The sequence below is a fragment of the Centruroides vittatus genome, unplaced genomic scaffold (genome assembly GCF_030686945.1).
Source record: "Centruroides vittatus isolate TY-2023 unplaced genomic scaffold, ASM3068694v2 contig_630, whole genome shotgun sequence".
In the NCBI taxonomy this organism is placed as follows: domain Eukaryota; kingdom Metazoa; phylum Arthropoda; class Arachnida; order Scorpiones; family Buthidae; genus Centruroides; species Centruroides vittatus.
In genome coordinates this window covers 464,648-695,550 of record NW_027122387.1, presented here as the reverse complement: position 1 = coordinate 695,550, position 230,903 = coordinate 464,648, and the positions used below count along the sequence as shown (strand labels likewise).

Below are 230,903 nucleotides of genomic sequence, written 5' to 3'. Positions count from 1 at the left end.
TCACTACTTCCTCGACAGATGGAGCCACATACCAAAAATTTACTCAGAAATTTTTCTATTATTAAAAATGTTTTAAAAGTATTTTTATTTATTTATTTACTTATTATTATCTTTTTAAATACGGAAATTTTACGTGATTAATTTATTATATAAGTAATAATTAATATTATATTATAATTAAAATAATTTAATTATCACTCGACAGATGGCACTACGTGTTAATTTTTTCCAGTACAGTTGAGTGAACATTAGTCGATGGATTTAAGAAAATTTTAATTTTGTTGATTGCAAACGAATGAATGAAATGTTTTGTGAGATTTTAGAAACATTTTGACCAGGTGAGAAAAAATAAAAATGAGTTTAGTGATAATTCAACTGTAAGAAATTAAATTTTTAGTAATTATATATACACACATGCATCTCTTAATTGCTTGTTTTAATTGCTGAAATTAAATTAATTAAAAGTTTCTACAAATCTATCTGTTATTTTTTATTATTATTATATTATTTTTCTCAATAAAGTTATAATTTTATTCTTTAAAAAATTCCCCACTTTGACTTTTCATCCCTCTCCTTCTCTTCTTTGATTTTCCTGTAAATAAATAAATAATAATAATTATTATTATTTATTTATTTAAGTGTTATATAGAAGTTTACAACTCATTTACATACTTTAAATCACTTATTTTTATTGAATTTTTACAGTTTTAAGTGGGGAAAACTTAAAGGAAAGTTAATTAAGAACTATTTTTAAATATTGTAAAGTTTTGTTTAATTAATTAAAAATTTAAAAATTCTTTATTTTAATAAATATTATATATGTTAACGTGTTAAATTTATCAATAAATAAGTAAAATTCTTTTTAAACATCTTCATTAACATGATTTTTTTTTTAAATCATAGTTTCTATGTAACTTGATGTAAATCTTACAATTTTTAAGGCAAATTATATGAATATTCAATTAAATATGATTATTTAATGAAGAATATGATTTTTATATGATATTTTAGATGTAATTAATGAAAATCTTGCAATTATTTCTAAATTTTTAATGTAAAATATACAAATATTCAATGTAGAATATTCTTTATAAAATGTGAATATTTTACAGTTATTTCCAAATTATTTAATGAATATTTGATAGAAAATATTCTAAATTATCCATTTTTCTAGATACTGTTTAAATCTATTGGTCTCTTATCATTTTTTTTTTTCTTAGGGAGAACAGAGCCATTAATGTTGGGGAAAACACAGATAAACGTTATTTTCTTTTTTTTATTATAAATTTTAAAATATTCCTTGGTGGGGGATAAATAGGGGAGACGAATTACCATCTGCTTGCACGTGCGTGAATGTAATCTGCTCGACTTTCATCACGTGTAAACTCGAACAACGAGTGCAGGTGGCTTGTGTCTTCTATTGTTGACAGAGCTCTTGACACTGGTCTGGGAATAGGTGAGATAATAGTTGAAGATCCAAACAGATTAATCTTAACGTCTGACTGAATTTTTGGGTGAAATCGGGTGAGATAATTAAAGGTATTTAGTATTCAATTTTGGGTCTTACTCGGCCTGTTTATACATTCCTCTTATTACAAGTGGAATTAGTTGACTCCTTCACATGTATAAATTAATACTTTTGATAGTAAAATGTTCAATTAAGAAAGTTACTAACATAGTTTTACTTAGTTTTAGTTAAATATACGCTCGAATTTATTTTTTTTTCGGTTTTAAAGTAACTGGAAAGGTTACTTCACCGCAATACTCGGAACTCTAGCAGTGAAGCATACCCTGATTTTTGTAGGATGATAGTGTAAATATTTATCACTTATACGCTTTTACGAATAAAAAAAAAGTGTATAAATTTGTAATTTAAGTAATAAAATTCTTAAAATTTACATAAATTAATCAAAAAATCCGCTAAAATTTCCGATTATTTTCGTACGCACTTTCTAAAATTACTGGAAAGGTTGCTTCACCGCAATACTCCAACGTCTAGCAGTGAAGTTCGATTCCGTCAATATTTGTCACTTAAATACACTTTTTTACGAATAATTTAAGTAATATTTACATAAATTAAACTAAAACCTGCAAAAATTCTTCATTATTTCCTTACTCCTCCTATGTTTAACCCGAAAGTATTTGTTCCTAGAATCGTTCTTCACTGATTTTATATATATATATATATATATATATATTGTCGGTCATTTATCTCTCCGGGGCAACGTACGACACTTTTGTGACGTGAACAAAACAGGTGGGAAATGAGAAACTAAAATATCACCCAGGTAACAAAAATCATAAAAACACAGTAGAAAAAGTTTCAAAAAGTGCATCCAGGAGACCTCAAGTGCACCGTAAAAACAAGCCACTTTGAGCAACTAGTTCGGTTAAGAGAAAGGTGTAATAGCACTTAAGAGAGGCAAGCTACTACCAGAGTAAAAAAGAAAAAAAAAGGAAAAAAAAAGGCAGTTCTAGGAAGGAAAAAGGAAGAAAAAAGTTTTTCCCATCTTGCCTTACTGACAGTCTGAACGAACAGTAAGCAATAAGATCCCAACCTTTAATATCTCCGGGTACCCTGGAGGTTTTCACGAGCGACAGAGCAATATCCATTGAAGCGATATGGCTTATTGCAGTGCACATGTTGCCTAGCCGGTTTCTGTCAGCTTGAAGCTGTGTGATTGGCTAGTTTGTGTACGTGGAAATGGCAACAGCTTTCAGTTTGGTAGAATAGATGAAGTGACACAAGGGTGGTGTTGGATCAGACATGCACTGCCAATAATACGTGGAATAGATACAGAAGTGGACTTGGCTGTTTTGGGTGTAACAAGTGTGGCAACACTTTCACCCGAGAATTTTACAAATGTTTCATTTGTACCCCCCCTTCTTTAAAAAAACTTTTTATATTTAAAAATTTTATAATTTCCACCGGGAGGAAATTAATCCCGGGATCGAACGTGTGTGGGGGGAGAGGAGAAATGCGATATTTATATATGGAATTTTTGAACGTAAAGTTTGACCCGTCCACGCTTTATTAACTACGACGTCGCTTCTACCAGTTCCGGTCATTCCAGCCTGGAATAGAAGGCACTGTCGTTCCGAGTTAAATAATGCTACCAATATCCGGGTCAAGACCCCGAGGTTAATCCTCACCAGGACCCCATAGAGTGAATAGTATTGTCTCTCCTGGACGTTGTAATCGAAGAAAGGAGAGTAGTTATCTTCATTAATCCCGCATCCGTATACCACGTTGGTAGGCAATATAATTAAAGTTTTAATCGTTTTAAACCTTTTTTATAATCCGTAAATAAGAGTTTAACTCACTAGAAAACACGTAAGTGTATCTAGCAGTATAATAAAGTAAGTGAATCTATACAGGACCAATCAGATTTCCATCAGCACCACCTGTCGTGGTGCAATTGTATAGATATAGACAGTTAACGCTTCTGTTGTCCCTATAATATTTCCATTGAGCATTTGACTTATTTTACACACAGAAAAACGGTGCGAAGTTTATATATTTTGATTACAAACGGGTCAAATGTCTATAAAATCGTCACTTCTTACCGAAAATCGAAAGGTATCCATCGGCGTGGCTTTATTTTTCGTCTATGAATCATCTACCATTGACACCAACACAAAAGGCTAGGGTAAGTGAATAATTTATTCAACTCCCACACAAAAATAAAATAAAATGAACGAAACCGAAGGGTGAGGCATCCGTTAACACCTCAGAGAAAAATTAACAGACAAAAAATGAGAAATGATAAGTGCTTCAAACCAAACGAATGTGCGTCATCGGTCCTGTATCAATCTATGTAACACCGCTAGCAGACGGTTCCATAGAACTCTATTAGGCTCCTACACGGGGTATTGTCTTTCTTTCGTGGAGTATCGGTGGACTTTTTAAACAGGTGTGTCTTCCTGTTGTCTCACACTTCTCCATATCGGTTAAACGTCGATCGGGTTTAAATCTTCTTTCGATTTAATTAGTAGCACCAAGGCACTCACACTCGTTAGAGCTAAAATAGGACGTTTGCATGGAGTAAAGTTTGTCTATTGGATTCATAGATGCGTTAAATATGTGTCCGGAGTCGTTCAGTTGAGGTGTTTGTCCTTGGTCTATCAATACATCTTCTAAACCACCCAGACTACTCTCGCTGTCCATACTTAGTTCTGTTTTCATGTATGCTGCTGTTTCCGTATGACTCGCCGAATAGAACTGACCTACAGGAAGGAAATTATCCACTGTTAGAAATGTTATAACAAAGAATTTTCTATTAAAATATTAAATTTATTCATTTTTTTTAAATTTCTCCGGCTGTTATATATATACAAGTATGGCGAATGATCAAAAGATGACCCCCTACATTTTTGGACTCAAGGACCTTGAAACGTCGAGAAATGCAAAGCTCGAAGGTAATGTAGTGTGCGTAGGGAGCACGATTTTGAAGTTTAATAACTCCTGTGCCTTTTGTCGAAAACTGCTGAAATTTTGCAGGGAGGTTCGTGTACTAAGGACAAATGTTTACAGAAATTTTCAAGAAAATCAGGCTATTGGTTCGGGAGATATTGAGGACGTTGTGCCACATCTCAGAAAGTTTCCGAGTTTTACTCGTAAAAATTTTCTTTAAAAAAAATAATAATAATAATAACAACAATACCGGAAAAGTCCAGCTTTTTATCACTTTATTTACATTCTGGCGCATCGATATGTTTAATTTTTAACAATTTTTTCGCTCATCTTTTGATTAAAAATCCAGTTTTATAACTATAAACATGGCATTTGCATCAATTAGATAAGTTTTAAATTGGAATTTTCGCCTGGCGATTCGATATTATATTGGAAGATATAGATTCAATCTATTCAAAATCTGAACAATTCGAGACGAAAGATTGTCTATATTGGACAATCTTCCAAAATACGAAATTCAATTGCAGCTTGGAAGCTTTGATTCCGTAAGATGCGATCCGATTTTAATGAAACTTCGATACTACGTTATTATAAAATTATTTATAACTCCATAAAAGGATAAAATTAAGAATTAGTAAAAGGTATTTAATTAATTTTAAAAGAATTACCTATTATATTTTTTAATCTATATTTCATTATTTTTGTATTCAGTGTTACATTAATCCCGGTTTAAATAAAGCTTTATATTGTATAACTATGCATAGATTAGTTTATATACAGTAATAATGTACAGGCCTATAATATAGTAAGGCCTTAATATATTCCTAATATAAATTAAGTGTATCATAGGCCATACTTAAATCGAATATCATTGGGTTAGATGCTTAATTTAGCTCATTTTGTGTTTAATTATGTACATAACAAGGCCTAGTTTTGTTATATTTTAATTATCTATAAATTACTTTTGTTAAGTTTCAGTTTTGTAAGCATCTTATCCTAGGCCTATAATGGTTTCTATATATTTTGGTAATGTACTTTTCTGTATACCCATTAACCGTTTAATTATTCTTCTGTATAATGTTATAAATGAATAAAAGAAGGAAACTTACTGTCTGGTCCATGTCCAGGATAGGGCACTGGTGCTAAAGGAAACTGTGAGGAATCGGGCGAAGGATCTGTTCCTGCAGCCAACCTCGAGTAAGGAGGAGCTGTAAAGAGAATAATTCTTGTTTTTTTAAATTGTCTGCAGTGTTATTGTCTTATATATTTATATATATATACATAATTAAATATATACTTACTGTAGTCGGCAGCATCGCTGTGATTTAGATCTTCACTCTTTTTTGAATCTTTACCGTTATTTGTTATCTCGTTTCCTCCTCCGTTAGTCTGATTGCTGTCTGCTTGTTTTTGATTTTGTTGTTGTAACTGCTGCTGTTTCCTCTGAAGCTTTTTTAGCTGCAAAGTTCACTTTTATTGAACTTAAACTAGAAATCGTGCTAACCGTTACCACCAAATTTGAAATCGTAATTTACCTTTGCCCGTTGATTTTGGAACCAAACTTGAACGATTCGAACACTAAGGCCTGTCTCTTTCGCCAGAGATTCTCTTACCTAGTTTAAAACACCACACACACATCTCTGATCAATATATTTATAAAAAAAATAATTAATTCAATTTAATAAAATTAGTTTAAATAAGAAAAATGGCGTTATAAAAGAAAGCTTCGTGGAATTAAATCAATAGTTTTCTTTTTTCCCCCCTCCCTCCTCCTCCTCTTCCTCCTCCAATAACAAAAGTGCAATTGGGAAAAAGACGTAAAAAAATGTATAAAAATAAACTTTATAAACGGGATTTTAAATGGAAAGATAATATTTACCTTCCGACAAGGTTTTTGACTAATTTCAAAGGATGCTTTAAATGCCCTCCTCTGAGCCGTGGTTAGTATGGTGCGTGGCCTTTTTGGACCTCGTCGGCCATCTTGTCTTTGCTGTCCGTTGTGCTGTTGTTGTGGTCCAGTCAATTGTCCATTATCACCTGCAAGTCAGCGTAATAGTTACCATAAATGATTAATAATCAGCCTCCACGTGCTTAATAGTAAACTATATACAATTAACATCTCGTTTCGTCTAATAGTAAATGGTTTACAGTTATAACATTCATGAATTTATTTACCGGTAATATCACCATTAAAATAATCGCTACCTCTTGTGACAATTTGCATAACGGCCATTTCTTTCTCGAAATCTGGTCTACAGTAAAGTCTTCCGTTCCTTATAACAAATTGATCTCCTTTTTGTAATTGCCTACTGCATCCAACGCAAACAAAACACGCTAAATGATAAACGTGGTCCAGAGCCCTCATTACTAATTCACTGGCCGCTATCGGTTGAATACATCCAGTACATTTCACTGCGTATAACCTGCGTACAGGAAAAAATAAATAAAATCTAGTTAAATGGTGTACAGTACGTGGTACAGGCCTGGTAACTTAATACTAAAATGGCTTAAGTTTTAAGCTTATTAACGCTTTACTATAATGTTTTAAGCTGCGTTAAATAATAAAATTAACTCTAGAGATGAGTAATGTTATAAAATTACAGATAAAGATTGTCATAAAGTGGAAAGAAGCTTAAAACTAGGCTAATATCACTAGATCGGTGGAAATTTAGCATAGAAAAACAACAATTTCTGATGTTACTGTAATTGTAAATAAGTTATGAAGGATCCTACACGTTTTAGGTTTAATTTTAGGCTATTAATTGTATTATTTTCTAGGTTACGAGTCGATATTATAGCTGCAAACAATAGGCCACGTCTACTTCATCTTAAGGCGATTATGCCGTTGTAGAACTTATTTTAATATATTCAATTTTGATGGTTGTCGAATTAAGCATTTGAAATGTTCAACTGGCTTACTTTACGCCTAATTTCAATTTTGTTATGGGAAATATTACCCGATACCGCACTCATTAAAATAGCCGATGGTGAGTCAGTTGCATGCTCGTTCGACTATACAGTTTTTACTTTCTCCACTTAGATAAATGTGTTTGGTAAGAGTTATAGACTTATTCAGAGTGAATTTAGTGTGTGGCGATAGAACTGGAAGTAATGGATATTGGTTGAGGTTGATGGAAGTGAATTTCTGTAATATTTTGATCGGTAGTCGAGATTTTCTCCTGTCTTATTAATATCCGATAATGTTTCTATTTGCGGCGATTATAAATATCATTTTTGATTGTTTACGATAGTTTCTGTCTGCATTTTTACTCGTCTACGCCGTCGAAATGCATTAATATCGTTAATCCCCAGATTGGCGGCTTGGCTGCAGCACGCGGACTTTTGCAAGCAAGACACATTTACAGGGGACGGTGCGCTTTCCTCCTCTATTTATTTATGGAAAAAAGAAAAGATTATAAGAAAATTAGGAAAAAAATTGTTTTAAAATAACAGGAGAATGAAAAATAGTGGAGAAAGAAACATTAGTAGAAAGTTTTAAAAGAAAATACAGAAGAAAACGACAATTAAAACTTGAAAACTTCAATTTTTTTCATTGCCGCCAATCATACTCGGCGTAACAAAACATGCGATGGGAGAACAAACAACTGCAATACAAAGTTAAAAGTTTTAATTCCCTCAATTCAAGACAATTTATCAGACAAGTCCACCAAAAAACTAATACCCGGCCAGTATCCAATACAATACACTCATTCATTCAGAAGTCGCTACAGAAGTAAAAAAAAGAATAAAATAAAAAAAATAATAAAAAAGAAAACTAAAAATCTTTCAGTAACTCATGTTTTTTGGATGACGTTCTCTATTGTCACGACGGTAGGCAGTTGACAATGATTGAATACTTAGCGTTCACAGTGCAGAATAATTCCAATAACTGTTGTGCAAAATAATGAAGCTAGCAGGAAACGATGGCGCAGACAAACAGGGAGAAGATGCAAGAGAGGGAGGAAAAAACCGAATCTGTAGTAGGACCACACGATCGCCTATCGACAAGAGCGTGTGGCCTTTTCTACTCTCCCCGCCGAGACAAGAGGGTTTGCAGCACGTGTCGCGCAAGAGCTAGTGCACACATACAGAGAAGAGAAAGAGGAGGGGGAGGTTCTACCTCCTCCATAAATCCCCGGGTCCGGAAAATAGTTCAGATTCCAGGAACACTTTCTCCTTTTCCAACCCAGTCTGCAGAGTCTTGTGCGCTGGGAAATCCAATAACGACAGCTAAAGTGTGCAGCTATATTGCATCCCTACAGTTCAGGGCTAACTGGAGCTTGGCATTTATCCCTATTCAAGCTGTCACTCTGTACGACGGGGTGGCCATCAATTTCAATTAACGAGAACGCGGCCGAAAGCCGACCTATGTTCCTACCGAAGCTAGATGCTTCAAGGACGGACTGGTGTGTTGTGAAACTTTTATTAAAATCACCATTACTCAGTTGTGTCGGATTTGAATGAATTTGCATGGTACCCGGATGTGGCCCTTTGTAGATGCGGGATTACAGTTTAATCTTATGAGAAGGGAAGAGATGTCGCCACTTCCCCATCGTACTATACAACTTACGTCACTTCCTCTTGTTTTAGCCGACTTTTAATTGATAATACGTTTCAAATTTGTCTTTATTAACTCCGAATCTATACAGATTTCTACACTTTTCGTTTTAATTAAAACCTTCCATTTTAAATATATATAAATATTCAGCCGGATGATAGTAAATCATCATCATCATCGCCACCATTTTCAATAATATCGGTAGCCGAATTATTAATAACTGCACAGAGTAAACACGGCCTTATCTGTTGATAACACGAAGATAAACAGGAGATTAGCGTGGGAATTAGATAATATATATAAGGCCTCAAACTTTTTAAAACGGCTTAAATGATGTTAAATTTGACATATATTCTTTTCATTTATAAATATATTATTTTCTTTATCGAGTTTAAAAATAGAGCAGTAGAAAAATGCACTCGGCCAAAATTAACCACATTAATTTACTTTTAATTATGTGGCAACACTGAAACAACAGATCGAACGATTGAAAAAATACAATTTTCCTACAAAGTCACCGGTTTTTTTTTTAATATAAAACGGGAATCAAACTGCGAAAACGTAAATGGACGAACACTACTAAATCATATACGAAACAATAGAAGCCTCCTATCGACTAGTACGATATTTAAAGGGGGCAAGTTCTATGTTATTTCAATGAGTCGAATATTTTGCTGCGGGGTCCACTCTCTTTAGAATTTAAACGCTTTAAAAAAACACCGTAAATTGCCATTTTAATTAATTAATATTTCGAATGTTTTTCTTGGTTAATTTTTCGGTATTTATAATGAAGTAGAAGAGCATTAAAAACGGTAGAGAAGGATTTTTATCGCGTAATGTAATCTTCACTCGGTGGGATAAAATGCGGAATATTGGACGGGGTAGAGAAAGGGAGGGTTTATAAATCCATTGGTCGATTCTCTGCCGACCAACGAACGAGCGACTCACATGTAAATACAGCCTAAGTTTGGAAGGAAAAGCTTCTATAGGTCCTGACAAAATTGATTGTAACTGCTGGCTGTTTCCAACCAACCCTCTGGTATAGGTGCAGACTGCTCATCTTCTGCAAACAATTTCCAGGCGCTGAGCATGCGCTCCGTAGTAAATCCAGCTACTGAAAGCTTACTTCAGATTTTTCTAATATCCTGTCTTTCTACTGTTGCTTACCAGACGTTTTTAACTAAACGCTGCGAGTTTGTACTTGGACATTTTCAACCTGGTACTCGATTCAATCGTTTTTTTAATATCCTGTAAGGAGTTTTGTTGACTGCATTCTTTTTTTCCCGACTTTTCCTACAAAAGAAACTTCACTTCTTTTGTAGAAGAATATAATACCCCCCTCTTTCTTTCTTATTTTTAACTTGGTATACTTTTTACTTTTTTAAATTTTATTCTTTAAAATGGAAGAAGGAGTTAATACATGTAATTTTACCGAAGTTTTACTTATTTATATACGTAAATATCCAAGTAAATTCCCTCCTAATATTGAGTATTTAATATAAAAACAGGTTAATTAAGCAGAAATTCTAAACCCGTTCTACAGTTTCTAAACGTTTTAATATAGAAAAATCTTGTTAAATTGTCCTCCTAAGAGAGGTTAGAATCTTAAAAGAGAGTAATAAATTTAGTTTGACTTGATAGTTTTTAATTATTCACTTCACAACTTCATTTTTAAATCACGCGACTAGAGCTGTTTAATATTTAAAGGATAAATATGAATGCAGGCGAGAGAAGGAAGAAGAAGAAGAAGGAGGAGGAGGAGGAGGAAGAGGAGGGGGGAAAGAATCGATTTTTATAAAATTTCATTCGATTTTGTAGCAAAAATGAAAATTTGAATAGCTATAGTCGATCGCATTTTAAAAGCATAGAGTGAGGAACGACATCCTCTTCACGTTCAGTTGTGGAGCGATAAGTAAAATCAGTAAGTAGACAAAAAACAACTATTAAATTGAAATTAGCCTACCTTAGGCAAGTGGGTGCAGTTATAGAAATCTATAAAGTTGGAACAGTCTAGTAAGAGAGGGCTGATGTTTACAGAGAGCCGCTGGCAACTGACGATGTCGTAGGACTGAGTGTTGACTCAAGGTACAATGTCAACACTGGAAATGTGCACTTTGCCAGTTGACGCTCTGAACAATAAACTGTGAATCACCCTGCGACTGGTTCGAACTATTCCAAATTTTCGAGTATTATTGAGTCTAGACCTCGGGCTATTCGAACTGTACGCTTATTCTCTACGGCACAAGAAATGAAAGAGAGAAATTGTTTCCGATTATTCCATTGCTAAAAATCTGACTTATATCTTAAATTTATAAAGAAATGTATAAACTCTTCGACTATAAACGTAGTTTTTAATATGTTTTAACTTAAATACTATAAGAAATTTCTATTATTTCGCATCAGAAACTATCACTCGTGCATCTTTCCTTTAATCCTTTAAGTGAAAATATCTTATTTAACTTATATTTTACATCGAATATTTAATTTTAAGATGTTAAAAAATCCGTAAAATCGTTAATTTTATCAGCCACGACTACGTTCTGTACATAAACGGTCTTTAAAATTCTCATCTCGGTAGCATCCCCGATGCCCGAGCTCAATGGAAATTAGTGTTTCGATGCGTAAAATTAGAGCAAAATTTATAAATAATATACAAAAATTGGCTATTTTTACGTACAGGAAAGGCTAAAAGTTAATTTAAAACGTTAAGGGGGACGTATTAGGGATAATTGAATTCTCGGGGATTATCAGAGGATAGTGTTTATGTTAGTGGAACAAGTAGACTACACGAGGGGATAACGAACGAAAGCGGCGTGTTGTTATATAATTCGACAACGGAGAGAGGAATTAGTAAGAAAAGAAAAACACAAATTACGTAATAAAGCAGAATTAGGCATTTAAATAGATACAATTTGTAACGGAGCAAACAAGATTGGGTTTAAAGGTTATATTTATTTAAACAAGATACAAGACGAGGGATGAAAAGAATTGAATGGATGCGTGGATAAGGGACAACGCACTTATTTCAATGGGGAGACAAATCTTAAGCGAAAAGAGAAAGAACGAGGGGGAAAAAAAGAAGAAAATAAAAACTTATTTGCAGATCAGTAAGTCTAACAAAAGACTACAACACCCTTGTCGATATCTCAGTCAGTCGTCACCAATTCAACTACCTGACAATAGAGACTCTATCGGGACAAGTCTACGTCTTCGTATCCTACCATTGAAGCCGGTCTGTCGTACACACAAAAGGCTTAGGCAAAGCCCGTTGAGTCACTTCACACCAAGCCACATTGAACTAAACAAACAACCCACCGAGGCACTTCTTTCCCAACTCACCACTCTTGCACACACACGCACACAGCTTATAGGTACTCTTGACCACTCCAAAGGCATATTTAATCCTTGGTGCAAAGCCTTCATGTCAAATATCAAGCCGTCTAGAAATTACTTATAATCCTCTCGTTTGACAAAACCGAATGAAACTGGAAAAGTAAAGCGAGTTTTTCCAAACGTCCTTCTCTTTCAAAATCTCTTTTACTTGGCATGTTGCGAGCATTTTCTATTTAAGAAAAGAAACAATGGAAAAGCAAAATAGGTGGGATGAAGAGAAAAACCGCTTCTTTTCCATTACTCTTTTCAAGCTGCTCTTAACTCTTCTGTTTTAAATAACGATGTCATTAGGTAGTCCATTAAGTCACTCTTTTTTTTTATTTTTCTTCTTCTTCTTCTTCTTCTTCTTCTTCCTCCTCCTCTGCTTCTCGATTTTTCTGAAATGCTTCTAGTTATCTGCCAGCTGTGGGTGTGTGTGTGTGTGCTTCGTATTTGTCATTGTTGCGTCAGCTGTTATTGGGACTGCGAAATTAACAGTTTAGGATTTTCTTTACTTATAAAATTCGACTAAAATAAAGTAAATTATTAATTTATTCATATCGTGCTAAATCTCCTTAACGTAATGAGTAGCTCTGTCGTCGACATTACTAAAAGATAACCGGGATAACTTTCTCGCTAATAAGAAAAGAAAAAATTCGTTTCTCCTATTAAATTCGCCAATAAATTTATTAATTTAAGCAGGGTTGCATCGAATATAGAGATATTATATCTCCGTCCCTTACATAAGTTGGTTTTTTGACCACTTTTCTCGATTAAACGGCCACTTAATGTATTAAAATCGTACGTTTTAACCGGGAAAACAACACTAAAGAGGCTAACGTTCTGGCATTCCAACGCTGAAAAAAATGGAACATTAAGTAAGGCAAATTCATTATAGCAATTACTTTCTTCTTCTTCTTTTTATACTTTAAAAAAAACCCCGTCCAAAAAGTGTGGAGCCCTTTATCTTTTTATCTTTTCCTTTACCAAAGTACACCCAATAAGAAACGTCGATGCAAAGAAAAACAGGCCGAACTTACATGAAAAATGAGAAGCCAAAGAGAAAGAGTGTGTGTGAGAGAGAGTATACAATTATCGAGAAAAAGCGTGGAATTTTCTTCCACTTTTTCCTATGCACCATTTGCCGACACCTGCAGCTGGGTCCAATACAGTCCTGTGTTAAGTTTTGACGAAGAAACGCCTTTAGAGGTGATTTACACATCCATTTTGACACCATCTGGACGAAGACATTTGTTTTGGAGTTAAATAGTCACGTAGTTTGCCATACTGCTTTCCTCTCTCTCTCTCTCTCTCTTAAAGACCGTGCAGATGCTTTTATATTAAGGAGAAAAATATTCTTTATTTTTAGAATTGTAACGATCTTCTTTGCTTAACGGGGGTTTACGTGGAGTTTCTTCTGTCTTCTGATTTTATATATGCACGAATTCTGGATTCGAATTACTTCCTCTTTTATTCTGAAATGATAATGAAGTATCAAGAGCGGCTGTGAAGTCTCTCGCATGCGTAGGTCTTAGGTAAGTGGAATAATGCATACGTCCATTTATCACATCGTACCAGTTAAATAAACGTGATAAATCACAATGGATTCCGCCTAAAACTAATGGTTTTAATTATTTTAACACGTGTTTAACCAATTTTTTGTGGCGCCGGAAGTGTAGTTGCTCCTTTTTTCTCCATTTCCAGGCGGTAAAAAGGGGTGTAAATCCGCGAACAAAGGGGGAAAAGTTTGCTTCGTCCCGTAGGAAATTTGGCTCTTCCACGTTTATAAGGCATAGGGAGAATCAATTTGATATAGAGAAAGTCGCTTGGCCCACGTCAGCTGTGGCTAGGGGTGACGGCTGGACAACTAGCGGGGCGAAAAATTGTAGTCAATGAGGCGAACCAATCCCCCTGCGATCACCTGCTACGGGGAACCAACTTAATCCCGACTCATGCACAGGTGCACTTATTTGAATTGAGTGCGTACATAAAGGAAAAAGTTTTCTAGGCTGCCTGCACTCGCTTGATTTATTGTTTGACAAACACCAACGGAGGGGGGTGAGAGACGAAATCTACAAAGTTTTCGACTGTACAAAACAACTATTTTAAGTCGGAAAATTTCGTGTTTTTTCTGTCGAAATTGTTTAGCGGGATGCGAAATGTATTCTGAATATCGTTCGAAACAACAACCGCATTGTTTTTTTGAAAATTCCGCGAGTTATGCACGCTCGGTTGAAAGTTTGGAAAATACTTTTCCTCTTACGGTGGCCTAAAGATCTGCAGTCGATCCGTAAGGAAAGGTTCATTTTTCTTTCGGATTTAAAGTGGAGTGGAATTGGCCCTCCCCTTTACATCTTGGATTTCGAGGATTGGAGCCATATTTATAACGTTTAAGCGGGCTAAAACCGCATTGCAAACCGCGATATTCATAGGATAGAAGAAGGAAAAAATGGAGGCAGCATCCGGAAAGAATGAGCGATGTCCACTCCCGCCTTCAACACGCGCTGCCCATAATGCCTTAGAAAGGGAGGCATAGAAGGGAGGTCGACACGTGGACCCCATACAGAAGTTCCCCGTCCGACATACCGGGCGTGACAAACGATTCGCATGCGTATTATAATGATAATAGTCGCACGTGCGACCGGCCCACACCGTATCAAAGATGAGAAATTTTCGATCCGCTCGTTGTAGATGCGGTTAACGATAAGATCTCAAAGTCTTCATTTAAAGCAGGGTGTTGTAAGATTAGAGAGAAAAGTGAAGTTAAATACGGTGTACGTTGTCAGAATCAATTACAGGGTGGGAATATTAATCAGGCTGTCGCCCCATGCCGAAAATAAGATGTCACATCGCCAACATGATTAATGGCCTTATACGTCGCCATCTTGTCTTGTTACTTGTTTAAAGCGGGTCATTTACATATTATTTACCGAAAACTCCGTACGAGAATGGTCATATATTAAATAGATATATTTTCTTACATTACGCTAATATGCAACACGCTGGGATAAACCTGAATGCGATCGTTCAGGCCCAAACAATATTAACATGTGAAAAGGAAGGCAAGTCACCATTCGGTCTCTCCTTTTTGATCGGTTTAGCGAGCGTTAAATGGGCAGTAGGGGAACACAACAATTAGGAATGCTTAGCATACGCTGCCGTGTCATCCGATCCCCCCTTCTCCTGTGTTCTGATGAAACCTCCTACGTGTGTAGCTCCGACGTTTATAAGGCTTCTGTTTTTATTTGTCTCTGTGAATGAGTCTCTCTCTTTTTTCTCTTCTCCCCGTTAACGCTTCTCGAATAATTTAATAAGCGCTCTAAACAAAAAAAACTATCGCGTATGATGCGCAAATTACACGTATTAATTCTATATTTACGGTAACTCGGGTATTAATATAAACGTAAGCCGCGTAAAATGGAAGATTTGAAGTTACTCACTTGTCATAATCAGCTTTACAATACAACTTCCGATCCCTCGAGTAGCAGGTTTGTGATAGATGAACATGGCAGACACTACACTGTAGGCATCCTTCGTGCCAAGAATTGTCCATGACACGCATAATGTAACGGTCAATAATTGGTTGTTGACAACCGGTGCACACTTCTTTCTTTCCTGCCGGTTTCCTCACCGCTCCCGTTCCACCTAAAAATCGGCACACGGCAAGAAAACAAAAAAAAGAAATAGTAATGAGTCTGGTGGAAGGTGGAATTCGTTCCTACCTAACAATGGCATATGATCCAAGTTTATTTAAATGACAAAATGGCGTTTTCAATAGATTTACCATCGAGTTTTATTGGCCAGCGGTGATCACTTTCAAAATTAAATTAAAACATTAACCATTTTATGCACTGCGAGTCAGTCCGTGCATTTACACAATTAGTGTACATTTGAGGAATTTAATGAAGTACAGTATTCATCTATTAGATGTAATCTGCAAATCTTACTAAAGAGCAATTACCGTTTAAAGTCGGGATGTTTCTAAGATCGCACACACACACACACACACACACATCATTTACAAATTATTAATGCCCGTATCTTAAACCCCATTCTCGATTTTCGATGGAAAACGTGACTTAAAACTCGAATAAACCTTAGGAAATTACCATTAAATGCATACATTTACAATTTCCTAGGAATTTTCATAAAATAAAGCTGTTTTAACCTAACAAAAACGTTAATTATTTAATTAAAGTGGGGAGATAATAAAGGGGGAGATGAATGTTTAGACACAGCAACGACTTCTAAACCCCCCCCTTTTCAATGGGAGTTGTGGTGTGAAATGGGGAGGAGAATATTTAATAAAATATATCTCTACCCCTTTGGAGAAAACTTAAAACCATAGAGAAGAGCAACGACACAGACCTCGGTACCATAAGAGTATCGACTTCACGCCATTATTTACCATAGAAAAATGGCACAGACTGTAGAAATATTTTAATATCCGATAGTTTATAAAGTCTGTATCTTAACTGGGATCAACGTATAAGGTCGGAAGGGAAGCCGAGACATTTTATATATCACTAGTAATACAAAACTGTTAAACCCTCGCCTTGTCCGCCGGTCCAGTCGAAGCGGGGAAAAGTGGGCCGGAACACTTTATTTACAGGTCTAGAAGGTTAATGGGACTCGTGGGATATGGGCTACGATGAATGTGGTCGTTGGGTCAAAGGTCATCCAAATAAATAAACGAAAAAATGGTACCTGTGGGAAGCAATTCTTACCTAACGTTAAACATAACTCAATGGCGGAGTAAAGTAAAGGCGGGCATTTGCCAAAAGTGTGAAAAGATCATCTTTCGTAGATTATTCGTCATTTTGTCAACTGCCAGACTTAAAGATTCAAACGATCTTTGCTCCAATATTTTCCACACTTTTACTACTTTTTAAAGAGTTTTTGTATGGATTTTTGCATTAATAATTGCGAATTTTATTTTATTTACTAAACAATAGACACAGGAGAATGGCACGCGCTTTTCTCGTCTCCCCTTCAAGAAAAAAACGGGATTTAGAATTGTAGAATTGATCAGGAACAAGAAAATCGTCTAAAATTAACGAATTTATCTTCAAAATTTCAATGGAAGATTACGATAAGTGGTAGGCCATTGTAGGAGCTCCTGGATCACCTTCCAATAAAGATTGAATCCTTCCCGTCGAATATACTGTCCAATAACCTAGATTAAATTCCACACCGTGTAGGTGAAAATACACCTTTATAAGCCGGAAAGTGTCTCTTATTTCTTTTTTTTATTTTCTATATTTACAATGGTTGCGCCAAGTAACACTTCTCGGTCATCTACGGGGTGCCACGTTGGAGATTTCACACATCAGAACAAAAAAAAAAGAAAAAGAACCACACCGGGGGTGACTTCTGCCGGCGGAGTGGCACTCTGAAAGGAACCACTCGTGATAACCCCAAAGGCATAGTTTCGTAATGTTTGCATGAACAGAAAACATTCATACCGATCATTATTGTTCGTTCAATCGTGGCTTATGAGGACACAATATGGCGCCAACACCTACTCTTTAAAGAGGTGAATTGTGTTGTTGGACGACTGGGAAGATCTTCAACTAACTCATTTCCCACGTTACTCGACGTATGCGTGATAAGTGTTTGGCTGTCGCAATGGGTGAATAGAAAAGCGTTGGACTATACCCAGCCCATCGCCATCTGTCTTACTCCTTCCCCCCCTTTTATTAAGCTTTGGTGTAAATAAGGCTAAATATGCGCGAATTAGGGGGGTGATTTATACGTTTCCACACTAGCTAAACCCTACTTTTAACCGTACAATCGTGTGTTTTGGTTATACGTCTCAGAAAATCGTTAATTAGCCAATGAGTTATGTGACCTTTCTTTATAATTTATACGAATTTAAAGAGGTGAGTAGAACGTGGGGCATCGTTTACTCTACAAGAGCACATTTTTGTGTAAATTTATGATATTGCAAGGGTTCTTGGGCCAAGGTGGCTGTAAAGAAAATCGACGAAGATAAGTTTACGTTATTTAATATTGAAATATTTCCAATTTTCTCTTCAGTCGAAACGAGTTGAAAGACATTAAACAATTTCCTATTGTAGGCCCTATTTAATTATGCATTATACTAAAAACAATAAGTGGTTAGATACTAAATTTTTAGGGCTTTTTTTTAAGTAAGAATTCTGAGTATATTCGAGTCCTCTCCCCTTACATTTCGGCCCTTAATAGGAGGGAAAATGGGACTATATTTGAGTCCTCTCCCCCTACATTTCGGCCCTTAATAGGAGAAAACATGGGACTATATTTCTCACTTATTTTTAAAATTTGAGTCCTAAAATAATTTTTAAAAAATGTCGAAAATTTTCCACTCTATCTTCCTTATCTTCGGCTAATTTTCTCTCCAACCTTCGACATACAAAACTATACTTCAAAACAGCAATAAAATAAGAAAAAAAAAAGAAAGACGATAGGAAAATTCGACCTCCCCTACTTGACCTTACTCTAGCCACCAGTTATCTGACCATCTGTCATACCCTTAAACATTTGTCAAGAGACCATCTTTTCTCTTATATCATGATCGATGTTGTTGTCTATCTCGACAATTTACGTCGTTATAACAACGCTGTCCAGGGTCTTAACAGTGACTGTAACCATGGTAACGATGGAAAACTTCGGAACATCTGGATTCGTGTCTACCGAGTTTCGTCGGTGGTTATTATGAAGAGAACGATCACTTTGATCGACTTATTCCTCATAAGTTCCACTTTTAATGAAAGAGAACACAACAGAACTGGATCATCTTCTTCCTCCATTTTAAAAAATATGCATCCGGATAAAGAAGATGAAGATGCTCCCGATAATAGGCAACTTCTACAGCTTACAAACTTTAGCAGTGGTGGGCCAATACGTGTAAAATATAGTGTTTTTTTTCTCTCCCTTGTTGAAAAATAAATGTATAAATGGGTAATGGTTTTATAAATGTATGATCGATGCTCCTCTCTGTAGAACAGGGAGAGAGAGAGAGAGAGAGAGAGAGAGATATGTTAAAAAATAATAATAATAAAAGAGCAAGAAGGAAAAAAAGGGGGGTTGATCTTGCAGGAATGTAAAGTATCTTCTTGCATTTTTAGTACTCTCTCTTCATCCCAGTCGTGCAGAATATAAAAAGATGAAGATGAAAAGAAAGGTAAAGAAAAGATGGAGAAGCATCTCTTAATCCCTCATCTTATACTTCTATATTATAGAATAACAATTGTAAAAAAATATTTAAATAATAAAAGAAAGAATGTTTTTCGGTACATAAAGAAGTAATTTTTAATAGTAATTTTAAATTTAAAATGATGTAAAAATACACGGATGAAAGGATAAATAATTTTGACACTTTATAAAAGAGGGGAGGGAGGAAAAACAGAAAAAAAAATTATTCAAAAATATAAAAATTTTTCAAGATTTACTAAATATATTAACTTCAGAACATCATTAGACAGAAAGTATAACTTCCTAGTAATAAAATTCGACTCGAAAATTAATGGATCGGAAGGTTATTGCATTTATAAGCAAATTGCAGCCAAGTAAAACACACTCCATAATATATACAGAAAGGGACTGGTTATATACAATTTGAATAAATTGTACACTATACACTCTTGTCTATAGAATTTTTCATTATCAATACAGAAAATTAACATTTATAGCCTTAATTTCGAAGGCCAACCAGCAACATTCCTTAATATTTTTACTATACAGTATTAAGATTAAGCCTTTGAATAATGTAGTTTCGAGTTTTTTATACGAAAAAATTATATTTATTTATAATTTTTATGTATTTAAATAATTAATTATTAATCGTAAACGTTAATTTTGTATGAATATAAATTTATAAAGCGATATTTAAAGCATTAAGTCTGCCTTTTGTTTTTTTGGAGAAAGCAGAAGATGCTGGATGCTTGAGTGTATTTATCGGATGTAATTGGAAAATTCCTAATTAATTTAAACATTGAGTAAATTCTACAACATCTCTCTGGATTTTTCGGGGAAGAAAAGCATATTTTTCCCTAAAATTTTCCCTAAAAATATGCTCAAAAAAAGGTACATTTTCTCTCTCAGAAATCTAGAGATGTTCTTGAAGATGCTCAATTCTTCAATTTTATAATATTAATTTTTAAACAGAAGCTACCTTAAAGCTTCTAAATTTCTATTATTTACCTTCATTTAAAGCTTGTAAATATAATTTACAAGCTTTAAATTGAACCTGACTCCATCTTGAACTTAGATCGACGTCAACCTAACATTATAGAATCCTTCCTTCCCTGTTTCAATTTTGGGAAACTTAATAACAATGACCTATTTATTTACGTGTAACAAAGAACAAACTGCGTTACTGAATATTTAATTTTCTACAACACATCCCCCATTAAACCCCCTTCAGATTCTTACGCAAAAAACACAATAATATAAACCCGCCCAGACTAATATTCAATTCACGAAATTATTCCATAAAAATAAAGAAAAAAAAAAAAAATTGAAAATTTCCAATTAATTTATAAAAGTTTCCTATTCTCTAACATCATTTATATCTATTCTTTTTATTCAATTGAAAGAAAACTGTACAAAGCCTATCCTAAATCGATACTCCTTTATATAATGCGCAACCCAGATGCACGACTGTCAAAGTAAATTGCCAATCTCTTTATATTGATGAAAGTCGTCAAAATATAAAACTCGAGAGTTTTCAGATTACAGACAGACACACGCACGTACTCTCCAGGTTATAAAATTAATATATACAGTCGCTTCACTCTTACCTTTATATAAATTATATTCTCTCTCTCCCCCCTCTCTCTCTCTCTCACCCCCTTTTGACTTTTACTAAAATTTATTTATTATAATTTATAAATATTGTGTATTTGTACTGTATTGTACGCTCTTTTTTCTTATTTTAATCAAAGAAATTTTACTTTCATTGTCTCTTAGTAGTAACCTACAACTGTGAAGTCATCTTTGCTGTGTTTTCAATTTACTTTCGACTATTTCTATTTAAGAATCTCGCATATAATAAACATGAAAAATACTTTATTGTCTGATTGTTTACCTGGATTTCTTTCTTTATATATATATATATATATATGGCGGGATAACGTTAAAAAACTTGATGTTATTTGTTTTTCTAGATTCCATTTTCAATCCTCCAGTTGTCATAGACACTGGATTGCGAGGTTCTTCTTCGGTTTTCATTGTTTGTACAGGGAATTTTTAAATTTTTGAATATTTAAAACGTAAAAAAAAAAACACCTATATCCTCCGCTTTTGTTTTTATCCCCACGCCAATTTAAATGTTTAAATAAAAGATTTTTTTCGTCTTTTACTTACGAAGATCATCTTCGATTTTTAAGGATTTTTCCTTAATTTATTACGATTTTTAATACGTTAAATGGAGTTTTTTCACGTTTTATTACGTTAAGAATCGTCTATTTTTTTATTGTTTCCGAATATTATTGTGTTTTTTTTACATAAAATGCGGTTTTTTAAGCGAAGAAACGAATAAAAAAAACAACGAAAGGTGGGGGATTAATTTCAATTAAGCGAAAACAATCCAATTAAAAGTCACCTTTCGTTGTATTGTGTTTATCTATTTAAAAAAGTGAAACAAAATTAAACTAGTCGATAGATGTATTGTGAGAAACTTCATTTGTTTTTTTTATTTTTTATTTTTTTGCCGGAGTGAAGCGAAATAACGCGTAAAACACGCGTAAATAACAAGGTTAATTAAGATAATTAATGGAAATAATCGAGTCGTAAATGAGATTTAGTTACCTCCGATGATATAGAAAAGCTGATTGGGCGAGATCGGTGCTACTCACTCGATTTGTGGTCCTGATACAGTTTTATTGAACTCGGACCATGGAAACTCGAGCCGCGGTCGCATTAAACAGTTTGCCAGAAAATATAGGTTTCCTATACTTTTATAAATCGATAGTTTTCAGGGGAATATGTGATAGTTTGTGCCTGTCCAATTGAATTTTCTTCCCTTTTTTTCACTTTGATTTTATCTGTTTTTGCGCCAGATAAACACTACCTATTCCAACACGGAATAGGTAGTGTTTATCTGGCGCAAAAGTATGCCTTACTCGCTACCTACATAATATAGCAATGTATAAATTACTGTACACTTTTAAAGCCTACATCGTTATACTGTATTGTATACAGTCTAGACCTACTGTACAAGTTATACATTACGTATACAATGTTTTATATATATATATAAAGTATACGATATAAGACGAGAATGGTTAAACCTCAACGGGGTGCGTATTATACATACAGCACGCTAGAAACCTTTACAATACGCAGTGTAAGTTACTTTATACATTGATTTCTTCTTAAATAAATTCGGCAGTACTTTATACACATAAAATTATATTTAAAAAATGATTTTTTAATGCCATTTTATGTTAAGAATGCTTCGGTTCAATTCGGATAAAATAAAAAGGTAGAGTTTTAAATAACCTTCAGAATTCAACTTTCATTAAGTTCTTAACTTAATCTTTATAGTTGTGTAGTTCTTTACATTAGGTGTATCTTGTTACAAACTCCTCTTTACTACCTGAACAGCAATTCTTGCTCCCATCTTTATTACAATCGTTCTCTGTTTCCACGTTTATAAAATACTTCTATATTAATTTCCAGTATATAAGTATGCTTTTTATACGTTATTTAATGTCGTTCCACTACGTAAGTTTAATTTTTTATTAAATTAATTATATAATTCTTCACACTTTAAATGGTTTATTTCATAAAAACAGCGTGAAAATATTAAGTCTACGAAGAGTTTAAAAGAATTTTGGGGGGTTCTACTTCCGTTTTACTAGAGTTTTAATACGTTTCCTTGTGTTATAAGAGGCCTTTAAGAAAGAATTTACTCATAACTATAGCCCTTTATGAAAGAAGTACCGAGGTTTCCTTACGTAGGCCTTCAGTTCTTAAATAGAATTCACAACTGTAACCTGGCAGCCAGGCCTCCTGGTTACCATTTTTTTACTTATCTATATTAAAAAATAGTTTCTTTATTTAAAAAAAATAGGGAGCTTTCTAAAAATGTAGAATGTTAAGACCTCCAAATCCACAAGAACCCTTGAAATGACGTCAGAAGTAATCATAAAGACACTTAGAAAACATCAAAGGGAGGAAAGGAGAGTTTGAAAAGTCACTCAAAATCTATGAGGATAAAATAAAAAATAAAAAGAAAGTTTGAAAGATATTTTCGGGATGTTCGACGGAGCGCATAGTTTCAAAATATTTGCTAGTGACCCAATAATGTGGTATTTTAATGATGGATGTGCATTGAGAAGTCATAAAAATGCGAATGGGTCTCTTTCTCTCTCTCTCTCTCTCTTTCTCTCTCTCTTCCTCCCCCCAATTCTTGCTGGGTACTCAAAACTCTGCATTGGTATTGTTGAGTTTTAAAAAGTGAGTGGTTATCGCCTAGGGCTGAATATTTCTCTTTATGGAAAGTTTTTCCCATCTTTAGAAATGCAACCAAAGAAACTTATAAAATTCTCACTAAACTAAAACTTAATTGAGTGTAAACCTTTACAAATTCGTTATTCATTCTTTAAAAAACGAAAAATGCCCGCTTCACACGCTGACCATCGGACGGGATAATCGAAAATTATGTACTGTACAGCAAGTAGTTGTTGAGCTTGTCTCTACCCTCCCCCCGTACTTAATTAGCAAGATAGTTACTACACTGATCGATAGAACAACCGTAATTTTCATTAAAAAAATTTAAAATAAAAAATGGTTACATCGTCGTGTCGTATTAAAAACTTTCTTCCCCCTCCTTTAAACTTAACCAACCGACCTATACTATTGTTTTATGCCGGTTATTTTTTCTTTAAAAAAGTCAAAACCCTAGTCTTGTTGACAAAATTTACAACCACTCATAGACAAATTAAACATTGCAGAGAGGATGGAGAAGAAAAAAACGTCGGTAGGTAACTAATTAAATAGCATTATTATACTTCTATTTATAGTCTGTTTCGAGTTAAATATAGGAGTTAAATATAGGAGTTAACAAAATTTGTGGGAGATGTACCCGAAAAAACGATGGAGTTAACAAAATTTGTGGGAGATGTACCCGAAAAAACGATGGAGTTAACAAAATTTGTGGGAGATGTACCCGAAAAAACGATGGAGTTAACAAAATTTGTGGGAGATGTACCCGAAAAAACGATGGAGTTAACAAAATTTGTGGGAGATGTACCCGAAAAAGTGGCGGAAAAAATGATGATTTATAAAGGAATCTGGTAGAGAAAAAACGAGAAAGACACTTAAATTTAAGTTTAAACCCGTAAAATACCTTTTAAATTTCGTTATGAGAGTAAAAAAATGTGTTTTCTGTACGGAAGAATGGTTAGAAAGAGATTTTTTCGTGCCATCTTCGGTTAGAAATGCTCTCCGATCTAACTCTCACCCTCCAAAAAAACACGTGTTAGATCCGTCTCGGATAGAAATCCTTTAAGTATAAGTGAGAAAATCGTTTTTTTATAACCGAAAATATAATATAACATGCGAGGAGAAGAAATTGAGAAGCAAAATTCGGCATCCTCCGTTCGAAATTTCACTTTAAGATCGGTCTTACAAGCGAGTAGAAATCGGTATTATTTGTCTTAAATCCTTTAACAAAGCGCAGGATATCGAGAAAAATCACGTTTTTCGGATGATCGACGTCCATTAACCAATATAAAAATAGAAAAAAAATAAAAAAATACTTAAATCGACACTATTCAAGAGCTTCAAAGGCAGATTTACAACAGGTTCTAGCGAAAGCAGCCAAACGTTAAACGGAAAAAAAGAAGAGAGGAGGAGGAGGAGGAAGAAGAGGAAGAAGAAGAAGAAGAAGAAGAAGAAAAATCTCGAAGTTGCGATGAAAAATTCCAAAAGAGAATTGAATTATAATTTATTTAAACATCAATAAAATTCCCATTCGATTCTTTTTGTGAATCCTTGCATATTGCGTGCCTTTTTAATAAGTCGCCTATTTTAACAAGGCATAGGCGCATTCATTGGAGCGTTATAAATACCGTATCCATTGAATCAGCATCAGTCAATAACATTAATAAGTATGCCTACTTGAATTATACATGAATGGTGATCATTACTTACCATTTGTCGTTGTATGGAAACCGCTATGTTTTTCCGTTACTTCCATTTCTCTGACGATTCGATGCACTTTCAATTTCTCAAAACTGAGCGCCCTGTAAGCAAAATTAACCAAAAAAAAAAAAAAAATTCGGAACTATTTCGTAAATATTTTTCATTTATATTAAAATTAACAAGGATTAGCTTCTATATCACTCGTATATATACCACACTAACCTTTAATTAATTAAATATCAAACCGTTTATAACTAATAGTCCCCCCGTTATGCGTGTCTTTATCCATTTTATCTTACTGTAAGTTAGGCCTTTATATATAGAGAGAAATGATCGCGTGTTTCTTATTTTTTAATTATTCCTCCCTCCGAATTAATTAGTTTAAAAAGATTTTAACTCGCAACTATGTCTCACGACTAAAAATCCCAACGAAATTAGCTATAAACATGCCCCCGTGAGTATAGATTGGATTTGTAGTATAATACTTTACAAACGTGTGAAATTGTTAATTAAAATAATCAGTTTTGACGTAGGCCTAAGGCGAAAAAAAGGATATCTTTATAGAATTTTCCGTGTTTGATCAAACGAGCTACTCCTACAATTTTATTTTTATTATTTCGCATCCTTCGTGACTCTTCCGCATCCTTTTCTTAAGAGAAGGATGCGGAAGGAGCTCATTTTTACATATTTTAATTACAATTTTTTGAATAAATCGTGTATTTTTATATTCTACACTTTAGAAAATATAAAGTTTAAACCCTAATTCGTAGAAATTTTCAATTGTTTCGGTAGTTTAGCGTAAGGTGAGTTCTGGTTTCTATTAAGGAAGGCTGATGTAATAAATGGGCTATTATTGTTACGTCCTATTGATAAAAATCCTACGTGGGCACGGCCAGTTCAGGTCCATGCACTCTATTATGTCAAATGTAACGAGCTGCTGACAGAAGTTGCCAGACAATGATTTCTAGCGGGCGTGCATCTGAAACTCGAACTCTTAAAACCCTTCGAAATTTGCACTTTGCACGGGGAAGGGAGAAGCGTGCTTTTCTTATAATTGCCTACTCGACTCGTTCTTCAGAAATGAGTAGAAAAATTGTATTATTAACCTCTTATTTTTAATATACAAAGGCCAATTCGAACCTTAGGCCTATAGTTTAATACTCGGGCCTGAAAATTCTTATGGCCTACTCGATTACGTTAGGCCTAAAATAAAAGAAAACGTTGGAAAATATCCTTAATAAACCGTGTAATTAATGTATATCTTCTTTTGTATATCCGGGAATAATGAATAGTTATAATATTTAAAGGGACTACGAGAAGCTGTACAGGTTGAGATGCATTGTAGTGTGTTGTTTATGTAAGGATTCCTTTGCAGATATCCACACAATAAGCCAGAGCTGTTTGCTTTGTCTTCGCTTAACAAAATTTTCTAACTTTCTAGAATCTATTTACGCCATTGAAGACCGTCGTCTCGTCTTCATAAAACTCTACAAAATCTAGGGATTCACTGTAATAATCCTCGTGTATTCGGATGCGAATATATTTCCGGGTATCGATAGAAAAACAAGAAAAAAAAGGGGGGAGCTTCGGACGATTTTAGTTTACAAGTGTTTACGTGTTGTAAGTGTTGATTGTGTCGTTTCCTAGACTTAATATTCGAACATCCGATATAATCTATGCTTAGGCGTAAACAACTGGCAAGGCACTCGAGTATAAAAAACGAAAAATGCGTTTTTCTTCTTCGGATTTTCAAAGAACTCTTATTCCTTCCAAGAAGAAGAAGAAGAGTAGGCCATACTTGAAAACGAATACAAAAAGACTCATCTACTTCACTAAAAACTGCAGGGATTTCTCTCTGCAGGAAGTCTACGTAAGAAAAATCGTTTTGGTCTTTTTAAAAATTCGATTAACATTTCTTTTTTTCCTCTCCCCATTCGATAACGCTGTTTAGTTTAGAAAAAAAAAACACACATACACCCCTCTTGGCAAATACTAAACTCCTCCGTATACTTAAGCCATTACTAATAAACCGAATTTTTTTACTCCCATCCCTAAAAAGGCCTAAATATACTAGAAAAAAAAATGGAACCAAACACTAATTCGCAATTTCTGCCGTTATATAATATATATATATAAAACTATTTGTTTGGCCGAATAGTTTAGCGATACGAGGGGATACAAACGTTGCCATTTTTCCTGTGTGTCGCCCACCTCACATGGCAAGATCTATGAGGGTACCGACTTCCCTCCCCAACTTTGCAGTGTCTAACATCTGTTGCCATTCAAAGTGTCATAAATCTAGTATATTGCTAGCTTTGAGGTCCATCGCTAATAAATTCTGATCGCTACCATGGATATCTCCGGAGAGATAGTGGCATTTTAGATATACCTCCGGACAGTCGGTAAAAATTTAAATTTTTCCCCTCCCCCCGCTTAATAAAAGGAAAAAAAAAAATTAGTAATAATTCCGGACATATTTTTGTATTTCCCTCCCCCTCTCTCTCTGTCTTCGAGAAAATGTTATAAAATTTATAAATTATAGTATTAAAATATAATATATTTTTAATATTTACCTACCGTTTGGATATGCAATAACCGGCATTCGTTATGGGATAATGACGATCCAAATTATTCAAATTTTTATGTTTAACAATTAGAAGAAGTAGTTTTGTATATTTAAAAAATGTCTTCCTTTATGTACAATTAATAATAGAAATATTTTCTTCCATTCTTGCCACTGATATTTAAAATAATTTTTAACAATCTTTCCATGAAAACACACCGCTTGACTAGAATCCGTTCGTGAACAGATCTGTGTTAACATCAAACACCCAGTAACTAGTGGGTGGGGTTTTAAGAAGTAGGTGGGATCAATCTCGACCAATACTAACACGAGTTAACTTTATGGGGTGTGGACTTAACCTCGGTGGGTGTGGTTAGCCTCAAGGCTACTTTTAGATGTCGTTTAAGTAGAATTTAAGGTAGAGAGATTTAGAGTTAAGTCGCATGCTTAATAGACATCCGAGTTGAAATGGTATTAAGATGACAATAATGTAAAGATGTAAAGAGATACTTTTCTGTTTATTGATCGCCTTATTTGGTATAGGTTTCACTACATCTTATGGGTATTAAAGATGGTTACTGTTATTATATATTTCAATATTCCAATAAAGAATGCTTATGAAATTTATTTAAGGACATTGGGTATTATGTTACACCTGTTGATAAGATCACATCAGAATCGAAATGCTATAAAAACATGGAGGTGTTTTTTTTCCACCTGTAAGTTTGAATTTTTTAATCGGATAATCCCCTGTTTTTTCTTCTTATTTAACTAGGATTTTAAAGGATTTAATTATTATTATTATTTTTTTTTAAGTGTAAAGAGAGAGAATATTCCTGATTCTCTGGTGGTTTTAAGCTAATTTATTCGCTCTGTCGATTATTAAATCTGGAAATTTTAAGTCTTATTTTATTTGTGGATTGGGGTTTTGTGTTATTTAATTGTTTAATTGTAATTGTAATTAATTAAAGAGGTAAAGGGCGGCGGCAATAGGAAATTATTTATTAAAGAAGAGTTTAGTCAATATAGGAGGATGGAAATGGGTAGAGCGCCTGGATACTTGGTGGATCATTAACTATTAGTTTTGCCTCCCGTGTTTGGGGGAGTATTCAAATGATTCCGCAAACTATAAAGAGGCCACAAAATGACATTAAAGAGTGCATATCCCGGCTTATGTAGTGAGGCTAACAATCGAGCCGGCGGGCATAACACACCGTGGAAATTGTTCGAAGATAATCCCCAGAGATGACTGGAGTTAGTGTAATTGCTTGATTGTAAAGAGTAGAACCGCTTACAGGATTTGCATCGGTAGCGACTAGACCGAGATACAAAAACTGTTTAGCAATTCCACCGTTTTCCTGGTAATTATTTGAGAACTTCCAGGTATAGTTCGGTGGGTAGCACGACCGATACCCCGTGGGGGCGAATAGGCTTGGACCACCCGGGCTATACATTGGCACAGCGACTGGGATTAGCCTGGCACGTGTCAGGCTGTCTCACCTTCAATCTAATGACCGGACAATACACGTGCTGGTTATATCTTGCCCGTCTATACAAAGAAATCGGCCAACAAGTTCGTCCCCTTGTTTACAACTACCCATTCCATCCAATGGTGTTGTTAGCTCGGTTGCTTAATCCCTTTCCGACTGGGAACTGCTTAGATGTGGGAACTTGCCCTTGGCCATGATGGTTAAATATTGGTTTATACGCTAAAATCGTCATCTCAATCAAATCGCCCGACTGAGAGAAATGCCTTTCATTTAAACAAATCGCCATTATCAAATTTTGTCATTTATGGCCAATAAATTGGCTTATGGTCCGGATTAAGCTCGTAAAGTAGATGCTTTTTCGGCCAGCTGCGACGGGGTTAGTTCTTCTTTTCTTTTCTATTTTGGCCCCATCCCTATAGATCCTTTATGCTCATTTTCTCATATCTTCTTTTAAGTAGGTCTGTTTCCACCCGTAATCGTCAATATATAAACTTGACTTGACGTAACCGTAAGTTCGTTTGAATTACGCCAATAGAATTCACCGAAAGAAACAGAAGAGCCATTAAATCCGCGCGTATTATATGACTGAATATGAACCAAACACGCGATTGTAAGTGGCGCTATCTAGCGTCGCGAAATTGAATCACGTCTGTAACCTTAAAAATCAAATAAATTCTTCGTTAATCTATAATTAATAATTAAAATAAAATCGCCATTTTAAATTTTTAATCGTTAGAATCGCCGTAAGAATATTTAAAAGTCGATTTTTATAAATTCATGCTGAACAAATTCTATACATTTATCGTGTTTTGTAAGCGATTACATCGAATATTGTAAAAATATTGGTCGAAATTTTGTTTGCCGAAAGAAAATAAATTAGTGACTCAGCAGCGGATGATCCGGAGACCACGGGGTTACGCTCGTTAACAGTTATTGACCTCACAATAAATGCGTTGCCGATGGTCGATCCTAAACGATGTCTTTCGCAAATGTTTGATCGCAGATACAATCAATCAATTTACGAAATAAATCGAAATATGTATTTAAAAATTAGTTTATGTGTTAAACATACTTCTACTTATTGTCTGGGGGTGGCAATTTCGTGTTTATTGGGAGAATTACGTGATGTAAATATAAGGAATAAAGAAAACAATAATTGTATAGAAGTAAAATAACAACCAACCTATAAACTGCGGCACATAACCTTCGAACGACGGCCATTGCTTATGTTCCTATCAGTGACTGTTGTTCACAGGTTTAAGGAATTAAATATAAAACCTGTAATTTAAACTAAGTCTACAAGGTGTATTAGGTTAATAATAGACTATTAAAGTTTATATAACCTGTACAGTACGCGTATATTAAAGCCTATTATTATACTTAACCTACAGATTAAGTAATAGGCTGTATGATGTAAGTGAAAAACTATTAATAAAATAAATAAATCCTGCCCATTAGTTCTACATAGATCACTGCATCACTTCTGTACAATAATTAGAGAGGTTGCACTGTACAGAGAGGTTAATATATGCATACACAATGTTTAATATTGTGAGAAATGCATTGGATAATTAGCATATATTATGTAAGATTAATACAGAAAATAAGTAATAAACAATAATATATTTTTATTACGAGAAAATAAAGTTTAATTACGTCTAATCCTCTTTTATAATGAAGTTTATTGTAAGGGGTAATATAGTTTATATATATATAAACTATTATGGATATTGGAGAATTTAGTGTATGGATTTACTGCAGAAACCTATTGGTTAAAGCATGGGCTATATATAATCGAGATATTGTTAAATTGTTCGAATTTAACTTTTTTTACTTATTTGTTCATCCTTTAAATTTTAAATAAAACTTTTAAATACATGAAAATAACGTTAAAATATGACTTGTATTAATATATTATCTATGCAAATATCTATAGATAATCATCAGCATCAGTTATGCCTTCGACAACTTCTATGGGTCCTGAGGTAGAGAGGGCCTCTTTTGGCCTCTATTATGGCACCTTAATTTTCTCATGACCCGGCTTCCTCCTCTCCCTTTGGCTAGTGATCACTTGATGTCATACGTGGATCGGCTTGTATATCACGGGCTAACTGGAAGATGACCGTTATTGGAGGTTCGACTGTATTTTTTAAATACAGCTTACAATATTATATAAAACATTTATTATTATTATATATCATAATTTAAAAGCATAGAATAAATATTAGGTATATTTGACATCATCTCTGTGTTCATCAACAAGGTAGTGAGTGCTTCTGTATCTTTGATAAGGAAGAGACGTATGCAACAGACTTCTAAGTCCCTTCAATTTCTGCCCTTAACTCCATTATAATTTCGATGTATTTTACTAAAGCTCTGAATATCTTCATTAATTAATAAAATATTTATTTATATTTAGTTATGTAAATGTGAAAACACACACAAACAATTCAGTACACTAGAATACCTTCTCCTTGTTTACTACAGTAGTTAAAGGTATTGTATCAGACAAAATCAGGTCTTCTCCCCTGTAATTATTTAATTTTTTTTTCATTTATTTGTTTACAAAGGGCCCGGGCCCCAAGTTATACTAATGATCGAAACCGAACTACTTACTCCCTTTTCCTCTTAAAAATGTAGGGCCTTTTTGAAAACAATATAAAAACCAAGTAAATAATATAATAAATATCGTAATGTAGTATGTAAAACTTATATAATACGTATAATATTTCTTTGTTTTTCCTGGATCGTGTGATTCAGAATTGTCGTTGTCATTTAAGACACAAAGTTCACAAAGATAAAACGTCATTACGTGGATTTTTGACTGTTTTTATCGCCGTATAAACACACAAAAAGCAAACAAACGTACTATATTAACTATAATATAATAGACTTGTTAAGACACTACGCAATAACATATAAGAGGCCCCCACGCTTATACAAGATAATAATACAAGTATATGTGTGAGGCCCTAAGATATAGACTCGTAGCTCCGGGCCCTGTATATTATATAAGTATTTAATATATAATTTATGCGGCTTTAATGAATTTAAAGCTCTAAACTTTATCATTATCACCATAGAGAGATGGAATGTCTTTATTATATGGATATTTTATTTAAGCATTTAATAATAAATCTGAAATAAAATTTAATTTTTTCATTTTATTAATACTGTATATTATTTGAGAATAATAAATATATATATATTATATATATATATTTTTTTTCAATCGAATTTTATATAAATTATTAAGTAAATTCCTCACAAAGGAAGGTGGAAAATGTCAACACCGGAGAGGAAAAAATAAAATAAAATAATCGAATAAATTTTATAAAATGCAATAAAAATTTATTTACGAGTTTTGTATTAATATTAAAAATTTGTAGAAGTTTGATCTTATGAAAAAAATCCGGGAGAAGTTATTTAAAATTATAATTTAAACTTCCATTGTTTCTATGACACAACGTGTCTATTGTTACGTCTTAACTCGCGTAATTAATTAACTATTTTCGCCTCGAAAAAATCAATAAATTGAGTTTTTATACCTTTCAAATTTACTTTTAAAAATTATATATATATATATATATAAATATAAAAATAAGTTTATTTATTTGTAAAAGTCTATTCTTTTTTTTAGACAACAGATGGCGACACGTACATTTGGATTGATCTACAGATATCGATTTATTCGAGAGAACACTTTACATAACTCGTAGAGGAATTATTATTATTATTATTAAATTCTTTTTAATGTTTATTATTAATATAAAGTTCCGATATGCCTGGAATTCCCCAGACGTGTCTCATTGTTCGTAGATGACGGGAAAAAATTTCCGTCTGACTCATTGTATAGGAGATAATTTTCAATTAGTATCGCGCAGTTGTTTATTTATTTATTTTTTTTTAATTATTTACACGTTTAACTGTCAATAAATTCTGAAAATGTAGGGCATTTCCCCGATATTTTGAAAAATTTCTCTCGGATATCAGATGTAAAGCCGAAATGTAGGACATGTCCGGGAAAAAGAGGACTTTTTCTCTAGTTATTCAAAAAAACGGGCTTGCCATTCTCCATTTATGTCTTTTAACTAATCTTTTTCCTAATAATAAATTTATTTTAAAGATCATTCGAATTCGTCAAGGACCACTTGACTCGAATATTTTTATTAATAAAGTTTTGATTCACATTATAAAATATTCACGGAAACAGTTTGTTTTTAAAATAAAAACTAATTAGTATCATCAAATTCAATTCCAGAAGGAAGCATTGTTTCCCTTTCCGTAATCGGTAACGCCGCCATCTTGATCCTTTCCACAAACTTATCAGCTTCACTGGCAGCATTGTGTATTTTGCTGTTATAATAAATTGTGGATGAAATATTTGTAGACACTTTCGTATCAATTTGAGGACATTTTCCGAACATTTCCGAAGACAAATTATCCACGACAAATTTTCTTTCACTTGGATAATTTTGAAAATCTGTCCACTTTTCGCTTTCTACTGAAGAATTATTTTTGATTTTAGTCGAGTTGGTTTCGGGCATCGATTCCTTGCATCCGTCATTTTGCTGGTTTGGCTCAATTTCGACTACAACGGGACTACTTTTGATAGGTCGGCCGTACAGTGTTATTTCAATACGATACTTGGAACCGTCATTTAAACGAAAGAGAAATTTAAAAGAACCATCTTCCATGTCCAAAATTTCGGGCAATATCTTTTCACCGTTTCCATTATCTGCCAATCCCGATAACGATCGCAAGGTCATGAAGTACCACGGTTTGCAGCTCTTAACCATGACTTCCAGCTCTGTTCCGTATTTAAATTTAATTTTCTTATTAATTTCCGGGTATAAATCTTCTGGTTTGATTGGAGAACATTTAATATAACCTATAGAATATTTAGCATTGGATATGTCCGGTACGAAAACCAAAAATAGATGAGATAGAATCTGCTCTTCAATGTCTTCAAGTTGAGGAATGTTGTTGATGTGTTCGGATTGTGGAATGTTTCTGAAATTATCCGACAGAAGTGCGTTGGTTTTTTTAATCTTCTTCTCTATCTTTTCTAAACAATTAAATTTTAATTTTACAATTTCCTCTAATTCGTTTAAGATTTCCATTCTGATAACGTTTAAGAGTTCATCTATACGCTTCGTTATAAAATAATATTTTTGTTCCATTAATGCTCTTGCATTTTGGATCTTTCGTAATTTATTAGAAATACTCGTTGAGTACTTCTTCGCAGTATATTTCTCTCGCTTAATTGAAATAGAAGCCATCGAATCGGCACTGAAAATTATTAATTTTAACGTTAAAAAGTTTCATAACAGAATATTAAACATTTAAAAATTTCTTCTACATTGTCACGAATTGCATAAAATAATAAACATACAGAAGATACGTAGAATGAAATATAATCAACTTGAATAAATTTTTCCCACCACTGAGCATTGGTGGTGGGTTCGCTCATAAAAACTCCACGTGCTGAATATCTAAATATGGCCCAGTTTCGCATAGAAAGTCCTCTCCGGAAGCATTCCTCTTGATAGACCGCCCATAAAATTTCTCAAACCAAATTTATCATACACGGTTTCGTAATGGTAATAATCAAATCCATATTTTTAAACAAATATCGAACGATTTGTCATTAACCCTCTGTCATTCTGATCGATGCCATTATAGAGCCAGACAGTCACTAATGGGCATAATTGGTTTGGTTGGATGGAAGGAAAACGACGCAATCTGCTAAGGAGTATGATTTTCTATAAGAAACTGGCTTCTTTATTTGAAGAGAACACGAAAAATTTCGTCAGGTGTGAACCCGCGACCAATGTTAAGTGGTTTTATCCACTATGATCACCAGTGGGAACTGCCGAATAGGTACAATTGGCCGTTAGAATTATGTCTAACCCTTCTAAAAGTGTCTAACGTTTCGATGTCTGATTTTAAAGCGGCCGGATGGCCGAGCGTCAAGGTGGTAGCCGACCGCTCTGGAAGACCCGGAATCGAATAAACCCCAGAAATTTTTCGGGGGTGGTCCGTCCTGATATGTCGGGCCTCGTCCCCCACCACGCGGCGACCCCATTGTGGGCCCGACCGAATCCATAATGGTTCGCAAAAAGCCCTTTTAGTGTCCACAGGGCGGAAAGAGTTCAAAAAATATATTAAAACGTAATATTCACGTATCACGATACTAACCTCATGATTCCACATAAAATCTGAAATATATCAAAGAGTAAAAATCGGAATCGGAGAATCAGTTAATGTAAAAATCGAATTAATAAAAATAGAACAAAAATTTCAAATCAAATTTTCCGTAACAGTTTTTTTCATTTTAATAATTTTAAATTAATATACTGTAGGCTATACGTATAAATTTGTATATATCAGCTGCAATATGTAGCGTAAATGCAATTCGCCTCTAGATGTGACGTCAAAAAACCAAAGACATTCCGAAACCGCTCTATTGTAGAGGGCGTCCAACAGAAAAATACCCGAGGCTGTGAGTAAAACAATTCAGCTGCTAAGATTTTAAATAAATATTATTTACCTTCGTTTTTATTATTAATTAATATTTTTTAAATAAAATGATAGTTTAAATTTAATTTTTTCTTAAATATATTGAAACGGGTGAAAAATGATTTCTGTAGATGTCGCTTTATTGGAAATCTTTGGTTCTTTAGAATTTCAGGTAGATGATAGTCGATTCGGCAAGGATGATTACTGTTTAAGGAAGTGTTATTTTATTATGTAATATGTAAATGTGACATTTCGACAATGCACGAAGCTTACCAAATAGTTAGAATCTTAAAAAATCTTTCTGATCAAATAGAATCTTTGGCAGCTTACGATGATTACTTGTTTCTTGCTACCAGGCAAGGAAACTTACTTATGTATAAAGTGGATCCCGAAAGAGAATTAAAGAAATTGGTTGGTGTGGAGCTTCTACGCTCCAATAAAGGGTTTGCCAAAAGACCGATCACTCAATTGGAAGTCGTACCAGACGTTCAAATATTAATTAGTCTTTCGGATAATGTTGTCGTCGTTCACGATCTGGCTCAAGTGAACTTTCCTGTGCTTACGGTTCTTTCCAGGACGAGGGGAGCCACGTTGTTTACCTTGGATGTTCGAAAACAGAAGACGCTCACCGGCGACGTTCAGTGCACCATTCGTATGTGCGTTGCGGTTAAAAGAAAGTTACAGCTGTATTATTGGAAGAATAAAAACTTTCTAGAGTTAACGGGCGATATAAGCGTGCCCGACGTTCCTAAAGTGGTCGCTTGGTGCAACGAGTCTCTCTTCGTGGGTTTTAAGTCCGAGTACGGTCTTTACGCGCTGAACGGAAAGAGTAAAGATATATTTCCGACGGGTAAAACTCAGGAACCGCTTGTGTTGTGTCTAGAAAATGATCAGTTCGCCCTCGGTAGGGACAAACAGATAATATTCGTTGATTCGGAGGGAAATCCGACTCTGAAATTCGGAATTACTTGGACGGAAATACCGTTGGCTTTGGCAAATGATCCTCCTTACATTCTGGCGATATTATCGAATTCCATCGAAGTGAGAACGAGCGAACGACGGGTGTTGATTCAGACCGTCGATGCCAAAGACCCGAGGCTGATAGTGTCGTGCAGACGAGGTCGTTTATTCGTTGCGTCTTTGAATGACGTGTGGTGCGTATGCGCGGTTCACATACAAAACCAAATCGATCAGTTATTAAAAGAAAAGCAATTTGAAATAGCGATGAAACTTGTAAACATGACGGATGATACAGATGACGAAAAATATCAGCATATTCAGCACATACAAAACCTTTATGCCTTTGATCTATTTTGCAAAGGAGAATTTAAAAAAGCCATGAGTATATTTTTAAACCTTGAGACTGATCCTTCTCATGTAATAGGATTATTTCCTAAACTTCTTCCTGCTGGTTATCGCAACAAATTAGAATATCCGGACAAACTGCCAGAGCTGCAAGACGGAGATTTAAAACAAGGGCTTTTTGCTCTTGTTGAGTATTTATTACAAATCAGACATAAATTAAAAGGTGACTTTGAAGGTAGCATGTCGTCTTTAACAAGCATTAAAGAAGGAAGTAAAACTATTCGTTCTAAGCGTCAACTTTTGCAAATAATTGATACCACACTATTAAAGTGTTATTTGCAAACAAATGATGCTTTGGTTGCTTCTTTGTTAAGAGTAAAAGATAATCATTGTCATGTCGAAGAGTCCGAGAGAGCATTAAAGGAATATCAAAAATATAGTGAATTAATCATTCTTTATCAGCGAAAGGGATTGCACAGAAAAGCATTAGAGTTATTAAAAAAGCAAAGCAAGAAAATTAATTCGCCATTTAAGGGCTTCGAAGAAATAATACGTTATTTACAACATTTAAACGAAGACGATTTGCCGTTAATTTTTGAATTTGCTAACTGGATATTAAAAGAACGTCCGGGAGAAGGATTAAAAATATTTATTGAAGACATACCAGAAGTCGAGAGTCTACCAAGGTTTGAAATTTTTGATTACTTAAATAATAATCATCCACAGCTCACTATTCCTTATCTAGAGCATATTATTCACGTTTGGAAAGACGATAATTCCTATTTTCACGATATATTGATACGTAAATATTGTGATAACATTTGCGATTTAATGCAGAATAGTTTATTACCGGAAGGACAGACCGACGAACAAGACGGTTATAATGTAGAAACGTTAGGAAACATCAGGACTAAATTGACGGAATTTTTGATTAACTCGGAAAATTATACCGTAGAGAATTTTCCCATGCGATTTCTGAGACACAAGTTATACGAGGAAGCGGCTATCGTTACGAGCAAGTTAGGAAAACACGAAGAAGTTTTGATAATTTATACCCATATTTTGCAAATGCCAGAAAAAGCCGAAGAATATTGTTTGCAACATTATAACAAATCAAAACTGGGAGATAAACACGTTTTTTACTATCTTCTTAAAATGTATTTATCCGACAGTGAAAATTTGGATTTGAGGTTTTTATCGTCCGTGCAAATCGAGAAACCGGACGTGAGGTCGGATCACAAGAAAGCTCTCGAACTCTTACAAAAATATCCCGACAAAATGGATCCGCTTAAAACTTTAGCATTACTACCGTCTTCGTTTTCTTTATTCGAAATAAAGGAGTTTCTAAAGCAGGTTCTTCTGAAAATTAAGTCAAAACAACACGGTTTGCAACTCGTTAAAAGTTTGCTATCTGCAGAAAACACTCAAACGAGATCATTTCTAATTCATTATCAATCGTATAAATTAGTCATAACGGAACTGGATGTTTGTAGGGTGTGTCAGAAACGTATAGGTAAAAGTGCTTTTGGACGGTTTCCAAACGGAGTCATAGTTCATTATTCTTGTAAAGACAAATATAATCCCAGTTAAAATATAATGTTTGTTTCCTCAGAAAACTGTGATATTAATTCAGAATTAGTGTGATATTTCAAATTTGAATTTTTAACCAACCAAAGAGAAATGTGGAATTTTCGTTAAATAAACCTATGTAATTACTATATATATATAGCTATATTTATATATATTACAATATATACAATATATGTAAATTTTAAAGAGTGATGTTTATTAAATAATTTCAGAACTTAACATTTATTTTTAAAATTAAACTTTAAAGTAAAAATTTGTCCTTACAACTAGGTAGAAATGTTTTTAATAAATATATCCACTTATTAATATATAAATATAGAAGAGTTTATATATTATGAAGTAGAATAAAAGTGAAGTTTGGAATTTGATATTCGATTTATATCTATTAATTCTAATAAAATAATTTAATTACGAATGTTTTTATATGTCATTTTTACAATTGATTTGGTACAATACATTAAAGTAATCGGAAAGATGGATTAAACTATAAAATATGCAGAAGAGGTTATTCTTACCGATTAATCGTAAACTTTGATATCTTTTCCCAATATTCGGCAGCCGTCGAATACTTTATTTTCCGAAATTTCACTTATTCGTAGATCTGTGACATTATAGAAATACGGACCGTATTATTGTTCTCTTCGTATAAAAGATGACAATTACTATTACAAAGGAGGCATAATGAAAAAATGCCTTAACTATTGTTGAAGACTTGTTTTAGCTTGTAATATATAAAGATCATTGGTTTGCCAATATACTTTTGGCTGTTATTAATTTAACCAACAATATTGACATTCTCTCAGTTTATTTTCACTAAATCTTTGTCTTTTTTTATTTCATTAGAATTAAATTTTTATATTTTATATTTATTTATTTCAATTTGTAACAATTTTATTCACTGAGTGGCAATAGTAAGGATTATAATTGTTGTTTTTTAAAATCTTATTATTACACTAAAATTTTTCTTAATTTGAAAATAAAGCACTTAACAGGAAAATATATACTATAGAAAAATATATAAAATACTAAGACCACATTCAGATTACACTGATGTTTTGTGTTTACGCACATTATTCCGACCGGAAAGGTTCCTCGCAGCTGCTTACGTTTTTTGGACTGGACGGTTCCCAAAACTAGCTTAGTATATCTAAGTAGTTCCAGAATGGAAACAGCATTCATTTGTGTAAAGAAAGAAAATAGCAGAGATGAAACTTGAAATCATACTACTCTCAAGAATGTACTGTAGTAAAAACATAGTTTTTGATTATTTTTGCAATTTATTTGTGTGTCATAATTATACATGGTAAATTTACACACATATATGAATTTGCTAGGTATAATTTATTATACATGTTTGTTTATATATAATAAAATGTTTGTACTGTATCTCTCTGTTCTAATCTTTTTCATCCTTATTCTCTGGGACTCTGAGGAAATTATAGACTAATACAGAAAACCTGGACACCACACTCTTCTCCATTTGATCCTGTCGACATTTTGTGATAAACATAACAATGATAGGCTAAAATAACCAAACCAAACAAAATACGGTTTTGACTTTTGGGCTGCGATTTGAAAAAACTGTATACTTTAAATTCCCACCGTAATCTGTCCATCTGTCTTTCCTCCATCTCGAGAATGGAGTTAGATAGATGGAAACCCAGACCAGGGGTCGTATTCTGGTCACCGTGAATACGGCCCCAGATATGGAAAACTTAAAGGCAGGAGGCCCCAATTATATATGAACTTCCTACACAAACTGGAAGTCACGTTATTTCAATTCAAATTTATTTCTTAACACCCTTAGCACGCGCAGCGTTCTGCTTTATTGGAAATTAAGATGAAAGATTCCACTAAAATCTCTAGTACTTTCAAGATTTTCAGTCCAAAAGTATTAGGGTATTATCATGGCCCATCATCAGAAATACCAAATATACCAGGTTGTGATAGTTATGATGCTCCACAAAAGAGAGGGAGGGATGAGAAATCACTCATTTTTGATACAGTCTCTAGAACTGTGAAATAATGGATTTTATTAAGTTTATTTTTTTAAATATTTAGCAAAATAAACAGAAGTTAGGGTGTGTCTTTTTTATATACTTAGTAGTAGTAAATGATTAAAACAGTTAATAAAAGACAGCATTATAAAAAGTATGTTTGCCATATTAATTTCTCTGACAGAAGAACAATTTTTTCTATTAAATATACTCGAAATAAGTTTTCTGCATGCTTAAAACTTATATCTATGTATCTCGGAAAAGAAGTAAATGTAAGATTTGTTAAATACTTATCCTTGTAGCAATTTCACCAAAACTGCATAAATGGCACTGCTTTCAACCTATCATAATTTCTTAGAGGAAAGTCTTCCCTAAACATTTTGGTATTCGAATCTGTCTGCTTATAAAAGTTAGTTACCTTGTATAAGTCGATAACCCGGTATTCATTTGACCTCATTTTGGAGTATTCTTTGAATACGAAAGTTTCATTTTTACGAAATTAACCACGGCATCCGAAAAAGGTGTGCGGAAGCAGGGAAGCCCGAAGAAAGGTTGTATCGAGGTGAAAAGGTAACTCGGTGCGGAACAGAAAATGTGGTATACGTGTGGTGGATCGGACGGCCACGTTTAACGTGCCAAAGACCAAGGCATTCCTTCTTAAGAATAAAAAAAGCAGTAAAAGAGCCATGGCTATCAGAGGATAAGCTACAGTTTTCCTAATTATATTGTCATACATATGTAATAAAATAAAACAGTAAAATGCAAATTTATTTACTTATTTTACCATTACCTATGTATTGAACAGTATATGTTATACTCAAAACATTATTTACAATGTGTAGCAGATTCTATTTAAAACTTGAAATTAAATTTTTTTTATAAACCAAATATACTTTTTCTTTCTTTATATATGATATAAAATTTAAAAATGTAATTACAAATAAGATTTTTTTGACAGAACAGTAGAAAAAAAGTTACAAAAATGATTGAAAATGGTAAAACTACCCATTAACCAAATATATAAACCAATTTCTCGCCGTAATTACAGTCGGACCGGGCGAAAAGTCCATCTTTCTCCTTTGACGGTCGGGCCAAAAAGGGCCTACATCGACTTTCCCCCAACACACCGGGTGACTTCTATTGTTCTCAGTGGCGTAGCGTGGGTGTCGACCGCCCGGAGCGGAGAAAAATTTCGCAGCCCCCTTATTTAGGTATTTTTACATGATATTATTATTTATTGTAAAATTTTGCTGCCCCCTAAAAGTGCCACCCGGGGCGGGCCGCCCCTGCCGCCCCCACTACGCTACGCCAGTGATTGTTCTAAACGGTTCTCGGAACAGACACCCCGTGTCGACAAGGGAAGATTAAAAACGGACAGAAAGAACAAAGAAAAGACGTTAGACTTAAAATTAGGACAAACATTACGTCGGGCAGCCCCAGTTATCACTTCTATACTGTGAAACACGGGAAGCTTCGTTAAGGACATCGCGCATTATTTAAAAAAAAAGGGATAAAATGTAAATATCTTTCGAGGTTTTTATTACAAAATCAGTTTGTTTCGAGTTAACGTAAGACCAGAAACCGGTCTTGAACTAGTTTCTTACAGCGGAGACAAATAAGTTGTAGGCAGAAGAACCTGTTCTGACACTAGTCTGACGACGCTCGTTTCAGAAGAAGTTTGAACGTTTCCTTCGCAGCTATTCTTCTCTAGCATTAATTGTACGATACTGAACTTTGGTTAGGAATGACAGACGTAAAATTCGTAATTCGCCCAGTTAAGAATTTCACCGAAGAAGAAAAAATCACTTTAGCGCAGTTAATGCTGTCGCATTCTTCCATAGAAGAGAAGAGCAACCATTCTCGTATGTTACACAGAAAAAGAGAAGCGTGGAAGTCTATTCACAAAGAATTCTCTTCGCAGTTTCCCGGCCGTGCGAGAACAATAGAACAATTGAAAGGTAGGTATTAGTAACACAAGTTAATCGTCGTAGTAAGTTAGTCTTTTAGGTTAATATTACCCTAGGTATACAAAATGGCGACTCGTCTCCGATTCCAGCAATCAGAAGGCAGGGAACAGTGGGGGCACACGTTCTAACCTAACCTATTCTAATAATTATGGTAATTTATTAGAATAGGTTAGGTTAGAACGTGCGTCCCCACTGTACCCTGTCTTCTGATTGCTGGAATCGGAGACGAGTCGCCATTTTGTATACCTAGAGTAACATTAACCGTATTGGGTTAACGTTATTTGCTTACATTACAACGTGTCCTCATTTCATGCTTACTTTCAACGTTGCAAGATTCTTTTAACACCAAAAATTACTATCTACCTGTTTATTTCTCACAATTATTTACTTTCAATAGACTTAATATTTAGAATTCATATATAAATTGAATAAATGGCATCAATGTTTATTCTCACTAATTTCTTTTTGTACCTTGCAATGTCTAGGATGCTGGAAAAGAATGAAATTAGAAGCAAAAAAGAATTTAATTAATAATCAACAAATTATTAAATCGGCCGACGATAGCGCATCGTCGGAATTGTCCGACGAACCGAGTAAGAGGGTTCTAGAAATTATACAAGGAAGTATTCAGTCCATACAGTATCCTAATGATCAACCTATGATTTCTATACCCGATTTTGAATTTCAATACAAACAAGCAAATGAAAATTGCCAGCCAAATAATACACTAGTTTATGATGTATCTATACCATCTTGTGAAGAACATTCTATAAAACAGTTTTCTCAAGTTAATGTTGAATCACAATCCCTACCTAACTATTATGCAGAACAAAAAACTACCATACCAAATATAAAGAAACAGGGAAGGTTAGTAATATTTTCAGATTTTTTAATAAAATTTATTCAGAAAATATCTTGAATGTCACATCTGGACGTTCAATTTAATGAACGGTGAATTGGATACGGCAGATTATTAATAAATCTTTGAACTAAAATATTTATTTTCTTCAGGAGAGTTAATATTAAAAGGAAAATGAGAAAAGCCATCTTGGAAGAATTACTTGCTACGGAAAAACTCAAGAGAGAAAACGAAAGGCTGCGAAAATGGATACTTACACAGGAGTGTGAGGAAAAAGGATACGGATTGCCACCACCTGATTTTAATTAAAAATGTAATTGTAATAAAATAGTATAATGAGAAGTAATGTAATTTTTCACATTTATTACAAAGTGATTTGTTAATCTAGAGTTTAATATAAAGATAATTCTCTTATCAAATACAAACAACAATAGTTTTTCAGTTACATATATATAATTTGTAAATATGAACTTTAATACAAGGTTAACATTGGAGTTAGGTTGATCTTTAATTGGCCATTATGTTTTTCTTTTACAAGTAAAGCATACCGCTGAGTAAGATGGAATAAATTCAACTTTTGATGGTGGGTATGTAGTCAATGAGATGGCTCCAAAGAGTTTAACCTGGGCCAGCTGAATAGGTGAGAAAATGAGGCGACTTCCTCAAGTGGCAAAATGAGCAGTCGTGAAGTTTCATAAATATACTTTAAAATGGTTGATAGTTCTAATGCTGGCACTCTTATACATGCTTTCTATTAGCAGCATTCTGGAAAAAGATACGGCAAAAATCAGTTTTACCTACAGACTACTATTATGTTTACACAGAGATTAACTGCAGACCTCTATGTGTAATTGATGAGCAATGTGTAGTTAGTTAATTAGTAATTATTATACTTAAATTTAATTATCATGCATGATGTAATCTTAGAACATCATTCATATCATCTGTTAAACTCTTTGGCAACTTCTTGTCGGCTGCGGGTCCCCGCAATCAAATTAACTCGATTTTATTCCTCCTTACTCTGTGTCATACTTTACCTATGTAAAAAAATTTAACATAACTCCTATGGATCCAGATCCATAAGACACCCTATATATTGATAATAAATTTTACCTTTTAAACATGTAATATGCTAGTAAAAAAATTAAGCTATTAGAAAAGGAATCTTGTGGCGTCACTATAACTTAATTTTGTCGTGCTCGGTTTTCAGTTCTCTGTCTCTTCTTTACAAAAATCCGTGGTCAACTATTAGCTGTATGTAGTCAATAACAGTTCCTTTGTTTTTCAACAAAATTTTGAATGCAGTCTGAAAGGTTTATCCTTTGATTAATGAGTTAAGTCTTCTACCTTATACAGACTTAAGCAAGGTGGCACAAATAATATATGGATTCCTAAAATTCCTTGCATGTATTAATTATTTCAATCAGTTATTATTGATATTTTAATGGATTACTTTCTCCACATAATACTTTTATCCATGGTCCTCCTAGACAAACTCAAAATTTATCTTGTCATTTCCTCATTTTCATCTTTATACAGGATGTCCAACGATTTCCAAGCATTTTCTCCTGACTAACTGAAAACAACTCGCTGCATAAATTAAAAACAGTTCACAATTTATTTGATGTTATCAAATGTTGATTAATCAATACATGAATTGATTAATGTTTGTTTTGTTTTGTGTTATGTGTTTGTGTTTTGTATTAATGTTTAATTAATATTGTTACTTCAAAGTATGCAGAAGATTTTATATCACATACAGGTTCAACGCAACAATTTTACTAAAATATGGAAATTCAAATTCGCACTGTCAACCTTATAATGTAAACCTAATACAGTTTTTCCAAATTACGTAATTTACAACAAGTAAATATTACAAGACAATCATGCTCTTTATTAATTATAGAATAAAATAAATCTTTTCTTTTTTTGCAGTTTTCCAAACGTGCAGTAATGTCCCCAGTTTCATTAGCTTCTGCAAGAATCGTCTTTTTCTTCAGCTCTTTCACCATTTCTGCAGCTATCAACTTCTCACTCCACTCTTTCTCTTGCCTTATTTCTTCCTGTTTACAAGCTCCCATATCTTTCTTGTATCTCTGGGTTGCAATTCAAGTTGTATGAACAAACTATTTTGATATATCCAATTTCCCCAATCCACTAGTTGATACGACTACATCGTGTAATCTCCCGTAAGCTACAAATGTCTCTTCTGTTTGGTTTTCCTTTAAGCATTCTTTGTTGATGGAAAATTCACATTCCGTGTGACCATGGGACATTATTAAAATCGTCTTCACACGTGTTTCAAATTCTTTTACTTCATCACATTGATGTGCAGACTAAAGCAGAAAGAATCAAACCTGTCGTGCATCTGGAGTAGTGTTTAATCACTAAATAAATGATTCTACGGGTGATTAAAAATCACCCGTAGAATCATTTATCTGGCTATTAGCCGTAAGAGTTTCTAATGTAATATCTAACAGTTTTTGTGCTTTCTCTCTATTCCTTGCATAAGCTGGATTTAGGCATGACAGTCCCTTTGTCAATTTGTATTTCTACTACTGTTTTTGTAAAAAAAAAATAATTATTTGTTGTTATGAAATCTAGTATTTCACAAATAATAAAATTTATGTTTATTGTCTTGTAACTGTAAATTAAAATTTATAGCATGCGAAACTTGTTAATTTAAATAGATTTCACTATTAAAATCAGTGAAATTTCAATAGATGGATGATACTCAAATGAAGTAAAATCAACTAACCATGGTTAAGTCTGTTTAAATTACAGTTAACAGGTTTTAACGTGATATAATACTGGAAATGATACTAACATCACTTAACGTGTTTTACGTCCAAGCTCCTTACTTTGAATCTAATGGACACTTCATTTCTCAGCTTCCCAAAAAGTTGAAAAGGGTGCATATTAAAGTAGAATAAATACAGTACAGTAACATCTTCCCAAAGAGACACTTTATTGTTATTTTTGCAAAATGTCATTAAGTAAAATAGTGGCCAGTTTCAAACCCTGCAATCATAAATTGCAAGCATTGCTGAAGTATAGATGGATTCTACGTACCATTTACTCAGTAAGAGCTTTGAAACTGTTGCGATCAGACTTCCTCTGCAACCTCATTTCCTGAGAAAACCGACTGCTAGCTACGGCTGCCAAATGCTTTTCAATGAATCCCACAAGATGACACTTAAAAATAAGCTATTTACAATTGCTATTTACTATAACAATTTAAAGCTACACGATTCAAATTTTGTATTTTCTTAAAACATTGGAGTAAATATTAATAATTATTATACTTTAATTAGCATGCATGATGTAATCTTAGATCATTCATATCATGTGACACAACAATGTGAACAATCAATCATTTCTGTTGTTCTTTTTCCATTATACAATGCATTATATGCTCTGCAATTATAATTTTTTTTCCTTTTCCAGTTTTAATACCAAATTCCCCAAGATTTTCGTAACTTTTCCCTTATCTCATAAATTCCCTGATATTTCCAGGTTTTCGGGTCCATTGAACGACGTAATTAACGAAAGTGTCGTTAATTACGACGTAATTTACGAAACGTCTCGTCGTGATCCGATTTACTTTTACGACAAAATATCAGTGGACTGTTTCGTCTAAAAGGAATATATTCCGGATGTTCCAAATGGCGAACGTTATCTCCGGTGACAAAATGGAAGACAGAAAAAGAAGGCGTAATTTTAGTTCTTTCGAGATACAGGCATTGGTAGATGGAGTAGAAAAAAGAAAAAAAATAATAGAAGGGAGGATAGATCAAACTATTACTTCTCGTGCAAAATATAATTGTTGGAGATTAATTTGCCAAGAAGTGAATAGTGTTAGTGACGTACGTAGAAACGTAGAGGAAATTCGACGTAAATGGAGAGATTACAAGAGCATCTCAAAGAAAAAAGGTTAGTAAAGTTTCTATACAATATGTCTACCGCTCGACGCAACGATAAAGTTTCGATGAACTGTGTAATTCGTCGATTAACAGAGCTAAAAACACTCGTCGGCCATCTTGAATTGACTTACGATAACCCAGTCTATATCGTAATTTACGACATTTCGGTTACGACAAGTTTTGTGCGTACAAAATCTTGTCGTATCGCAATTTACGACGAAAGACGAACATTCGAATTATCGTAAGTCGAGACAATTCAAGATGGCCGACGAGTGTTTTTAGCTCTCTTATAACATCTGTATTAGTTAAACGACGAAACTTGCAGCTGTAAAACTAAAATTCTAGTATACACGAAGGACAAAAGAAATGTATTTAACTACTTTTTTAAAGTAGAAATAAACTTAATATTTAGAAATCGTATATAAATTGAATAAATGGCATCAATATTTATTCTCATTAATTTCTTTTTGTACCTTGCAATGTCTAGGATGCTGGAAAAGAATGAAATTAGAAGCAAAAAAGAATTTAATTAATAATCATCAAATTAGTAAATTGGCCGACGATAGCGCATCGTCGGAATTGTCGAATGAACCGAGTAAGAGGATTATAGAAATTGTAGAAGGAAATATTCAGTCTGTACAGAATCAACCTAAGGTTTCTATACCCGATTTTGAATTTCAATACAAAGAAGCGTATGAAAATTGCCAGCCAATTGATACGCCGGTATCTCTAAAATCTTACGAAGAACCTTGTAAGAAACTGTTTTCTCAAATTAATGTGGAATCTCAATCTCTATGTAAGAATTGCTCGGGACGACAAACTACCGAACGAAATATAAACAAACAGGAAAGGTTAGTAATATTTTCAGATTTTTAATAAGATTTATTTAGAAAATATAGTGCATCCACGACATTCTATGCATGTGCATAAAAATTTGTATTTTTAGTTTTACGGTCATAAAATATCTGGACATTAAATTCAATGGACGACGAATTTAATACGGTGTCGGTCGTTAAAGTCGGGACAACTTATGCGACGGGAACTGTTAAAAGGGACAGCCGGACATGTTTTCCCTATGCCCCTAGAAAACTTAGGGGCTTAATTTATTTTTCACCTCTACAAAAGTATTATTATTATTATTAGTTGCAGAAAAGAAAATCTTTAAGAAACCCTATATGCATTTCATTTGATCCATTCTAGCCCGAACCTTGTAAAAAGCCCCTTATATGACGACATATGCTATTACAGATATTATAACAACTTGCTTGGGGACACTGTGAAAGGGAAAATTTCTCAACTCCTCCTGATAACATTTGAAAACATTACTTTGAACACTGTAATTAATAAATATGAAAGTACAAAATTTTCACTTAGGTATTTTGGTACATAATGTTTATTAAAAAACAAATTTTATATGCAATATAAAACTGAAGGAAACTACTATATTTTCAATTTAAATTTTAATCAAAAAATAACTCCTCGACTTAGCAATTTTGGTTAAATTCTATAAATTAAGTACAGTTGTCTCTTGATAGTCCGACGCACTCCCGTCAAGGTCACCGTAAGTTCCCGTCTTTAAAGTGCGAGTACAGTATGTACATAATTAATCTACCTACATTGTAGCATTTAGTTATAATGTTTATAAATTATTGTACGTACTGTATTATTTATGCCTACACACACTGTATGCACATTTATTGGCTTCCATATTTCTTTTAATAAACATGTTTTAGTTAACCAAAATGGGTGTTTCATTTCCATATTCACCTAGGCAGCATTTTACTCATAACATGTAAGAATACTATACGCTACTACTAGCAAAACAATGCCAAATATGTAATCACTTTCGGTAATCCGGACACCCCTTTGGTCCCATACCTGTCGGATTATTGAGGGACGACTGTATAAAGTTGCTATTTGTATAATAAATAACTATACATTTGCTGTTGTGTAAATTATTAATAAATCCTTGAATTAAAATATTTATTTTCTTCAGGACGGTTAATATTAAAAGGAAAATGAGAAAAGCCATCTTGGAAGAATTACTTACTACGGAAAAACTCAAGAGAGAAAACGAAAGGCTGCGAAAATGGATACTTACAAAGGAGTGTGAAGAAAAAGGATACGGATTACCACCACCCGATTTTAATTAAAGATGAAAACCAAACTTTATTTTTTATTTAACATACACCAAAATTTTTACACTATTATTAAATTAACAACAAAATTTTAATGATGAAATTTTAACTTTTACCGATTAACTAAATTATATTTTGAATTATTTTATTAATTTGATAAGAATTCGAATAATTTTTTTTTCTCTAGAGTTTAATATAAAGATAATTCTCTTATCAAATACAAACAACAATAGTTTTTCAGTTACATATATATAATTTGTAAATATAAACTTTAATACAAGGTAAAAATACGTTGGAGTTAGGTTGACCTTTAATCGGCCATTATTTTTTTTCTTTTAGAAGAAAAGCATGGCACTGGGTAAGATGGAATAAATTCAACTTTTGACGGTGGGTATGCGATTAACAGGCAATCCGGATGCATTCCGTTAAACTCTTCGGCAACTTCTTGCCGACTGTGGATCTGCACCATCAAAATATCTTGAATTTATTCCACCTTAGTTAATGCCATGCATTACCTGGGTAAATAGGTAAATGCTTAACGTTAAAATATGAAGATGCTATATTATAACAAACTATCTCAAAATATTACCAGTCTGATTTTTTCATGTTATAAAAATTAATTTCGAACGTTGCTACAATTCGATTTTGACTTTAAATGGCTTAAATATTTTACGAGACATTTATTTTTTATATACAAGTGAATTTAAAAAGAAAAAACTAGTAATATATGGTGCATATATTTAGCGTAACATCTTCATTTAATGTAAACGAGATCACGGGATGACAGATGCACAAATCTTAGTGTGTCTAGCAATCGCTACAACCGATCATTGTCATTCTGCTGACAAACAGATGCAACACGATATCTTCGGGTGGTTGCCACATTCTTAAGTAGGTTCCTGTAGCATGCACAATAGAAATTGCCTAATAAAATTTCAGATGAAAGCTTGTATTTCACCACCTTCCCCTTTCCGTTCTTAAAAGGAGTAAGAAACATTGCATTTAATGGTTTCCAGATGTGAGAATAATGCACCGTATGGTAAGGACAGTGTGTGTTCCATAGAAGTTTTTCTAAGAATATTTCCAAGCCTTTCTCACACAACAGAAAATGGGTTAGGGAGCATTGGGTATAACTTTATAAAACCAAAAGAGCAGTGGCTTGAAAAAGTTTGGGAATCACTATTACACGATATATAAAATATCAAATATAGTATCATGCTCAAAATTCAAAATTTTGTTGTGATAATTTTAATTTAATGAACATTATCTGGTTTACGAGCCAGCTTTTTTACCATAATTTAGAACCTCGTGACCTTCATTTTATAAACGACCTACTATTTTTTCATTTTAAACAACACATTCTTTTTCCTACCACAAATAATGCTTTTCTACTGTATCAATTGAACTACTGTCTATTTTTTCTCCATGGTGGAGGCAGTAAATTCTCTTATACACAGTATGTATTCCATGATTAATTGGAAATTAGTTTCAATTACTTTCACACAGATTGATAGCTGGGCTTTCGGCCATAACATTGTCAACTTTACAATGTTTTTTTATTACACAGCGTGGAAGCTTTCTACCATATAAAAATGATCAACTGACCTGTTTTGAAGGAGGCATCTATCTATAAATAAACTTGAAACTTTAATGCAGAAGCAATGGAATTCATGGAAATCCACCTACCTATAACCTTGCCATACCTCTTTTGTTGTTGCACTCCCAAAAAAAGGAGCTCTTTATTGTACAGACCCACAACTTTGCAACTATTCTGAAAATTTTTGAATTTGTATTTATGATCAGTTACTGTCCAGTTCCATATAACACTACGGCGGCTAATTTTGATCTACCGTCACAAGTTTGGTGTCTACTGGACACAAAATGGTTAAGAACTTAGATAAGTTTTCACTCTTACGACATCGGTAAGGCATTTCTTATTGTTCGACCTTCCTTTTTAAAAAACCATTTTGATGTTCAACCTACAGTTGAAGTTTGACTAAATAATTATTTTTTACTATGATCCAGCAAAACTAAACTAGGGAACTTTGTTTTGTAATTTCTCTCCATTGTGTGGAATTCCTCGGAGATCCATTTTGAGTTGCGATTTCTTGCATTAAATAAGAAATTATAGCTTATTCAGACAACTTATAAGGTTTCTGGATCAGACAGAATGATTTTTAAGATGTTAGCAACATTTTAGTTAAAACTTGAAGGTGTGTTATATGTATAGATATATTTTAGGTATTTTATATCTACTTAAATATGAATAACTCAAAGCAAAGATTCAACTTAACTGATTTGTTTTAAATACAAAAGAATATTTATTATGCTGTACAATATAATTTGCTTTTACAGTTTAGATTAAACATTTATTTCTTCTTCTCATTTTACTTTTGAAGTTAGTCTTTCTGGAATTTATTTCGTTCACTTTCTTTTTGCTGTATCTGTAAATTAAAATATCAATTAAACACATTTAAATGAATCAATTACAGTTAATAAAAACTTCAGAAACCTTTAAACTACGAATAAATTGGTATATTTTAAACTTTTGTCTAATTCCAATCCAAAAATTGAATAACAATTTTATGAATTTATTTATTTAGTATATAAATTAGAATACAAATAATTTGATATTAACAGAAGACTATTACTATATAAATTTTAATTAACATAGATTCTGAACACAAAAGTGTTTTTTGTGTTCATAATCTGTCATTTCACAGTTATTAACCCAACTGTAGAATATTAATTTTTGTATATCCTATGCCATAATAATTTAAACTATTAAATTTTAAATCTTGCAAGTTTAGGACAGTTGGATGGTCAAGCAGATAAGGGGGCAGTCTACTGCTTGGGGGGCCAAAAATTCAATAATAATCTATTAAATAGTAATAAATAACCATATGAGCCTGCTGGCCTTATTGTTATAATTATCAGACTTATCACACACCTTTAATTAATGCTTAATATCCTAGAATGTATTTAGGCTATGTTAATAGCCCTCTTTGGCTGGGTTACGTATATAAATTTCGACAATACGGTATTATAATTAAAATACATATAACAGAAATTAATACTATAATTTGAATTTCCTATTACATTCAATTTTTGTTTAAAGAGTTTTTCTAAATTGTATAAAATGTAACCATGCATGTCTATTAAAGCATTAAAGAAATCAGAAAGGTATGTGATAAGTCTGATAATTATAACAATAAGCCCAGCAGGCTCGTACGGTTACTTACTGCTATTTAACCCATAAATTTTTCGTGGTGGTCCATCCAGATATGCTGGCTCTGTCCCTCGTCACCCTGCTGCTCCATTATAGGCCTGGCCGAAACCATAATGGACTTGCTAAAAAGAGGCCCTCTTACTACACATAGGATCAAAGAAAGAAAAGCTAAAGATGGTCAGATCTTCAGTGGAGATGTTTCTTGTAATTAATAAAAGTTGTCTTCCTGAAATTAGCAGTCATTTATTAATTTATTTGCAAGCACGAGATCAAATTTCATAAGCTTTCACGATTGTATGATTTTCAATGTTTTAGTGGTTCTTTCAAGATGTTTATAAAGAATTCTATAATAATAAAATTTCAGAATGTTACAATATTTGTATTTTAGATGCTTTTTACTTTTAAACTGATTGAATATTGTCAGCGATGAAATGAAAGTGTGTTTAGGTTTTCTGTTATAGGAGGCAATAGTGTGACATGATGCTATAATACGTGATTTTAATCAATTGTACAGCTGATCCTCGATAATCTGACATGCTCGGTAGTCCGACATACCTCCCGTCGAGGTCACCGTAGTCCACGTCCCATTACGTGTCTGTTTGCACAGAAGGATGTCGCGACACGAATCTCCCCACCCAATTCTTACACGACGACACACATTTCTTGTGTTTTCCGTGAGCAGTTCTGTACGTACTGTATTATTTATGCCTATACATACTGTGTGTACATTTATTGGCTTCCATATTTCTTTTAATAAACATGTTTTAGTTAACCGAAATGGGTGTTTCATTTCCATACTAACCTAGGCAGCATTTTACTCATAAAATGTAGGAATATTGTAGGCTACTGCTAGCAAAACAATGCCAAGTATATAATCACTTTCGGTAATCCGACACCCCTTTGGTCCCATACCTGTCGGATTATCAAGGGTCAGCTGTATTTGCATTGTAACTTGAGATATTCCCTGGATTTTGTTTTGTTAAAAATGTTGTATTAAATTTCTTAGAAGTAAATATAAATTTTCCTCTCAACACTTTTTAACCTATACGTATACATGCTGTGAAGTTCGGAATATTAGAAAAAAAAAATTGTACCGAGAAAACATTAAGCAGAGATTACTTATATAAACACACACATTAATTATCACACTTACTGTCTAAATTCTTCATCTGCAAGCAGCTCTTCAACAATAGTTCTCTTTCTTTGTTTCTTTGGTATACGCGAATGATAATAATCTGCTGACGTCTCTACTATTGTTCCAATCTAAAATGAAATATTATGAAATATACAGTAACTTAATAATACATAAATCAAATAATCGAAAATAGTTATATGAATTTATTGAAATTACCTGGAAGTATTTTGGAAATGTTTTCATATCATTCTTTTTATAAAATGACTTTCTGTCCCATGTACGTCTCATTTGTAATGCAGTCAGATCGTTTTTAATTTCATCTGTCATTTCTGGTGCTGACATGTGATACCACCCGGGTCCGGCAGTTCTTTCCTGCTCTTTCTACAGTAATAAATCAAAAGCACTATGAATTGACTTACTAAAAACATAGATTACTGTATTTTATGGCATAGAAGATGAATCTTTTGTCCAAAAAATTGCCTTGCATCTTATGTGTGAAGTTGCAATCTACCGTAGACAAATAAATTCTCAAACAGCCTTTAGTAGACTACAGTTAACCAGTACCTGGTCCAATGCTTGAATAAAAATATTATTGTGATAGCTAAGTAGCTTTTACATGCATTCATATAGAATATTTTAATTATAAATAGCTTCTTTTAAACTCTTTTCTCCTAAAAAAATGCAATGTAATTTTATTTTTTTAAAACTAGAATACAGTAAAAAAACTTTTGGGGTTGAGTGACAAAGGTGTAGGACTGCCTAAATACAGTAAATACTTTTCCTTTTATTCCATATTAAAATGGGGTAGGTTTTATGTACTGTACCATTGATACAACAGTGCAATGCTCTTATATGCACAGAAATACAGTAAACAAATGCAATAATAGAAGTAACGTATTTCATTTTTTCTTACAGACTGTGTTTCTCTTTTGATTTTTGATAATTGAGGCATAGCTTAAAGTGCTAGGGTTTTCTAAACAAGTTTTTATTCTGAGTAAGACTGCCAACTACAAATGTATAGTTTATGTAAAATGACAATTAATAGCCAAACGGCATCTAGACATTGGCTTGTGGCACCACAGTTTAAAATGCATTGCAAAGATGATAATCGTCCTTTTTATTAACACTGTCCAAACAAACTTCAACAAAATGTTGGCTCTACTTTCTTCACTGCTACTCTCCTCTTTTAGGAGTTATTCAACTGACGAGATTATTCATTTGCAACATCACGAGAAAACTTCGATAAGGTCACCAGTTACCCTCTAAAAGCTTCTGGTAGCATAAAATCATAAGGCCATCAATAACTATTGTTCGTCAAATGAATGATATCCATGATCTGGTTGAATAGATGGTTGCTCTCTCATTGAGGTTAATTGGGTTTAAACAGAGATGGCTGATCTCTCGTTGAAGTGCTGAATCACCCCGAGGAAATGGTGGATCTCTCTGAGGTATGGAATCAACACTTGTGCAAGATGGCCGTGACACACGACAACAACTTCTGCACTGGCGACAAGCTTAGGATTATCAGTGTGGTTGTTGCCAGTGCAGACTTTTATCTGATTCAGACTTGAATCATTGATTTCAATTGGTGACAATCTTCCTTCTTAATGGCTCTTGTTCAGTTGCCATGGGCCGAATTTAGGTCAGAAGGAATGGGCATCTACCTCACTTTCTCCAGTGTTTACTTGCAAACTCCCTGGGATGATAGCCCTTAATTAGGGAAGATGTTTTATTGCTTGAGAGTTGCAACATCCGAACTAATTACTTAACTGACATGCAAAGTGTTTTCCTCATTTTTCTTTTTGTGCATTTACTCGAAATTGTTTGTTTCTCAGACTTCTTCATCAACCACTTTCCTGGCTTAATTTTTCACTGTGACGTCATCTCCCCCACTTCGAGTTTAACACAAATTACCATTTACAAATCTGTTTTTCACAGAGAAAGAGTGCAAAAACACACAAGCAAGTGAGGGAGTTTCGGACCTCACAAGTCCATACATAAATAACAATGTTAACGCTTCAGCAAACACTAATGAAAATAATGGAGTCAAGAAATACTTTACAGTTCAAAAATAGTTTTGATAAAGATAAAACTTCTGAGACCCATCTTCAGATTCACTTGCAAATTCAATGAATAAAGATGCTTGAAAATGAACTATTTTATATAAACTGTACAGAATATATAGCCTTGTTGTCAATTTTCTAATGTTTTATGCCGTGATTGTCATCTGCCTCCTGAAATAGTCATACATTCAAACTGATGCAGCAGATGTTCTACAACAGTTTAAATCAAAAAGTCAATTTTCAAGTATATCTGAAGATGGGACTCGGAAGTTCCAGAAATGTTCATCAACTTTAGGGTAATTCTTGACGTTTTTATTCCATTAGTGTATACTTAAGCCTTAATGCTATTATTTATCTTTTCAGTATAACATTTTGTATTTTGTCTTTAAGTTAAGTTCATAAAAGTAAAATAAATATGATTTTATTTCCTTATTGAAACAAAAGCTTTAATTAATAACATTACCTTGTGTTCACGCTTCAACTTTCGTTTACTTTGATTATATGGGCTTAAGGAACATTCATTATTAAACAATTCTTTGTATAGTTTACAGTGCTTCATAACCTAAAACCAAAATATAATTAATTTTACATATTTGAATAAAAGTAAGTAAAGTCAAACTTCAGTTTACGAACAAAATTTCAAACTCATAACTGCATTGGTTGCCGTACAATAACTCAGTTGCCAAACAAGATACTCAACAAAAGTTGCCCACAAGATTTATTCACACAGCAAGATCGACTCCCTAACTTTTTTAGGAGTTAATAAGTATGAATCAGTAGTTAGTTGAGTTAGTTGACACCGAGATCGCCTTGTGTTATTAGACATTGTGACACAAATCGTCGACGATGTTGCTATTTAAATTAGATTTCAATGCACACGAAGGAAAGTTACTATTTCCATTTTTCGGTACATGCCACAGTTGAATCTAAATCAAATTAATTAATAAAAACCCAAATTAATTGACACTCACATAATATAAATGGCATCCAAGAATTCACATTTAAATATGCTTAAGGTAAATTAAATAAAAAATAATGTACCTCGAACCTGTTACCGGTGTGTATTAAATGTACAATAAAGTCTATCACAAAAGTTCTTCTTCAGGCAATACACAGAATAACTGATAGAACACAGAACAAAAAGAACATGAATATTTAAAATTAGATCAAATCCAGGCCTCGTGAAAATCATTGTGCTGGACATGCGCATTTTGTATGGGTAGACGGTGTTAACAATTAAAGATCAGTGTCCATAAGGGCATTTTTTATGCATGAGTAGTAGGGGACTGATACACTTTGAATTAGGAATTTCTGTGGTGAAATATAATGTATGATACAAGATAAATTACACTTATTTTAAATTACAAATCTGTTTTTCACAGAGAAAGAGTGCAAAAACACATAAGCAAGATGTGTTTTTGCACTCAAATAAAAATGAAGTTGGAAATTTATAATTTTTCCGTATATAATTCCAATTTAATTTATCGGCAGTCATAAATAAATTGCTGGCTTAAATTAGATCTTTGACTTATTATTTCCCAATTACAAATTCTTTAAAATGACAAAAGCTGTCTTCGTCAACTATAGTGACGATCCGAGTGCCCCCATGATACTATTGTTTTTAATTTATATATAATTATAAATTAATTATATATTTTTTTATTATAGAAATTGTATAATAGAAATCTTTATGAAAAAGCAAAATTACCTAAAAAGTGTGGTGCTGGTTATGATTTATTTAGTACAGATAATTGTATTATTAAAAGTAAAAAACAAATATTGATATTCACAGATATGGCTACTCAAATTTTCAAACAATTGTCTGGGAAGAATAGCTACAAAAACATCATTGTTCTTAAATCACAATATATTAATCAATCAAAGTATTATTGATTCTGATTACAGAGACAACGTTGGATATTAATATATAACTTTGGAGATGACGACTTTATAATAAAAGGAGACGAAAACAAAAATATTGAGACTTACAAAATACGCCACCTCCTACCATGCCGATTCATTGGGAAAAATATTCTTCTTTACAAGTAAATGAAAACAGCTTTCGTTATTTTAAAGAATTTGTAACTGGGAAATAATAAGTCAAAGATCTAATTTAAGCCGGCAATTTATTTACGACTGCCGATAAATTAAATTGGGATTATATACGGAAAAATTATAAATTTCCAACTTCATTTATTGAAAGAAATATTAAATATGCAAAATGGGATTTAATTTCTCAGTATCAAACATTGAATGATCAATTTATTAATAAATATAATCATTCTATTGATTGGAAAATACCAAAATCTGTCAAATACGTTCATTTAACATACAAAAATTAGATATTAAAATACTTCTGATACTTTAACTGATTTACAAGATATATTGGATTGGGATTTAGTTTCTCGGTATCAATTACTTTCCGTAGATTTGGTAGAAAAATTCCAAAATCGTCTTTCTTGGTGTTACGTTTTAAAATATCGGCAACTCGACGATTTCTACGTAAGTAACAACACTAATACCCCGTTACTCCGTGTTGTTGCAGATATACGTCACATCTCGGAAAAAATTGCGAAAAAAGAATAACTCTTGTTAAGTGTATCATAAGTCATATTTCGAATAACAACACTAGTAATATATTACTCCACGTTCTTGCAAACGAAAAAATAACTCTTGATTGTAAATCAAAATTATATTGTATTAAAACCTGATCTAGTAATAATTTTAAGTATAACTATAGAATACCAAAAAAAAATAATTGTATCATACATTGCTATAGAAATTTCTAATCCAAAGTGTATCAGTCCCCTACTTCTTGCATGAAATACAGCTAAAAGGCTTTATTTTGGTGGTCAGGAACAGATTAATCCATTTTATATTGTTCCTTGTGGTAAAATTTGTTTCACTTTTAAGAACAACTTTTAGGAGTGAATTATGTTTGAAAACTGAGGTTTGACTGTATTTTTATTTAATAATTTTCTATTAAGTGGTAATTAAATTTTCAAAAACATAAGTAAACTGAAAATCATAACGACAATATAAATATCAATAAAAACTATAACGTAATATCCAAACTGTTTATGATTATAGTTTAAATAAAAAGATCTTTCCAAAGTACAGTACATGTACGGTATAATAATTTTATATATTTATGATGTGCAGATAAAAAGTAATAGTCAAAAATGCAATAGTCTTCACTTTTAACGAACCTGTTTATAATGAATTCTCGGCTATTACAAACCAATTTTAAAACTACGAATGAAACGCCCGTAAGAGCAATATTATTTTTTTGGCTACAACAAACCTGTATACAGTGAACAATATTTGGATTTAAAAAAATGAATGTTATCATTTATAACAGATTATGCATACAAAAAATACTCTAAAGTTATTACTAGGATTTTTAAACCGAGCATTTCGCATTTCTTTTGTAATACTTCGCATAACCTCAAGTTGATCAAATGTCCAAATTTCTCCATGGAACTGGAAAATTTTGGTGACCACTGGACTAGATTGATCATCATTATGAGAGACTTCTCCTATTATCTACACTTTGATAAAATATTTTTCAGTAAACAATAAGAAGAAACTTGCTCTACTCAATTAATCCTGAAATACATCGTAAATTTAGAAAACTAAAAAATGTATTTTTCGAAACCCAATGTGAACGGCTACATTTCTTTTGACCGACAAAGACTAGCAGAGGGAAGTATCATCCAAACAATCCTAATACCACTATTAATGTAAATGCATATTGGGGTTTACCCCTTCTTCAGTACATACTTCATATAACAAAAATAGTAAAATTTTTACAAATAACATGTTTTTGGGATGATTTTTCAATCCTGAAAGGCATTGCTGCTATAACAAATGTTTTGAACAAATTGTTCTTTGTCTCCTGATTAAAACAGATCTACGTAAGACCAAACTTAGGTTATTAATCTTAGTGGAGATAATTCTTTGAGAAATCTCCACATACGTTTAACTTAAGGTATGCCAGTTCATACTTTACTCTAAACCAGCGATTCTCGACCACTGTGCCGCAAGATTTTTTAAGTGTGCCGCCACTGGGAATACCTACACATAAGCGACGTAGTTCAATCGGTAGTCCAGACAAGTAGTTCAATTGGTTCTACCTTCCTAGGGAACATTTGGAAATTGTAACCGGTGTTACCAGTAACTGCCGCTAGTTACCGAGGAGTTTAGAAAATGTGACCTAAATAACGAACGGCATTTAATAAATCGCTGTTACGACGTCGCCGGTTGTCCTGCGGTTCTTACCGAAGTAAACGTGTGTGCTGCCAAATTTTAAAATTATTATAAGTGTACCACGACGAAAAAAAGGTTGAGAATCACTGCTCTAAACTGACAACAGATGCGACATCCAGTATTAAAATATACTGGATGATATTCTTGACTACTTAGTCCTTGTCGGTCAGAAGACATGTGGCTGTTTACGTCGAGTTTTTTGATTGAGAATATACACATAAATGTATAGTTTATTTTCTGCTCCCCTTTCCTTTATTTTGAGTTCATTATAATAAATATAACATAGATATCATGTTTAGATTGAAACTCGTTAAAAAAAGTACTCTCTACGTTCACACTTTACTGAAGTAGTGACTATTTTCTTATTCTAGCTCAACTAAATTCAAAGTTTACAGTTTCCCGTGAAATTCCAACTTTCACAGATTTTACAGTACAATTAAGATGCACATATAAAATAACTATGCAATTCTCAGTTCACAAATTTACACGATAGCTAATATAGATACATATATTTTTTTTTATTATAGCTATCAAATGTATTTTCTTACCTGTGGATCAGATGATGTATCTAAAAGTTCTTTTAATTTTTCATCATTAATACTTATGGATTTTTTAGAATGCTTAAAAGCCGACTTGTTTAAAGTTGATTTTATCCTAAAACATATGAAAAAATATATAATAAATATTAAAAAAATACTAGTTTTCCAGAACATATCTAATTAAATAGCAGTAAATAATTTTAAATAGTAGCGAGGTTGAGGCCGAAGTTTTCGACGCGAAAACGTGTATGTCAAACGTTCGGCGCCGCTTTCCCGTATGCCTAGAAGTTTGGCAACGGCCTTTGGAATGTCGAGCACGATTCCACCGACTTTCCAAACACCGTTGTCAAACTTCTAGGCTTACGGGAATTTGGCGCCAAACGTCCGATTTACACGTTTTTGCGTCGAAAACTTCGGCCTCGACTTCGCTAATTTATTTATAAATCTTCTAACTTACGGTAATAATTAATTTTCTACTGTTATGTCCATATTTACAATCTATGTTTCAGAATCAGATGCAAAAGTTAATTCATAAACTTTCACATTTAAAATTAAATTAACGTTAACTTCAGATTCTGATTCTTGATTGTAAATATGGACATAAAGAGTTTTGATTAAATAACTTGAATGTATATTTCTTGTGACAACTCTAATTTAGTATTATGCGTAAATAGAAAAAATAAACTCCACTCAATGATCTGTAATCTACACTTTGCTTCTATTCTGTTTCTTTAATCTCAGTATATAACTGGTCAAAATATCTTAGTTTTCTAGGAATTATCATTTCCTCAGATGCCTCAGAAGAGAAGCTATTAAATATATTAGCCTTTGCAATATTCATTTTAATTGTAGCATTCTTTTAAGTTATATTGGTAGATGCAATGAATGCTACACTTATTTTTTATTTTTTGTTAAAATAGTTACCAATTTGAATTGCTTTCGAACATTAGTTTATAGGTCTGTAACCTAAGATAACTATAGATAATTATCTATATCTGTAGTGTGTATTAACAAAGCACTGATCACGTGAAATGATGTAATTCGTGCATTGCCGATATTGCCAATTTTCAGTTTATAGAATACGAGAGGAGGTGGAAGTGTTTAAATTGCTGCCAGCAAACATCATTTTAGCGCAATAAAGACCTCAGACAGTTCTTTCACAATCCAATGAATGCTTGCACAGTTCTGCTTTACCCACTTTGACTTGGATAAAACACACTTTACACAGATATAATTGCAGCAATAATTGATTAATCTTCACTTTATCCAATTCATGAGCTTCAGCAAGACATTTAGACATAAATAACCTGATTATTTGATAGATACCAAACAAACTGCTGGAATATCAGGTTAGACAAAATTACTTAGTATTTGATTATTAAGAGTAGCCATATAATCCCTGATATAATCCAGCAGTTTGTTTGGCATATATACTTAGTAAAGTTTTTAAATTTAGTTTATTTAAATAAAAGTTGTCTAGCACTGTATTGTAAACTATTAAAATCAATTTATTAATATATTGTTCTAAACTGATTTTTCAGAAAGAAAAAGAGCTAATTCGATAAGTATTAAATTTATATAAATAACATCGCTAGACCCGATAAACCAATGGTATTCAAACATTTTAACAGTGCAACCCCAAGGTAATTTTCCGCGACCCATAGATTGAATACCACTGCGATAAACTATAAAGCTAAACTCCAACCATCAAATGCCGAATTCTATTGGGCTAGATATGTCATATCTAGCCTGATAGAATTCGGCATTTGGTCGGAGTTTAGCTTTATCTATATATATAATTGAGACGAGTTGATAATAATAATAATAATAATAATAAAAATCAGCACAGGTTAGGAGTTGAAAGTTGAAATTTGGTACACAGTTAGGGTAAATCACAAGAATGCATGCTAAGAAGGGATTTTTCGAAATTCCTCCCCATGGAGGAGAGGGACAGGATTAAGGCTTAACACTTCCATCAACAATGGAAGTGTTACGTAACAATGGAATTGTTAAGAGAAAGCGACGTGCAAGATGCAGATGCAATTTTTTTCATTTTTGCGGGAAATTGAACCTTTTTAGACCCATCTACCCATTCTCTAATTAGTCTGGAAACAGGGGGACCCAATTCTTGCATTCTGTGAAAATGGGTAAGGTTGACTATAATGTAATAATCTTAATCTTCGCTATCGTTACTTTTGCCCGAGCAACGCGGGCCTCCCTGCTAGTTAAATTTATATTTAACATCTGCATTATAACAAATGAATAAATAACTATTTGAACAAAATGTTAACTACTAACCTGGACTCATCTGCATTTATGTCATTTTTTTCAACACCATTTTCTGTTTCATTCTCAATAGACACAGATGAAATTTCTTTTTTTACAGATGTTGAAATATTTGATGGTTTATTATCAATTAAGAAGAAAGAGGAATTCGTGTTATCGGCATCTAATTAAAATAAAATCAATTAAATCAAACAGATATTGAAAGGAAGTTGTTATAAAAAAATCAAAACATTATTATTTCATAAATAACTTTTAATAAAATATTGTTTTAACAAATCTTCATTTCAGAGCTTAATTAATAGAAACATCAAGCTTATAGCCAAATAATTCGGCAGTTCATTTGTCCTTAATAATCAGGTTTATGAAGAAAAACTTTATACTCGCAGACTTCGTACTCGTTTGTATCCTGGCCCTATTTGCACAACCTGACGTTACGCAGTTACTCAAGCTACTGGGCATGGTTAAAAATTAAGACAGCTTAAGCACAATTATTCCAGATATTACAGGTTCTGACAAATAAAGAATTTTCAGAGTCTTGCCACAAATAAGCTACATATTGATTATTGACTATTTGTGACATGCCATAACGAAGAAAAATTTTAAAAAAACTAATAAGTAGGTTTAAAATTAATAAATACAAATGTATTCTGACAGTTTATGAGTTAGTTATACTTTCTATTTGCAAAATTTCCACAACCTTAACACAAAATGAGAAGAAAGTAAAGTTTTAAGAAATTTGTGGGATTTTCCGGGATAAGAAGAATTTCCCGGGTTAAAAAAACAACCGGGATTCCGGGATCCCGTTTGAAAAAAACCCTATTACAGATATTGAAATATACAGCAAACTTGATTATAACAAACATTAGGAGATCAGCAAGATTTCCATGTCATAACTGTTACTCATTATATCCATAAAGAGCAGTGACATAACTAGTTTGACTGTATATTTCAATATCTATAAACAACAAGAACAATTTAAGAATAATCAGATTAACCAAAAACAAAATTTATAAATAAAATCTGATAACACATGGTACTACACATGGTTTAATAAATTGTATGCACCCATTAAAAAGTGACAAAAGCCCTTGCCCCATTATAGCCTTACTGTGTACACTGAAACCTGTTTTTGTGCGATTTTTTATACGTACAATGTGTTTTGTGCAATTATTTTTGTGCAGTATACCAATTTGATTGAAATTCATATTTCGCACACAAAAAATCACATAAATAAAAAATCGCACAAAAATAGACCGCACAAAAACAGGTTTGAGTGTACATAAAATCTTGTAACTCATTTCTCACTCGCAAATTGATGTACATTTTCTCTATACAACATATAGGTCATACTATCTCAATCTTTATTCTTTTTCTTATTCTAACCTTTTTGTTTGCGTACATGGTATATTATGTACGTATATGTACCAAATTTATATACTGTATTTTATGGCACATAAGATGTAACTTTTGTCGAAAAAGCTAAAAAAAATTGCATTACATCTTATATGTGAAGCTGTGATCTCCTATAGACTAATGAAGTTCCTAGATTCTTCTAATTTTTAAACACAAAATTCTCACTTCTATCTTCCTTTTCTTCGGTTCTTGAGAGTTTATGTATATTTGATTCCAATAACCAGTCGCACGTTCAGACTTGTCAAGCTAAAGCACCGACTCTAACACAATAACTTTGGTCCAGGGATTTCAAAGTTCTGACTTCACCAGTCTATTCGGGAAGAGAGAGGACGATGAAAAAGAAGTGACACTAATGTCTCTCTTCTTTTTTGTTGTCCTCTCTCTTCAAGCTCCAGCTCAAAAGTGACCCTTCTTCCCCATGTATGCTCTCAGGTAACCCCGTACATAATGAGTACGAGGTATACCGGTTATTCCGGGAGAATTACCTTCCTTCAAGAAGGAAAAATTAAGGAGATTAGAAAGTTCTAAAGGGAGAAAGAACAAAGAGCAGGGGAAAAAATGTACAGAGAACAAAAAAGACAATATGACAAACCACCACAGCCTACTTCCAGGTTGCATGCAATTGTGAGTCCTGTCGCTTCACTAAGACTATCATGTTTAACTATTTAGCCCATACAACTATGCCAACTTTGAGTAGCCCACTTGACTGTGAAGTACTGTACTTGATGTTATTTAGTTTTAGAGAGATGTGGAGGCTTGCACCAAAGCACACAACTACATGCAGTGTGTCAGCCAAGGTCAGTGATAGTAAGCCTTGACTAATACAGAGCATGGAGAATAGGCAGTACTACTGGTAATACTGGTAACTGTAAAATCGATTATTGGGTCCTTTTAAAATTGTCACAAATATTTACATTGGCGAAATAAAAAAAATATTAAAGTATTATGAACATAGTTTTTGTATAAAGAACTATAAATAATAAATAATACATTATTGTATAATAATAATAATAATAATGTACTGTATTTTAAATCTGTATAATTATGTAATTCATTAATTTGTATTATAAAAATAAATATAATTTAATGTTCGGAGCTGTCCATAAATGACAAGAGAGAGGGAGTTAAGCCAAGTCAGACAAGGAGGAGAGGCGAGGTCAAGCTTTAATGGACGTCCATTTCATTAAATTTTATAGTTTACGAATTTTGTTATATTTATTTCAGAATTTCTTGTATATTTCGTTTCTACCTTGGTATTTATTGTTCATAAAGTGATATAGGTTTTAAGGGGGTTCATTTGTTTGTTTGTTTTTGTTTTGTTAAGTTACGGAAATACAACACTTGGGTGGGGATGTCTTCAAGGAGGTCTTCTTAAGGGTAACTGGCCCCTATTCAGGTGTTAGATGTGGATAAAACCCAGAAAACTCCACATGGCCAGCCAGTCCTGGTGAGTTGAAAACCCACAACTGAACTCCCAGCATTCAGGGAACGAAACTGCTTGGCCATTGGAGGGGGTTTGAGTTTCGTTGGACGTCCGAAGAAGGGGATTACAGAAACTTTGACAAACTGGAACGAGGGGAGAGGGAGAGTAAAAATTTCAAGATTAATTGGTTAATGTTACCTATGGTTCCAAGATGGCAGCTCGTCTCTGATTCCAGCAAATAGAAGAAGGGAAACAGTGGGGACACCTATTCTAATAAATTACCATAATTATTACCAACAAAATTATTAGAATAGGTTAGGTTAGGTTAGAACGTGCGTCCCCACTGTTTTCTTGCTGGAATCAGACGAGCCGCCATCTTGGAACCATAGGTAACATTAACCGATTAATTTATGGACAGTCCCTAGTAGCGAGTTTGACGTCACGTGATTACCTTCCAGTCAGTTCATAAACTACATTACCCGTTTTCTTTATATTTTATCTTATGCTATTACCTTTTTTATACTTGGAAAGGTCAACTTTTACACCCGATGCATATTTAGATCGCGTTTCAACTTTAAAATTTACAACTGGTGTATTTATAAATATGCCCGCTACTTCCATCTTGTATTAATCTCTGCTGTATCTATTCAATAACAAGATTACTAGACAGGATTTATTACATGCGAATTTACACGTGTTTCTCAGAAGCGATACTGCAGAAACTTGTCAAGTGTTGCCAACTCTATCTTAACAATGACAATAAAAAAAATTCTATTGTAAACATACGTACAATTAGACCTCAAAATAATTTTACTACATTATTTTTATTTATTTAAAAAAGTTTAACCCAACATGATTAATATAATGACATTTTTCATAACAAATAAAAAATGATATTATGATATAATCAATGACGCCAACTTGGATTTCCCCCTATATTTAGTAGGAAATACGCAGGATGGGGGTATATATGGGGAAAGAAATAGTTTAATGAAAAATTTAAGGTCTGTCTTTATTGGTTAGTGGAGTTTCAGCGGCGAGATCAGGACCGAATTCAGTAAAGCAGAGCACTAAGTGTTGACGCTTTACGACCTTCGAAAATTTTGACCGGATAGCCGAGCGATCAAGTTGGCAGCTTACCGCTACGTGGGACCCGGGTTCGAATCCAGACGGGTCGATAAATCCCCAGGAATTTTTCGGGGGTGGTCCGTCCGGATATGTCGGTCCCCGTTGCGGGCCCGGCAAAACTCATAATGGGCTTGCTAAAAGAGGCCCTCTTAGTGCCCACAGGTCGAAAAGAATTAAAATAAAACCTTTTCCTGGATAGGCACCGTATCTGTTTCTCGCACAATAATTTTCATCATGATTTCAGAAGAAAATAAATTTATTTTACTTATATTCAGAATAATATATACGATTAAATTTAGTTCAAACATTTCTCAATAAATTTTCATTTTTCTATTCCAACAACACGTAGACAATTTTAAAATATCTTTTGAAGAATTAACCAATCATTGCGCTGTTTTGTTAACACAACGATTTAATCTGGCCAACTTCAAACTTGTCAAACCATAATTATTTCCACAGACGAATCTATAACCTAAATTTAAGATACCGGTATACGTAAATATTTTGAATTATTAAATTATTTTTTATAATTAAAAGTATTCATACCAGGTATATGTCCTGTATAATCTGGCATAACACCCGTATCTAAAAATGGGAGTCCGTGATTAGGAAGATACTTCAATACTGGAGTCCTTCCGGATGGTGGCTCGACTGGTTCGATCCAATCCACTCGAACGGGTCTTTTTAACATGGTTCTACGCTTGGCATTTTCGTGTGTGAATTTGCAAAGGGAACGATTCGTACCAGTAGAATATGCCATACCTCGAGAGTATCTCAATCCCGGGACATATCCAGTATATCCTAAAAGATATTAACTTTAATAACGGCAAAGAATATTAAATACAATGGAAAATATTTTTTTACCAGGAATAAAAAATTTTCTAGGATCGGCATTACTCATAAAATATGGTTTTTCTGTTAGAAAATCTATATTTGGAATAGATTCTGGCCAAATAGGGCCGAGTCTTTCTTCCGATAAGATGCCAGTAGGTTGATAACTTTCGGGCTACAAAATTTTTAATTAGATAAAAATGGACCAATACGTAAAAATTTAATAAATGTAATTAATTATCTTACTTTATCGTGAGGTGTCCATCCAGTTGCAATTCCCGGAACTCTTTGCCCGCGATTATACGATCCGGGAGGTAACGATAATGGATCACTATACGATAATGGAGGATCGAGTGATGTACACTTCAAAGGAAATGGAGAACCACGAAATTCATCACAAGTGGGTTTCGGGTCTGGTGGATGAGATTTCATCTGATTTATTTCAAAATTAGCAATGGCATCGAGACAATGGGCACGATATCGTTTCCCGTAATGTTCATATTTAGTTGGAATGTGACCTTAAAATATATTATTTTATAAACGCAAAAATTATTGTTATTATGTTTTTTTTCTGATGGTAAACTCACCCGTATAACCTGGAACTATATCATCTCTCAATTTAATATCTCCCACGGGTGGGTGTCGATTTTGAACAATATTCAATGAGAATTTTGATTCCGGAAAAGGATGAATAACATCGAGCCTTGGTGCTACTTTACTATAATAAGTAGACAGTAATTCATTTGTGGCTTGATGAGAAGTTTTTCCAAATTGATATTTCTTTTGTGGACAAAATCCTGTATATCTGACATATATAAATAAATAATTAATAATAATAAATTTAATATATAATAATAATATAAAATAATAATAAATATAATATATTATATTATATTTTTTTGTTTTTATTTTGTTACTATCATAGTTGCCAGCATTTTTTATTAATTTAAAAATTTTTTCGCCATGTGGGTACTAAGAAAGCTTTTCCTTCATGCCAATTATGAGTTCGACTGGCCTACAAAGAAAGCCACATGTCCGGGACACAATATCCATGAAATATTCCTGAAATACTTGCCCGGAAGTGAACTGGATCTCCCAGAACAATAGTAGTTATCATATTAAATCGGCTATCAAATTTGCCCATTAAAAATGAATAAATTTACAATAAGTTGTAATTGCAATATGAATAAAAAAAACTTCAATATAACTATTCAAGTATTCTGTTTTTTGTCTCTTCCTGTATTCACTAAGAGAGAATATTCAAGAGATAGAAAGCTGAATTTCCTTCGAGAGTAAATTTCATTTTTATTTTATTTTATTTTTTATTTTTTACTGACGGAAGCGCAAGAAAGATCGGATTCGAACAAGGATTCTTCACGAATTTGAGAAGTCAAAATTGGTGCGATTATCCTACTTAATCGATCAAACATACTCACCCAGAAATAAAGTGCGGTTCCGGAGCTATTTGAGGATGCGGATATGGAAGAGTAGGATCATCAGATGCCATTGTAAATTTTTGAATCAACAATAAATTAATAAACTATTACAAAAAAAATTCAGTTTATTGTTTATTTGCGCAATCTTTTGTTCAATAATTTTTTCATTATTATTAAATAATGAACATATTTAAGATATTTATCTATAAATGCGTTTATGTACTAAATAAATTATAATTAAGACCATCGGCTTATACATATGTATGGCTCTTTCTGACATGCTTTTTTCGGGCCCTTTACGGGTTCGGTCCACAATGGGGCGGCTAGATAGTGAGGGACGATGTCCAAAATATCCGGAACAGACCAATAGGGAGTTGGTCCGTCTTGGATACGTTGGGCCTCGCAGAACCGGAAATGAATTTGGACGGGTTGAAAATTCTCGGGGATTTTCAATCTGTCCAGATTCGTTTCCGGGTCCACCAGAACAGAAGGCCGACACGTTAATTGCCCTGCCATCCGGCCGGCGAATAGTTTATATTTTAAAAATTTTGACAATTAGTAATATATTTAAAATAAAAATGTATCCGGCAACGAGCGACAAAATATTTTAGAATAGATTTGATATTTTACGTTATACAGAAGATAAACTGTGTAAAAAAATTCCGGTCAAAAATCTGACGGCAGATGGCACTATGTGCAGAGTGGTGTATCTAATATGGGATGTAATGATTAGTAGTGTGTTGTTTTTCTTATGTTATTACGTAATTCCTCGAGATATTGATGTTTCGTCATGTTCAGAAATAATCAGTGAGTATTAAGAAGATATTTAGTGATTAACTTTGTGATTGAAGAAAGAAGCAAAATGCACGAAGCATATCAGCCCATCAAAATTTTGAAAAATCTGCCCGTCCAGATCGAATCGCTAGCAGCTTATGAAGATAACCTGTTGGTTGCTACTAAACAAGGCCACCTCCTTGTTTATAAAGTCGATATGAGTGTAAATCCGTCCAAAGATAACTATGCCAGGTTGGTGAGGTCCAGCAAAGGTTTTGCTAAGAAACCCATTACTCAAATAGAAGTAGTGCCAGATGTTCAGATATTGATTAGTCTTTCGGATAATACAATAAGTGTTCACGATTTAATACATCCTAATTTTCAAATTCTGACTAGCATTTCGAGAACTAGGGGCGCCACGTTGTTCGCCTTGGACATACAGAAGCAGAAGACGCTCACCGGGGAGATGCAGTGCACCGTCCGAATGTGCGTGGCCGTCAGACGAAAGCTTCAGTTGTATTATTTGAAGAACAGAGAATTCTTAGAATTGACGAACGATTTGGGCGTGCCGGACGTTCCCAAAGTGATCGCCTGGTGCGGAGAGTCTCTTTTTGTGGGTTTCAAATCTGAATACAGTCTTATTAAGTTGACCGGGGACCACAAGGATCTCTTTCCGATGGGTAAGAGTCCGGAACCGCTCATATTACGCTTGGAAAACGATCAGTTTGCGCTGAGTAGAGACGAACACATGTACATAGTCGATTCGGGAGGTAATCCGACTCTGAAGTTCGGGATCACTTGGGCGGAGATACCGATAGCTCTGGCCGGCGATCCTCCTTACATTTTGGCCATTCTGGCGAATTCCGTGGAGGTGAGAACCAGCGAGAGGCGGATGCTCATTCAGAATATCGAGATGAAAGGACCGAGAATAATAGTTCCTTGCAAGAAAGGTTTTATATTTATTGCGTCTTTAAATACCGTTTGGTGTCTTTGCGCGGTTAAATTACAAAATCAAATACATCAGTTATTAAACGAAAAAGAGTTTGAATTAGCCATGAGACTCGTAAACATGACCGATTATTCTTACGACTTAAAGCAACATTATATTCAACATATTCAAAATCTATATGCATTCGATTTATTTTGCAAAGGGGAATTTAAAGAAGCCATGAGCATATTTCTAAAGTTAGAAACGGATCCTTCGCATATAATAGGATTATTTCCTAATCTGTTACCTAAAAATTATGTTAATAAACTAGAATATCCGGATAAATTAACCGAATTTCACGGCGTCGATCTAGAAAACGGTCTTCTTTCTCTGACGGAATATTTAATACAAGTTCGGCACGAACTTATGGGAAATTCGAAAGAGGATTTGTCGTCTCTGACGAGCATTAAGGAGGGAATTAAAACAATCTCCTCCAAGAAACAACTTTTAGAAATAATTGACACTTCTCTCCTGAAATGCTATCTGCAAACAAACGATGCTCTTGTTTCTTCTTTACTAAGAGTTCAAGATAATCATTGCAACGTGGAAGAATCCGAAGAAGCACTAAAGAAGTTTCATAAATATAGCGAACTGATCATTCTTTATCAGCGGAAGGGATTACACAGGAAAGCGCTAGAATTTCTAGTCGAGGAATCTAAACGAATAGATTCTCCTTTCAGTATGGGTGATGAAATAGTGAGATATCTACAGCACTTAGGTGAAGAACACTTAAAACTAATTTTTGAGTTTTCTGATTGGATATTAGAAAATCATCCTAATAATGGTTTAAAAATATTTATCGAAGACTTGCCCGAAGTAGAAAGCTTACCGAGGATAGAAGTATTAAATTACTTAAGCGAAAAACATCCGAAGCTTACCATACCGTATTTAGAACACATCATTCACGTGTGGAAAGATATGAATTCGCACTTTCACGACAAGCTAATACGCGAATATTGTAATAGCATCCGCGGCGTGATGAAAAAGTACCTCGACTGCCTGCCCGAAGGCCAGCTGCCCGTTCAAGCCGGCACGGAACCGGGCGAATTAGGGAGTCTTAGAAGCCGACTGATCACTTTTCTAGAGGAATCTGAGCATTATTCCTTGGACAAATTCCCGGCATTGCTTTTAAAAGATCGTCTTTACGAGGAAGCCGCCATCGTGAAAGGTAAACTAGGAAAACACGAGGAAGCTTTAATAATATACACACACATATTACAAGCGCCGGAGAAAGCGGAGAGATACTGTATAAAAAATTACAAATCCAGAAACGAAGACGAACAGATATTTTTCTTTCTTATTAAAATGTACTTGTGTGATTATAATAAATTAAATTTGAAGTTCTTATCGGCCGCAGGAATCAATATACCAATCATAAGAACGGACATCAAAAAAAGCTTACAACTCTTAAAAAAATATGCAAGTAATATAGATCCACTAGAGACGTTGTCGATTCTTCCTTCCACCGTATCTCTGAACGAAATAAAAGAATTTCTGACGTACACGCTGAAGAAAACCGAATCGGAAAGACACGCGACGCAACTGGTGAAAAGTTTGTTAGCGGCAGAAAATTTGCAGGTCAACATTCTCAGGATCCGATGCCAGTCTTACAAATTAGTGATCACCGAACTCGACGTGTGTAGGGTGTGTAAGAAACGAATAGGAACGAGCGCTTTCGGACGCTTCCCGAACGGCGTCGTCGTTCATTATTCTTGTAAAGAAAAGTATAATTTTAGATAATTTGAATTAAGTTGTAATTATTTGTAATTCAATGTTGAATGCTTTATCACGTAAAAAAATTTTAAAGAGACTACTAATAATGTAAGTATAAAATACTTCAATAAATACTGTTTGAACTAAGACAGACGAAAATGTGAAAGATTACAATTTATTTATACTATCGGAAATTGTTCTGAAAATAAATCCAACATGACAATAAATTTACAATTTATTTTATTTTTTTTTTTGGCAGTAATTTTATGACATGCAGAAATAAACACACAATTCTACTTATAATTTGCAAACGACAGCTCGTTTCCAACATAAATCCATTATAGTTTGTTCCCAAATTGTCTTTTATAATTATAAAAAAAAAAAAAAAAAAAAAATTGTACATTTAACAAAATAATTTAAAAATGGATTTTTTTAAGTTGCACATCGATAAAATGACAATATATACAATATGGAGTTAAATAACTAAGTCGTTATATCTTCTTTTATTTATAGACATTGTCTTTTCTTTTTAAGATAAATTACATAATTTGAAATGTAGAAGGCACTTTTAGTTTAAATTTGGAAATAAAATACAGAGATAAAGTTCAGATATTTGTTACGAATTTTTTCCCATGACATTGAGGCTTTGCTAACGAAATCTGACAAGCAACGTAATTTTTTTTTGTAGATGTTTGTTTCACACGTAGGAAAAAAAAAACGTTTTGCTGTACATAAAACTGTATTAAAGCAGTTTTTTAATATTTAAAAACAAATAAATATGATTGTAATGGCTGGTCCACAAAATTTCATGATAATTGAGATCCCAATGCATTTTCACACTAGAAGCAATCCTTTTTTTTTATTTACATAATTTTTCATTTTTATAACTTGTTCACTATGTATATATTGTCGTGCGAGGGGTTATTTTTGTCGTAATCCAATTTCCAAGGTAACTGAAATAATTCGGGAGGTAGAGGAGGGCAATGAGTAGAGTCGAAGTCTATCATATGTTTCTGAGCCTAGAAATAATATTTAATTAAATTAAGGAAAAGAAATTAACAGAATTTTTAAATAAAATTGAGACGAAAAACTAACTTACCAAGAATAAAATTAATTGTATTTTAGTTGACAAAGGCATTCCTTCTCCTACAAGGAAAAGAATGTTCATAAATAAGTTTTATATTAAGATTAAATAAACGCCGATTTTTTTTCTTTTTAATACCTATATGCATCGGGAAAAATGGGTAGTTTTCTTCGGCATATGACTTTAAAGTAGCAAGGCACAAATCTTCTTCAACACCTTGTTGATTCCAGAGTTCAGCTATTTCAGGAAAAAAAAAATTGATTAATTATAGGACTTTTCCTTATATTATCTTTTATATCTTAAAAGATAAAAAAAAGAACCAACATACATTTTAAAATGAAAAATTCAATGATACTTATAGATAAGAGTTTTTATCTGCTCAATTATGTAATGTTTTTTAATATTTAATAATATTACTGAAGAAACAACAATTGGTTATTAACTGTTAATAGAATAAGTTCTTAGTTTATATACACATATATATAATATTTTTTTCCCCAAAATATTGCAGACATACTTAATACGAATTCCAAAATATTGCTTAATTTAGTCTGATTTTCTTCAGCAAAAATAATATACAGTAGAGCATCGATTATCCGAATCAATTGGGGACTGGGGTTGTTCGGAAAATCGATTTTTCGGATAACGGATTATGTGCGAAAAAATACATTATTAATATAGTATATCAGTATAACCCATGTCATTAGTATATTAATATATCCCATGTTGAAATTTTTCTCTGTTGAGTGTCACTTCGCATTGAATTTTCGTCGATGTTAAGCCTAACAAAAACTTTTATAATAATAATCGTGGCTATTGTATCATTAAAAATTAGTTCTTTATTTTGTATAAACAAAATAAATATATTTAAAAATATAAAAACAAAAAAAATTATACTTTAGAAGTTAATTTAGTATCAAAAACATTCGATTCGGCACGACACAGTCCAACTGGAACGCTTTCGGTTAACCGACGTCTCGGTTGATCAGTGTTCGGATAATCGATGCTCTACTGTATAACTATTTTTACGCTATTTATTCAGCTTATGCATCTTACTTTGATGTGCAGAATCACCAGCCAACCAGTCTGTTAGGACCCAGGCTGTTTCATCAGTTACTAATTTTGGATACCTAAAAATTATAAAAATATATTACTAAAATGTACAGAAATATATCATGAAGTTTAGATTATAATTTTTTTTCATTTAATTGCAAGATTATTAAAATATATAATCAAAAATATTCTAAAGTTATAATTGTCATCGTACTTTATTCATTTTAATTGTCTTTATAATCAAATCTGATGATCGGATAAATGAACTTTAATCAGAAGTGTTTACATTTCTAAAACAGTTATTGAACTTTTATTCTAGACAAATGTAAATATCAAATATAAAACATTCCTAAAAAATCATGATGTATTTACATTTTATGTTCTTAATATAATTATATTTATCAATTACTACATTCATTAATAAATAGCATTTGGCTTATTTTGAGTAAAATTGTTCAATTTTTAAAAATCAAAATTATTTTTCCTATCATATAAGCAATCAATAAATGTAATAATGGAGAATTTGTGTATTTATTTTTTGATATTTCTGATATACTAAATATTTACGTTCATCTCATGATATCAATTTTGTAAAATAAACAGTTACTTAATTGAATATCTTGTATTTTGACCATAACTCTATTATTATTTTGAAATAACTGTTTTTACAGTTAGATAAAATCTTTTAAAAGTAAGCTGTAAAAGTACATTGTTTTTAATAGTTGATAAGTGAATTATTTGTCTGACTCTGACTAATGAATTTATTTAATTTAAAAGATTTTATGCTGAGTTGCATTTTTAATATAAAGTAATTAAAACAGATTTCAGAGACTAAAAAATAGTTTTAATGGCTACAAAAAGTACAGTTTAATAAAAGAATTTATGAAAGACTCTGAGATAAACAAGATGAAAAACATTATAAAAAGTAAAATTAAAATATTCATTATCTGCATGAAAAATGGAATATTAAGAAATATATATGTTACCGGCAAAACCCGATTTTACGCCAAACTAGTTTTGCCTAAGCCAAACTAGTTTGGCATAAGCGAGTCAGGCCAAACTAGTTTAGAATTATTATTCAAGTATATTGATGGTTAAATATATTAATGGTTAAAATAAAATTAAAAGGCAATCAACTAGACGAACAATATTTATTCGAACATAGTCTACTTAATTATAAAAAATGGGGTTAATGTTACCCTAGGTATCGAAGTTGGCGGCTCGTCTCCGATTCCAGCGATCAAAAAGACAGGGAACAGTGGGGACGCATGTTCTAACCTAACCTAACCTATTCTAATAATTTGGTTGCTAATAATTATGGTATTAGTTAGAATAGGTTAGGTTAGGTTAGAATGTGCGTCCCCACTGTTCCCTGTCTTCTGATCGCTGGAATTGGAGACGAGCCTCCATCTTCGATACCTAGGGTAACATTAACCAAAAACGGTATTGATTAGAAGTGACACGACACTCGTACAAAAGTATAAAATAAAAAATAAGCTAATCAGTACTTATCAGTTTGTATTTTTTAAAATTAAGCCATGCACTTTTAAAGGTAATTAACTTTCAAAAATATTTTCAAAAATTCAAACGAAATAATAAAAATAACTTTTAAAATCAAACTAAAATTTAAAATGAACTTATTTGTGTTTTATGATGAACTTAAATTAACCATTAATATACTTGAATAATAATTCTAAACTAGTTTGGCCTGACACGCTTACGCCAAACTAGTTTGGTGTAAAATCGGGTTTTGCCGGTAACATATATATAATTACAATATAATAATTTCATTATTTTATTTTTGCATTATTTTATTCCTTGTAAGCAACCTTTAATAAAATTTTTTTAAATAATATAAATCAAGCTTACCGACACTGCAACAATTTTATCAACAAATTATTTCCCCTGTTTGTTTGCAAGGGCATTGTGTCCCTGAAATTTATAAAATAAAAAAAAATCAACATAATGCGTAGAATTTAAAATAATTTCAAAATAGTAATGATATATAATTATATATGTTTATAATATAATATACACTCATTCACAAAAACAGTTGTGCACAAAGAAGATATTGGAATCAAATGAAACTTTATTAGTGCAAACTTATTGTAATCACTTTTTATCATTGTCATTATCATAAAGGGACAATTTCCTGTGCAACAACAGTACAATTTAAAACAGTACTTTGCATGTCGTCCTCTTACCCAGATGCATGTAGCAATACAGTCAAGCATGTAAGTATTAAGGTACTGTATAGTATCCTACAATGGATTTGTTCACAGATGTTGCAACTTCCATTCCAGATCTGCCAAACTCAGATGATATCCCATCTGATTCCACAAATGTTCACTGTACAAAAAATCTGAAAACAAAGCCAGACAGGCCAAGAAAGTGTAACATGATGGAGACATACCTGGTAAACCCTATTTGAATACAAGCAGCATTTCCTTACTGAAAAATGGCTGTTTGCAACCCTGGCATGAAAGGCAACATATGAGGCAAAGGATTTTATGAAAATACTGTTGAACTATCAATGCCCCTTGCACTACTATTAAGGGTAACTGATAGTTATAGAAGATGGCTATTCAACCAGTATACTATCTGTGTGACAGTGTGTTGCTCAAGAGGAAATTGAAGTGTTCACCAGTGGTTGTCCATTCCCAAACAGAATCAAAATTTGTTACTAAAACTGATATGCTGCCAATCTGCAGCAGTCCATACGTCTCTGTCTAGCCCACTGTAAATGAAACTGATGATATTGGGATCCTAACAGCAGGATGTTTAGTAGTTGCTATGTATGCAAATTTGTTCTGCTAGTCACCTGCCAATGATACAAGAGAAGACTTGTTTCTGTAGTGAGGCTTTAGCTTGTCTCTGAATAGTACATAAAAATGCTATTGCAGCTGTTTGTGCTTTTCTCACAATCACCTACACTGATAGACTGTCTGGGGTGTCCAGAACCTGCCCACTGTGTATATGTGCTGCTCTCATATATTCATTACTCTCAATACCTCCTCACACTCAAGTCAGGATAATAGTAAATTCAATAAAATGGCCATCTTGCTTTCCAACGATGCAGCCTTCCTCAAATTCCATCAGCTGTGCATAATGTGTTTGACAGTATTGTATAGACATGCCTAACATTCAAAGATCTCCAAACAATTGCCATGAAAATTCTGAATGCAGTAAACATCTGCAATATATATATATATATACACACACATACATACAAACTTAATATTTAATTTAAAACAGTTTTTTGAAATTTAAAAATAAAAGAAACAATAATTTGTTTAAAAGAGATATATTTAAAGTTTGAATTTTCACAATTATTTGAAAACAAATTCTAGTAACTTACTTAGTAGAAATCATTTCATCTTGAGATCTTCTTACTAAGAGAACAGGACCTGGATACCTAAAATAAAAAATATTAAATGTTTTGCTTAATACTTGCACATACACAATATAAAACTTATACATGTATATTAAATGACACCACAGTTTTTCTTACATACTTGCACAACTGTTCTCCATTGTTGAGATTCATGTGATCTCTTATTGTTCTTACAACTAATGGTTCTACAGAATATAAGTTTTATTTTTACATTTAATTTAATTTGTAAAATAATTAATCAATAAATAAATCATTACATTATCTACTAATAGTTTTAGCAAAATTAATGATTTTTATCTTAAAATTTATTTAAATAAAGTTTAATAATAAATTAGGTAATAGGAATTATTTTTGAAATCTTTCAATTAATTTGTATAAGATTATTTTTCTTTAATTTTATATTACATTTTTAATTCCTATATTTATACTAAATTAATTTTCAAATTTAATCACATTTAATATCAATTTAAGAACTTAAAAAAATATATTTGTATTTATCTTACTTAATTTATTACAGCAAAAAACAAATTTTACTTCATGAATATTTTGATTTAACAGAATATTTCTCCTCTATTTTTTTTTAATGAAAAACTATGAATTTTTTTATATGTATTTTAAAAACATTTGAAATTTAAAAGAACTTCATAAAATCAAAAATGCCTTCAAGTATATTATTATTATTAATTATAGGTTTTAATGTATAATTTTATCATTATATTTATAAGATTTGTTTGTGTGTAGAATGATAACATTGTTAATTTGAAAATATTAAAATATATGTGAGAGTTATCACATTAATGAAGGTTTTTATGAGTTTTTATTTTCAAAAATCTGTGAATAAATGAATATTATGACAAATTTTAAATTATGTACTTGATTATAGAGCAAAATTATATATCACTAGGGAGGAGATTAGTGGGAAGATCAGAAAGCATTTCATTTCGGAAATCTGGCAACCCTATTTATAATCAATATATATTATATGTACAGTAGAGCGTTGTTTATCCGAAAGCCGATCGACTGAAATGTCGGTTAACTGAAAGCTTTCCGGTCGGACTGTGTCGTGCTGAATCAAACGTTTTTGATACTAGATTAACTCCTAAAGTATAACTTTTTTGTTTTCATATTTTTCAATATATTTATTTTGTTTGTACAAAATAAAAAATAATTTTTAACGATACAATAGCCACGATTATTATTATAAAAATTTTTGTTAGGCTTAAAATTGACAAAAATTCAACACGAAGCGACACGCGACGGAAAAAAATTTCAACATGGGATATGTTAATACAGTGGAACCTCGGTATACGACCTTAATCAGTTCCTGATGTTTGGACTTATATCGAATTGGACGTATACCAAACCGACCTTTCCCATAAGAAGTAATGTAAAAATGATTAATCAGTTCTCATGTAAAAAAAATCCTGTCTTGTTATGGTATATTAATGGGGTTGTAAAATAATTTAAACACTGTTTGAGCACATTAATAAAAAAATAAATTTTATTATAGATTTTTAAAGTTATTACAGTATATTGTATTATATTATTTAAATCATTAAAGCAAAATCAAATCAAGCTCTCCAAAAAGCAATTTCTCAACACGATCTAATGTCTTCGATCTCTGTTTAGAAATTGATTTAACCCCTTTCGCAATGTTAGCAGATTTAATAATGTATTTATTTTTCACGATTGTCGATATCGTCGAACACGCATGCCACCTTCATATTTCTCAACAATCTCTTTTTTCAGTTCCACTGTGATTCTAGTCATTTTTTTAAAGTTATCTGTTGCTTTTCATTTGCCTTTTTGCAATTCATGATTAATAAAAACAATAAAATTTTACTTACAAATTAAAATCATAGATGGCGCATATAATCAAGTCGTACACCGAACAAAAGTTGTATACCGAGCAAAATTTGTTTCGTCCAAACAGGACGTATTCCAAATTGGACATATTCTAAAGCAGACGTATACCGAGGTACCACTGTATATTTTTTCGTACATAATTGGTTATCCGAAAAATAAGTTGTCCGAACAACCCCAGTCCCCAATTGATTCGAATAAACGACGCTCTACTGTATATGATTTACATATATATATTTGAATATAAAATTTTATTATTTTTTCATCACAAAAACAAATCTGGAACAGTTATATTGAAAAATAATGAGCAACAAACCATTCTTATACTCATCAAAATGGAATGGAAATTTTACTTAAAATGATTTTACAATAAAAATTAAATAATTTGTACTAATTACTCAGTAACACACAATGAAGATAGATCCAGCCATCTAGCCAGCCTGATGTAAAACAAAGAGGACTGATGAGGGACATATTGCCCAAAATGCATATCTTCCAGAATTAAAAAGCCTGTATATCTATCTTCATTGTGTGATTTGTTCTCTCAAACAATCTTATGTTACTCCTAACAATTAAAATGAGAACAAGGGCAGTCAAGTACAAATTAATTTTGTAAACAATGACAGCAATTTTTTAAAGAAAATACATTTCTTCATTGCTTTAGTCAAAAACACTTTAAAATCTTAAAAAAAATATTAAACATTTTAGAATTATAACATTTGGTAAATATTAGAGGGTATTCTGATACATCAATAAATTAGCAATGGGTTTTAAAATAAGTCATAATATTTATTTATTTGAAATTTAACACTGAAAATCTGTTATAAAATATGAAAACAAACAAAACTTAGCATAAATGCAATTAAAAAAAAAAGAATTCTATATTTTTAACTAATTCGTGAGAAACTATAATTTCATACATCACGAATATATAAATTTTTTTTTTTGGTGATTTAAATAAAATTAACGTTTAAATGTCATGGCTCATATAATGCATTATTGAACACTGACAACTTTAATTATAGCAATAAATAATTTGTTCACTTTTACTTACCAGGATTTTAATCAATCTTGTTATAAAAGTAAAAACTCACTTTCAAATATAAACATCTGTAAGCCTGATAGTTATATATAAAAGCCAAACAATTGCCAAATTAGATTGGGATATATTAATGATATTACAGTGAAATGTCAGTATAATGAAATTGAAGAGACATTGAAATATTTTCGTTATATTGAAATACAGTCAAAAATGCAAAAATGTAAAAAAAAAATTTATTAATAATAATAATAATAATAATAATAATGAGGAAATTCCTGAATATAGACACACACACTGATACACTTTTTAATTTTCGTTTTGGATGCTATTCCTTGACTCTGGTCCAGGCCACTGGTACCACATAGTACACAGCCACTGGTGTCAACCGAGTATAACCCAATAATAATAATAAGTTGACAAAACTGCGTCAAACAGCTGGTTAGCTTGGGGATGCCTCTTTGGGGAGATGGAAGGATTCATGATTACCATACAGGATCAGGTCATAAATACTAAAAACTACAGAAAACACATACTCAAAGATACAACACTCACAAATGACACATGCAGAAAATCTCGCGTCATTCCAGAAACTATAGAACATATCACTTCTGGTTGCAAGCTCTTGGCACAGACATAATCAAGTAGCAAATATAATACAGCAAGAGCTTGCAAACAAACACAAATTATTAGACATCCACAAACCATACTACAAATACATTCCACAGACAGTATTGGAAAACAACACACAAAATGTACTATGACAGAGCCATAATCACAGACAAAGCAATTTACCACAACAGACCAAACATCACACTCATTGACAAACAATAATCACATACATTATAGTGAATGTACAAAATGCATTCACCGAAAAAATTAGCAAGTACACAGAACTCGCCCAGGAAATAAGGCATCTGTGGAGGATGGATAGGGTGCTTATTGTACCTGTTGTTCTCTCCTCTACAGGTGTGATACAACACACACTACACAAAAGCCTGGGAACATTACAATTGAATAGAAATACATACATCACACTACAGAAGGCCACTATATTGAATACATGCTATATTGTTAGGAAATTTCTGAATACTGACACTGAATTTTAGTTTTGTTTTGGTTGCTATGCCTTGTCTCTGGTCTGGAATAGTACACAGCCACCTGTGTCAACCAAGCATAACCCACTAAACCCAACATAATAATAATAATAACAACAATTATTATTATCTTCCAACACTACAAATTATTAACATCCTGTGTAAAGTACTATTTTTAGTATCTTAGGAAACCGACACTAATTGCGATCGGTAAAACTTCCGTTAACCTAACGGGTACTTTACGCGGATTCGAGATTAGTTTGCCAGGCCTGGGCTTTTAAGCGTGCACCGAAAAATTAGTAATAATAACGATAAATATCAAGTCAGATCAAAAAGTTCAAATATATTTAATTAGTAACTAGAATGTACTACGTACAAATGTCAATAATCCAAACAAAATTTATTAACGAAAATCAACAAGTCAACCCGACAATAAACTCAGCTACTTAGCTTAACTTAATATTAATTCCCCTTTGAAAATTCGACAAATCAAATACTTAGAAACTATGAACAAAATCTCTTACTAATTAAACGTCTATCCGTCACCTCACTATACGAAGAACCTATTTCCTCAATCCTTTCGATATCGTCAAATCGTCAATCGAACTTCTCTTTAACACCTTGAATTGTCCAATTATCAATCTGGACTTCTATCAGAAAATACTTCGCTTTCGAATTCACCTCGCTCTCAAAGTCACCTCGATTTGGAAATCACCTCTCTCTCCTTCGGTTAACGTACGGGTTTTATACTGTGAGGTGATGTCACACTTGAGCTGAGTTACTCCCCTTATTTACATACTTAGTTGCTAACATTAATTTTCTTTTCTGGCAGCTTTAAGTTTCCGACAAAGCTTATAAACCGTTTACAAAGTATTTATCATAGTTTTCTGGGATGTTAAGACGGTTTATCAAGTATTTCTTTACTAGTGAATGTGGGGACTTCCCCCTCCATTTTTTTTTCTGCGGATCATTTACTTCCGCCGGGCAGCGCAAGTGCGCAAGATTTTCCTACGACGCTTATTTTTTCCGTGAATTCTTTTATCTTCATTTTTCATTACTAACAAGAGAGTGGTGGGGAACCTTCGTCCTAAATAAACATAAACCCCAAACAAAAGATAATAAAACGGAAAAATAATAATAAAATAAAAATAACGCTCGGACTCAGTTCCTTACACCTGTATTGCAAACAAAATATACATGTTGAAGAACACAACATTCTTATGGAACAACAAAAAAGGTTGACTTAGAAATCACAGGATGCAAAGAATAGTTACTCATAGTTTCAGTCATTCTATGGCAAGCAAACAAAAAATACAGAAACATACACAAGGCATATTTAGACTACAGAAAAGCATTCAACAGCATTTCACACAGTTGGCTGCTACATATTCTACATATCTACAGAATACATCCATCGCTCATTGCATTCTTCCAAAACACTATGCAGCACTAGAGAACAACACTACATCTCAGGGTTCATAACACCTCCATACAAACAAATCAAATATTCATTAGGCGAGGAATTTTTCAAGGAGATTCTTTGAGTCCTCTCTGGTTCTGTTTAGCCCTGAACCTATTATCTAACATGTTAAACAACATGCAACATGGTTACAATATCATCAGACATGAAAAAACAACACAGTTTACACTGTCATGTCTCATGTAACGGATGACATAAAACTTTATGCATCCACACAAAAACAACTTCATCGACTCCTACAAATCACACATTCATACTCTAAGAACATACAAATGGAGTTTGGCCTAGACCAGCGTTTCTCAAAGTGGGCGATAACGCTCCTTGTGGGCAGTGAGTAAATCTAGGGGGACGCTGGAGGCAGGGTACTAAACGGTGACCAAAGGCAATAGTTGGGGTTACTGACAGCCGTTCCCTTTCCTCTGTTAAACTGATAAGAGGAAACATTGCGTTTAATGGTTTCCAGATGTTGAGAACAGTGTATGGTAAGGACACAAAGTGTGAGGTTCATAGAAAAGTTTTCCTAAGAATATTTCCAATCCTTTCTCACTCAAGAGAAAATGGATTAGGGGCGTTGGGTATAACTTTATGGAACAACGGGGGCGGTGGATCGAAAAAGTTTGGGAATCACTGGCCTAGACAAATGCATAACATAGAAAAAGGAGTCCTGAAGAAAGGAGATTTTGCACTTGGAAATGGAGATGTTATTGAATCTATGAAAGAGGGTGAGTTCTACAAGTATTTAGGATTTCAACAGGCCAAACTAACAGAACATAAACAAATAAAGCAAAGATTAATTAAAGAATACTGAAGTAGGTTAAATGCTATTCTTAGAACACAGTTAAATGCAAAACACACAGTTAAAGCAATAACACATATGTCATCCCAGTACTCACATATTCTTTTGGAGTTATACACTGGACTCAAACAGATCTTGAGCAACTCCAAAAGAAAACAAGAACACTTACTAAGTATAAACATCATCATCCTAAAGCTGCCATAGAAAGATTAACCCTTCCATGTAAAAATGGTGGATGTAGCCTGATCAACATAGTAAACCTTCACTACAGACAAATACAGATACTGCATGAGTTTTTCTACAAAAGACAAGAAACATCACAGTTACATAAAGCAGTAACTCCAGCAAACTCAAATAACACACCATTAAACTTACACTCACATCGTATGGACATGATACAACATATAAAAAGCATAGACATCATGGGCTCAAAAGTCACTCTGTGGCAGGCATCTCTATGACCTGGCCCAGGATTTTGTTGACAAAACTGCATCAAAAAGCAGGTTAGCATGGGGGTTAGCACGTTGACCTCTTTCAGGAGACAGAAGGATTCATGATTGCAATACAGGATCAGGCATAAATAAGTAAAAACCACAGAAAACACATACTCAAAGATACAACACACAAATGATACATGCATAAAATGTCACATTATGCCAAAACTATGCAACATGTCACTTCTGGTTGCAAACTCTTGGAACAGAGATTATTTACATGGACATAATCAAGTAGCAAATATAATACACCAAGCGCTTACAAAGAAACACAAATTATTAGACATCCACAAACCATCCTACAAATACATCCCACACACAGTATTGGAAAACAACATGTACAAAATGTACTATGACAGAGCCATAATCACAGATAAAACAATTTACAACAGATCAGACATCACACTCATTGACAAACACAATAAAATCACATACATTATAGACATATCCATTCCAAACACTCACAATGTACTGTACAAAAACACATGCACTGAAAAAATCAGCAAGTACACAGAACTCCCCCAGGAAATAAGGCATCTGGATAGGGTGCTTATTGTATCTGTTGTTCTCTCTTCTACAAATGTCATGCCACACACACTACACAAAAGCCTGGGAACATTACAATTGAATAGAAACACATACATCACACTACAGAAGGCCACTATATTGAATACATGTCATATTATTAGGAAATTCCTGAATACACACACACACACACTGACACACTTATTCACATTTTCAGAATGCAAGTTATATTAAATTTGAATAAAAATTAATGTTTAATATAAAATTATCAAAAAAAAATATCACAAGCAAACAGCTAAAATGATGATATAGTGGTACCAATTAGTTGGAATCCTGCCCCTTTGTTATTTCTGCTTGAAGCTGCTATTTTCTGGTAAAAGAAAAATCTAATTTTTGTGTGTTGTTTCTTTAATCAGAGTTTTTCAATAAAATCCACACAGCATTCCAGTAGACTGTCAAGTACACCTTTTTTGTTCAATTCCTTTTTACAAGTTATCTGATATTTATTTTCTTCTTTCAAAGAAAACTGCTTTCGTTTTTTGTTTTTCTCCATTTTTCTCGTAAACTCAAAAAGAAAAACTGTACAGTAATAACATCAAAATGAAACCATAACTAAGGATTAAAATTAATGTTGCCAGACTGCTTGACATAATATTCATCATTTACTAATAATGGATGATTGTAGATTTTCTTATCATGAAACTATTCTTTCATAACAGACAGAATTTTTATTATGTTAAATTGAATTTTTTTTTATAATAGTATGTGTTAAACTGAAGCACTTTTGCATTGATTAGAATAGGAAATTGGTAGGGGATTCAAGATATAATCATTATACCAAAAATTCCATTAATCTGGAGTTCGTTATACATTTCACTGCATTAATAATTAAATGTTAAGTAATTTGGCCTAGGGTAGGCATTAGGCACCATCTCTTGATAAATTTAATAATATAAATTAACTTTTTACTTAATTAACCAAATTACTTAACATTCATTTATTAATTAATAGTAGCATTAATATAGCACAATGTAGTTCAGTAATCATTTGGTTTTAATCAAACAATCCAGTTTTTAGAGGTTTATAATTGTATATTTTTCATCTACATTTCTTTCTTTATGATATATCAAATTAATAATTAAATAAAACTTTTGTGTTATAATTTTTTTAAAAATAACATTTTTATATGCAGTTTAAACAATACTTTTTATAATAGCAAATGCTTGCTAATTACAAACATACTTTACTTTATAATAAAATAAACATTTAAACTTAGATAAATTGATATATTTTCATTAAATATCAGATAAGAATGTGAAAGAATATAAATAACTTTATATTCTTTCAAATTCTTATCTGATAAAAGATAAAAAGTTAAATTATCATCAGTGTGATTAAGTCATAAAAGTACAAATTCAATCTTAATATATCAATAAGTGTAAAGGTGGAAATTATACTTTTTCAAATCTACATCTATTGATATATAAGTTATTATTTTTAATTGATGTGTATTTTAATTTTATTTGATTTATTATTGTATGGCAGTGGCACATTATAAACTATATATATCAACAGTTGATCTTAACTTTGCTTACTAAAGATATAACTAGTACCAATTAAGAATTGGGAATGATTTCATGACCTGTAATAACCATAAAAAACAAATTAGAATTACACTTGAACCTACATTTCTTGTAATAGATTGATATCTTGGTATATATCATAAGGTAAACTAAAATATGTTATTACTGCAATATAATCATTCTATCATAATTGATAAAAAAAAATTAGTAATATGCAAATGCCTTGCCCATTTTGTAACTACTAATAAAATTTTGCCAAAGAGTAAATATTAATATTTTACTGCTAGCCTAAACAAACAATTATAATTGATTACAGACTAGGACTAACACGAATGTCTTAAAGCAAAATAAAAGATATAGAAATGTAACTATAAATGAAAATTTTCTATACTTATATATATATATTATTTTAAATTCTGCAATCAATTATAATTATGTTAAAGGTTTAATAATGATAATTTTTAATCAATTCATTATTTTATGCAATTTGATAATTTAATTTCCTGTGAAATACTATATATATATATGTAAAACATTTTATATTCTGGATTTTTTTAATATTATTTTTTAAGATTTTTTATATTTAGAATTAGTATGAAAAACAATTTTAAACTGATATTTCATTTATAAATGTAATATTGTTATCTTTATCATCATCATTATTTCCGTAAGATAGATCACTTATTAAACAATGAAAACTTTATTGTTAAGACTTTGTTACATTTATTAAAAATACTTGTATTATTTACTTTCTTCCTCATTTAAAGAAGATAAATTTATCATAGAATTTTCAAAAATACATAAATTAAAACATTTTTTTTTTCATTTTTTACTACTTCATAAAAAATAAAACAGGTTACCATTTTTGTTTTCTATTTTAATCAAATTATCAATATTTAGAATGTTAAATAAGATTTATTTATTATGAATCTGAAGATTAAAGTAGAAAATGTTTTATAAAAGCATTTAAAATATTTAATGCTTTTCGTTTTCTTTATTTTTTAACAGTTAATTTAAAAAAAAAAAAAAAATAGAAAGAGTACTATATTAATTTACATCAAACATATGTATAATTATGCCAAATTCATTCATATTTTTTGTTGAAAGTTTTAAAATTAAGAGAGCAACTCCAAAATATATTTCATGAATTTTAAATCTGTAAAAAATATATAATCTATAAACACTTTGTTTGATTTCTATCACGATGTTCAAATACCACAGAATTTACTATTGGTGTCATTCGAAAAGTTAATAATAAATTAAAAAGCCATTCTTAATCAAACTATTAATATTGAATAATATCAAGAAATATTTTATTTATTCTTGTTATTATTTAGTATTTGATTATATTAATTAAATGATTTAACAGATCATCTAATAAGCTTAACAATATATCTTAACAAGTTTATTTACATTGAGGTTAAAATAATTAACTTACTCCAACTAGGAGGCATTCTTGAAATAGCTAGAGGTAATAAATCATCAAAAGTAGCATCCAAAATCTAAAATTAAAATAATTATTGTTATTAGTTACAGTAATTTAAATCTTTCAAAATTTATCTTCTATGAATAAATAATCATTCAAGAAACTCTTATTTTAGTTTTTATCAAAAGCAATTTAAGCTAAAACAGAGCTCCATTATATTTTGGATAAAATTTAATATTACATTTTGTGAAGACCCGAATATAAGAATAACGAGATTCGATTTAAATTTTTTATTTTATTTGCCAACCGAATTTCGAAAGTTAGGGTTAAATCAAACAGAAACAAAAAAACGAAAAAACACCCAACAAATTTTCTTGTAAAAATTTGTCATAAGCTTTCGTTCCCACGGTAATACTTCCTTGTAGAAGATGAGTTAACTGTTGAAAAATAATTATATCATGTAATTCACCATTGGTCAAAAAGGACTTCCACCCTTGACGTATTCACAAAATCTCGAACCCAAGATCCCGAAATAAAAGGAAAACGAACGATGACGCAGAGAGAGAAAAAGTTTCGACAACTGTCAAGTGTGTGTGTGCTGTGGATTATCGTCTCCCGCCGTTGAAGCCGTCCATCCCATCTATCTACAGTCCATTGACTCTTATTTTCAAGCGAACTCTCGTTCCTCGGACTTTGTGCAATCTCAGGATCACTAAGGTATTTATCCTACTCGCGATGTTTTGTAAACTCTCTCTCTCCAATCACTCGAGACGCGGTTTAATAATTCGATTCGAGGATATAAATACTTCCAAATATGTTAATTGATGTAGTCCCTATCAATCTCAAAATAAACGGGTATTTTTGTTTAATATTAGAAGAGTGTGCGTTTCTTCCTCCATTGCCATCATCCGGCATCCCACGATTCGGAAAGTAACGCGTATCTATCCGCGAGAAGTTTGATAGATTGGTGTCAGTTCCTGACGTAAACGAGGATCTTACGATCCCAAATCCGTAACTAATCATTGACCGCTCAAGCCCTAATCATCCTTTCGACAACCGAGGTCGGACCTCAAGGTCTTGTGCCGTTAAGAGGTAGAGAAGATAGGATTCATCTTCCATCTCCTACCCTCGGTTAACCTCACATTTCTATCATCATTATATTTACAGTGTTTTGATTGATATTAATGTTTCAATTAAATAAATATTTTTCACTTATGACATGAGTATATTAAACAATCTAAAGCCCAATAATATATAGATACATAGCCAAACAATTGCCTTAAATACTCAGGCTATAAATCATTATTTTTAATAATTAATACTAAGTAATTTGCTACTAGAGGTAGATGTTGGGTGCCATCTCTTATCTAGATTAATGAAATATCTGGAAGGGAAGGCTTGCTCAAGGTCTAGGTGGCGCAACTGGCAAGCACACCACATGGCAAGCTGAGGTTGCGAGTTCAAGCCCTACCGTGAGCCAGTTCTTTTCTTCCAGATGGTACTAAATTATTTAATAATTATTTAATTATAATCATTAATTTAGATAAAAGAAAGCACTTAATGTCTACCTCTAGTAGCAAATTATTTAGTATTAATTATTAAATATAGCAGATTTATAGCCCAAGAATTTAAGGTAATTCATTCGTCTATGTACTCATGACATGAGTAACAAGGAAATTAATAAATAATTCACTTTAAAATATTTTCTTGTAGAAAACGACCATTTAACTTAAATACTTTAAAACATTTATTTGAAATCAAATTGAAACAAATTTCAATACAAATCTTATATAAATAAAGCTTACAAATTTAAGAATCTTTGTTTTAATTTTAATGCTATGTACTTACTAATCCTCTTATGTCTGGATAATTCATTGCTCCCCAAGTTGCAGCATAACCTCCAATAGACCACGCATATATAACTATATTTTCAGGTTTGAAACCCAATTTATTAATAGAAAATTGCATTACAACATCAATAGCATTGGCTTCATTTTCAGGAAAAGGAACACCCTAAATTAATCACGACGTATTAAAATATAAAATTGTAAATAATGTGTTATGATTTTAAAACATTATAAAATTATCATTCTGTTTAAAAACTTACAGTACTGCCTGCAAATCCAGGATGATTCCATCCTAGGACAGAAAAACCAGCTTCTAATGGTGTACCTGTAATTCCATATTCATAAAATCCAGCATTTCCTTCACAACATATAACCTAATAAATTTATAAAATTCTTAATATAACATATAATAGTCTGCATTATACAAAGTTCATAAAATAAGCTCTCTTTTTCAATTAAAATTCAATAATTTAATATAAATTTGGTATTTTAAAGATGTCAGCTAAGTTAGATACAAAATTTTCTGTATCGTGTATGTATGTAATGGTTTTTCTGATTTAATTTTCAATTCAATAGTTAATGTTTCAATTAAAAATTTTAATACATCTAATTATCATATCTATAAACAGCAAATTCTCAATTAATGTCATTTTCTGTTAAAACATTGAAGTAAGGAACAAGTACATTTATAGTCATTTACAATTGTTGTTGAGTTTTCTTTACACCTATATATATATAAACTGAATTTGTGTGTCTGTTGTCTGTCTAGGTATCATTAGAAAACTGCTAAATACATGTACAAATTTCTACAGGAATTTGTCCATATATTCAGGATAGTTCCGAAAAGTATAATGGCTACCTTTTTTATTTTCAAAGTCATTCCAAAGATTTGGCAGAATTATGAGATTGTTTGCAAGAGTAAATAACTCATATCTGGTTCTTATCATGTCTTTAGCATGAATGGGAAGTTTTGTCCGGAGATTGGCAGGTGAGAAGTGAACCATGAAATTTGAAATGATAGGCTGTTGTCATTAACAGGCAAAAGTGGATGCAAGTGAAAGCTGATCAAATGAAATTTGACTGATCAGCTGTTATTTGAGCAAAATGTACATAGTACTGAATGTTTCCATGTTTACCTGTGTCAAACTGTCCTTAAATTTCTTTTGAGGTAAAATTATTTTTGGTTAGGTTTGTTTAGGTATTTCCAGAATATGAATGAATCTGATATGCTCGATCTTGAATGTGTATTGTTCTCTCATCTTAGCTAATCAATAAAGCTAGAATGAAGGTGAAAAAATAAAATATAATAAATACTTTAAAAATTACAACATTACATCATATGATATGTATTTTTTTTTACAATCTCAAATTTCTTGCAAAATTGTTGGAAATTATTGAAAATGTTGGAAATTTCATACTCAGATTATAACAATTTAAACATAATTTTTCTAATATATGTTCTATACATATGTTTACTTCATAATAAACACAAAACTATTTTCCTTTACATGTGTGGACTAATGAACATGGCTTCATTCTTAATCTGGAAAAGACTACACGGATATATTTAATAACTAACTGAAATTATTTCAGTAAATATTAATTTTTAACTATAATATTATTTGATGTTTTTCATGTATTAGTTGTACAAAAAACCAAATACTTGACATTACTCACCAACATGTCTCCATCAGAATAATCTTTTCCTCTTCTATCAACTACTACTGTATCAATTTCATTTCCATCACGAGCAAGTAATTTATATCTTTCACCACCATACTAAAAGAAAACACATTTTTACTGTTAATGAATGAAAGAAGTTAATGAAAATTTATAACTAAGCTTATTGAAAATATTTATTAAATTAAAATACTATTCTTTATAAATACATATATTAAAATAAAAATTACAAAATATTTAAAACAGAAAGTACATATTTATAACAAATAAAAATTAATAACTTGTAATTTTTTAGTGGAAAAAGTTTAAATTAAAAACGTGATATATTTCCAAAGTTTAATAATGAAAAAGTATAATTTCAATTTTTACAATATTTTAATAGATGCTACATTTCTCAGCAGCTGTTATTTAAACTAAAAAACAACTTCCCATTAAATTAAATTAAAAAACAACAGAGTATTGTAAAAAAAATTTACAAGAACCTTACTTCACTTAAGGACTTGTTACATCAAGGAGTTCCTTCTCCTTAATATAACAATCCTTAAGTGAAGTAAGGTTCTTGCAAATGTTTTTCATAATACGTAAAATAAGGACAAGAAGCATTTGGTCATAAAAACAATTAAAGATTTGAAAACAAACAATTTTTTTACAGTTTCTTAAACAGTACTATTTCATTAATTTTAACAAGAGTATAAAATAAATCCAGCTATTGTAGAGAAATCAATAAATTATTTTGAAAATAGTTTTTACAAATAATTAAAATTTTTGTTTACAATAAAAAGGAACACAAAAGAACAATTTCGCTTTACATTAAGAAAAAAATCACATTAACCAAAAATGAATTATTCAATGTGAAGTTCTTCTCGAAGGAGTTCCATTCAGTTGATGTTCATGAAACCAGAGATTGGCTGAGGAAGGCAGCCATGAACATTTGTTGTTAGTTAATTAAAGAAGTTGATTTGCAGGAGAAATTAAGGGTTTGTGATATTAGTAGTGAAACTCCAGTTGTGTGCTTATTAGCTTCCTATCTTCAGTAAACTATTCTTACAGAATTATGTAAATTTAATTTCCTTACTGTCGTTAATTGTACTTTATTTTAAAAAAATTGTCTACATGGACTTGTAGACAATTTTTAAATTATTCTTACAGAATTTTAACCTAAATATCAATCAGCTTTTTGTAAATCATATAAAAAAAAAACATACTATTTAGTTAAGTTTTCAACAAAATAAAACCTTTTTATTAGACAATTATAATATGATATTTTTATCTCTTAAAAAAATTACAATTAGTATTTTAGATTTTTTATGATGATTAATATTCAATCATCATCATAAATCTAAAATACTGATAAAAGATTCCGTAACAATAATTTCATAAATTTAATATTTTATTACATTATTTATTGATAATCTAATAGTGACAGTGATTTTCAACTGCTGTGAATCCATTCTAAGTGTGGCACAGGACAAATTAAAAACTTAAAATAACAAATTTTAAAGACTTAAGAAAATATGCTTCTATGCATTATCAACTAACTACATTTCAAAAACTTTTATCAGCCAGCTATTGCAGAGAAGATATTAGGAGTTCCCAACAGATTTATGGTAGTCCTGTGATATTTAATTATAGTGTGCTGCAATCTTTGCTGATTGTTCAAGCTTGCCATGAGTACAATAAGGTTGGGAACTATTAATCAAAGAACTACTGCCATTTTAGATTAAAACTACAGGTATTAACTATCTGTTGAAATTAAATGTATTTTAATAATTTTTTTATTAGAATAAATCTCACGTATATTTTTTTATAAAATTATTTTTTGCAATTTGAATGGCATTTTACAAAAGACATCATTCATGCTCTTCTATTGGAATTTTAGGAAACTGAAAATATCCTTTGAAAAGGTGAATGCTTTGTCGTTCCTTATCAAATATTGATACTTTTCACCAAGTGTTAATTAAAAAAAAATTAAAATAAATTTGCAATGAATGTAAAATGATTATTCACAGTTTTCTTAAAACACAAGTTTCAGTTAACTAAAATTTAACCATTATATCTTTAAACAATAAAAAGTTTACCAGTAATACAATAATCATATTACACTTATCTTACTCAGTAATGTATATTATATTATATATTTATATTTTTGAATTTTTATAAAAACATTTAACTTAGTGTTAGCTAGTAAAAACTTATAATAATATAGTATTAATAAAATATTTTACCTTATAAATTAATCAAATTAAAATTTGAATGTAAATTTTACTTTGTACATAAAAGTTTGGAAATGTAAAATTTACCTTTTCAACGAGCTTGGTCCTTCCTTGAATAAGCATATTTTCTAAAAATTAATAAACAAAGACTATATTCATGTTTCTTAAAATATCAGCCAAGACACTAATTTTTATGAAAAGTTTTTGAAATGAAATTTATATAATAAGCAATTATTGGCAAAATTTGTAGCTTCTAAAGATTTTTTAATAAGTGATTTTTGAAACCCTATTTCTTCATAACAAACAATTTTATCTGTAATATATTTTTCATTTATATTTATTAGTGCAAAGAAAACAAAGTATAAACATTTACTCCAATGATAATCATTATAACCATTTTTTTATTGATACAGTAAAACCCCACTTAACGCAGGGGATATGTTCCTAGACAACAAAGCGCTAAATGAAACAGAGTTAAATGAGGCCATTTTAACACAGAGTAAATAGGAAAAGGGGAACACGCGACCAAAAATAAATAGATTTTACTTTAATTTTAAGTTATTTTTATATTAATTTGCATAATAATCTATGTTAAATAACACACAAACATATGCACACAGAAATGTAACGTTCATTTTTTGCTATAAAGGTCATGGCTCTTCTGAAATTCTTGATTTTTTTGCGAAAAAGTCATCTAGTGTTATTTGTTGCTTATTTTCCTTTCGTTAAGCAAATGTCTATCAAAAGATTGCATCCAAAACGCCTTTGCACTCCTTTCGAAATCTGGATCATCTACTATAATTTGATCAATGATTTCAGTTATCGTTACCAAACTTTTACTAAGGAAATCTGTAGAGAAATTCTTTTGGGTTCTTCATTTTCAGAATCACTATTTTCCAGTTCTACATGAATTCCTTGTTCTGCCAATTCTTGAAGGTTGTTAAAGAAACCCGCAGTAACTCCTCAATACCCTGCTCGTCTACATCTCCTAGTCCTGCTGTATCCATTAGTTTGACAATTTGGTCAACCTAACGATACAGCAATAGGTTCTTCTTGTTGAGAATTCTTGGATACCTTTGACCATAACTTCTTCAACACCTCATTCGTGCATTTATCAATTAATTCTTGCTAAGTGAAGTTGATATTGCCTATAGCATCCATTATGTTATATTTTTTCCATAACATAGATTTAAGGAAAGTACAGCACTACGACTAAATGCCATCTTTTGCCGATTGGTTTGTGTTTGGGAATAATCGTATTATATACAAATCAATGAAATGTTGCAATAATTTGATTCAGTGTAAATTTTGAGGTTTTTTTTAAGGCTTCGAGTAGACCATGTTATATCGAGGCAGCGTTAAGTGCGTTAAGTGGGGTCTTGCTGTAATTATAAACTATCTACATAACATATTCATCTTAGAGCTAATAGTGCAAAACTGAAAAAAAAATTTTCTTTAAATTAACATGAATATTCCAAATATGACAAACATTATCAATATATCTGAATGAACTGGATTAAACAAAATTATGGATTTGCATAAATGGTGCAGACTGTTCATTCATTTTGTAAATGCAAATAGTAAATATAAACTTTGAATTTATCAATAAATTTATGAATTTTAATCCAAACGAGCAATTATTTATTGTGACATCATCACAATGCCAAGCTGCAATTTTTAATTTATTTAGTTTAAAATATATGCTATCCACCTCAAATTATTAGTAGTGGCTTGCCCCTGTACATCATACTTTTCCTTTAACAATAGGGTCATGCCGGTCATCTATTAACTGCTTTCAGGGGAAAAGTTTTGAATTGAAATAATGTGACTTCCAGTTTGCATCAAAGTTAGTATATAGGTAATTGGGGCCCTAAAGTTTCCATACCCGATCTTGGATTTCATCTATCTAACTCTGTTCTTGAGATTAAGGAAAGACGGATGGACGAACAACAATGGAAATTTATAGGTCTACAATTTTTTCAAATTGCAGCCCAAAAAATTTGTTCACAATAATTAAATAATGAAGTTAATATAGACGATCCTTAATTACAAAGATAAAGATAGAGAACATACAACAGCAAATACTTAAGCAGTAATAATCAAATAATACGGAAAAATAGCAAATAATAATTCTAAATACATTAACAGAATCTTAATATTACATAACTTTTTAGTTTAACACACAGCTAATTTTTGTGCCAACAATTTATTTTCACATTTAACATAATTTCACAATAATCTTTAACACAATTAATATCTTTAGGCCAAATTCAGATATAGCCTTACCATTTCAATATAAATAAGGTATTTTATCTTAAAGGCTAATATATTGTATTTTTTAGAGTTTAAAACATTTAGATTATGTGATAAAACCGAACAGTAAACTTTAGTCAAAGCACATTTAATTTTCAGCAATGTATTTATTCAAATTTTTATTTCTTCTATTTCTATTCATATATTTTATAATTATAAAAAGATAACATCTCACAGTTTATTTTCATTTATTTTAACTAATTTTCTTCATTTTTAAATTTACCCAGTTGTACAAAAAAACTTCTCTTAATTGGTTTAATTATATACTCGAATAAAATGCTCAGAGTTTTAAAACATTACTACTCAGACACCTTATACCTCTGAGAAATTATTAATTTAATTATGCAAACGTTTTCCACCAGTTCCACAGGTCATCTTCAAGCAATTTCTTACTTCTGGAATGTTATCTCGTGCAGGTTCGAATATATATGCGCACGATATTTCAAAATTTAAAAAAAAACCGTTGGAACATTCCATGTAAAATATAAAATATAAACAATAATAAAAACATTAATAAAATTGATTAAATAAACATATTGATCCGCTAAATAATAATTTAAGGGACGTAAACTAACATAATATATATCTATATTTTTATACGGGATGAGGATATGCTGTATGCTTGATTAAATGGGGTGTTTGTCAATCATGAATTTCCACGCAGTTGGCAAATTCGTTGCGTCTTTATAGTTCAAACATCTACCTGTTGTCCCTGATTTGTATATCCAAACACCCCATTTAATCAAGCATACAGCATATCCTCATCCCGTATAAAAATATAGATATATATTATGTTAGTTTACGTCCCTTAAATTATTATTTAGCGGATCAATATGTTTATTTAATCAATTTTATTAATGTTTTTATTATTGTTTATATTTTATATTTTACATGGAATGTTCTAACGGTTTTTTTTTAAAATTTTGAAATATCGTGCGCATATATATTCGAACCTGCACGAGATAACATTCCAGAAGTAAGAAATTGCTTGAAGATGACCTGTGGAACAGATGGAAAACGTTTGCATAATTAAATTAATAATTTCTCAGAGGTATAAGGTGTCTGAGTAGTAATGGTTTAATTATATTTTATACTTCTAGATATATTATTTTTAATTTATAATGAGTTTTAGTTTACTTTTGATTTCATTATTTTGATAGTATTAAATTAATTAATATTAAATAAATATTTTCAAATGTTTATTGACATTGCCTACATTATTTCTACAAGACATAAGACAATTTTAAAAATATTTTATTCTAGAAAAATGTCTTATATTAAGAAAAAACACAACAGTTTAATTAGAGATCTTGCTACTGAAACAGTGGTGTTACAACTCTGTTGAAGAAGGTTGCACCACATATTGTTTCAATATATTGCACAGCCCACCAACGTGCTTTGACTAGTGACCAGGCAGCTGACCATGTTTTGGAGCTAGTGAAATACTGCAAAATATACATGGCCCCACATTTAAAGAGTTCTTAGACAAAGTTTCTGGAGTGGCATCAAACCACAGGATTAAATTTGAAGGACACATTATAAAGGATAATATGAAAGAGCATCAGACATTGGAGAGAGTATGGCAAACCATTTTGCATTATCTTGTAACAAATTTGCAACAAAGATTTTCTGATTTCGAAAAGCTGCAATTTTTACAGTCTTGATACCTAGAAATATCCCCAGCACGAATTTAGAAAGTTTTTATGATTTTGAAGATAAAGAAATACTACAATTTCATACTTTGTGCAGTCGCAGCTAACTATAGAGAAGACTGAGTTGCTTGTGAAATGGGTCATGTTTAAAAGAATACTTATCAGCAGGTGCAAGGATCTCGATCTCCCAGCTGTCTATCAATTAAGTTAATGGTTACAAATGACTTAGTTTCTGATTTTCCTCATATGATCCTCATTTTAGAATATGTCCTTGCAATTCTGGTACATACTGTTGACTGTGAGTGTGGTTTTAGTAAAATGCATCTCATTAAAACCCCAATATGCAATAGACTAGATGTAATAAATGTTAGCAATTTGATGAATATATCAAATAAGATTCACTTTGAAGAGAATTTGATTTCCAACTTGTCTTTACTGTATAATGCCAGTAATAACAGACTTTCAATTGTGATCTTAGTATGACTATGAGTAAGTTATGGCATTTCTAATTTTGTACTAATTTGTACTAGTTGATATCAAAATAAAATTACAATTTTTGTTATGTTGAGAGCATTTTTTTACATTACTTGTTTTATTATAAAATTTTAAATTTTGTTACACTTCTCAAGACAACATTATCAAAAAAACTAGATTTGAAAAAGCCAGTGAGATCCCTAGTTTAATTCAAAATTTAAAATAATAAAATAAATTTTTAATATATTATGTTAAATTTTAATATATATTATTGTGAATTAAAAATTTGTTAAATTTATATATATAATAAAAATAAAATAGATCCTGAAGCATTGTTATTACTTAATAATGGTCCTGCCACCCCAAAAATCTAAAATTCACTTTGCCTGTATTCTAGTAGAAGTGATTTATTTTACATCGAATATCACTTAATTAGTACAGTCAATGGATCAGGAAATAACATCAAATTGTTCCAAGCATTTTACAGACTTTGAAAATATGGAAAAATTTTTCCATTGTTGTTCCAAAAGTTTTTCCAAAACTCTGGAATTCTACATTTCAAACAACATTGTAAGATTGTTTAATAAAGCTTTTGGTCTGAAGATGTGAGATAACTAGTTGCAACAAATATCAAATTGGTGTTAAAACATGACTACTACTTAATGGTATAGTGTATGGTGAGTGAAATACAAAGTATGGAGTCAAATGAGAGTAAAGACAGTGAGATGTTATTTTTTGTACATAATCTAATAGAAATTTTTTGGTTAAATTTCTGTTATAATGTATGTTTTTAATGGACAATTTGTACATGTGTAATGGAGATAAATTTTAGTTGTCATAATTACAAAACATTCTATTTAATTTCAGGCTACTTTTACCTCATGAATTATTCTAATATTTATCTCCTACTACCAATAATATTGAAAATTATTTTAATAAGACTGTTTCAAAAGCTCAACTAACTTGCAATGCAAAATTCAAATTATGTTTAAATGTTTCAATATAACACAATCGAAATTACTAATTTTAAATAAACTATTTTAAATTTAAAAAAAAATGAATTTAAATTCAAATAAACTAGTTTAAATAGGTAATAAAAATTAAACATTGGAGTTTTCTAATTATTAATTTTGTATACTTTATATAAAATACAGTGGAACCTTGCTTAACGAGCACCTCACACAACGAGTATTTCGCATAATGAGTAACCTGGAGAGGGGAAGTTCCGAATTGTGCGCATGCTTCATCAGTCTGTGTTTCGCACTCGTTCCGCTAGCATCTTAGTGTTGCTTGTGACCACATATTTTTCCAAACTTGTGTTCACACATATTACTTATAAACATCAACAACCATAGCCCGTTATATAATAAACACGCCAAACGATATGCCAAATTCTTGGGTCATTAAATTTAATGACTAATTCCAAATTAAATTTTAGAAATGTCTGAATTAAAAATTAACTATTTATAATTATTAAATTTAATATGAGATGGAAACATAACTGCCTACCTCTAGTCAAATTAATTAATTTCTAATATTTAATTATAGCCTTTACATAACCCAAGAATTTGGCATATCGTTTGGAGTGTTTATCAAACATATTAGCTGTGTTTTTTTTTTTTGTAAATTGAATTCTCTTTCCAGGATGGTTCATTCCATGCTAGAAGAAAAGATGATGATGATTCACGCTCCTTAACAGTGTATATTGTATAATTTTTTTTTTTTTGAATAAACATTATATGTAAAACATTTGAGTATTTTTTGGCATGGAATGCATTATCGTATTTTACATTAATTTCTATGAGAAAAATTGTTTCGCTTAATGGGTATTTCGCATTACGAGTAAGACTCTGGAACGAATTATGCTCGTTAAGCGAGGTTCCACTGTATTTTGAATATTTTGAAATAATAATATTTATGTTAATTGAAATTTTATATAATGATAATACTTTTTGTATAAAAATATCACAAAATCTCTTTAAAAATGTGTAAAGATATTATTATTGAATGAATCACATTAACTTTTTCTTTCATAGACACGTCAGAATCTAGAATTTTAACTGACAACTTAATTACTTTGGTATTTTTTCTACAATCAAAACCAAAACAAGGCAACCTTATACAAAAATAATTAAAGATAAGATACCACAGAAATTCTTCAGATACATCTGTATATTTAGAATGAGATGCAGATGAAAACATAAACCTTTGTTGTGTTATGACCACTTTTGAAATGATAGAGCAACAGCATGCAAATCTTTTCTTTGAAAAGTTCCATCTGCAGATATATTTGTAGGGATATGTAAAGGACAATAAATATACAGAAAAGGTTATTGACATTCCAGAGTTGAAACACCATATAATGGAGACAATAGTTTCAATCTCTCAAGATATGCTACAAAATACTTGGCAAGAAATCAATTACAGATTGGATTATTGTATGTGATACTAAAATCACTGAAATCACAAAAATATTTAGCAAACTTTAATCTGAGTTTGCTAAATTTTTAGATGCCTGTGACTTTGTGATAAAAAAAATTTTTTTAAGTTGCTACATTTTCAGAAAATAGTTTCCCCATATTTGTCATGGTTTATGTTTTATTAGTTATGTTACTCTAGTCAATAAGTTGTTGATATCCTTTATAATCCAAGTAAAATGAATTAAATATATTTCAATTAAGAATTAGAATATAGTTAAATGAGGATTAATTTAATGATTAAATCTTATGTTGAAAGAGCTTATTACAGTATAATTTTTTGATAACAGTAATTGATTTGTTTTAACATTAACATTTTATTTCTTGTATTCAAGATTAAAATTAAATACTAAAACTTTCATATCGTATTGACTGTTGTATATTTTAAAATATTTGCAGTTCAAAAAATTACTGCTTTTTATGTTTAAAATGCTAATTAATTTGCTTTGTTAATAAACCTCATTAACTTTATAAATATCATTAGTATGTATAAATGAAAAATATATTTATAATTATCATCCTGGCTATTTGCTAGTTTTAATAAATTATATAATTTCTACTTAAAATTTTCTTGTAATTTTTTTTAAATATAATTTACATTTATTATTATTCTAACATCTGATAAATTTATTAATTAAAATAATTTTAAATACAAGAACTAATTTAAATTATTTTATAAAATTTAGAGATCTTACCAACTGCAGCTTGTAATAATTTAACAGATCCTGGATATATCATCCTTCTACCAAATGAGTGAATGGCTAAATAACTAAAAGAATCAAATCATTTAATATATTAATGATATGTAAAGTATATAAGTACATGTTAAAATTTTTAAAAGCATTTTTGATATTAAATATAACAGATAATTATTTAATTTTTTAAAAATAAATAAGTAGCTAAAAGATTTCATATCACATAAATTTAAATCTACAATTAATTTATAAGTGAAACTGATTCCCAAATTCTTGTTTATTTTTTTTAACATAGTGTCGATTATAAAAACAAATCTTTCATTCAAAACATAAAATAAAATAAATCTTCTATATAAAACTGAAAAACTGGGCAGCCTCTGTCATGGTATGCCAAAAACAGCCACTAGGGGTGCCCCTAGCTATTATTTAAATTAACAATAAATGTGGTTTTTTGCATTTTTGACTGTGTTTTAGTAGGGTATGCCATGAGAAATTCAGTATATTATTATTTTTATTTGTAATATGAATTTATTATTTATACCACAGAATGACACCGCTGCTGCTAGAACACCCACTAGGGAGCGTCCCGGACTACTAGTAATTTATAAAACTTACAAATAATGAATAAGTTTTATATTATTTGAATTTCATAAATTTTCTTAATGATGTCCTAGAGCAAATTATCAATATATAAGGAATAATCTAAACACTAACTATTTTATAACTATTGTATAAAGTAAAATACCAAATTAATAGTTTTAAGATTAATGTTTTATAAGTTCATGAAATTGTTCATATATACCTCAATACTTGACATGGCAATCCTTTAATATTGTCTAATATACCACTGCGTTTTGAAACCTGCTTTGTAAGGAAAATTCTTGGTTTGCTGTCATCACTATAAAAAATTGAATATTAATTATTAATTAATTATAAATTAAAAATAAATATAAAATTATAGTAAGACTGAAATGAGAAAAACTGAAAATTAATTGGTTTAATTTTAAAATAATTTTCAATTACAATTTGTATAAAAAATAAAATGAAAAATATATACATTTAAAATATAGAATATATTAGTAAGTATAAATTTATGTTTAAAATCATTATTATACTGTGATAAAAAGTAAATAGATTATGAAAATGATTAAAAATTCCACATTTTAAAATTTATTTTTCTTTCAACAAACTACATGAAATATAAACTACATTTAACAATTATTGAATTACTAGCAGGTAGACCCGGGGTTGCTCGGGCAAAAGTAACGATAGCGAAGATTAAAATTATTACGTTATAGTCACAAAAGAAAAAGAGTAATTTCATCAACAAACTAAATATTTCTAAAGAAAGGTCGAATTTGTAAATCGAATGTTTTAATATTGTTCGATTTTCATGACTTGTTCTGATTATATTGTTCGATTTTCATTGAATGTTCTAAAGAAGAAAGGTCGAGAAAAACCAAACTAATCTGTTTAAATTTGAAAATCGAATGTGTTCTAACATATTACTATTTTTCTTTTTTCATTTTTTTCCACAGCCCTAAATCTTGCACGTCGCTTTCTCTTGTTCTCCATTGTTACTTAACATTTCGGTACTTAAATTCCAACTTTCAACTCCTAACCGTTTTAGTGAAAATTAAGATTATTATGTTACAGTCAACCTTACCCGTTTTCACAGAATGCAAGAATTGGGTCCCCCTGTTTCCAGACTAATTACAGAATTTTTAGATGGGTCTAAAAAATATGTTCGATTTTCCTGCAAAAACGAAAAAAACTGCATCTGCGTCTTGCACGTTGCTTTCTCTTAACAATTCCATTGTTGACACTTCCATTGTTACTTAACACTTCCACTGTTGATGGAAGTGTTAAGCCTTAATCCTGTCCCTCTCCCCTCCTGGTGAGGTATTTCGAAAAATCCCTTCTTAGTGTGCGTTTTCATGACGTACCCTAACTGTGTACCAAATTTCAACTTTCAACTTCTAACAGTTTGGCCTCTGCGCTGATTATTATTATTATCATTATCAACTCGTCTCGATTATATATATAGATTATTCAATAACAATTATTGTACTTAATCTTACTTTTACTAATTAGGGCAATTGGTAAAAGTGAGATTAAGAAAGCAGTGAAAGTAAAAAGGAGAACTATTTAAAATATTATACTACCCTCATTAACAATACAAGGGATAAAATTACAACTTTGGGTTTGTTTAGTAAATTAAATGCTTATATTAATTTTTTTAATAAAAAAAAACATTATAATATATTAACTAATTGCATTTCAATGGCTAATGTAGTTTGTTATTGAAATGTAATAATTTCAAAGCTAATTTGTTACTTATTAGCAGCTTTCTGATTTACTTTCCTGTCAATTTATAAAATTTTTAAATAAAGCATATATTTTCTCTAGTATTCAATAAGTAGCAATTTAATAATGATAATTCATTTCTTTTATTACTTTATTAAAAAATTATTTTTTCATGATAACATTCAATATCAATGTTCAACAATACAAAGTTTAGTTCAAATTGCATAGTTCAAATTGCATATTTAAATATGTGATAATTAGATTTACTTATTGGTGACTTGTTTTTTGTTACAAAATTTATTTTTCATACAATAAGATTATATATATATATATATTTATATTACAGTAAAACCTTGCTTAACAAGCATAATTTGTTCCAGAGTTTTACTCCTAATGTGAAACACTCGTTAAGCGAAACAATTTTTCCCATAGAAATTAATGTAAAATATGATAATGCATTCCATGCCAAAAAAATACTCAAATATTTTATGTATAATGTTTATTCAAAGAAAATTACACAATATAGAATGTTAAGAAGCATGAATCATCATCATCTTTTCTTCCAGCGCAGAATGAACCAACCTGGAATGCGAAGTTCGAATTTGCAGAAGAAAGAAAAAAGTCACAGATAATATGTCTGATAAACACGCCAAACGATATTTGAAATTCTTGGGCTATGTAAAAGCTATAATTAAATATTAGAGAAATTAATTAATTTGACTAGTAGGCAGTTATGCTTCCATCTTGTATTTAATGTAATAATTATAAATAATTAATTTTTAATTTAGACATTTCTAAAATTTAATTTGGAATTGGTCATTAAATTTAATATGAGATGGCAACATAACTGCCTACCTCAAGTCAAATTAATTTCTAATATTTAATTATAGCCTTTACAAAGCCCAAGAATTTGCAATATCATTTGGCGTGTTTATTATATAACAGACTATGGTTGTTAATGTTTATAAGTAATATGTGTGAACACAAATTTGGAAAAATGTGTGATCACAAGTAACACTAAGATGCTAGCGGAACAAGTGCTAAACACAGACTGATGGAGCATGTGCACAATCTGGGACTTCCCCTCTCCTGGTCACTCATTATGCAAAACATTGCTCATTAAGCAAGTCATTTTTTAACAATTTGTTTTTGCTCGTTATGCAAAACACTTGTTAAGTGAGGTTCCACTGTATATATATATATATATGTATGTATGTATATGAGGGGAAAGGCAGAATATATTTGCAAATATACCCTTTTAACACTATTACATTTATTTAAAAAAAAATATCAGTTTAAAATTGTTTGTTTCATACTAATTCTAAATATAAAAATCTCAACAAATAATATAAGAAAAAATCCAGAATATAAAATGTTTTACATATATATAGTATTTCACAGGAAATTAAAATATCAAATTGCATAAAATAATGAATTGATTAAAAATTATCATTATTAAACTTTTAACATAAAGTAGATTATAATTTCACCTTTATCATTCTTTATTCCTCTAGCTAGTTTTCCCACTGGTTCTGAGATTCTTTACTAATTGCCAGAACATTTCCCCCCCCCCTCCTCTTTATACTTGCTTTCTATTTCTGTTCCAAAATTTTCCCAGCATCTTTGTTTAGCCAACTTTACACACAGATTAGCTTTATACTCTAATCAGTGGCGTAGCGTAGTGGGGGCGGCAGGGGCGGCCCGCTCCGGGCTGGCACTTTTAGGGGGCGGCAAAATTTCACAATAAATAATAATATCTTGTAAAAATACCTAAATAAGGGGGCGGCGAAATTTTCCTCCGCCCTGGGCGGCTGACACCCATGCTATGCCACTGACTCTAATAGGTTGCTTGTGGTCTTATTTGCCAGATATCTTTTATAAGCTGTCTTCTTCTCTTGTACTGCTTGTCTAACCTCTTTGGTCCACCATGGAGTTCTAACCTTCCTATCTTTGCAAACAAATTTCCCACATACTACTTTTGTCAATTCTATCAACATTTTCTTGAAATTTTGCTATCCCTCCTATAAAGCCATTTCAGTATTAACCACATTTCTGTATTTAATGGAAAATCTGATAATTTTTCTACTTTTATCCATTAAAGCACCTTTTTACATTTCCTATTCCTAATAACGATAACTGTTTTTAATTTGCTCAATACAAGATGATGATCACTATCAACTTCAAAACCACTAAAGAATCTTGTGTTTTCAACTAACTGGATAATATGCTTGTCTACAATAATATAGTTAATTATGCTTTTCAGATTTCTGGATTTCTGATGTGTTCTCTCCATGTGAATTTGCAACTCTCTTTATGTCGGAATATTGTATTAGTAAGCAGTAAACTGTGAGTGACAAGCACAAAACTTGAGCAGTCTTTTGCCATTGTTGTTAGGTTTTTCTTTCTCATGAAACTTACCTAAAATGCTGCCATAGATGTAGTTGTCGTTTTCCACTCTATTATTAAGATCTCCAGCTAGAACTATTTTTTCATTAGTATTTGGCTTTACTGCTGATCCCAGAAGGTCATAAAATTCTTCTACATCTTCCTTCTTTGAGCCTTCTGTAGGTCCATAGGCGTAGATAAATCTCGTTATCCAGTTTCCTATTTTAAATTTTGCCCAGATGACTCTGCTAGAGTGCACTTCCCATTCTATAAGATTATCTTCCATAGCAGATGTAAATGCTATGGCTACACCCTCCTCACATTGAGCATCATTCCCTGAGTAGATCAACTTATATTTATTGTTTAAGCTTGTCTCTCCAACTTTAATTTTCTTAGTTTCAGTGATACCTGCCATTTATACATTATACTTTTCTAGCTCTACTTCCTTTCCATTCAGACTTCTAGACTCTACTTCTAGTTGATAGTATCATCCCTGATTTGTGTTCCAGTAGCATATTTAGCACTGTGTGTCCTGGTTCCCTGACCTTGTTGACTCGGGCAATGTCCCAGTCAGTATGACTTTCTGTTGATTTGATTTACCATGTTTAAAAATTTCAACCAATAAAAGAGAGCCATTATGGTTGGTTAATCCTGTAATCCTATAATGGCAGCCCATCCTCATTCGCTTCAATAACCCAGTTAATTGGCTATCTACTGACAGGTTGTCCCATGGGGGTGAGGAATGGATATTAGGTCAAGTCCCCAGTTGGTTCCTCACATGCCCAACTGTCTAGGGAATGTGAGGGTCTCCTTCTGGTTGAAAGGTTTTCAATCAAAAAAGAAAGAAAATTTTCAATTATATAAAAATATAAGCAATATATACAAGACACTTTAATTAGAAAATATTGCAAGTTTAGCTTTGAATAGACTATATTATAAAATTTATTTTTAAAAGCAAGAAAAAGTCTTTATTGTTGCTGTTAAATGCTGTTTGGTTGAAATGAACAAGTCATAGCTAACTAATATCAACACACTATAATCCATTTATATATTTAATAATTAAATAATGTTTCATTTTAAATTTACTTTTGTGTACTGTTCCAGGCAAATTCCACAGGCCATGCAAAAAAGTCAAAATCAAAACGAGAAAGAGCAACCTGTAAAATTAAGAACCAAAGTATTTAATTACTACAGAAAAATGAAAAAAAATTAATAATAGTCTGTACAATACTGTTAGAAAAATTTAATTTTGTACCTTATTTTCTTTTGTTAGACTTTTCTGACTTCTTTCTAGTACAGAAAGAAAGTTCATATAATTGCAATTTGAACATCTTCCAATGCCTAATGAAAATAAAATTAAAATAGTGTTATTTTGATAACATTTTTTTTATAAAAGTATAAGTTTAAAATTCACTAATTTTTTTTACCTCTTAAACAAAGACTGCTAAGTAGTAACAAACTTAAATATCCAGCAAATCTGCCTAATGTAAAAATTCCATCCACAGAATAGAATCCTATAAAAATATTATAATAAAAATAACTATTTTAAATAATTTCTAAATTTCTAATTTAAAGTTTGCAATTATTTTTACCTCTTTTGTATAATATCGTAATGATAAATGGACATGTATAAATTATCACTGACCAAGCAACGGATATCTGAAATAATAAATATTAAATCAAAAATTTTCTGAAATTTGCTAAAATACTGAAATGCCAAAAATTAATTAAATATGTAAAATTTATTTGAAAGAAATTAATAGTTAATATAGCCTCAACAGAGAAGAAAAATAAAGTTACAACAAAATTTTTCAAGACAGATAACAGATGTAAATAAATAAGAAAATACATTAAAAAATGTTTTAATTTTAAAAAATTTCCAGTTAATTATTAATGGATAGTAAAGAAAAAGTAAAAAAACGAATGTGGTAGAAAGAACTTGTGTTTGTAAAACAGAAAATGTGGGTCATTTATATGGCATCAATTTCTATACATAAAATATAAGAAAAAGGAAATTTTTGAACTATTATATAAATATAAACAAGTAAAATGCCAAAGCCATTTTTGGGACAAGACTATGTCTCAGAGTCTCGGGGCTCAATCGCACACTGTTTTCTAAAGAAAAGAGAAAAATTAGCACTCTCCAATGAGGAAAAGTTGACACTGGTACTCAAGGTCCTGGCATAGATTACAGTATGCTTCGTTGCCACCATGATCACAACGGGTTGTGTTGTCATGGGCCTGTTCTTGGCTATGGTAAGCAGGATCACTTCGACGTTCACAGCAAGTCTTGTTCTCATTCTCAGATCTTCTTTGGTATCACTGGTTTTAAGCACAATCATTCAAACTTTGCCAGCCTCAGCCACGGCGACAACCACGAGGCATTTTCGGTGAAATGAACCTATCCAATGTTGAAATTTCTCTCTGTTGCGTGTTGCCCCAGGTTGAATTTTTGTCAATGCCTAACAAAAATTTCCCATTTTTGAAAAAAATAATCATGGCTATTGTATCATCCAAAATTATTTTTTATTTTACACAAACAAAATAAATATATTATTAAATGTAAAAACTAAAAAAAATTATATTTTGGAAGTTAGTTTTAATATAAAAAAATTATAACGACTAGCACCATCTAGTTTCAAAAATGTTTTAATGCTGAAACAAGATATCTCGGGTCAACTGGTCAAGGTCAGCACGTTGCAACCAGAGATATGTCGGGAATAACACGGGACAGGTAAATGGGTTTCTTCAAAGATTCGTTTGTCAAAATTCGATTTCGCAACATTCACATTTCCAACTTCCCAATGAGCAACACATGTGCAAATCTTGCACTAATGCCTGTTTGTAGAAAGAGTGTCATCATTTTGTATTTTATTTTGACTTTGTTCTTGGTCCCCTGAGTACCTACAAGTCTGATTTTTTTTATATTCGCATGATTTGGACACCTAATACTCTGTGCCAAATTGCAACTCATGACATGTACAGTACTCCTTCATAATAAACAAGACATCATCTTGTCAATAATTAACAAACAAAAAATTAACTAAATTTTTTAAATGATAAAGTGATTTATGAACCATTCTGTATATATTATTGAGAAATCAAAAGAGTGAAAAATCAAATTATTATGCAAAGAGAACACATTTAATCATTGTACTACTATTTAATTCATGTATAAGTTAGGACAACGTACAAAAGATCATATTGAATCAGTTTAATTCAACATAATTTGAATAGAAATTCTAATTAAATAGATATAGAATAATGATATCAAGAAATTACACTTACGGATTTTACAACAGTGTCAGAGTAAGCTTCCACAATATTAGCATTATACATACTTCCCTGGAAATAAAATATACATATGTATAAGAATATGCTTTATCATCAGTTTTTCATTTCAAAAGTAAAAGATTTCATCATAAAATAGTTAATGAATAAAAACTCTATATTTCAAAAAATATCGATATTTATTTATTATTGATTTTATTTTATGATTATTGATTAAACCTACATTTTAAATTTCTTAAAAGTAACTCAATATTTTGAATTAATTTTAGCTAAAACTTTTGGCCAGTCTTCCTTTATTTATATGATACATAAATTACCTTTTAAAATTTCTATTTTATAAGATTTTCTGATTGTACATTTCTGACTCTATTTTATAAAACAAAATCCAACATTAATTCTTACCACTCTTAAATAAGAATTATTAATTCTTTTCTTCTGTCAGTTTAAATTAAATAAATACTATATAATCTAAAATTATTTTCAATTTCTTAGTTTTTATTTGGATTTTTTTTAAATAATGGATTTTTTGGACAGTTTTGATGTACTGTACAAAATATGATAAACAGAAAAGCATTTAGTGCATTTACAGGATGAACCCTAACCAGAAAATTATTAATTCAAATATTTTCAGCTGTCTTCTGTGGCATCTTCAAGACAGCCAAAATGTTGAATTAATAGTTTGCTGGTTAAGGTTCAATGTAGTATCTTGTATTCACATAACGCCAGTTTGTAAATGACACATATTCCACATTTATATGATAGGTAGTACACACCATACTAAGCAAAAACCTTAGTAAACATAGGTCTAAAATGCAACCATTTCTGAAATATTAACAGGTTTTTTTTAAAGTTAGTAACATAACTGACTCATTGGCTTCTGCATGTTGTAGGTGATTATCCTCTTTGTGTCAGAGAGGATAATCTTGCCAAATCTTTACTTTGATATTTACAAATGCTCCATATGTTTTCTTCCATTTCCATGCATGCTTCACATCTTCCTATAGAGTCAAACTCTCTCAAAAATTCCAAGTCTTTGTCAGATTATTTATCTCAGTAATAGTGGTGTGTACTGTCTACCATATAAATGTCAAAATTTTTTTAACATCCTGTATAAGGTCTGATGCTCATGAAATACTTATCAGTTGAATCTGATTATTCGTTAATTCTATCATTACAATAAATAAATACATCAGAAACTCAATTATCTAAAAAAAAAGCTAGAACATATAGCATTGTACATACCACAGAATATAATACACAGAAACCAAACTATCTAACTGGAAATCACTGCATAATCTGTTAATTGTGGCACCACAAAATTATGTCATTTGTTGTACCTAACACCACATTACATTTTGAGTAAATTAATTCATCTTTAAATACAGTAATTACACTGCAGTATTATAGTTCAAGAATCTTTAAATGCACACTGCTTGATGTACCACCCAAAAGACAAAAAACAAACAAGTTTCTGGATTATCTGAAATTTCATTTATTCCAAAGATCCTTGGTCCTATCAAGTTCAGATAATAGAGTTTCCACTGTATATATAATTTCTGCTTATATAAAAACAAAATTTTATTAATAATTATATAAAGGGAATATCCATAAATTATATCAGCATTTTTCTTGAAATTTTTACTACCTCCCTTGTCCCAGTTTATCCAAATTTCCATAACCCCTCCCTTCTTTGGACATCCAACAAAACTCAACCTTAAAACCTTTATCACTTTATGAATTATAGATACCACAAGTAGGAATGAAATGTACAAGAAATTCTGATAAAATGCATAAACTGTATAAAATTTAATGAAATAAAGGATGTCCACTGAGGCTCAAATCCCCCCTTGTCTGACTTGTCTTGACCCTCTTGCTCCCTTCTAGTGTAGCTGTCATTTATGGACAGTCTGAAAGTTGTATAATCTAAAAATCTATTGTTTATGTATAAGGGTCGTCCAAATGAAAAGTGGATATGCGACATATTTCATTGTGCAAAGTAGCGTTTGGTGGACCACTTTACAGGTGGATAAGCTCAACATTGGTAAAGCACAGGCTGCATTAAGTGTTGGCAAGAATAGATTTTATTTCCAGTAATTGGCAGATTAATGATAAGTTAGTTATGACGGAAGTGTCAAGAATCGAACAATGGGCAATCAAGGGGAATAAGAATGCCAACATCTATAGACAAATGAAGCATGTTTATGGGAAACATTATTTAGGATGAACAGTAAGGAATAATTGGTGCACGAGTCACAGAGAAGGATGCAAGTCAATTCAGGATTAACTGAGACCAGATCAGGCACACATCATAATCTCCATTGTACCAATCACTGTTGGTTGACTTTAGGCCACCATACACAATGATCAACTCTAAAGGCTATTGCAAAACTATTGTCATGGTTGCACAAAGCAATAAAGTCAAAATGCTCAAGACTCCTCTCACAAAAAGTAATCCTGCTTCACTACAATGCCCATCTCCATACAGCAAATGTAACCTTTGCTACATTACAGAAATTCCACTGGGAGATACTAGAACATCCATCATATATCCTGACCCATCGCCATGCTACCTTCCCATTTTCGGACCTCTCAAGAACGATTTTCAAGAGAAAAGTTTTATGTTGGATGATGAAGTGAAGGATAAGGCCAAAGAATTTTTTTACCAGCAGCCACCATAATTCTATTTGAGGGGCATCAATACACTTGGGAGACACTGGATCTTCGCCTAAACAAACATGGAGATTTTTTTAGATTTGCAATAAATGTTTGCCAGTTCTGACATGTGTCCATTTTAAATTGGGCAACCCTCATATATAGATTTATTTAATTATTAATTATTTATTTTTATGTATATAAGCAGAAAAATCCCAAAGCACAATTAACATCTACCTTCCAAAAGAACAAATATACGAACATAAATATAGATATAACAAATAAAGGAAAAAACAACAATTAAATAAAATTTTTAATTTATAATGAGTTTTTACATTTGAATTTAAAACAAGAAAAATTAAGATATAAAAAAAACTCATCAAAATTGTTTAAATTTTGAGAAATATAATAAAAAAAATGACCTTTGAGATACACTCAAATGAAAAAATAGAGTATACATGCAAGATGAAAGTCAGGTTTTTCAAAGGAGCTTGTAAAAACAGCCAATCATAATAAATATAACCATTAAAAAATTTGAAATAAAGTAAGTGATCAAAATATTTGATACACAAAAAATGAAGGAAAACCTAACCTAATCTTACAAAGTTAGAATTCTGAATATATGGTAAATTGCATAATTTATTAAAAAATAAATAAATTTTTTCAAGAGACTTCCAATTTTCATATTAACAAATTAAATTTAAATATTTTCACATCTGAATTAAAATTACTTTTTTATACTGATTCAAATATAAATCTTGGACTTATTTTTGAATGAAAAGAAATTTTAATAATAAACATATTTTTTACTTTAATATAAAATGTAGGCTACTTGTGTAAATGAGTACAAAAATTATAAATAAGAAATTTAATAGATTGATAGGGAAAGAAAGTGTTATTTGTCTAGAAAAGCTTATAAGTACATTTTTATAAATAACTTATTCTGCAACAAAGAATTTCTTTTCATAATGGAAAGAAACTACCACCTAAATAACAATAATTTGAGAAGACTGCAGAAAAAAGCACTTCTTCAGATATGCACTAAATATATAATGCAATACAACTATGAACAAAATATAATTTATTTATTTTGAAAAAAATTTATAACACAAAGAAATTAAATAGTATTTTAGGTATATAGAACATTTTTTATTTAATATAATAATATATTTAATTTGTTGAAATAGTGTAAATAATGATTAGACATAAGTCACTTTTAAAACAATTTATGTATAATCATTATTTACATTATTTTAACAACTTAAATATACAGTGAAAACTGCTTAGGCATCCTGCATCCGATGGGTACCTGTCAAAACGGGCAAAAATTTCTGGCACGGAATACTTTATACATAGAGTATTCGTATAAGTTACCCGTATTAAATGACCACCTGTGTAACGCGACCGCGGGCATCGATTTTTGGTCCAAAACAACATACAAAAACTGTAATAAGCAACCACTTCCGCAAATATATCTAGTCTAAACTCTTGTTCAAACCCACCTCGGGCACTTCTGCCACCCTTGAAATCAGGTGCAGGTGTTAATGAGTTAGTGTAGCAACAAAGGAAATTCATTTCAGTTTGTTCGAAATTGTCCGAAAAACGAAAGAAATGCAAAATGCTGTCGTTAGATAATCGTGTTAAAGTTATCAGAGAAAGTGAAAACCGTTTATCACAAAGGCAATTAGCGGCGAATTTAACTGTGGGAAAACGAAATTTATTTTACCATACACCTATAGTATTTTCTTTAGGGGTATAAAATATTGTACACCATACAGTTAATCAGCTGATCTCATCATTTGATAAAATTTATTTTATTTATTTATTTTTTTGAAGCTCATATACAGTACGTATGCAATAAATAGTTTCTGTATCAACCTACCCTATTTTTATGATATTTTTAGAAAAATAATATCCAAGTAATTTTCGCATGCAAAATATTCAAGAAACAATAAACACATTAACGCAAAAATCAGTTTTACAAGCAACTTTCCTTTTTTGATTCCGCCATTGTCATTGTACAATCGCAGAAAGTAATGAAATCGTATTATGAGAAAAAATAATAAAATCGCTTTATTATTAATAAAATGTATATAATAAATGTATATATATAACAAATGGCGGGATTGTTGTCCAGAGGCATTGTGCTTCTTCAGGATAACGCACATCCACATGCTCTGCATTGACGAAGAACTTGCTTCAACAGTTTAAGTGGGAAGTTTTTGAACATCCTCCTTATAACCCAGACTTGGCTCTGAGTGATTACCACCTTTTCCCAAAATTGAAGAATTTTTTGGCCAGGAATCACTATGGAAGTGACAACGAACTGAAAGAGGCCGTTAATGACTGGTTCAAGAACTTGGCAGTAACTGAGTGTGCAGAAGGCATAGAAAAGCTGGTGATATGCTACGACAAACGTTTAAATTTGTATGGCGACTACATAGAAAAATAGCTAAGTTATCATATGTGTTGTAAAATAAGTTTTGTTTCATTATCTTAAATAAAAATATCTAAAGAAACAAACGTTTTTTACTTTTAGAATGACCTTTGTATAATTACAAAGGTTATCTTATGCAACAGTTTATCACGAACAATCTAACACATTTAAAAATGTGTTAGATTGATCACTTTGTGTGATAAACCTTGCATAAGATAACCTTTGTAGTTATATAAATCAAATACTATAATATATTATATCCAAGTATATAACAAACATAAAATGAAAACAATAAAAAGAGTTGGTTATTTTAGCATACCATTGTCATGTTATCACAATACTCAGATAGTATAAAATGGCACAATTTCATTGGTAGACACAAATTTTTGCAGATATTATAATTTTTTTCTAATGTTAACTCTAAGTAACTATACCATTCACAGCCAAATATCAAATAGTAATCTGCCAACAGATCAAATTTTGCAAAAAATGAACCAAATATTAAACTTGGCATCCTTGAAAACCACTTAAAACATACTTTGTGCTTGCAGGTAACCTTGTCTTACATAATTTTCCTATTTGAATGCCACCAAACTGTTGGTTTGATAGAAAGAAGGGACTGTAAGCAGAAAGAAATCAAAATAATTAGACCAAAAGTGGTCATTGACGTTCTTCCAGAAGAAAGGATGCCCAACAACTACTAATTAATACTGGTCTACTATTAAAATTTGAAAAGTGATGTGTTGATAGGTTGTGATGGCTCTGCATATGATCGAAGTTGCTAACCTTAACGTCTGAAAGACTTCATATGCACTTCACCCTCGATGAACCTTTATCTTCGGTAATGTTAACATTACTGAAGGTAAAGGTTCGTTGAGGGTGAAGTGTTTATTAACACCGGTAATCAGGTTAGAAGCTATTGTTAGACTTCATATGACTTATTTAAATAAAAAATCTTGAATGCGAGAATAATTGCTTTTATGTGACAATAAAGTGTTCATATTTTTGCAACAAACTGCATAAACTATATGGGAAGAATGTTGTCGTAAATATTGCATTTACAGAAAAATTATTAGAATTAAATATTAAATCTTTTTTGCCTCTATGTCCTTACTTTTATTGATTTCTGTTTTTATTCTTGTCTACTTTGGACTTTGTTTATTAATAGGACTTATTATACTGGTGTAGTTTCTGTATAACAAATAGAGAAGAACTTATTTTGTTTTGATTTTTCTGACTAAGTTTTCTATTTGCTATACAGAAACTTCAAGCAACTTTGTATATTTCAAGCAGTTCAAGAAAGCGGAATTGCACTCTATAAAACATTTGATGGAAGATCCTGATCCTATCCAAATGGACCTCCACATCTGGGTCAGAAGCATAAGATGACATTTCTAGGAGTGAAAAACTGACTCCTAGAAATGTCTGTATGGTGTCCTTTTATGTGGGAGGCAACTGTCTGCTGGTTGCTCTAACATACTACAATTCATTTCAAGTTAAATGGTCAGTTAAGGGGTTGGAATATATACCAGAGAATACAGGCAGGTCTTTGACATTTCTGAGGAGAGAAACGATATGTGGACTCCTTTTGTAGGACAGCTTGATGTTATTGATGCATGCTATCTGTTTGTAAATAAGGACAAGTCGGCGTTGTGTGTGACTGCCTTGAATGTTCCAGATTGTTGCAGATTGTGGGTCACAAGATGTGTGTGGATTGTTAGAAAATCCATGTTGTACCATTGTGGTTGGTGATAATTTGTAATTCTTGCATCCTAACATTTGGATAGAGATGTGCATAAATGGTCTATGAACCAAAAGTTTAGGATAGGACCAGGAACCTCCACCAAATGTCCAATAGAGCAACTCCACTACCTTAAACTGCTTGAAATACACAAGGCAGCGTTGAATAAGAAGGCAATCTACTTTAAGGATGACAACACATTCCCCAACCCATGGAAAGTTTTCCTCCACCACCTATAAATCATGAGTACATATGGGGATTATCTTGAGGAGGCCACTGAGCCGTACCTCATGAGAAGAAAATCGGTTGAGTCGATCTCTGATTACATCCACAAGTAGAGTTGTTGTCATCGTGCCAGAGGACTGATACCAGACAGCAAAGGAGTCCAATAGTCATTGTCATGAGTTCCTTTTACTTAAGTATATACAATGGTTACGGTTACATTGACCATGGAAAAAATGTTTGGAGTGCGTGGTGAGGTGAAAGTCCAAACAGAAGTATGTTGAACCACCGCAGTTTCCTCCAAGCCAGCATATGGGGAATGTCTCAACTAGCAACCATCCAGATCAGAAACACATCCATCAATCAATGAATGACATGTTATATTTGAATATTCAAACAGTGCACCTTCATTTTCCAATTCTACAGTCTGATGATGTCCAATGGAATATGGATGAAGATGTTCACATAAGTAAAATTTTTCGTGAATTGTTGGCTTTTGTGTAGGTTGATTTAATTTCAATGTTAAATTCTAAGCCAGGCCTGATATAGATCTTGATGTAATAACACAATCATTAACTGAAAATCAATTAAATATACAAACAAAAACATCTGAGATAAAAAAAAATTGCACCAACTAAAAAGTTATGATAATTTAGATGACAGTCAAATTTTTTTCTTAGGAGTTTTTCTTTGGTAAATATAAGATTGACACTTTAATGCAGTACCTACAAGATTTTTATTATTGTTTCCTACAATTTGCTTTAAAGAGCTAAGCTTATCTTTACCAAAGAAAAACTCCTAACAAAAAATTTGGCTGTCATCTGAATAGTCATAATTTTTTTACTTGGTACAATTTTTTTTACATCTCAGATGATTTTGTTTGGATTTAATTTAAAAAAATATTCATATAACAATGAATTTGCAATAAATTTTGAAAGAAAATTTTCTATATGAATAGAGATTTTCTTTTAAATTATAAATTCAATAAATTAAAATTTTGTGAATTCATCATTTTATAATACTTAGATTTATTTTAAAATACAATAATGTGATGTTCACTATGAGAGACAGTACGGTGCACAAACGTAACAGTACAACAACAAGTACAAACATTAATTTTAACACAAAGTACTCTATTCTCTCTGAACAGGTTCTTAGAAGGGATCCCAACTTCACAAATCTGGTTATTCTTGACCAACTTCACAAACAGGGTTATTCTTTGACCTTTAACAATATCAAAAGCCACCTCACGTAACAATTAATATGCCTGTTTCTTGAGTAACTTACAACTAACTTATAGCCAAGGAAATTAAGAATATAAGAAAGATTAAAAAAAAGGAAAGTGGAGATGAAGTGAAATACCCGCGATTTCTTTGGTCGATGTGTGCTCTTGGGTAGGACGCCAACTTAACATTTCGTTCTTTAACTTTACCAATGTTGTGTCTATTGGTAGGTCTAGACTCTAGAGACTATTTGGGTCTCTCAATGTGTCCTCAAGACTCTCTTGCCTGTGGTTCTCTCCTTTCGATCTTTCTGGCCTCGCAGTCTCTGCTTCCATTCTTCTCCAGTCTAGAGCCCTGCCTTACACAGCCGTCCTCTCCAAGATCTTGCCAAAAAGTGTCCGTTATGCCGGCCGTTTTGCCCCAAATGTCCTCAACTCTTTTCCATCGAACTTCCAAGAACGGCTAATCCCACCCAAGGGCAATAACGGTTCAGAGTGAAAATTCCAGGAAGGATTTAGGAAAAAAGGGAAAGTAGAGTACTAAACTAAAAAACTAAAAGTAAAAATATATACAATATTATGGCTGACAGCCACAATAAAATGCTTTTTGTATTAGAATTTAGACTATTTCACTTTTCTTATATCAAACTAACTAACGACTTGGGTTCGAAAATGTTAGTGAAAGGGGTATTTGTCAAATTAAGCACAGTTTTTGGTTTTGAATTAGAAGTAAGTTGTATATTGTGCAGTGTGTTTTTGGTGTGTTTGTTCAAACTAACTAAATTTAAAGACTTATTCTTAAATCTTTAATAAAATGAAATATATAACAGCAGAATAATATTGTGGGTATAGAACCAAATTTTGCAGTTTTTCAATAATAGAGTACAGTGGGTGATTGGTCAACAAACAGTTCGGGCTGAGAACAAATTGGACAACGAACACCTGACAGAATGAACACAAGAAATGACGCTGCATTTTAAGATTTGTAAAAAACTATATTTTAATGGAATCCATACATGGTTTATGGAACGAGACTTTCACAGTTGTACATATAACCTTTTTTGAGTAGTTAATTTCTGTTCTCTGAATTTTTGTAAGTGCTTTTCTGAACTTTTTATTTAAAAAATATTGTGGGGCCTAAAAAGAGTGGTGTGTCAAGAACTGTGTTCACTATAGAAACTAAGCAAGAGATAATAGCCAAGGTGGAGAGTGGGCAGAAGATGTCCGATATTGTAGGGCAGATGACTTCAACAGGTCTACAGTAGATACAATTTTAGCTAAGAAAGATATAATCAAAAAGACTCAAGCAGATAAAGGAGTAACAAAAATTGCATCTGAGAAACAAAGATGTACCATCCATGAAAAAATGGAGATTGCTTTCAGTTTGTTATTAAATGTAAATAAACATAGTAAGATAGTATATAATTTTTAATTTATTTTTTAGTGTTTTCAGAACAAATTAATCAAATTCCCACAAAACTCTATGGTAAATCGATAATCAGTTAACAAACAATATGGATAGTGAACGCGGTCTTGGAACGGATTATGTTCGTTAACGAATCACCCACTGTATTTGTATTATATACAACATATTCTATATGGAATCGTAAGCAGAAATGTAAAATTCCAAACGATTACATAAAATAGTAAATTTTCTCTAGGAGTTGGACAAAGTTCATTTGTAGACATCTATATGGTTACACAATGTAAGGACACATAGGCTTCGGACCACCCTAAATAGTAAATTTTTAGTTGGTCCTATTTTCAAATCCCATTTTCTGAAATATCTGGTTTTACACTTATAACTTAGTTCTATATTCACGATATATATAGAACTTCTATTCGAGCATTCCGTCATCAATATACGAACCCGAAGATTTCCATTTGTAGATTGAAAGCATCAGTCCAAAAGTTTTATTTCAAATTAAATCTCGCCAGAATTCGATTAAGGCTCTTCAACAGACGCATTTACTGCTTATTCCAATCTACCAATCAATGTTGTAACTCCATCATAATCTCAGATTTATAATACAAAAGAAACACATTTCATCGCACGAAATCTATACACAAACTTACATAATGCAAAGACTTTTATGAAAGATGCAATATACAACACATAAAATATTGCAATATATAATATGAAATATTATAAAATCTTTAATGTTTATTCTTCCTTGAAGGAGCAATTAAAAATGTAATATATACTTCATATTAATGGAAATAAAAAACATTAATATAAGGAATGAATGAAAACAAATTCTATACAATTCTTTTATTTAATGCGCAAAATTCAAATAATCGAAAGAATTTTCCTTGTTTTCATTCATTATATAATTAATACACCATTCATTTTATTATTATTATAAAATTTAATCATTTTAAAACTTAGATCTTTACACGATTTTCTAAAATAATTGATAAACATAATCACCCTTTCGTCTCCATGTTTATATATGCGATAAAGTCTTGGAGAAAAAACACATCGAGCAAACGATCCGATCGCCATGTTTATATTTCTATAAGACCCTACAATGAACATATTAGTATATTAAAAAACGCAAAATTCTATTGGTCGGAGGAAATCATTACGAAATGAACAGACCAATGAAAATGATTTTATTCTATCAAATAATAACCGCATCAGCAGCAGACGAATCTAAATTAAAAGAAAAAAAAATTAATATATGTTTTTTGTATTGTGTAATAATTTTCAATATATAATAATATTTTCGTCGTTTAAAAATACTGCGTAATATTATAAAATATATTTCGTTTATTAATTAATTAGTTAAGTAATAATCACGTGATCTAGTATCAGCTGTACGTCGAACCTGTTTATTGCTATATCAAAAATTCAATCAGAAAATTTTGTTAATATCTTATAAAAGAAAGTAATCAACCTTGACGCATTTTAATAATATTTCGATTAATAATATTAATAATAAAATAATAAAATACACATAAATGATAAAAAAAAAATTCAAATTTCCATTGTCTTTCATAAATTTTAACATGTAATGTATTGTACCGTTACAGTACATAGCGTGTATATGTTAATAAATTTTAATATTTTCCTTATCTGTACAGATAATTTTTAAAAATATAAAATTGTTTAATAATATTCGTATTTATTATTTACACAGTTAAATATTTTGCAATTAGATAGAGTTAAGAAATGTTCTGTTGAAATTATTTTACTTTATTATAACGAAAGAATAAAACAAATAAATCAAAAATTTGGTAATACAGTAATATCATTATTTAAAATTTCATAATACTGTATTATAATTAACCGAAATTCATGTGTCCCATCCGAATTTTATTCTATTTCTTTTAAGAAACTACATTAATTTTTTTTTTTAAGTTTTATAAAGAAAACTATTTTTCAACATTAAATATAATTAGACATATACCGCATTTCCTTGTTTAAACCCCGAGGGGATGGACGTCAGCAGAAAATTTTCCGGGAGGAGCAAATAATTACATCATTGAAGCGGATCATTAGCGAAGCTTCTTTTATCCGTTCGATAGATTCTGACTAAACTTTGCCGTTTTCCATTAATTGCGATGAGGAATCCGAAAATGCAATAAAAACTAGGGGTCCATGACTTCGTTTTCGAGATAAGGTCGTTTCAGGAGCGAGCGCGAGAAAGCGATATCGCACGAATCGCGCGACTTTGTCGTGCGATGTTTCAAGGTCGCTAGCGCGTCTTGTACGGGCTTACAGAATCAAGTTCGTTCACAAAATTAAATGGATCGATTTTGATAAAACACTGCCATTTTCCATTAATTGAGACGAGGAATCCAGAAATGTAATGTGGTTCCATTTAAATGTAATTTGAAAAAGTTAGAAACTATTTTATAATTTTATCTTACTTCAGATTGATAAAAGAATTGTTATTAACAATTAGAGATGAAAATTTACCTGTTTTTAATCGGAATTTTTAAAATTTTCGTTTAAATAGACCATTAATAATAGACCAGTCATTTATTATTTGTCATCATTCATACGTCTTTATTGTAAAAGAAATATATTTTAAAACGAGCAAAAATTATCGTGACTTATTCACGATGCCCGGATGCAGTTTAAAAATACTTTCTCGATCTCAAATTAGTAGGGTCTTGTCCATCTACATCATACTTTTCCTATCACATAATCATGTCTAACTCTATTGTGAATTCAAGTCATGTTACTCTCGCTTCACATCGTATAGTTAGCTTGTGTATAGTTAATCCGGGTCAGCTACCCCCAAACTTTTGATACCTTTCTCGACTTTCATTTATCTAACACCGTTCTCGTGATCAAGGAAGAACAGTGGCAATTTATAGGTCTACAACTTTTTCAAATTGCATCCAATTAAACAACTTATATCGAACACATTTTACTAATTTGATTATTGTTTTAAAATTGAAATAATTTTAATATTCTGTGTAATACAGTAGACCCCCCTATAACACGGTAGTAAGTTCCGTTTTATATGAATCCGTGTTGTACGAGTCACTTAAATACACGAGCCAATCACAGCCCGTGTGCAGGGCTGTGATTGGCTCATGTCTTTAAGTGACTCGTACAACACGGATTCATATTTACCGTCAAGAATAATGGCAAAATAATATTCATTCTTGATTCAGCTATTTTAAGATCTTCTCAAAATAAGCACCTAAAAGGTTTTTTAAGAAACTTTAATATATAACATTATAAATGACAGAAGAATTGGGAAATTATTTTTTAAAATGTTGCATCCACTTAAAGGCCAGGACCCAATTTGGACCCGTTGAGTGGTAAGGGAGGACCATTCCTTTCAACTTCCTCCTGTGTTTCTTTGACCCGCCTGGAGGTCAAACAAATCTAGGAAGATTTACCGCCATTCGGTCGTCGATTTTGGCAGGTAAATTTATTAAAAATCTGAGAAAGAAAAATGTTATTGCAACCGATGAGCGTTTGAACCTATGAAGAAAAGCGACAGAACATTATGTACTGTACAGAAGCATCTTTACTGAGGAGAAATGTTTTGATTTCGCGTCAGCTGAACTGTGAATAACACCTCAATTACCTATAAATCATGCCCGACATATAGTAATAAACAAACGATACCTCTGTAGTTTAATAATTAAATATAAAAATATTACATAATTTAGATTGGAGGAAGGCGGTTAAGCCGCCATCTTAGATGGCCAGATAACGGGGTTGGTTAAAATCAAAATTTAAGTCCATTGAATTTTGTCGAAATACTGACAATGAGTTATCTTGAACTACTTAAGTGTATTAAGTAAATTTCCAAGAAAATGCCTAAAGTTCCTAAACTTTGCGACACCCCAATCGTGGCACCGCGGCACCCCGATTGAAAAACACTGCCCTATGCACTGCAGTATTTCAACATGTTTTCCATGCTTTTCAACCCTAGACGGCCGGATGGCCGAGCGGTCAAGGTGACAGCCTACCGCTCTGGGGGACCCGGGATCGAATCCGAACGGTTCGAATAATCCCCAGGAATTTTTCGGGGGGTGGTCTGTTCGGATATGTCGGGTCCCGTCCCTCACCACCCGGTCGCCCCATTGTGGGCCTGGCCGAACCCATAATGGGCCTACTAAAAGAGGCCCTCTTAGTGCCCACAGGGCGGAAAAAGTTAAAAAAAAAAATCGAGAAAATCGATTTTAATCGATTTAATCGAGTTTAATCGAGGAAATACAATAATTAAGAGTTTAATCGAGGAAATACAATAATTAAATTTGGGATATTTTATTTATGTAAAATACATTAGAACCTTTATTAAATTAATGTAACTCAGGGATAGATCTAGGAATTTTCGGACGGAAGGTGATGTTCTTACCTGACAATTAAAAAAAGGATCGATAAATAATTAAATTTAATCTTACAAATCCATTTAATAATGTAAACAGATATATAATTCAGTTTAATTGTTGTAAAATCGTTTAAAAACATAAAATGTTTATTAAAAATAAAATCATTTTGCTTTATTTTAACGGGGCGCGAACCCAATCGCCCGCTAGACCCGTCACTGACTGTATTCAATATCATTTAAATTACTTTTTCATTGAATTTTCTTGAAACTTAGTCCCATTTTGACCAAGTTTTCGTGAATTCTCCAAAATTTAATGAAATAAACGGACTTTCGCGGAAACTCAACCGCTCTCTCCCCCTTGTCCGACTTGACGTAATCCATCCCTCTCTTCAAGAATGGACGTCATTTATGGACAGCCCTTCAGTTCGTTTTTTGAAAATTTAATATAAAACAGTAATTACGCAAATGAAAAAAACTATAGTGAAAACAAATGTTTTATCAAATTACAGTTACATTATATTTGTTCAAGTTATCTGGTTAATTGATAAGCACAATACTCTGATTAAAAGTATACGGCGAAAGAATTAAAATGGCTAACAATCATATGTATTTACGTTGATTCTAAAGGAAATTTAGACAAGGTGATTTGCTTTTGCATTATGTAAAACGCTCGTTCATTTATTATTCAGTGCACCCTTTACGTCAGTTTGACGTCACTTTTAAAACTTGTCCATTGTAAAACTGAAGAGATGACGTCAAAATGACGTAAAATGTACACTTTAAGGGCAAAAGGAACATGGCTAAAGCTGTTTTAATGTTTTTTTTGTTGTATCTTTCAGAGAAACAAAACTCTTCACAAAAGAAGAAAGGAACAAAAAATGAGTGACATAAAAGAGGTAAAAGATTTGTTTAATAAAAAATTTACTTTTAATATCAAAAGTTCTTCATTGCCAAATGTAAATGAGTTATTTAAGTCTGAAAGATGGGAAATAGAAGAATTAATGGTAATGAAAGATGAACTTAATCAAGTGAAAAGTAAGTTAGATGATAAAGATATTATTGAATGGAAGAAGCATACAAATTATACAAATAAAGCTGGCAGAGTGAAATATAAAGTAAGAATGGAAATTGGACCTGAACTGTTAACCCAAGCATGGTTAAAATTTGTTGAAATTGCTTCTACATATACTATCATACCGAATGATGAGGAAAAAATTTATACATTTCATCTGTGTGAAGCTCCTGGAGCTTTTATTTCTGCTCTTAATCATATGCTAGTAATGAGGAATAAAAACCTTGAGGTAAAATTAGTTAATTGTTTAATTACTATCAGTTTACTATTTGTATACTATGTATAAGAATTGCATATATAGATAAAACTTTTTCTTTGCTTTTCAGTGGCAATGGATGGCTAACACACTTAATCCACATTATGAAGGAAACTGCTCTTCTTCGACAATTATGGATGATAATTTCATTATTCATACCCTCGATAATTGGTATTTTGGTAAAGGTAATTTATATAATTCAACATTTAATTACACTATAATATATAGAATTTTTGTCAGTACTCATGTTGTATTGAGTTTTTATGCTTTTTAGGTTACTAATGGAGTTAAATGTTTTTTAATTGGACAATAAGAGAAATTCAAAAAAGTTTGAATTATCAAATATCAAATTTAGTTTGATTTTGAAAATTAAACAATTTTAACTTAATAAAAAACAACTCTAGTATCATCTTGCACCTGCTGGGTATGGACGAGGCAATCCTTACACTTGTCGGGCACAGACAGATGATCCCTATGTTTGTTCAGCATTGATTGCTTTGTTCTTGCTATTTTTTTTTATTTTTGCCCCTAAATCATGTAAGATTCAATTAATTGTGTAAGGAAGCATGGACATTGTCACTTTGATCCCTCATTGTATCTCAAAAATGGAGTTATAGACACTTATTTTTTATTACATTTCTGGATTCCTCATCACAATTAATGGAAAATGGCACTTTATCAAAATCAGCCCAACAAAATTTGAGAACAAACACAATTCTGTAAGCCATATAGAAGAGGCTTTGCTAATGCTCTGCTAAATAAAAAACAACATTGCTTTTTTCTTTCTCTTACACGCAATGAAGTGGTATAATAAGGCAATAGATTATCAATATATCCACTTTAATAATTGCCAAGATGCATTTTGGATATGAACCGCTCTTCCGTTTGCTTGTTGTACAGTACATTCTTTCCTCCTTTTTATAATCACATTAAAATTAATCTTTACAATCTCCTTTGTTAAAATTTACTAAACTCCTTATAAAGTAGATTGTAAAGATTAATTTTAATGTGATTATAAAATGAGGAAAGAATGTACTGTACATCAAGCCAACAGAAGAGGAGTTTATATCCAAAATGCATCTTGGCAATTATTAAAGTGGATATATTGATAATCTATTGCCCTATTATAACACTTCATTGTGTGTAAGAGAAAGTAACAAAGAAAAGTCATGGTTTCATTGTAAGAAAACATTGTTTTTTTTCTTATTGAGGCAAATCATTAAATGTAGTTTTTTAAAATTATATTTATTACATAAATTAAATCTACAAAGTTGTATGATTCCATATTTCTTTGGTAGAAAAATTTACCCAAAACATTAACAAGTGATTTCACCCCTTTTTATAGTCTGCATATAGCTGATGCAATAAAAACATATTTTTGGATTGGCCTGCATTAAGTCCTGACATAAAACCACGAGAATTTTATACCATTAGAAAGAAGTCAAAATACAGAAACTAAAGATATAATTATGCTTTTGATGTGAGGCTGATAATTTCATGATTTTAGAATAAAAACTGGCATCTGTAAGATGCCATGCAATTCCTATGAAAGAATGTATAACTTTACTTAAATTTACATGTTGGCATTCCCTTGGAATAAACCAGCAAGCCAGTTTTTACCATATGAAAATATCCAATTTTATGGTTTCCTCCAGGTTGTCCAGCATGCAAGTCAATCCATGGAAATACAGTAATATCCTTATACAGATTTGAAAAGATAGGCTGGCGGTATCTTTGCAGTAGATAGTGAATAAATAAATATTGTATCATTGAGATTGCCAAACTTGAAGATGTTTTTGTATAAAGTGAAGATATAATGAACTAAAATCAAAATTTCATATAATTCCAGCAAGACATTCAACATTCCTTGAATGTGTATGACCTTTTCAATGTAATAGAAATAACACATCGATCTTTAATGGTAGGAGTGATGTTTTAACTATTGTTATACTTATTTAAAACTTAGTTTAAATAATGCAAATAATGCACAAATATCATTCACAGTAATCTTTTCATTTTTGAGTTAAAAAATGTTTACAGAATTGACTATTATTTTGTGTAAATGTATTTTTCATTCAAACAAGAATTTGTTTCCCATTTAAAAATTTTTAATTATATAATAGGATATGTTTTATTATTATTATGTTGGGTTAAGTGAGATATACTCGGTTAACACCGGTGGCTGTGTACTATGCCGGACCAAAGTCAAGGCATAGTAACCAAAACAGAAACTAAAGAAGTGTATCAGTGTGTGTGTCTGTATTCAGGAATTTTCTCACAATATGACATGTATTCAATATAGTGGCCTTCTGTAGTGTGGTGTATGTGTTTCTATTCAATTCTAATGTGCCCAGGCTTTTGTGTAGTGTGTATGGTATGACACCTGTAGAGGAGAGAACAACAGGTACAATAAGCACCCTATCCATCCTCCACAGATGCCTTATTTCCTGGGCGAGTTCTGTGTACTTGCTAATTTTTTCAGTGCATGCGTTTTGTATATTGTGAGTGTTTGGAATGGATATGTCTATAATGTATGTGATTTTATTGTGTTTGTCAATGAGTGTGATGTCTGGTCTGTTGTGGTAAATTGTTTTATCTGTGATTATGGCTCTGTCGTAGTACATTTTGTGCGTGTTGTTTTCCAATACTGTCTGTGGAATGTATTTGTAGTATGGTTCGTGGATGTCTGCTAATTTGTGTTTCTTTGCAAGCTCTTGGTGTATTATATTTGCTACTTGGTTATGTCTGTGTAAATAATCTGTCTGTGCCAAGAGCTTGCAACCAGAGGTGATGTGTTGTATAGTTTCTGGCATGATGTGACATTTTCTGCACGTGTCATTTGTGAGTGTTGCATCTTTGAGTATGTGTTTTCTGTAGTTTTTAGTATTTATGACCTGATCCTGCATGGCAATCATGAATCCTTCCGTCTCCCCAAAGAGGCATCCCCGAGCTAACCAGCTGTTTGACGCAGTTTTGTCAACAAAATCCTGGGCCAGGTCGTAAGGATGCCTGCCATGGAGTGCCTTTCGAGCCCACAATTGCTTAATGGTGTCTATGCTTTTTATATGTTGCGTTGTGTCCATATGATGTGAGTGTAAGTTTAATGGTGTGTTATTTGAGTCTGCTAGAGTTACTGCTTTATGTAATTGTGATGTTTCTTGTTTAATGTAGAAAAACTCTCGCAGTGACTGTATTTGTTTGTAGTGAAGGTTAACTATGTCAATCAGGCCACGTCCGCCATTTTTACGTGGAAGGGTTAATCTTTCTGTGGTGGATTTAGGATTATTATTATTATTATTATTTGTTGTATACGTTGCATATTTAAAAAAAATTATACGAGGATCATTCAAAAAGAAACAAGCCGGAGGCTGGAATGTGAAAACTGATGACAGAATTGTAATATCGTTGCATGTGTAAGAATGTGTGGTTACAACAACAGCACAGATCACAGCCTGCCGCTAGAGGCTCACGGGTGCATACCACGTGACTACAAAGCTAGTAGAAGCACGCGTCAATCGTCCATCACAGTCAGTCGTGTTATAAATAGTGAAATGGAGGCATCAAAAGAAGAGCAAAGAGGTGGTGTTCGTTTTCTGACAGCGAAAGGTATAGGGGAAACGGACATTCATCAAAGAATGTCACAAGTGTACGGTGAACACTGCATGTCCCTTGCAAGGGTCAAGGCGCGGCACAAACGCTTCAGGGAAGGGCAGGTGTCGTTAGCCAATGATGCATGGTCAGGAACACCACACTGCATTACCGATGACATTGTCCAGCTGGTTGAAGGAGTCGTTACCCAGGACTGCTGAGTGACGGTACAAGCCGAGTGAGGGGCAAACGATTCACCTCGGACGACGACATCCAGCAGTACATTCCGAACTGGTTGACAACGCAGCCCTGGGACTTTTACGAGACAGCCATTCACCCCGCCTTGTGTCACAGTGGGACAAGTGCCTCAACAGCCAGAGCCAATACTTCTGACATACAGGTAAGGGTTTCTGTTCCTAGGCCTCCGGCTCGTTTCTTTTTGAATGATCCTCATAAATTGTGATTGCACTATATTTATATTTCTTATTAATAAGAATAATTTAAATAATAAAAATTTTCTAAAATTATCTATTGCAACATTTTTCTTCTGTTCTGATTTACAATTTATTTTATTTTGATTTTATTATAATTTCTTAAACAGACAATAGAAGTTTTTTTAGTTAATTATAATCATTAATAAAATATAAACTGATATACTTTTAATGAAGGTAATACTGGAAATATCATGGATATTAATTATCTGCATGATTTACAGAAGAAGGTTGATAGCACAATGAATCTAGTAATTTATTATCTTAACTATGTATTCAATCAGACTTTAAATTTACCAAATTTTAAATTACGTTATTATTTTAGGTCACTGCAGATGGAAGTGTCGATTGTCAAGATGATCCTTCAGAACAAGAGAAAACTGTTACTCGTCTTCACTTCTGTGAAATTGTTATTGCTCTTCATTTATTAGCACGTGGAGGAAACTTTGTTATTAAAATGTTCACAATGTTTGAATGTGAATCTGTCTGTAATTTATATTTGTTGAATTGTTTGTTTTCAGAAGTAAGTTTTGTTTTATTTTTATATATAATTTGAAAAAGTTTTTCTTAAAATAATTTAAATTTAGTTAAATAGCAAAATTTAAAAATACAGAAATAATAATTTTTCCTTTTCATTCTTTTTTATTTTTATGATTGTTTTCTGTAACCAAGCTATTTTATTTATCATAATAAATTTTCATAATTGATCATAATTAAAGTGTAGATGTTCCAAACTCTGCAGAAAGAAGTATTGGGCAAATATCAACCAAATTTCATATACATACTGTCCTACATATATGGTTTCAATTTTTAAGATGAAATTTTGGTTAATGTTACCTATGGTTCCAAAATGGCGGCTCGTCTCTGATTCCAGCAAATAGAAGAAGGGAAACAGTGGGGACACATGTTCTAACCTAACCTAACCTAACCTATTCTAATAATTTTGTTGGTAATAATTATGGTAATTGTTAGGTTAGGTTAGGTTAAAACGTGCATCCCCACTGTTTTCCTTCTTCTATTTGCTGGAATTGGAGATGAGCTGCCATTTTGGAGCCATAGGTAACATTAACCGAAATTTTAGTTTAAAATTTAGCCACTAGGGCAAAACTTGGTGCTGCTGTTTCTTTATTGTACACCTTACATATGCTTTTTAATGAATTTTAGATATAAAAGTAGTTAGGCCTACAAAATATTTTTTTCAGTTCTTTGATAGGTAAAACTCATTACGCTTACTATGCTCAGGGCATATAAGGACCTCACTTCATGTCATTTTGTTATAATACTGTTGAAAAAAGATGCAAGTACATTTATAATAATTTATAATTGTTAAATTTCTCTCCTGTCATTAGTTATATGTGTAGCAATGATTAGTTATATGAAATTATTGCTACACACATAACTAATGACAGGAGAGAAATTTAACAATTATAAATGATTATAAATGTACTTGCATCTTTCTTCAACAGCATTATAACGGCATTAAGACGTATAAGGCCATTCTGTAGCCTTATATGTCTTTTGTATCCTTTGTATGTTTATTTTTCTAACAAATAAACGGCCACGGGGTGGCGTCTCTATCAAACCCACCACTTTTTTGGTTCGGTGCAACTTTGAAATGGACCAAAGTAGTCGTGTAAGGTTTATACCTACCTGTAAGGTATCCTGGTCTCCATTTGTATGCATAAGTGATATATTTAACAATAATTATTGTTGTTGAATTTTCTTTATAAACAGTAAAATTGATTGTATGAGGTGAAAAATAGATGCTGGAAGTTGCAAAATGATCCAATTAGAATAATACTAACTAAATTATATCTTTGTTTATATTATTTAGCCTATGAAAATTGGTTCCATTTGTTTTTGTGTAATGTTTCAGTTTCCAAAACCTATTGATGATGATAATTGAGGACTTACTGTATTTAATTATTTTAACATGTAATTTTTATTTTATTAGTTGTTTTATCATTTTGTTTTATTTTGTATTTATTTTATTTTTATAATTTACTAGCTGAGATACAGTACCTAGTTTTGCTTGGGAAAATGAGATATTAAGTAAAGGTAATATACTCGTGTAAAAATACATACTAAATACTGAAAAAGAACACATGCCTACTTAAATAGATCTGACCAAAAACAACTTTATATTGAAATTTACTCTAATTACATTCTAAAGCCTAAGACGGGATTCAGCTGTTCTCACATGATACTCAGACTGCTGACATGAATTTGAAAGTAGCCTATATCCTTCTCAGGACTATCCTGAATATATATACAAAGTTTCATAGAAATCAGTTCAGCTGTTCTCATTTGATACTCAAATAGACGTGAATTTAATTTAATAAATAGATTTATCATGTTTTGTTTATGTAATAGTATTTTAAAATTTAAAATGTATATTTTAATGTCAACAGTTTTATAGTTATTAAATATTAAACTTTATTCTAAACTGTTCAGCATATTATAAGCTTTAGACAAAACAATTATCAAAAATGTTACTTATTAAATACTTTTTTGGTTTAACTAAGCAGTTTATTTATTTTTAATGATTCTATACTTTACATGTTAGACATAATATATAAAGTACTATATTTTACACTTTCAAATATTTTATATTTAAAAGGAATATTATTCATTTACAGGTTCATGTTTTTAAACCAGCCACCAGTAAGTCTGGAAATTCAGAAGTTTATGTTATTTGTTTGGGTTATAAAAGACCTGAAAATATTAATTTATTGTTAGAAGTATTAAGAAATGAAATTGGTATAAAAATTTATTCAATTGTTTAATTTTTTAAAATATTTTAAATTATGATATTCAAATTTAGCTTAAGTTAATTACACTTTTTTAAATTTAGAAGATAAATCATCTAACATATTATTCTTTCTAAGAGAAATTGATGAAATTTTTTTGGATCAGTTAATAAGTTGTACAAAACAATTTAAAAGATATCAAGTGGATACTATTGAAGAAAACTTAAAATATAATAATGAAAGGGATGAATTTCCAGTAAAGCATTTAAATTTCATAAAAGAACAATGCTCAAATGAATACATCTCAAAGTTTAATTTATGTTCAATACCTTCATCCAATTTCATTGTTTCTAAAGCTGATGAAGAATTACTAGCAAAAAGTTTCAATAGGGTAAGAATATTTTTACTGATAGTAATTACAGTAGACCCCCCTATAACATGGTAGATACATTCTGTGTTATATGAATTCCGTGTTGTACGAGTCACTTAAATACATGAGCCAATCGCAGCCCAATGTTTGAAAGGTTTTCTTCCATAAAATTAATCGATTCTAGACTAATTTGACTCAACATTTCCAAAACACTTATAATTTTTTGGGAATAATCCATATAAACTATGCTATAAACAAAAAATTGTAGGATTACTTACCGAGTGTGCACCGTTCGATGATGCCATTGCTTAAGCTTGTTTACGTCATGGAGCGGCTTGTCGAATGGCGAGCACGTGTTTCCTGATCAGCGAATTTTTTGCAGAAAAATAACTTAACTTTGGAGACGTCATTAATAAAAATATAATTTTTATGGCCATTAAATAATAAATGGTTTTTAGTAGGTCCACCTCTTGTTTAAACTCAACGATTTGTTCAATGTCCGCTATTGGTCCAGATTCGACCAGTCCTGTCGCGACACGAGTCGGCGTTGACGTTTTACTGTGTTATACGAGTCTCTCTTAGTGTGTTATACGAACACGATTGCAATTTTTTTGCCGTGTTATACGAATCCATGTTATATGAACCCAATTTATGGAGGGGTCGACTGTATAGTAAATCTATTTTAGAGTTATATTTATTATATTTAATATCTATTGGATTATATGAAACAGAAACTAATCTGTAGATGTAAAACTAAGGTGATAAATTTCAATAAAGAATAATTGAAGATGGATGTAATGATTAAGCTAACATCCAATTTGGCATATATAATAGCAGAAATGTGGTACAGATGCTATAGTAAGAGTAAGTTATAAAATTAAAGATTGAAAAGTTGGGAAATTTTCAGAGATTGATTGCCTGGCACCAACTTCTTGTTCAAAGATGCCAGTATTGCTCATATGCCAGTATATGCTCAGTTAGCTCATACATTTCCTGTATATTTCTGCATTGCTTGAACAAGTCACTCTGTTCTGTGTTAGATCCTTAAAATTCAACAGTACAGAGAGTAAAACTCAATTCAGTTTGAAACTGAATTTTGATAATAGTACTCATAATTAATGTAATTGTAATGTAATAACTTTAAACTTTTTTTACAAAGTTTTAATTATTTTAAGTGTGTTAAATTCAAAATTATATTATTTTCAGAGTAATATTGAAATGTGGAAATTAGATAATATCTTTAGGGAAGGAAGTTTAAATTCAAGAAGAGAGGAAGAAAAGAAAGGATGGAATGTGAGAAAAGAAATAATTAGAGATTGGTTGTCATCTTTGCCAAAACATGACAGATTAACTCCATTTTCTATAAAGGTACAATTCTATTTACATAAATCATAATTCTTTGCTTATAGTGGTACATGATTTGCAAGGGCAATTTTTTCTTGATAAAAAAGTTAGTCATATAATGCCTTACTTTACATATAATATCTTTTTCATCTCTCATAATTATCTGCTTCAAAAACTGCATATTTTATATACAAAAATGAGGTCTTGGGAAAAACAAGATGAGCTCTTGCTATCTACTCTAAAAGCCAGATTACATCCAATAAAGCTATGCTGTGTATTTGGTAGGATTGAAAGGAGATTGTTTATTATAAACTTCTGGCAAACAATAGACATTTTAATTCAGATTAATATTACTCCCAGTTAGATCGATGAAATGAAACAATTGAACACCTAAAACTGATCAACTGGAAAAGTGTCATTTTTCAACAGGACAACAGGCTAAACTGTATGTGTCAATGAGGAGCTGGCAAAAGTTACTTGATCTTGGATGAGAGGTTTTATCCCATTCATTCTATTCATCAGACATAGCATTATCCGATTACCATTTGTTTCAGTCTTTACAAAACTTCTTTAATGAGAAAAAAATTGAATACACTAGAGCAGTGGTTCTCGATATTTTTGAAGTCAGGGAACACTAAACTTTCACATTTTTTTTTTCCCACAGAACACTTACAATACATCAGCTTTAAAGCAGGGGTGGCAAATCTTTTTGAAATCAAGCGCGCTTGGTCTAGTAGATGACTACGTTGGCATTTGCTAATTACATTCCCATACAAAAATTATTTTACATTGTATTGATTTTTCTTTTGCAACAATTTTTAATTGTATATTTGTTTTTCATGGAACACTTGAAGTGGCTTCATGGAACACCTGTGTTCCACAGATTGATAACCATGGCACTAGAGGCAGTCAAAAAAAAAGTTTTTTGTAAAAGGGCTACTCAATGAAGCTAACTAATAGATGGCAAAAAATCATTTAAACAAATAGTGTATGTATTATGTAATAAAATGCTAATTCTGTACAAACATATTGCTTTGAATTTCTTTCAAATTTTGATACAAACTTTCTGAAGTAGTCAGTAGTCAATTTAATGATGTAAGCATTATGCCCTTATGTCTGTTTATGACCAGAGATGATTTATTAACCTGGTTGAAAACATTAACATTTTTTCAACCTTACAGTGAGTAAGGTTAAAAGTATATTCCTTACATCATTTAAGAAAACACTGATATGTCTTTGATGAAATAGAATTTGTCAAATTTATCCAACCAAAATCTTTCTTGAATTATCTTCACCTGAGGTTTCAAATATGCTCTTTTTCCATTTTTGGAAGAAAGAGAAGGATCCATACCCTTGTATATTTGTTCATATTCCAGACCAGCACCCCTCCAAAAAAGGAAAAAATAAATTACTAGTATTTCTCATAATTTTTTTGTTTTTATTTCCAATTTTTTAAACCAAGTACAAAATTTAATTTCTCTCAGACAACACAGTAAATCATATTTGCCAGATTCAGCCTTTAACAAGCAAGCAAGAAAAAGAGATAGTTTATTAATTTTATATCTCTTTTTTCATAATACACTTTTTTACTTAAAAAAAATAATAAATTAGATTTCACCAAAAAAATAAAATTTGCTCTTATAATTAATAAGAGTAATGATAAAAGGGCAAAATTTATGAGTTTTATGATGCATTTCTTTTATTTTAAAAACTATGCTGATTAATTTAAGTTTCCACAATCCTTTCTTTTCCAAAAGATATCTGCATTAAGCAGAAAAAATATATGATAAAGCAAATATTTTTCCTATTTTTAAATGTGTTTGTCTTTTCCACAAAGCAGATATGAAAATATAGAATAGTTATTATTATGAAAGTATTGTTATATTGTCGGGGTCATCAAGAGCTTGTTTGGGTTTGAGGTTGAGTGGACATCTTTAGCTTTTTTTCCTTCAAACATGAAATACATAAAATGTTTCCTTATTAATAAAAAAATAGTCTTAAAGATTTCATTTTATGTTAATAACAGTAATATTAATTTTATAGGGGTTAGGAAACACTACAGATCCTTCGGTTTCCTCCAGGCCTGGAAAAAATCTTACTGATGTTATGATTAATAAATTACATATCACTCGTTTCAAATGTTCTAACTTCAAAAAATTATAACTTGTAGACACCTTCTGTACTTATTCCATCAGGTACATTTATTAGAAAAACAAACATTTAAAATGTGAAGATTGCTATATTTTGTACAAATGTATTTATGGAAACATAACCTGATAAAGGTCTCTGAAAGTGATAGAAAATGTTTGTTTTTTCCAATAAATGTACCTGCTGGAATAAGTACTGTGAAGATATTGTAGTAAATTTTACTATTAGATGAAATTACCATGAAAAAAATAACAGTTTTTCACTTAAAACTGTAAAATTTATGTGAGGTGAAAGTTTAACAAAAAACAAATTTGAAACATTTTTAAATAGAAATTAAGTTGTATTATATTATCATTGAATGAAAATAAACAATTTAATGCATTTAATGATATAAAATAGAATATCATTCTGTACTAAATGTATTTTAAATATCATTTACAGAGAAAGCCATTTGTAGTGTGTCAGAAATCCTGGATTAAAGTTGGACGAAAATACAAGAATATTAATAATTCAAAATTTTGCATTCCTTGCATTTTGAATGTTTGGAACGAAGTAATTAATAATAAAAAGGTATGTAATTAACATAATTAACTTAGGTTTTATTTATTCGTTTTATATTCTTTCTGTGACAACCAGTGGTGCACACAGAGAGTGGCCAATACCCTCCAAAGAAAAAGAAAAACACTAGAAAATTTTCCAAAAATATTTTCTTAATTAAAATTCATTTTTTCATTTATATTGTGTCATCTATTTCTGTACTACTAATGAATTAGTGGTCACGTAAGGTGGAAATTTTATTGAATTCACGTTTAAAAATCTTTTTATCCGTTTAACTTGGCTCTCCCAAAATTAAACCAAGTGTGCCACTGGTGACAATTTTAGTAAGGATCAACATTATTATTTTGTTTATCACTAAATCAAATAATAGTTGATAAATAGCTGATAATAGTTGATAATTAAAATTTTTCAAATATAAGTAAAATATTAATTTATATTAAATAAAAATTTACCTTTTTATTACTGTTTTAAATTCTCTAGAAAAAATTTGGTGCCATCACTTTTATAGTCTGTATGGAGGCTGAATTAAGACTATCTCATATAGGACTACTTACCGTACTTTCCGGTGTATAAGACGACCCTCGACTTTTGAGAAGATTTTCCTGGGTTAAAAAGTCGTCTTATACGCTGGAAAATATGGTAGTTTTTATTTTTAAAAAACAAAATATTTAGTTTATTTCCAGCTAGAAAATTGCTCCAAATTCATCTCAGAAGTTTCAAAATTTTCCACAGAGAGGAGGATGCACCCCTCCTCCTATCAGTGCTTTGTACTGATAACCCCTTATCTGCTGATAGAAAGCTTTTCCCAGTCATAGTTTAAACCCAAGTCTGTAACTGAATAATGTGTAGGTTATTTACACAAAAAAGCTGACTATTTTGTGTAAGTAATTACTGTTTTTAAAGTGAAATACTTGTAAGTACTTAAATTCAACCACATCCACAATTATTAACTTAAGATCTTGTAAGAGAGAACTTTTTTAAAGAAATATTCAATATCTAAACTTGAATAAAGTTAGATTTGATAAAAATTGCCAGGACAAAATTTTAAGTTTACAAAACTTTTAAGAAAATTCTTAAATAGACAATATATACAAATGTATTTTTTCACTTAGTCCTTTCATCAAAGTTACTTAATTTTCATTGTTTGATTTTTATTATTATTTGTAAAATTTTTGAAAATAATGAAGTATTTATTTAAAATTTTACTTAGAATTTAAATGATACCTGGAAAGAATATAAATGCAATTGGAGTTTGTCTCGTTTAAAGCAGCAAAAGCATCTATATTCAGGATTGTTAGAGTTTGAAGTTTTAGTAAATATGAGTATAAATAACAATAGTCCTGAAATTAATGAGATTGTGAATGTTTTAAACTTTGAAAGATTGAAGGTAAGTTAAAAGTTATAATTATATCTGCAATTATCTTAATTTTTTTACACATGATTAAAGTTTTTCCAACCACTTCCTGTTCTCCAAGTTTTAATTTGACTCTGAAGCTCGCTAGACCTAGCCTAAGTTTACTACTTGTTCTCCAAATTAAAATTTACTTTGAAAGAGAGACAGTTTCAAAACAACAAGAGGCTGTAATGAAGAACAGCCTTTTGGACAGCATTTTAAAAAGAGGGCATTAATTTGTGTGCAGAAATTTGTATAGATGACAGAAGAGCATGTTTTGAAAGCTGATATTAAATTGAACTGTTACCGTCAAAAACTATCTTTTGTATAAATTCAGTCAATTGACATACAAGGTGTGCCTATTAAGTTCACTAAGGTTTAAAACTTTGAAAATAGACATTATTGTATTGAAATTTGTGTATATATTTGTCATTTTTGATTGTATATTTTTAAACACAGACAATATTATATTTTATATGAAGCTTAATATTTTCTCAGATAATACCGTTCAATAAGTCAAAAAATCATTATGGAAGAAAAATTTTATTTGCAAGTTACTCAGTTACTGAACTCATTTATGATGTTAATGAATACCAAATAAATATTGTAGAAGATTGTATTAAGTTATTAAAGGTAAAATTTTTCTATTTTTAATCAATTAGATTATTATAGAATTAAGGGCACTCTGTTCATTCTCTTCTTTCTTTAATATGCATAATTACATAGTAATATAAAAGTTATAGAATATAATTTAAAAATATTGTTATATTTTGAAAAAATTATTTTTCAACTGCTACTATGCACAAATTTGAACAAATTCACTAATTTAACTACCCATACTTGATGTTTTCCATGCACTATATAGAATATCTGCTAAAGAAGTTAAGTTACAGGCTAATAATAACTTTTATTCTGTAGTTATTAAAAAACTTGCTATACTTAACACAAGCAAAACATACAGGAAAATAATAACATTAATTAATAATAGTAATATATTATTTATATTAACAAACTTTGGTTAATGAAAAAATGAAAATACCTAAATTGTAAAGCAAATTCCCAATCAGACATTCCTCAGTTTGAATAGTGAATAAGAGAACTATTACAATACAGTTCTTAAATTGCATTGTAATAGATTAAATAGCAATTGTAACAATGTAATTCTATTTTTCACTAAATAGGAAAGGTTATTGATAGCTTGACAAGATGTTTGAAATTGGAATTTGGATTTAGAAAGTTATAAATCGTATTTATTAAATTTACCTTATTTTCAATATAACATATTTTAAATTTACAGCTGTCAAATGGTAATATATTTATAGAAATTTCATAATCTAAATAAGAAAGCATTTGGTTAAATTATCCTATAACATTCAATATTTTTTTTTCTTTCTTTCTTTCGAAGACACAATGTAGTGATGTAATCTTAAAAAAATATTTTATTACTAAGTATTACACTAATCTTTTAATTTTATATACTGTAGATAATCAAAGATGATGATGCTTTAATTTTATGCAATCAAAGTGCCTTAACACGATTTAGTGCTGGAATAATATTTCTTTTGTGCTGTTTATTTCATCAGGTAATATTTATAATTTTATGTTTCAATTTTTACTTGAAACATATGCTTTTGAAAATATTTTCATTGATTTCACTATGATTTTTACACTATGAAAGGATTTTGTATTATAAACAATATTGCATAAAAATAATAAAAGCATTAATGTACCAGTATTAGGTAGGATAAAGGATACCTACCTAATACTGCTACATTATTAGGCAGGTATTCTTTAAATACGTATCTACCTAAAATGATAAAGGACTGATTTTTCTCTAGTTTCATGATAACCCTTTTTATCGTGCAACTGGAAGAAATGATTAATGACATGTTTTGGCTCCAGCACAAAAACCAGCAATTTAATAAGCCAAAAAATCTGTTTGACTGTGTTAAACAGTTGTCATCAGGCTTAAAGAATTTGAAGCAGGGAATATATCAATTGAAACAATCTTTCGAGTCGTCTTTCATAACCAGTGTGACAGGCTTTTGAAAAATGGCATGTCATCAATTACATTAGTCATGTTATTTACATTGTAACCTAACTAATATAGAATATAACAAAATACAATAAACACTTATGCATATGAAGCATTTGTAGGGGTTATTATTCTAATTCAACTAATCAAAACTATTATGCTAATGTTATAGTATTTTGTAGTACATTTTCCATGCAACCAGAAATGTCTCACATCTTTGTACTTATTATTTGTTTACTTATTAAATCATTGGTGTTTGTGCTGGAGTTAGATATCAACCAAAGCTTCGAACTTTTGAAAATTTTTGTCATTTTTAGGCTTTGAAGCTTTGGGGAAAATGCAGTTACAATTCCAAATGTATTAAATAATCAAACAGATTTGAAATTCTAAATTGAATTTGAATAAAGCTTGTTTTGAAAATGGTCTGTATTTATGAATTTAATGTTAAGAATTCTCAGTTTAATCAGTTTGTAATAAACTGAATTCATTCATTTCTAGTAGTAATAAATTACTATGGCAAAAATATTGGCATTTTTAAAATGTTTAAATCTTCAAAGTTTCAATATCCTTGGCTGGAGTTTTAAGGTGTGTTGTTAAATTAAATTATGATAAAAGATTTACTGTATATGTTTATGAATTAAAATATTGATAATATAAATTATTAAAAGTATAAATTTATTCATAGAAAAGACTAAAATGTCTTCATTTTTTTTGTTATGTCCAATCACCAAGAACAACAGTCTTTGTCTTCCATTGCTGAGATGACCTTTTATTTGAACTTTTTAAACTATTTTGCATAAGGCTGTAGAGGCATAGCCTCTAATAAAAGATCATCTCTTCAATGGAAGACTGTTGTTCCTGGTGACTGAACATGGTGAGGAAATGAAGACATTTTAGTCTTTTCTGTGTATTTTTTTAAATGTGTAAAAAATCATCAGCCATTTTTTAAAATAATTTCTTTTTATAACAAAGTTCTAAATATTTTTACTTATAATAACATTAGCACAATTATTAAATTTACTTATTTACTTAGTAACATTTTCATCTCTGCATGTAATAAAATACACTAGAAGCTGGATAATTTTCATATTTGTGTTAGAAATGGGTTATAAATAAAATTGTATATTTTTGATATTGATTTAAAATTTAAAGACTTTATTTTTGAAATAGAATTATTAGATATTACTTATTCTAATTGTTTTCTACTTTCCTAGGTTTTAGTACTTAATCCGAAAAAATCTTCATCTCCACTTTCTAATCAGATATGGATATTTTCAAGTTGTAATTTTAAATATGTTGATAACATAAGAAAACATTTAGAACTTGTGGTAGAAATTCATAATCAAGAAGATCTGTATCAAGTTTTGGAAATAGTTCCAATTCATATGCTTTGTGGTAAATATTTAGAAATGAATTACTAATATTTTTATTTAGTTTTCCTATTAGTTTAATTATATTATTAATTTCACACTGATACCTTTAAATACAGTATATTTTTAATTATACTTTAATGTTTTTGGTCATTTGTAATGACCTTCTTCAAAGAACAAGAATATACATTCTGAATATAGACAATGCCATTGGCATAAAACTTAACTGGAAAAGCATACTTTCATCTTTATTACTTAGGCTTTTTCAATTGGAACTAATTAGCTTGAACACAAAAAATATAACATTTTTAAAATGTATTACAGTAGAGAGTTGTTAATCCGAATCACCGGTTATCCAAACGATTTTCAGTCGAACTGTGTCGTGCTGAATGGAACGTTTTTGATACTAGATTTACTTCTAAAGTATAATTTTCATGTTTTTATATTCTTCAATATATTTATTTTGTTTGTACAAAATAAAGAAATAATTTTTAACGATACAATAGCCTCGATTATTATTATAAAAATTTTCGTTCGGCTTAAAATCGACGAAAATTCAGCACGAAGCGACACGCAACAGAGAAAAATTTCAACATCGGACAGATTAATATATTTTTTCGTACATAATCGGTTATCCGAACAAATCACTAATCCAAACAACCCCATTCCCCAATTGATTCGGATTAGCGACTCTCTACTGTATCAATAAAGCATGATTCTAATTATCTTTGAGGAGTAGGCTTATTATGTAATAAAATATTTTTTTGAAATTATTATGTTTCATCCTTGTTTATTTTCAATGTTGATAGTAAGATTGGATCTGAGGATGAGGATCCTATAACGTAATGACAATGGTCTCAAAAAATGTTTTTATTAAATAATAAACTGACTCATTTTAAAAATACAAACACAAACAAATACTAATAAAATGGAATATGTATTTAAATAAATGTACAAAAACAGTTTGTGCAATATAGATACATATAAATTTTTAAGCAATTTTTTTTTTTTTAAATTTACACATTTACTATGTAGTAATTATAAATTACTGTAATTAACTCTATAATATAAACTATACTTGAGTTTAAATATTGGAGTTTTATATGTACAGTAGACCAACCCTATAACATGGTAGATACGTTTTGTGTTATATGAATCCGTGTTGTATGAGTCACTTAAATACATGAGCCAATCACAGCCCGGCACTTGTGCAGTTTAGGGGCAACGACTGTTTGAAAGGTTTTTTTCCATAAAATTAATTGATTCTAGACTAATTTGACTCGACATTTCCAAATCACGTATAATTTTTTGGGAATAATCCATATAAACTATGCTATAAACAAAAAATTGTAGGATTACTTACCGAGTGTGCACCATTCGACGACGCCGTTGCTTAAGCTTGTTTTCGTCGCGGAGTGGCTCGTCGAATGGTGGGCGCGTGTTTCCCAATAAGTTATTTTTCTGCGAAAAATTTGCTGAACTTTGGAGACATCATTAATAAAAATATAATTTTTATGGCCGTTGAATAATAAATGTTTTTTAGTATGTCCAGTGCTCATTTAAACTCAATGGTTTGTACAATATTCGCTATTGGTCCAGATTCGATCAATCCTGTCGCAACACGAATCGGCGATGACGTTTTACCGTGTTATACGAGTCTCTCTTAGCGTGTTATACAAACACGGTCGCAATTTTTTCACCGTGTTATACGAATCCGTGTTATATGAACCCGTGTTATGGAGGGGTCTACTGTATTCATTGTTTTTATTAAAATAGTTTCAGCTATAAAAACAATACATTTTTTTAGTTTAATTGAAAATAAATTTCTACAATGAGAACTGAGAAAAATTTAATAATTATGTGTGAATTTGGAGAATTAAACTGTGTTATTTCCCTGATTTTTCTCCTACAGACTGCTTCTTATTCCAGAAATCAAATCAACCTGAAAAGAAAATAATTTAAGAATGCAAATAACATTAAGTTAATTGCAAGAACAATTGCAATAAATTTAAATTAGTTAAATAGTTTTTCCAACAGTTGTATGAATGAGACAGAATTACGTATCTTTCTAAGCAGGTTACTCTGAATAATGTTAAATATTTTTAATTTTAACATATAGTTTTCTTTAATTTCATACAATCCTATAACTCAATTACAAAATCTTTTTATTAAATATACCCTTTTTAAACTTTTATTTCAAAAGTTATTTCTTAATTCAAACAGTTTTTCTGAAAAAACTTAGAACCGAGATTTTATTCTATTAATACTATAATAATAATAAAATCAATAATAAAAACTATTAGCATATAAAAAAAATGAGGTAAGCTCTAATTTTAATTGAAATTTAAATTTATTATTGAATTTAAAAATACCGTATTTTCCGACATATAAGACGACCCCCGACTTTTACAGTTAAAATATAGCGTTTGGGATATATTCGCCCTATAAGACGGCACCCGGCGTATAAGACAACCCCAACTTTTGAGAAGATTTTCCTGGGTTAAAAAGTCGTCTTATACGCCGGAAAATACGGTACATCTTAAGCAGTAATTTAAATATAAAGTGTTTATTTTTATTTTTCAGAAAAATCATTTTACGAATTTCTACTAGATAAAAATGAAGCATTTATAATTCAAAAATTGCATTCAATTCTGAATTGTTAAAAGTAAAATAGTATTTAATACTATAAGAATAAATATATTTTTTTAAAGTCTTTACTAAAGAATAAATGTAATTTATTTTTATATAAGATTTAAAAAATCTATTTATAATTCTACATAAGACAAGTTGTCTTATTTCTTAGATAAAATTTTGTTTGATAAAATTCACTATAAAAGAATAATTTTATATGAAAAATATAAGGTTAATTTATTTGAATAAATGAATATTTTGATCGTTAAATTGTTCTGCATTTTCATTTTTTAATATTCTAACGGAAACAAAGTTTTAGCAAATGCGGGATGGCCCGAAAAGTCAGTTATTAATAACATAATAACTATTATCATTACTTGTTCAGTTAATGATGATGATGATGATGATGATATGTATTAACATATTAACACTTACATTTAAACGAATTCAAAACTGATACCAACAAATAAATTTTTAGAGAACATCTACAAACACACTGTATAATTGGTGATTTTAATAAGTATATGTTAAATGTTTCCTGTTATAATTAGCAATGAATTTAGGCATAGATAACTTATGCTTTTGCAGAGGAATTTGTGCTTTTAATGGCCTTGGACTAACACCAATCTGCTTCATATTAATACTTTTGTTTTCATTTATCTACTTGAATATCTATGTACTAATTATTATCTTAGACTTTGTACAGTACATTGTGGAGTATTGTGTAATACAGATTTTATATTATATAATGGATTAATGTCCTGTTATATATAAAAAGAGGCATCACTAGTCCTTTCTATATACATTTCTTTCACTTGAATTTTTAAACTTGAGTAATAAACTGCAAAAATTGATAAATTTACTACCTGCAAGAGAATAAATCATAAATTTACCTTAAATAAAGTTAATTAATATTTAACTTTTATTTATTGGTTGTAAATAGAGGCACTGTATTATATCAGGAGCAAAAATTGTAGCTACAATCTATAATTATATCCTTAATTTATTTAATTTAAAATATATGCTCTCGATTTTAGTAGTGTCTTGCTCCTCCTGTACAGTAAGTACATCATACTTTTTCTGATAACAACAGAGTTGTGCTGATCTTCTAACTCTGTTCTCCAGATTAAGGAAGGACAGACAAAGGGTCACTCACACCACCCTTTAACATCTGACTATGGGACATTTTCCAATTAGAAAGCCCTTCCGGAAAACATTTCCCCTCTTGGCGTAGCGCTCCAGTATGCATTACCTTATTCCATTAATTCTGCAATTCTTGTAACACGATTTAAGCTAATTCACAAGCCAAATTAATAGAAATAACAAATAAGAAAACGTGAAATTTCTTCCTTGTTTGAAACTTCTACGAATACAGTTGACATCTATTTTCAATTTGTGGAAGAATTTGTGTCAACCAGGGATGCTTCTCTTCATAAAACTAATATAAAAAGTTAACGGCCGAAGAAAACACGTTACACCCCTAATTGTTCAAAGCGATATTTGAGAAAAAGTATGCGTTATACGCTAAACTAAAACTGGAAGTATAAAGGAAATTCTTAGCCTAAAATATTCCAGAATTTTTAAATATTTACATAACTAAATCATTATTATATTTCTACACTATAAACCTGTGATTATGTTAAAAATAATTTGAATATTTTAAAATATGAGATTTTTAACTTTATTTGTATGGGAAGATACTAGGAATAATGCATAATTGATGTATTCATTATTATGTATTTATGGTAATGAATACAGCAATTAGTCATCACAATATTCATTATTACATTTTGTAAATTAATATGAATTGAGTGTTTACAATGGATGAAAACACCGAAGAAGACAACATCCAACATACTAAGAGGGAAGAGGAGGAGGAAAAATTGAGCATTAATAATTAAAATAGATTGTAATTAAAATTTATTGTAATTTATAGGGTAATTAAAAAGTTGGTTTTTAGAGCTCTGTAGAAAGAACTATCGGACAAATATCGGTCAAATTTTATACACGTACTCCCGAGTATGCGATTTGGATTTTCGAGAAAAGTTTTACTTTAAAATTCAATCGCTAGGGGAAAATTTGGCGCGCTCTTCTATTAATGTTCATATTACATACGTTTTCTAATAAATTTCGGATATTTGTTAGAAAACGTACGTAGGCCTAATATGCGCATGAAGAAAGCAGCGCCAAATATTACCCTAGCGACTGAATTTCAAAGTAAAACTTTTCCCAAAAATCCCAGTTCGTATGCCCAAATTTGGTTGAATTTGCCCAGTAGTTCTTCCTACAAGAAGCTCCGAGCACCTACTCTTTAATTATGCCGGCTTTGTATAATAAATTTTAGAGAAAATTATCATATTCGTCGATTAACTTAAGCGAATTTAATTAAATAAGTAGAGGAAAGAATATAATTTTTAATTAAAAACATTTAATTGAAAATAAACAATACATTTTAAAAAAGTCTTCCTAAATACATCAGGAAAATACAAATTTTTAAAGATTGGTATGGACCCGATTTAAAAATTTTTTAATCAAAATTGTCAAAATACAATAGCGCTACATACTATAAAATTATGATCAAATTAAAATTGATCAAATTAAAATTTTGTGGTAGACAAAACTAGCTTTCGTCATCGAAATTATTGTCTAAATCCGTAGCTGGTTTAGGTGCAGCTGGTCCGAAACTTTCGGCGGGACGAACACTTCCAGCAGGTTCACTGGAATTAAAAAAAAGATATCGGTAAAATCATACCCATTTATATTTAATTGAAATTATCTAAGAAATAAGCTCACCATCCAGGAACAATCTGTGCTAATTCGCAAGCCAAATTGATAGAATTGAAAGCCAATCCAGCAGCGCATCTCTGTAAACGTGGATAACCACCGACACATTGCCAATATCTGACGCAAGATTTCGAGATGGACACTCTTCCATTTGATGTATCTTTACATATAGCTATAAATACAAATAATAATTTCAGTCTTTATCTACCTTCTATGATAATTCGATAGATACTTACGATGTTTTTGGCAATCGGGAACATTATCGGGCCAGTCGCAAGAATGGATGGCTTCGTTGTAAAGAAGCGATAAAGGACACAGATGGATTGTGGCTGTACCATTCCAACATTGCCAATATCTGGTACAGCTTTTCGCGTGTGGATAGAGGCCAAACTGCCACGGACAATGTTCTGTACTGATCGGAGCTTCTATTATCAAGAATAACTTGTTAGAATCTTTAAAAAAATTTTCATCGAATACGAAGTAACGTTTGTACTCACGACCCAAGGGTAATCCTCTTTCGGAACACCCGACTCGATGAGGATAATCGCAATTATCAACCAATCCTCTATTTCTTCCAGAGAATGCTAATCCATTTGGGCAAGTTCTCACTCTAGAAACGCCTTGTTCGCATTCGTAATAGTAATCGCAGAATTGTTCGTGAGGATAGAACCCATCGCCCGAAGAGCAGATGGCATCCCTCTGGGCTCTGTTACCTGAAATTATAAAATTGAAGGATCTTTTATTTATTTAGATTCCATTAGAATACTAAAATAAATTTCTGATCTGAAGCGATAACAAAAGAAGGTGTCACGGACCAGACTTTTTTGTGAAGTTGCGGCAATACCAAAAAACTTGCGAAATGATATTGTTCGAGCAAACAACAAGTTACCCTCTACTAGTTATCATCTTCGTTCCTGACCTAATTTTTTAACAAGAAGTTTTGTTAGAAGCGACGACTATTTTAAAATATTACAAAACACCTGATTAGTATTCAAATTAATGATTTGTCTGGTAACTTATGAAAATATTTAAATTTTTAAAAGAATTTTTAAATTTCGACACACGAGGAAATTTTCCTGATAAAAGTTAGAAACTTATTGTGTAATATCGAAGAAAATAGCCGGAAGTACTGTGTTTTTTGTGTGTTAAAAACACGTCTGAAGGGCAAAACGATACATTTACGATCGCTTTAAAATCAATTGTACCGGAAAATTTTATTGTTATTATTATTATTATTATTATTTTAAGATTATAAAATTTTTTTTAAAATTAAATGTCTTCAAAAATATTATAATTAATTCGCTTTATTTCTTACAGAATCAGGTTAAGTAAAGTTTAAGCACCCTCAGTTACAGGAAAAATTCCCTTAAGAAATAGGAAAATATTGTTAATTTAAAATTAATTATATGTGTAGGACCCTTAATTAAGGGTTCCTATATTTTAAAATCAATTTTTAGGAGAAAATAATATAAAATTATTGGTATATTTTCCGGAAACTCCTCCTCCATCAGAAAGCTTATCTAATTATTTTAAATAGGAAATAAATAGCATAATACGATAATAACTGTAATAAAATATCTATTATAAACAACTTAATTAATGAAAATTGAATTATAAAGGTGTAATGGATATGAAAAATTCCTACCTGTAATAAGAGAGACAATGAAGAATAACACAAGTCTTGCAGTCATTGCGGTTGTCTTTGCTAGGAATAAGCTAGGAGTAGCTGGCAGCGATAGGTGTACCTGTTTTGTGCGCCAGAGAAGGTCGAGTCTCTTAAGGGCAAGTTCTGACACTACCTATTGACCCTCTTTCTCTTTCACGTGCCTTCTGTCGCCTCAAATTGGATGACACATACAAGTTTTACTAGCTTCCAGAACAAATCACCTTACGTTAAAGAAAAAATAAGAAGAAAACTTGAATCGCGTACTCTCTTGTTTCCTGTTTATGCAGGAATGCGCCGAAAGTTAATACATAAAGGAAAAGGAAAATTAATAAAGGATCTTTTATATAGTAAAGTGAGAAGGAGAGCTCGGTATATATATGTAAATTCTACACTTTATACACCTTTATGTATTGTCAGTTATGTAGGTAAGACGTAAAGGTCCCCCAAGTAAAGTGTTTGTTAGCCTTGAGACGGGGTCTTGGATAGATCCGGGTCCCCGATACAACTGATGTCTGCCTGTAAGGTTAATTGCGTCATTGTGCATTATAGAAAGATGATAAATAGCATCACATATGTCAGATCTGAAAATGGGATCTTGAGTCACAAGTTCTAGATAATTTTTTACAATACCTTCTTCAGTGTTTAAATATGTCTAATAATTAGTGTGTTAACAATAGTGTTGTTTCCTTATTAAGATTTTTTTTCTTATCTTAAATCCTTCCGGATAAAGAATAATCGGTTATTATCCAGTAAAATCGAATTTAATACTGAGATGGGGGAGTGAGAAATGGTGACAGAAAGACAGACAAACAAACGTTTTCTGAATATCGAATTATATTTAGTTTTAACACGCATTAAAGGGTGTTAGAATCGTAATTCCAGTTAGAGTTACTTTATGGGTGGTTTAAAATCTTAGTTAAACTCACCGATCCACGTTTAATTCGGATTAAAATGGAGGAAAATTCTACATTTTCTTATTGATATTCATTACAGGTATCTATAAATCAAATCTATGCCAAGAATACCGATATTATAATAATTATTATTTTGTATTCTAGAAACATATAAATATATATTTTTTCATATTCAAAAATTCAGTTAACGTGTCTATAAACAACACCATTATATGACAGATCCGAAATACTTTTTCCTTTAAAGATATATTTCCTTCCTGAAAAGCAAACTGGATTTCTCGGCCCGCTGAACTTTGACCTTTGATACGTAGAAGTGACACGAAGCGAATTCTTTTTTTTTTCTATAATTTTAAACCTAAGATAGAACTTTGTACAGATGAATAATATGCTAATTTCGTGTTCTTTCCTGTTGCTTAATATAAATACATTCAGTTAACTATTTTAAAAAGAACTTTTGCCTTTAATCGATGCTAAAGATGATAAATCAAGCTCGTTCGATAAGATTTTTAAACTTTATTTAACGGTATTAATGTACAGAAGATTAAATTCTTTTTGAAAAAAGTGAGGGTAGGCAGACAGACAGACATATCAGAAACGGGAATAAAATAAAATAAACTTTAATTGGCTAGCTCGTAAGAGGATTACGTAATTTTAAGCGAAAGTTAAACGGTACGATAAAGGTTAAAAATGTCGTCTCGGAGACAATAGGTTAAAAACTTTCCCTCGTATGACATCACGACGGTCGTGATGTGTCCAGCCCTTTCTATACAATTGTCCTTGTCCTTAACATTGAGGCTTTCAAGGTCAATACAGATAGCATCTTTAAATTACAATAATGACGAATATTATTTATAATAAAGACGGAAAATGTTAGGGATTTTTTTAAATGTAAGATTTAACTAGTTTTTTTACATTCTGGATGTCGTGCCAAGCGACATAGTTTTTGGATCTTTCATGCCATATTTCTAAACGGGTTTTGCACGAGAAAAATAAATATTTCGAATTTTTATTACGTCCCTTTGAATGGAAAATTTAAAAACTACTCGGCCTTGTTAAAAGTATTTTCTAAATACCTTTTTATACGGCACAAAAATTAAAGTCGATTCGAGCTGGTGTTAATGGAACCACGTGTTTCTACGAATATTCTGTTGTTTTAATAATCATTCTTAGAACTATTTATTTATTTATTTTCATAATAATCGCTTCTCGTTAGCGTGGGTTAAGTATAAGCATGAGTAATTTCTTTGTTAAGCGCTGATATAATTCAACGTTGAAACCGCTTTACGTAATGGTTTCCAATGGTGGAAGAAACATTTATATTATTAAATTAGATACATTTATTCGTACTTCGGAGGTAGAATGACGGATTTTTCAGGTTTCATTCTTTAAATTAGCGATTTTTAAACACGTCTCGCAAGACGAACATTAGATCCATGACCCATTTCCCTGTAACCTCAATGAAGTTCCTACGTTTTTAAAAAAAATATTTTTGGATATTTATAATAATAGCTGATGAGAAATAACTATGTTGTATGACTAGATTCTGTTTAAATGTAGGCTAAGATATACTTAAATTTTAATAATATTCTAATTCTCTAAACCGTGTCCTATTCTAACACTGATATGTTGATTCTTGGTCCAGCCAGAACTATTAGATCCATTCTTTATATTCTTATGTGAAAAGTGCTATAAAAAATGAGAGATTTATTTTTATTGTTTAAAAAATAATTTAATGGTAAGATCATTTGAATTATCGAAATTCGTACCTGAGGAAATCGGGCGCTCTAGATATCACGTGTTCGAATTCCATAAATGATAATTTTCCATCGTCGTCGACGTCACCCTCCTCTAAAACCTTTTCGCAGGCAAGCTGCACTTCTTCGGGCGTTAGTTCATTTTTAGTTAGAGCCACCACAGCTTGCTGAAGATCGTAATTTCCTATAAATTGATCTCCATCGTAGTCTATAATATATACGAAATTCATTAATAAGTAATTAAAACATATAAATACACAAATTTCAGTTTAAACGTCCAGGGTAATCTGGTGTCTCAGACACAAATATTTGCATGACAACACTGCTAGAAAGGATCCTAGATCCTGTACGATATCAACTATCCTAGGAATAGGTTTCGCTTTATATAAACTTATATAAAAGAGACCTCACAAATCCGTGTAGTGTTTACTCTGCCTTAACTACAGAGGGGTGAGGTTTCTGAGGTGGCTGTCCTCTCTAGCTGCCCAGCTTATGCTGTATGCAGTAGGCGTATACAATACATGATTTCCTTTTAATCATGTAAACTTAGGCTACTATTACACGTAATAGTGCTGGCTAGAAAAGTGAAATAGGTCCTATAAACCGCCAGTAATTCGTCACAACCTTATTCTTTGTGTCGTGTTTACGTCCTATTTTTTTAAAAAAATCTTGCATTACCAGATAATATAAACCTATTTTTAATAGATTAAATCAATAATAATCAGGCATATCAAGCTTGGAAAAGCGAGAAAAGGTGTTCGTGTAGGCACTCTTACTTGTCCCTCATGTATTAATCTATCCTCCTAATGGTTTATTTTCGGCATGGGGACCGAGTGTTTATTATATTGTAACGTATATTACTAACTCACCGTAAATTTTGAAAGCGTAGACGACTTTTATATCTCTCGGAGCTTGTTCGCTGAGTACCGAAAGCATGTCCAAGAAATCGTCAAAAGTCATGTTACCACTTCCATCATGGGAAAATACTTTACATATTCTCTGACGAAATGGATTTTCCTAGAAAATAATACATTGATTATTTATTAAATATAAAATTTAATATTTTAAAAGAGGTGTTTTTATTTTTACATCACCTTAAGTTCAGGCATTTTCTCCACTTTCTCCAAAGAAACAACAACTGTATGCGCTTCATCTCCTGTCATAACCTGAGGAACGTTTTGAGGGTCTAATTCTCGATACCGCTTCTGTACCCTTAATTTACATAATATTTAATTAATAATTTTAAGTATTAAATATGAGTACAATTACAGAATCGAGTATAAAATACCTCAATATTTCCTTCCTAGTAAAAAATGTACAGTCCTATAATGTTAATTGTTTCATAAATTATACACGTTAAGGTACTAATTGAATAGTAGTTGTAAATTTGTATATTTTAATTATTATTTTAAATAAATGAGGGAAGAAAGGGAGCTTACTTGATAGTCTTCGAGCTGCTCTTCTGTGAAAGTGACAACTTTGTTTCCCATGGATTTTCATCTGACTGACCGAGATCATTGTGGAAGGATGGAAGATGGCAATTTCTCAACCACACCCAATCTCTAGATAACACATTCGGAGACAACGCCCTAAAGGATGTACGAATACCATTAAATATTCAGCATCTTTCTCGGGAATCAAAACTAATATCTGGCAATTTCCGTTCGTTTCTCAATTCTTTATATCCATAAAAAAAATAGAAAGAAAATCGTCTCTTAAACTTTAAAGCAATCTGCATTTTATATCAATGCTATAAATTTCCCATTTTAAAATTTAAACATTTTTACATCGATAATCTCTATTTTCTTTTTTTTTCTATTATTAATAGACTTTAAATGTAAAATCTATATTATATAAAACTCAAATAAACACGGTTTAAACTGAAGCAATTGCCTTAAAGGTGGCTTCTCCTTTGAATTTGTGAGTGTTGCTGGATAGTTTACATCATAAAAATCGGTTCGAACCACAGTTTATCGTGAGTGTTCGATCTTGCATTAGTGATAAGACCTATCAATTAAACGATATTAATATATGAATATATTTTGCATGAACGGAATGGCAGTACCAATGACGGGTTTCGATAAAAGTATCCTTTGGTTCTTTCGTTGTGGCTCCCGCTATGGCTGGAATGCTACCTCGCCTGTCATTCGCCGAAAAAAATAATATATAAGATCAGTATTGTGTAAGATTATTATTTGCGATAGGGTGCTTTTGTATTAATAACTTGGTTTGATGGGAGACGTCAACGCGACACTTGAGCGATCTACCAAGGGGCATGTCTCCTGGAAGTACTTTCTATATGAAAGTGGCCTTATTTAAGTGTTGAAAACGCCCTAAAGCAGGGGTCGCAAATTGGCGGCCCGCGGCCTTATTGATTTCTTTTCTAAAAATCAATGTTTTCAACATCTTGCGGGTATTAAAACAGAAAAAAATTCAAACTTCTGTTTACATAATTCGTAAAGGTCTGGAAACAAAAGAGCTTTTGTTACAGCCTTTTTTTAAATTACAGTATGTTTTGGTTTACCGAATAATATTGAATACGGCCCGCGTCTGATATATATCTATTTGACTGGCGCTTTGTTGCGTTTGAGTTTGAGACCGCTGCCCTGAAGGCTTTGTTAAAGTATAATGTCTAAATATAAAAATAAAATAGTAATCATTATTATTAATTGTCATTAATTAATAAACAAATTTTAACGAATAAAAATACGATTAATTAATTGTAATTATAACTTTTATTCGTCAAACAACAGATATATATATATATATACTTTTAGTAAACTTCAAAAGAATAAATAAAAAAATAGAATATTAATTTTAAAAATAATGTATAGAAAAAAGTTACTTAAATATATGTGAAATTTGATGATAATTTAATAAGTAATTATTTATGATAAACAATAATAGTAATCCACTCACTAGAGGGCGAACGATTGTAGCACACGTGGCGGTTTGTTTGGAATGGAAGAATCTGTTATAAAATGGGAAACCGGAATACAGGTTGAGTGCATTATAATCAGTTTTATATAGTATAATAATGCAACACAGCAAACTATTTTAATAAAATTGGGTTTCTCTAAATATTAGTGGTGTCCAAACGATGCCAAGGGCTTATAATGATACACATTTGGGACCTTAACAGATACTCATAAGAACAAAAAAGTTAAAGGAACCATGCCTCTACGAGACGTAGCCTTGACTAAATACAAATTATGCTTAAATTTACATTTGCACAGATTCTATGAAATGTAACTTCAAAGGTATAAACAGTTGAAGATAGAATTTCTTCTGTCACAAATGTCAGTGGCAATAAACATTCTTTTGAATCAACATGTATTTATCATATTCGTGTGAGCTATCTTCTCTTGGAGGCATTGTGCTGTGGCACATCTAGCATCATTTTGTGACACACTAGTTGCAGAGTTCTGATCTAGATGACTAGAACAAGAGTTAATTGCAAAGTTTGTTAAAAATTATTAGTCCCGTGGATTACGTACGGGGCTATTTTTTGGCTGCAATGTGCCGTACCGGCAGATAGTATTAAAAAAGTATCGATAGCTAATATGTAGTAATGGCGGCTGCTCGTTAAAAACAGTTTTATATGTTCAGTCGCTGTATGTGAACTGGCGATAGTTCTTTTTTAGAAAAAGTACACTGGTTATATATGACAGTTCGGGCTGTAAATTTGCACACTAAATAGATCTTTTCAATGAATATGGTGTATGGGTAATATTGGTGTACCAGATTTATTTATTTATTAATTATTATTAATTGTATTGGCATAAAAAGTCAAGGAATCTTTGAAGGGATCAACAGTCAAAAGTTTGAGGACCCTTGTAGTGTGTGGCTACAGAGTCGTCGTGCATGATACCTGGAAGTTTGTTCCTTTCTATTCATTGCTCAAGGTTTAGTTAGTTCTCATGTTTGGGGCTGGAAGTCATTAAAACTATCTTTGATACCTGTTATAAGGCAGGTTGAGAAATTTTCTTTCACAATATCGAAGTGTTTTGCGTCACTTCCCATAGTTTCATAAGCAATGTCAAGACAATAGCCTAATTCCTCCCGCACTTGTGCTAGCATGTCTGCTGTCACCAACTCCATAGCAAAAACAATGCTATTTTTATGCTTAACTAGGATTGTGGCACATACAGTAATCAGCGTACCTAGACTGTACATAATCTAATGTATATTTAATTGATCAGACTATATGTACTGTAAATGTATCCAAAAAGTTTATAATTATAAATCAAAATGAATTATTGTCAAGATATGTTTTGATAATTACAAAAAAGTGATACTTTATCTGCAAAGATGAAGGAAAACATGTTAAGCATATTTCCTTTATGCTTAGACTTTTTACACTCCTTACATATAGTTTCAAAGTGTTGATTTAAAATTATCAAATTTTGTGCATGAAATTACAAAATTTATGATTACTGTAAATATTTTTCACTAATTATTTTTTAGAAGTTAGTTTTTTCCTTTTTGGATAATTTTTATCCAAATAAAACGAAATCAAACCAAAAAATCCAACAAAAAAGTTGCATAACTTTCCCAGCTGTTATGAATGCTATTTTCTAAATAAAATCTCATTAATCATAATAAATAAAATTGTGTGTGGTGCCATCTGTTTTGAGATTTTATAAAAAAATTTTTGTATTATTTATTATTATAAAATGGCAAAAAACTTAATTTTGAAGGTAGTGATGAGTTTTATAAAAACTGTAAATGCTAATAAATAAAATCTTCATTAAGTCCAACCCCACTTGAGATATGACACCTGATCCCATATTTCCCCACTCCCTCAACCTTTAACCACCAAAATTTAATTAATGTCCCTTATACGCAAACTACCGTGACAAATTTTTGTAATCATTACCACCATCTTGGGTAATCTTTGACCCCCATCTTTGACCAGAGTCAAGGCATAGCAACCAAAACAAAACTAAAATTAAATAAGTGTGTCAGTGTCATTGTCATTGTCAGTATTCAGGAATTTCCTAACAATATGGCATGTATTAAATATTGTGGCCTTCTGTAGTGTGATGTATGTATTTCTATTCAATTGTAATGTTCCCAGGCTTTTGTGTAGTGTGTGTGGTATCACACCTGTACAGGAGAGAACAACAGGTAAAATTAGCACCCTATCCATCCTCCACAGGTGCCTTATTTCCTGGGTGAGTTCTGTGTACTTGCTGATTTTTCCAGTGAATGTGTTTTGTACATTGTGAGTGTCTGGAATGGCTATGTCTATAATGTATGTGATTTTATTGTGTTTATTATTATTATTATGACATTTACTGTATAAAACAACTATGAACTAACTCACCTAAAACTTTTTCTTGAGTTTGCATTTTGTTTTATATTTTAGAAGATATTTTGCATAATTTTATTCTATTTAGTTCTATTCATTACATTATTATTTTAGCAGACGTTTGACTTAAATATAATTATCAAGCTTTGAGATTTTTATATAGTTTTATTTAACTTCTTCAATACAAATTGTATATTTTATATTATTATTATTTTTATTTTTTTTTTTAATTTCAGTTATTAGCAAGACTTGGATCTCGAGATTATCTGGCTAATCTTGATCCAGTTATATTTCCAAATTTACATCCAAAACAAGTAGTTGAGGTTTATGGTAAAGCAGGATCAGGAAAAACTGAAATTTTGTATCATTTCATTAGTCAATGCATACTTCCAAAGTCTTGGAATGGAATAATACTGAATGGAATTGATTGTAATGTCCTACTTATTGATAATGATTATCACTTTAACCTGCTGAGATTAGTTACATTAATAGAGAAGCGAATTCGTCGGGAAAATTCAAAAAGACATGATGTTATTAATTTGCACGACGACAATGTGTTGAGTTTTGTTAAAGAAAGATTGCAAAAATTGTATATACTGAAATGTTCCAACAGTGAACAATTTCTTATCACATTGTGCTCATTGGAAAAATTATTAACAGAAAATGATATAAGTATTATATTTGTAGACAGTATATCAGCATTTTATTGGTTAGACAGAATGAATTTTATGGATAATTATAAGAAATTAGAGGATTATTACGGATCTATGGTGATGACTTTAAAGAGACTAGTTAATGATTATAATCTGATTTTGATTGCTACTAAACAAGCCTTGATGAAAAATACTGAGCCTGAAAGCATGGCAAATAAAAATGCGCCACCAAATATAACTTTTGATTTCATGGGAAAACAATGGAAAAAATTTGTTGATTATTATTTATTTTTGAAAAATAATGTTGAAGATAATAAATCACTTTTAAGTATCTCTGTTATTAATGAAAATACACAGATTAACTTGAATGCTAAAATTACAGACTGTGGTTTAGAATATATGTAAATGTTTAACATTATTTTAAATAGTCTAATAAACACAATATTTTGTAATTTATGTTTTCTGTTGAATCTTAATGTACCAATGATATACAGATATTACAATGGTCTGCTGTTCTGACAATCTGACTGCAGCTCATATCTTATGTCAGACTTAATTTGACATAGTATATAGAAATGAAAACAATGCTAGATGGTGAAGTCATGTGATAGTATATTAATGTCTTACAATGGTACTTTTATAACTATTTATAGTAATCAAAGTCAACAATGGCAAATACCAGAACGTGCATTATGTTAAATTAATCTGAGATCCACTATGCCACAAAACAAATAAACTAGCATAAAAGAACTGCTCACTTTGAGAAGTGAATGTTTTTGTCCATTTTTAAAAGGACATCCTCAGGCTGGTGTTCTAAAATTTGAATTGCACATTTCTGGAATGGATCATAAACTTTCTGTAGTCATTGATGATTGGAGGATAGTGACTGGTGGAATGTTGTACGTAGAAACTTGTATGGAATATGTTTCTGTTGAATTTATATATATTTTCCACGAGTTTGGGATTGTGCTGTCCTCTCTATAGTTGATGGCTTTTGACTTTTGGGCTACCTTGTAGCTCTCCATTAACTCCAGATATCTGATATGTGATCTATCCACTGTTCTATGTATGATTATGGCCCAATCAAAATGGACCTTTACATCAGGGTCCCCAATGTATGTTGACAGGGTGGTAGTTAACAGGCCATTTGATATGTCAGATCGGTGTTCCTGTAGATGGGTGGTAATGTGCTGACATGTGGCTCCTGTGTATTCTAATTCTTCATTGGATCTCGTCCATACTAGCGATGGAATATATCCCTGGTGAATATTGCCAAGTTGGCGGATCTTTGGCATTTCTAATTAGATTAAATATGGATGGGCTCCTTTTGAGGGCCTTGTTGGTGTTGTAGTTGCAAGCTATTTCTCTGTATATAGAAGCTAATGATGCAGTATATGTTACCACCTTGTATGTATCTGGAGCAGGCTGGGAGCTAGAAAGGGCTCAAGCATCATGCTACACATGATGCTTGAGCCCTTTGATGATTTTTTTATTGTAACCATGACTGATTGCTTGTTTTACAATGATGTTAAATTCCCATTGTCTTTATTTCAGATCCATTACACATGCATACATTCTTCAGATCAAGGAGCTTAAATGTAGCTAACCTAAAAGAATAGGGATCATGAGAGCTTGACAGTATGAAAATGGGATTGAACCCTGACATGAAGGTCCATTTCTATCAGACCAAAATCATACATAGGACAGTGGATAGATCATGTATCAAATATCTGGAGTTAATACAGATCTATAGGGTGGTCCAAAAGTCAAAACCATCAAGTATAAAGACAAAGACTCAATCCTGAACCTATGGAAAATATATATATATATTCAACAGAAGCAAATACCACACAAGTTGCTATGTACAGTACAAACAGTCACCATCTTCCAATCATTGACAACTACATAAAGTTTATGATCCATTTCAAAAAATGTACAATTTGAATTATAGAACACCAACTTGAGGATGTCCTTTTAAAAATGAATGAAAACATTCGCTTCTTAAAGTGAGTAGTTCTTTTATTCTGGTTCATTGGTTTTGTGACATGGTGGATCTTGGATTAATATTAACCAGTATTGGGGTGTTGGTTTTTATGTTAGATAAATCCATTTAGTGTAGGTGTTATGAAGTGTATTATAGAGAATATGAGGTTATGCATATAATTATGTAGATGGCAGTGTAGTTTTACTTCATTCAGCTATATGCACCTTGGATTTACCAATACAGCTACTATGAAAATGCTTTGTTGGACGATTGTCAACTCTTCATCCTACAACTATTTAAAGTTAAAAGTTCAGGTATATCTTTACATATAAATACTATATATTTATTTCTAATTCTGATTTTAATGTTAAAAAAAAATATATGTCATTTATTAACACAATTATTTTAATGTAAACATTCGATTTTCTTTTTACAGTGCATTTAATGATACTATATAATTATGTAGTCTCAAAACTTTTACTTAAAAGTTGGTGGAGTTAAGATGTTTAACTCTTTATATAAATCTTCTAATGGCTGTTCCCAACGTTGTTCATAATATACATTCATAAAGAATTTTGCTTTATATGAACATTCTAAAGCCCAAGGTAAATAAGTTCTCAAGTATTTTTGTCTTTGGCTAGAAAAAATAAAAATTAGTTGTTAGTCACAAATATTTTCAAAAAATGCAATCAAATTACAAAAGTTTAATTAATATACCATTTATAAATAGATTTTGGAAATGTTTAAATAATCGAATACAATTGTACAGAACGACTATAATAATTAGAATTATCCTGCAATATTTATTCATTTATTTTGCTTTCTTCTATTGAAAAAATTTAAAAATTTATAATCTTATGTCTCTAAAATTATAACTGTTACTATTATTATTGTGCTCTGTATAATCTAGCAATCCAAATATTTTTTAACACAATGGTAGAACATATTTGCATCACACATGAATTATGACAGGCATAATCCATGTGTGATGTCATAAGCCAGTTAAGAAGGAGAATGAAAACCAAACTATAAAAAAGTTTTTTCTTTTGAGCTTCAGAATAATTGAAATTTTTACCTTCTAGTAAATCTTATTGGTCCAAATACTCCACCTGCAATACACATAGGTAAGCCAGTCTGAATGCCTTCGATCCACTTAACGACAACTTCTCCCATCATATTTATAGGCATGTTTAACATAGCATGAATTAAATCGTGAACTTCTCTATATCTTTGCATTACATAAGCCAATTCTACATTATCAACAAAATGAACTGGTTGTCGAGTATCTGGACTAACTTTCTGAAATATAAATTCAAATTGTATAACATAAATAAAAATGGTAATTTTAATAATAGTCTTAAAACAACTTTTGCAATTTTCTCTTGTATATGTGCATATTACAGTACTGTATTATTGCCTAATTTAAAATTCCTAACACCTTAATGGAAGTATTTACAGGTGACAATTATTTTATATTATAATTTTATAATTTCCAAATAGTTACTTCCTACAGAAATTCCAAAAAGTCTTTTTTTGAATTCTTATAGGATGAAACTATTTGGAAATTATAAAACCAACTACAGGGTATATAGATAAAATATTTTAAATGAGTGAATGATGATTGACTTTGATTCAATATAATTTGAACTACATATAATTATAATTGAAATCATAATAAGGAAGATAGAATTTATTATTATATTACATTTAAGTACATTTTCTGTGCGCCTTAATTCAAACAATAAAATTAAAAACTTACATTTTTGCTAAGAAAGGAAAAATAAGCATGACCTAAAGTTCCGTCCGGAAGTTTTTGTAAAAACCTTAAATCGATAGTTTGGCTATTAATTCGTGGCTTATCCCTGTAATTAAATGTTTTTATTATGATTGTTCATAACTAATAATAATAAGCTATATTTAAATTTTTGTTTATTTTATTTAACAGTTATTATTCTGCATATTTTAAATTTTATAGGAAAAAAAAGAAACAATTTTAGCACATATCTCGTTTGTTGCTTTTAGACCATAAATTATTAATTTTATAATTGTAATTTTAATTAATAATAAAGCTAATAATTTCACAATTTTTGGGCTTGTCATACATAACAGCCTTTTCTATTACTACTTTTTATTATATTTGCCAAGATGCATTATTGGACAAATAGTCCCTCTTCAATTGGCTTTTTTCAGTGTTTACAAATTTATAAACTACACCTGTTTAAAGAAGGTTAGTTTATAAATTTGGATATAGTTGTTCAGAACAAATATATATATATAGGTGAAACAATAAAGAAAATTAAAAATATGGTTACAGGAAAATATAAATGCAATAAAACAAAACTATATGACATTTGGAGTAGCACAACAGTGCAATAAAAAAGGAATGCAAAATCTTAAAAAACTCAATTTGAAATAGTTCAAAAAGAGAAATACACATTATAAAGAAAACTTTATAAAAATACAGAAATTAGAATGATAATTAGTATGAATACTTGGACAACAGGACAGAAGAAACAAACAATAACAGAACAGTGTCATGTTACATGAAATAGTGTCATTGGAGTGGTTTACTGTTATATTAAAATGTCTCAAAGTAGTTTAATAATAAAAATGTATTTGGAACAAAGTTGGATAAAAGAATTAATTGAAAGTAAGTTAAATTTAAATTATGACTATTTACAAAAATTATTAAATTTTTGAGTCTATCTTACATCCTTCTTTACACCTCAGAGAATCACAGTATAATGGCTTGAATTAACTTCATTAGAACAGATGGTAAGTTATAAAAAAATTTGACACACAAAGTTAAAATTGATCGGAACGCCAACCTTTTATTTGAGGATTCGGCATCCTTTAACACTAAAAACAATGGTTACAAGTTCTGATCATAACTACCTTGTTTTTTAGCACAATATATAACTGAATTTATAACAAATGCTATTATTATATACCTAAGAATAGCTTGCCCTTCTGGATCCTTTAGCATCTTGTTATGTACGACAGAACCTGTGAAATGCTTAAACAGTATTTCACAGGTTCTGTCGTATCTAAATTTTTTGCTTTAGCTGAAGCCTGCTTTATAATTCAATTTCACCCCGAATGTCGAAATAAGTGGAGTAAGGTTTTTATTGCCACTTTAATAAAAATATTGCCAAGTGATGATTTTGGTGTTATACAGTGCAACCTCTATAGATGTGATAAACCCATAAAGTTGTGAAATTATCAATTTTATAAATTTAATTGGTAATAAGGATGCTAAAATTCATTATATGGATAATTATATTATCCTTTCAGCTACACTTTTGTAACATTTAGAACAAACATCTTTTTTAATGGGGCCCACCATCACTTCTCTGGTTGTTTCAAAGATTTAATTCTAACACACATATTTATAGATACATACTATAACAATCTGAAGTTCAAAAGTCTTATAAAAATACTGAAGCAGAATATTTTTATGAATTTGAATGAACTGTATTTAGCAAATAATCTACTACATGTATAGTTAAAATTTTATATGAATTTATAACAAATGCTATTATTATATACCTAAGAATAGCTTGCCCTTCTGGATCCTTTAGCATCTTGTTATGTATATTTTTTAAAGCTAAATAACCTGTCGTTTCTCCTAAGACTGCAACCATATCTATAAATGAAAATAAATAAATAAATCTTATCTCGACTACACATGCTTTCTCAAATGTTAATGTTAGAATAATACGTGAAACAAATTAAGAATTACATTAGTTAAATTTAAATTTTCCAAACTGTTACCATCTCGATAAGGATCTGCAATTGCCATTGCTGCAGAACCAATACTGAGCAACACTTTTTGAAAGATAGAAGTTGGAATGTGTTCTGGATAAAGTGTATTCTGTGATGTATTGTCGTCATCATTCTGTAAATTATCTTTAGTTTCTGAAAAAACAAAAAAAATCGTTAATGCATTTACAAAAGTAGTTTCTTAACATTACAAATATGACAGTTGAAACATGATTAACTGATGATTTGACAGAAACAAGTATGCACGTAGATAGAATTTAATTTTAAAAAAATACAGTATATACACCATTCTAGTAAAACAATAGCTCCAGCAGTGGCTGACCAGGTTTTTGCTTGTCCAGATTTGTCATTAATGTTACCTATGGTAGCAAATGTGGCGGCTCGTCTCTGAAACAGTGGAGATGCATGTTCTAACCTAACCTATTCTAATAAATTACCATAATTATTGTCAACCAAATTATTAGAATAGGTTAGGTTAGAACGTGCGTCCCCACTGTTTCAGAGATGAGCTGCCACATTCACTACCATAGGTGACATTAACCATAATGATCTTTAATGTTTGTGCTTTGCAAATAGATCTACAGATATATATATATAAATAGATTTTGTCAAAAATAATTGGAAAAACTATTATTATTAGTATTTCCTTTGAATATAAGACCTTGCTTTGTGGCCATCCATGAAATTCCCCTGTAAAAGTTCCTACATTTTAATACATCAAACTCCGTTTTTGAGTTTGATTTATTAAAATGTAGGCACTTTTACAGGAGGAGCACAAAGATAACTTTTAATTAATAAGCACAGCAAGTTTGACTGTTCTACGTACAGTACAAAATGCGTAAACACAACAAATATTACGTTTAAAAACAATTAGATACCCGAATGAAGTTTTGTAGAAGAGAAGGGATCGGGATTAAAGTCAGGATTTGTAAAATCTGTAAACATTCGAATTAAATTTCTGTTTAAATTAATATTAAACTTTTTCGAGAAACGACACATGTTTAACATCGACGCCATTTTAAGTGTTATAGCGCCCTCTGAGTATTTCGAACAAATCGATCGGAGATATAATTACGTAATACAGTGGTGTCCCGTACTTCGAATTTAATTTATTGTAGGAAGCCGTTCGAAGTCCGAAGCAATTTTCTCCATTAGAAATAATGGAAAATGAATTAAAATGGGGCCGCAGTACACAATTTCACTGGCAATAGACGAAATTTTGAAAAACTAGAACCTGATCTCAAATTTTTAAAAAAAACTTTGTTAAATAAGTTTTGATTCGGTTTCTTTATTGGGATTGGGCTTCAATTTGAAAAAAATTGCAGCCCAATCCCAAATAAATTTCCACTGTCGTCCGTTTGTCCTTCCTTAATATCGAGAACGGTGTTAGATGAAAGTCGAGACCAGATTTAGAAAGCTTTAGGGCCAGGTGGCTTACTATATACTGACTTAGTGGCCGGATGGCCGAGCGGTCAAGGTGGCAGCCTACCGCTCTGGGGGACCCGGGATCGAATCCGAACGGGTCGAGAAATCCCCAGGAATTTTTCGGGGGTTGGTCCGTTCGGATGTGTCGGGCCCCGTCCCTCACCACCCGGTCGCCCCATTGTGGGCCCGGCCGAACCCATAATGGGCCTACTAAAAGAGGCTCTCTTAGTGCCCACAGGGCGGAAAGAGTTATATATATATATGTCGTATTATTTTGCAGTCGTAGTCGTGGGGTCGAGTGTAGGGTTAGCAAGACAAAAGAAAATTGGAGACCATAAAAACACGTCCGTTCACTTTCAGGTCCTCACTCGAACTCTCCTTTATTCTTTATTGGTGTTGTTAACCTCATTCCAAAAGGGGCGAGATTAACAAAGTAAATTACAGAAAAATATACAAAAATATATACAAAATTTAAAATATGTTAAATGCCCCCCTCCTGAAAAGGCGACATCATGGAGCCTCAGGGAGGTTGGGCTGGGTGTTATACAATTTATCGGCTTGAACTCTAAAGTTGGTTGGATTATAATACGGTATAATTTTATCTACATTTACAATATCAGTTAATTTATTTAATGATTGGACAGGTCTGTCTATTTCTACGTTACAAGGAGATACTATCTTTAATATGGTGAAAGGTCCATGATACTTTGGAGCAAGTTTTCCTTGGTCGGGATGGAAAAAGGTTTGTAGTAGTATTTGGTCTCCTACTTTGAAGTTTGGAGTTTGGTGTTGACTATTATATTTATCTCTGTTTCTTTCATGAGCTATTTCGGTTCTTTCAGTGGCAATCTTACGTGCTTCACTGAGAGGGGGATAATTCAAGTTGTCAGGTGAATCGGGGATTTCTCCGTACATTAAAAACATTGGAGGGAATCCTGTTATAGTATGAGGCGTTTGATTGTATTCTTTCACAACGTCACGTAACATTTGAGTCCAGGATCGTTTTGGATTCTCTGAATATTTTATTCTTAGTCTAGAGACAAGTGTGGCGTTTAGTCTCTCAACTATCCCGTTGTGCTGAGGTCGCTGAGTACTTGTTAGATGTTGTTTGATTCCATTCTTTTCTAAATATCTTCTGAATCTAGAGGAGGTAAATGAAGGTGCTCTATCTGTTAGTAGACGTTTCGGGCTGCCTGTCTGTAATATTTTGCCTAGACAATCTATGTAGGCGTTTATAGAAGTAGATTTGGATGGAAAACACCAAGCAAACCTAGAAAAGTGATCGATGGCAACATGAAGGTAGCCTTTAGTAGATCCGTATCTTTGCATTCCAGAGACAGTGTCCATAGATAACATGTCAAATGGAGCTTTTGATGAAGGTAAATCACCTAACAAGCCAAACCTTTTATGGTTGTATGTCTTTGCTTTCTGACAAGCATCACAATGTTTAACAAACTCTACAACATCGTTGATGACATTCGGCCAATAGTAACGTGGACTAATTAGTTTCAGCATCTGTGTTATACCTGGGTGACCATAGTGTGCATGTGCCCTGGATAGCACCTTGTATTGAAGCGATGGAGGTATGACTTTCTTTGTAAATCCCTTCTTTCTGATACAGATTACATCTTCACGATCTCGGAAGAATTTGGGTGAGGTGAGTAATGAGGTATCCTGGTTAGAAAGGACTTCCTCAGTGGTAACAAAATGGCTCACGGGGGCTCTGGATAAATAATCAGCTTCTACATTCTGGCTTCCCTTCTGATGTTTAATATCATACTGATACATGCTTAGTTTCAAAGACCATCTAAATAACCTTCCAGATGGGTTTTTTATACCTTTCAGCCACTGTAAAGCCTGATGATCAGTGTGTATGGTGAAATAGATATCATGAAGATAAAAGTGAAACTTTTCAATAGATGCTACAATTGCAAGGCATTCTCTCTCACTAATGGTGTAGCTTTTTTCATATTCACGTAAGGACCTGGAGAAATAGGCAATAGGAAGTAATCCTTTAACAGGGTGTTCCTGTTTCAAGATACTCCCTATACCATCTCCGCTAGCATCTGTATAAAGATGTGTAGGAAGCAAAGGGTTATACATGTTTAAGATGGGTCTGGAGATAAGTGCTCTTTTTAATTTCTCAAAAGATTCTTGACATTTAGTCGTCCAAACCCAGTTTTGATTTTTCTTTAGGAGCTTATTTAGAGGAGCTCTTAAATTTGCATAATTTGGAATAAATCGATGGTAATGGTTTATGGACCCTAAAAAGCCCTGTAATTGTTTGATATTAGTTGGACATTTTAACTTTTGTATTGTTTCTATATTTGGTAATGAGGGGGAGTAACTTTCTGGTTTGATGTTGAACCCAAGATAATTAATTTCAGATCTAACAAACTGACATTTTTTAAGATTTAAGTAGAGACCCTCCCTTGAACATAATTCAAATACTTGCGTTAAATGTTTTAGGTGTTCGTCCACGTTCTGACTAAAAATTAACAAGTCATCAAAATAATTGATGAGAAAAGGAAATCTATATTTATTTAGGATATTTTTTAGAACTAGCTGAAAAATCTGGGGTGAAGTCTTTAGGCCAAATGGTAAACGATTCCACTGGAAATGACCAGAATTCGTTACAAAGGCAGTTAGTTCTTTGTCTTCAGAATGGAGAGGAACCTGCCAATAGGCTGACAGAATATCTACCGTAGAAAATATTTTCGCACCTATAAGTCTATCCAGTAGCTCATCTATTCTGGGAATAGGTTCATTGTTAACTTTAATCCTCTCGTTTAATTTCCTATAGTCCATACATAATCTAGTTTTTCCCTCATCTCTTTTCTTGGCTAATGTGACTGGGGCAGCGTAAGGGGACGACGATGGTTCAATCAATCCCGACTTTAGCAATAGTTCCACCTGTCTATCAATCTCTTCCCTATCACGGTAAGATGCTCTGTAAGGTTTTAAAGTTATGGGTCTTTCGTCTTTAAGTAATATTCTAGGGGAAGCTATTTTTAGGGCTGGCACTGAAAACTTCTCAGCAGAAAAAACTTCCCGAAATCCTAAAACAATGCTCTTTAGCTTCTGCTTCTGATCATCCTTCAGATTAGGGTTAACAACATCCCTAATGTTAAAAATATTTAACAGAGATTCCTTTAAGGAAGTAGAACTATTCCTACCCCTACAAGTTCCTGCTGCATTTTGAGCCAAAGGAGGTGGGAAGACAAGGTTAGGAGCCTGAGGGGTCTCCTTCTGATCTATCTTATATAAGCTATTACTATTTTTACTTATTCTATTACAAAAATGATTAATGTCTCTACTATAGTAACTATTTGTGGAACTAGAGTGATTTGAACGTACTTCAAAAGTATTAGGATCTAATGCTAGGATAGTCTGATTTTGGGAGATCTGATTAAGACTAGAATCTATGACAAGACTAAATTTTCTAATGTCTGGATAAGATAAAATTAAATAAGGGAAATACCTGGATACTACATGTAAAGTAATGTTTTTTGTCAGGTTTCCAATCTTAAGAGGGATTGATACATTAGCCATGCTTGTGGTAGATCCTGCAGCTGTAGTGATAATCTTCACATCCGATTGGTATTGAAAGTATTTGGATAAAGTATCTAATAGTTTTTGGGATATAAGGCTGATGGAACTTCCTGTATCGATGAGCGCAGGCATCGTCTTGTTCTCCATTGAAACAGTTAGTAGTAGTCAAGATGGTGAAGTTGGTTCTGCCTCATTTGCTTCAGATACCTTGTGGACGTCTCTGTGAATAGGAGCTGAATATCTTTGGGGACAGTCTCTTCTCCAGTGCTGTGCTGGTAATCCCTGCTGATAGCAAAAACGGCAAGGGGATGGCGGTCTGCTCATGTGATGTACCAAATTTCTGTACTGGGGTTGACCCCGTGGTGGAATCCAAGATGGCGTCGTTTTCTTTGTGTGCGGCCATGACAGTATCTGGTTTTTGGCAAAGTGTTGGGATCCTGTGTAATTTTCTCGATTCGGTTTAGTTGCCGGATGATTTTCTTTCTGGGTCTTCGGCGGATGATCTGCTTCTTCTTGAATTTTTATTAATTTAGTAGCCTTCTGAAGCCATTCGACAGCGGTGGCTGGCGGTGCGGCTATCATATATTTTCTAATTCCTGCATTTATGCCGGCATTGAGACCTGTAATGGTCTGTTGCATGTTTAACTTAGCTTTTTCCGCCAAGGAGGTTTTGTCCCTATAGTAAGTTAAGACATCTTCATCTCGCTGGTGTTGTCGATTTACAAAATCGGTGAAGTAATCTTCTTCTTCCTGTGGAAAGTACTCGAGTAATTTTTGTTTAATTTTGTTCCAATCCGTTTCCTCTACTAAATTTTCACAAAAATAGTCGAAAGCTTCATGCTGTAAATACTCTGGTATGTAAAAGTGGAGCTCTTGTTCGTCAATCCTTTGTCTCGCCGCTTGCTTCTCAAACAGTCTCATCCACGAAGTTAGACTTAGCTTTCCGCGTGGGTTAAACGGAATAAGATTTAGTTTAGGAGGAGAGGTAGAACTACCTGTTTCTGGGATGGATTTGTCTCTAGATTTACTCATTGCTGGATAAGGTAATCCTGTCGACTCTTATAAATTGTCGTATTATTTTGCAGTCGTAGTCGTGGGGTCGAGTGTAGGGTTAGCAAGACAAAAGAAAATTGGAGACCATAAAAACACGTCCGTTCACTTTCAGGTCCTCACTCGAACTCTCCTTTATTCTTTATTGGTGTTGTTAACCTCATTCCAAAAGGGGCGAGATTAACAAAGTAAATTACAGAAAAATATACAAAAATATATACAAAATTTAAAATATGTTATATATATATACTGACTTATTCAACATTTTCTCCTGAACAGAGATATATACATGACCGGCATGACTTCATTGTTAACAGGAAAAGTATGATGTACAGGGGTATGACATAACTAAACTTAAGTGCATTGCGACGAAAAATTGCAGCCCGGCATTGTGACGATGTCACAATAAATAATCGCGTTTTACTTGTAGTACGCTAAATTTAGCTCGATTCTAACACCATGTAATGGACAAACGTTGAATCGTAAACTTTCATAATTATAATGAGAAAGTCGTTTTTTCATTGTGAGTAAACTTACTGAATATTAAAAATATTTTTTCAATTAGAATATTATTTTACATTTCAAACTGTTTTACCGACTTCCGGCCTTGATTTAAAATTCCGGTCAAGTCTATTTAAATCTGTTTTCTTAACAATTCGATTGGATTTAAGCTTAACGAAAATTAACAATAGAAAGGGTGAAAAGTATCTACCAAAATATGTGGAAAGACCCCACTCGTCGCCTGTGTGACCGAAACCATCAATTGTTACCTAAATGGAGCTCTGTCGGAAAATCATTGCCAAAAAAGTTTTAATTGGCAGAAATTTGAGTTCTCGTGATTCTGAGCATTATTTTGAATACAACTCATTTGTTTCCATGCAATTTTATTCTTATAAGCATAAAATTAAGCCGTACAACTGAATTAGGTTAATGAGGAAACTTTGACCTATCGTCTTGCTAGTACCTCGCCGAGAACGAGAAAGGCTTAAGTTCAAAATTTGAGCTATTTAGACCCAGTAGTTTTTTCTCTACGCATTGGCGGGTGAAGAAAAACGAGAAAAAACACAGCGTTTTTGGAGACTTTTGCACTCTTATTTCGGCAACCGGTTTATACAAAATATTGAAACTTTGCACACTACCTAAGAAAACAATTTTCCTTCGAATGAGACGAGATGTTCGAAAGTACTGTAGGTGTTTGAAGAGCGGAGATTCCTGTCAGTGACTTTTTACTTCCCGGGGAGTCATTACCGTCACTTCTGACATACATCAAATTTCATCTGTTATTTATTAAATACGACTTCAATATATATCACACTTAAGTTTCGAATATCACTTTCTCGCCGAGTTAATATATTATTTGAGAGATACGGTGCATTGCAGACCAACTAATAACAATTTATGTGCAAGTGTCTAATGTACAATAACGTACATACAGTACAGTACTGTTTATATGGAACAGTCGCTACTTGTTATACTTTCAAGACCTAGTATAACAAGGTGACAGCCGGATGTTTGAGCAGTTATTCTGCGGAGAAAGTATTGTAGAAGCTAAAGTTTATTTTCTAGTTTGAATTCTTCGTTTCTGCTCATGCAGTGACCAATTAATCTGTAAGCCGGTGTTGTTTGTATTTTAATTCTATGAAAAAATACTTTTATTTCTTTAAGCCGCTGTATTTTAAAAAAATAATTTTTCAGGATTTGCATTTAACGTTACTCGAGTAAATTTTAAGAGTTGGCTTTTATCGCATTATTTGATTCTTTTCGCCCTGTGGGCATCGAGGGAGCTTTTTAATCATATCGATCGTGGGTTCGGCCAGGTCCTGGACGGAGTAAGGAATGGGGTTCGATATATCGGGACAATTTTTCCTTCTGCATGTGTGTTAGAAATATGGAAAATCATATTAGTGATTCCGCTTCAAGTAAAAAATTTACCGACTGACTCTACGTACAGGAGTCATAGTTGGGCCGCGTTTCTTTATGCAGCGAGAATGTGGCGAAATGACGTCACGAGCAGTGTTGGCCAATTAGAAACCAGTTTCAGTGTGTTCGCTGTAAAGCGCTTCTCGAGCGCTGCACGCGGGTATTTTAAAATTATGTTAACATTAAGATACAACACTCTGGGAGGAATTTAATAAGTGTTTTTACTTAAGAGCAGAAATACTTATTAAATTGTTTCATGTGTATACATGATTTAAAAACTTGGTTCCGAATTTTTATTATTATTTGTTTACGACAATACGACACGCTATCTGCCGAAGAGGATGCCTTCCGGGAAAACTTTGTGGATAACTGGCCTCTATTTATATTAGAATCGGTCCAGAGTTTATGTTCTTACACTCGTCAACACCGTCGCTCGGTATAATTCTCCCGGAAAAAGAATTAAATTTCACATATCAAATTTGGGATCTCTTAGTTAGATTCCATATATGAAGTTAGATTCCATATAAGAAGTTAGATTCCATATATGTAACTATGCCTGGTAAAGCCTCGAATCCAGTGGCTTTCGGGGAATTTAAGTTCGAGTTCCCTGTAAATTTGACAAGACTATACGATTGTGTCTTTGACGAGTGATGATTCTCAAACTGTCACGCACGTCTAACTACGAGGCAAAGATCCTTCTGCGAGTCGAAAATAATGATATTGATCATTTCTTTGCAAATAAAACACACGGATATTCAATATTCTATTCGCTACTTTTCATACAATATAGTATTAATGCGAGTATAATATACCCGTTTAATTCGTTAACATTTTTTACATTGCTTGTCTTTGCGCTTTGTTGTTAGGTGATACTTTCTAATGCCATATAGAGTATTCTGCGTTATCTCCTCACAATTATTATATATATGTGCCTTTTTTTCAACGAAGCCACGAATATCTTAAGTAACTCATTTAATAGCCGCGATCAAACTTTTGTTTATTTTAATAAATCCTTGAAACGTATATTTGCAGTTATTCTATCCAGATTATTTTTCAAATTTCTTCAAAATAGTCTTGCTTTCAAACAATGGCTCTCGGCATAATTTGTATAGATATTACCCAAGCGTTTGATTTTATAATTCCCAAACTCCTCAACTCTTAGAGAATACTTGGAAAAACGGCCCGCATATCAACCCTGGCTTAATAATTACTACATTATATACATATGTATAATTAAACTTGTTTATTTTGAATTTCTTGATTTTTTTCTCTTATGTGGCATTCAGCAAGGTTCAACCTTGTAATTTCATCAGCTGACGATATTAAATTCATCATCCATTATCCTAATGGGTTTCAGATCAGTCTACATAGTAACTTCCCTTGTGGAAAATACTAATCTTAACCGAAATCAGATGCATTTGTTAAAAAATAAACACACCAGATGGTTGAGGCAGGTAAGGTGTTGGCCTACTGTTCTGAAGGGTTTTTTTTTTTTTTAACTCTTTTCGGTTTGTGGGCACTAAGAGAACCTCTTTTTTAGCGGACCCTTTATGGGTTCGGCCAGGATATATCCGGAAAGACCACCTCCTTGAAAAATTTCTGGGGGATTTTTCGACCCGTCCGGATGCGATCCCGGGTCCTTCAGAGCGGTAGGCTGCCGCCTCGACCGCTCCGAAGGGTCCAGATACGAACCAGGGCAAGAATTTTTCTATGGTAGTCTGTTTCGGATACGTCGGGCCCCGTGCCTCACTACCTGTCTGCCCCATTGTAGGCCTGCCGAACCGCAATGAGCCCGAAAAAAGGCCCTCTTAGTGTACACAAACGGAAAGAGTCAAAAGATCCTTGCCGAACAAAGAGTTTTAAAATTGTAAGGTGCGTTTATGAAAAACAAATGCGATTTTTCGCATTTAAAAATAAACGTAGTAACATAATTATTATTTAAAATAATAATAATAATAATAATAAAAATAAAATTTAATTAGAAAATTTAATTTATTTTTGTTTTTCTAAACATGCAAGTCACGAATAGATGGCGTCATAGTTCAAATCAATATGTCGGGCAGTGGTGGAAGTGCTGGTGACTGGTGTTTAATTGAAAGTGATCCCGGTGTTTTTACAGAGCTAATCAAAGGCTTTGGTAAATATTTCGTTACGTCTGTTAAATACGTATGAATTATTTCGTTACTTACTTTTCTGCTGTTAACACGTGACTAGATTTCAAACATTCAATTATGATGTGTTGTTTGTTTATTGTTGTGACTTTGAATTGTAACCGATTATCACCGTTTAAAATGAAGTATTTAAACTTTACGCACGTTTTATCCGTTAATGATAATCGATTTAAACCATCGGCTTTGTCAGTAGATTATTAAGTTATTCTTTTTCAATTTTTTTAAATGTTGACATTCGGTAGAAGTCAACTTTAGGTAATTTGTATATATAAATATTCACTGAGCTTACCTAAATGTAACCTCTACCAACACGTGGACATTTATTCTATATAAACTTTATACAGAAAAATTGAATGGATGTATTATACTGTGTCCGGTACACACACAATGCTTGTTTATTGTTTTTTTTTTCAGAATTTTATATAAATTAGAATTTATAATTACAAAAGAAAATTATAATATATGAAAAAATAGATAGGGTATAGTAAGATAAGAAAAAGAAGAGAAATTAATGAGATTTTAGCAGAAAAACAAAGATTTATGTATGCTTGTATGCTTCTTTCAAAGTAAATATTTGACTTTTCGTATTTATTAATGTAGGTAAAATCGAATGTTTACATTATTATGTTTATGTGACTTATGAATGATTGATAATTTATTTTCAGTGTGTTCTACAAGAAATAAAAATATACAATCACTAAAATGAGTAAAGAAGCCAAAATTTTTATTAGATTAAATGAAATTATAGAACTCTTCTTGCATTTGAATTTTCTCTCAAACATTCAAAGGTATTTTACAGACATTCTTGTTTAAATTTTCCGTTTCGAATATTCCGGGGCTATGGAGTCGTGTAAAAATCTACCGACTTCGACTGGGGGCAGATTTGTTAACAAAATAGGCTCGGGAATTCTAATGTCGTCGCGTGACCTCGGAATAAAAGCTTCAATAAATAGAGTTCTAATAAAGATAGAACATAGAAACTTTTTTATTCCGAGGCAAAAAACTCCTCTAAGTAACGACATAGTCAATATATAAATATGTATTTAATCAAATGACCCCCGAAATTTTTACATTTTTCGACTTGGGACACCTAGAAATGTCAAGATATGCAAAAGGTTTGGGGTTTTTTTTTTTCTGTATGTATGGATGTTAGACTGTGTGTGTAGGGCAAGATTTGTTCACCCTGTTTGAAGCTTAATAACTTCTGTGGTTTTTGAACTGGAGTTGCATGGTTTAACACAGGAGTTATTAAGCTTCAAAGTGGTTGAACTAAATTGTGTTTCCCCACACATTCTAACATCTGTGCATACAGAAAAGCCTCAAATGTTTTTGCACTTCTCTATGTTTTGACACTTCCCGAGTCCAAAAGAATAAAAATCTGGGAAAGTCATGTTTTGACAGATCATCATTCTTTTCCTTTGTTATAAGCCTATACTGTATAACAGCTGGGAAAATATAATGATGATGATTCTGATTATTTTTTTTAAAATACAAAAATAAATCTATTTTAAAAATTTAATTAAACATTAAAATTTGACACATCTATATAATATATAAATTCATATTTATTGACTCGTTTGATGATGGCAGTGGTATTTGGTAAGCATGTATAAATAAAACCAGTAAATACATTTGTGTACAAACAAATTAGTTTAATAAAAATGCTGTACATAATGTACGAGTATATTACATTAATTAAACTAAGTTGAGAATAAAAAATATAACGTTTAGACCGGTAGAGAGAAAGGTTGCTTATTTTGATTAATTTATTATTTTTCGTCTCTGTTATAAACTGAATTACTTCTTAAAAAAAGAATGACTTCTATTAAGTCAGCATTCTTAGAAGTTCTTAAATCAGATTTAATAATTTTAAGAGTGGAAAATAAATGCTGTACCGAAACTTGGGTTGGTGGCAATGCTGTATCTTGGATAATGTCTGGATTGTGCAGTATCGTCGTTTTAACATTAAAATTTGAAGAACGGTCAATGCGATTTAATTTTTCCACTGCATTATAAAAATCATCTTTAAATTTCGTAAGATTTCCTTTTTTGTCTGTGCTCTTATTAGAACTCAAGCTTAATTCTGAGAGTAGAGACAAGCTTTATAAAAAAATTGTGAACACTAATAATGAGTAAAATATTCATTAAGTCTGGAGATATGACACATGACCCCTTCTGTGTCTCCACCCTGTCGACCTTTAATTAAAAACCAAAGTTTAATAGCATTAATGTCCCTTTATGTACAAGCTACCATGCCAAATTTTGTATGTTAAACTCTACCCATTCTAAGATATTGTTTAATGTCTCAGAACATAGAATCAAGAAATTTAACAAATTAGACGCCAACACACACACACACACCCGAATTTTCCCTCTTTATTTGACAGTTTTTGGGGTTTAGGAGGTCTCCAAATCTGTAGCTTTGCAAAAACTTCTGAGGGTCAAATTTGACACAATTCTAATACTTTTTTGTTTTATATACATAACAAGTTGGGAAAGTAAAAAGGAGTCAGAGTCGGAGGATTTTTGACAACTCCGACTCAGACTTCGACTAAAACATTAAAACTCTTCAACTCGGACTCCACAGCCCTGGAATATTCTAGAGATATGACGATGGGTCAGAGGAAAGTCTCAAAAAATATTTAATCTAATAAAAATTTTGGCTCCTTTACTCATTTTAGCAGTTGTATCCTTTTACTGATCACTTAAAACAAAATATATTATAAATTTATAAAGAATAACAATTTTATAATATATTTTATTATTATTCATAATTGTTGACTTGGTTATGTTTAGACATAGAACTTAAGAACTGAATCCAAAACATGCTTATTAAGACATGTTTTGGATACTCTAAATACAGGGCAATAAATTTATTCAGTATTTAACAAAATAATTATTAGTTATTATTTCTAATCAAATTTTTACATAAGGTTTAATAATTATTAACTGTAAATAGTGTAAATGAATTATTTAATATATAAATAATTTAGTTATTTTATGACTGATGTTCTATTTGTTTCACACATTGCGCATATACATTTTTAATATTTGTTCGGTATTTTCAGATAACTCTTACAATTGATATTCAAAGTTTTTTTTATAAAATAATAGATTACGACGTACATAATCAGTTATTTTGCAAAAAAAAATTTATACGTGTAAACATGATCGGTAGTGAATGTATTAAGATACTTATCTGTTTTTTTGTATAAGGGATTATTAATTTTGCAAATAGTAAATACAGTATATTTGAATTATTTGATAAGATAATGGCTTTAAATTAAATATTTATCCAGTTGAATAATTGATTGATAATCACAAAAATAAAAAATGTTGTCACTTCCAAAAATTTATTATTTATAATCTGGTTATATACGGCGTGTTTGAGAAAGATCTTTATCATTCTAAACATTAATAACAAAAATACTAACAGGTGAAATGAAATGCAGTTTGCTGCAAAAGAATGAAGAAATCTAAGAGTTTTTCTGGTATCAATTGCCTGAGGTAGATGGCGCTAGTTGCTTGCCATGTGAAAGCTGTAATTGGTCCATTCTTCTTTGTGGAGAAGACTGTTAATGGTAATGTTTACCAGGATCAGGAGTTTTGTGTTATTCCTCAATTGGAACATTTACAGCCAAATGTTCAGCAGGAGCTCTGCCTCACTGGAGATTTTCTATACGTGAATTACTTAATAGAGTGTTTTCTGAACGATGGCTTGGTTGTGGAGGACCCATACCTTGGCCTCCGCGATCGCCCGACATAACTCCACTGGATTTCTTTTTTTAGGGTTATGTTAAAGACAGGGTTTATCAATCACCTGTTTCTGATATATCTATTTTAAAGGAAAGGATACAATTAGCAATCCTCACTGTTACACCGCAAATGTTAAAATTTAAAAACTCAACATTTTACAATTAAAAATATATATTGTCAAAGTTTTGTTTTTTCTATTATTATTATAATTTTATTTAACTACTATGCATAATTTTAGTAAATATAGGGTGATTATTTAGTATCTGTAATTAATGCTATCAGAAGAGAGATTTAGTATTCCAAATGCATACAAATTTGGTATGGTAGTATTTCAGGACATGCAGAAGACATTTCTGTAAAATAAAGTTAGTATCAAAAATTGCCATTATGGCACTTTTGGCACGGTAAGCCACAAATATTTTATTTGTATAATAAGACAGTCATGATATACAGAGACCTTAGTGATGCATGTGATACTGGTCAGTGTGGTTCCCATCTTAAAGATATAAAATCTGAAGGCATTGAAGTGTATTTGATGGCTTCCATGTGCAATTGATCTCATGACGTATCTCAAATACAACTTAATATTGTCATTCAATTTATAACATGCCCCTAATAATTTTCCTCATGAGCAAAAATCACATGGATTATTAAGATCTAGAAAATAAGTGGGCAAATTGTAAAAGATTTCCAATTATTTCAAGATTACAGCTGGAAATGCAATTCTAGTAATAAAATCTACACCTTATATAAATTTCCGGCAAGCAGAATTTGTATAACAAAAAACATTTTCAGTTTGTTTTATAAACCTGCTTCGGGTTTATAAAATAAACTGAAAACGTTTGTTGAAAGTAGACAAAAGCAGAGCCCTCATTCTAATGAAAAAAGCATTGTACCTGTCCCGGCTAAATGAATATGTCGTAGATACAGAATGTGAACCTATCAATGAAAACTATTTACAGCACCTTCAAAATAGCCTCCAGGTTTGCTAGCACTAAATTAGCTAAAATGAACATAAACCAGGTATGTTGCATACCTGGTTTATGTTCATTTTATCTGGCTTTATCTGACTTTATCAACTATGGGTTTTGACCCATAGTTGATAAAGCCAGATCTCCTACTATATTACTAGAAAAACATATGCATAGAATTTTAGCCACACGTCTTAAAGATTACAAATTCTTGATACCAGATTCACAAAAATTAAATTGCCAAATTAAAGGAAATTATGTTAAAAGATAACAAGTACATCACAGTGCTAGATTTTGCTTCACTGTATCTGTCCATATGTTTAGAACTATGCTTTTGCAGAATGTGCAACTTTTCTTTTCAGACACATTTAATTGCTGCATTTACACCACAAGCAAGTTTTAGAACTTGTCCATTTATTATGTTATATGTCTTTTTTTCAAATATAACAACACTTACATCCAAAAATAGGGTGTTGTGGTGGTTAGCCCTTTCAGGGGACTAATGCGAGTTAGTAGTAAGACAATTAGAAAATGATGTGTCAGACGAGTTCTCACCTAAATAGGTGTATTAATACTAGAGTGTTCTACAAACCAAATTATTACCCATTATTCATACTTTCCCATTCACATGACCCTTCAGTGTATAAAAAATTGTGGCATCAGAGCTCTAGTCAGAAGGGCATGCACACACTGATAAAACATCACTGACACTATAAAAAGAGAGTACGATCACCACCACCTAAGAACACTGGAAACAGTAGATCATGAACACATTAAAAAATAGTTGTATTAACCATAAAGACATGGAATCCCTATCTATTTCATGGCAATCATTCTTTGATAACCCTATAAATTAATTATATGTAAATAAGGCATAGGAATATGGAATTCCTAAGATGCGTTGTATTTGTATTTTTATTGTATTTTTAAGGTTATTATTTATGTACGTGTTATTTTATTAATACATAATCCTACAATATACATATATACATAATTACATAGTTTAAAAAGAATATATATGTAATGTCATTGAAAATTTAAAACATTCCATGTTGAAATTCAAATTTGTAAAACTTTAAACCTGAAGCAGGTTTATAAACTGAAAATGTTTGTTAGACAAATTCTGCTTGCTGGAGATTTATATAAAATGTGATTTTATTACTACATTTCCAATTAATTACTCATTTATCAGTAAAATGTTATTGCAGAAACTGCTATATTCAGTGTCAATATGTGATGTTCCATCTTGCAAGAAAGTGGTTTATTCAAGTCATTGTTTCTATTGCAGTTGGAATACAACAAAAGTGTTGAGCATCTTGATAGCTCTGGGTCATCACAGAGCATGTTACAGGCCATATTATTCTTGGACTATTATTCATTATTCTTCTTTGAAGAAAAATAGTTCAAGTCCAATAGTCCAAACATGACTATGAATCCACACCAAACTTTAACTTAATCAATACAATGGAGTATACTGGAAAATATTATGGTTTTTCATGATCCAAATGCAACATTTACAGATATTTACGGATTTACAATCATATTTTATATGATTGTAAAATCATTCAATAAACTAGTAGTAATAAATATTAAAATTTATGATGCTATTAAATTTTTTAAATTTATATTTTCTATAAAAATAGATTTGAGAGTTTAGAAAGACAATATTTTCAAATACATTTCCAAGCAAAACTAAAACTAATGTTTTAAAACAAAAAATATATATATTATTAGATGTTCAGGTGACCAAAGCAGCTAAGTCCAATGTTATCTTAACAGTCGTAATCCATAGATTGAGTTAAGTGAAGAGTTGAACAACTTCAGTTTAGATCTAACCCAAAGTCAGATTACAAGTTAACTATTTGATTACAATCTTTTATATTCACATGAAAACATGACTCTGTGGTTTTTCAATTCTAGAGTTAATGTTTTAAAACAATCCTTTGTCCAGGTTTAAATAATCTTTTGTAAGTGGCATCTTGATTGGTTGCGAGAAACTAGTAAAGAAAATGGCAGAAATACAAATTGAAAGCAATAAACATTTTAATTTTGAAAAGGAAGTACTGTATTACTAGAATTAGTAGGGATTATTGGAATTATTATAAGACAAAGCTATTTCATATATATATATATAAATTTATCTCAATTTCTATTTTATTAATATTGTAAAGGTTTTCTTAAAACATGTTAAATCAGAATGAAATGATGTTTTCTTTCTTTTTTTGACATAAACAACGTCTATGGATAAAATTGGCAGGTAGTGTAATGCTCTATACTTTTCAGATAGTATAATACTCTGTGGCCGTCAGCCATATTTTAGTTTTATATATATAGTTCATAAGTTCTGTATTTCATTTCTATTTTCTTCTCTCGTTCCTACTTTCATATGTCCTTCCCATTGTCTCAAAGCAACTCGTACGTAAACCATTACTGCTTGAGGGGGAAGGTTGCCCTTTCCAAGAACCAAGAGTTGAACAAAGGAGGGGATTAAGACTTCCCCAAAATTGAGGACATAGACAAAGAAAGTATAGGCCCAAGGCAGCGTAGGAAAAAGAAAGGAGACACTTTCTGGCTGGACATCGGAGGATACAGACGTAGTAAGTAGTGCTCCAGACTGAGAAAGAAAGGGGACTACGAATTGAGAGAGAACCTGCCGAGACCAGAGAGAAAAGGAGGCTACGAAGATCTCTAAGACATCGAGAGAGCCGAAGAATCTAGGCATAGAACTACTGATGGAGTAGAGGGAGACGACTACGATTGTGAGAGCGTGAAAATCATCAAGGACATTAACTACACGACTTGGGCCCGAGTACTTCCTATCTGCCTTTTCTTTACTTCTCTTAGTCTATCCGTTCCTTTTCCTTGTTAGTTCTAAGATAGTTATAAGGTTAGTTGTAAATTAGTTATTAAGTCTCCCTTTTTATCTTCCTGTTCGTTTGTGTTACGTGCGAGTTGTATATATGTGAAGTAATAGGAGGTGACCTACTCCCTTGTAAAGTTATTGAAGTAATTCTGTCGAATTTGGATCCCTGTATTAAAAGAACTGCGTTCGGAAGAAATAAAAGGTGTATTCATTGTGTGAATTTTCTCTCCGTGTCGTTATTTAACCGTTACTTGTGGACTCGCAAATATTTCCTTCCGAACTACCACAACCCTATATTATATGGTGACAGTGGAGGCAGACAATGAGTTTTATGCACTTGAAAGCATTCACCAATGAGTCGTTAATGTGAGTGTTGCAGCAATCAGTTAAGATGGTATAACAGAAAATGCTAAATTCTTATATACTTACAAGATCAAGCACTTGCATTGATATGATATTCCGTATCTATATCAAAAACTTGTGATAATTCAACCAAGTTATGTTTTATATTTTGATTATCATAGACTGATCTTAGCTTTAAGTAATTGAATGATGATAAAATAATTGTAAACAAAATGCATCGTTATTCAAATTTTATTTCTTTCAAAATATTGTTCACAGAACTACATATTACGTTCATGGATACACTGTGACTGACTTTTTTTTTTTTTTTTTTTTGAGCATTTTAATTTTTAAAGGTGAGCATTATCTTGGGATACCTCGATGCTACTGCATATATCAAAATTGCATTAATCAAATACAGTGGTACCTTGGTACTTGGCCAAATAATCACAACCCTCTAGGACAAATTTCGGTTAATAAAATTAAAACAAAAATATTTGTCATTATTAGTAAAAAGGTTTTCTGTAATAAAAAATGAGTAACTTATTTAAAAATAAAATAAAACCTTAATATACCCTTGGGGATTAAGAAAAGGGCAACCTAATGAGAAAGGGAAACATGTGTCCCAAGTGCCCAATGTTTGGGTGCTCCTATTGATATTTTAATGTTTTACAAATACAGAATTATTCATTTCTGTTATGTTGCAATCACATATTAAGTAGATTACAAGTATTTGTGAAATTTAGTTGATATACCTTATTTTTTCATATAATATAAAAGTATCAATAATAATAATCATTTCAATCATTCACTGCAAAATTTTGAAATTGAGGAATGGTTAACAATGTGAAAGTTCGAACCCACCGGAACTTCGAAAGTTCGAACCCACCGGAATTAAGCCGGTAACGATACATCCTTTTCCGCGCGTGTAGAAGGAAAAGGGATATGAGTCAAAGGGAAGAAAAAATGAATCAGAAGGAACAACCGACGAAAGGTGCGGATTGGTGAAGCTGAACAACGTGACCACCTCAATAAAAGGGCGACGAGAGCGGAAAAAGGGGGTCGGTTACATAGAGTCCGTCCGATCGACCCCAGGTCAGTTACGTAGTGTCGATTAGACAGAGCGTGTGTGTCCCGAGTCCCAACGGAACCCGCCCAAACGAAAGGCATACCTTGCCGACGATACCTTGACCTAGAGAAGAAACCGATCCGGACCACGAGGTATGACCCCATTTTCTGTGAACTCTCCCTCCGCGAATCCGCGCTCAGGCGACAGACGCTCACCTTTTTTGTAATTGTCATGTTAGCTTTAATAAATCATTGTTGTTGTATTATCCGTTGTAATGTCCTTTATTCGAATATTATCATCTGCCGCTCTACCGTCGACCCCATTCACTTCCTCCACTCGCATAAAAACGCGTAACGCGTAACTCATCCGAACCGCCATCTTGACGTGGGCAGGTCTAACGGACTTGTTAGCCGAAAAAAGGAGGAACGAGACGTCGTCCGCCTCCCGGCACCCACAACAATTAGCAGAACCTACCTCTTACAAAAAGACTCCACTAAAGGCACAATACCATCGAATTACAGGCCAATAACATGCTTACCAACCATGTTCAAATTGCTTACTGGCATCATAGCTGATAACACTGTAGCTTTTTTTGCAACTGAACAACATCCTACCAGCACAACAAAAAGGAACAAAAGAAAAAGCAGGGGCAGGCACAAAAGACCAAGTCTCGATTGACAAAATGATTCTGGAAAACTGTGGATTGATTATAAAAAAGCATTTGACTCATTACCTCCTAGATGGATCGTAAAATGTATGAAAACTATTGGCATGAATGAAAATCTTACAAAATTCATGGAAAAAGCGATGGAAAAGCGGAAGACAGACTGCTTTTTGGTAACGAAAAATATGGAATGGTCAACATCAAGAGAGGCATCTTCCAAGGTCACCTCCTCTGTTTGTCATAGCAATGATCCCATTGTCATTGATTGTGCAGAAAACAAATTTGGGATATCAAACAACTAGGAATGCTCAGAAAATTTCTCATTTGCTGTATATGGATGACCTGACACTGTACGGAAAATCAGAAAGTGAAATTCATTCACTGACCAACACAGTCTGTATTTTCAGTTCAGACATCTCAATGGAATTTGGATTGAAAAAATGTGCTGTTGTGACTATGACCAAACGAAAACTCACAAAGAGTGAGGGAACAGAAATGCCAAATGGCCAAGTTATTAAAAATAACCAACAGGAGGCCTACAAATACCTTGGCATATTTGAGTTAGATAACATCAAACATAGTCAAATAAAAACAACTGTTAGCAAAGAATATACCCAAAGGGTTAGAAAAATCCTGAAAACAAAGCTAAATGGTGGCAATACAATAAAGGCCATCAATACCTGGGCTATTCCACTGCTGGCATTGTGAACTGGATGCAGACTGAATTAGATTCCCTAGATCGGAAAACAAGGAAATTGATGACAATTCACTACACCTTACATCCAAGCAGTGACACTGACAGGTTGTACCTGCTTGCAAATTTGGAAGCAGAGGTGTATTGCAGGTGCGTCAAACAGTGGAAGAAGAAAAACATGCCCTAGATGATTATATTAACAATAGCTAAGAATGGGCATTAACAGAAGTGAAGAATCAAAACCCAAAACCTGCTGAAGGTTCAAAGCACAAAAAAAAAAATATTGCCAAAAAGCATTGAAGGAAAGAGTAGAAAGTTGGAAAAATAAGGCACTGCATGGCCAATTTCTGAAAAAGATTGATGGAAAAGTGGACAAAACTAAAACTTGGCAGTGGTTGACAACAGGAACATTAAAAAAAAAAACTGAAAGCCTTATTCTCTCTGCACAAGAACGAGTGATTAGAACAAATTCCATCAAAGCTAAAGTTGAAAATTCATCAGCTGACACTAAATGCAGACTGTGCAATGAATCAGATGAAACCATAGACCATATTCTCAGTTCATGCAAAAATATTGCATAGACTGGTTACAAATTGAGGCACAACAGCATTGCCAAGATGATTCATTGGAACATTTGTAAAACTATGGTTTATCCACCTCAAAGAACTGGGGATCGTAATGTCACAAAAGTCACTGAAAATGAGCAGATAAAAATTTTATGGGACTTCAGATTGCAAATCGATAAAGTCCTAGTGCACAACACACCAGACATAATAACCATTGTCGAGAAGAAAAAGGTGTGGATTATTGATAACGCAATTCCTGGTGACAGCAGGGCTAATGATAAAGAAATAGAAAAAATTACAAGATACATGGACTTGAAGATTGAACTCCAAAGATTGTGGCACAAACCAGCAGCAGTAGTATCAGTGATTATCAGCACACTGAGTACCATGTCAAAAAATCTGGGGCAGTCCTCGAAGCGAATTAACATTGACTAAATTAACATCTGTCAACTTCAAAAAGCTGCACTGCTCGGGTCTGTGAACATTCTACGCAGTTATATTACGACATCCTAGGTTTGTCATGTTGACTAACATACGATCTGTTTGTTGTGATTCATCTAATAGAAATAAATCAATAATAATAATAATAAATTTAAATATAAATAAATTACGTAAAAGTCTCTAACAGCTGGAATGTAGATAAATTAAAAACAACACACCATGAATACAATCTTCCAGCAACTATGTATTTGAATTAAATACGTTAAAAAATGTTCTAAAATTAGAATCTCTAACGTTTGATGCTTGATGCAGGCCCTTAAAAGAGGTCGAAAATGTTCCGTTTCGTATTTAATTCAAATACATAGTTTCTAGAAGATTGCATGCGTGGTGTGTTGTTTTTAATTTAAATAAATTACACTTTTGAGTTATTAATATCAGAATTTTAAATTGATTTTGTATAATTATATGTAAACACTTTATCTTTTTTTTTTTTTTTAAGGTGTTAAAGGTGTTCAAGTTGAAGAGTTATGGAGTTTAGATCCAGAAAGTTTTGAAAAACTGAAGTAAATAAATTTTTCTATGAAAGAATAATTTTTAATCTTTTATTTAGACTTAATTGAAGTTTGTTATATATCAATTGAAATGTTGTTATAGCATAAATATTAAACAGATTAATAAAAGATAGGCTGTTTTGTCTATTTTTGGCTTTTTTTTTATTCAAATACTAATCAGAAATGATTTTTATTATTATTATTATTAGTTACATGATCATTTTATCGATATGTGTATACGTGCATATAATAAAACATGCAAAAGTCAGCATTGAAACTTGCATAAAAATACAATATACAAAAAATTCAACATAATTTTTATTGTAGGCTAATAAAACCAGACAAAGCTAGAAATGTTAAAATATCAAGGAATCCAAATATTTTAAGCAAGATTAAATGTTGTTCAAGATACTTCGCTTCAAACTGCAACACTAATTCAAATAAAGAACAGTTTACCTGTGTTCTGATGAGACAAAACGTCTGGAAAAATTATATTATTTTCCCCCCCAAGATTGTTTACATTAACGCTGTAATGACTATACAAAAATATTTTTGGGCCAATTCAATCTTTTTTCTATATTTCATTAAAAAGACTGATAATATACAACACGAAGATAAATTTTCTTTAAAATGACTGACAAGATATCGCTAAAAACACATACATGTAAAACGCTTGACGCCGATCTTTCTTTGAAGGATCCGACGTTAATTACCTGATGGAATATAGAAAAAGGATTGAATTTGCCCAAAAATTGTTTTTGGATGGTCATTACAGTGTTAATATGTCTTGAAAAATGTTTAATCTTGCTTATATGACACTTCTCATTTCGATTTGACACTGATATTTTAGCATTTTTCTGTTGAGTCATATACAGTATATCTGAACATATAATAAAACATAATAATAATGATGTTCTCTCTGGTAATTTACTGTTTTAACAGTTTAATTTCAGCAGTAATCTCCATTCAGCTTGAACCTGAAAACTGAGTCTTATATTTTCCCAAATTATTTAATTACTCAAATGAAATGTTTGAGTAGAAGCAGACTTTTTACAGAAAAGCAAATTGGTGCATTTGAAAGAGAGACATTGAGTGTATATATAGTATATATTATAAAGATATATATATATATTTTAACTCTTTTCACTGTGGACACTAAGAAGGCCTCTTTTTAGCAAGCCCATTATGGGTAGACCTAGCCAAAATCCATAATGGTGAAGAACAGGGCCAGACATATCTGGGATGGACCATCCCAAAAAAATTCCTGGAGTTTGACCAACCAAATTCAATCCCAGGTACCCAGAGCAATAGGCTACCACCTTAGCCGTTCAGTCATCCAGCCATCACATTGAGTTTAGTATCAGAAAAATTCAAAATAAAATATTTTAGACCCTATGAAGTATCACTCTTGATATTTCACTGAATGACATATTGACCAAGTGTTCAATTCAAGTGTCATCTACCCATTTTTAAAAATGTTTGTTATTATTAATTTGATCTGTTTTCTTTTAAATAATAGCAATCCTTTTGTTTTATCATTGAATATTCTTTATTAAATGAAAATATTACATACTGTTATTGAAATTAATGTTGTTTATATATATATAATTATATAACATTATAATATAGATAAAGACAGTATAACAGAATGATACAAAACGTTGATAGTGGTCAGGAACAAAGCTCCTAAGACATGGACACACACACATGCACGCACGCACTTTCACTTGAAAAAAAAACATGACTTGTAATTTTGGAGTTCAAACATTTAAATAAATAAATCTTTTAGTTTTTATCAAAATATTTATATTTTATTTAACTTTTTGATTTTTACTAAATTTTATCAAATTGTTTTTGATTATATTTTTTAAATTAGAAAACTAAATCCGTATAATTAATCTTAATTGTTTTGTAGACCTGTGCATGGTTTGATTTTTCTCTTTAAATGGTTCCCCGGAGATGAACCATTTGGTTCTGTGGTCCAAGATAGTCGTCTTGATAAAATTTTCTTTGCAAAACAGGTAAATCCCTTTAACATCAGTGTTATTTCTTTAACTTATGATCTTTTTAATAAGTAATTAGTATTGTTTCCTACCCGGTGACATTGAATTTGTAATGAACTAATTCAAACAGTAATTAATTCCAAATAACAAACTAATATTAATTTGATTGAAATCTAATAGTATTTTTTAAATGTAATATTAATCTGATATTTATTTATTTATTGAAAATGGCCTATAAAAATATATAACTTTACCATTTATATTATAAATTCTGTTTTTATATTGCTAAAATAGTTTTATTTCTTCTGTATATTTCTAAATTAATATTGATAAATTTTCTTTCTTAGGTGATAAATAATGCTTGTGCCACTCAGGCAATTCTTAGTGTACTTTTAAACTGTAAGCATGAAGATGTTGAACTTGGTGAAACATTATCATCATTTAAGGAATTTTGCCAAAGTTTTGATGCAGCAGTAAGCAATTGTTCAGAAATATTTATAAAATATATATAAGCAATATATATTTTTAACAAAAAACTGTTAAACTTACAGATGAAAGGTTTAACACTTAGTAATTCTGATGTTATAAGAGAAGTTCACAATAGTTTTTCCAAGTAAGACTCTGTATTTATCTCTAATGTATTAAAATAGTTTACATTACAAAGAGCAGCAATATACAAAAATTTCAATTAATGGTGCTTAAAATTTAAATAGTAATTGTTAATTGCTCTTCTTTACATTTTCTAAGTTTAAAATGTTATAAAATATAAATAACACTACAAATAATTTTCTTAATGTCTGTTTAGATTTTTGCGGAAACTAATCATATAAAATATATCAAAATATAAAAGAAATTGTCATTTTCTCTTGCATAAAAGCAAAACATAAATAATGAAATTTCATTTCATACAAAATTAGGAAATAAAAATTAAGATCTACTATATTAAAATTGTTTATATAACATTAAATCTAAATACTGTCTGTTTTTTAAATTCAATATATGGTTGTTTTTTAGTATGAATTATTAGCAAGGTCGAGGCCAAAGTTTTAAACGCGAAAACGTGTATGTCGGCCGTTTGGTGCCGCTTTCCTTATGCCTAGAAGTTTGACAATGGCATTTGAAAAGTCAGTAGAATTACGCTCGACATTCCAAACGCCATTGCCAAACTTCTAGGCTTACAGGAAAGCAGCGCCAAACATCCGACGTACACGTTTTTATGTTGAAAACTTCGGCCTCAACCTTGCTATTGTCAAACAAGTTGAAAACTCAAAAGAAAAACTTGTAGCAAATACAAATTCCAATCTATAGTATTTCATTATCATAAAAATAATATTCAGTGAAAACATTTTGTTACTTGCACTTATAATAGAATCAAATAAATTTTTTCAGGTATAATTTTTCTGAATATATCTGTTTGATTTTTAAATTTGACTGATTAGCATAGAAAATTTTTTAAAACAATATGGCACAAGATATAAGTTTTCTTTTGATATTTTAAACTTACATCTCTTTTGATCTTTAAAGTTTAAAGATTAACTTACCAAAATAACATGGCAAAATAGTGTTTATACATCTATCAACATATGTAAAGTTTTGAAATTCTTTATTAGGATAAGAGATAGGTCATAATCTTCCTGAGACACATTTCATATCAATATATGATGTATTATATATTCGCTGGTAATGATAAGTTTTAGTTTATTCTTACTATGTTAATATTTCAATCACATTCAAACAATGACTAGTTAAAACTTAAAACAGTAAAATTAATGCTTGGAATATTATAGAGATGGTCAAATATTTTTTTTAATATGAATACTAACCAGATTTCAAATACTTGATACCCTAAATACTTTGTGAATTTAATCATCATAGTTACTCTATATATATATATAATATATTTAGCAAAAATTGTCACAATACTTTTTTCAGTCAAGAAAAAACAAACAGAAATGATGGCACTGGGAATCCTCACAAAATTTTTGAACAAGTGGGGAATGGAAGCAAATTGATGGGGTTGAGTTGCTTATCTACATATTCTATTATTATTCACAAATCATTGATTTGTTGGTAGTAAATCAGTGAATGATATGGAGAAACTTTCATAGCAATCACTGCAGTTGCCAGCCATAAAGAATCTTCCAACAGAACTGTTGCTGTTTTTTGAAACCATAGAACTCTACTTATACACCTGTGTGCAACTCGATTGTCTCCTTACTGTATCTGCATATGTCAATTGATTTTTATTCAAAATTAGACAATATTACACCAATCTTGCTTTGTGTTCTTCTTGAGAGGCACTGCCGTTTTATCAGTTTATTGTCTTATGTTCTCACACATTAGTAGTGTTATCAGTTGCAGTTACTGTTGGCCCTGGCTTGAATGTTTTGTGTGTCAAAATTACTATGCTAATACTTGGTGTCCCGAGTTGTAATGACACTTTTCCAGTTTTCTATTGAACGTGCCTTGTAATCATGTAATGTTTTTTTTAGATATTTAAATTATTAATTATATAAGAATTAAATTAACTGTTTATAATTATATTAGTTGAATTATTATAGACAACAAATGTTCGAATTTGATCTGAAACAGAGCAGTAAAGATGATGACGTATTTCATTTTATTGGTTATGTTCCTATTGATGGTCGACTGTATGAACTTGATGGATTAAAAGATGGACCTATCGATCTCGGTAAGTGACATGCAATTTGCACAATGCAAAGTGATATTGGAAATGAAAATTGGTGTTCTTTTAGGACTCATTCCTAATTCTATTGATTGGATTGAAGTTGTTAGACCAGTCATTGAAAGACGGATCAAAAGGTAGAAATTTATGCAGTCTCTACATGTATTTGAAAGGATGAAGCAAACATAAAATCAGTAAATTTAATTATATTATTTAATAATTTACAGGTATAATGAAGGCGAAATTCATTTTAATTTGATGGCAATTATAACAGACAGAAAAATGCTATACAAGAGAAAGTTAGAAGAATTGAATAATCAATTAGATGTAAGTTACTTAATTCTTTTAGAATTTTAAGGACATAAATTAAAATATGTTTATCCTAATTGTAACAGCTTTCAACCTCAGATAAATTTTGAAATTTTAACTTTTCATTAACAAAATTTATAATGTCTTATTTCAAAAAATCTGAATCAATCATTTTAATGCAAAAAAAAAAAAACACTATAAATAGTGAGATTTAACAAAATAAGTATATCCATCATGACTTTGAAATCTATCTCATTTGATGAATTTAATAGTCGATCTAATTGTCACGTACATATATTATAAATTAACATGACAGTATTTTTGGAGTTAATTATTCACATCATTCCATTTATGAGAAATTGAGTTTAAAATTTTGTCATAAAACTTAACATTTTCCATATCAAATAATAATTAGTATCTGTAAATAAATAGACACAGTAATTATGGTCTATTTATTTAATTAAATATATTCTATTGAATTACCAAATCAAATTGAAGAGTATAAGTGCAAAGTCATTCATTCTGTAAGTTTGATAAAACCTGAAATTTCTATATTATTTTCAATTTCTGTTGTTACAAAGAACAATATAAAAGTCTTATACTATTATAAAATTAATCTAATTATTAACTACTTACTGTATTTGTATATGAGGTATTATAATTTACATTGAATTTGAAATGATAATCACATCAAACATAAATTTATTTTTTTCTCTTTTCTGATATTTCATAATAATTTTAATCCGCATTTCTATTTTGGTAAAATATTCAAATTGAAAAAATTAATAACTTCGGATATTGTGTGTCAAATTAAATTATTATTCTAACTAAAATGCTTATTCAGTCATACTAAAAACCAATTAACAGTTACTAAAACAATATGAAATTTAATAATTGTTAACTGGTTTTTAGAGTGACTAAATAAGCAATAACTTCATCAAGCGATATTGATAAATTATATAAAGGTGGGAAGTAATAAAATGCCCGTGTTGTTACAGAGTGATGATCTGCATAAAATAAAATAGAAATTATGTAGTTTTTAAGTCTGACGTTCAGTCTCAATACTTTCTTCGGATTCTCATTAAGAATATTCTGCATATGCCAGTATCAAAATTTTTAATTTACAAGATGTTTCCAAACTCTATACATATTTTAATGGGAGATAAGGAATACAAGACATGTTTGACTGATGTTAGTATATCTGATACATAAGTGAATGGAAACAAATGTAAGCAACAGGTGGTCAAAATGCAACCATCATCATCATAAAAGCATTGATTGTTGCTCATTTTCAGCAATTATTGCAATGCAGTCTTTCCTCTCAGAAATGGGAGTCTTATACACACAGCGCTGTTACACGTAATATGTCAGCTTTAAGAATGCCTATCTAGACAATTGTAGTGCTATCTGTGTCCAGTACAGAAGTGTGATCTATGAAATATTATATATAATTTAATTTTCTATTTTCAAATTGCTCATTTTATATTGTATTATTAAATGTCAAAAATTTCTCAAACTCTTTATTTTTTCTCTTTTTTTTTTGTATAAATATAGAATTATTTAAATGGGGTATTAAAAAACATTTAGATACTTAAGATAAAACAATATATTAGGTTTATAGTGAAAACTGTTAATTTTATGGTAATTATGCCCTGGAGGGGTGTGGTTTGTTCATTATTTAACCAGCCGTTAGCTTTGGATATTTGGGAGACTATCCAATTTGTGAATAAGAGAGTAAATTGATTATTTTTAATTTTCTAGGCGAGATAAAAAATTATCAGAAAACTAGGCTATATTTTAATTTATTTTGGTTTTAGATAGTTCTCCCACTTAAGTCTAGAATGAATTTAATTTTTTTGTTTTGCTATTATTTTAGTTAATACAAAACAAATATATACAACAACTTCAACCGATATGTTGTATAAACTTGTATGATTTTTTTAATGTTTCTCCCTGCATCATGGTTGTACCAGTATGCTTAAATAAATAAATAAAACAATATAATTTTCTGTAATTAAAAAAATAAAAGTAATTTAATAAAATTTTAAAATAAAGTGGAGAAACTTTCTGTGTTGAGTCAAATAAAGTAGCTTTGAAAAAAAAATACAAGTCATATATAGTCATTTACTCTTATTTGCTAAATCCATTGTTAACCAGTTGTTTGCGGAGTACTCCCGTCGGAGTAACCGGTTTTCGTTAAACTGTTGCGCTGTACTCCAGTTGGAGTAAGTGTCAATTCTTTTTTGTAATTAACTAGTTGGTGGCGATTTAAGCACTGATTGGCTTTTATCTACATAGACTAAGTCTGTTTCAACGAATAAGATATTTGTTACCACCTCGTATTTTTTAAATTTAGGCACAAAACTCCTCCATTCCATGTTAAGTCTATAGGAAACCCTTCTTTTGTTCATTTGACAATAAAATCCTAGTTAGCATGCCCGTTGGGCTCTAATTGGTATATTATATCTAAATGACCATTCTTTAATCAATAAGCATCGATTTGGGTTTGTGGGGTGGGAACTTGGAAAAAGTTATACCAACTCGGAGTTACATTGTCAGCTACAAACGTAAACAAACAATTATAAATCGTTATTCTTATCTATTTTTAGCTTGAATTTAATAAATTTTTATGTATATTTATCCTGTTTAACAAATAAGCATGTTTTTTAAACCATTCAGCCATAAATCTTTCAAAAAACAAAGTACTTCCGGTTATCGTGGTACTTCCGTAATACATAAGAAATACATGTATAGTCGTTAATATAATAAAGTAATAATCGCTTATTATAGTCTACTATTAGTACAGTAATGTAAATAACATATAAATAGAATCAAATACACACCATCAATAATAAAAGTGTATTGACCTAGATTTAGAAAGGCCACCACCCCCTACGCCGATCGGCGTTATAATCTATAGGCCGTATTATATCTCTACGTTGATTTAGAAAGCTGCAATTTTTTTTATTTGACAGAAAATAGACATATCTAAGTAACGTATATAACAAATTAATGGAATATTTATAAAAAACGATTTTTTTTAATATTTTAAAATCTTAAATTTTATTAATTTTTTTAAACATACATAATATTTTGAAGTTAACAATCATAAAGTGTAATATGTACGTGATAGAAAACCGAAAACAGATCGTATCTGCAACAATTTTTAAGCAAGATATCGCAAATTGAAAAACCATTTTAAAAACCACAAAACGTGTACGCAACAGCGGTTTTGTTTCGGATTATCCAGTGCACATCTGACAGGTTAATGATTCAGGATAAATCACAAAAAAAAGAAAAGAAAAAGGATATAGTGACAGTTGTAATGACCAAACGTGCTTGTTGTTCAACTTCTCAATGTTCCCTTGTAGACTGAAATTTATAAATCTTTACCAACTGCATTTTTCTCAAAATCTGATTGTTGTTTCAGATTTTAAAGGGCTTTCAAATGACAATTTTAACTCATCTTATAAACTATGTAGAAAAATGTAATAAATGTTTCTTTTATTGTGGCACAAGACTTGGTACCATGCTCATAGAATGTGTTTGATTGCTTATGTGGTAGGAGTGAAACTGCCATCTTAATGTTGTCATCACTTTCAAAACATTCACCTGCTAACTGTATGGCAGATGAAAAAATGGCCTGATCTGGGCATCCTAGATGCTCATCATTCCATTTCTGACCTTCTCACACCCGCCACAATAAACTGTTGTCCCATACAAAGCACTCATTTCTTGATAAATTTTGTTTGTATTCTTGCCAGATGCTCACAAAAATCAAATTACACTTCTATGTTCCTCCAGCATGGAAATTGATAGAATACCTGCCCTTTTGAAACGCCCATATATCCATTGCATCTCACCAAACAACATTGGAAACTGCTGAGTCAACACAGACGGAACTACCCTCTCATATGTATATTTTGAAATTTTGGAATTGTAATTTTTGATTTTCTCTTGCAATTTAGTGTATAAATGTTATAATAATGCCATTATAAAATAGTAAACAAAGCAGATTCAATCAAATTAAATGAATTTTACATTTAAAACATAAAACTGTTTACGATAATCCTCAGTTTGACTTTTAATGAACTATCTTACCAAAATAGAAAAAGATTTCACTTTTAATAGTTCTAAAATAATAAATATACAAGATTATTTAAATTTTTTTATAGGCTAATGGAATGGAGACAGACGAAATTCAGTCAGAAATCAGCAAATTACATATGCTGATTGCAGAAGAAGATGCAAAAATGAAGAAATATAAGGTAAATTAACTTTTACAAAATTCATCATCGGATGAAATAATTAGTAGAATACATTAAGCCGAAAACAAAAAAAATTATGTCGAGAACTCATAAAAATTGTCTTTTAGCTGTGGATTTTAAACAAATTATAACATTAGATAACTATATACCCTGTACTACACTAATATGGCTTTTTATATTGTGTGTTTAGATGAAATGTTTTATAGTAATTAAAAGAATTATAAAAATTTACACAAAATATACACTATTTAATGCATTCTGGCTCATCATCATTTCTTCCAAAAATGACGATTTTTATCTCTTATTTATTTATTCAAATTAAAGAGATAAAATTTCTATTGCAAATATAGTAACATAAAACTTATAAATTGAAGACATTTGAAGCTATTTTCTTATGTAAATTTTTCAAATATAAAAGAATTTGAGTTTATTGCATTAAATATTGTTTCGAGTTAGTTGGAACTTTTAATTATCTCCAATTGTGTGTGCGTATATAATAGTGAATGATCAAAGTAACACGACAGTGACATTGTTTACTAAATGTCATGTATTTTTCACGTGAGAATTGTCGGCAATGGCTGGGCATTGACACCGATAGTAGTCAAATTATTGGTCGTCGTTCAATATCAATACAAATTTTTTTGAGACTCATTTTTTCTGGAGCATTACACACCTATGATTAAGGACATTTTTTAAGTTACCTAACACAGCATACACAATATATTTTTTGGGGACTTCCTGCTTCCCAACATTTAAAAGTGAATTAATAAGTCTAAATAAGGCATAAATTTTGGTATACTTTTCTTACTCGTGGATAAGATGGCATAGGCCTATGTGATAAATAAATAAAGTCTACTGTATATTATTAAAATAACAAAAATCAAAATAAGGTTATATTCTTTCCAATTTGGCTGTTGTTAAAGTAGACCAAACCACTGTTCTGCACATCTTCCCCTACAACTGAGATGTGCAGAACAGGAAAAGTAGTACTAATAAACAGTTAATTATTTTCAGCTGTTTGAGAAGTAGAATTAATACAATTATAACACTGTAATAGATTTATATATTATTTTAAAAAATGGCTTTTCAAATTATCTTTAGAAATAAAGTGCAGATATTTTCTGTTTACATTTATAAAAAAGATTTTATAGAAACAAAAACTATTGTTAGTTAATTAGCATTTAAGAATGAATATTTTTGTATATATAATAATAATATTTAATTTTTTACATATTTACAGAAAATGATCTAAGAAATTATCAATATAAACAATTAAATTATGATTTAAAAAAGCATTAATTTTCAGCTGATTTGATTTCCATCAGAATCTAATCACTTAATTCAAATGACATGAATTTCATTCAGTTGTATCTGAATTAAATTCATCGTGCGATTAAAAAAATTTTGTATAAGTTTCATATTTTCTAAGACACTTGTGTTTTTACTAATTCTATTTCACTAAACAACTGATGATAATTAACAAGTTGGAAGGACTATACATTACATTGAATGCAATGGCTGCTATGACAGTTCACATCATTAACCAAGCAGCACTGGGACATTGTTTTAATGTAGTGACATTATTGCCTCCTAGAAAGGTGATTGGCAATGATGTGAACAGACAGAACAGGAACATCAAACACAACATACAGATGTCATGAATGACTGGCTATTCATATGATTTTGTATGTCATTGACCATAACATATATATATATATATATACATACAATAATCTTCAGTTAGCATTATCAATAGGCTCTTGGAAACTGTGATATTAAGCAAAATGACATATAACAAAACCAATTTTAATATAGGCTAAATAAGATAGAAAATTAACCAAATTATTTGATCATGTTTGCAACCTCCAGCATTTATTTCTCATTTTATAGAATCACTTTTATGTTTTATAAAGAAAATTCAACAATAATAATTGTAAATGATTACAAATGTATTGATACTTGTATCTTTTCTCAACATTTTAATGAAATGACATTAAGCAAGGACTTTGTTTATACAAGGAGGACTTGCTATATACATGTATTCAAAATACAACACGACTACCAGTTTCTCTCTAATGCAGTTTTGGAAATCCTGCACACAAAATTTCACAATTTTTAAGCATTAACTTCATTATTCAGAATTTTTCTTTAAGTAAGTGTGCATGTTGTCTCAAATTTGCCCATGGAGTTTAGGATATTGAAATTTTCTAATTATTTTGTGCTCTTTGTCAGGTTTACTTTAATGAAAACTGATAGTACAACTTTTTTATTCCTTGTTCTAACGTTCCCTTGGTTTAAATAAAATTAATATTAATGCTTAATATAGTACTTTGATTGATTCGTCCTATCGGCAATTAATTAAGAATAATTTATTTCCATTGTTTCGTATAGCACAGATTTGCATAATACGGCACTTTTTCAGAACATAACTACCACATTATACAAGGGATACCTGTAATTGCTTGCATATTTTTGGAATTCAATGGCAAGATATTAAGTTCAGCTTATAAAACTTATATCGCAATTCTTAAGCTATCGCACGAGCTTATTTCATCATCCTAACCTTGTTTCAATTGCCTTGAAACAAAAATGATGCTGTAATGAAATGCATGGTTAAATTTTGCTTAACGGAAATGATGATTAAATAGTAAAATTTATGAAATGGCTTTAACAAGAAGCAGACGTTATGTTTTTATTAAATGCATTTAATAATTGTGTAAGTAGCTATTTTAAAAAAGAAAACAATTTTTTTAAGAGTATTTGTCATTTCTTTTACATTAACTAAAGCTTTGTACAGTGTATGCATGTAGAAAGCTTTTAGGTTATATATGAGTTGTTGTGTATACCAGATTGGATATATTTTTATTCTAATGATTTTACAACTTGGATAATGTTAATATTTCTAATTTCAGATTGAGAATGTAAGAAGGAAACATAATTACTTACCATTAATAATGGAACTATTGAAAGTACTTGCAGAGGAAGGAAAGTTACAAGTTCTCGTGGAAAAGGTATTTTATTTTACGGTAAATTCAATTGAAAATCGTATAAAAAAAATGTTTATTTTTTATAATAAAAGGCATCTTATAAAATTGCAGGCAAAAGAGAAAGCAATTGAAAAACAAGAAAAAAGCAAAGAAAAGGTCAAATAAAATGTTTCATATTTTCTCTCATGATGTGGAAATATTTCAGAAATAAAATCTCATTGTTTCATTCAACATTCACAATTTTGACATTTATTGTTATATAAATTATTTCTAGTACAAATTCTATGTTATCACAGCAATTTTACACAAAGATATACAATGCCGTTACAGAAGAGTAAAATTTGATATTAGTTTTACAATGCAAAATATGCTATTGGTTTATTAAACAAAGAATTCAAATTAACAAAAAGAAAAACTTTTTAATATTTTGATTCCTTAACATTTTCTGAAGTGAGAAATTAAACCAGGAATGTATTTTATATTAATAGCTGCAGTTGGAACATGTAATTTAAGAATTTTTTTTTATATAAATAAACACAACTCTTACATTGAAAGTTGCCTTAAGAATCACCAAATAATGTTTTATCTTTGATTTTAATTATCGGTGACTGTTTGTTCCCATACATCATAGAAAAATAAAAATTATAAATATGATAATGCTACTGTACGCTCAAACCTGTTTTTGTGCGATTTTTTGTGTGCACTATGAATTTCAATCCAATTTGTATACTGCACAAAACACATTGCGCATATAAAAGACCGCACAAAAAACAGGTTTGAGCGTACTTCATATTAGTAGAGTTAGAATAAAACAGAATATTTATAGAAGTAAAGGGTTTTATTTTGCAGAAGTTAGAAAATTCCTATTTCTTATAAATTGTTGCATTAATCGTCGTAGCCGAACGACAATATCGAGAATAACTTGCATCGAAATATCACAATATTCAATCCACGATATGATATTTTCATTGGTCAGATGTTGAAATAAATCAAAAATTGTGCCTACGACAAAATTTCGAAAACGGTAGCATAATTTACATTATAACTTGATTAATTCAAAATAAATTAAAAGTTATTTACTGAATATTACAAAAACAAACATATATTTTAGATAAAAATGTATATAAAAAAAAATTATATATATAATCAATAAGTAGATAGATACTCTTAAGTTTAAAATCTTAGCATAAATTGCATTTTGCTTTCTTGGATATTTTTATTATTATACATAATTCTTAGTGATAAACTTTTATATTAAAAACAAGTGACTAGATATAATTAATTTAAAAGCATTTTTTGTTTTTAACTGCTTTATATAATAAATAAAAATACTTGTATGTTATGGAATGTATTTTCCACGGTTGTCAAAATTTGACAAATTATTTCAGGGCTACTCATATAATATTTAAAACAAAAACTTCTTAAAGTGAAATTGTGCTTATTTAAAAAATCAGTCCTGCTAATATATATATATATAAATCAAATCTAAAAAAAGATATTATACATGATGTACAAAACAACTCGTGAGGTAGATAGCAAAAACTTGATCTGTATACTTATGATAATGATTTAATTAGATATTTAATTAAATATGCTAATTAACTGCTCTCGCACCTTTCCGACATAACTTGCAGAACCTGATCGAATTTAGTATATCTTTCGGCTGCAGCAACGTTAGCACCTTTACTTCCCCATAAAAACTTCAGATGGAATTCCGTTTTGAACATATCTAAAATGGAATTGTCAAACTTAACGTTATCCAACACTATTTCTCCGTTCCTCCTGTACGTCGTGCATTGTTGTACAAAGGTTCGTCCCAACTCCAGATGTAGTAAGAGCAGTTGAAGTCCGTAATCCGAAGCGCTCTGTTCCCATTGTAGCCCGAGAGACAGAATGTTGACGGTTTTTTTACCGCTCGGTTCCACTTGCGGTTCTGCATTTAATTCGTTATTTTCTATTACTTCTATATGCCGCTGTAATATTGTTATCAGTGATAACAGATATGGAATACAAGTGTTGGGAGCTTGCGGATTGGAGCATTCTTGCATCGACTTGAGCGTAGGTCGTAATTTTGTTTCGTAAGTGAATGCGTTTTCGGTGAAGTTTTGACGAACCGTTAGCCACGTCGACCTCAAGCGATCTATCTATAAAAGTATAAAATCGAATAGAATTAAAAATTTATATATATTTAAAATTCCATTAAAAATTTATTTTAATATTACCTGTTGTAAAGCCAAACCTTGCATGATGGCTGTAAACCCATATAAATTTCCTAGTGCAGTTTTTGTTTCTATAGCTATTTGAATCCATTTATGTACCAGATTTGCTCGTTCTTCTTCGTTGCTACAGGTGAGTATTGTCACTGCTACAAAGTATCTCAAACAGTGATTCCTATAAAATTAAGTATTTAGACACACATCTTTAAATTATTAAAGTATTTTAATAAATGCTATTACCTTTCCATCAGATCCATTCGTAATTGTTTCCCTTGTGGCAAAGTAATTAGTTCGAGTCCCGATACCACGCCTAAACCGAAATCAAAATCCGTGCTATTTTTCAACATATCTAAATCAATTCTGGTCAAGTGATTTGCTAGTATTCTCGGACCATTTTCTAATAACAGACGTCTAATCTGCAACAGTGTAGATGATTCTAGAGGTTTATTTTCTGTTTGAAGTAATGTGGTTGCAAATTTATTTAAGTCGTAACAAGACGGAGGATTTAAATTTGGAGTCGACATATCTGTTATGTTGATATTTGGCATATGGCCATTACTCGGAGGATTGCCATCTTTATAAATGGGTTCTGTGTATACGTGTTGGTTAGGTAGTCTACTAGGTTTGGGTGGCGGACCGTCTCGCTCTTGGGTGGGACTAAGCTGAGGATCGCTACCGATTCTTGCCATTCCTTTCCATCCGGCAGGTTGATGATGTGGCCGCAGAGTTGCAAATCCCGCAACGGAAGAAGTGGCCGTTTTGCTAAAGGTGCCGGGATGAGATTCTGCCGACAAACTTCCGTCCTCGCAGGGTTGCGAATGTCTTCTTGCCAAACACGGACTTCGATCGGCTTCTCTGATATCCGTTTCGGCAGCCAGTGCAGCGTAGTGGAGTTGACACTGCAATCCGTATCTACTAGCATAATATGTCAGTGGCATTGTACGATTTACGGGACAATTTATAATAGCTCCAGAAGCGGCCGACACCGCTCTCTTATTACCTACATAATAAGTTACTAGATCAGGTACCGTATCAAAACTGTCTTCTTCAAACTGATACTGTACTTTCTCGTAGACTGTAAAGGGTTGGAAAACGACCTAAAAAATAAATTTTGAATGAATTAAGGATGGCATTTGATTGGAAAATGTTTAATAATTAAAATTTTACAAATAGAAATGTATTATAAATTTGCTTAAAACTATTTCCAAACGTTGAAAATTAGCAAAATATTTTTTATAATTTATTGATATGAAAATCAAGATAGACTATTATAGAAATTATGAAAACACAGCAAACATAATATTTTCTTGATAAAATTTTGCTCTATAAAAAAATTCAAACTTTAGGGTTCTGCTTTCCAGTTGTCTTACAACTAATTCACATAGATTCCCGGATACCAGACTGCCCACGGGGACTCCTCTAGTTTGTGTATACGACCCCATCAAATTGGAACGCAGAACTGTAACATACTAGATGGGTCAACTCCAGTATTTGTTGGTGTAATACAGTCGGAATGTACAGTTTGATGGGGTCGTATACATGCAAATTAGAGGAGTCTCCGTGGGCAGTCCGGTATCCAGGGATCTATGTGAATTAGTTGTAAGACAACTGGAAAGCAGGACCCTTCCAAACTTCATACAAGACATCATCCTATACAAAAGATACATGGATGATATTATTATTTTTTGGATAATGGGACATTTTTCATATTCTATTTCTTCATTATGCAAGCCAAGGATAAGACTTGCTTTGAAAAACAGTCAGGGGAAAATGATTGACTAGAATGTGTAAGAGAATAATTCTTTATGTATGTCATTTAATTGAAATAAACATGAATGTACGAGTAAACATTATAACTCAGTTTTTGTTTTCTACACTTTCTTCCCCAAGGGCAATAAGAGGCCCTCCCTTTTTTTCAAAGCCCATCGCGGGGGTAGTCGGGCAGTGCGAGGAACAGGACGACATATCCACAACAGATTCCCGAAAAATCCCGGGGTTTTTCGACCCATCTGGATTTATTCCCAGGTCTCCAGAATGGTAAATTGACACTATTGCTCCTATATCCAGTCATATTCCTGTTTAATTTAGTGATATTGTTAAACTCCACCACACCAAAAAGACTCTCACTGGCCATGCTCACAAGTAAAAGAATAAATCCAAAGATAATCCAGTAATAGTCACCACTGTCTAAGAATTTTTTTATTTTTTCAACTTAATTATCATCATAAGTCAAGTAAGATTACCTTTTTATGAAGTTTAGATTGTAATATAACACACCTTTAAAGTTTCATTTAAAAATTGATTTCAGCTGTGTTCTAAAACCATAATAATGATTTCAGTGTTCGGTACTGTTTAATAAGTTAAAGAGAATATTGTGATAGTCGCCGACCGAGATGTTTAATTGCCGTGCATTGTAACTCTCCACCTAGATACACAGTAAGATAGCGAATTATGTCAAATTCCATTACTATTTGGAAATTAATTGTAATATTGATCTTCTGTTATATTGCAAAAATTACTTTGATAACCTGAATTATTTTTCTTTCTTTTAGCATTGTGTTCTTCTATTAAGAATTTCAATTATAATCACACAATTATTAGGTAAACTTAAATAAATGTAGATTATTGATATGCAGTGATGATTTTATTGTAATTGAAGGTGGGAAAAATAAATATATACACAATTCACTAAAGTTCTGTATATATTTATAATTATAATTGCCGAACCAGAATATACTTTGTCAAATTGGCGGAAGTTCATAATATAATAATTGTTGATATTTTGTCTATTACGTTTAAGGTATTACGCGATTTTCTTCGAGACTTGGTTTTAATATTTTAGAATTTATAAAAAAAAACAAAAGTTTTTGGGAAAAAAATCAACAAAGAGCAAATTATCAGTTTAAAGCATTGTGTTTAGTAAAAATTTTAAAATTAAATACACAATATTTACTGATTAAATGAATATTGTTATACTTAATTTTTAAAATATATATTAAAAATCCTAAGTCGCTCATCAATAAAGTGCATTATAGAAACATACGCTATTTAAAATATTCATCCAATGACACAATATTTATCGTGTTATTGAATCGTAATTCGTAAATATTTATTGTGTCATTTGACTGTTAAGAATTAAGATTATAGATTTATGACTAATTAACAAACATATTACTTTTAATTGTAAAAAAAAAGCAACAAAATCTGATTGTTTCTAAACGCTGATATGATCTTTGACCCTAGAGTTTATCTAATTATAATTTTGTGAACCTTCGGATATTCTAACCAAGAATAAATAGATGTGACCTTGCAATTTGTTTTTTGAACTTGATGATAAACAAGTAATGAATCGGGCAATTTTTTTTCTTTCATTTGATTAATTAATAACGTAAGAGTATATTATCGATTTAAGATTCATTTGGGACGGTTTGTATTTACGTAATTTTTTTTCCAATTAACGGAAAATATATTTATTTTGTTTAACGCAATAAAAGATATTTCGACAGTTTTATTTTCGAAACAAACCATCTTGAACAGGTCTGAACTTAGAGACAGAAGCTGGTAATCAAATTCTTGATTATTATTATAATATAAATATTCTAATAATGAAAATATGGAGATAAATTAAGTCAAATTACTAGTTAATATAATTTGAATATGCCACTTCTTCTTCTGTGTACGCCTTATCGGATTCCTGACGTCGGCAACACCCGGCGTAGATTAGTAAGTAGTTAGTAAATATGCCGAGGTGTTTCTAGGGAAAGTTACAGCCAGAGTGGTTTCTTGTTGCCTTCTCTGGGGCGCAATGTTACGCGAGGGGAAGTGCCTTCTGGGAGGTCTTTTAAGGGAAACTGGCCCCTATTCAAGTGTTACAAACGAGGAGAAAACCTGGAAAACTCCACGTGGCCAGCCCATCCAATGTGGTGCGAACCCGCGACCAAACTACCAGTGTTTAGTGACAGAACCGCTCGGCTACTGGTGGGCCTCAATATGCCATTAAAGTATTTATAATACACTTAAACTGTTTTTGTGCAATTTGTTTTGTGTGGTATACCAATTTGATTGAAATTCATATACCGTACAAAAAAAAAAATCGCACGAAACAAATCATATAAATAAAAAAGTCGCACAAAAACAGGTTTGAGTGTAGTATAAAAAATAAAAGTATACATTGTAATTTACATAATCTGCTTTTTATATGATTACATATACATAAAGTTGTTGTTAAGGCTGATTAATGACAAACAAGATAAAGTGAACAGATTAAAATTATGTATTTTCATTTATTTGTTGGTAAAGAAAAATAAATAGACAAACTCCCGGCACACTTTAACCTAATTGGCTCTTGTAGCGAAAAACAACCGAAATATTTATCTTAAATTGTTTTTTAAACAATGCAAATAAATACATTTGTATTATTCAGTTCAGTTTGTAATTCTGAAATGCATTTTTTTTATCGACTCAAAGTTTTTTGCAGACGATAAAATTTAGAAAATAAGATTTAATACATTCGTTATATTAAAATTTATAAGTTCTGCCTTTGGACCGAAAACCTAAAGCCCACACGTTCTCGTTTTTAAATTTTATTACTCAGAATTTTGCATTAATCAATGAATGAGTAATAAAACTCTTAAAATCGATGTAATATATCTACCAAAAATCAATTATTCAAATAGCTTTAGTATTTAACATTGAGATTAATATATAATAATAATGGCTGTAGTAATAGCTACTATATGAATATCATAAATCATTACTTGTATATCTTCAATATAGCAATTACACATCATAATTAATATTTATATTATATAACTTCTAATTACATTCAGATCGTAAAATCACGAGAGATTATTTATGAATCTTTTAGATTTAGTGACGGACGAATTAGCTACGTAACGAATTTCCGATTCATAATTATCGCGTGTCTGATTTAGTGCAAAAGTACACATTAATTTCAGTGGTAGTATTGTCAACAAACCTACCTAATTATATAAAAACATTTTCTCTCACTAAAATATTCAGTATTTTATTATAAACAAAATAAGTGAAATATAATTGCTTTAATACTGACAAATTTATGGGATACCCGTCATCTTTATGTACATATATTTGGCCAAATCACTGCTTGCAAACGAGTGGTTCTCGAATGTCGATGCTGCAGTTTTTTCCGCATCTCGAATACGGATGCCAAGAGAAAAAATATTATCGATGATATCTAAGTTATCATTTTAGAAAGGAAAATTACTATTTACATCAACGTCCGTACGATAAATTAACAATCCGACTAAGAGTGGCACCACGATAGTGTTATGTTGTGTTACTACATTACATTCTTTATGAATGGTCTTTTCGTCCTTAGAAAAACCTTAAGTATATGCTAAAATTTTACCAAGAAAAAATAACCACGAGAGAGCAAGAGAGAAGGAGATTGTTTTTTTGTAGGGAAAAATTTGCTTTTGTCGGCTTCACTTAAGTACTTTTCTAAATACTAATTCTGAAACAACTTTAAATGCAATCTCAATCTGAAAGTGACAGAGACTTTCGTTCAATTTACCGCATTCAATACATTTGCTATTGTCTCCGTAGAGATTTATAATTTTCTTCTCTTTATAACTATCACACTTTAACCAAAAATTATGATAATATATTATCGTAACAATATGATAAATGGATTTTCATTCGTTAACTTTGAAGTATTGATACAATTTCTCCATTTAAAATGATGTTTCTCCAGAATAAAATTCTGAACGTTTAAACTTAATTTCATAATTAAATTTGAAAAAATGAATAATGCTCCAGAGCATACCATTTTCTGCAAATTTATCCCAATGATGATCTTTAGAATTAGAATTGATGATATAAATTTTTGCATTGCTTTTTCAGTAATGATGATTGAACACCTTTCTTCTATAACTGGTCTGAAAAGCTTTCCTCCTCTGTGAGTTTTAGTGAATGTGAATAAATGCGAAAAGACAGATACTGGTATATATATATATATATTTTAAGAGACAATATAAATAAACAGGGCCAAGTTTGCAAGTTTTTTGACACAACTGGATGTACATATTTGACTGTCCTCTTCAACTTCCACACATTCCATTTATTTAACTCTTTTATACATTGATTTTTTTCAATATTACTAATTTCTTGCTATTATCCACTCTGGTGAGTGTGAATTTTAGTGAATGTGAAATGCTTAAAGAGGGAAAGCTTTTCGGACCGTTTATAGAGAAAAAGGCATTCGACACACAGAGGAATCTTGTTATAATGACCCATTCTGACGGAAAGAGAATATTTGTTTAGCTTGTGTTCATATTAAATAAAATAACTAAGTCATACCGATTGTAAATTTTTAACAGTCGTTTAACAAAACATCAAAGTAATTCCAAATATCTTGTAAGATGTAATTTACGTGATATTATTAAAATACAAATTCATAATGAAAAAGCTTTTTTTTTAAATAATTATATGATCATTAAACAATTATTTATCAACTAAATCATTATAAAAAGTTAATTAATGAATAATATGTTAAATTTAAAGAAGATTTAAATTAAATACATTGTTAGCAATAGAGCAAATTAGATTAATTATTCAATATCGTTAACAATGATTTCAAATTGTAATTTAAAGTTTTGGTATTTATATTTAATCATTTTATTATGCATTTATACAATGACTAAAGAAAAATTAACGAAAAAAAAAAAGAATTCAGTTATTTCTATCGGTCTAAAAATACTTTGTAATAGGGAATCAGTAATACACTAATCAAAGTCTACTAGAATTGACTGAATATGACTGAAGTGCAAAGCTTAAAATTTGGACCAAAACTGTTTACAAAATATCTACAGATAGTAGATATTTATAGATAAGTAGACTGAATTCTACACTATATAGCTTAATATTCAATAATAATAATAATAATTTAACCCTGAAATCTACCCTGGGAGCACCTGTGCCCCAGCATCATTAAAAAGTTCGATTTCTCGCCACTAATTACAGCCGAAGTTACGAGCACTTCGGTAGTTTCATATTGTGTGACACATTTGACAAGATTTTTTATATCCCGGTTGCTTGCTGTTCTCTTTACTACATGTATTTTCTTAGCATAAGGTTGCCATTGAGAACAAATCAACTGGAACACTTGGTTTATTGATAGGAAAGGAAGTCCTTTCCTATCAATAAACCAACCTTTTTCCATTAAAAGTGTTCCTGTGTGATTTGTTCTCAATGGCAACCTTATGCTAAGTTTTTTTTATCTTTCCACATTTCATAATCAAAGGAAATTTCAGAGTGAAGTTAGATATCTTTCACTATCTCTCAAGTTGTTTTCAAGAAAACTTAATAAATATTATAATACAAGTTCTCCAGATATTTACCTTATTAATAACGAAATGTAGCGACGAATTTTTCCATTTACACGTCAGTACGTAGTCGCCGGGATGGGATATACAGTCTCTGATCAGAAAATCGCCGTCGTTCGACATTAGCTCTTCCGCTCTTTGACGAGGAATGGTCCCGTGATACCAGGCGTGGCTTCTCAAATCACTGTTACTTAAACTTAATTCCCATTCTAACGCTTTCTTTAGTTCTTCCGGAGAAGCTTCGGTATCAATCATCGGTTCCTTCAATTAAATACTTTTCATTAATTATGCATATATTGTTATTAAATGACAAAATAATCTTTTTTCTTGGTATGTAATTTAGCAAATTACAATACAAGAAAACTAAGTAATCACTTGAAAATTTATGTCTTAAAATTTAAATATGATTAAATGCTAATATTTTATTCATTTCTCTCTCATCAATTCATACACAATGCAATAAATGTCAGAAAAGTTGATTGATAACGTAATATCTTCGGTTGTTATTAGTAATTTTGAATATTATAATCTGCTCGACGAGAGAAGCGGACATCGTACAAAAAACAAAAATACGGATCTACAAATTTAATAATCTCCGACCGTTTTACTTAAGCGAATGCGGCGATCGTATTTGATAATTCCTTTTGTTTTTGTAGCGTTAAAATGGCAAAATTATTAATACAAATGAAGTATGATAATGTATGGTAAATGTATTTACAATGTACGTATCGGTAACACACAAAAACTTAAGTGAAGTATACTCGTGCAAAAACTGCAATGAATTAAAAGTTTTTATATGTCACATTAGTATAACAACACTTTTCAAAACAGTACCGTACATCTAGAGTTACAACAACAGACATCCAAATAATTCACTTTTTAATTACGTTTACTAGCAGATTTGTTCTTGTATGGTCTATATATATATATAGAAGTTAAAATGCATTAAGCATTTTTATAAACTTGCGAGCACTATGTTGGCCTTTCTTTATTACTAGACCGACACTGTCACTCGACACAAGATCGGCCTTAAAAAATCACTTTATTTCCAAAGAGAATGCATTTCGGACCTTAAGTGATTTTCTAAGGCCGATCTCGTGTCGAGCAAGGTATAATAAGTCTGGTAATAAAGAAAGGCCAACATAGTGCTCGCAAGTTTATACCAAGACTAGACGAGAAGCTTATCGTAGCATGGACATTTTTAAAGAAATAAGCCTTCCGTAAAATTGATCTAGCCTCGATAGTCGAGAAACTGGAAAGCCGTTCGTTCGGGCATTTCCGAAACGCGTAACCGAGCTAGAATTTTCGACGGGTTATCGTCTTTCTCTTCGCATTCGAGAGACAAACACGGTCTCGACGTTATTCGACAAAAAGTCGATTTTATAAACGAGACCATTATACGTTTGGACGCAGGCAATGAATCACGCAAAAAAAATCCATTTTTTCATTATCGTAACCAATGTTCGGTGTGTGTAACGCTACGTAGAATCAATCATTCTTACATACAGATATTTAGATTCAGCACAATGATACTGAATTGTGAGTATGATGTTACAGTTGTGTAAGAAGTAGTATCATATTTCATTATGATGTCAGAGGTTATGGGATTTGACTAGTTATACAATAATAAAATTTAGACACGTGAAGCATCGGCTCCATTTTTTTGTTTATGTTAAAATTCAATCTGTAGCATTCAAGAGTTAATCTGACATCCTGCAACGAAAGAAGTGATGTTTACATTACGTCACATCCCTTTCAATTTTGCAGTAACGATATCGTTTATAATTTATTAATATCCTTTTTAACTTTTAAATATATAATTAAATGTATATAAATGTATATACATTGTATCAAATAAAATTTATATATATATATTTTTTTTTTATTATTTTTCTACTGCCATCTGGTTTACAAAATAATAACTTATATACTTATATATATTAAAGTTCTTACCATTTTTTTTAATATTCCTTAATATTTATCTGACATAACCTTTTTCATAATCTGAAAATTAAAAAAAGAAAATAACCTTTAAAATGATTTTTGTTATATTTTAATCTTTTTTTTTTTTAACAGTTAACGATTGTACACCCTCTGGCATAAAACGTGACTATTTTTTGTAACCTAGCAACCACCTGATGTTTTATTGCCATTTTTATTTTTAATTGTAAAAAAAATCTTTTAAAAAGTCTTAATTACTACAATAAAAAAATGTTAAGAATTTTACAATTATTAATAAACAATTTTTAGGCCCCACAACGAAATTTTTTAATTCCATACGATATAACTCGCTAATTAAGTTTTTTTTTAATAAAATTATTTATTATTATTAATCGTAATAAATTTAACATGGATCACATAATCGTTTAATCTTTGCAGTAATAAAATGGTGAAAATCTCACCGAACTCGGATCGATAGATTATCCGGTTGTCATAGCAACTGCATCCAAAAACTAAAGAACGGAAAAGCATCGGCAAGCTTAACAATTTTTTAATCGCATTCAATTAAGCATTAAATCGCAGTTAATGATACAAATATTAATTAAATCGATATAAAGAAGGCATTAAAAACGTAGGAGATTAATAAAGTTTAGATTTTAATCGAAGTAAAAAAAAAATAAATAAAGAAAAATCGATTCGGGGGACAATTTACGGAAAATAAGTGCCAAAATTGCACAAACGCATTTCTCTTTGTTCGCTTCGGATATGTATTAAATGCGGTTTATCTAATAGAATTTAAACGTTTAACTCACCTCAATGTCCTTTTAAACTTCTTAATAAACGTTTTAGAATTGTATTCTCTTCTCATTTTTCGCGAATGGTTACGTATTTTAACGTTAACATCGAGAAAACCTAAGCTGAAATCAATAGAGAAGCAGCCAGCATGTCTGTTATGAAGCGGAACCCAAACTGGACTATCCTATTTTTGCCGAGAAGGGATAGTGAAGTCGATATAGGATGAGATATTTCTGCTAAAACTCGCTTTTCTTTCTTTTCTTTTTTATTTTCTTTTTTTTTTTTTAATTCTCTCTTCGGAATTTTTCTATTGGGAGAAACAAACAAATGCCTACTATAAATTTCTCATAAAGAATTTTAACGATTTCCACGAACGATTATAATTATATAAATTGTTTGATAGATGCTTAAACTCTCTATAAATCTATGTACATTGTAATGATACGTCAAATTGTTGTTTATATAGATCTATCTCGTTAATTAGGCAGTAGTTGGTTTAATAAATAGATTATATGTATTTGTGTGTATGCGTGTGTTTGTTTATAGATAAGTGGGTGTATATACGTTTGTGTGTGACTTTTTGGTGATACATTGAGGGTGTACAAACTTATTCGGCGACAATACATCTCATTATACGCTACACTACTTCGGATACACCCTAGTTGTTATTCTATATATATAAAAAAAACACGTTCTTGTCACGATTATTACATTAAACGAGAGATATTTTCTAGTTCTATTTTGCTTCTTCTATAAATTGTGTATAAAATTAAGTAAACTTGTGTACGCCTCGAAGGGACGAAGAGTAGGCATATGTATATTATCTAAATGTATTTATATTATTGAGAAAGGAATAAAAGTGTTATAGGCCTATTTAAAATACTTAAGGAATTTGCTTTATTGTGTATTTATGACAAAAAAATATTGTTTTTACTACAGAAAGAATTTTTGAAATACTTAAACAACCAGCAATTATAATAGTTTATTATTATTAAATACAGTTGTACATCCGCGATATATCCCCCCCCCCGATTGTCGAATACCACCGAATACAACTCGACACCAATTTCTGTATTTCACAATCGATATTTTAAACTTAACCTACAATAAACGAAGCGTAAAGAAGTATAATTTTAGCGTGCAAAATATTAATGTAATGATGTAGAAATATTTCAATTATCTTATCTAAACGGGATATTTGCATTTTTAAATATAATCGAAAATATTTTTTAAATAAACTGTGTTAAGAGTTAATATTTTATAAGCGCTAATTTAAGTGTTCCTAAACTACGTGTATTTAGGTCATAACCAGCGTAGTATATAATATTTGGCTATATTTATACGTTTTTTTCTTGTATAAATAATTCAAATCTCTCTAAAAATTACCCGAAACTGTCGAGTTTATTTTTTTAAATATATCTTCCTCTCTCGACAATATAAAACGTCACCATAACTTAAGATAAATGAATTTGTCGATACCAGTTAAAAGTTTTTCAAACTTGATTAATATTTCATATATTTCTTCGAGAACAGATGGTTTTTGAACGAAAAATTGTTTAATTCAAATGTATTTTGTGTTATTTTTATAGAAAAAAAGTATATAAGATAAGAAAAAAAATACCTTTGACTCCATCTTTTTTTTTATTCAATCACGACAAAAAGGTGATTTATTTTTTTCTAAAGACAAACTTTAATTCTTTTTTTTTTCTGATTTTCAAAACGAAATCTAATACACAGTTACTATTTACTGCATATTTTCTACGAGTATACATTTTATGTATTCTACAATTGATTGTCCATTCTTAAAATTGGGATGAAAATGTTATAAATATCCGACAAAATTTTTATTTACTTCGTCCAATTAAGTTTCTTTTTTTTTAATTAACCCCTTCTAATATTTGCATTTTTTTTTGTTCTATATTAACATAAAACAAGGAAAAAGGCACAGCACATCTGATTAAAAATAATAAATAATTCACGAATAAACACCACTTCTCGTTTGCATTTACCACGTGACTGGACGCGATAGGTGGATTTAAATCGTCGACATAAAATACCAACATCCGATTGGTAAATTCGAATTCAAATTTCTTATTAAATCAATCAATTTCAAAATTCGAATTTTCTGACTTTCTGCTATGTTTACGTCGAGTTTAAACGTTTACACATTTTTAAAACTATTGTAGAATGCTTTTTTTTGTTTTAATTAAAAATTGTCAAAAAATTAATTGTTTAGTTTCGAAATTTCATTTCTTTTTTAAATTATTTTCCTTCATTGATTAGATTCTAATGATTCGCAAGTCGGGATGCTACTCGACCATTTACCGTCTTTTAAACATTGAATTATCTTCGATCCTTTCATTTTATAGCCGTTCAAACATTCAAATATTACAGTTTCGTTAACTGTGTAGTAAAATTTAACGGGTGATAAAATTGCACCTTCCGTACTACCGGGATATGAGCATACGGGCAAACCTAAAATATGAAAAAAAAATTTAGTATTATTACATTTAAAAAAAAAACACCTACACTACAGTATGAAAACCGAAATAAAATTAATTAGAAAATATTTTTAAATTATAAAATAATTCTCAGTGGCACCATCTATCGGTGATTTTCGTATTTATGTACAGTGCAGTACTTTTTTTTTTTTTTAAAAAAAAAAGAACTTACACTGCGGTTTATCACTAGACCAACGTCCATCTTCTTGACAAACTAAAACTATAGGACCATCGGCCATGTAGCCTTCGTCGCATCCAATTAGTAGCATATCACCGTGTCGATACACGTAACTTTTATTACCGATAACGTGGCCGTGAATGGGGAGTTCGGGAGGTTCGCAAGTTTCTTCTGAAATTTAAAGTTTTAGATTAATTATTAGACAGGAAAACAATAATTTATAAACGGAGGGATTAAAAAAGAAAAGAAAACAATGTCTTACTCGTGCAGTATGGTATCGGCGCTGACCATTGTCCCGTATCTAGACAAGTGATTTTATCGGAACCTTTTAAAATTGATCCTTTTGGACAAGAAAATCTTGAAGTTTTTCCGATTTTAAATCCGTCACTGATTATTTTCATCGGAGGAGACGTCACTTTCGAAAGATCTGGACATTCGGTAGCTGGAATACAGAGATATAAAATATAGTATATGATGCTCCTCTATGGAATTTTTCTGCAGGAATATATTTTATAAAAATGTCCTATTGCTTATGAAATATACTCGCATATCGCCCATTACATGATGCGACGAGGTTGATCAGACATTTCTCTTCCATTTAATGACTACAGATATACGGGGAACCTGTATGGGTCCTCCCATAAGATACAGGTATAGGAGTATACCCCTATCTACTGGTATATTTTATTTTAATGTACAGACACTCTCTTACAGATATATGAAGAACTTGTACAGAGGTACACTCCCTGTATATATGTAGGATACAGGTATGAGTGAACTCGTATTTAAAAAGATGCTGTAGAATTTCTCTATCGATTTTTTTTCGTGCAACGCAAACTTTCGTGTATTCCTTATTATAGAAAAATAATTAAAATAATACGTTAAAAAATTACTATTCCACTTAGAAAGCGAAAAAAAAATAAAACTATAATCGAATAATAAACTCTGAAGTGTGTAATTATATAGCAAATATTTAAATTTAGAAAGAGCATCATTCAAATGTCCAATTAAACAGGAAGTGTTGATGCATAAATTTGATCATCTCCTCCCTCCATAATAAATATAGGAATGTGTGTGACTGATACTTCTTTTTTTGAGAAGAATTTTTCATTTTTTTAAGAGAAATTTCTGCTTGACTTCAAAACGAAAGATAGAAAAAAATATATATATTATAGTGATAATAAGAAACGTTAGAAGATAATGATACATCTTGATCTCTGTCATTTCCAATAAGAATCGAATAATTCAGTGCGCCTTTCTATCTTCGATCTGACACTTTACCTTATCGTCTGATCAATCATAATCCGATCAATCATTGCCTGTACGGTTTGATATATAATTCGACGATTTAATCAAAAGTGCCGATTTTCTGTATAAAAATGTGATTATTGTAATATTTTAAAAAGCGAGAAAATATGCGCTAAAATATTAAATAAAAATTATTTAACACCCCAATTTATAAATGTAATTAAATTTTTTTTATCGATTAAATCAACAGATGGCGACACTATAAATAATAATAATTTATTTGTTTATAGTTTTTAAATTATTAAATTAAATTTACTATTAAAAATTAATTTACTACAAACAATTTATTTTGTATAGTGCATAAATATATCCTAAAATTAAATAATAATAATAAAATAATTAAGATAATTGTTCTTACCGATACAATGAGGAAAGGGTGCAGACCATCTACCAGAAGGTAAACATGTAGCTTTTTCGCTGCCAATAAGATTTTTAGGTTCCTCGCAGTGGAAAACAAGTTTTGTATTCATCATACGCTTATTAGTATTCGTGTACAAACCGTAAATTTGAGGTACAGGTGGGCAATCGATGGCTGAAGAAAGATTAGTTTAGAAATTGCACTCTTTCATCAACGTAGCGAGTCCATTAGCCACTTACCTATTACCAAGATATTGATGGAGTGTCTGTGATTCATGGGCGTTATGCAAGTGTAAATGCCGGAGTCCGATCGCTGGGCGTGGTAAATGGAGAGACGATATTCGAGTTGCGGATCCCTCCCCGGTTCGTTAGTCCATCCTAGAACAGAGTCATTTCGGTTTAGTTAATTGTTTTGACGTAGACTCGACTACAATTAAACCAGTCTCTTCGAGATCAACCTTTCGATAGTGTTTCTAGTAATATAGGGCTTGCATTATTTGAATTAATTCTCGACATGTTTAGCCTAAATCTTTACTTTATTAAAAATAATAACGAGTATAGAAATACGAAAAAAATCAACATTCATTTACTGTATTCTACTTTTCTTGAGTGGGTTAATAATAGCTTTTGCTTCTTCCATTATCGTGAGGTTATATTTAACACGAGTTTTATTTATTTTCCCTTTTCTCACCTATCTTAATTGATCACCCTTCTACTGGAAGACCCTGACACGGTTCGGGAATTGCAACCCACTGTTTTGCAATCGGCGACATTCCTGAAATACGTGAACAGTTTAGCCATTTGACTCTACACAATATTTTCTTGTTTTAATATCCTGCGTGGAGTCTAAACGGGGAGCTTTATAGCTTCATGGGGCCCGGGCAAATTTGAATTAGGGGCTCTCTATACTGTGTTGACTCCAGGTAGTAAGCTAACGATACTGTTTACCGCTCTTAAATTAAGGTAGAAGAATATTTACGAATTCGATGAAAGAAGCAATACATTCGCGGATCGAAAACTGAAATTTTGGGGTCGTCTACGACCCCGATTTCCCACGCCATTGACCGAATAGTTTGATTATTACGATAGAAGCAATTTACACAAACCTTCTGGATATTTCCTATTTGCTGAAGTACGAATTTCCCATCGAGGTGTTCCATATTTTCTTATCCATAAACATTCCAGATGAAGAATAGTTCCTGGATAAACTAGAAGTTTACCTTCATTGCTCTGAGCTATCTCTCCTAATCGATGCCGAAATAGAATTGTTGGAGGCTTTTCCACTAATAATAATTTAAAAAATATATATATAAATATTAATTTCATATTTAAAGGTAAAATCAACAATATACTATTTCAGTTAAGAGAGAAGTTATTAATTTAAATGGAGAATCGGAGACCATCTCGAAGATCAGTGGACAAGTTCTTGTCGAGTTAATATTAGCGAGGTTGAAGCCGAAGTTTTAAACGCGAAAACGTGTACGTCGGACGTTTAGCGCCGCTTTCCTGTATGCCTAGAAGTTTGACAATGGCGTTTGGAAAGTCAGTGGAATAATGCTCGACGTTCCAAACGCCACTGTCAAACTTCTAGGCTTACAGGAACGTCCGACGTACACGTTTTCGCGTTTAAAACTTCGGCCTCAACCTCGCTATTATTTGTAAAATTAAAATAAACGGGTTTAATATACGTCACAAATGCTTTCTTTACTTTCTTTCGGGACTCAGTTTCCATCTAAAATAATTCTTGGTATTAACTACGATGTCAATATTGGTGCAAAGGTAAAGTAAACTAATGATGTTGACACATCTCATCAACTAGAATGTAGCCGATGTGTTTAAGTATTTTTCTTCACAAAGTGTAAAGTAGTTTTAAAAGTTTTAAATATTATATTTGTATAGATTATACGCTTGGAAAGGGGGGGGAAATGGAACGGGAAGTTGTTAAAATTAAACAACTTGTAAATTACTTACAGGCATAATCGCTTTCTTGAGATAAACCAATACAGATGGGAGGTATTCCATCCCATTTTCCTCCTCGACATCTGAGTCTAATGCTTCCTCTCAGTTGATATTTTCCAATATCGCGACATCGGAAAATTATTTCTGTTCCTGTTTCGAATTCTATTAAATCTCCCGCTAGCTTTCGATCGCCGATAAACATGACTAAGTTCTGATCTGTACGTTTAAAAGTACAGTTTTTGTTGCTATATTCTACAATTTTCTCGTCTGAAAAAATATATTTTTAAATTATAAACAATTTAATAATATAATTTCAATTAAAAACTTTTAAACATTTGCTACAGAAATTAAAAACGAAACATAAAAGTGACTCGTCTGCACCGTTTACTCGAATCCATATTTACGTTTACTTCGCCACAAGTAGGATACGAATTATAATATGTATTAAATCTATTTTCGCAGGCGTCACATCGGGCATTTTACTATTTGCTATTGTAATAGTTATTTGTTTGTTTTTATTTACGATAAAAATATTTAAATTGTTGATATTTGGAGTTATTTATGGTACGCGCGACGTGACGCAATTATTGAGAAGCGACGTGCACCAAAAGTAGATTACAGTTTGCTAAATACTTAAAATTTAATAAGATTAGCAATGCGTTGAGATTAATAAGTTTACTTTCTTGTTAAATTGCATTAAACTATAAAATAAAATTAAGTTTATCGAACTTCGTGATGATAAATTTATCACCTGTATGCAACAATTAGTCATCTGTTCGCGCAATAAATTATTATTTATCATTGCATATCGTGAATTAAAAGTCTTCGAGACGATTCTACTTCAACAATTTCGTCTAAAGACCTTTAAAAACTTATACTAATTCCTTGTTTTATTTCCATTATACCGTGTATTTTATGCATGTGTATTTTTAATGGTTAATGTTACTTATGGTTCCAAGATGGCGGCTCGCCTCTGATTCCAGCAAATAGAAGAAAGGAAACAGTGGGGACGCACGTTCTAACTTAACCTAACCTATTTTGATAAATTACCATAATTATTACTAACAAAATTATTAGAATAGGTTAGGTTAGAACGTGCGTCCCCACTGTTCCCTTGCTGGAATCAGACGACCCGCCATCTTGGAACCATAGGTAACATTAACCTTTGAGATTATTTCGATAATAAAGTTGTCGACAAAGCAAACAAAACACGAAAATTGAATAAATTAGGCCGGATAATTAATTTTCAAATAAAATAGAATCAAACAAGGACAAACCACACTCTTCGGCTCTTCCGATCCAATTACCGTCTTCGCAGATAATCTTCCAGGAGATTTTTTTACCTCTTAAAGGAACCAAACATTTATAAAGAATTTCTGTTCCGTGAGGATATTTCGATAATGCACCGTTATTAGATGCTCCTTCGAGATAAGAGGGTTTAATAGCTGCATTAAATATTAACGATTGCTTTAATGGTTTAGGAAGACTGCACGACCTTCTAGTATTTGCTAGTGACGCAGCATCTGTTAATTCTCCGTATAACTTCCACTTTTTCTTGGTATACGTTGCTGTATGGATAATTTATCGAATACATATATAATAAAAGTTTGACGAAATTTACAGTTTTGTGAAGGTGTTAAATTTTTCTTACCGGGAGGTAACGACGGTGTTATTTTATCACATCGTGGTTCTTCAGGCAATAACTGACCTTTTATACATCGTATTGTATCTGCCGATGCTTTTTCGTGTGCCGAAGAACAACTGTAATCAATGGATGATTGATGGGAGATTGTTAGACCCGCTCTATAACCCCCCAGGTAGTATCCGTCTTCTATAATGGGCAGAACACAAGGACCTGATGATGATAAGTATAAATTTTAAATATAACTAAGATTATATTGGGAATAGCTAGAACCTATATTAAAGGTGTTCACATCAACATCTTTCGACACTATCATCGCTTTCATAATCTTTTTTTTTTTTTTTTTTTTGCCCGTTTAAGTTGGCAAACGTAGATAGATTATGATAAAGGTTTGTTTACAAGCCACGATAGCCACAAAAGTATTGCGTGAAAACCCCTTTTAAAGCATGCTGCTGTTGTTTTTTTTTTGTGGAAGCTTCCTGATATTCGAGAAACTCATCGAGAATATTTGTTCCTAATCTTATGCATGTATTTTTAACTGTAGTAAAATTATACACGAGTTATCAATTACCTGGAACGCATTCCGACATCTTTTTTGTAGACCATTGGCCATACCAGCATCTGGACGATTCCGAGCCAACGAGCTGGAAACCAGTTTCACATTGTAAGAAAACTAATTCGCCATGAGGTATAAAACTTCCATTATTGACAGTTAGCCCGAAATGGTGATAAACTCCATTTTTTACCAAAGGTACCGGGCACGGCGCTAAAAAATTAGATATTAAAAAGTTTGTTAGATAAATGGTTATGAGTAGGAAGAGAGAGGAAAAATATATATATATAAAGTTATAAGCTATAAAAAAACTGAAGAAAATTAAATTTTTTTCCTTCTAAAATGAAATTTCTTAGACGAGAAATGTTGCTGTTTAATATTCAACTTGCAAATCTCTTGTTTGTCGTTAAAAATTTAGATTTTTATAATTTAATAACGTCGGTATACTTGATAATTTTTCTGCATAAGATAATTTCAGAAAAATTGTAAATTGAGTAAATATATGCAGTTGTAAGCATAATAATTTAACAGTAAACAAGAAGGCAGAAACTTTCGATATCTGCATTATTATATTCCACTTATATTTTGACTAAAACGTCATTACGGCGTATGCGATTACGTGTATTAACACTTTCGATATTTTTCTTTCGTCGATTTAAAAAAGCTTTGTTCTTAACGAATAATAGACAATATTAATTCTTCGATTTTTGTATTATCTTAAAAATAAATGAATCATAACCAACACTGAACAATGACGATAGCAAAGAAGAACCCAGTAGAACCCTTGCTGTTATTCAGACAGGTGACACACCTGATGAAGTTACGTACACGTGACACATTGAGGTTCCATAGGCTTCCACTTTCCTCTCACACACCTGGCAGTTCTGTTTCCAATGTTTAATAAATATCCTCGATAACACTGTGCACGAACTACTGTGCCGTGGGGTACGTCTTCGTTTCCTTTACCCATCTTTACGATTGATATTCTCATCCAAGGTACGTTGTCAATCAAAGGACACCAGTCTAAACAATATCGAAGGTTTAATTATATTATTATTATTATTATTATTAACATTTCTTTGGAATACTAAGACGAAACATTTCTAACTTACCCTTTGTTCGCCGTTGTTTCTTCCTACCGAATTTATTTCTTCTAAATCGATTAATATCTTGTCTTTGAAAGCGCCTGATAGCTTTTTCTCTTCTATTACGAACAGATCTGATCCATCGCACGTTGGGATGAGAACCTTTGACGCACTGAGGTAATTCTTTTGGGCTCCATTTTCCAGCTACGCACGTAGCCCCGGATGGCCCACTGGCGAGAGTATAGTGGCGATTACATTCGTACATCACCTGTTTATCATTCGGAACTTTCTTGACGTAAGGCCTATAATCGTACATTCCCATATGTCCGACTAGAAGAATTCTGCCATTTTCTAAATATCCAGGAAACTTGCAATATACTGTGGAAAATTTCATTTATTAGTAATTAATCTTGTTAAATTGTAGAAGAGTTTCTTTACTTTAATAGCGAGGTTGAAGCCGAAGTTTTAAACGCGAAAACGTGTACGTCGGACGTTCAGCGCGCCTTCCTGTAAGCCTAGAAGTTTGACAATAGCGTTTGGAACGTCGAGCATGATTCCACTGACTGTCCAAACGCCATTGTCAAACTTCTAGGCTTACAGAAAAGCGGCGCTGAACGTCTGACGTACACGTTTTCGCGTTTAAAACTTCGGCCTCAACCTCGCTAATATCGTTGTACTTACCGACGTTGCATGCGGGTGTCTGTACCGACCACCTTCCAAAATTGCATTCCGTGACGTTTGGACCTTCAAGTTCATAACCATCGTTGCATCTAAACAATGCCTTCATACCGTGATCAGTTTTGGGCGCGATGACCATTCCATTCAAAGGTCTTTTTGGTAACTTCTTACAGCGTGCTGTAAACAATACACACCAAGTTTACATCTATTATTTAAAAACACTGCTGCAGATGTTTATAAATTAAATTACGTATAAATTTCATTATAAAAGAGAGGGGAGAAAAATTCAAATGGTTTCTTAGAAACTTCCATAAGTATAAAAGTAAACAAAGATATTCAAATTTAATTCTAAACAATTTTATTTAGTTTTTAAAAAAAGTTAATATTATATTGAAGGATAAACTTATATTAAAAGAAGAAGGAAAAAAAAACCACTTTAAAATATTTCTTAATAAATTTCTTATAAATATTTAAATTTGATTAGCATAACGAATCTGTTAGTCATCTAAATATTTTTAAAACTCTGGATATTTATAAAAATAACGTTTCTTTTAAAATAAATACAACAAAAGAGTTAAAAATTCAAGGAAATTTGCATTATAATTCAAGTCAGTCTTCACCTGAATTGCAAATGCTGCCAATATATCCTATTTCTGTATAAATTGACTCTATCAAACCTAAGGATATTCCGTTGTTAAACTTTTTCTTAGACGTTTCCGTGTGGAAAATTTATTAACTGTTACTATATTAAACCCCTCTTCTTTTTTAAATATAAAAATAGAGTAAAACTTACTAATTTTAAAATTTTTAACTGAATAAAAACATATTGCACAGATTTTTCCGCTTCGAATTGTAAATTTTAAAATAAGACAATCAATGTTGGTTACGTATTTAAATTCAAAATCGTTTATAAATTCGACCAATTATATTACTGTATTTAAATTATAAATTGTCACTTTCGATATCAGTAAATCGAGGCAGAGTAAAAATTAAATTCAAATTATTCTATAAAATTAATAAGAAGATGGGAATTCGGATAAGCAATCAAAATTTGGAATTAATTTATTAAAATAGAACGGAAATATCACAGAAATTCGATGACTGTACTATTATAAATTCAAATATTCAAACTAACCAATAGCGGTCGAGCAATGCTTTAAATCGACCAATTACGTGTAAACGAAATAAAAACGTCATATAACAACGTGCTAATGACGTTAAACGTTAGTGACATCATATTCATCTGCTAGTTGAATTAGTTACAACCTCGAAACGTCACGAATGCTTATAAAAATCTAATTCAGTGACGTCACGTAATTAAACAATGAAAATCGAGGAAACTGAAGAATGTTTAATTAGCAACACTTAACTGAAGTGTTTTTTTATCCTTCTCTATTTTTAAAAATTAAAGTAGAACAAATAGTTTGTTAATAACCTTTCTCGATGTATTAAACGAAAAAAACCAAAAACAAAAAAGATTAAAACTTTCATTTACTTATTAACTTGATTTTTCATCTTTAAAATTTTTAATTATAGATAACACATTTTAATATCAATAGAAAAGAGAGAGAAGAGTAAAACTAAGAAAAAAAAAATTATCTTTACGGAATGCCTATCCTTTTAAGAACAATATCAGCAAAATAATTAAAGTCCTTAAGACAGTTGATGCCTTTTAACGTCATTTACGGATGAATTGACAATCTCGTTAAGCCATCAAGCAGAAAATAAGAGGAAAAAAAAGAGAGAGTGAAAAATCAATAATTTCAAACAAACGAACAAATAATTAAAGAAATATATATATAAATATATTCTCTACCATTTAAAAAATATATGTCCTGCCCCGCATCAAAATGGCGTTCGAGGCTAAAATGATTTTACCTTTACAGACAAAACAACGATAAAAAATTATTAATTACGCAATTTTAATTCTTTTCGTATTTTAATAAACAGAAGATAAACTTTAATAGGAAAAAAAAACGACACACACTCGAGTCGTATTGTTTAAATTCAAAAATTTAAAAAAAGAACTGTGACGTAATTTAAAAATAACAATAAAGTTGATTTAATCAGATTAAAAACGAATTATATACCGTTTTTGTTTAGGAGATTTTCTTTAAAAAATCATTTTTAACGTAAAATGAATTTAATTAAGATATCGGCTTTCTTCCATTGATTTATTGTATCGTTAAATTTAATCCAATCATCTTTTCCGTTATCGTCGGTAGCAGACGACATTTCTATTTCCGGTCATCGATATTCATTACTTTTAAAACTCGTTAAATAAAATTTATCTTTTGTAGCTTTTCAAAAACATTATTATTTTTTCCTTCCTTAAATAATAAATAAATTTAATAATTATCAGTGATATAAATGCTGAAATTAAATTAACGATAATTTCTTAAGTAACGTAATTATTTAATCCAATCAAGTTACACAACAGAGAGTTTTATTTATTTATTTATTTAGATCTTTTTACCTCGAAGCGTAAACAAAGATCGTTATTAAATTATTACATGTGTATAAAAGTAAAATATTAATTTAAAATTTAAAAGTCTCGAGAAACATTATAAACGGTTAATTAAATTTTATTTTATTATGACGTGAAATTTTAAAAATAAGCTAAAAGAAAGAATCGTATTACTTAATCAAAATTTTAAGATAAATCCTTCAATAAAAACATAGGAAAAAAGTCTAAATGTTTTTTAAAATTTTAATTAATTTATCGAGAGTATTAAGAGCGTACGCGTGATTGGTCACGTGTTATCGGCGTTTTTTTAAATTCCACCAATCACACGGCGAATTGATCAATTTTAAATTGGAATATTTGAATATATATGACTCATTATTTGTACGATAAATTAGGAAACTAAAAAACGATCGAAAGGATTTTTAAACATTAAACACACGAATTATATTTAACAAATGTATTATTTAAAAAGTCAGGTAAATAAAAGCCAAAATATTTACTATTGAATAGATTACTTATTAAAGCAATGTTTTGTCTTTACCTGGCACACAGGTGGGTACGTGGGTCCAAGATCCATTATTACAAATGGCAGGAGTCACATTATATCTTAGATCGTAATGAGGTATACAATCAACAGTTATATTTTCTCCGTGGTTAACTTTAGATCCAGTAGCCCTTTCATTGACTCTTCCGTGATCGATTTCGGGTACGGTGCAAGGCGCTAAAGCAAAAACATAAGTCAATTTTATGCAAATACCCTTGAAGAATGTTATCTATAACTTACGAAATAATATGATTTATAAATTATAGTTGACTATAGAGTAACCGTATTGTTTCTCGCCCGTTTTTTGAGTGAAGAATGGGTCTAAAAAGGGCTAAACTTAAATATTTAAAAAAAAAATTATTTACAGATTGACTTATAAATTTGTTATATTCCATTAGAAGATCCATAAAATGGTCCCGTTTAAAATTTTACGCTATTTTTGAGGGTTAAAAACAGGAAAAACCGTGACATATGATCACCCTATTTATAATATAGACCTTAATAAAGGTGTTATTTTAAAACAAGGCTGAAATTATTATATAATAAACGCCCATTTTTCCCTTTAAAGTTATTAAGATGTAGAAGTTAAATAAGTGATTCTCTTTCATTAATTAATTATAATTATATATTTGAATTGTGCATCGATGTAATAACTACAGGCCCGTAACAATTACGGCGTTATATGATATAATCACCTAAACATTTTGGGAGAGGATGCGACCAAGTTCCATCTTGTAAACAGGTAGTCGATATGTAATCACCTTCCATAACCATATCATCTAAACATCTGAACAATAAAACAGCACCTAGTCTGGTATTGCTTCCTTTCAGATGGCCATTATACAGTTCACCGGGATTACCACAATCAATTTCTGCGTAAAAAAAACACCTATATATTTAATTACTTAAATTTCTAAAAATATAGTTTAGAATACAGGAAGACTTTACCTTCGCAGACCGGATCGCTTCCTTCCCACTGTTTATTAGGACCACAGGTGCGAGTCACCTGACCGGCTAACCTGTAACCATACTTACAATCGTACTTTACCACCGAGTTATAAGAAACAACCGTAAATAACGCGCGACCGTTGGGTGGATTTGCGGGTATAGGACATTCGATTGCTGTAAGAAAAGGAAAAACAATTCGATAAGTCTACGCCATAAAAATAAAGTATGGAAGTTATATAAACTTACGTCTACAAGAAGGAAGAACTCCGCTCCATTCTCCGTTTGATTGACAGTATCTGTTTGCCCTTCCGACCAGTTCATAACCGTCTAAACAGTGATAAGTTACTCTACTGGTAAAGGTGAACAGATCTCCTTCTCGTCTACCGTTTTCTACTTCTCCCGGAATTCCGCAGCTACGTGCTAAAGTAAAGGAAGAAAACATCCATTAATGTCAATCCCGTAAGGATAAAGAATACGGTTTTGCGCTATTGTTTACGTCACTTACGTATACACCTAAGTTCCAGTCCAAACCATTGAGTGGTACCGTTATGAAAAAGGCATTTGGCTCTTGAATAGCCGGATGCATCATAACCAGGGAAGCATGTGTAATCAACTAGTGCATCTACGTCATATTCGTCTTTCTCTGCAGTTCCATTGTGTCGAGCGTGCAATATCTGTGGCGGTGCGCCGCACATTGCTACAAGTATGTGATAAATATTCAAATATATATTTTATTGTATGTTATTCCGTATAAAAAAATGTTGTATCGAGTACATAAAATTTTAAAACAAAATACGCGCGTGTATATTTTATAGAAAGACTGTATTAATATTTTGCTAAAGCGAAAATAAAATTTGCATTACTTATGAGACCATACGAAAAAAAAGAGAGAAAAAAAATTGTAGTTATTTTTCTTTGGTGTTTAAATTTAGAATTTATACAGGAAAAAAAATACATGAGAATTCTTACACAAGAAACTCATTTTCGACAAAATAATCGATAGACCATTTACTATATAATTCCGACTTTTCATGAAAAAGTACAGACTCATAATTTTAATGTTTGGAACAAGAGAATGCACTTTTAGTTTAGAAAATAAATTAATGGTGTTTTATATTGGGTCAAAATTTTTTTTTTCTTTTTTGTATTTTAAATATTAAATACCTTTCCTTCTGCATTCTGGAGAACGGTCGCTCCAAGAGCCATCACCTTGACACACACGTTCTTTCGAACCAGACATCCAAAATGCTTCGTCACACGTGTAATGAACTCTGGCACCAAAGTGATCTCCTGTTACTTTAAACTGTCCATTTTCGATAGCAGTTAATTCATCGCAATGTAAATCTTAAGAAAACAAAAAAAAAGAGGAAAAAAAGTCTAACCAAACTGGATATGTTGCATGCGCGATAACTTACTACTTTATGTTTTCTTTATTTTTCTTTTAAATAATTGATTAGTATAGTCTACTTGAGAATGAATGATTACTACCTGGATTATTTAAAGAATTACAGCACGGAAGGAAAGAATTTACGAACACACCCATGTTATTCATAAATTATACATATTTCTAACCACGATACATTCGTGATGAGATGTAATATATGGTGCTTATAATACAGAAACAACTCTAACAAACTATCTATAAGGAAAAAAAAATTAGATTTAAAAATTTATGAAATTATCTGAACTCACCGGGTCGTACACAGCTCCATCCACATAATCCATCACATAAACAACGCTTCCTCGAACTAATACATTCACCGTCTGACTGACACTTTCGGAGACATTGTCTTCCAGTTGATGCTGCTTCTTCACGATCACGTGGGCATCCTTCCGGATCAACAAGTTGATGCTCCATATCCTCTTCTATTACTGGACTTTCTGTAAGTTTTTTTAAATGTATACATACATATTATATAGAAGCTCTCTAAAGTACTTAGTTTCGCTTTGATACTTCGTTAAAATTGATAAATTAACTAAACGTCTCAGCTGATGAAATATTGATCACATAAAACATCAATTACTGTTTTGTGTACTCGATCAATTACACTTAGAAATAAACTAGTTACAGTTAGATTTCAATTTCATTTGCAATTCTAGAATAATTTACTTGTCTAGAAACGTAGTGTCCTAGATACTTACGTTTTACATTTCGAAATGATCGAAATTAAAGAAGCCTGCAGCGAATTAAATTGTCTATAAGTAGATAATCGCTTGGCTGTCAAGAATAATAGGATTAATGTTTTCCAGAAGAATAAAATACGAAAGAAAAAATGTATTAGATCGAGTGACACAATCACTAGTTTTCGGGGTGCTCATTAAAACGGGATAGCTATAAGATTTTTAAGAGAAGGTGTAGAGAAGAAATGTAGTAGTATATTCAGAAGGAGACCTCAAATAAGTAATGTATGAGTTAATGATTTGTATAAGTTTATATGCTTGTTACCGAATGATAATCTAGAGAATTGTCAATCGTTACCCTGAGGGATGAATATGGAGATAACGCATTCTTCTCATACCCTCCGGAGACTTCATTAAAATAGGTACACAAAACTTTTAGATAACTTTCTCATCAGATTGACACCATTGGGAGTTAGTGTCCTCTTATCAGTTCTATTACCGACAGAATTTCTTTGAAGAACTGAGGCTAATTATCTTTCTTTTCTTCATCGTCTCATATACGGGATGTGATAATGCATCGCTATTACATTGAACGTTATTTCTTACAAGTGCTATCCACATAAATGTATTGTATATATTGATAGCGTGCTTACGACATAATCAAGTGTCCTGTGTATTTTGATATTTCGCATGAAAGTTACATGAACGGTATTATTAAAAAAAAAGGCCAGCTGATTTGGTTCTGCAAGCCAAGAAGCATTTAAACCTATCCACCCTTACAGATAAAAATTTATCTACAGATTAATATCGAAATAAAGGTGTTAACATAGAAAGGTACATTAATAAAGTCAGTTAATCGTGTTTTGTTTCGTGTGCTCGGGTACACTTGTGAATATCAATTGCAAGTTGAGTTTAGAACGTCGTTTGTCTATTACAAAACTAATAGAAAAATCTTTGCAAATAAAGAAAAAAAAAACGGAAAAATCAGGAAAATAATTTGAATATGGCAAAGGCATTTATACACATGTAGTACATACAATATCTAAGAGTTTATTCCTAATCCACAGTATACGTGACTGTATCCACGGTGGTACAGGATTGGATATAGGTTTGTATACGTAACTCAGTCCCCTTATACTACTAAATTTGCTTTAAAATTACCGCACATTACAACATTTATAAATACGACTAATTAATTTGCCATCAGATTTAACTATAAAATATTCTAGATTAAATTTATGCCGGAAAAAGGTTGGTAGATATTAATATAAAGAACTGTCGATTGATTGTGTGCCATATTTGAAACTATAATAACTCCATCCACTTATGTATTCGCTATCAAAATTCACAATTCGTTCTTTCTAGCAAGTTGATGCGAGAAGACAGCAGCAATTTTCTGCTATGAAAAGCTTGTTTAAACTAGATCTTATACAGAGGAATATATGCATTCATTTTTTCCTCCTTCACAAAAACAGAGATGATGTATCTTGAAATATTCAATTTTTTCAAAGAAATTTTTACAATATTAATTTTTGTATTGTAAGGTTTCTATCTTTCCAGTTGAATAAATTTCCGCCAATTTTTTGGCTTCTTAAAATCAATATAAATGCTTATATATATTTAAAAAAATCTATCGAATATTTTATATACGTTTTTCTTTCTTATTAAAAATAAAAGAAGAAATAATAAATTTAGCTTTCCGCCTTTATTAAGTAGTAATGACTTTGAAATTTTTGTTGATAGTTTCTTAAAATGGACACGAAGTGTAGACTTTAATTATAACAAAATCCGTAGATTTTCACGTGATGCACTTTAGCCAGGATCACGTAACGTTACCTGACAACGTCATTTCCGGAGAATGATTATCCTGTCACTTCTTATAACGTCAGATTAGTTCTGTAATGTGCTCTCATTTATCAATTAATTAACTTTGCATCTAAGACAAGGAAAGTAAACTACAATAGACTAAAGCAAGCGGCGTTTAAATATTAAAACATCTTCCCCTGCTCGGACCGTATCTTTACAAATAATTATTTCTAAAAATACTTTAATAATTCTGGATTAATAAAAGGAAAGAAGCGTTTAAAATTAAAAGAAAAGCGAACCGAGGAAAATTTTCTCCCGAAAACTTTATGTTTAGGAAAGAAAATATCACATAAAATTTCAATTTATGGTTAATGTTACCCTAGGTATACAAAATGGCGGCTCGTCTCTGACTCCAGCATACAGAAGCGAGGAAACAATGGGGACGCGCGTTTTCTAAACCTAACCTATTCTAATAATTTAGTTGCTAATAATTATGATAATTTATTAGAATAGGTTAGGTTTAGAAAACGTGCGTCCCCATTGTTTCCTCGCTTCTGTATGCCGGAGTCAGAGACGAGCCGCCATTTTGTATACCTAGGGTAACATTAACCTAATTTATAATGTTAAACGATTTATTTTTTTTTTTGTTATAAAAATAAAAATTTAGACAAAGCGAAAAATGTATATTTATTTTCAGTCGAATTTGTTTCGAGAGGCAATTTTGAAGATATCTTCGGAAATTTATCTCGTAGGGTTTGATAATGGTTTTTAAAGCGATCTTCCGATGAGGAGGATATTCAGAATTTTCAAGAAGTAACGGGATAAGCAAATTTCGTAATGGATAAAAGTTTAGGAAATTCACAAAAGCTGGATAAATCGGTTCTGAGAACTCTCACTTCCAAAAAATGAGTATATAGAAATGATCCGTTGAACAAAAGAAAAAAAAAAGAAACTGGAAACTTGATTATTATTATGCATCTCCTATTTTGTCTACTCCACTATTACGTACTTCTTATTCTATCTACGCAATTATTACGCAATCTAATGATATTACGCATTACGATAATTAAAAATTAAGAATAAAAAAATAGTAATAATAATAATAATAATAATTTTTGGACTCGCTCTTTGCAATTAACCGTCTTCCTTATTATAGGCATGGGTGTGCCTTTTTAAGAGAAAGAAAAACTTCTGAAGAACACACCCTATTTTCCCCCCTATCTCTCTTTATTTTATTATTAAAATAATAATATTGAAAAGTATTAATAATTATTATTTGGTGACATTTACTGTTTTTTTTTTTTTAAATGGGGATATATATATATATATATATTTAGGAGCCTTACATTGATTACTTCTTTTATTTCCCAAGCGAGTAAATAAAGCTATTGGATAGGTGGACAGTGAAGCTCTTTCGATGCATGATAGATAGCTCACGAACAGAAACTATTCTCGAGAGAATCAACTGGATCACGTGATTTACCGAACTGGGTGGAGTTACTTCCTTCCTCTAGGTCGGTGACACCAAAAACCTTATTAAAAGACTGAGAAATAAGTTTGTTTCACCGACATTTGGATTTGTTTCGAGAAGCAGGATTTATAGGAATTTTCGGGATAGGAAAAAAAGAGGATAAAGTATCTCTAACACGCCCATCATTTTTTCCAAAAATTTTGCCGCATACTGGACTGACCATAGTTACAAAAAATACAATAAAATAAAAATAAATAATTAAATTTAATCTTCTTTCTGAGTTGACTGTTTATTAATGTTTAAACTTTTAAAAAGTTTCAATTAAAATAAATTATATTAAAATTTTAGAACTGATTTTTAAAAAATATAATAATAATAAATAATAATAATTTAAACGCCTAACCTAACCTAAATTGTACATAATCCCGCCACCTATTGTTAAGCAAAAGAAGCACGAGATGAAACTGATCAATTTTTTTTTTTTTTTTTGAAATTTTTACGTAATTTAAATATTTAAAAATTAAAGCATTTTTATTGGTTAATTGATTTACAAGTAGTTACTCCACCTGTTGGTGCTAAGAAGAGTTTTAACGTCGATCGGCAGAACGCATTAATTTCGTAAAAACAATGGATGGAAAAATGTTCATTTTAAAAACTTTTTATTATTATTATTATTATTATTATTTCTTCTTCTAGCACTTTAATACATCCGCTATAAAAGGAAGTTAAAAAAAAATAAATAAATAAGAAATAAGATTATTAAAATTCCCTTACCTGTACCGTATATTCGCTTTGAAGTGAAGATAAGGAGGAAAATTAATTGTATTATTGGTGGTTTGTACATGATCAATTCACTGAGTGAAAATCGTTGACTATCTTCTTAGAAACAGTTGGGTTGCTTTACTGCTCTCACCACACGTGCTGTCTTGCTTGATAACCGTATTCCCCCTCATTGGTCTACTGAATGTCACGTGACGCTGTGACTTATTGATTGGGGAGTATTTTTCCATTCTGTTTCTTCTCTTAAGAGGGACGGAGGTGTAACTTACTTTATTAACTGTCTACCATTTTAAAAAAGGAAGAAAATAAAAACACAGGAAAACAAAAAAAAATTTAAATATATTTTGAATTATTGATCCATCTTATAAGAGGGGGAGGAGGGAGAGCGAGTGCATATCGTATAACGTAAAAACATCTCAAACATTTGTTTAAAGGATTAAAAAATAGATAAAATTCTAAATTTAGAATCTAGATTTATACCTTTTTTTTTTAAATATTGAAAATCAAATTTAAAAAGTAATTACGCGAATTTATATAATTAAAATCAAAAATCTAGACGGGTGTAGTTTAATACTACAGCATTTAAAAAATTCTATACTTTTTAATTTATTAATTATAGCTTAGAAACTGAATTGTTTACGAGTAGAAGGATTATATAAAACTTTAATTTTATATATATATAAAAATACCGTTTCCGGCTGCAGAAATAAATATAAAAAGGAGGAGAAAAAAAAAGAA

General features: G+C 31.2%; 16 protein-coding genes and 1 pseudogene across 26 annotated transcripts; 7 read left to right on the top strand and 10 right to left on the bottom strand.

Moving 5' to 3' along the window:
- Positions 1 to 3,678: 3,678 nt before the first annotated feature.
- On the bottom strand, positions 3,679 to 28,271 carry LOC136979610 (LIM homeobox transcription factor 1-beta-like). 3 transcript variants are annotated; one of them, XM_067275632.1, is made up of 9 exons: positions 28,052 to 28,271; positions 25,488 to 25,579; positions 15,785 to 15,989; positions 6,620 to 6,837; positions 6,294 to 6,451; positions 5,950 to 6,027; positions 5,716 to 5,872; positions 5,524 to 5,622; positions 3,679 to 4,227 (listed from the first exon to the last, which is right to left on the bottom strand). In XM_067275632.1, the coding sequence occupies exons 1-9, from the start codon at positions 28,078 to 28,080 to the stop codon at positions 3,986 to 3,988; spliced, it is 1,278 nt and encodes a 425-aa protein (XP_067131733.1). In that variant the 5' UTR covers positions 28,081 to 28,271; the 3' UTR covers positions 3,679 to 3,985. The 3 variants fall into 3 exon arrangements, with proteins under 3 accessions (XP_067131733.1, XP_067131734.1, XP_067131735.1); XM_067275633.1 differs by having other exon boundaries at positions 5,716 to 5,863; XM_067275634.1 differs by having other exon boundaries at positions 28,056 to 28,271.
- Positions 28,272 to 33,763: 5,492 nt separating this feature from the next.
- Positions 33,764 to 35,771, bottom strand: LOC136979589 (uncharacterized). The gene is made up of 2 exons (XM_067275609.1): positions 35,733 to 35,771; positions 33,764 to 34,823 (listed from the first exon to the last, which is right to left on the bottom strand). Exons 1-2 carry the CDS (start codon positions 35,735 to 35,737, stop codon positions 33,764 to 33,766), a joined length of 1,065 nt encoding a protein of 354 aa, XP_067131710.1. The 5' UTR covers positions 35,738 to 35,771.
- A 431-nt stretch (positions 35,772 to 36,202) lies between these two features.
- On the top strand, positions 36,203 to 39,078 carry LOC136979661 (vam6/Vps39-like protein pseudogene; annotated as a pseudogene).
- A 3,188-nt stretch (positions 39,079 to 42,266) lies between these two features.
- LOC136979609 (myb/SANT-like DNA-binding domain-containing protein 3) lies at positions 42,267 to 44,117 on the top strand. The gene is made up of 3 exons (XM_067275631.1): positions 42,267 to 42,903; positions 43,398 to 43,779; positions 43,924 to 44,117. The coding sequence occupies exons 1-3, from the start codon at positions 42,690 to 42,692 to the stop codon at positions 44,078 to 44,080; spliced, it is 753 nt and encodes a 250-aa protein (XP_067131732.1). The 5' UTR covers positions 42,267 to 42,689; the 3' UTR covers positions 44,081 to 44,117.
- A 3,302-nt stretch (positions 44,118 to 47,419) lies between these two features.
- Positions 47,420 to 49,861, top strand: LOC136979608 (myb/SANT-like DNA-binding domain-containing protein 4). Its single transcript, XM_067275630.1, has 3 exons — positions 47,420 to 47,704; positions 48,182 to 48,545; positions 49,691 to 49,861. The coding sequence occupies exons 1-3, from the start codon at positions 47,428 to 47,430 to the stop codon at positions 49,845 to 49,847; spliced, it is 798 nt and encodes a 265-aa protein (XP_067131731.1). The 5' UTR covers positions 47,420 to 47,427; the 3' UTR covers positions 49,848 to 49,861.
- A 2,268-nt stretch (positions 49,862 to 52,129) lies between these two features.
- Positions 52,130 to 66,903, bottom strand: LOC136979669 (deoxynucleotidyltransferase terminal-interacting protein 2). Of its 2 annotated transcripts, XM_067275705.1 has the most exons (7): positions 66,702 to 66,903; positions 63,366 to 63,516; positions 61,077 to 61,182; positions 56,723 to 56,821; positions 54,413 to 54,577; positions 54,215 to 54,324; positions 52,130 to 52,276 (listed from the first exon to the last, which is right to left on the bottom strand). In XM_067275705.1, the coding sequence occupies exons 1-7, from the start codon at positions 66,808 to 66,810 to the stop codon at positions 52,189 to 52,191; spliced, it is 828 nt and encodes a 275-aa protein (XP_067131806.1). In that variant the 5' UTR covers positions 66,811 to 66,903; the 3' UTR covers positions 52,130 to 52,188. The 2 variants fall into 2 exon arrangements, with proteins under 2 accessions (XP_067131806.1, XP_067131807.1); XM_067275706.1 differs by lacking the exon at positions 56,723 to 56,821.
- Positions 66,904 to 67,667: 764 nt separating this feature from the next.
- On the bottom strand, positions 67,668 to 69,747 carry LOC136979667 (ciliary microtubule inner protein 2B-like). Its single transcript, XM_067275704.1, has 6 exons — positions 69,585 to 69,747; positions 68,736 to 68,953; positions 68,395 to 68,666; positions 68,182 to 68,323; positions 67,864 to 68,118; positions 67,668 to 67,789 (listed from the first exon to the last, which is right to left on the bottom strand). Exons 1-6 carry the CDS (start codon positions 69,653 to 69,655, stop codon positions 67,701 to 67,703), a joined length of 1,047 nt encoding a protein of 348 aa, XP_067131805.1. The 5' UTR covers positions 69,656 to 69,747; the 3' UTR covers positions 67,668 to 67,700.
- Positions 69,748 to 70,075: 328 nt separating this feature from the next.
- Positions 70,076 to 73,225, top strand: LOC136979662 (vam6/Vps39-like protein). Its single transcript, XM_067275692.1, has one exon. The coding sequence runs from the start codon at positions 70,447 to 70,449 to the stop codon at positions 73,084 to 73,086; it is 2,640 nt and encodes an 879-aa protein (XP_067131793.1). The 5' UTR covers positions 70,076 to 70,446; the 3' UTR covers positions 73,087 to 73,225.
- A 57-nt stretch (positions 73,226 to 73,282) lies between these two features.
- LOC136979664 (phosphatidylserine lipase ABHD16A) lies at positions 73,283 to 121,027 on the bottom strand. The gene is made up of 20 exons (XM_067275698.1): positions 120,933 to 121,027; positions 110,225 to 110,281; positions 108,529 to 108,595; positions 108,364 to 108,450; positions 108,192 to 108,277; positions 108,023 to 108,093; positions 103,047 to 103,142; positions 102,245 to 102,318; positions 94,721 to 94,761; positions 92,418 to 92,519; positions 91,001 to 91,114; positions 90,742 to 90,906; positions 88,906 to 88,969; positions 78,712 to 78,775; positions 78,555 to 78,611; positions 77,066 to 77,128; positions 75,200 to 75,273; positions 74,282 to 74,380; positions 74,159 to 74,205; positions 73,283 to 74,078 (listed from the first exon to the last, which is right to left on the bottom strand). Exons 1-20 carry the CDS (start codon positions 121,005 to 121,007, stop codon positions 73,941 to 73,943), a joined length of 1,641 nt encoding a protein of 546 aa, XP_067131799.1. The 5' UTR covers positions 121,008 to 121,027; the 3' UTR covers positions 73,283 to 73,940.
- Positions 121,028 to 125,107: 4,080 nt separating this feature from the next.
- On the top strand, positions 125,108 to 144,384 carry LOC136979663 (cap-specific mRNA (nucleoside-2'-O-)-methyltransferase 2-like). 3 transcript variants are annotated; one of them, XM_067275694.1, is made up of 14 exons: positions 125,182 to 125,201; positions 125,271 to 125,606; positions 125,704 to 125,818; positions 129,890 to 129,963; positions 130,038 to 130,235; positions 132,352 to 132,472; positions 132,567 to 132,853; positions 134,039 to 134,200; positions 136,766 to 136,894; positions 138,093 to 138,269; positions 138,774 to 138,908; positions 139,760 to 139,858; positions 141,525 to 141,705; positions 144,264 to 144,384. In XM_067275694.1, the coding sequence occupies exons 1-14, from the start codon at positions 125,184 to 125,186 to the stop codon at positions 144,341 to 144,343; spliced, it is 2,112 nt and encodes a 703-aa protein (XP_067131795.1). In that variant the 5' UTR covers positions 125,182 to 125,183; the 3' UTR covers positions 144,344 to 144,384. The 3 variants fall into 3 exon arrangements, with proteins under 3 accessions (XP_067131794.1, XP_067131795.1, XP_067131798.1); XM_067275693.1 differs by having other exon boundaries at positions 125,108 to 125,606; XM_067275697.1 differs by lacking the exons at positions 125,182 to 125,201; positions 129,890 to 129,963 and having other exon boundaries at positions 125,472 to 125,606.
- A 2,335-nt stretch (positions 144,385 to 146,719) lies between these two features.
- Positions 146,720 to 149,016, bottom strand: LOC136979660 (protein obstructor-E-like). The gene is made up of 5 exons (XM_067275691.1): positions 148,741 to 149,016; positions 147,593 to 147,808; positions 147,332 to 147,520; positions 147,105 to 147,267; positions 146,720 to 147,028 (listed from the first exon to the last, which is right to left on the bottom strand). Exons 1-5 carry the CDS (start codon positions 148,784 to 148,786, stop codon positions 146,932 to 146,934), a joined length of 711 nt encoding a protein of 236 aa, XP_067131792.1. The 5' UTR covers positions 148,787 to 149,016; the 3' UTR covers positions 146,720 to 146,931.
- A 2,264-nt stretch (positions 149,017 to 151,280) lies between these two features.
- Cib2 (Calcium and integrin binding family member 2) lies at positions 151,281 to 154,378 on the bottom strand. Of its 2 annotated transcripts, XM_067275690.1 has the most exons (7): positions 154,349 to 154,378; positions 152,869 to 153,018; positions 152,718 to 152,752; positions 152,524 to 152,641; positions 152,299 to 152,446; positions 151,442 to 151,637; positions 151,281 to 151,361 (listed from the first exon to the last, which is right to left on the bottom strand). In XM_067275690.1, exons 2-7 carry the CDS (start codon positions 152,917 to 152,919, stop codon positions 151,340 to 151,342), a joined length of 570 nt encoding a protein of 189 aa, XP_067131791.1. In that variant the 5' UTR covers positions 152,920 to 153,018; positions 154,349 to 154,378; the 3' UTR covers positions 151,281 to 151,339. The 2 variants fall into 2 exon arrangements, with proteins under 2 accessions (XP_067131791.1, XP_067131790.1); XM_067275689.1 differs by lacking the exon at positions 154,349 to 154,378 and having other exon boundaries at positions 152,869 to 153,138.
- On the top strand, positions 154,362 to 157,838 carry LOC136979658 (DNA repair protein XRCC2-like). Its single transcript, XM_067275687.1, has 2 exons — positions 154,362 to 154,429; positions 156,980 to 157,838. Exons 1-2 carry the CDS (start codon positions 154,391 to 154,393, stop codon positions 157,799 to 157,801), a joined length of 861 nt encoding a protein of 286 aa, XP_067131788.1. The 5' UTR covers positions 154,362 to 154,390; the 3' UTR covers positions 157,802 to 157,838.
- A 1,961-nt stretch (positions 157,839 to 159,799) lies between these two features.
- On the bottom strand, positions 159,800 to 164,220 carry Coq4 (Coenzyme Q4). Its single transcript, XM_067275686.1, has 6 exons — positions 164,042 to 164,220; positions 163,155 to 163,298; positions 162,930 to 163,026; positions 161,140 to 161,242; positions 160,456 to 160,679; positions 159,800 to 160,017 (listed from the first exon to the last, which is right to left on the bottom strand). Exons 1-6 carry the CDS (start codon positions 164,178 to 164,180, stop codon positions 159,858 to 159,860), a joined length of 867 nt encoding a protein of 288 aa, XP_067131787.1. The 5' UTR covers positions 164,181 to 164,220; the 3' UTR covers positions 159,800 to 159,857.
- An 8,907-nt stretch (positions 164,221 to 173,127) lies between these two features.
- On the top strand, positions 173,128 to 197,682 carry Uch-L5 (ubiquitin carboxy-terminal hydrolase L5). Its single transcript, XM_067275681.1, has 11 exons — positions 173,128 to 173,247; positions 185,147 to 185,210; positions 187,114 to 187,219; positions 187,549 to 187,674; positions 187,753 to 187,814; positions 189,763 to 189,893; positions 189,958 to 190,024; positions 190,115 to 190,214; positions 194,372 to 194,464; positions 197,377 to 197,475; positions 197,563 to 197,682. Exons 1-11 carry the CDS (start codon positions 173,163 to 173,165, stop codon positions 197,614 to 197,616), a joined length of 987 nt encoding a protein of 328 aa, XP_067131782.1. The 5' UTR covers positions 173,128 to 173,162; the 3' UTR covers positions 197,617 to 197,682.
- A 690-nt stretch (positions 197,683 to 198,372) lies between these two features.
- LOC136979654 (SH2 domain-containing protein 3C) lies at positions 198,373 to 209,954 on the bottom strand. Its single transcript, XM_067275680.1, has 6 exons — positions 209,785 to 209,954; positions 208,985 to 209,035; positions 207,047 to 207,292; positions 199,908 to 200,764; positions 199,674 to 199,842; positions 198,373 to 199,595 (listed from the first exon to the last, which is right to left on the bottom strand). The coding sequence occupies exons 2-6, from the start codon at positions 208,985 to 208,987 to the stop codon at positions 199,050 to 199,052; spliced, it is 1,821 nt and encodes a 606-aa protein (XP_067131781.1). The 5' UTR covers positions 208,988 to 209,035; positions 209,785 to 209,954; the 3' UTR covers positions 198,373 to 199,049.
- A 1,515-nt stretch (positions 209,955 to 211,469) lies between these two features.
- LOC136979652 (sushi, von Willebrand factor type A, EGF and pentraxin domain-containing protein 1-like) lies at positions 211,470 to 230,440 on the bottom strand. Of its 5 annotated transcripts, none has more exons than XM_067275674.1 (21): positions 230,160 to 230,440; positions 225,680 to 225,868; positions 225,152 to 225,331; positions 224,493 to 224,684; positions 224,234 to 224,407; positions 223,988 to 224,161; positions 223,735 to 223,911; positions 223,037 to 223,216; positions 220,032 to 220,205; positions 219,378 to 219,728; positions 219,094 to 219,288; positions 218,284 to 218,478; positions 217,722 to 217,925; positions 217,348 to 217,638; positions 216,083 to 216,337; positions 215,218 to 215,394; positions 214,352 to 214,489; positions 214,113 to 214,286; positions 212,709 to 212,888; positions 212,441 to 212,617; positions 211,470 to 212,242 (listed from the first exon to the last, which is right to left on the bottom strand). In XM_067275674.1, the coding sequence occupies exons 1-21, from the start codon at positions 230,227 to 230,229 to the stop codon at positions 212,040 to 212,042; spliced, it is 4,050 nt and encodes a 1,349-aa protein (XP_067131775.1). In that variant the 5' UTR covers positions 230,230 to 230,440; the 3' UTR covers positions 211,470 to 212,039. The 5 variants fall into 5 exon arrangements, with proteins under 5 accessions (XP_067131775.1, XP_067131776.1, XP_067131777.1 ...); XM_067275675.1 differs by lacking the exon at positions 230,160 to 230,440 and adding an exon at positions 229,261 to 229,477; XM_067275676.1 differs by lacking the exon at positions 225,152 to 225,331.
- Positions 230,441 to 230,903: the final 463 nt, after the last annotated feature.

Bases quoted from the DNA above. Each gene is read 5' to 3' on its own strand.
- LOC136979610 (XM_067275632.1), bottom strand. From the start codon at position 28,080: ATGCCGGTTATTGCATATCCAAACGGTAG. The intron at 25,580-28,051 runs GTAAATATTAAA...TTTTGCTTACAG, and splicing joins ATTGCATATCCAAACGGTAG to GGCGCTCAGTTTTGAGAAAT. The intron at 5,623-5,715 runs GTAAGTATATAT...TTCTCTTTACAG, and splicing joins CAGCGATGCTGCCGACTACA to CTCCTCCTTACTCGAGGTTG.
- LOC136979609 (XM_067275631.1), top strand. From the start codon at position 42,690: ATGACAGACGTAAAATTCGTAATTCGCCCAGTTAAGAATTTCACCGAA. The intron at 42,904-43,397 runs GTAGGTATTAGT...TGCAATGTCTAG, and splicing joins AACAATAGAACAATTGAAAG to GATGCTGGAAAAGAATGAAA. The intron at 43,780-43,923 runs GTTAGTAATATT...TATTTTCTTCAG, and splicing joins AATATAAAGAAACAGGGAAG to GAGAGTTAATATTAAAAGGA.
- LOC136979608 (XM_067275630.1), top strand. From the start codon at position 47,428: ATGTTCCAAATGGCGAACGTTATCTCCGGTGACAAAATGGAAGACAGA. The intron at 47,705-48,181 runs GTTAGTAAAGTT...TGCAATGTCTAG, and splicing joins GAGCATCTCAAAGAAAAAAG to GATGCTGGAAAAGAATGAAA. The intron at 48,546-49,690 runs GTTAGTAATATT...TATTTTCTTCAG, and splicing joins AATATAAACAAACAGGAAAG to GACGGTTAATATTAAAAGGA.
- LOC136979669 (XM_067275705.1), bottom strand. From the start codon at position 66,810: ATGGAAGTAGCGGGCATATTTATAAATACACCAGTTGTAAATTTTAAA. The intron at 63,517-66,701 runs GTAATAGCATAA...TATTTTAATTAG, and splicing joins CCTTTCCAAGTATAAAAAAG to ATGCCGATAACACGAATTCC. The intron at 61,183-63,365 runs GTTAGTAGTTAA...CATATGTTTTAG, and splicing joins ATAAATGCAGATGAGTCCAG to GATAAAATCAACTTTAAACA.
- LOC136979667 (XM_067275704.1), bottom strand. From the start codon at position 69,655: ATGGCATCTGATGATCCTACTCTTCCATATCCGCATCCTCAAATAGCT. The intron at 68,119-68,181 runs GTAAAAAAATAT...AATATCTTTTAG, and splicing joins TAGAAAATTTTTTATTCCTG to GATATACTGGATATGTCCCG. The intron at 67,790-67,863 runs GTATGAATACTT...TCTTAAATTTAG, and splicing joins TTATACAGGACATATACCTG to GTTATAGATTCGTCTGTGGA.
- LOC136979662 (XM_067275692.1), top strand. From the start codon at position 70,447: ATGCACGAAGCATATCAGCCCATCAAAATTTTGAAAAATCTGCCCGTC.
- LOC136979664 (XM_067275698.1), bottom strand. From the start codon at position 121,007: ATGGCGATCGGATCGTTTGCTCGATGTGTTTTTTCTCCAAGACTTTAT. The intron at 108,451-108,528 runs GTAAAAATAATT...ATATTTTTATAG, and splicing joins TACGATATTATACAAAAGAG to GATTCTATTCTGTGGATGGA. The intron at 102,319-103,046 runs GTATATATGAAC...TGATTCTTTTAG, and splicing joins TTGCCATGTCAAGTATTGAG to TTATTTAGCCATTCACTCAT.
- LOC136979663 (XM_067275693.1), top strand. From the start codon at position 125,184: ATGAGTGACATAAAAGAGGTAAAAGATTTGTTTAATAAAAAATTTACT. The intron at 130,236-132,351 runs GTAAGTTTTGTT...ATTCATTTACAG, and splicing joins TGAATTGTTTGTTTTCAGAA to GTTCATGTTTTTAAACCAGC. The intron at 141,706-144,263 runs GTAAATATTTAG...TTTATTTTTCAG, and splicing joins TCCAATTCATATGCTTTGTG to AAAAATCATTTTACGAATTT.
- LOC136979660 (XM_067275691.1), bottom strand. From the start codon at position 148,786: ATGACTGCAAGACTTGTGTTATTCTTCATTGTCTCTCTTATTACAG. The intron at 147,809-148,740 runs GTAGGAATTTTT...TTATAATTTCAG, and splicing joins CATTGTCTCTCTTATTACAG to GTAACAGAGCCCAGAGGGAT. The intron at 147,029-147,104 runs GTGAGCTTATTT...TTTTAATTCCAG, and splicing joins GCACAGATTGTTCCTGGATG to TGAACCTGCTGGAAGTGTTC.
- Cib2 (XM_067275690.1), bottom strand. From the start codon at position 152,919: ATGGGAAACAAAGTTGTCACTTTCACAGAAGAGCAGCTCGAAGACTAT. The intron at 151,638-152,298 runs GTGAGTTAGTAA...TATATATTATAG, and splicing joins CTACGCTTTCAAAATTTACG to ACTACGATGGAGATCAATTT. The intron at 151,362-151,441 runs GTACGAATTTCG...CATTTTTTATAG, and splicing joins AGAGCGCCCGATTTCCTCAG to CACTTTTCACATAAGAATAT.
- LOC136979658 (XM_067275687.1), top strand. From the start codon at position 154,391: ATGGAAGAATCTGTTATAAAATGGGAAACCGGAATACAG. The intron at 154,430-156,979 runs GTTGAGTGCATT...TTTTAATTTCAG, and splicing joins AATGGGAAACCGGAATACAG to TTATTAGCAAGACTTGGATC.
- Coq4 (XM_067275686.1), bottom strand. From the start codon at position 164,180: ATGGCGTCGATGTTAAACATGTGTCGTTTCTCGAAAAAGTTTAATATT. The intron at 163,027-163,154 runs GTAACAGTTTGG...TTTCATTTATAG, and splicing joins TGCAGATCCTTATCGAGATG to ATATGGTTGCAGTCTTAGGA. The intron at 161,243-162,929 runs GTATATAATAAT...ATTTAATTACAG, and splicing joins GAAGGGCAAGCTATTCTTAG to GGATAAGCCACGAATTAATA.
- Uch-L5 (XM_067275681.1), top strand. From the start codon at position 173,163: ATGTCGGGCAGTGGTGGAAGTGCTGGTGACTGGTGTTTAATTGAAAGT. The intron at 173,248-185,146 runs GTAAATATTTCG...TTTTTTTTTAAG, and splicing joins AGAGCTAATCAAAGGCTTTG to GTGTTAAAGGTGTTCAAGTT. The intron at 189,894-189,957 runs GTAAGTGACATG...GTGTTCTTTTAG, and splicing joins AGATGGACCTATCGATCTCG to GACTCATTCCTAATTCTATT.
- LOC136979654 (XM_067275680.1), bottom strand. The intron at 199,843-199,907 runs GTAATAGCATTT...TTAATTTTATAG, and splicing joins CGAATGGATCTGATGGAAAG to GAATCACTGTTTGAGATACT. The intron at 199,596-199,673 runs GTAATATTAAAA...ATACTTTTATAG, and splicing joins AAGGTTTGGCTTTACAACAG to ATAGATCGCTTGAGGTCGAC.
- LOC136979652 (XM_067275674.1), bottom strand. From the start codon at position 230,229: ATGTACAAACCACCAATAATACAATTAATTTTCCTCCTTATCTTCACT. The intron at 224,685-225,151 runs GTATTTAATATT...ACATACTTGTAG, and splicing joins TCCAGAATGCAGAAGGAAAG to CAATGTGCGGCGCACCGCCA. The intron at 223,912-223,987 runs GTAAAGTCTTCC...TTTTTTACGCAG, and splicing joins AAGCGATCCGGTCTGCGAAG to AAATTGATTGTGGTAATCCC.